The 288,358-nt window shown below is 36.7% G+C and overlaps 26 protein-coding genes and 2 long non-coding RNA genes across 54 annotated transcripts in view; 19 read left to right on the forward strand and 9 right to left on the reverse strand.

Annotated features, from left to right (window-relative positions):
- Positions 1-27,308: 27,308 nt before the first annotated feature.
- Positions 27,309-28,781, forward strand: LOC118439334. The gene is made up of 2 exons (XM_035860572.1): positions 27,309-27,743; positions 28,462-28,781. Exons 1-2 carry the CDS (start codon positions 27,416-27,418, stop codon positions 28,779-28,781), a joined length of 648 nt encoding a protein of 215 aa, XP_035716465.1. The 5' UTR covers positions 27,309-27,415.
- Positions 28,782-30,174: 1,393 nt separating this feature from the next.
- LOC110860766 lies at positions 30,175-36,072 on the reverse strand. Of its 2 annotated transcripts, none has more exons than XM_022109863.2 (8): positions 35,945-36,072; positions 35,671-35,739; positions 35,235-35,560; positions 34,419-35,159; positions 34,117-34,338; positions 33,313-33,762; positions 30,872-31,178; positions 30,175-30,503 (listed from the first exon to the last, which is right to left on the reverse strand). In XM_022109863.2, the coding sequence occupies exons 3-8, from the start codon at positions 35,509-35,511 to the stop codon at positions 30,311-30,313; spliced, it is 2,190 nt and encodes a 729-aa protein (XP_021965555.1). In that variant the 5' UTR covers positions 35,512-35,560; positions 35,671-35,739; positions 35,945-36,072; the 3' UTR covers positions 30,175-30,310. The 2 variants fall into 2 exon arrangements, with proteins under 2 accessions (XP_021965555.1, XP_021965556.1); XM_022109864.2 differs by having other exon boundaries at positions 35,805-35,945.
- On the forward strand, positions 36,029-39,022 carry LOC110860768 (gastrula zinc finger protein XlCGF26.1). Its single transcript, XM_022109866.2, has 7 exons — positions 36,029-36,164; positions 36,293-36,661; positions 36,751-36,967; positions 37,174-37,830; positions 38,116-38,421; positions 38,496-38,574; positions 38,649-39,022. The coding sequence occupies exons 1-7, from the start codon at positions 36,149-36,151 to the stop codon at positions 38,847-38,849; spliced, it is 1,845 nt and encodes a 614-aa protein (XP_021965558.1). The 5' UTR covers positions 36,029-36,148; the 3' UTR covers positions 38,850-39,022.
- A 682-nt stretch (positions 39,023-39,704) lies between these two features.
- LOC110860770 lies at positions 39,705-41,979 on the reverse strand. Its single transcript, XM_022109869.2, has 5 exons — positions 41,817-41,979; positions 41,615-41,719; positions 40,282-41,530; positions 40,040-40,169; positions 39,705-39,961 (listed from the first exon to the last, which is right to left on the reverse strand). Exons 2-4 carry the CDS (start codon positions 41,666-41,668, stop codon positions 40,120-40,122), a joined length of 1,353 nt encoding a protein of 450 aa, XP_021965561.1. The 5' UTR covers positions 41,669-41,719; positions 41,817-41,979; the 3' UTR covers positions 39,705-39,961; positions 40,040-40,119.
- A 1,114-nt stretch (positions 41,980-43,093) lies between these two features.
- Positions 43,094-47,231, forward strand: LOC110860769 (zinc finger protein 436). Its single transcript, XM_022109868.2, has 7 exons — positions 43,094-43,266; positions 43,372-43,745; positions 44,965-45,187; positions 45,274-45,930; positions 46,379-46,681; positions 46,747-46,825; positions 46,889-47,231. Exons 2-7 carry the CDS (start codon positions 43,379-43,381, stop codon positions 47,087-47,089), a joined length of 1,830 nt encoding a protein of 609 aa, XP_021965560.1. The 5' UTR covers positions 43,094-43,266; positions 43,372-43,378; the 3' UTR covers positions 47,090-47,231.
- LOC110860771 lies at positions 47,083-49,582 on the reverse strand. 2 transcript variants are annotated; one of them, XR_004837360.1, is made up of 6 exons: positions 49,451-49,582; positions 49,233-49,333; positions 47,874-49,149; positions 47,606-47,742; positions 47,340-47,511; positions 47,083-47,203 (listed from the first exon to the last, which is right to left on the reverse strand). XR_004837360.1 is itself a non-coding variant. In XM_022109870.2 (5 exons), exons 2-5 carry the CDS (start codon positions 49,284-49,286, stop codon positions 47,425-47,427), a joined length of 1,554 nt encoding a protein of 517 aa, XP_021965562.2. In that variant the 5' UTR covers positions 49,287-49,333; positions 49,451-49,582; the 3' UTR covers positions 47,331-47,424. The 2 variants fall into 2 exon arrangements, 1 of the variants encoding a protein (XP_021965562.2); XM_022109870.2 differs by lacking the exon at positions 47,083-47,203 and having other exon boundaries at positions 47,331-47,511.
- A 230-nt stretch (positions 49,583-49,812) lies between these two features.
- LOC118439342 lies at positions 49,813-54,222 on the reverse strand. Its single transcript, XM_035860583.1, has 5 exons — positions 53,923-54,222; positions 53,736-53,829; positions 52,102-53,368; positions 51,553-51,689; positions 49,813-50,086 (listed from the first exon to the last, which is right to left on the reverse strand). Exons 2-5 carry the CDS (start codon positions 53,787-53,789, stop codon positions 49,970-49,972), a joined length of 1,575 nt encoding a protein of 524 aa, XP_035716476.1. The 5' UTR covers positions 53,790-53,829; positions 53,923-54,222; the 3' UTR covers positions 49,813-49,969.
- Positions 54,223-58,023: 3,801 nt separating this feature from the next.
- Positions 58,024-61,018, forward strand: LOC118439335. Its single transcript, XM_035860573.1, has 4 exons — positions 58,024-58,315; positions 58,597-58,751; positions 60,625-60,905; positions 61,011-61,018. The coding sequence occupies exons 1-4, from the start codon at positions 58,286-58,288 to the stop codon at positions 61,016-61,018; spliced, it is 474 nt and encodes a 157-aa protein (XP_035716466.1). The 5' UTR covers positions 58,024-58,285.
- Positions 61,019-61,882: 864 nt separating this feature from the next.
- Positions 61,883-64,127, forward strand: LOC118439374 (speckle-type POZ protein B-like). Its single transcript, XM_035860625.1, has 4 exons — positions 61,883-62,024; positions 62,373-62,712; positions 63,285-63,462; positions 63,803-64,127. Exons 1-4 carry the CDS (start codon positions 61,940-61,942, stop codon positions 63,842-63,844), a joined length of 645 nt encoding a protein of 214 aa, XP_035716518.1. The 5' UTR covers positions 61,883-61,939; the 3' UTR covers positions 63,845-64,127.
- A 10,005-nt stretch (positions 64,128-74,132) lies between these two features.
- On the forward strand, positions 74,133-76,041 carry LOC110860784. The gene is made up of 4 exons (XM_022109891.2): positions 74,133-74,293; positions 74,366-74,429; positions 75,038-75,129; positions 75,203-76,041. The coding sequence occupies exons 1-4, from the start codon at positions 74,225-74,227 to the stop codon at positions 75,338-75,340; spliced, it is 363 nt and encodes a 120-aa protein (XP_021965583.1). The 5' UTR covers positions 74,133-74,224; the 3' UTR covers positions 75,341-76,041.
- Positions 76,042-78,539: 2,498 nt separating this feature from the next.
- LOC118439393 lies at positions 78,540-85,977 on the forward strand. Its single transcript, XM_035860651.1, has 6 exons — positions 78,540-79,022; positions 79,339-79,493; positions 80,707-80,987; positions 82,896-83,075; positions 83,436-83,766; positions 84,856-85,977. The coding sequence occupies exons 1-6, from the start codon at positions 78,993-78,995 to the stop codon at positions 84,944-84,946; spliced, it is 1,068 nt and encodes a 355-aa protein (XP_035716544.1). The 5' UTR covers positions 78,540-78,992; the 3' UTR covers positions 84,947-85,977.
- Positions 85,978-95,462: 9,485 nt separating this feature from the next.
- On the forward strand, positions 95,463-97,172 carry LOC110860762 (ABC transporter G family member 23). Its single transcript, XM_022109859.1, has 8 exons — positions 95,463-95,576; positions 95,644-95,789; positions 95,857-96,064; positions 96,123-96,300; positions 96,393-96,508; positions 96,571-96,638; positions 96,711-97,060; positions 97,132-97,172. The coding sequence occupies exons 1-8, from the start codon at positions 95,463-95,465 to the stop codon at positions 97,170-97,172; spliced, it is 1,221 nt and encodes a 406-aa protein (XP_021965551.1).
- Positions 97,173-107,448: 10,276 nt separating this feature from the next.
- LOC110860808 (ABC transporter G family member 23) lies at positions 107,449-167,960 on the forward strand. Of its 21 annotated transcripts, XR_004837362.1 has the most exons (23): positions 107,451-107,661; positions 107,813-107,842; positions 108,591-109,122; positions 109,221-109,375; positions 109,595-109,702; positions 109,800-109,893; positions 110,029-110,095; positions 110,171-110,477; positions 110,963-111,158; positions 111,240-111,417; positions 111,500-111,615; positions 111,679-111,746; positions 111,829-112,178; positions 112,248-112,285; positions 113,695-113,734; positions 114,093-114,177; positions 115,034-115,063; positions 115,164-115,293; positions 115,404-115,558; positions 115,658-115,760; positions 115,859-116,064; positions 116,330-116,396; positions 116,500-116,574. XR_004837362.1 is itself a non-coding variant. In XM_035860584.1 (21 exons), the coding sequence occupies exons 3-20, from the start codon at positions 109,018-109,020 to the stop codon at positions 116,358-116,360; spliced, it is 2,253 nt and encodes a 750-aa protein (XP_035716477.1). In that variant the 5' UTR covers positions 107,450-107,661; positions 107,813-107,842; positions 108,591-109,017; the 3' UTR covers positions 116,361-116,396; positions 116,500-116,608. The 21 variants fall into 21 exon arrangements, 1 of the variants encoding a protein (XP_035716477.1); XR_004837364.1 differs by lacking the exons at positions 116,330-116,396; positions 116,500-116,574 and adding an exon at positions 167,942-167,960 and having other exon boundaries at positions 115,859-115,952; XR_004837368.1 differs by lacking the exons at positions 116,330-116,396; positions 116,500-116,574 and having other exon boundaries at positions 107,450-107,661; positions 115,396-115,558; positions 115,859-116,243.
- LOC118439343 lies at positions 124,813-128,732 on the forward strand. Of its 2 annotated transcripts, none has more exons than XM_035860585.1 (2): positions 124,813-124,972; positions 125,091-128,732. In XM_035860585.1, the coding sequence occupies exon 2, from the start codon at positions 126,437-126,439 to the stop codon at positions 127,958-127,960; it is 1,524 nt and encodes a 507-aa protein (XP_035716478.1). In that variant the 5' UTR covers positions 124,813-124,972; positions 125,091-126,436; the 3' UTR covers positions 127,961-128,732. Both variants share the same exon structure in this region, with proteins under 2 accessions (XP_035716478.1, XP_035716479.1).
- Positions 128,870-129,138, reverse strand: LOC118439345. Its single transcript, XR_004837382.1, has 2 exons — positions 129,049-129,138; positions 128,870-128,924 (listed from the first exon to the last, which is right to left on the reverse strand). It is a non-coding gene; the product is annotated as an uncharacterized LOC118439345 (long non-coding RNA).
- On the forward strand, positions 147,411-150,879 carry LOC118439344 (ABC transporter G family member 23-like). The gene is made up of 9 exons (XM_035860587.1): positions 147,411-147,477; positions 148,670-148,742; positions 148,999-149,028; positions 149,107-149,236; positions 149,488-149,642; positions 149,711-149,818; positions 149,902-149,995; positions 150,126-150,192; positions 150,292-150,879. Exons 4-9 carry the CDS (start codon positions 149,228-149,230, stop codon positions 150,567-150,569), a joined length of 711 nt encoding a protein of 236 aa, XP_035716480.1. The 5' UTR covers positions 147,411-147,477; positions 148,670-148,742; positions 148,999-149,028; positions 149,107-149,227; the 3' UTR covers positions 150,570-150,879.
- Positions 167,961-169,812: 1,852 nt separating the features above from the next.
- Positions 169,813-172,185, forward strand: LOC118439355. Its single transcript, XM_035860608.1, has 6 exons — positions 169,813-170,037; positions 170,128-170,305; positions 170,377-170,492; positions 170,548-170,615; positions 170,699-171,048; positions 171,280-172,185. Exons 1-6 carry the CDS (start codon positions 169,960-169,962, stop codon positions 171,498-171,500), a joined length of 1,011 nt encoding a protein of 336 aa, XP_035716501.1. The 5' UTR covers positions 169,813-169,959; the 3' UTR covers positions 171,501-172,185.
- A 1,122-nt stretch (positions 172,186-173,307) lies between these two features.
- LOC118439350 lies at positions 173,308-175,002 on the forward strand. Its single transcript, XM_035860599.1, has 3 exons — positions 173,308-174,177; positions 174,516-174,674; positions 174,752-175,002. The coding sequence occupies exons 1-3, from the start codon at positions 174,163-174,165 to the stop codon at positions 174,884-174,886; spliced, it is 309 nt and encodes a 102-aa protein (XP_035716492.1). The 5' UTR covers positions 173,308-174,162; the 3' UTR covers positions 174,887-175,002.
- A 28,134-nt stretch (positions 175,003-203,136) lies between these two features.
- Positions 203,137-205,187, forward strand: LOC118439352. Its single transcript, XM_035860603.1, has 3 exons — positions 203,137-203,495; positions 204,068-204,198; positions 204,296-205,187. The coding sequence occupies exons 1-3, from the start codon at positions 203,416-203,418 to the stop codon at positions 204,838-204,840; spliced, it is 756 nt and encodes a 251-aa protein (XP_035716496.1). The 5' UTR covers positions 203,137-203,415; the 3' UTR covers positions 204,841-205,187.
- Positions 205,188-225,336: 20,149 nt separating this feature from the next.
- On the reverse strand, positions 225,337-235,627 carry LOC110860850 (extensin). 3 transcript variants are annotated; one of them, XM_035860550.1, is made up of 5 exons: positions 235,502-235,627; positions 235,353-235,420; positions 226,146-226,224; positions 225,924-226,067; positions 225,337-225,528 (listed from the first exon to the last, which is right to left on the reverse strand). In XM_035860550.1, the coding sequence occupies exons 2-5, from the start codon at positions 235,409-235,411 to the stop codon at positions 225,424-225,426; spliced, it is 387 nt and encodes a 128-aa protein (XP_035716443.1). In that variant the 5' UTR covers positions 235,412-235,420; positions 235,502-235,627; the 3' UTR covers positions 225,337-225,423. The 3 variants fall into 3 exon arrangements, with proteins under 3 accessions (XP_035716443.1, XP_021965658.2, XP_035716444.1); XM_022109966.2 differs by lacking the exons at positions 235,353-235,420; positions 235,502-235,627 and adding an exon at positions 226,668-227,471; XM_035860551.1 differs by lacking the exons at positions 225,337-225,528; positions 225,924-226,067; positions 226,146-226,224 and adding an exon at positions 234,662-235,066.
- Positions 235,628-238,479: 2,852 nt separating this feature from the next.
- Positions 238,480-239,479, reverse strand: LOC110860824 (desert hedgehog protein B). Its single transcript, XM_022109938.2, has 2 exons — positions 239,022-239,479; positions 238,480-238,921 (listed from the first exon to the last, which is right to left on the reverse strand). Exons 1-2 carry the CDS (start codon positions 239,302-239,304, stop codon positions 238,593-238,595), a joined length of 612 nt encoding a protein of 203 aa, XP_021965630.1. The 5' UTR covers positions 239,305-239,479; the 3' UTR covers positions 238,480-238,592.
- Positions 239,480-263,300: 23,821 nt separating this feature from the next.
- On the reverse strand, positions 263,301-266,321 carry LOC118439320. Of its 2 annotated transcripts, XR_004837350.1 has the most exons (6): positions 266,197-266,321; positions 265,983-266,090; positions 264,650-265,899; positions 264,102-264,238; positions 263,793-264,002; positions 263,454-263,537 (listed from the first exon to the last, which is right to left on the reverse strand). XR_004837350.1 is itself a non-coding variant. In XM_035860556.1 (5 exons), the coding sequence occupies exons 3-5, from the start codon at positions 264,846-264,848 to the stop codon at positions 263,895-263,897; spliced, it is 444 nt and encodes a 147-aa protein (XP_035716449.1). In that variant the 5' UTR covers positions 264,849-265,899; positions 265,983-266,090; positions 266,197-266,321; the 3' UTR covers positions 263,301-263,894. The 2 variants fall into 2 exon arrangements, 1 of the variants encoding a protein (XP_035716449.1); XM_035860556.1 differs by having other exon boundaries at positions 263,301-264,002.
- A 1,728-nt stretch (positions 266,322-268,049) lies between these two features.
- On the reverse strand, positions 268,050-269,121 carry LOC110860834. Its single transcript, XR_002548991.2, has 3 exons — positions 269,015-269,121; positions 268,847-268,942; positions 268,050-268,383 (listed from the first exon to the last, which is right to left on the reverse strand). It is a non-coding gene; the product is annotated as an uncharacterized LOC110860834 (long non-coding RNA).
- Positions 269,122-276,628: 7,507 nt separating this feature from the next.
- Positions 276,629-281,279, forward strand: LOC110860763. Its single transcript, XM_022109860.2, has 5 exons — positions 276,629-276,800; positions 277,111-277,936; positions 278,368-279,224; positions 279,500-279,698; positions 280,854-281,279. Exons 1-5 carry the CDS (start codon positions 276,652-276,654, stop codon positions 281,130-281,132), a joined length of 2,310 nt encoding a protein of 769 aa, XP_021965552.1. The 5' UTR covers positions 276,629-276,651; the 3' UTR covers positions 281,133-281,279.
- A 541-nt stretch (positions 281,280-281,820) lies between these two features.
- LOC110860841 (desert hedgehog protein B) lies at positions 281,821-282,836 on the forward strand. Its single transcript, XM_022109956.2, has 2 exons — positions 281,821-282,250; positions 282,388-282,836. The coding sequence occupies exons 1-2, from the start codon at positions 281,965-281,967 to the stop codon at positions 282,717-282,719; spliced, it is 618 nt and encodes a 205-aa protein (XP_021965648.1). The 5' UTR covers positions 281,821-281,964; the 3' UTR covers positions 282,720-282,836.
- A 1,388-nt stretch (positions 282,837-284,224) lies between these two features.
- On the forward strand, positions 284,225-285,129 carry LOC110860842 (desert hedgehog protein B). The gene is made up of 2 exons (XM_022109957.2): positions 284,225-284,575; positions 284,693-285,129. The coding sequence occupies exons 1-2, from the start codon at positions 284,290-284,292 to the stop codon at positions 285,019-285,021; spliced, it is 615 nt and encodes a 204-aa protein (XP_021965649.1). The 5' UTR covers positions 284,225-284,289; the 3' UTR covers positions 285,022-285,129.
- A 1,316-nt stretch (positions 285,130-286,445) lies between these two features.
- On the forward strand, positions 286,446-287,785 carry LOC110860843 (desert hedgehog protein). The gene is made up of 3 exons (XM_022109958.2): positions 286,446-286,464; positions 286,535-286,822; positions 286,957-287,785. The coding sequence occupies exons 2-3, from the start codon at positions 286,537-286,539 to the stop codon at positions 287,283-287,285; spliced, it is 615 nt and encodes a 204-aa protein (XP_021965650.1). The 5' UTR covers positions 286,446-286,464; positions 286,535-286,536; the 3' UTR covers positions 287,286-287,785.
- A 481-nt stretch (positions 287,786-288,266) lies between these two features.
- The window catches only part of LOC110860844 (desert hedgehog protein B), a 1,002-nt gene continuing 910 nt past the window's right edge, over positions 288,267-288,358 (forward strand). Inside the window, exon 1 of the mRNA XM_022109960.2 lies at positions 288,267-288,358. This exon is cut by the window's right edge and continues 368 nt beyond it. The gene's annotated coding sequence lies outside the window, so the exon portion shown is untranslated.

The following is a 288,358-nucleotide window of genomic DNA, read 5'->3' on the forward strand; positions in this document are numbered from 1 at the left end:
TGAGGTTTTACCGGTCATTCATATCCGACGTCTGGAAATAACCAGCCGGCATAGCTACTATTAGACAACCACTCCTAGATAAGCACCATCAGACAACCACTCCCAGATAAGCACCATCAGACAACCACTCCCAGATAAGCACCATCAGGCAACCACTCCTAGATAAGCACCATCAGACAACCACTCCCAGATAAGCACGATCAAACATCTACTCCCAGATAAGCATCATCAGATAACCACTCCCAGGTAAGCACCTTCAGACAACCACTCCCAGATAAGCACCATCAGACAACCACTCCCAGATAAGTACCATCAGGCCACCACTCCTAGATAAGCACCATCAGACAACCACTCCCAGATAAGCACGATCAAACATCTACTCCCAGATAAGCACCATCAGACAACCACTCCCAGATAAGCACCATCAGGAAACCACTCCTAGATAAGCACCATGAGACAACCACTCCCAGATAAGCACCATCAGACAACCACTCCCAGATAAGCACCATCAGGCAACCACTCCTAGATATGCACCATCAGACAACCACTCCCAGATAAGCACTATCAGATAACCACTCCCAGATAAGCACCATCAGACAACCACTCCCAGATAAGTACCATCAGACAACCACTCCCAGATTAGCACCATCAGACAACCACTCCCAGATAAGCACCATCAGACAACCACTCCCAGATAAGCACCATCAGACAACCACTCCCAGATAAGCACCATCAGGCAACCACTCCCAGATAAGCACCATCAGACAACCACTCCCAGATAAGTACCATCAGACAACCACTCCCAGATAAGCACCATCAGGCAACCACTCCCAGATTAGCACCATCAGACAACCACTCCCAGATAAGCACCATCAGACAACCACTCCCAGATAAGCACCATCAGACAACCACTCCCAGATAAGCACCATCAGGCAACCACTCCTAGATAAGCACTATCAGATAACCACTCCCAGATAAGCACCATCAGACAACCACTCCCAGATAAGCACCATCACACAACCACTCCCAGATTAGCACCATCAGACAACCACTCCCAGATAAGCACCATCAGGCAACCACTCCCAGATAAGCACCATCAGACAACCACTCCTACATAAGCACCATCAGACAACCACTTCTAGACAACCACCACAATTTTGAATTTAATTTTATTTATTTTGAATTTTTGCGCCATTCGAAACTTCAGTTTCTCTGCTTTCACTTCCGTTGCGGAACATTTACTTTCACTTCCGTTGCCAACAGACATTTCCAGCTTATAATGTAGATCGTTAATGCAGTGGGGAACATCCATAAACTACGTCATTAAAAAGTTAGAAAGGTCGTGTTGGTTTGCCTGTTTTTATTTTTGTTAAGCTTAGGATTAGCATGATTAGAGGGGGCAGGGGTGGCGGGGTGTTCTAAAAATCGACGTTTTTTTAACGAAATATATGATAACGTGTACATAATGCTAAATATTTCCGATTTACAAATATATATTTTTCCTCTCTCTCTACGCGTGATACCTCATATAATACTTTTCCTCTTCAGAAAAGTAAAGGCCTGATCTATCCTCGATTAATTTAATGAGACTTTTATCAACAGAAATGTAGTACTCACTCGTAGTCATGAAAGTATTAACTTTATCTGAATATGGAAGTGCCATGAGTTCTGGCGAAAATGACTTTCCAGGGACATAATTCTCCATAAAATTAAAAAATTTCTCTCTATTTTCATCCGTAAAAAATATGTATGCAATTGGATCCAACATAATGCACTTTTTCAAATTGAATTCAGTACTTGCATGTTTGTCAAATATTTTTATCATGTCATTAATCGAGACTAATCTTTTTTTACTGGGATTAGAATCTAGGGCAAGATCAATCCTGGTGATATCCTGGCTGGTAATATTTTTACCGGTAGCATCATATAAAAAGATCCACTCAATCTCTCTAAATTTCAAGGTATCATGTGACATTTTACGAAGCAATGAAAACAGCCACGCGAATCGTTCCAATCCATGCGCATAAATTCGCGATAAACGAAACTCAAGACATTTTACTATTTCCATGAAATCCAGATCACAACTGTTCACCGTGTTTACTAAAAAATCTTCCAAATACGAGCAGGTTCTGTTATCACGTTTCTTCCACTCAGATGAACTGTGGAATTTCAGATAATCTTCTAATCTCCCCTCGTCATCGTTAAACTCTGGAAAATTAGTGTAACTTAAACCCTGGGCTAGTTTCGCTTTTAGCATATCGTCTAAAAATATGAACTGTAAATGTTCATGATATGGACCTGGATGTTCTAAAAGTATGTCTGTAAGCAGTTTGGCGTCCTCTTCAGAAGAAGGATTATTTGCTTGACAGGAAAGACGGTTGATTTCATTTGCGAGGAATTTGGCCACGTAAAACTCGGCAAGTGTGGAATGAACGAATTGAAGATTTTTTGTGTCGTTATCTTCGTAAACGATTCCTACTCGTGCGATATCTTTTATATCAGGATTACGCAATATTTTCCCGGCAATATTATTTTTAATACGACACAGTGGGCATGAAATCGGTGCTCTTTGACACGCTCTAATTTTGTACCGCTAAGCTTTAAGTATTTTACGGCAAATGTTGCAATCTGTGCGAAATAACCCCCGATCGAGTATCCAGTTATGATGAGATGGAGTGGATCCGATGTGGCGTGTTGCAATTTTTCTACAAGTTCTATGACTTTTAGAGCGAACGTGCAAGCAGAGTTTTGTTGCGTTGTCTGGTTACTGGCGATCCCCTGTAGGTCGGCTTCAACGTCTCCGTTTTCAAATCCCGTTCCTGTGTTTAAGTGACAATTTTGAGTTAAATATTCATTGGTTTTGATTTATGTTCTAATTTTTAAGACATATGTAAGTATGTAGTGTTAATAAATATTGCATATGTACAGCTATAAAGTTCGCATAAATACATTCATCAAGCATTATCTACTGTACATATGCATCAAGCTTTATATTCTACGTAAACAAAATCGTATGATAAATTCTGCATGTAACTACATACGTCCATACATAATTATTCAAAATATTTGTAAGGATGTCACTAATATATGTATTTACCTCGAAATACAATAACAAGCTGTCGATGTCTCAAGTCGGGAAGACTCCCCTCACGAAAGAAGACGGATGCGTGGAAAGACTCATTTTCTGCATGGCAGATAATCTCATAGTCGGGTAGATTTACTGAGGGTGAGAAAAAAGCAAACTATTAGGAAAGGAATAGGAAAGTAATATGTATGTAATTTGTTAGAAACATCATACATGCTTACATATATAAATAATGTCGACGACGATGTATAAATTAGTCTGAAAAACTTTGTCTTGTAATAATTAATAGACAAAATTGTTGACAAGAAACGTCTCTTAAATGAATAACATCACACACAATGGAAGTTTTCCAACGTATGCTCACTGGTTTTGACCAAACTAGCGTAAATCGATCATAAATTTAATCCATACGATGTTTGCAAAAGTTATACCGTAAAAGTTATCCGAAGATAGATGTCATTCTTGGTGTAAGCTCCCCTACCGTAATTTCCTCCTCGTATGAAACTAACATTGTTAAATTTAATTTCACCATGTATGCACAACTAACGAATGAGAAATCTTACATTTCAACTCCTCCTTGGTGTGACCTTTACGCCCCATGTTATAATTAACATAGTAATGATATGATGCCTTGACCCCTACCCCACGCAAATCGCATGCTTTCTGCACAGTCCTTAACGGGAGAAAGGATTTAGATAATCGAAATTGGTTGTGGTATAGTACATATGAGTCATATGATATGACCCACGGAGAGGATCAACTTTTGGGGTCAATCGGACCACCCCCTTCGGCGCCAGGGAGTGTGGTCAGGTCAAAATGACGTTTTTACTAAAATTGAATACACAGATGAAATATAGTGAACTGCTTTAGGTGAAGTTCGACTGAAGCTACATCTTTATGTGTGTTTATGACAGTTTATTGATTTTATTCATCCTAAGTTGTACTTTTATTCAGTATTTTATTAATATTTGGCATCAAATTGTGAGGAAATGTATATAATATATATGTATACGACATTTGGCTATTGATTTGAAAGTATGGATTTTATCTATTCATTAACCTCAGTATTATTCAGCTCTTCATATTGAAGTAAATAATTAATAAATAATTAGCAGAATATTTTTTCTTTATATTTTGCTCAATGAAGCAATTTTCTCATTAAGAACAAGATTCATATCACTTTCGGTACCTATGTACCTGGCTAGATACCAAATCATAGAGTTCGAGATTTAGATAGAGAACGTTACTCTGAGAGACATAGCAGATTTACAAAGGTGCAAAAATCTGATACATAACAATGGATACCTCCCTAGGCATGCTATCTTGGCCGAGTTAAACTCCGCTTCACCTTACATGGTATTACCGCCACAGGCAAGGAACATGAGAATCCCATGTTATTTTCGTGTGGCGGTAATACCATGTAAGGTGAAACCGAGTTTAGTTGCAATCGGTCCCCAATAATCACAAAATGAAAAAAAGAAAATACTCAGCCGAGTTCTAGTAGTGAAAATTTACGTAGATTCGGCCGAGTACTCGGTGTGTGCCTACACGTAACTAATTAAGTTTCTCAATTTAGCTCTTAATTAATAAGTAATTAAATTCTTGCGACTCTTAAATATTAAGTTTCCTTTCTAGAAAACATACCTTGTTCTTGTCGTGGGATTACATATTTGTATGAGGTTTAGCTCCAACCTTCATTTCATACATGCATACATAAATTATAGGCACGTGGACGTGTACATACATACATCAACTAATTGATTTCTTGAGAATAGTCCCAAAAATCAAATGATGAGCAACCTGTCGGCCATTTAAGGATATTCTAGACTTTCTTACTGGCAATTTTACTTCATATATACCTTGCACAATTCCTCTACAGATACCACCCTCGCCCCCTAAACCTCACCCACGGTCATGTATTCAACCCACTTTCTTCCCATGTTAATTCGACATTTCAAACTCACCAGGCTAATTGGTAGCCAACCGTTCGAATTTGACTCCAAATCTCAGAAGCTAATCATCATGAAATCCCGTAGACGAATACGCGTCTCTCAGATGCAGTCCATCCTCACACTGATCTACTTCCTCGTTAGATATAAATACGTGGGTATTTACAACCAGCTTAACACCATAGCATGGGGAACAATAGGTAATTGCTAAATTTAAATGAAAGTAAATATGACGTGAGCTTATTACTGTTGGTTTCAAGCTAATGCATGTTATATTCGATTTGCAAACTCTGTAGTATTCCATTCTTAATACTTATACACTCTGCATAATTCGATTGTAGCCCAGACTTTCCTCAATCAAGAAATTTTGTCATTATGCACAAGATCCGTATCACTTTCAGCGCAATGATAGGGATATAAGGTGTAATACATACATACATATAATGCCGTGACTGTGAAGATAGCTAAATACGCCAAATTCAGCACTTATCCTATATGTATACATAAATACGTACAAATATATATATACCGTAAAAACTCAAATAGTAGTCGGGGGCTACTATTTACAAAATCGGTGTCTGGGAACCGGTTGGGCAGGGTCAATACAGTGTATCAAACAATTGAGTACACGGTACATCGCCTCTTCATTCAGCATTGAATAAATTATTTGCTTTTGAAAGTTTGACAATGAAATATGCATATGTAACCCAAACTTTAATGCGGAATCTAAATTTCGTCCCAAATTTCATGCGAACCAATTATTTCAGCGAGAATTATAAGATTTGTACCGAAAAACAAAACCCTGCATCAAAAAATTGAGTGTACGGTGCAACTTTAGTTTAAATATTTTCATTTTCTTGACCTCCAGTCTTGAGTAAGTTAAAATTGCAATTAATTACAGTTTATTGTTGCTAATAAAAGCACGTTCAGTAAGTATTTCAAGAGTGTGAATGACAGGTCTTAACGAAAATTAACTTTGTTTCGAGAAAGGAAAAAAAAATATTTCCCTTCATCAGGAAAGACCTTGCTATGATAAGATTAGCGAAAAACCAAAGAATAATAAGTCGTCCAATACCATAATTATCAGTAAATCGACAGCCACTCGGTAGGTGGTAAATTGTACAGGAAAATGTCAAAAAAGTAAAATCGTCGCTCGTGTGGACCGAAGAATCGTCAAAAAGATGATGCCAAGCAGAGGGATATCTGCGCCAAAAACTGCTGCAGAAGTTAACCAAGAGTCAGGCCTTTCCATTAATCCACAAATCGTGAGGAACAGACTGCAAGCAAACATTTTAAATACCCTAGTGAATAGGAAGAAACCATTCATTTCAAAGCATAATCAACGCCGATGCCTAAAATGGGCTAGAAACCACAGCGCCTGGAAAATTAACGATTGAAAACTTGTCCTGTGGACCGAGGAAAGCCAGTGCAAGATGTTCGGAGCAGATTGAATTGTTCATGTGTACAGAAAGATGAATGAAGCGCTAAATCCGGAATGCATCCATAAGACAGCAAAACATGGAGGTGGTTCCGTAATGGCTTAGGGTCCTTGGCGTGGAACATTGTTGGCAAATTGCACTTTATCGACGGAATTATGATTCAGGAGGTCATTATGGACATTTTGAAAAAAAATTTGATCTCATCCCTTCGAAACCAGAGAATTGTAGGCGATTACTATTCTCAACAAAACTCGGACCCCAAACATATGCGAAGATGGGGACCAACTGGTTTTGAGACAAGAAGATTAAAATGCTTCCCTGGGCAGCCCAATCACCGGACTTAATTCCCAAGTACCTATAACATTTGTGGTCAGAACTCGAACAAAAAGATTACCAACAGGACTCCCTACCAAGCATAACTTGAAGACAATTATACCAGGAGAATGGGAGGAACCTAAACCCAGATTTTACAAAAAAAGTTGTCGGAATCCATACCAAAATGAATTTAAGCTGGTATTGAAGCTAAATGTGGCTAAACACCCTATTAGGTTAAAGTTGTTAATTAATAAAATGCATAAATACCATACCGTGCACTCAATTTTTTGACTTCATATTTACAGATTTTTGGGTTGTCAATTTATTTCTGGACAAACGGACTGATATATCGAAAAATGCTTTTCAGAATTGGATGCAGCATTAAATTTACCATTAACTAGTAAACTTTCTGAATATTATTAATTGCTCTGGAATAAATTGTTAACATGTGAATGAAGAGCCGTTGTACCGTGTACTCAATTGTTTGATACACTGTATGTATAAAATGACGGAAAGATGCACGGCCACTTTTTGCACACATCTATTGAATTTTGTTTCCAGAATCAAGCTCAAATTAAATGTTAATAAAAGCCCCAATTTTTCCCTACAATCGCATTCTATGACAATTCTATTGTTTAAATCTGCTCTTAATCAATTTCTTCGATGAGCCGAATTTCGTGTTCACTTTGACTTTTTGTATTTAATTGCAATTAAATTGAATTATAATTGAATTACTTAAATGACACAGCTAGGAGATGTGTGGTTAAGTTGATGCACGGCTATAATTCGAATAAGGCTACTATTTGAGCAGGGCCACTATTTCTAAACATTATTAAAAAACGCAGGGCTACTATTTGAGCGCGGCTACTATTTGAGTTTTTACGGTATATATAATAGGAAAAGAAAGTAATAATGTGGTTGAACTGGCATTCAAAAGTTTCTTGTTTCCTCAAAACACATTATGTATTTACCAAATAAAATCTTGGTTTTGACAATTTTGAACAGTTCAGAAAATAATTATCAATTTAATAAAATAACATTATATCGAATTTTGATCACACCCCGTGGGCCTGGTAAATTCTTAGCATTACTACTTATGCACGCGACAAGCACGCACGCAACTAGAAGACGCAACCTGTTATTGTCAAATTTCTTAAAGAAGAGACTATTTGGGTAACTTAAATGTAGCTCTAACCTTCATGAATAAATTATAAGCTCGTGGACGTCCACATCGACCCATGGATTTCTTGAGAATTAACCCACGAATCAAATGATATGGAATCTTACTACTGATTAAAGAATGTTAATTAGAAATTTCGTCCAGGCTACGTGAGCTCATTTACTTCTGAAAAGCTTCCCGATGCCTGCTTTACCTAATTCTCTCCAGCATTTTTGGATCCTCTAACATTATAAAATTTAATATTCCCTCGTTCTAAAAACTTCACCATGTTTTCCACCCAGTTCCTCCCCCAGTTAATTCGACACTTCAAATTAACCCGATTCATTGGAAGCGAACCGTTCGAATTTGACTCCAAATCTCGGAAGCTAATCCTCATGAAATCCCGCAGACGAATCCGCGTCTCCCACATACAGTCCATCCTCACACTGATGTACTTTCTTGTCTTGCTGTACAACTTCTTCTTCGGCCAATTATCAGTGCTGAAAAGGTTACAGGGTGTTCCATTCCTGGTTTGTTACACGGTGGTGGCCTCCTGTGGGTGGAATGTGGGTCTGGACGTTGCCCCAATACAAGTGATCAACTCGATCCTCAACTTTGAAAAAGCTGTTGTCCAAGGTATGTATATATATAAAGGCTGTCTATTTAATTCATGCCGATGATGGGTTTTTGGGCTCAAAAAATATTTGAGCATAACTTTTAACAAATCAATACTTTTTTTAAAATTTTATCATGCATATAATGACGCTAAGTCCTAATTATTTCCTACACTGCATAATTGAAACCGCGCATAATCCTCAAACCTGAAAACCGCAAGCTTATTTATGAATATGTATGTGGCTCATAACCAGGCAAATGTTAAAACAATTCCACTCGCAGAAGCAAAATTTCATTCGAATTAAGATGGAACCATATTTGGCAAATAAATACATTCTTGATTCCTTCTAATACCCCAAATTATTTTACAGCATCCTCACGTTAACTTCACTAAAATATTTATAATTTTGCACTCTTTCCAGAAGGTGAAAGTATCGTGGAGTCCTTTGAAGGAAAGGTGATGTCACTCTTTGTCTACGTGGCAGAATTCACTATAATTTTTGTGCCTCTTGCGATCATCTTCCTACTTCTCGTGGATCCTTGCACCCCTCCCTTTATCCTCTCGATGTCTCCTAATTGCAATGAGATCTCATGGATGTCCCCTGGACCAGAAATATTCGTCGTCTTGTTCGAATCATGGATGGGTCTGCAATTGTTCAGTGGAACAGCGTGGGTCTTCTACATCTTATTCGCCGGAATTGTAGAAGTTCTCGACTACTTTCAACTACTGGAAAAGTTTGAAGCCTTAAATTTTTGACCAGAAGTGTAAATTCTTAGGTTTAAATGCCACCTTGATACTTTTAGACGGATTGGAAATTCAGAATCAATTGCGGAAAATCGAGCATGCCTCAAACTCTACCGGAGCATTCAAATCCTGGAAAAATACTTGAATGGCTTTCTCATGGTTCGGGTCGTTCCGACGTTGGTATTCTGCATTCCGATGCTTCAAATCGTCGGTCAATATGTCTGTGTCCAGCTGCATGACCAGATAAAGATGCCAGGATTTCTCGTATTCCCCCTATTCCTGCTCGATGCCCTGGTGACGAACGTGTTCGTTTATACGCTGGCCTCATGGGTTTACAGTACGTCGATCGGGGTGCTACAAATGCATACCAGGCATACGGTTCAGTTTGGCGGGAAAAAGTCCATGCTGACTCGAGAGATAAAAGCTTGTGGTATACTGAAAATCAAATTTGGCTCGAACTTTATCGACAATGGAACCCCGCTGGTGATTCAAAACTTTTGTCTGAACCAAACCGCCAATCTGCTACTCATCGCGGCGGGAAGAAAGGGAGGTCCACGGGGAAGTATCTGAATTACCACCCTAGGTTATTATTATAAAATATATGTACTGATTAATAATGAGTAACCAAATCAGTAATATAATAATATAATCAGTGATTATATTGTAGCGGCAATGCACGGGTAGCTAAGTATAACTTGCATGGCATACACTCCGACCAGTAAAACAAGGCCACCTAGCATTTTGTCCAATTTCTCAAAGGCCGTTCAAAATATTTAGCTCTTTCTTTCACCAATAAGTACTGCGGTACCTAGTAGTCTTGTCGCAAAGTTTCTTTAAAATTGGTGCAGGGGCGGAGAAACTATCTAACAATATGTCAAAAGCATGTGACCAGCAAAACAAGGACACCCCACAATAAATTATTTGTTTTTGACGAACTTAATTAGAATTTGATTCAGCTTATTAAGAAATTGAATTGTCAGTATATTTGTTATATTGGTTGGTTGGGGAATCAAAAATTGGTTTGTATTTCAAAATTTAGTTGGTGTTTTGTGCATTTTTCCAACACAATTTATAATTTAAGTAAGTTATTAATTAAAATTTGTCAATTGGTTAAATATTGGATTATATAATATGTATCTAAATTTTGCAAACATTACTAGTCTTGGTATGCAACCAACTTAGTCGCGCCCATAGGTAGCGAGTTAGTTTTGTTTTGTTCATCTAGTTAAATTTGTAATTTGACGTCGTTGACGGTAGTAGTAATGGCTTAGATAGGATGTAAGCTCACGAAAATTGGCTAGTGTGCTATGCTAATCATTTTGTGCATTCCCTAGTACTAGTAAATGAGGATAATAAAGGCTATTATTATTATTATTATTATTAAACAAATTAGTGTAACATTGTAATTTTTAACAGTTCACCCCAAACATTGAGTAAAACCCACTAAAACCCCGGGGTAGTTGTTTTCAAGGTAAAACCCCTGGTTTTTCCGAACCCTGGTAAAATACTATTTTGATACGTACATAATACATAAAATGCATAAAAACAAATAAAAATGCCCGGTATAAATATGAAATACTTTTTTCATGTACTTTAATGAACGGAATCAGTAAGTGAATATTTTCTTAAATTCTTGAGCAATTATATATTTATTCATTTCATATTCACAAAGAATTAGGAAATAATTGTAGTCATACTTCATTCTCATTCTATGCATAATAGCTTGGGGTATGTACATGGGGTATAGTGAGAACTTCATCTAATAATTTAGCTAAATTGAATAAACCAAGGGTAATCAATATGTAGTTTACTTATCTTAAAATTTTAAATATGCATATTTAAATAATTAATAGATTTTTTCATTATTTTTAGATCAAATGAAGGACGAAATATTTTTTGAGCAGCTATGACCTCCACATCCACGTCGTATCAAACTCTCCCAATGGTCAGCACAGCTCGGAATGTGCCTTTGATTATTGCCTTCATAAATTTGAGCACGGTCAATATTGTAATAATGAACAAGCCCTCCTTCCCAATCTTCAGGGGTCGGCAACTTCTCCGGAATCTGTTCATGTACAATTTCTGCTCTTTCGTCCGAAATTTCATGTTCTTCCACGACTTCAAGGTTTTCTTTGCTTGTTCATGAAATCTACCGCATATTTCCAGCCCAAAGATCCAAATTGTTTGTCCCACTGCCGACCAAAGCAGCAATAAGATCTAAAACCATATAAAAAAACATGGTTTGATTTCTTCCACCTTTTTGATTCTTCTTGCAAGGGAATTTAAAAAACTTAGAAAAACTACGAGAAATTCGACAATCCTCTTAAAACTCCAGTATTTAATTAAGTATCTAATACCAAGCGGTATTCAAATGTATTCAAATGAGATGCATTCAAAAATTTCGTGAAAATTTCTATGTACCAACCTTGACCCGCATCCCCATCCCGCCTTTGTCCAATATTACGGTAGCATTTGCGAACAAGATGAACTCACTGACAACCACGTGTCCCGCCATAATTACGTATCCCGCAATCAGTACGAGTTTTCTATGCATGAGTTCCACACATCTGTATTCGATGGGAAGATTCCACGCTGAGCGGAGTGATTCCTTCGTTTTTTGATGATTCGCCCCCACACAGAATTCAAAGAATAGCAAAGGTATGCTTGAAACTGGGTAGAAACGTATAAATATTAATATTGTGACTAATTAATTTCTACTCTCATAACAATAAAGTTACCCTTTTAAAAAGCAAAACCCCTCTGACTAAATTCAGTAAAGCCTAGTACCCTTAACCGATTTTTCACGCAAAACGGCAGGCTTTGTATTAAGTTACTCCCTCACTTGAATTACTTGAATTCAACTACAAAGTTAACTAAATGGAAGTATTTCTCCAAATCAATTTCGAACTGTTAGCTAAGTTTTCCCCCATTCTTGCGCAAATTTTTCGCATGAAATCCCGTCCTTAGTATTACATAGTGGGGTCATAAGTTCTCGTGAATGCATTTCCGGTAATAAATCCCAAAGTATTAGAGCTATCTGTTCGAAATTTTTATGGATTAACAAGGTATTAATATTGTTTAGAAATCATAACTTCTTTGTCAAGATTTCGTCCACGGGCAATTAGACAAGACATAACTCGTGACGGCCACAGGTTGATCGTGGTACGCGCCAATTTTCGTGCAAAAAGTATTTCAGACTTTTCACCGTTGGCAAAAAATTTAATAGAAAAAAAGGCCAGATATTTGTTGTACAGAAGTCTGACATCCGTTTAAGTATGCGGAAGTCAATACGAAGTCATCACCGTGGTGTGCATGGGAGCAAGTTGGCTGGAGAAATGAAATCTCTGTTTTTTACCGCAAAGGGTACAAGTTGAAGCCAAGAATTATTTTCAGAGTGTCCTAAAGCCAAACGTTAATAACCTGAACCCTGGACCCTCCGAAAATCGACATTGAACCTTTCAACAAGACCCTGTTCCTGCGCAAGGTGCAAAATTGTCCAAAACTGGCTTCAGACGAATTTTCATGACTTTTTTCATCCGTAGAACGGTGCTCAGTATCTGCAGACCTTAATCCCCTAAATTATGACTGGTGGTGAAAATTATAGGTACAAGTATGCTCTAAATTTCACCCAAGTGTGGAAGGGCTGAGGTCGCACTTACTGAAGATCTGGCGCTTTTCCCTGGAAATCCGTGCGTGCCGCGATCGAGCAGTTTTCGCCACGACTTATGTCTTGTGTACAAGCCCGTGGAGGAAATTGTGAAAACGAAGTTATGATTTCTAAACAAGATTAATACCTTGTTCATCCACAAAAATTTCTATCAGATAGCTCTAATACTTTGGGCTTTATCACCGGAAATGCATTCACGGGAACTTATGGTCGGACTATGTAGTCTTAAACTAGACTAAATCCAGAGTCAACTTTACTATTTAGCGTTACTCTGCTTTTAGTATGCATACATAGTTTACTTAAGAACAAATTCAGAGTTCATAGTTTTTAAAAGGGTATCATTGCTTATTTTTATAATATTTTTTTTTAAGAGTGTATACTTATTTATATTTTCCTATCTTTCACAGGCAGTTTTTCATTAATATGTAATTGGACACTCAGCCCTATATTTACTACGTTACCATGGAAAATAAAAAAAATTAGCTTTGCATTATGATAATGGGTATTTTGAACGAATTTTGAACTTACAGATATACACCAGCGCCAAGAGCGCCAAGGGCCAAATGTTTTGCCATACGGCGAATGCGTAATACGTTGGGACTAATGCATACCCCCAATAGATTCTGGGGTCATTTTGTAACCTTGGGGGGAGCAGGGTCGTCAGAAAAATTGGCGTTTTAGGGTAAATCAAGTAGTGCAACCTTGTGAACCAGGGTATCGTTGAGAAACACATGCAGTTCAAAGCAATAATGACATCAAGAATGATGCCTGGCATAGACTTGCTGGGGTCATAGTTCACCATCCACTTGCCTAAAGGAAGCATATAACGATTAAAATTTGTAACCTGCAGGAATCGGAGTCAGACTCTAACCATGGAACCTTTTTGGAGCAACATACACAACTTGAAAAAAGGTTTCAGGGGCGGGACAGGACAGGGGAATAGGAATACCGTTCAGTTCCGTCTCTTTGGATTTCTTAGCTAGTAAGGTGCAGGTCACAAAATCAAACCAAATATTAGGAATCACATGACATTGATATTTCCGTTGGATGGTCCCAGTGAAGAAAAATATAGAGGGCAAAGCGTCACGCACCCGCCTTGTTTTTCTACCCTTGGAAAATAAAGCTAGAGAAAATTGAACTTTGCCGCTAATACGTTTCTTCAAAGGGGCTATTCAGCGGAAAGATAAATGTCATATGATTCCTAGTTTTTGGCTGATGTTTTTTATATAGTTCGCTAGAAAATCCAGGTATAGTTTTAAAACAATGTTGGATTCCATTGTAAGTATTTATGTACATATATATATATGTGCTACTCACGTTCAAAATTGATGCAGTATCGCACAACTTGCGTCATCACCTGAGCAATTCGAGTTTGAAAAACAATCGTAAAAAACAGGAGACCGGAACAGGTCGTGAAAATGAACGAGAAAGCGAAGGACACGTGGAAATATTCATTTTTGCTTCCGCCCTTGTACAGAAATATTTCGAGGGTTCTTCCACAAAAAAATGTTGCAAAGAAAAGAATCGTTATTGTCGAAAGGATCACTCGAAATCGGGAAAATTTCGTGGTATAAAATATTTTTCGCCGTCGGTTAAAATATATTCCGTTCACTCCCAAAAGCAAGGAGGGGAGGAGGGCAAGCTGAATCAATGGGAGGAAATATCTCGAATACATTTCTGAAAGCTTGTGTAACTTTTTTTAGAAGTATTCAAAAATATTTATGTACACTCTTAAAACTAATGTCACCATTTTGAAAAGTAAGTGCAAGTGTAAATAAGTACGTACAGAATTTAGAGTGAATTTGCTTTTCAAAAGGGTTGCATTGTTTCTAAAAATGTGCAGAGATGTATGTATATCAAACAAAAGAGCATATGTCCGATTCTGCGACTTCTTGGTCACTAATCAAAATAATTTCCCCCTAATTTCCTGAACTTTTCCATCCTGTCTAGCAATGGAGGTCTCCCAACGTATGCTCACAGATTTGGACTAAACTACATAGTGTCATCGATCACAAATATAATTATGAAATTTTCAAATGGAACTATCTGCCAATGTGCAGGTTTGGCGGAGGTATTTCAATAAAAAGAGGAGAAAACGCACCCCCAATGCTGGCAAATTTTCATTTTCCAAATTTTCAGCGCATTTTTCCTGCTTTGGATGCAAATATCTCCGCCAAACCTGCGCATTGGCAGATAGTTCCATTTGCAAATTTCATACTAGTTATATTTGTGATCGATGACACTAGTTTAATCCAAATCTGTGAGCATACGTTGGGAGACCTCCATTGTAAGTATTAATTTCCTGGTGTATTATAAGCTGAACTTAAATAATAGGCTTAGAAGAAGATTACTGGAATTAAATACTAACAACCCTCAAAAATTCAGTTTGCTACATATTTTGATAAGACGAACCCATTCAGGTCTATTATTGTTCTGAAAGTTTTGCATGCATGCGTTTGACGTATGAATTTCAAATCCTATAATTTTTTTATCGTAAATTACAAAAGAATACAGGAGATAATTTGTTGACCAAAAACAAAATTATAAATGGTATTTGAATTATACTTGACTGTAATATACAATTTCCCAGAACTATAATTTACCTCTTAAAGATTAATCCTATGTATGTAAGTATTGGCTTGAGATCGATATATTTAGGTATATTTACAAGATTACATAAATTACTGCGCTTTTGATTAATAGTTTTTGCATGAGGCAATTCGTGTTTTACAGTTCGGGAGGTTTTCCTCCCACAAAACATTTTGCAACAAGTTGTCAATTTTTATGCAAATTGAAAAGGGGAATAATTATCAAACTATCTCCAACAGTACCAAAAGTACGGTGCGTTGACGGTCGTCATTATGTTCTTAAATACATCCCATTATAGTGCATATAAAGGTAATGTTAGGTGGCACAGGTCTACTTATTAGCAAAGCTGAAAATTATTGGACTACAAAATTTTGGCAATGAATATTGAAATAAAAAAATAAATATAAATGTATGTGTATAACGATAACTGCGTCACGTGTTTATTTCTCCTATCGTTGATAGCATTGCTTGACGTGTTCGAGTTCAGTCTACCCTTATATGTACATATTATCATTTATTCAGATAGATTGGAACATTTATAAGGATTACATATGTATGATAGATTGCATTTTTTGTGTTTTTGGAAAAGTACCGAGAAGTGGAATGTATACTGAACGAAAATTAGACCTGCGACTTCAAAAAATTTAGCACAGGAATACATTTGAAGTTCACATAGCAATGTAGTAAATAAATTGTATGGCTTTGACCGATTGTTCATTCATTCATTTTAAATAAACAATAGGTTTTTCTGCACTAGTAAGCTTGTTATGCTGAACAATTTATCAAGTGGCAAGGTTTTAAGGCAAATAAGCACACATGAGCTTTAAATTCGCAACGTCCTGGCTGCCTTTAGGAGTCTCACCACTCCATAAGATGCAAGCTAAGATAATGCGTATGGCGATTATTTTTCCGTGGAAAACAAAATATCTTGTCATGAACGGCAACTTGATGAAGTTTACCTAACAATCAGTTCGTTCATTCATGTGATATATTTTGTGTCTACAACAGGGCTTATTTACCTTTTGATATTAACGTGTTATGTGTACTCTGGTTCTTTTCACTTTCAGGTGAAAGAATCCATTAGCGGAAGCGCCATCCGGACTCTTGGGGAGCCTCTTTACAAATGCAAGTGGAGGTCGGGATCCATCTAGGAGATGCAATGAGACAGACAGCCCATGAACGACAATCATAAACTAAGCCCACCTATTTTATTATTCATAATATATTTCAACAACGAAAACAATAAATCTTTTCCACCTTTCACTATCTAACTTGACTTGTATTTATGATCTCGATGCCTTCGGGCTCGTGAAAACGTGACGTATCAAATCTCCTACTCTTCTCAGTTTTGCTAATTCCACCCTGACTGACTGGCTCGCCTCCAAGCCCCCTGAAATAAAGCTCACCTGGTGCCCTTGCACCACTCAAGAACAACTCACATTTCAAAATCTCATTTATTCCATACAAAAGCACATACACCATCATCGTGTTATGCAACTGCGTCACGAAGGGCTGGTGGTGACATTGACAAAGATTAAAAAGTAAAAATGGATGTATTTTACGTATGTGCATGTCACAAGGTCGGTTGAACTAGGAAGCAGGCAATTAGTACAGGCAATAACAACGTTAGTCCTCTTAGCCTTGTAATGTAACACACACCAAGCTATTTAAATCTTGAAAGGCATCATAATCTTGCACGGTATATTTAAATGGTATGCAATTGCCCGGATATACATATATATTTAAAGCATAATATTTCTGTCGTTTGTCATATACAACGGAATTTAAGTAGTAGGCATGACAGTTGATGCCATTGGCCAAAAGTGACAAATCTAAGAGCTTATGTAAGTGGCAAGAGTGGTTTAATAAACACAGGACCATTTACTAGCCCTTGATTAATCAATTATCGTGAAATGTTATATGCTTTTCACTTAGGAAGTAGAGAAAATGGCATGCAATATAGAGATATCGCATTCATGTCTTGACAGCTTTGCAATAATAAAGACCTCGGATGATATGCATTTGTCGATTTTTAAGTCAACATCCTAAAACATTTCATGACAGTTAAATAAACGCAGCCATTTTATTGAATTCGGTTACATTTTTAGATTCTTTTTGCAATTGTATCAAGCGTCGTGTATGCTAAAATTTAAGCCAGACTTGTCACTTAAGCTGATAACCCCGAATTAACCTCCTGGTTACCAGTTATTTGTCGGGAATATTCCGTTCCATACCAATCACACACATTTGTGTAACGATTTTTTATCACTTGAGTACCAGTCCATTTTTCGCAATATTACTTTGCCTACTAATTACACATATTTGTGTAGCACAATTATTTCCATTAGCTACATACCAATTACACGCGAGATCGTTTTCCATTGCGTACCAGTTACACAATTGTGTGTAATTATATCGGGGATTTTAAAAATTCTGGTAGTCAATGGAAAGCTATCAAGTTGTGTAATGCCGGACAACGTAAAACTTCCAAAAAATATTTCGGTAGCTAAGAAAAATAATTTTGCTACACAAATGTGTGTAATTGGTAGGCAAAGTAATATTGCGAAAAATGGACTGGTAGTCAAGTGATAAAAAATCGTTACACAAATGTGTGTAATTGGTAGCCAAGAGGTTAAGCTGTAACTCTACCCGAGTTTTGTTTATTAAATTCGGTTATTTTTTAAATTGCATCAACGGTCGTAAATAAAGTTCGGTTTTTTCTAATTTCACGATGGCAAATACGTACATAAGCTCTTAAAATGTTCAGGACAACACGACAAAATCGTAAACTACAATGACAACTTTCTCCACTTATTGTACACTATAATCAAATGAAATTAGTCTATTATTAAAAGCCAATCAAAATCTGCACTCTTAAAAATAATGCTACCCGTTTGAAAAATAAATGCACAATGACTTGTATTTTGAACAAACTACACTAAATCCAGATTAACGCTGACTTGATAAAGGGTAAAGTTTATTCTGGATTTAGCCTATGTACTTAATACTGAATTCAGAGTGCATTTAATTTTCAAAATGGTAATATGCATTTTTAAGAGTGTATTTATTACACCCCAATTGCATACAAATATTTAGTCGGAGCGACCGAAGAATAATATTTACTCAACAAATTAACTCCTCCGCGCTTACGAAACAATTCTATTTAACTGTCAATCTCCCCCTTTTCATCCGAACTTTCTCCTCCCTACTCTCACCATGTTCCTGTCCCGGTTAGTTTCTCTGATAAATGTGCAAATCAAGTTGTCCAATTTCCTCGGAATTTCTAAAATTTCCTGGAACCCGACCCTATCAAGATGGCAGCCCGTATTAACGACGCGAACTATCCGCCTACTAATCTACTCCCCACGGAAATTCTTATTCATTTTATACGGTGTTTTCCTCACCTTAAACAACTTCCGCTTGTCCAACTACCTAACGACACCTCAATTTTTACGGAGTTCTTACTGGGTCTTAACCTACATCGGGTTTTCCCCGATCTATCTTAATCCAGAAGCTTGCACGAATATGCTAAACGTACTTTTGGAGTTTGAACGCGCGAATAATTTAAAAACTTCGAAGAGCCCGCGATTATTGAAACTTTCACAGTTTTGGTTAATTCAAATGTGCTTAACGTCCGGAGGTATTCCGGTGGGTGTTTCTGTCCTAAAATTTTTAGATCCTTGTATGGCGCCGATGTTGAGGTCAATCTATTTGTCGCGGGGGGAGGGACCCTGCGAGAAACTGCCGGAAGTGGGTGTAACGTTAGGGGTGATTGATGGCTTTGAATTTTTGGTGTGGTACTGGTTCGCGTCGCATGCCGCTTTTCTAGTAGGAACGAGTTATGGGACGGTGTTGACGAGCATTTTGGCGTATATGGAAGTGCTTGAGAAAAGTGGGGATGGAATGGATGGGGGGTCAAGAAAATGGGAAAGGTTAGTTGGCACGTGTTCTTAATTACTCTAAATGCTTTTCCAAGGTCTAAATTATACAATACAACTATATTGATTGAGTCACATACTGGGGAAAAATTTTGTCATTAATTTTTCAAATTGTCACAATTTCCGTCGCACCATGCATGACACGTGTGTGTTGGATAAAATTGTAAACAACAAAATTAGTGGAAAATTAATTCTCTAGGTTTTCATTGAACTTCAAAGCTAAAATTTCCACATTTGTAGACACAATTGCTAAATAAGCAGAAAGATTAATGCCAGACAAATATTGAAAGAACCAACTGCAGGAAATTACTACGGGAAATTGTTTTCCAGTAGGCTTACTTTCTTGGAAGTACGATTCAATAAATGCTAAAGTAGAGCGGCCCAGCGGACAGTCCAAGTAATTCGGTGTAATAAATACAAAGGGTGAACTAAAGGTGGTGCTTATCTGTATTTCCTGCAGCTTTCATTTCTTGCAGTGCGGTGCAAAAAATGTAGCAAATGCGAAAGAAATTAAGCACAAATTATTGCAAACTAACCAATTTGCATTTATTTCCCATTCACTTCACTTTAATTCTTCTTACTAATGTAAAAATGAAAACAAATATTATCGCCTCTTCAGAAAATATAGTTCATTTTATCTTATTTTTCTTACAGACCAATCCGGAACGATTTGTTCAGTTCTGTAACATTCCAAGAATCTAAACCCTCTTCAAGTTTACCGCTCTACGGTCGAATTAAGGTGATCCAAGCCATCTACAACAGCCGCTTTCAATCCTTTCATCTTACCTTTTTCTACTCGGCGGGAAGTCTGGCGGTCATTTTCGGGGCATTTTTAACAATTTCTTTTTCCCATGAAATTTCCGGGCAGATCGCGCTCCTCGTTTACCCCCTCATTGCGTTGGACGCTCTCGGAATGACGCTCTTCATCTGTTACGCGTCAGGAAAAGCGAACCTCGTTTCACACAAGTTGAAGAAAAATTGGTTACGAGATTTGAATTGTAAAAGGAAACATACACTTTTGTATAAAATGATTAAGGCTGCGGCTCCCTTCAAAATTCGCTTTGGTTCAAATTTCATGGAAATTTCGACTGTTTTTATCACTCTGCATTTCTGCTTTTCATCAACCGTGAATTTACTCTTGTTATCGAACAGGAATTGAAATTGTGAGGGGAAAATAAATGTATATTTAATTGAAATATCAGAAATGATTCAATGTCAGTTTTCTAAAAACGTACACATATGTACATAACTTTGTTTGCACATGTCCTCTTAAAAATTGTCCTTTCGAAAAGTATCTAAATGTACTATTAATCTCATACTAATTGTAAGTATTGTAAACTATGCTACATAAATCCAGATTAATGGTAAGATTGACGGGACGAAGATTAACGTTTACTCTGGATTTTGTTATGTTCATATCTACATAGATTTGTAAGTCATTTACTTTTCAAAACGGGAACATTATTTATAAGAGTGTGAAACTCGTAGTTTAGCAGATCTCTTTGGCATTAGAAGTATGGAAATATACATACATACACAGCCTAGCACTAACTGTTGCATACATGTGTACATACATATGTACATATTAAATATCGGATTTCAATGCTCATGGATTAAAAAATTTTTGTTTATACAATGCATCAAAGACTTTAATTTAATTTGATTTAAAAGAAAAAAAACGCAATTTCTTATCAAACCATCTGACCAGATATGAAACTCATATCCTTTCAGTATACCTACTTAAATCATAAATCCACGATTTTTATTAAATCATACGTCTTTCAAAACGACATTAAAATTTAATTTATTCTGCTTGATGCATACATAAATTCTATAGTTGAAACAAATTATTTAAGAATGCACACTTAAAAATATTGTTACCCCATAAATACAAACAAATACACGCTAAATTTTATATGTATGACGTAAACTTTACAAAATTCTGAGCAAACTTTACTTTTTATTAAGTAAGTAGTACTCTGGTTTTAGTATAGTTAGCGTAATATTAAATAGAGAGTGCTTTTATTTTTGAAAGAAGGGAAAATTATTAAGTAGCTTCAGCTACTTTATGTGAAGATTTTGTCTGTCTGTCTGTCCGTCTATCCGTCTGTCAGCAGGATAATGGGAGAACGGATCAAGATAATCGAAATCGGTTTTCGCCATCATACATAAGACCCAGGGGGAGGATCCTATCAACTTTTGGGTGCAACCGGACCACACCCCTCGTCACCAGGGGGTGTGGTCTGGGCAAAATGAGATTTTTAGTGCAATTTAATCTATAGATGAAATAGAGTAAAACTAAGTGTTCCCGAGTAGTGCCACACCCCCACGTCACCAGGGGGTGTGGTCGGGGCAAAATGAGATTTTTGAAAAATTGAATGTATAGATGAAATACTGTAAAATCAAGTGTTCCCGCGATGTCGTGGGAGTGCTTGGAGTGAAGTAGTCTGAAGCTACTTCCGTATGGGCGTTTGCGACGGTTTATTTTTAAGAGTGTGTGGTTTAAAAAATCTAACCTGGGCCCTATTTCACCAGCTCTCCGCACTCCGTACTCCACACAAAAAATTGTGGATTTGTGGAGTGGAGCGTTTCACAAAAGTAGTATTTTGTGAAGTGCGGAGTGTAGATTGTGGAGTCAAATTTTGAGGAGTGCGGAGTGAAATTTGACCTTCCCCGTTTCACCAAATTTTACTCCGCGAAAGGTCATCGCTCGAAACTCCGCACTCTACATATTTTTTTGCAAAGTGCTCGGACACTCTGCAATTGGCTTTTTAGCCCGAGTCAGGGCTTATGTACGCGTCATGTCCGTCTGTCTGCCTTGCGATAACTGTCGTAGAATAATCCGATCGACTCGAAATTTTGCACAAATGTAGAAAAGGGGCAAATGAAGAGTCAGGTTCGTAGATGGGCGAAATCGGTCAAGTGGTTGACTGGTGGGGGTCATCTGGGTGGTGGGGTATTATGCACCAAAATTTCAAAATTATTGTAGAAAGCTGAAATTTGGCATAGAGATTGACAATGGTGTGTAATGAAAGAATATAAAGTAAAATTTTAGTCTACAGGGACCCTAGGGGGTGATTCATACCGATTTTTAAAACTCATTCAATCGAGCTGAAATTTGGTGTTTGGATTTCTACTGACAACTAATGGAAAAGTATGAATTGAAATGGGACCTATTTTCATCTGGACGGACCCTACGGGGTGACCCATACCAATTTTTCAAATTCGTCAAATCGATCTGAAATTTGGTAGAAAAGTTGGTAATGGATGCTAATGAAACAATATGAATTAAAATAGGAAAAATTCTCATCTGGAGGACTCGATTAGGTGACCCATACCGATTTTTTAAAATCGTAGTATCAGGCTGAAATTTGTCACATAGGCTGCTAATTGGTACTCATGGAAGAATATGAATTTAAATTTGAAAAATCAATTTAAATTTTTAGATTTTTTGATACACATTTCAGATAAAATTTCATGCAAAAAAGTCGGATTGAGTGATAACTCTTGGCATGACTCGGGCTATGTCAAGTCTGCACTGTTGGTTTTTTGTATTTCTCTTTATGATTTTTGATCAACCATAAGTGAAGTGAAATATATTATCTACAATCCAATATTTTTGTAATTAAATTAACTGATTATATTATCACTTGATTGGACGATCACGGGTATAGAACAATAAATTTATGAAGGTGTCAGTCGTGTGAGAAGAAGAGGATGAAACAACATTGAGAAAATTAAAAAGTTCTGAAATTTGAGTGAATGAACTCCGCATTTTCACTCCGCAAACCTTAATTTTTGTGGAGCGGAAGTTCGCGGAGTAGGTCGCCACTGTGAAACGCTCCCACTCTGCACTCTACAAATTTTGTAAAGTGCGGAGTGCGGAATCTGGAGTGCAGAGTAGGGTGTGGTGAAATGGGGCCCAGGTCTTTAAAAGGAATTCAATATAATCCACTCAAGTATTAAATACAAGATTTTTGCGGAATCCTTTTAGTTGATGTATGTATGTATGTTTGTACTCAAGGATCCAAATATCCTTCGATATTTTATAACCCCTCACAATGAATATTTCCCTGCATATGTAATAAGTCGAACTTTTAATATAATTCGAATTGTAGAAAGTCCGTATATACATATATTATGTCACCGAAAAGATACATACGTGGGTGGTTCTGGGTCGCCTATTTTATTCGTGTTAAGCTTAACACGAGTAGGATAAGGAAAGGGTGGCTGGGCGTCTTAAAAATCAGCGTGTTTTTGATGGCGGAATATATGGACGTTCCCCGAGCATGGCTTTATACATACTTATCGGTTCTGTCATAACTCGACTCCACAATGTAGAACCACTCGTACGTTGTCAAGCTCGCATAATTACCAACTATTTAGCCAAACGGGGTTATTTTAAAAATTCTGATTATTCAAACTTTCGCAAATTCGTACATAGATTTTACGAAAAAACGGAGAACCATATACATAGTTAACGTAAGATCGTTACCCAAAATGTTTCCCAAATCAATAGTTCAACGTGGGACTAAGATATTGAGCAATATTAGAAAGTATTTTAGTCCTCTCAGCTACGGAAAAATTGTAAAGTTAATGCAGTGCCCAAACTTGCCTGGCCCGGCCCTGGGGATTTTTTAGGCCCGGCCCCATTTATTATTTGGCATTTGTGCGTGAAATTTTGAGTCTAAAAAGGTATCTTTAAAACAATTCTTATCGTAAGCAAGTCAGCAAATGAATTAGCAACATGTCAATATATTGATTGTGTTGACTTCAACCACTTCTTACTTCAACGTTACAGAATTATGATTTTGCAATCTTTTTTGGAGGCGAAATTATTTATCACCACTTCGAAATCAAAGGCATTCAATCATTCTTTTGACCTCAGATAATTATTTATTATTTTCATCTGCAAAATGGCCCCTCATTTGGCGGAACAGAAATGGGCAGACTGAGAAACATCCGCAGTGCCATTTCGAAGTTTAGATACGCACACGTGAGACCATTAATATGTATATATGTAGAATTTTCAGGATATCCAAGGGTCCTAGTTTAATAAGGTCTTTTCCAACTTTGTTAAACGACGACATAGTAGTGCCCAGACTTTGAACTTCGTTTAAAAATGTAGGGCAGCAAAACCCGCATGGGTACTAAATTTGCGTTATTTTACCTTACGCGCTGTAAAGTTGAACTATTTAAGAATTTTTAAAAAATTATTTTGATTTATTCTTCGAACTATCCTTTTCACCGAAGGACCTGGTATGCACCTGCATTGTGTACAAATAGATGCAATAGCTCCAGATTTTTTAATGTCTTCGGTGATGCAAAATCTACCCGGTACGTTTCTTTATTTGGTCAGCAAAAATATCGAAATCGAAGTTGGGCTTATCATTTTGACTGCACAATTTCCTGCTTTAGTAATTTAGCAAAATCAAGCATGTCCTGTTTTCGCCCTGTGATAATGTGATATGGGGTCTTACACAAAATTTTCAGGGTAGCGACGAATGGTCGACAAACGTTTCGTCGAAACCTGATTAGTCGACAAAACAGATATGTGGTCGGCAGAAAATTGGTCGAAACAGCGTATACGTCGAACACGTCATACTGGTCTCCAATTTAAAGTGGTCGACAACATATTAGTCGACCAACCTTACAAGTTTTAAGTAATCCTTGCATGGGAAGATGTATAATTTTATTACTACTTATCCAGAAATTCTACCAAAAGATAGCATTACATCGATAAGTGAAAATTGCAGTCGCATAAATTAAAAATATTACCATATTTGATCCAAATTAACATTTTTCTATCAAGGTATGTGGACTTAGAATTGATACGCCGGGCTTGTTTCTCCCAGATTTTTGCAACATGCACAATTCCGCACATCTACCAAGTACACAAAGTTTTAGTTCAAAACTCGGGCCGATAAGAAAAACAAACCATCGTTTTTAATTTTAAAATAATTACTTAAAACAACTCCATTTCCCATAACAGAATAACGCGTTATGCAGGAAGACTGCAAATCAATTGATTTCGATGTGGATATGGAATAATTTTATTTATTTTGAAGTTAAAAAATCGATGACCGAGTTTTTTAATTGAACTAAAAGTTATTTATTTAATACATATAAATATGTGTGAAATTGTACATGTTGCAAAAAAATCTGGGAGAAACACGCCTGGCGAACCCATTGCTACCGAAATCGTGTAGACAAATATTTTGTCGACGAGCTGAGATTGGCGACTAGTTGGTTGTCGATCAATATGATGTTGACGAGACAGTTTGTCGGCCACCCACTTGTCCGGAGCCCCAGATTTTCAGCTTAAATTCTACCTTTTATTCCAAGGTAGGTACATAACCATTGTTAACTATTGTTCTTTTATGATCGACAATGTGATGCCATATGGTGCCTTTGTAGATTCGACATTGAAACCCAATGTGGCTGCTCAAAATCTTCGAAGCAATTAAGCACTTGTGATATTTAGCGAACTTGTTCGTACAATAATTTTAGTGGACACAACTACCCGATCCCTTCTGGAGATTACACCTGCCCTAGCTTTTTAGTGTTTTCGGAGAGGTAAAAAAGGTTATGATGCATTTTTTACTTGGTCAGCCCAAGTAAGAATGCATAGATTGGGCTTATAATTTTCACGCCATAATTTCTCCATTTTAATAATTTGAAAGAATCAAGGATAAATTATTTTAGGCTCACAAAAGAGTAGCAATAATGAAAACCGGAATCTCGAGGGCCACAAAAAAATTTAATTTTCTTAATATTTGCATAGTTGATAGAGGTGGGTTTTGTGAGTGCAACGATACCAATACTTTGCTTCAACTCCGCCCCTTCTCCCGGGGGGAGGGGACAAAGTCGCAAAAATTGGAAACGGGGCAGCGGATTTCAAGATGCTGGGTAAAGATATCGAGATGCTACTTGCGCCAAAAGATTCGTAATTTTTTTCTCTACAACCCGAATCAAGCATTTATGGAAAAACGAAATTTCGAAAAATAACTTAATAAAATAACGAAAAATTGTTGATGAAAATTTGAAGTCTCACAACACCCCATAAATTGGGTATCGTTGGAAAGGTCTCGGCGAGTGGATTTAGATTATATATACTTTTTGGGGTCTGGGACCACCCCCTGGAAGTTTAGAAGGCAAAGTACGAAAATCTGCGTCTGTCCAGTCCAGAATTTAACACAGCAGTGGATTGGGAGCTAACACGGAAGCACGAATGGGAGAAACTCAAAAATATTCTTCTGGCCCTATGTTCGCAGGGGGTTGTCCCAGACCCCACAAAGCATATATATTCTTAATCCACTCGCCGAGGCCTTTCCAACGCTACCTCATTTATGGGGTGTTGTGAGACTTGAAATTTTCATCAAAAATTTTTCCAAGTTATATTTCGAAATTTCGTTTTTCGAATTTCCATAAATGCTCGATTCGGGTTGTAGAGAAAAAAATTAGGAAACTTTTAGTGAAAGTATCATTTCGATATCTTTATCCATCATGGAGAAATCCGCTGCCCCGTTTCCAATTTTTGCGACTTTGGCCCCTCCCCCCGGGGGAAGGGGCGGAGTTGAAGCAAAGTATTGGTATCGTTGCACTCACAAAACCCACCTCTATCAACTGTGCAAATATTAAGAAAATTAAATTTTTTTGTGGCCCTCGAGATTCCGGTTATCATTATTGCTACTCAAAAGCGAAAAGAGTTTTTTTGTAACTATGTTTTAATTTTAGGATGATTATTGTGTGTTTCTGTTCGATATTGGCACGCTATGAAATTGCTCAAAATCTTCGAAACGTTTAAATAATTTTCCGTGAAATTTTGTAGTGGACACCAGGGCCCGGCCCCCTTCGGGGCCCGGCCCTGGGGAAAACTCCCACCTGGCAGCCCCTCGTAAGGGCCCTGAGTTAATGCTAACCAGCACGTCGGCCACGTTTTCTTTTCCCGTGACCTGTATCAACGGTAAAATAAGGCCAGCCTCCAAAAGCAAGGTGCACTTGGTTACCTTCGTAGCCAATATTCTTATTGACCTAGCTCGGATCTCGGTATATTTAGAATGGTTCGCAGTAAACGTTTGGTTTGGAAATGCGGAAATTTGGAAAACGATTATGATGCTCTACATCGTCGCAGGATTTAGTGCTGTGACGTTGTGCAAAATAATATTCGGCTGGAGACAGGAAGAAACGGGGGCATTAATTAAGACAAGTTTTGACTTGGAAGAGTTTGCAGGCAAGTTAGGTAAGGAGGTATGTATACTTATTATTAATAGGTGTAATTAGAGGGCGGATATGTATTTACGAGATATAGGTGAAATATGTATTTCATAAGTATTTACGTAAAAATAGTCAAAGTATTTATGCAAAATATGTATAAAAAAAACTATACAAGGTATAATTTTCACAAAATTTTAATTTTTGAATATGGAATAAGTATGTAGATAGTGTGATCCAATTTCTTTGAGAAAAGATTGTCTCACGTTATGGAAATATTTGCAGAATATGTGTTTTTGAAACTAAGTATTTATGTATACCTAAGATTAAGATACATGTTTGCATATCCTTCAAATAATGGCTGAAAAATTTATAAATTTTTATATGTCTGAAAACTTAGAAATACACATGTAGTATAAAAATATTTTGAAATTTTATGTGATCAACGAGACTTACGGAACACGCACACAAAACTTGACCGGGTCGATCAAGTGAAAAAGTTGCAAATAAATACATATCCAAGCTCTGACTATTTGTAATCTATAGATTTATGAAGGTGCGTACAGTGGAATTGTTTGTGCTAGTCATCTCATTTGCATATTTTGAAGTATTAGAGCGAGTTATATGTACAGAGCTTATTCGACATGTGAAGCCCGTATAACGCCGAAAATGGGCATACTGGGAGTTATGTAAAGGATGTGACACGCAGAAATAATTCCACTGTATAAGCCTATCCCTTTTGTCAGGTTATCAAGTGGCCGTGGAACGCTGGCGATCTGTGTGGTTTATTTGGGCGATATTTACCCCACCCTCTCTCGCCAGTTTGGACGCATTGGTCGCCCTTTTCAAGCCCTGTATGCCACCCGCTATGACCATGACAATGTCATCCTGCCAATCTTGGGATGATACTGATGGAGGTATCACGTTGCCTACCAGAGTGGTGTTTGCTGCTCTGGAATACTACACTTTGTCTGGCGTCACTGGAACCGTGTGTCTTTTGACTGGGGCCATTATCCTGTATCCTGTTCTTGTCATGGAGATTTGGATAAAATATGTAACAGCGTAAGTATGTAGGGACATTTTGACATATGTATCTATGCTCTCTGATTTTGACCAAATAAATATCAATCGAATCGATTGAATCGATCGACAATTAACTAATATGGCATTTTCAAAAGGCACAATCTCCAAACGCACAGGTTTGGAATGGCAGCGATATTTGTATTTCAAAGAGGAGAAAACGCGTCCTAAATTTGACTAAATTTACACTTTCTAAATTCACTACTCATTTTCACCTTGGCGGATGCAAATAAATATCTCTGCCAAGAGTGTCCATTGGAGGATCGTGTCTTTTGCAAGTTTCATACTATTAAATTTGCGATCGGTTGACACTTATTTTGTCAAAATCGGAAAGCGTAAGCTGATATACCTCGAGTTTCCACATATAGAATAATTTAATTTAAACAAATAGACTCCGTCTAATAAAAATGTTTCACATAAAGGTTAATTGAAGCCGGTCCAAGCAGCGTCGCGGTTCAATACCGCGCCGCGCAAAGCCTGTCAGAATTGCTTAATTTTGTAATTCGGAAACCATTCATAGCACTTTTTGTTGGAAGTTGCATAATGGCGGAGGTGATGTGCCTCTACGTGGTCATGTTATGGAAGGACCCTTCTCGTCATGATTATGGGAATTCTCGCGCTGGAATTTTTATTTGGATTCGCCGTCATCCTTCGTCTCTTGAGCATCCCGTACTTGGAGTCGATCAAGTTCCGAGAAATTAAGGGTACCTCAAAATTGGATAAGTGGACGCCGAGGTTTCTCAAGGCGTGCCCCCCGCTAAAGGTCACCTTGGGTTATGGCTGCTTTTGTAATAGGTTGACATCTTTTGTATTGTTGGATGTGTGCTTTAATAACTTGATTACATTGTTGTTATTGTAATACGATAGAGTAGTGCATAATAATGTTTAGAAACGTTTAGAATTATAATTTTAGACTACAATGAACGTATGTACATACTCACGTTATCCTTCATACATATGTACATGCATATATATATCTTGCAAGTTATGCTTAATTTGCGAAGTTTTGCGAGATTTCTCATAAATTTTGCTGGAAAACCATGGGATGTTTTCACAAATTTACCCACAGATTGGACATGTTCTTACTTCGCAAAATTATTTCGCAACACCATCCTCACCATCAAGAGAAATTACAGAAATCCATGGAAGCAACATCAAAATAGGTATTTTTAGTAGATTGGTGAGATTTGGGAAGTCAGCATACCTATTTTACGAATCCCCTCACGACACAAATATTTTGATCCTAGCAAGTTTGCTAAATTTATCAAACTACGTATGAGTTATTTGTAACTCATTTTAAATGAGTCATTTAAGATGAGTTGCGATACGAAATAAGACGTTGTCGAACGTAAGTACGCCATATATTCACTCCCCAATCGTAACTGCTTAATTATCACGTCATATTTTATTGTCATTAAAATAAATTAGTATTTAAAAATTGGTCATTAAATCCAACATAGTTACTTTTTCTTGCAAATAAAAATCAGGAAAAAAATATGAACAATGAAAAATTTGTTAGTCTGAGCTTAACACGACGATTTCGAACCCTCCTCTGCTCCCGACCAGGCTGACGACCTGGTCTGAAATAACCTTGATCTCCGTCCCTGTCAAAAGTTGGGCTGGAAGGCGGTGAAGGCGTAAAACTGGCGTCGTTTTCGTCAACTTTTTAGGAATCCGGACGTTTTTGAGACCCGATCCCTCCGTTTTTCTGTAAATGTAAATGGAATTAAATTAATTTTATTACATTGTTTTAAACTAAAACTAATTCTGTGAACCCCATTAAAATTAATCTATACAATGTATGTAACATTTAGTGAACGTGGGAAAAATTATTACAGTAAATTTTGTAAACTTTATAAAATTCGTGCTTCAATGCGTCAAACAATACACGCAGTTTTGTAAATTACGTTTTTTTATAAACTCAATAAACTTGTGGAAATGTTTGTTCTGTTTTTCAGACAGAAAAACTAAAAAAACACTGAGGCAAAAATGTAGTCATCACAAAGTTCCCATACATATTGTATAAAATTGCATATTATTGTATAAAATTGCATATTATTATATAAAATTGCATACTTTTCCCTCTTCTTGTACTTTTTTCTGACTGTCTTCTTAACATATCGAGGTTTCCATACCACCGTCTCACCATGGTCCTTGACCAGATGCTTTTTGAGCCATTTTTCTCTATTAAACTTGAAGGGGCAGTGGGGGCAGAGAAAAGTGTACTCCTCCACCGGCCCGTGACGCTTCGTGTGCTCTTTCAGCCTGAAAAACTTTACATTGCAAAGCGGACACGGGGTCTTTTTCAGGTTGTTGCCATGACTCGTGTCCAAATGATATTTTAGTCCTCTGCGAGTCATAAATTTCCCCGTGCAACCGGCCACTAAAAAAATAAAATATTCGTTATGTAAACTTTTCAAAGGAATTAATGTAGGAATTTTATCAACATGGTTCTTTCAGCCTCTTAAACTGTGCAGTAATTTTGCAAAGTAAACATTGAGACAATTGAGGCAGTCATTGGTAACTTATAAATTTGTGCAATTTTTGTAAAATAATTTTACAAACTTTCATAAAAGAAAGAGACGCCATTGATCTGAGTAACTTACAATCATTTGGGAGCTAATTTTCCTTAGAAATATTTGTAAAAGTTTGCAGTTCTACAGATTTTACAATGTTAGCGTGAATTGCCTCAATTATTCATGTATTTATCAGGGTTGGGCAAAATACATGGGTTTTAAAATACAAAATACAAAATGAAAATACATTGTCGTGAACCTTCAAAATACAATTACAAAATACAAAATACTCGAATCTCGTCAAAATACAAAATACAAAATACTTTTTCCCAAAATCGCAGAAATCTAAAAACAAAATACAAAATACGTATTTAAAATACATTTCAAAATACTACTGCCAGATTTGACCCTGCAAATGCAAGTCAAGCTCAAATTTCAAAAGTTTTGCAAACTCATTTTATTTCACAGCATTATTTGGAAGCTAGTAATTAGTTTTCTGAGTATGTATGAGGTCATTTGTTATCTGAAAAATGATACGAAGATTATAAGCCCTACATAATTTCAATCTAACAATGCGATGACGCCAGCGGTCTCGCTCCGATTTTGACGAAACGACGATAATTATGTAGCCTTGGATAAATAATTAAACACGTGTTTCAGGATTTTTCATAATACTCACCTTAAACGAAATTATGACGAAATCCGTGAGCGAGAATTTCCATTTTCACCGTGACATTTTTCTCGCAAGGGAGAAAAATACAGATTCTCGCTTACGAATTCCATCCTAAATTCATTTAAGCTTAAAAGGCGTGGGCATGAAGTGTTTTTTATTTGAAATTGCTTATATAAATTTACAAATTTTGAAAAATTTTGAAAGTTTTGAAAAATTAAAAGTTTCTGAAAAATATGTTTCTAAAATTACGCAATGTAGTTATGTGGAAAAATGGACTTTCATTTTTGAAATCGGGTAAAGATTGAAAAATTAACAGCATTTTTAAAAATCCTGATTTTGGCTGAAATTTTATTTGAAAATTCTGCCAGAACCGAAAATGCACGCATTCAGAAAAATGCATAAATTCGATTCCACTTATTTCCTTGTATGAACAATACAAAATTGGTCCGGTCAAAATCGGAGAAAAATACTTCATACTTCATGCCCAAGCATTTTAAGTTTAAACGAAATTATGATGGAATCCGTCAGCGAGAATCTGCATTTTTCTCGCGAGGGAGAAAAATGTCACGGTGAAAATGGGAATTTTTGCTCACAGATTTCGTCATAATTTCGTTTAAGGTGAGTATTATGAAAAATCCTGAAACACGTGTTTAATTATTTATCTAAGGCTATATAATTATCGTCGTTTCGTCAAAATCGGAGCGAGACCGCTGGCGTCATCGCATTGTAAGTAATTTTAATCTTTCTCGCACTACAAAAAGACATTCTCGTACGACAAAGTGTCGAAAAGGAAGTAAAAATAAGTTTTAATAACCATTATAACACTTGAGAGAAAATAAAAAATAAAAAATTAATCATCTGCATAAATATCACATATTTTATGTAGTTTTCTGACACAGCCATGAGTCCAGAAACTGAAAATAATAGATGAGATCTGAGATCCTATTTAGCTGAAACCGTAAGTATTGGTTTGCAATAGATATCTCATGGACCAACTCTTGTTCTTCTCATGCGCTCGTGTCATATTTGCCAAATGTATTTTGTAAAGTATTTTTGTATTTAAAATACAATGACTGACCGAAAAATTAGAAAATACAAAATACAAAATACCCGGCAAGCTTCAAAATACAAAATACTTTCATCTGAACCATGGCCCTCAAAATACAAAATACAAAATAGTATTTTGTATTTTGTAATTTGTATTTCAAATAGTATTTTGGCCAACCCAGGTATTTATATACATTTTACATAGGTTTTTTTACGCAAAAAATCTACATAAAACTTCACATAAAACTTTCTCCTCACTTTTACCCTTCAAAATATCTCACCCGTGCAAAACTGCCAAGTTCGTTTGTGCTTTTCATGCACCCCTCTGACATGCATGGCCAACATGGCTTTCCTCTTGGCCACGTAGGTGCATCCATCCTGCACGCAGGGAAAGGAGGGGCGGTCTTGGGGCGCTTTGTGGATCTCCACGTGGTCAGAGAGGTAATCTTTCCACACGAATTTTGAGCAGATTGGACACTGCAGTTTGGGCAGGGGGAGGGTCGGCTTGGGCGGGAGTTTCGGTGCGAGGCCGAATTTGAGCGCGGTTTCTTTTTCCGATTCGCTCTTGTGCGACCAGATGTGAGCAGCCATGTAGAGGGGAGAGGTGGGGCGGCCGCAAATGGCGCATGGCGTCTTAGGGCGCGGGTGCCGAATGAGGAGGCGTCGAGCCAATTTAAGTCCGGTATTTGGATCTATTTCTTCTTGTCCGGTTGGTTCCTGGTTGTTGGCACCTGCGAAAGAATCATTAATTTAGTTTGTAAATTTGCAACTGGTTGGGGACATGTAAATCAGAAATTTTCATGGTAAATACAATAGTGATAGTCACACATTTCTATGCATGTTATCGCATTTTCAAGTCACAACTTTGATTCTTGTGTTCCAATTAGTTAAATACAGGTATAAACATTCCCAATACTCGATAAACAATTTGTCTACCATTTGACTTACTAAAATTATGAAAATCAAAGTTTTAAGAAAATGTTATTAATTGTAAGAAATTTTAAAACATACGAAGATTGTAAAGTTCGTTATCTGCCCCAGAGTTAATTTTTCAAAGCAGTGGCCAGTGTTTTATTCGACCTCACCTTTACGCCCTTTCTTCCGGGGTCTCGCCGCCAGCTCGGCGTCCTGCTCCGCCGGAGTCTTGTGCGAAAAGAGGTGCGAATCTAACTTAAACTTGGGGACCGTCATGGCGCAAATGGGGCACGTAGTGGGATTATTCTCAGCATGGAATTTCGTCGGCAAATGTTTTTCTAAAGCTCTGGCACAAGAGAAATTTTTGTCACACTTGTCGCAACGGTAAGAGCCTGAATCAAATCCAGAAATAAGTGATAAGATAAGGTGTCATGTTATCAATTAAATTCATGACAATAAGTTATCGACCTACGTGAATGTACCCCTCGCACGTGGAGCTTAATCGCCTTGGCCTTCTTCCAACCAGGACAATTCTCCATGTCAACGATCGCCATGTTATCGGCACTCCAATCGCAGGCCGAGCAGGAATATGAGTCTCCTACCTTAATAATTTCGACCCCTTCGAAGTACAATCGTCCCTTCGGAGTGGTCTCGAAGGGACCGAACACCTCCACTTGAGCAGCCCTCCTCTTCGCCAAGATGATCGCTTTCTGTTCCAACGTCCAACGAGCAGGACATTTTCGTATCTTTCGACTCTTTTCGTTTGCGTTTCGTCTTGGAGGAGCAGTGCAAGTTGGGGTCACGGGTGGTGGAGGCGCTGTTGGCGTGGAGACTGCTTGACGAGTGGGGACTTCGTCTTTGTCACTATCGCTACTTTCGTTGTCGTCATTTGGAGGAAAATATTCCGCATCGTCGCCACCCATGTCGTCATCTTGGTGACCAGTTTGGACATCTGGTGGCTGGTAGCTATTATTTTGTTGGGTTGGTTCTTGGTAATTGTGGTTTTGATATGGCGTCGTCGTCGTCGTCGTCGTCGTGGGAGTGAAGGGGACCGAGCCCAAATAATAATCCCCCGTGGACAGAGTGAGAACTGGTTGTGACGACGCCACGACCGTTTGAGGAGGATTTTCTACGACGAACTCTGCAATAACTTGACTTTGTTCTGTCGGCATGGCGACGTTGTCCTCTACTGTCAAAAGCGGTCCGACCAATTCTAAAATTCAGCACAGTAATTAAAATTAGCAAGGTAAATAACTAGACAAAATAATAAATAATTAGGATGACCCACCCCCCGCAACTTTTTTCTTATCCCTTATACCCTCCACGTTACGACGTAAAGCCCTCTGCAGTTTGTCCACTTGTCGGAGAATGTCAATGACGGAGATGACGTCGCCATGACAACCGTCGCAGAGTGGGAGGACCACATCGAAACCGACCAGGGCGACGAGCTGGCGGAGAAAGGTGGGCAGCAAGTAGGCCTGTTCCACCCGGGTGGTGGGGAGTAGACAAAAACAGAGAGAACATCGCCTTCCTCCTCCCCCGAATGGCGACGTCGTCGTCGCCATGGGGGGCGATGAATTCAGAATTGAAATTTAGTCTTAGTTTGTGGTCAAGCTGCTCATAAAATGCGAAAAAAATCAATTAAGCCTTGCGATTCAAGAATAACTGAATCTAAAAATTTTAAAAATCAATATGTATGTACTTTGCAAAACTTTTAACCACACCTTAATTAATCCTGAATTTACTATCACTTAGATAGGCAAGGTATAGTCTACGTCTATGCTTAGATCCAACTGCAAATTTAAAAAAAACACAAAATTTACCATACAAATAATAAAGAATATTCGCAAAAGTCTACCTCAGAGAATACTTGATGTCAAAGCAACCTTTGAAATCAAGCACGTTTTATTTATTTTACGTAATACTTGTCATTTATTTCAATTCGTCAAAATTCAAAATCACGGTTTAATTTTTAAAAATATTTACTTGCTTACTTACTTTGTACTTATACTTACTCGCCTGCTGATGTAATTCGCGGATGTGCACACTCCGAGTGAAAGTGAGATTTGTTTTGATGTCGAGACGAGTTTTTTCAGTCGGTTCACCTCATCAGCTGCTGCTCGAGATTTTGTTGTTTGTATTTTTATATTATTTTTAATATTTTCTCCTAATGGAAAATTTGTACTAAACAGTTTCCGAACAATGTTGGAGAACGCAGGTAGTTTATGTAATTAATATTCTAGCTGATATTCGTTTTTACGTTGGAGATTGATTTTTTTTCATGAATGCAAAATTTGCATTTAAAATACAAAATACAATTAATCAAACTATTTGTCACTTTTCCAGGCTTAATAAACATGTCGAAAGCATACTGCATTCTGTGTCTGGACTTGACCCCTCCGACGAGTTCAAAATTCGAAACGACGACAGAAGTAGAAATTTCGACCTTGTCCCATCTTCTCGTCCCCAGCTTGGACATCAAACACTTGAACGAAACCTGCCTATTGTGCGAAAAATGTTCCATTCATTTTCACCAAACGGTGGAAATTCGACAAGAAATTTCAAAATTGGAAGACCAGATCGCCAAAAAGGTTGATGTAATGAGGACAACAATTTTGAATTCTGAGCAAAAGAAACAAATTTGTTGGAATAATGAGGACAAAGAATTCGGGAGTATTTTAAGAATGCGGCAATATTTCTTCCCCTTCACGACAGGTTTGCCGTGTATTAACTGTTTAAACAATTCATAATTGTTCAAATGATTTAAATTAAATGAACTTTTAATTGATTATTATTCTATTCAGATGAAAATGACGACGAGCTGGAAATTAAAACAGAACCAGAAAATTGTCCAGATTTTCAGGACACCGAAGCTGTTCGAAATTGGCACGTAATTGATGGCATAACAACGACGGCGACGAATAATAGCGACTTAAAATTTGATCCGCCAAGTTCCGACGAGGAGGATGCATCGTCCTCCTTCTCTGGTTTACCTGATCCTCTGCTAGTCCCGTCTACCAGGTAATATTCATTGGGGGTATTCATTACGCAACATAATTTTGCAAACAGAAATTGCAAAATAAGTACTGGTGTTTTTCGCAAGAAAATATTTCAATCAATTTTTTCCGAACTTAGTTTCTTTGCCAAGTTAGGGCCATGAATAGAACTCGTAATGAAATTCATAGGCTTTCATAATTTCTAATTAAATTTTATCATGAAAATTCCAGAAAGAGGACAATTCCTTCCAGCACTGTTCAAAAATCTGCAAAAAGCAGTAGAATGCCAAACACTTTTTCTCATCAGAACGACGATGATAGTTCTTCAGAACATGAACAATCTGAAAACAACGACTGCACCGATAGAGACGAAGACTGGACAGAGGAACTCGAAGAAGGAAACGAGCCTGCTTCCCATCAATGTACAAAATGTGGCAAAATTGTCTCCAAAAAAGGCTACTTGACCACGCATTCCCGTCGACCCCACCCGTACCCATGTTCGCAATGTTCCTTCACCTTCGTCACCATCCGAGAGAGGATCACCCATCAAGAAAGAGAACATGAAACCCCCACGGCACCCCCGCAATGTGTCATCTGCGCCAAAAAATTTCGTCGCGTCATTGACCTCGAGAAACACATGGTCATCAAGCACGAAACTGACGAGAAGAATTTCACTTGCACCAAATGTGGGAAAGGTTTCAGTTTGGAGGCGAATTTTCAGCGACATTCGCTGCTCCATGAATTTGAGGCGGAGAGACCGCTCGTTTGCACCGTGTGCGACACCAGATTCGCCAAGCAGGACCTATTGGACAAACATAAGCGGTCACATGACAAACTACCGTGTGAACTTTGTGACGCTACTTTCGCCAGCAGGCCGCTATTAGAGAGGTAACTTGCATAAATTGTCTACTACATAATTTTCTACAATTTGTTTGTACATATTTGGGCGTATAAAAATTTTTGAAATCATTTTTGCAAGTCATTTCCAAACACAAATTTAACAAAATATTGCAAAATAATTTGCCAAATTTGCGATGCTCAAGAGGACATTAAAAAATGTATTGTAATTAGCAATTTATAAACATCTAAGGAATTATGATCATAAAATTTGCAAAAAAAAACACGTCCATGAAATATATTCTGTTCTGAATAGTTCTGATTATTTTTTTGCAGACACATCCGCCTCCACAAGGGCGAAAAGCCGTTCAAATGTGACCACTGTGAAGAAGCCTTTATCGACACGGCTGCAAAACAGTCGCACACCGTTCGAGTCCATCTAGTCCATCATCGCCAGAAATGTGACCTGTGTGAGAAGACCTTTATCAGCCATTGGGCACTTCTCAGTCACGTGAACAATGTGCACAAACGGATCAGGAAAACAAAATGTGTCACCTGCGGAGATACCTTCATCGATGCTGCGGCCCTACAATCTCACAGGATACAAGAACACGGCGACGATCCCTTGACCTGTGAGGAATGGTGAGTGAAATTTTAGCTTCCTAAAATTTCTAATGTTTTCTTTCATCAAGAAAAGTTTTTATTTTTATTTACAGTGGAGCAAAATATATTTCAATAGGAGGACTTAAAAGGCATAAACTGAAACATTCTGGAGTTAAGAGTGAAACGTGTCATGTAAGGTTTTGAATTTGATTTTTTTTGTTTAAAAAATTAATTAATATTAATCACATCTTTTTAATTGCTTTTAGCTCTGCGACGCTCGATTCTTGACGAAACAGGAGTTACAAAAACACGAATTTTCCCATTCGGACGTGAGAAATTTTGTGTGCAACCATTGCGGCAGAGCGTTTAAGCAAAGCGGACAGTTTCGTCGTCATTTAAACCGTGTTCACAAGGAGAAACTTCCTTCAAGTAGTAAACCCCGAGGAAAACTTAGGTTTACTGCTTAATTAAATCTACTGAATTTTAAGAGAAAATAAATCTTAAAAGTAATTCTAATTTACTTATTTCTTAAGTAGATGAACAGATGCGTGAATGTATGTATTTTTTATATTTACATAAAAGTTGTCAAACTGCATACCTATAGAAATAAAACCTACAGTGCAGACTTGATATAGCCCGAGTCAGGCAAAATTGTGGTTATCACTTAATCCGACTTTTTTGCATGAAATTTTATTGCAAATTGATTTCAAAAAATATAAAAATTTAAATTAATTTTTCAAATTTAAATTCACATGCTTCGATTAATAACAATTGGCAGCCTATTTAACAAATTTCAGCTTGATACGAGGTTTTCAAAAACTCGGTATGGGTCACCCAACAGGGTCCTCCAGATGAAATTTTGTCATATTTAAATTCATATTCTTTCATTAGTAGCCATTAACAACCTCTGTACCAAATTTCAGCTTCCTACTATAATTTTGAAAATTTGGCGCATAATACCCCACCCACCTTTATGACCCCCACCGGTCAATCACTTGACCGATTTCGCCCATCTTCGAACTTAACTCCTCATTTGACCCATACTACATTTGTGCAAAATCTCAAGTCGATCGGATTAGTTTTACGGCAGTTATCGCAAGACAGACAGACAGACGGACGTGACGGGTACATAAGCCCTGACTCGGGCTAAAAAGTAAAATGAAACCGCTTTCGTTTTCTTGTGTAGAACATGCATTTTCACTTTTTTCAGATTTTGCCTGACCACAAAAACCATTTAAGTACACCTTTGTAAGTAGTTATGAAAGTACATACAGATATAGTTGATAGTTAAAATATATTAAAATATGTGGCGTTCAATTTTCATGTAATATTTCAACGTGAAACATTTATTTATCAACTTTCAAGAAATACATTAATTAATTCTTAATTTACGATTAACATTTTTTAGACATATAAACTTGTACTTAAATCCGGTGTTAAACGAATTATGGAAGTCTTATCAAATCACACGGAATCGCTGATTATCCGTTCATCACTCGTGAACCATTTTAAATTTCGACACGGGCATACCGTTTGACGACAGAACATCCAATATATTTTCTCGAGATTTATCACCAAACTGAGAAAGAAATCAAAACAGAAATATATGAATACTATTCCATCCTATTACTGAAGTTATGTTATGTAATTAACTTACATGAAGACCATGAATGACGACCTTCTCCATTCCTTTCATCGCAACAAGCACATCCTTAAAAACATACATCTCAGCCTCTGTCAAATCGTACCACATAAAATCCCCACCTTGATTTCCAAACTTTTCAGCTCTGATTGCACGTGGGAATAAAATAAATTAGCATGTTAGTTAAAACAAATACATTTCCAAATGTCAAGTACATGGGAAGTTCCATTGGGAACTTTATTATTTTCGACACTCACCTTTGTACAATTCCATGCTATCTAACAGAGGTTTAATGATATCCCACGTTTTCTTGGCATAAGTCGGAAGCCGAATATGCAAATGATTCAGCCCGCTCCAACCCATACATGCCTTGAGAACAACGCCCAACTTCATCCCGGCCTCCTTGTTGTCTACCCACAACGTCTTCAAGTTCGGAAACGCCGTCTTGAATCCCTCCAGAAGCCCAGGGTCGTGCAACTCGTGAATCCTCAAATCCGTAACGCTTGTCGAAATCCTTTCCGTTTCAGGCCGATTTTTCAAAATTGTATCCACACTTTTTGATCTTTTAGATATCTTTCCAAGCTTGAGCATTTCCATAGCCGGCATTCCTTTAACATCTTCCCAGAGATCAGCATGATGAACAATGTCGACCATGTCGTTTTTGAAGGTTCGCAGTTTCGACATCTTTTCTGGCAAATGAAATCCAGATTGGGTCGAATTATTGAGATCACGATCATTGCTCGCGCCGTATCTTCCATCTGCGTAGAAATAACAAAAAGCCAGGTGGACGAGTTGGCCACCAACTTGACCCACCATGCGGGTGAGGTCGGACGGTTTAAAGTCGGTCAGAGCGACGTCCAGTTGCCGAAAGCTGTCCACTTCGAGGGTCAAAGAATCTATAAATTTTAAGGTTTCTAAATCTGGATAGAAACCCAATGGAAGGGTGACCTTTCTCAAGTTTGGCGAGGCGTTGACGACCAGCTGGGTAAAAGTGGTCAGAGTAGGCGATGGCGTCCCCGTTGTGGAACGGAGCTCGAACACGGTCAAATTTGGTTTCTGGGGAAGCGGCACTTCTCCGTCGGGAATAACTCCATGCTTGTCTACCCGATATCCACACCTGATTCGTAATTGTTTCAAATTCGGGCAGGAATTTTTCAAAACTTGGAAAATGGGTTTTAAACCGTGTTCGAAATAGATGCGCATGTCCAATATTTGGATCCGATCGCTAAATCGGAGACCCAAATGCATCAGCTTGGCGGAGAAGGCGTACGTGACGTCCCTGGAAATTGGATCTGTGTGTGCGCTAATCCGTTTCGCGAGTCGGTCATCTAGGGTGTAACAGAGTTCAAAAAATGGAAAGGGGTCCTTTTCATACTCGTCCTTGCTATTAAGGTTTAGCACGAGTCTCGTGTTCGGAAGGGAGAGAACGACTTTATTCCAAAAGTGGGAAACAAGTCGACAATTTTTCAGCGGGGCGGAACTCTGTTTTAGTATTTCTGATAAAATCTGCAAAATGAAAAAATTCATTTTCAATATTTGACCTTAATTTATATTTTTAAGCTTCGCCGGTTTTAAGATAATTGTTCTTACGATCGGATTATTTAGAGCGATCTGTTGAGCATTGATTTTCCCTTGAGATTCCATACTTGACGCGAGGAAAATCGTTGTCAACTTGTGACTTGGAACCAAGGTTTTCTGTTTTGAAATTTCAAAGTATTTAAAATTAGAACTTCATGCTTCTCAAATCATTAGAAATTTTGTATTGGAATTGGATTAACTAATATTGTCTTACAAATGTTTGAAGTCGATTAATACTGAGGTTTCAGGAATGAATTGGCCTTATTTTCAATTAGGTACAAAAATGTAAATTAATTTCTTGGACAGAAAGAAACGTGGGAAATGTTTGCAGTCTTTTTTGATTAACACATGTTGAATGTTGATGGAATCTAACCGGTTGCCGCGAGCACGCACTGTGTGCCAAGCACCTTGAAAAAACGCACAAATTATTTTGACTTTAAAAAAATCTCAAATTTCCCCCACAACCACGCCCATGTCAAACTTTACTGCTCGTTGAAATTGAAATGAGTCCGTACTCTCTTTCCAATTTTAAAAAAAATAATATAAAGGTGTTTTTATCGGAATTTTTGAAAATCGTTAAAGTTTGAAGGGCTCGCTTATCCCCAGTTGCCACGGAAGCAGTGTGGAGACTATAGTATATGACATGGGCTTCACCCGCCCTCAGAATGTGCACGTTTTTGCATTTTGAAGAACCTGAGGGGAGGGGGTGTTTTTTAACAAATGAGGTCAAAGTGGACAAAAAAAAGCATCGACGCGATAATGTCGTGATTTTTTTAAAATTTTTTGTGGATTTGCGCGAATCTTGAGTCAAGATTCTTGACCTCAACGTCATCAAAAGCATGTTTCTCACTTTACCCCAAAAATCTCATTATCCTCTGAAACATGTTTTTCGGCAGCCAGAGGGCATAACTCGTGTAAATTTTAGGATTCCGCAAAATTCCGCAATAAATCTTCCTTAAAAAAATCTTTTAAAATTCGATAAAAACTTATCTCCTGACCACACCCCCTGTTCAAAACCAAAATAGGCCAGATCTGTATGCTTTCCTACTCGGATAGGTCGATTAAACCCACAGAGTTGTATATAACAATAGAGGCAAGGAGAGAAATCTCAAAATGTACACGGTAGGGTGCTGCCATGACGGTGAAAGGTTTGATGGTTATGCAGTGTTCAAGTGTGTGAGCTTTCTCCATATATACACTGCATGACCATCATCATGCAGTTAAATGAATTTTTATGAATTTTAATTTTCAAAATAAAATCCTATTTGACATTATGAACATGTATGCAGGCATATCCAATTGTCAAAAATATTTTAAACGTTTTCGAAGAGCATGAAAACATTTATTTGGTGCGTAGAACTGGAGGGTTATGATGGTGTAGTGTAACAATGGCAGCCACCATCCGTGTACATTTGGCATAATACTATGGCTGTATACGCTGTAGGCATTGATTAAACCCTAAAACAATTTATTCGTTTTGTCAAGGTTCCTGCCACACTGTGCACTCCGAGCAAATGTTGAGACGGGGTTTTAGTTTTTTTTACAACCCGTTTTTGTCATCAGCTGCTGAAGTTTTGTTAAGTATTTTTGTTTACTTTTTTAAATATGTTCTCCTCATGGAAAATGAGTATTAAATAGTTTCTGAACAATATTAGCGACGGCAGGTATTTTCTATTAGTATTATTTCATATTTAATTTGCCTTGCACTTTGAGTTAAATTTTTTTCAAATAAACAAAATTAATTAATTTGTACATTGTCACTTTTCCAGGTTCAATATGTCAAAAAAATACTGCATCCTGTGTCTGGACTTGACCCCTCCGACGAGTTCAAAGTTCAAGACGACGACAAAAGTAGAAATTTCGACCTTGTCCCGACTTCTCGTCCCCTGCCCGGAAATCAAACATGAAAACGAAACTTGCACATTGTGCGATGAATGTGCCCTTAATTATCATCAGATTGTGGATATTCGACAAGAAATTTCAAAACTGGAAGACCAAATCGCCCAAAACGTGGATGTAATGAGGACAGCCCTTGTGAATTCTGAACCAAAGAAAGAAATTTGTGGGAATAATGAGGACGAGGAATTTGGGAATGTTTTAAAAATGCGAGAACAATTCTTCCCCTTCGCGACAGGTTTACCATGTATGTAATTAAACAATTTGGGAGGGTATTCCTTATTCCTTCGTATGTTAAAATAAGGTTAGGAGATCTGGTCATTACAATTTTTATGGAGCTGGACACTCTTAGAAAATGCAATATCTTTTCATGAAGTAAAATGGAACGTTATGCGCTTTAAAGTAAACCTCGCTTGATTCGAAGTAAAATGGTCAACTTCATTCAAAGTAATCACAAAAGTCACCAAATGTGGAGTAAAACCACTATTTTCTAATCCACAAAGTAAGCTATTATACCATTTAGAGTAAGCAAACCCCATTTAGAATATTCTTGGTCAAACCAGACGCTGACTTTTCCCTCGCTCTCATTACAACTCGCAGCTCAGCCAGTCAGTGCTGATAGTTAAGTTGATAATTAATTAATTAGTTAGTTAACTCATAAGCAAATAATGGAGGAAACGAGGGGGTTATTGCAACAATTTGGACGGGGACGCTGAAGGGTAAGAAATTCACATAATTTACATAATTTATACATAAATTTAATTTACATTGCGTTTAATTTTTATTTTAATTGTATTTAAACAGATGACGATATTACGGACGAGACTCTGTTAATAATTTCAGGAGAAAATTGTCAGGTTTTCTAGGTCATTTTAGGTCGCCTTTGGAATGCATTGTACAATTTGTGAGAACTTAGCTGGTATATCTTTGTTTTAAGTGCAAAACTAATATTAAAACTTTAGTATAACATTAAAAAAATTATCTTAAGTTAACAGGGTCCAGCGTTTACAAACATCCTCACTAGTGGTTCATAATAAGGGTAATTTGTAATGCAATGTTGAATGTGAAATAAAATATATTATTAAAGTACTAAATACTGCGACTACGCTTAAGTAACTTTTCCTGGGGTCATCAAAGCAAGAAAGTAAAGTCATAATCAACGCGATTTAGGGTTACGGTCGTTACCCTATTGGGCGCTCAGTTACCCTGTGAATATTGTTACAGGGTAAAATGGCTTACTTTGTGGCCGAGAGAGAGCGATTCGCTATAAGTGGGGTAGTGGCACTTTGGAAGTTATATCGAGTTATATTTTACGTCATATAAAGTATGGATTTCTAAGAGTGGACCCCTTCATTTTCCAGTTTTCTTCATAAAGTATTTTTCGATGCGAAGGAATAATGATGAATATCTGTACCCTCAATAATTACTTCAAGTCCTAACTTTTAATTGCTTATTATTTTAATCAGACGGAAATGATAACGAGCTGGAGATCAAAACAGAACAAGACGAGAATTGTGCAGATTTCCAAGATACAGAAGCTGAAGCTACTCAAAATTGGCAGGTAATTGATGGCATAACAACGACGACTAATGACGATTCAAATTTTGATCCACCAAGTTCTGACGACGGGGACGAGTCGTCGTCATCCTTCTGTATTTTACCTGATCCACTACTACTCCGGTCTACTAGGTAAATAGTCGTTAAATTTAATTAATCAATAGACATCCTCGCAACGTTAAACTTTCTATTTAAATATTATCCTCTAAATTTTCCAGAAAGAGGAAAATTCCACCTCAAACTGTTCAAAAACCTGTAAAACGCGGACGACGACCAACCACTCGTTCTCGACCGAAAGACGACGACGACAGTTCTTCTGAAGAAGAAGAAGAATCTGAAAACGACTACGACAACGATGACAAAGACGAAGACTGGACAGAGGAACTCGAAGAAGGAAACGAACCTGTTTCCAACCAATGTACAAAATGCGGCACTGAAGTAAAGCATTTGAGACCTCACTTTCGTCGACCCCATCCATACCCCTGTTCCCAATGTTCCTTCACCTTTATCAACCTCCGAGAGAGGAACGCCCACCAAGAGAAAGAACATGAAACTCTAATTCCACCGTGGCAATGTGTCATCTGCAAGAAAAAATTGCGCCGAGTCGCTGAACTCGAAAGGCACATGGTTGTCAAGCATGAAACTGACGAGAAGAATTTCACTTGCGCCAAATGTGGGAAGGGTTTCAGTTTGGAGGCGAATTTTCAGAGACATTTGCTCCTCCATGAATTCGAGATGGAGAGACCGCTCGTTTGCACCGTGTGCGACACCAGATTCGCCAAGCAGGACCTGTTGGACAAACACAGCCGGTCACATGCTAAAACACCGTGTGAACTTTGCGACATGGTTTTCGTCCAACGCCATGCATTAGTGAGGTATGTGTAACTACACTCTAAATAAAAATGTGCACACTTCTTGCTTAAAAAAATGATGACACAACAAATAGGTAAAGTTTATTTAAAAATTGGACACATTTTGTAGAATTGTTGTACCATGCTTTTTATAAATCAGCCATGAGCTAATTTTACACATTTTTATTTAGAGTGTCATTAATTGTCCAATTACATATTTTTCTACAATTTACATACATATTTAGAAGCATAGTTTTGCGAAATCATATTCTGCAAGTCCTCTCACGACATGAATTTTCCGAACTTTGGAAATTTGAAATTTCCAAAGTTTTCAACAAGATACGCATACGCTGTGGTGATGAGTAGGCCGGATGGAAAATAGAAACTGGCATAATAAAATTTTCAAAAATAACAACTCGATGAACTTCCTCGGATAAAGCACTCATTAAATATTCTTGCTCTTTTTTTGCAGACACATGCGCTTCCACAAGGGTGAAAAGCCATACAAATGTGACCACTGCGAAGAAGCATTTATCGACAATGCTGCAAGACAGTGTCACATTGTTCGAGCCCACTCGACTCATCGCCTTAAATGTGACCTGTGTGAGAAGACGTTTCTCAGCCGGCACAATCTTACCAATCACGTGGACACGGTGCACAAGCGAATCAAAAAAGTAAAATGTACCACCTGCGGAGAAACCTTCATCGACGCAGCGGCCCTAAAATCTCACAGAATAGCGGAACATGGCGATGATCCCTTGATTTGTGACCAGTGGTGAGTTTTTCTTTCCTAAAATTTCGGATGTTTTTCTAAAGACAGGGTTTTATTTTTATTTCCAGTGGGGCAAAATATATTTCAGTAGCAGGACTTAGAAAACACAAATTACAACATTCTGGAGTCAAGAGTGTAGCGTGTGATGTACGGTTTTGTTCAAAGACAATTGAATTGAATATTAATAATATTTCTTTGCATGGCTTTTAGCTTTGTGACGCCCGTTTCTGGACGAAAGAGGATTTGCAACAACACAAATTGTCCCATTCGGACGTGAGAAATTTTGTGTGTAACCATTGCGGCAGAGGGTTCAAAGTACGGTCAAATTTTGCTCGCCATTTGGACACTGTTCACAAAGAGAAACTTCCTGCGCGTGGTAGACCCAAAGCAAAATTTAAATCTACTGCTTAATTAAATTTATAACGTTGTAGATACATTGAAATTGTAAAAGTTCGTCGTATTTACTGATATTAAGCAGGTGCTTAATAACTTCTTTGCGTAATTTGTACATAAAAGTTGTCAGGTCTGAAAATAAAATGTAAAATGAAATTGACTTTAAAATTTGACTTGGATTAAAATATTTATGTGGGTCATTATTTATTAATTTTCTAGAAATACATACAACTAATTTCTAATTACATGCAATTAATTCTGAACTTACTATTAGCAATATTTTTAGACATGAACTTTTACAAATCTGGCGTAAAAAGTTACTACACGGAAGTCGTTTTTACGTCGAGGCTTCACTACTCTTGCACCACTTTAAATTTCCACATGGGCATTTCGTTTGACGCCATAACATCCAATATATTTCTCCGGGATTCATCACCAAACTGAAAACGAAATCAACACAGAGATAATAAATACTATTCCTTCCTTTTAATCAAGAAATTAATTAAATCATGCAACTAATTATTTATGACTTACATAAAGATCACGAATGACGACCCGATCCATCCCTTTCATCGAATACAGCGCCTCCTTAAAAACATGCAGCTCAGTCTCGGTTAAATCATGCCACGTCAAATCCCAACTGTGCGTCTCGATTTCTAAACTTTTCAGGTCTGAAGTTGTGTGTGGGAATAAAATAAATTCACTTATTAGTTAAAATACTTCCAAACGTCAATTAAGAAGGTAAAATTTTAAAAATTAAACAAGCTTTAAAAATTTGTTAGTTAAAACAATTGACCGTCACCTTTGTACAATTCAGCGCAGTCTAACAAAGCCTTAACGATATCCCACATTTTCTTGGCATAAGTCGGCAGCCCAATATGCAAATGATTCAGCCCGCCCCAACCCACACACGCCTTGAGCACCACGCCCAACTCCATCCCGGCCTCCTTGTTGTCCAACCACAACTTCTGCAAGTTAGGAAACGCCGTCTTCAATCCGTCCAAAAGTCTGGGATCGTGCAGCTCGTGAATCCTCAAATCCGCCACGTTTGTGAAAATGTGTTGTTTTTCAAAGAGATTTTTCAAACTTGTATCCACACTAGTTGAGTCTTTCCAAATTTTTCCAATTCTGAGCGATTTGAGAGCGGGCATTCGTCCGATATCTTGCCAGAGATCGGAATGCTGAATAATGTCGATCATTTCGTTATCGAACTTTCGCAGTTTCGGCATCTTTCTCAGCAAACGGAATCCGGGTGGGGTCGAGTTATCGACGACATGGTAGTCCTCCGTCATACTCTTTCCGTAGTGGAAGGTGGAATAGGAAAAGGACAGGTGCAGGAGTTGACCGCCGACTTGATCCAGCATACGTGTCAGTTCGGACGGATTAAGCTGTTTCAAAGCGACGTCAAGTCCTCGAGCGTCGTCCAGTTCGAGGGTTAAGGTGTCCAGAAATTTCGACCTTTCCAAATCCGGATAGAATCCCCAGGGAAGGGTGGCCTCTCTCAAATTAGGCGACGCGTTGACGACCAGCTGAGCAAAACTGGTCAAAATCGGCGACGCCGCCACCACTTCTGACTTGAGGTTGAACACTGTCAAATTTGGCTTTTCTGGAAGTGGCGTCACAAAAATTTCTCGCTTGGGAACATAATCATATTCTTCGTTGTCGTCAAAGAAGGCGAACCTGATCCGTAATTGTTTCAAATTCGGGAGAGAATTTCTAAAAACTAAGGAAATGGATTTTAAACAATCTTCGTAATTGATACGCATGTCCAAAATTTCGACCCGATCACTAAAGCTGATACAGAGATGACTTAGCTTCCCGGCTAAGGGGTAGGTTTCCTCGGTGCAATTCGACGTCTTGCCAGTGACGCGTTTCGCAAGTCGGGCGTCGAATTTGGAGCAGAGGTCGAAAAAGGCCAAGAATGGAAGGGGGTAGGTTTCAACCTCTTCATCCTTTGTGTTCAGGTTTAAGGCGAGTCTCGTGTTCCGAAGGGAGAGGACCATTTCGTTCCAAAAGTGGGAAACTAGTCGACAACTTTTCAACGGGGCGGAGCTCTGTTTCAGAATTTCTGTCAAAATCTGGAAGATTGAAAAAATTGATTTTTGACCTGTATATTTTGAACGGTTTTATTTACTTAGGATTATTATTTGGTTTGGCTTACAATCGGATTGTTTAGTGCGACCTCTTGCACACTTCTTTCTCGTTGAGGTTCCATAATTCTATTCAACTCGAGAAATATCGTTGTTGGCTTGATAAGTTTGCCTGTTTTGAAATGCCGATTTAAATTAAATGAAAGTTAAAAAATGTTTATTTTGCACATGCTACTCATTAGAATATTTGTGTATTTGTGTTTAATAACCAATGTTTCTGACCACTTACGAATGCTTGAAGGTGATGGATGAAGGATGAATATTACGGTTTGAGGAATGAATTGACTTTAATTTAAGTTGATTAAATTAATTTGCTGGACAGAAATGTGAGGAATGTCTGGAGTTTTTAACACACGTTGATGGAATCTTAATTTAACCGCTTAGTTAAGGCAGAATCTCGGGGCACGGTGAATATTTGATGTTCACACTTTCAAGAAAATATGAACACAATATGCAAAAATTAATGACCAGATTATACAACAAAAATCACTATTAATTTAAAATTTCGTCTGGTTTTGCCTTGGGCCAGGGACAAAGTTAGACAATAAAAAATAATACCATAAAAAATAGAATATTTAGTTACAGGTAAAATATTTATTTATGTAACATCAACTTTTGAAGAAATGCATACAGATAGTGTGCAATTAAATAGTAATTCATAAGCTTTTAATAATTAGCAATTTTTTTACATATAAAAACTTTAAAAATCCGGTATAACTCAGCTAATCGTCACTACGTCAGGTCTCATCTACTCGAAATCGTTCACATTATCCGTCCTTCCGCCTTGTAACACCTTAAATTTCGACAAGGAAATTCCGTTTGACGCCATAAAGTCCAATATATTTTTAAGAGATTCGCCACCAAACTGAAAATGAAATCAACAAAAATACTTAGAAAACACTTTCCCACCTTATTAATCAACAGACCTGGCCAAATTAGTAATTGACAATTACAATTACAATTACAAATTACAAATTAGTAATTGTAATTTGTAATTTCAATTACTTCATTCGAGAAATGTAATTGTAATTGTAATTTGTAATTGAACTAAATGTAATTTGTAATTTGTAATTTGTAATTGCACATTTCAACATGGTGTAATTGTAATTCAATTACTTCTTCAATTACAATTACTAAATCACCATCTATCGTGATTAAAACCAACCAAAAATCCCTGTTTTTGTTCAATTGACTGTATTTCACATGCGAAAATTTCACTGCCTTTCATTTTCTGAATTAAAATAAACATTATTTCGCAGTCGTGAATTTTTTTATTACATCAGAATTAATTACTAGGGTGTATAACACATTGAGCCTTATGCATGAAAATAAGTAAATACTACAAATTGAAATTATGCAATTGTAGTTTAAGACAAATTACTAATTATAATTGAGATTTTTAAATCTATGTAATATTCAAATAATATCAACTTGTTCACTTTGAACAATATACATACTGATAAATGCTTTTACTTGCAAAATTTGCGTCGTAAATTATTTTTTCTATGTGGAAACTTTGATGCAAAGGCATTTACATTGTTAAAAGTGAATAAGTATTGAAATTATTTCAGTATTAAATGATGAATTTTCATTTAAAAATCTCAAATGTAATTGTAATTTGGAATGTAATTCAATTACGTAATTTGTAATTTGTAATTGTAATTGAAGCAATGTTATGATTGTAATTGTAATTTGTAATTTGTAATTTGACATTTGAAATTTTTGACCAGCTCTGTTAATCAAGTTACACAATTAATTAAATCATATGTAATTAACATACGTCGGATATGAATGAAAAACGACTTTTTCCATTTATTGACTTACAGTCGCTAAACTTTCTACGAATGTTTACGGTCATGAGTAGGTCACGTAGGTCAAAGCATATTTTCTCATCTTTGTCATTTTCGGGTTTTGGGACATATTCATATTCCCGATCATATTTCGGGCTTTTTTCGTTCATTTTATCATTTTTGGCCAAATTCTAAGATTTGGCAACCCTATCGACAGAAAATGACAAAAAACTCAGTTTTCTCACAAGTATTCATTGTGAGAAACTTTCAGAAATTTACGTTCACTTTCGCCTCAGGTGATTTAATTCATTGGGAATGAAGTAAATCACCCCAGAACTTGTTTTATTGATAAAAATTGAGTATCACAAGAAAATATATCAAAAAATTAAGCCAAAAATTGAAAAAATAAAGTCGTTTTTATGGTCATCTTTTGGAGATTTTTACGATCATTTTTCATTCATATTTTGAGGTTTTATCGGCCATTCATATCCGACGTCTGATCATATGTAATTACATAAATAGTTAAGTATTTATAACTTACATAAAGATCACGAATGTTGACGTGATCAATTTCCTTCATCACAACGAGCAGCCCCTTAAATAGATACATCTCCGCGTCCGTCAAATCGCGCCTCGTAAAATACCCACCGTGCGCCTTGATTTGTAAACTTTTCAGCCCTGAAGTTAAGCCGCAAAAGAAATTAACGTATTAGTTAAAATACATAATATTTAATATGCAGATGGATACATTTAAAAAAAACTGTGAACTAGGCGCTGCTGTTCATAAATTGTGCAAAACGAGAGGGGGCCTGTGTTAAACATGTTACAGGGGGGTGGGGGGTCAATAAAATCGCGATTTTTCCGTTACATAATTTATGAGCGGCCCTTGACATGCAGACATTATGAATTTTGGAGAGATACCTCTTTAACTTACGCATCCTAAAAGTAGCCCTTTTATTTGTATGCATATCTTATACAGAAAAGGGTCCAATTTACTCAATACAAATGTTTAAGAGATACATATCTCCCCGAAATTTGCACATTTTCGACACGTTTAAAAATTAGTTACTTTTAAAAAGTTAACCCTCACCTTTGTACAATTCACTCCCATCTAACAAGGCCTTAATGAAATCCCACATTCGTTCAGGATAAGTCGGCAGCCGGACACGCAAATGTTTCAACCCGCCCCAACCCACACACGCCTTGAGAACCACACCCAACTCCATGCCACCCTCCTCCATTTCGTACAACGAGTCCAACCCCAACGTCTTCAAGTTCGGAAACGCCGTCTTCAATCGGGCAAGAAGCGTGGGATCGTACAATTCTTGAATCCTCAAATCCGTCACTTTTCTAAAAACCCGTTCCTTTTCAGACAGATTTTTCAAAAAGGCATCCACACTTGTCGCCGTTCTAGATATCTTTCCAATCCAGAGCGTTTCTAGTCCAGGCATTCCTTCGATATCTCTCCAGAGATCGGCATGCTGAATAATGTCGAGCATGTCGTTTTTGAACGTGCGTAATTTCAACATCCTTCCCGGCAAACGGATTCTTGATCGGGTCGAGTTATCCACGAGGTCGTAGTCCTCGTGCTTGCTGTATTTATTATATGAGCCGTAGCACGAAAAAGCAAGGTGGACCACGTGGTCACCGACTTGACCCAGCATACGTGCCAGTTCGGACGGTTTATAGTCTCTCAGAACGACCTCTAGCGACCGAGCGAGGTCCAACTTTAGGGTTAAGGAGTCCAGGAATTTTGAATTTTCCAAATCTGGATATACCCCCCAGGGAAGGACGAGCTTTTTTAAATTTGGCGCGGCCGCGACGACCAGCTGGGTAAAAGTGGTCAGAGCAGGGGACACCGCCAGCTCGGCGGAATGTAGCCGGAACACGGTCAAGTTTGGTTTTCGCGGAAACGGCGCTGCCAAAATTTCTGGACTGGGAACATAATTTTCTCCGTCGAACATGCACCTGATCCGTAATTGTTTCAAATTCGGGCAGGAATTTGAAAAAATTTGGGAAATGTGTGGTAAGCAGTCTTCAAAATGGAGCAAAATTCCCAAACTTTCTACCCGCTGGCTAAACTTTCCACAGAGATAGATCATCTTGGCAGCGAAGGAGTAGGACGCCTCGGCGAAAAATGGGGTCCTGGCGCTAATCCGTTTAGCAAGTCGGTCGTCTAGGGTGTTACAGAGTTCGAAAAATGGGGCCGGGTCGGTTCCAAAATTTTGGTGCCTAGGTTTCAGATTTAGGGCGAGTTTCGTATTGGGGAGGGTGAGAACCATTTTATTCCAAAAGTGGGAAACGAGTCGACAAGTTTTTAACGGGATGGAGGACTGCTTTAATATTTCCGTCAGAATCTGGAGGAAAAGAAACATTTTTACTGTTTATACTTAGGGCGATCCAGAAATAACGTGACACAAGAATCACGATTATCTAGACCTCGTCCAGCCATTTAGGGACCGTTCATAAATTATTTTACGCGAGAGGGCGGAGGGGTGGTCGAAGGCGCCAATGATATAGTGACACATACTAAAGGGGGTCCAGGAATCCGAGATTTTTGCGCGACATAATTTATGGATATCCCTTTAGCATGTGTAACATAGGCACGATATCTCTGGAGCCCCTCTATCGATACGTAATTTATGGACGGTCCCTTAATCGTAATTTGTAATTGGTTTATGCAGCTTGATAATTTCAACAGTTTCTTTATATTACTTATCTTACAATTGGGTTACTTAATGCCTCCTGTTGCGCACTTGGTCCCCGATGAAATTCCATACTTTTATTCCATGCGAGAAAAATTGTTGTAGACTTTGTCCTATTTGAAATGTCAATTTAAACATTTAAAAAATATTTTTATTTTTTATTTTTGTAAATCACCAGAAAGTTTGCATAATTGGGATAGACTTACCGATATTTTAAGTTTTGAATACTACGGTTTGAGGAATGAATTGAATTGAATTATCTACTTATAATAATTTCTTGGACAGAAATGTGGAAAATGTTTATTCACTTTTTTATATTAATATTTCAGAATACTAACGGAATCACAATTCAACATGTCACATTTGCTGCTGTGGCTGGAGTTTGTATCTAAGTACTCTGGAGGAATTTGGGTACTGATTCGGAAGATTATAGGGCAAGGGTTGATTCCAATTTTACCATGCGATACGCACATGTAACTATTGTAAATTTGTATGAGATTACGTGAGTGAACGTATGTAGAAATTTGAAGCCTAAAAAGGGTAAAATTTTTCTTGGCTGGGCCTTCCCTCCCAAAGGCCCAATTCTCGTGCATATTTATTTATAGATCTGTATCTGTGTTGCATTCCTAGTAATGTTTCTGGACTTATTTTTATCAGCCGTCTTCGTAACATTTATGAAAATGCATTATTTGTATGAAATATTTTCATTATGAGGCATGGTTATACTTATGCAAGCGTTGTTCATAAATTATGTCACCGGCGGCGAGTTGGGTCTAAAGCTCCAATGATATCGTGCCCATGTATGTAAAACATGCTAAAGGGGGGAGGGGGTCTAGAAAATCGCGATTTTTGGGTTACATAATTTAAGAACGGCCTCTTATATGCATTGCAATTAGTGTTGCCACAAGACCTGCGTGAGTTAGCTCATTGTGTATATAGCATTATTCATATTGAGGGTATTCAATATTCTTTTGTATCTTTAGTATCGTAAAAGACTTTGCCAAGAAAAAACAAGGGGTCAAGCTTCGTAACCTTAGTAACCGGATTTCTGATGACCAAATCTTACGATGCTTAAAGAATTTCTTAACCATCGGAATTTATTTTACGATTCGAAGAATACTATTCTTAATACCCCCGTTATCCTGGAGATTAGGGGATATCCATAAATTATGTCATACAAAAATCGCGAATTGCTGTCCCCGCATTAAATAACCAGTCACATATGCACGATTTTCTTGGAGCTTTGGACCCCCCCCCTTCCCCCTCTCACGTGACATAATTTATAGACAGTCCCTTACACTTTTCTAACGCCATGTTAGCTACAATTTGCTAGCTTTAAATTTATATTTACAATTCACATTATTTATTTCGCGTCCATATTAAGCAGTATTAACGATATGGTTTGATCAATGCAAAAATCTTGTAACACGAGCGGGGTCCCTTTCTCGACAAAGTTCGAACCAAACTTGATCTTGAGGACGTTACAAGCTCGTAGCTGCCTTCTTATCAGCTTCGACCTCTTTGACAGAATCGCCTTTTCCAAACAGGCCAGCACGTGTCCCGACGAACTGTGGAACTTTGAAGCGAGGGCGACAATAAGAACGTTATTGATTCCGGTAATAATCGTCATCAGTGGGAACACGAGGAAGCCCGGCATTGGGATATCTTTCGACAAACTGATGCACACAAAGAGACCGAATATTTCAATGACCGGGTTGCAAAACATTATAGCTGGAAGGATCCTCTCCGACAAGTAGGCGTTTAGTGACTTCTCCAAGATGTGAACGACCCGGTAGAGATGGATGCAGTCGGAGTAGTGATCGTCCAATTGGGAGGTGATATGGCTGTGAAAAAATTGTGTTATATCATAATGATAATTATGATATAATATAGTGAGCGTACCCACGACAACATCTTAATTCGCAACTCAACTCATTTACCAAACTTACAAAGATCGCAAAATTTGAGTCCTCAAGGGATTCTACAAATATGATTTCACAAATCTCGCCAATCGGGAAAATCTACATACTAGAAACCCCTTTTTGACACTGTTTCCATGGATTTCTGTAATCTCTCTAGCTGGTGACTTTGGAGAAATATGTAAGAACATACCCAATTTCTGGGTAAATTTGCTAAAAAATCCCACCGTTTTCCTGTAATTTTTTCATGCAATCTCACGAATTTCATAAACCTTCACAAATTATGTTGCTAATCTCAAGTTTCGAGATGCGAAAGTTTCCATGAGTACGCTGAGTGTAGAAAATATCAATCTCATTTTAACAGCAAACCTTTCCAACACCCGGAGAAAGTTGAGGATGAAAATGATTCCCACGAAGAAAACGTAGCACGCCACAATTCCGGCGGAGTACATGATGTGTACCGACATCCAGGCCTCAAATACATTCACCCCGAGACGACCGAGATAGTTTGCAATGGTACTTTCCACATCCTGACACCCTGGAAACATTGAAGCTATGAAGGGCGGTGTGCATGGAACAACCCGTAGCAAAATGAAGACGAGAACTGGGAAGGCGGGAATGCAAACGTCGCATAATTTGATGTACAGCTGGACCGCTTTTGTCTCCAGGGAAGCCGGCAGATGGGGAAGATTGGTCATGAGTGTGGCCTCGACGTCCAGAAAAGCGTGGATAATTTGGCTCGGGCCATTGTCCAGGCTGTAATTCCACCGAATCGTGGACGTCACCAGGTACGCCATGAAGAAGCAGAAACCTAGAAATTTTTCGAATTCGGTTAACGGCCCGAAACAGATGTTGAGACCGATCGCCGTGTAAAAACCGACGGAGAGGAGGCATTGCATTTTAAACGTGGCGACCAGACGAGGTGGGCACTTGATTAATCGACCCAAGATATGGTCCCATTCGAACGGGTAGCACGACAAGATTTTGCAAATTTTTAGCAAAAATATTAATCGGGGAAGAAACTCGGTTCGATACATTGTTCAAGGATTTAACATTGCAAATAAATGTTCCACCTTAAATTGAGCGTTTACTTTTTGGTGGTGGTCAAACAATTATGACAATTTTACTCTCTAACTTCTTCATAACTTAATGTCGGAAAATGTCGATTTCGACTAATTAAAGAGTGTGGGGACATTCATAAATTATGCAATGCGAGTGGCCAAAGAGGTCTAAGGCTAAATGAGAGCGTCCCTTTGCGACATGTGTTAAAGAGGGGAGAGGGGGGTCTAAAAAATCGCGATTTTTTCATTACATAATTTATGGACAGCCTCTATGCTGTGCGTATTTATTTAATTAATCGCTTGATAAAGCGCGTGTATCAAAGATAAATAAGAAGGCGTCCCCTTTCTGTTTTTGCAAATAATAAATACTTTATGTGAGGTAGGGAACTAAAAATATGTACATATGTATTTATGCATTTACTATATATTGTGTGCGTAGGGGATAATTTTACAATTTCCGAGAAGCCTTCATCGATTAAAGACTAAATTTACTTTTCCCTGTAATAAAACGAGGATAAAATCACAATAGAAATATTTACATGGGAATCAAGTAATTTGACCTTATCTAATTAAGGATTACGACGCACACTGTAAAATATTATTTACTGTTTTATTGTATTTTTAAGTTGATGACGTTAACTTGGATCTAACTTGAGCTTAATAACTTATAAATATTTCTGGTATATCTATATATAAATACCTACTTATGTACATAACATATGTAAATACTCTAAAATAATTATTTCTGAATTTTACGCGTGTAAATTTACATATTAACAACATAATAAAGAAATTTTTCGTAAATTTCATTTAGTTATAAACTCGATTTTAGAAATATTAGGGAAATATGTACATTCATCAAACTATAGGATCCGTCAGGCAGATATGATTTTTTCCAAATTATTAGGGTTTTTGTAAACTTGACTATGGAGTAATATTTTTAGCATGAAAATATCCTTCCTGTCTATATATAAAAATTTTTTTCCTAGAATTTTGACTTCCAGCCAGCGCACAAGCATAGTACATATTTATGTACATACCATATTTTTTTATTACATACATACATTCGACAATTATATCCAGACATATGAACTGACCCGACAGACATGGATTCTTAATAAAATGCCCCATACTGTGCTTCACATGTGGAAGGAACCCTTTTCTCAAGTCCGTCACCTCTTACTGCATGGTGCCATTGCAATGGCACCATGCAGACAATGCATTGTCCAGAAAAATACTCTCCAGAATACCGATATTTTTCCCAATCCATCGAATCGCTGCGAAAAATAGACCCTAAAAATATTAACAAATTCACGTGCTGATATATGTTTAAAAATATCTACATCAAAGGGTTAAAATGAATACACTGTCATAATATGAAATAAAATTAGGTGAAAAAAGTTGAAGGGTGTAAATTTCAAGACAAAATTGTGACATCTCTCAGTCCTCGTTGACCCACGGTGATATCGACAACATTTGCATCTGATTGCTCAGCAATTACACAGAATTTTAAAATTCTTTACACTCTAAATTTCAAAAATTTGAAGAAAGATTATTACACATTATTTTGTGCAATACATACATAGATCATGGATAAAATCGAAATCTCTGAACTGCAGGTTGGGACAAATCTTTATTTATTTATTTAATTAATTACAAAGGCAAGCGTACATATTCATGATTTTTTCGTATCGTAAAATAAGTTACATACGAAGGTTACGAAATTTGGAAACGCATGCAATTTTTTCATAAAAAATCGTGTCACAATTTTTACCAACCTTGTTTTGTCTTCGTAAACTATTTTATGTACGCTGCACAATTTAATTTACACAACATGAATTTATCCGACAATTTTGAATCCCCTAATTTTAACGAGTAACTTTATTAATTATTTTTCTAGATCAAGGACGAGCTATGTGAAGAATTCAATTGGAATTTTAAAATCCCGAAGCGCTCCAGGATTCAGGAAAACATAAATAGAGTTACCAGATCGGGATTTATCTTTTCCAATTTAAAATACAGCTGGGGATTCCTCTCCGATATGGATCATACATTGTAAGTTCTTTCAGTAAATAATAAGAATATTCACACTTCATTCGGATCCTTCGCATTTTTCGCATCGTAAAATAAGTTTAAGATTTTGTAAGACGGTGTAAGTATAAATACGTATTTAGACAATTGTGAATACCCCCATTAAAAACGCTTCTCGAGATTTCACGTCACAATTGTAGCTACATACGTAAGGTTAGTAAGTTTACGCACTTAACGTGAGCTGGTAACCATTTAAGTAAACACTTTTTGTCAAAAATTTATCGTAGCGTATGATTTGAACTGAAAATTGAATCATCAAATACTCAAATTATTTAAGAAATTTTTCATTACAAACAAGAAACATGCATTTGTAGAGAATGTAAGTTTCGTAAAATTTCTTAAACAAAATTTCCTTAGAAATGTTCCTAGAATTTCGTAGGGCTAACACTTTACCCCGTTGCAAAGGTCACTAACCTTAAAGTCAGTTCTCTGTTTGATTTGCATACAAATACATATGTATTTCATGGTTTGGATTTTCCGCCATACATAATTTTGTAATATAGCTACATATACGCTTCACTTTTCAAATAATTAGCATACTGAGGCATTCCACTGGATGTGTACAACTTTCCCTGATTCCATTTTTCAGAGAGAGACAGAGATTCAGGCTGATTCTCGCAGGTGTCACTACCCGCTCGCAGAAGGGGCGTATGAAACTCACCAGTCTTTGTCTCTCTCTGACAAACATTTTATGGTGAACATTTTCTTACCAACGAGCATCTCATTTAATGTAATATGTAATGCATTCATGTGCTTAATGTGCTTAATGTGCTTATCTGAAAAATTGATAAGTACACTGATAAGCACTGTAGCGTTAATTTTCGAGCGCATAGTATCATTATAAATTCCGAAACGCGTAAGTTTTAAATTTGGGGCGGTTTGGACAGACTAAATTTGCTTATCTTAAAAATTGATAAGTACACTGATAAGCACTGTAGCGTTAATTTTCGAGCGCATAGTATCATTATAAATTCCGAAACGCGTAAGTTTTAAATTTGGGGCGGTTTGGACAGACTAAATTTGCTTATCTTAAAAATTGATAAGTACACTGATAAGCACTGTAGCGTTAATTCTCGAGTGCATAGTATCATTATAAATTCAGAAACGCTTAAGTTTTAAATTTGGGGCGGTTTGGACAGACTAAATTTGCTTATCTTAGAAATTGATAAGTGCACTGATAAGCACTGTAGCGTAAAAATTTGAGTGCACATTATCATTATATATTCAGAAAAGCTTAAGTTTTAAATTTTTTGGCTATTTATTATATACATGTCATTATTGCATAAGCTGCCTTGCTACGGCTCTTGCCTTATGAAGCGCCTCCCCCAGAAACTTTGACCCCAAAAAACTCATGGTAGCGGCCATTTTTAGTCGGACAACCAAGGCTGAAAATGTAGCTCTTCTCATGAAGAAAAATCTGGCATCAGGTTGTCAGACTAAAAATGGCCGCTACCATGATTTTTTTAACGATTTATGTGTATGTGAAAAAACCGCCAATTTTCGAATTTTGAAACTCTTGATGCATCAAAATGTTCGTATTCAAGGGGGAAGTCAAATGTCAAATGCAACTTGGGGTCTAAATCTTTTTGTACCGAGTGTACATTTATTTTCTCACTTTTCCCAATTTTCTTCCGCAATTTTTGAAGGGGGTGTGGTTGCATATAAATTAATAATAGCTACGTTATATTGATCCTTTCACCAAAATATAAGGTTCCAATTTTTTATGCGAAATTCGGTGACATCGAGGCGAAAAGGGGTTGTACAGTACACTCGGCCTTCCTCTACTCATTTACATATGTATAAAAGTAAAATTTGCATACTTATCTCCAAATTCCAGGAGCTTCGCGATTTATCCAGATCAAATGAGCGCGATTTTATACCTTCCCATCGAACCGAACAAGAAGCTCGAGTTACGTAGCAGCATTTTGGAGCTGTTCTCGTCGACATCGCCCACCCCACTTCGTCCCGTATTCAGCACCAGCTTGAATTTTACCATCGACCCTGTGCCCATCGGGGACAAATTGTTCCACCGCTACGCCGCCGTTTGGAATGCGGAGGCTCCTTGGGACGATGCAGTGGACTCGGTCAGGCTGAAAAATGGGGTCGTGTACTACGAACGTGAGACTAATTATTGTTTACTTACGCAATTAAGTATTACAGCATTAAAAAACTCTTAAAAGTCTAGTATTAAAATAATACCAAACGATAAATATTTGGGTCTAGGAAAATAGTACATATTAGTAGTGGTGTCCCAGGTGAAAATCGTATGTCGAATTTGACATATTTAATTCGACACAACTGCCCAGACCAATGGTTTGTGCAGAAAAAGTATGAATGATTCTGCATAAAATTTCTGACAGGTATATTCTGCAGAATGGTTTTACACAATTCTGCATAATTATGCACATTTTTGCACAAATTGTTTCGTTGTAAATTTTTCTGCATAAAATCCAGCCAATTCTATGTATAAAACCTAGCCAAATGTATGCATAAAATCCCTTAAATTTTTCACCTGGGGTTGTACCTTAAAATTTGTCTAATTGGATGACAAATGGTCACTCACGGTGGTCACCAAAGAAATCAAAAACTCATACACGGAACACACGTGACATCGCTTTTTTTAATAAAATTCAACATTTACATGCATGAATCTGAAAACCAGATTCTTTTGACATCAAAGTACTGATTTTTTAAATTACAACGTCACGCCTGTTTGGATGGTCATTTTGGGAGATTTTGGGTAATTTTCTGCTGGTGATTAAATGTCTACTTAATCATTTAAAAAATAATACAATTTGACACCACCACGGGTTATGGTTTTTCTTGAAGTTATTTAGAGTGTATAGCATTAAAGTTTTGTGGTATCGGTAAATTTTTGCTGGCCGGTATAATTTCAATAAGTATTAAAATTATACCGGCCAACAAAAATTAGTACTAAGCGGTAGCTCGTTTAATAATTAGATATAAATACCTACCTGCCTGATTGTGCCAGGTTTCTAACAGTGTATGCATTTACATAAATATTTTGTACTGATTGAATATTTTCAAAATCATCAGGTGGAGAAGTTACTCTCTATGCGAACGCAGACCTCGCAAGGAAACTGCTGCTTCGCGTGGGCGACGACCATCTAAATTTTGGGGGAAATGATAAGATGTTCTTATCACGAGCGGCGTCGGATGTCACGTTCGTTTGCGATGGAGATGTCGAACTTCCGGCGCATCGCTTCCTTCTCTGCAGTAAGTTACTTAATTGCATAAGAAATAAAATAGTACGATACGAATATTATACGATGAGTCCTGCTCGTTAGCAAAATAATCGAAGATTGCAAAAATGTGCATAAAATTCATCTGCGAATTTCTTGAAGGTCGGAATTTATACAGTTTGTAATTTTATTCGCATCGCAAGAAATAAATTGGTAAGTAAAACTAACCTTCGAGATGCGCAAATTCGCAACTGATTTTTCACCCCAATTTTTTTGCGAACTTGCCAACTTTTTACAAACTTTGCTAACGATAATGAATACCCCGATTTCCGAACAGGCACATATTTTGCCAAATTACTCATTCATATTATTCACTTTTCAGGTAAAAGCCTCATGTTTAACAGAATGTTTAAACATGACATGAAGGAGGCACAAGAAGGGAAAATAATCGTCGAAGACATTTCCGCCCCAATTTTGACGGAATTTTTGCGTTTTTTGTACTGCCGGAGAGTTGACTCGTTGGAAGGTGGTCAGCCAGATCAGCTCTTGATTGAGGAACTGTTCAAGGTGGCGGAAAAATATGATGTTCCGACGCTCAAAGACCTTTGCGAGAGGCGTCTCGTCCAAGATGTGGGTGTCGAAAACGCTGCGGAAATGTACTGTCTGGGCGACATGTACAACGGAGACGTCTTGAAGGAGCAAGCACTCAGGATTATGATCAGGTGAGTTATGAAATACAGATTTGAATGCATATGAGCATAGCCAGTTCACGTTGATGTGTGAAATTTTGCAAACTTTACAAATTATTTGGCGACAAATTCTCCGTAACGTTGTCTTTATTATGGAAGATTTAGTATAACGAGCAGGTAATTCACACAGGCATTGTTAACATTGCCAAATCCATAAATTCTGAGACTTACAAACTTTTAGAAAATTTTTCAAATATTTCCTAGGGAAATTTATTTACACATTTTTGTAAACTTATTCAGACTTTAATACCCAGAAATCAAGACCTGCCTGACTATATTTACGAGATTGATAAAAGTTTCTATGAGGATATTCATTATTTCTTCGTATCCTTAGTATTCTTCGTATCGTAAAATAACTTACGACGCTTACGAGATTTTGTAAGCGTCGTAAGATTCTGTCATCGAAAAACGCGTTACTACGCTTACGATTTTTACGAAACCTGACCCCTTGTTTTATCTTCGTAAACTATTTTATGATACTAAGGATACGAAGAAATAATGAATACCCTCTATGTACATTCATATATTTTCATAATTTTAATCAGGTGGAGAAGTTACTCCCTATGCGAATGCAGACCTCGCCATGAAACTGCTGCTTCGCGTTGGCGACGACGATGCAAATTTTGGCGGGTATTCATTTGTTCTTATCACGAGACGTGTCCGACGTTACTTTCATTTGCAATGGTAATGTCGAACTTCCCGCGCATCGCTTCCTCCTCTGTAGTAAGTAACTTTATTTCATAAAAATTATTTGATATGCATATTATACGACGAGTCCGAAAGCATATATCTAAAATCTTACAAGTTTGTGAAAAATTTGGCATGAAAATTCATTTGCGAATTCAATCGAGACCGATATTTAAATTGCAATTAATTTTCCTATATTCGAAACCAAATAAAAAAATTGTGCACTAAAAAACTTCCCATCGAGATGTGAAAATTTGCAAATTATTTTTTACGCCTATTTTGTTGCGAACTTGGTGTTTTGCTAGGGTCAATGAATGAATACCCCCATTGACGGACAGACATGTACAATTATAATTACCGATTATTAATTTTGGAGGTAAAAGCCCCGTCTTCGAGAGGATGTTTAGACACGACATGAAGGAGGCGAAAGAAAGAAAAATAATTGTGGACGACATTTCTGCCCCAGTTTTGAAGGAATATTTACTTTTTCTGTACTGCCAGAAGGTTGAGAAAGCCGAGGATGGTCACACACTGATAGAGGAACTATTCAAGGTCCCGGAAAAGTATGATGTTCCTTCGCTCAAAAATACATGCGAACAAAACCTCGTGGAAAATGTGGGTATGAAAAACGCTGCGAAACTGCACTGCCTTGCCGACATGTATAACGGAGACGTCTTAAAGGAGCAGGCACTCAGGGTTATGATCAAGTGAGTTAGTTAATAAATATTTAAATAAATGTTTACTCAATTAACTCGGATGTGTGAAAATTGCAAAGTTTCCAAATTCTCGAGCGATAAGTTCATAATAACGTTGTTCCGTGTGTCCTTATTCTGTAAATTTGGAATACTGATTCAATTCACGAAAGTTCATGGTAACATTGTTAAGTCTGTAAATTCTGTAAACTTACTAACTTAAAAAAATATAAAGCAAAGCAAGATTAGCATAGAATCTTTCATAAACTTTGTCAGAATAAGGGCATTTTTTTATTTTGTAAACGTTTGTAAAATTAATTTTCAAAACGTACGGATTTTAGGATATACCAATAGCGCGTCATAACTTTTTGAATCTGTGCATTGAGGTAAGCTAATAATAATTGTGTGGTTATTCTTTTTGCAGAAATAAGAATAAAATATTTGCGGATGCAGCCACATGTAACGAATTTTCGGACCGATATCCTGAAATAGTTTTTAAATTGTTAAAAAATTAGATAGATATAATTTTTATAGAATTAATTCATATGGTTACAAAAAGTACTACATTTGAATGTAAACACTGAATCAAAAGCGGAAAATATTTTGTAGAGCTATTTCGAAATGCAACTTCATGAATCAAAAGCTATAGTTAAAGTTAAAAGTTAAAAGCTGATGCTTTATCGTCTTGCCTGTTCACGTTGTAAATGCATGCTTTTCCACAGGTGACGGCGCCTAGCCTCTATACAACCTTTTTCTTGAGGTTCAGCTCATCATATAGGGAAAGGGAGCTCTATATGGATCTCCCAACACTCGTTGAGCAGTGCCCAAGGATATATGCTTACACATAAGCCAGGTAGTGCGCAGTTAGAGTGGAAATGCTCACGACATAGTATTCCCATACACCTGCCGTGGGAGATACCTACCCCGTACTAACACCGAGCCTAGTAGGATTAGCAATAGCTTCCCAGCAGGTGGACTGAACGTGTGACTGCGTGGTGACAGTTCCACCCCTTGCCAAAGGGCCTTGCCTTAACTTATTACGTATGACATCCGTAATTTCATGTGGCATCTAAACCACGTTTATTTTGCTTGCTTGTTTTTTATTACGAAAAATTTATACAAAACTGTACATGACACGTACATCATATTTATTAATCCGAGATATTTATGATCATACTTATAAATGTAACCAATAAATTAGAAAAATTATAAATCATCAGTTCAATAATTTAATTTATAAAATAATTTAACTAATTAATCGGCTCTTTATAATTTGATTCAAATCGAAGAAAAATATTGAACAAATCTTTCCCAATATAATTTAACTTATGCAGTAAATATTAAATACACAAATTCTTAAAACGTTAACTTCTCTGCAATTTGTATTCTAGTCATCAAGCAAAGAACAAAATTTCCTAGTTGATCAAGCTGGATGATATGCAGATTAATTGGCATTATGAAAATACAATTGCCTACACGTATTAAATGAACAGGTTGTAGGAAAAATGTGAGATATGTAATTAAGTTAAACTAATTAATTGTACCTCATTTGCATCGTGCGAAAAAATTTATCCTGGTTGATGTATGTATAGCAATAAAACGATGGAATATGAAAAGTTGGGATTTATTTATGCATATATTTGCATTCCTTAGCTATCGTAAAATGCTAGATATCGTCGTTGAAGGTACACTATGTGATGCACAACTTTTTGACCGTTTCATCCAGTACTGGGTACAATAAATTTAGGAAATAGAGATGTAAGCGCATAATTGTACCTTTAACGACAATATTGTAAATACGGTACTCTCCTCAATCTTTCTTCACTTCTGAAATCCCAGAAACAATCGTTCATTAATTAAGCCAAATACGTTTTAGCTATACTATGGAAATTTCCTTGTTAAGGATGCGAAAGAAAAATTTGCTTGGGAAACCTTACACATTCGTGTTGAATTCTTAATTAAGTTAGTGAACTGATTTACATATGTACTTAACAGACATATATATGATCGTAGCATTTACTTGAGGGGCATTTTAGACAGAAGCTATATACTACAATTAATAATGGATTTCTCACTTTTTGAATTTACTTTAATATCGATCATGAATATTGGACAGAACTATTATTTTACAAGAAGGTATTCCATATTTATCTACATAATTGCGAATTGTATTTTATTGTGTGTAACTTTTACTTATGTCTGGAGTTACATTTTGATTTTATTTAACCTGCTATCAGTGTGGTATAATCATATTTTTTATTTCTTAACTAGTGGTCATAACGCAACTGACGACATCATGACAGAGATCAAACCCGCCGATTGTACGCCACCGCGTTGCCAGACGCTGGTAGGATTTGACGCACCGCCGATAAATATGATTACCTATCCCCATAATACCGAACTGCCGCGCCGCCAGCCAATCGCCAACTTCGCCGAAAAATCATGCAAAATTTGCGCCGCCGCAATATTTATCGGCCTTGAACACTGCATCATGAACCTCAAACGATCCGAGGATAGAGGAATCATTAAAAATCGTATTAACGAAGTAAAAATAAATTACCTAATCAGGAGAAATGACCATTCGTCAAACAATTGCACGTCTAGTAGTACGCAAATAAAAATACTTGCTTTAAAAATAGCAATTCTTATAAGTAAAATACGCAAATGTATTGTCTTGGCTTTCTATACAATTTCTACAAATTTCTATACAATTTCTATAAATTTATATAAACTATTGTCTAATTATTGTCTATTACACGATTACAGGAAAAACGGCCCTTCCTGCATCTTCTCATGCTCCCAGAGCTAATACTGTAACTCATACTTCGACACAAACTTCCAGGAAATGCCTCTCGCACCAACGGGACTGTTCATTCTACTCGCGTTGTCTTGAGAAGTCTATTCCATGCGGGGAAAATGGTTACGCGACCGGATGGGGGGATAAATATTGCACCAAATTTGTTAGAAATGTGTCAAAATTTTCCCCAATGGGACAAACATGGATGTGGAGCGCAATGTCATGCCTACAAAGGGCCCTTGAACCAATCGCTAATGGAGAAGTTTCCATGAATTGCAGTCAAATTACGGAATTTGCGTACACATCGCATCCAGACTGTTATATCGTTTCAACCCCAGGCGGGGTATGTCTACTTCCCTTCACAGATTGGGTTGAACTCGTCGGAAGTATTGAGATTAATGTTTTAGTGGTAAAACAGATGGTTATTACGGCTATATTTTGTGGAAAAGTGTATTATGGGAAGATCATGGCTACTATGAAAACTGTTTATGCGTCATTGAACAGTAAATTGATTTGATTACTTAATTGATTGCTTAATATGTGTGTAAATATGTATGTGCGAACTTCTGTAGATGTAGCACGTAATAAATAAGTTCATATAAGTATATAACTTACTTATAATATATATAATTTACTGATAAATCGATAAATAAAATCAATATTCTTAAATCTGCTCACGCTCTTAGAAAATTGGTAATAAATCATTACTGACTCGATGAAAAATGTGTGAAACGGTTATGTTGTAGCAACGAAGAATATACCACTCAGAAACAAACTAATACAAATCTGGTAGAAAGTTATTACCAGAACAATGCCATGTAGGAGGATGTGACTATGAATCTGTGTACCAGAATTTTTAACACTGCGTAATTTCACTTTTCTTACTTAAACTCACCCCTAGTTTGTTAGGTAATTTTTACATTTACTTTTACTGGCGTACCTAATAGATATACATAAATGTGTCCAATGTGGTACCAAACGGACAAACAAGCTATACCTAAATATTTCAACCTGCCAAAGGTGTTTAATACCGTTTCAAAGTCACTGGGTACTTATCCGTAGCTCGGTAATTCTACTTTTTATACAGTCGTTTTATACTAATTTATACAGTTTTGAAAAATCGATTTAACTCGAACGGCATGTATTGTTCCTATATCACGAAGATTCTTGACACCATGAAACAAAATTCTTAACCACCCTAAAATAATCTTCCTCCGACCCAAGACAGCTTCACCCAGAAATATCATAACACAAAGACATGCAGCAATACTCAATATGAAGAATACCGTTAGAATGTTAGAATTCAGTTGCTGCTGGGAAAATGTTTCCTCCCCCCTTCTCCAAATTCCCCCAGTCGTTTGAACCTGAATTAGAAAATCTTCCCAAAACCGGTAAAACCCGCCTTCAACGAGTCTAACAATCTTGTACTTAAATGCTTCACTTATAGCGCTCCACTTTTGAATCCTTATGTAAACCCTTCTAGAAAAAGCAGTGTCAATACTTTTTATGTACGGTTCCCTGTTTAAGTGTGAACTTGTTCCACCCAAAATCTTGAGCATATAACTCTTTTGTCTTATGTAAAGAGATGGTGCGACTAACGCGGTTTTTTCACATTTTCCCACAATTTCAGAAATCAGAGAGGCATTCAAGACGTCCCGCCATCCTCCCAAGTTCAGTATTCTTAAATTCCTGCTCAGCTTGAGTGAGCAGGTTGTGATTAGCTTTATAGAATGACGTCCAATTGAGACCATTACACGACGATGACGGAATATCCTTCATTTTAACCACACTTTTCCGAGCGGCGCACAAGCGATGCTTTCTAAGAATTTCTACCACACCACGAAGATCTGGCGGCAGTGAACGAACCCAAAGCATATACAGCCTTGAAATATTTATATCAAACTCACTTATTCCCCATCGAAACTTCATTAGTGCTTGTGGAATAATAAATTTGTATCTGTCTTCGCTAATGGGACTGCTGTACAGTCGAAATCCCCTTTCACGTTACGTTATCAAACATCCTTGGCGGGTCTGACACAAGTGGCGCGGTTGTATCTTCGGTCACTATACTTGTGTAAATATTTACCACCACGAAGGTCATCAATGCCCATAGAATGATAAGTTTCTCAGACGCGGGGCTTTGAAACATTATCTGCAACGTGGAACTAGACCTCCCAGTGGTGAGAAATCCAATATCAAGCAGAGCGTTGCAGATGGTGTAAGCTATTTTGGGCCAAATTAAGGCCAAAAATTTATTGTAATTCTGCCCAATAAGGAGGATAGTTATCATAAGACAGCAACACGTTAAACTGTACCAAACTGAGACATCTAATGGTCTCACATAACCCGAATAGTCTACCCGACCATGACTTAAGGATGAACACGTGACGAATGAGAATGACCAATTCCCTACTAAAATGAAGGAAATACTTGCCATATCCGAATCTGTGACAAGGCTGAACGGCATCGTCATGTCGACATTGTGACTTATTTTAATTTGATGTGAACCGTCAGATGCGTTTGTTTCCTGAGTTAGCATATGAGTCAATACACCGTTCATCGAGTCTTGCATTGAGTAGGTTTTCATCCCAGTGAAGGATTTAAAGAAATCTTGACGTTTCCAATTAAACCCGACCCGCAATTTGTCCGGTCGTACTAACTTCTTGCACTCTCCAATAATACGATACAAATCTATGTTCTCGGCTAATTTGACATCTTGGCAGAGCAGCGTGACATTTGGTTCAATAAAATAACTATTATATTTGCTCTTTGCGCACGAAATTTGAAAGAACAAAATGATTGGTTGCCTAAAAACCGCCTGGGTCAAAGCTCTTTTGATAGTTCCGATTGCACTAGTGTTGCCAAAAATTGCAATCATTCCAGCATAAAAGTAGGAAAAGTATCTATTTCGACCCTTTTTGTTCCAGTGGGTGTGAAGTGTTGGTGACCTTGAATGCTTCGAACTATACCAGACGACAGTGTCGTACTCGTCAGATAACTCGGGCTTCACGATGATGACGTAGATAAGACAAGTGGGTCCTGCATGAAGTGAGCTAAATATGGGATCAATGGGTTGACTCAGTATGTTTTCTTTGATCGGGTTGGAGCTGAAATTTGAAATTTCATTGAGCAATAAATATTCATAAATCGCAAAATAAACATGTATGTAGCGGGGATAGGAAAGATCCGGTCGACGTTTACCTTGAAAACCATTACCCCGGAGTTTTGCTGGGTTTCAATTTGTTTTATTTCGTGTTTTGTATTTTATGTATTTTTCATGAAACCTAACTATAAAAATGCGAAGAATACCCTATTTACATCGCATTAGTATAATTAAACTGCTGGCTAAGCTGCTAATTCTGATCTATCAGTCATAAAGGAAATTCTGAAAAATCTTATAGAAATTAAAGAATCAAAGGACATAAATCGAGTAATATTCATAGGTACCTACAAATTGATTCGATGAATTTATCTGATTTAATTTTAAATAACACCCAGTAAAGCCCGAAACCCTTCCCCCAGTAAAACCCGGGGTAGGAATACCCTGGTACATATGCAGCGGTATATGTACATAAGTTCTCACTTTTTATCAGAGCGCTTCACAGGAATATACTGGCTTAGCTGGTACAGCCTCAGTATGTTCGATGGAACGTGAAAATTTTTAAAAAAAGAAATGCTCAAGTAGCACGAAGAGGAAAACGAGTTTATCTTATCCTCAAAATTTGCTATTTCGTAAAGATGTTGAGACAAACATATTCTGATAATGCAAAAGTGCATCATCACGATTTTATGTAAAATGGCTGCCATGCTAAGAAATAGAAACTAGGAAACGAGTTAAGTTTTCCAGATATGTACATATGTGAGTACATAACTTACAGAATATATGTACATTTTAAAGACTTCTTTGGTGGGCCATGGTAGACGATACATTACCGTGGTAAGTATTGTCTTAATCAGGTAAAGTTAAAAATATTTAAGACTTTAATCCGACGAAATACTCGTACCACTTTTTCGCAGTTAAACACGAAACCGTATTTTAATTATCACGAAAGTTTTTGATGCCTGCGTGCCATTTGATGCATACATGCATATGTATGTATGTACACTCAAAATAAAACGGTGTCAATCCAGCGCGGTGTTGTCACATATAGACACCGCGCGGTGTTAATACGGGCCATTAACACCGCGCGGTGTCTATATGTGACTTCACCGCGCTGGATTGACACCATTTTATTTTGAGTGTACATACATATCGTCGGACTAATTCCGAAAGGGCCAATGTGCAGTCGATACTAAATTCCGAAAGGACATATGTATATGTAAATATGCAAATGCATGTAATGCAATCCTTATTACTTTATAGTCCATGACAATTTTGAAACTTTTAAAGGTTACAAGCAGTTTTGTGTACTTAAAGTTAAATTATTACAAAATAAAATAATTTAACGACGCGTGATAAAGCATGTAAGCCTTTCTACATATGTGTGCAATAGCGAAATTATTTTTCAGTTATCGATCTACGACTTTGACAAGGCCAGCTGATAAGCGACTGAACGGTTATCATTCTACCATAATCCGGTAGCTGTGATCATCAGGATGGTAGTGGTAGGTACTTTTTATCACCGCTAGCACCATTGCCGTAAAGTTACATATACATAGTTACCTCTCGGTGATAAAATGGTTATACCATTTTAACCGTATTGATAAGTATGTAATATCCTATAGTGATAAGTAGCTCGGTATTAAAGTTTTACCATGTATGTAGCGAATTTTGATTCGGTCAACATGAATTAAATGTAATAAAAGTATCACCTGTTCATATTAATCGGGTAAATTTTAGTCTATAAATTTTAATACTCTTACAATGCGATGGTGTGAAGTGTAACCCTCCGATTTGGTTGAAATTTTGAAATTACGTGGTCCATGTCAATACAACCAACGTTTCTTCACGCAGTTTGTGCGATGGTCAGAATTTGGAAAAATATTTGAGGTCAAAGTTGAAAAACGGGCGATTTTTACCAGGCGGGGGAAGCAAACTCAACTTCAATTCTATTTCCGTGCTAAAAATTGCACATTTTTCAACTTTGACCTCAAATATTTTTCCAAATCCTAACCATCGCACAAACTGCCTGAAGAAACGTTGGTTGTATTGACATGGTCCACGTAATTTCGAAATTTCAACCAAATCGGAGGGTTACACTTCACACCATCGCATTGTTAGACTGGATTATGTACATAACATTCGTGAATTTTGTTTATATTTTTCCTGTACACACACGCTATCTTTGCAGGAAAACTGTTGCCATGCATGCATATTTATTATGTATCTTGTGTGTTTGTCGTGTTGCTCTTGTGCATCAATAATGAAAACCGGAATCTCGAGGGACACAACCAAAATTAATTTTGTTATGGTTTGCAGAGTTTATACACTCTAAGAAACCGGTAACTAAGTTATTACCAGGCGGAGTATCTGTGACTCTATCACATGGTAATTAATATATTATTGAGTTTGAGTGGTAGACATTTTATTACCAAACTGGTAATAACCGGTTTTCTACCAATCAATCATGAATAAATTACCATGCGGTAGAGTCACATCGATAGATACTCCGCCTGGTAATAATTTAGTTACGGGGTTTCTTAGAGTGTAGGGGCGATTTTTGTGAGTACAACGGTTTGGTTCAACTCTACCCGTTTCCCGAGGGGGAGGGGCCGAAAGTAGCATAAACTTCAAACTGGGCAGCAGACTTCTCACAATGCGACGGTGTTAGGTGGTTATCGCCGATATCCACCGGACTAATTTTAAATTGTTCACGTTCAAAAATAAGTGGACCCGTATTTCTTCGATTTCCTGAATGGGCATGTTTACGCCCTTGGCGGAATTTTCAAAAAAATTTCAGCCAAAATTCGGACTTTTAAAAACGCTATAACTTTTCGAATTTTAATCCGATTTCAAAAAACAAACCCAATTTGTGTGCAGAATTACATCCCTGAAAATAAAAATTCGTTTTTAAAAATTTTAAAAATTTGATTATTTCATACTATTTCTGTATTTTTATAAACCCAAAAAAAGACAATTTTTTGAAAATTAAAAGTTAAAAAAAATGAATTTGTATATTTTCAGGGATGTAATTCTGAGCACAAATTGGGTTTGTTTTTTGAAATCGGATTAAAATTCGAAAAGTGACAGTGTTTCAAAATCTGAATTTTGGCTGAAATTTTTTTTTGAAAATTCCGCCAAGGGCGTAAACATGCCCATTCAGGAAAACGAAGAAATACGGGTCCACTTATTTTTGAACGAGAACAATTTAAAATTAGTCCGGTGGATATCGGCGATAACCACCTCACACCTCCTCATTGTCAGTAATGGGTAAAGATATCGAAATGCTACTTTCACCAAAAGATTCATAATGTTTTTAACAGCAAGAGCGATTTTGGAAATTCGAAAAAAAATCGAAAATTAACAGACAACAATAAAACAATTAATAAAACAGAATCACCCATTACATTCTCCCACAAATACATAAAGCAAGGATGATTGCTTCTACCTAAATTGAGGGACAATTATGCAATCAAAATCATTATCTATATAAATGTGTGGCCCATACAAGGTGTATAAAATATTTCAAAATGTGTTAATACAGATTAAATGTTCTGCTAAAAACTTTTACATGTACCCTACGATGATCAGGGTTTGTAGAAGGGATTTGACAAATTGGTTTCGTAATTTTAATGTTTTATTCAATTAAGTATAAAATTTTATTCGCATAGAATTGAAGTGCAAATATGTGATACCTAGAATATTATTATCGTATTACAAACATAATCATAAGGATGACGACAAATGCTTATGACGCGCAATAATTCCTAAAAAGAAAAAAATATCCAGGTCAACCTTATTCAGACAGTGTAAATATTTTAATCGTGATGACGTGCATACATATGTTAATCCATACATTCGTCACCAATTAATCGGCATGGTGCTCACAACCCAACCTAGCAACAATAAGTAAGATTAATATTTGTTGCTAAAAATGCTTCTTAATACACATCATTTCAAAGGCGCATTAGTCAGTATAAATATTTTTGATAAGATATGATTTGCAAACATATCGAAATAAGGATTCGTTCGTTACAAGACTTATATTTGAATTGCGATAAGATACAAACGCATTGGCGAATTTTAAACAAACAAATGTATCACCAGGAGCAAATCATCCACAGGTGAATAAAACTCAAATCAAAAAATTTTACAGTCCTCTCTTGCCGTCTTGCCTCACAACACGCATATAAAGACGATTCTGTCAAAATGAACACCATCGAATATTGCAAAGCAGTCTGGAAATTTTTTGTGGATATTTTCTACATTATCAATTTGGTTAGTTCTTTGTTGGTTTATTTTTTCAAGGAAGACAAGCTTTTTAATAATTTTGTGTACAATTTTGTATAGATTGTACCAGCATTGTTCCTAATCGGGTACAATTTTCTGCTCGCATATTATCTCCGAGCTTGTGGTAAGACTTTCATATTCTCTTTTGGTTGGATGTAATTTATTTTACTTGCCTCAAAATGCACTATATAATTTTATTTTATTGGCGGATAAGAAATAAATTCAGGTAAAAGTATATGCACATTGTAAAAACATACAGTTGTTGGGAATACTTACATAGGTACATATATGTATGTATGTGGCAAACCATTGAAAATTACCATATTCCTAGACTAAACTGTCATGTTATTTTACGGTATTTTTTATATTATATAGTAGTTCATAAATCGTTTCAACGCATGTTACAAAGCGTAGGACATTCACCTATTGATAAATATAATCCGCGAAATGGCATAGACAACGGAAGAATCGATAATGTATTCCATATAATAAGTGATGTATAATACATTACGTGGACTATGATAAGTGTGTTAATTTTAGTTAGGTAGGATGTTGAGATTATTAATCGTTTATGTATTTAAGTCCGTTCGCTCTTATCTTGTTTGTTGTGATGACCAGTACTAACCTACATTACACCAGCATGAATTACGCATACGTAACCATGGAAACTGCATGCCTGAATTTTAGACACATGTATTTAATACATACGTACTTACGTTTTTATAATTTCAGAAAATTGGGAGGAGTGTGTGACCAAATGGGTACCCCTAATAATTCTTCTTGTCCAATTTATCAGTTCCATCATTCTGGTTTTAATCAAATGGGTATAAACTATTAATAGAGAAAATAATTCTTAAATATTTCCCGTTCTTACTCTGTAATTCGTGTATATTACAGTTTTCAAAGCAACTCGTCAACCTTTGCCGGGAGGGAACGTCGCCTAAGTCGATCCAAGAAATAGGATACCCTTGCATTATCTGCGGCCTGACTGTAATTTCCATTTCCGGCGTACCGCTAATACTTCTCCACGCGTAATCTCACTTGGATGCGTATTGGACAATTGGAATAATTATTGTTTGGCTTTTGTATCATTTTGCTGGAATATATGCTGTATTGCAGTATTACAAAGGGATTAACGAGTTGGATGGATTAAGAGATTGTAATGATGGTGTCAAAATTAAAAGCGTATCGGGTCTGGGTGGGAATGGTTCTGATTTTGGGTTACCATGACAACAAGTAAAATTGCACGCTTAATAATCTCACATCACTGAAAAGTAAATGTACTCGGATTTCTTTGTCAAATAAAAAAAATACCAGATAAATCAATATGTGGAGTAAAGTTAACCTGATAAAGGGTAAAGTTTACTCTAATAGTTTAATTAATACAGAATTGAGGGTGCATTTTCTTTTCGAAAGGGAACGATTATCTTCAGAGTGTATGATAAGCTTGTGTTGGAATGGATGTCTAGCTCATTGTAATTAGGTTTAGGAATGAGTAACGAAATAAGTTAACGTACATAGTCAGATTTGCTATTTTAAGGAACGGTTATAGTTGGATAATTGAATCAATGTATATTTATGTATATGTCATGGGCTGGTGGCGATTGTCGGGATTATTTGAATAGGCTTATAGGAATCTTTACTGTCAGTATAAATATATTTAGTAACATTGGTTGTAATGTGGGAAAGGTAATTTCTAATAATAAACTTGTACATTTCAATTTGTACCAAATTAATTCATCCTTCAATCTAAGGTAGGGAACGTTCATAAATTAGGCAGTGGAGTCATCCGGCCCTTGCAGGTTACCTTAGTTCATATGTTAAAAAGAAGAATAACCAATTATGGCAAGATCGTAAATTTTGCGCTACGCGATATTTTATGGAAGTTCCCTTATTTTCAATAAATAATGTCTATGATGGACTTATAGTGATTGATGAATTTGTTTCTATACACTCAAAATAAAATGGTGTCAATCCAGCGCGGTGAAGTCACATATAGACACCGCGCGGTGTTAATGGCCCGTATTAACACCGCGCGGTGTCTATATGTGACTTCACCGCGCTGGATTGACACCATTTTATTTTGAGTGTATGTAAATATGCATAATAACTAGGTTTGACAGAAATAAATTCATTTGGTCGGTTACATATTTATTCGTGAGCAATATTTATACAACGTCCATAAATAAATAGATCAACGTCCTGGTTTCATTTATAATCGGAATTAAACACACATTTACATACATACATGCTGGGAAATTGATATGTCATGTTTTTATGTATTGGTTTTATTTTTTGGTGTCCGAAATTAAACAGGGGTTTGATAATTCTAATCTTTACATGGAAGTTGATCTTTTTTAAGAATTTTATATATACAAAGCAAATCAGTTCACAGTAAAATTTCACTTATGTCAATGACTTGGCGGCGGATGCAGAAAACATGATCGCACAGAATTTCAGCAAACTTGTATTTTACCAGTGTATCGCATAATGCTAATGCCCCCTCCCCCCAACTTCCGCCGCGACTGGGAGGTGCAGTATGAACCCACGAATGCAAAGTTACCTTATTGTATTTTTTACAGAATATTTATGTACATGTGCAAGAAGAATTAGAACTGTAACTACGTGTTTACCTAAGTATATGTATGATATCGAAAAAACCTGTGCTCAATTAGAGTATGTAGATACATATGTATATACCTATGTACAGTAAGCAAAAATGTAAATCGTTCTTTTTGTAAAGTCATAAATCAATAGTCATCTCTGTTTTGGAAATTAATTCTCATTATGACATACATTCGTCTTATAGACAATTTAACGTAGATTCTGAAAATGATATGCATTTTAAGATTTTCCTACTGGCGTCATCGCACTGAGTAATACAGAAACAGTTTATCCGAATGGAAACGTTGAGCAGTTAAAGTGCTAAAAAATATGGGTAAGGTAATGTAATAATATGCAAAATGTATAAAATGTAGAGCATCTAAACAAGGTTATTCTCGTTTTGTAAAACTGGGTAAAAATTGGCCTTCGATTTAACCAATTTCAAGTTCTCCTTAAAAGTCAGCTATGTAGAAAATCTGTTTCACATCCTTACAAAATCGGTGTTGTATTTTGTAAAAATCGTCTTGGACTTACTAAATTTTCAAATTTCTTGTTTTTCATGAAGGAATTAATGGTCATAAATTTTTTCTAAGGAAAATTGAACCTCGATGTTTCTAACTCTTTCAGTTTTGGATTCACTAATGTAAGGTTACACCTTGTGTGGATCTGACTGAGATTGGGAATGAACAAATAAACCAGGTAAAATCCTGCATGGATTTCAGGTTGGATTGCATTCCAACATAATAAATATTTAATCGGTCATTGGACAACGTTTGTACACGAAATAAATCTCGTATAAAGTGGGTCAACTTTGTATTGGTCCATCACATCTACGTATTTGCGTGCTCAGAAAGTGCTGATGTCCCATCTGCTTTTTCCACCAATGGTTCCATTGAACAAATGACGAAATTTGGTCGCTTAGCTGAGCTTGATATTTTTTTCAAATTATACAGTGGTCAACGCAGATGATTAATTTGGCGTCGGCTGCGTGAATTTATATGTGCGTGAGTAACCATTATATGTACAATTTCTGAGCAGCTTTCACCGATTAAAAACCTAGACATTTAAAAACATGTACATATTGAAACCAAGATACAATGACGATAGAAATATACATTTATTTTAGAATAAAGCAATTTGACCTTAAATAAGTATGCAAAGATGGCGCACATTATAAAATGCTATTTACTAGATTAACCCACTTGTAACTTTATGACATGCCCTCAAATTAACTTATTTTTCTAGAATATGTAGTTATGTAACTAATCTGAAATAATTGTCTTTACTTGATTTGACAGTGTGTTTATTTATGCAATAAAGTGTGGACCAAAATAGTAAAAAAAATCTTCCCAAAACTTCATTTAACATCTATTTCAAAAATACTGTGAAAATAAATTCATTAAAGTATATTATACATAGAGGAAATTTATTTTGTAATTATTAAGTTTTTTTTTTATTTCTTTAAGAGTTGACTGAGGGCATGTATATTTTTAACACAATCTGTCCATGGAAACTTGGCTTCCAGAAAGCATGCAAGCATACAATGCACAAATATATCCAGACAAATGTACAGACATATGTATGCATATGCATTCTTATAAAATGCCCCTTACTGTGTGGTTATGAACGAAAGAACCCTTCCGTCACCTCTTACCCGCAGGATGACTTTGTCCAGGAAAAACTCTCCAATTCTAAGAACTCAACTCTATATTTTTACCCAATCGATCAGATCGCTGCGAAAAATAGACCCTCTAAATATTAATAGATTGACATACGTATACATATGTACATATACGTATGTCTAAAAGTATCTGGATCAACAAAATGGGCTAAAACGGGCTAAAATTAATACATTGTGACAATAGGAAATAGAATTAGGTTAAAAAAGTTGAAGGGTATAAGTTTAAGGACAAAATTGAAACATCTCTCAGTCCACGTTGACCTATCGTGACATCAACATTTGCATTAGCAATTACACAACAATAAAAATCTTTACAATCTATCCAAACATCAAAAAATTAAAAATTTTACGAAAGATAATATTACGAAATAATTTTTAATTTGTGCAATACATACATAAATCATGGACAAAATGGAGACCTCCGAACTTCAGGTAGGAACAAATCTTTATTTTACTGATTAAATTAATTACGATAAATAGGCATTGAGGGTATTCATGATTGTTTCGTATCGTAAATTAATTCATGAAGGTTACCAGGTTTTGTTAGCGTCGTGAAATTTTGTTATGAAAATTGCACTGCTAAGGATACGATTTTTTTTAGGTTACCAAGCTTGACTCCTTGTTTTGTCTTCGTAAAATATTTTACGCTGCACTAATATTTAATTTACACGACATGTACATATTTAGCAGAAAATTTTGAATAACCTAATTTTAACGAAGGACATTCATTAATAATTTTTTTTTCTAGATCAAGGACGAGCTATATGAAGAATTCAGTTGGAATTTTAAAATTCCGAAGCGCTCCAGAATTCAGGACAATATAAGTCGAGTTACCAATTCAGGATTTATCTTTCCTAATTTGAAATTCAGCAGGGGATTCCTCTCGACAATGGATCATACTTTGTAAGTCTTTTAATAAACATTGAGGATATTCACGTTTCGTTCGCATCCTTAGTTTTTACATTTAAGAAAATAAGTTATAAGGGTTACAAAATTTTGTAAAGCGTCGTAAGCATACCTATTTAGACAATTGTAAATACCCTTATTAGCTCACCCTGCGTAGCACGGGAGCTATTGAATTCCTCTTGTCCATCCGTCCGTCCGTCTGTATGTTAACGACCTTTTTGCATCAATTGATGCTAATTAAGCAGCCCCTTGACCATTATTGGATACGTTAGGCGCACCATTGGTATTAAACAAACCGAATCAAATTTTTTAACAAGTTAATAGCACAGTTGATATCTAACAATCGGGAACACAAAATGATGCGAAATAATTGGAGGCAGGGACGCAAAACGCACCAATAGTGCAGAATATCCGGGAGAAATGATCATACAATTTTGACATAAATTTTTCAAAATTATCATCGTTGATAGGTAATTCTGCACCTGTGTGGTACAATTTTTGGACTCTTCTCGATGCGTAATAATTATTGATCTATTTTGTTTAATTTTTCTGCACCATTGGTGCAACATTGCATAAAAATTATTGATCCACTTTGTTGGATTTTTCTGCACCATTGGTGCATAATTGCAAAAAATTATGCACCTATTTTGTTGCATTTTTCTGCACCTTTGGGGCAAGTTATAACCAAATCATTATTACAGGGTGAGCTACTTCTAACGTTACTACGGTTTATTAAAATACGCTTTGAGGGATTTTACGTTAAATTTGTAACTACGTAAGGTTTGTAAACTGGTTTGTAAACACTTTTTACTAAAAAAAAGGTATCGTAGCCGTTAACCCATTGCAACCTTGATGATTTCAACCGAAAATTCAATAATCATCGGACACGGATATTATATAAGATTTTTTTCCTTACAAACCAAAAACATGCGTTTGTATGAAATATGCAATTTTCATAAAATTTCGTAAGCAAAAATTCCTTAAAAATGTGTAAAAAAAAGTTCGTAAGGCTTACACACTTTACCAAGTCGCAACTAGCAAAAACTTTGACATGAGTTCTCTTTTTAATTCGCATGGTTATATGCATGTATTTCAGAGTATAGATTTTCCACCATTATGTATTTTGTAATTTAGCTATGCTTCATTAAAAAAATTAGCATGCTCATTTACATATGTAAAAGTAAAATTGGCATACTTACCTCAATTCCAGGAGCGTCGGGATTTATCCGGATCAAATAAACGCGTCTTTGTACCTTCCATTCCAACCAAACAAATTTCTCGAGTTACGTACCTGCCGTTTGGAGCTATTTTCGTCGACATCGCCCACCCCACTTCGTCCCGTATACAGCACCCGGCTAAGCTATACCGTTGACCCCGTGCCCATCGGGGACAAATTGTTCCACCGCTACGCCGCCGTTTGGAATTCGGAATCACCTTGGGACGATGCAGTGGACGCGTTGAGGCTGAAACATGGAATCGTGTATCACGAACGTGAGTGAAATTGATATTTACAAAAATCCATATTTATTACCTCATAAGCACACTCTTAGCAATCTAATCTTCAGGTGGTATAGTATGCGGGTTTTGAGTTTGAATTGTTACGTCTCAACTTTCCCTTCTTCCATATATTCAAATGGGGATTTTGAAACCTCATCATCTCCGTGAGTTTTTTGCAATATGCAGATTTTAATGCACCTAAAAATCGATAATTTTCAGGTTTACAAAGTTAGGCTATTGTGATTTTGATTCATTTCTTCCACGAGAAAATAAATATGAAATAGACGAAAAATAATCAGTAAAACTTAAATATTTTCTCATGGAAGAAAAAAATCAAAATCACAATAGCCTAGCTTTGTAAACCTAAAAATTATCGATTTTTAGGTGCATTAAAATCTTCATATTGCAAACAACTCACGAAGATAATGAGGTTTCAAAATCGCCATTTGAATATATGGAAGAAGGGAAAGTTGAGACGTAACAATTCAAACTCAAAATCCGCATACTATACCACCTTAAATGATACCAAGTGGTATTCATCAATATTTCACGCTAGCAATAAGTAATGCCTTGTAGTCTAACGAGGGAACCTTTTATAGTGCCCGGAGCTCCCAGCATATCCACTATGTACATTAGACGCAGTTTTTAATACTAGTCCTATGATGTGACAAAATCTCCGTGTCAAAATGACATTTGGTCAAGTGGTGACGAATTTAGTGACGCGCCGAACGGTCACTTTCTCGCATGATTTCGCGCGGAACGGTCACACGTCCCCGCTTATCTCACTGAAATCTCAATTCATTTATTCACCGATGAGACTGGCATCTAATTTAACTATGTATATTTACAATATGTATGATTATAATTTATTTACTATTTACAAGTTTTCAATATTGTTTTTTCCTTTCAAATATCTGTGTTGGAGTTTAAAAACTATGCGGAAAAATACAGCAACTTCTTATGAATTTAAACAAGTAGAGGGATTTGTTCTTCAAAAAATGCGCGTGAACATTTTGTAACTTTTAAATTCGAACAGAAAAAAATATTGATGAGTAGTAAATTGTAATTCTATTTTAAATATAGCTAAATTAAGTACCAGTGCGCTCAGTGAGTAAATGAGTTAAGAATTCAGTAGCAAAATGAGGAGCGTGTGGCAAAAAGTAGCTGCGCTATTGAAATCATGCGAGAAAGTGACCGTTCGGCGTGTCACTAAAATCGTCACCGCTTGACCAAATGTCATTTTGACACGGAGATTTTGTCACATCATAGGACTAGTATTAAAAACTGCGTCTAATGTATATGGTGGATATGCTGGGAGCTCCGGGCACTATAAGAGGTTCCCTCGTAAATACGATTTAACTCCGTGGGTGACAAAGCGTCACCCACACCCACGTACAAAAATTGTATGTATGCAGGTGCTTTAGTCAGCTATTTTTTGATAATAATTACTTAAGGTGAGGATTTGTCACCAGTGGAAAATGATTCAAACACCTATGAACCAAACACACGTGACATTGTTTTTTTTAAATTCAGCATGTTTATTATCTAAAAACCAGATTGTTTTACACGAAAATATTGAATTTTTTAATACAGGCGTCTGTTTTTGTACATAAGATTTTGACTAAGTTTCCGCTGGTGATGAAAAATCTTTACCCAAAAATTGTGCAATATGACTCCACTGTGGGTGACGATTTATCTTGAAATTATTTAATTATTCAGTATTAAAGCTTTATCGTATTGGTAGCAAATTTTTACAGACCGTGTAATTTTAATACCAAGCTTTAATACCGAGAAATCAATACCTGCCTGACTAAACCAGATTTCTAACGATGTGGGAATATATGTATTATGAATTTCGAATATATTATGTACTAACTGAATATTTTTTTTCAAAATGATCAGGCGGAGAGGTTACTCCCTATGCGAATGCAGACCTCCCCATGAAACTGCAGCTTCGTGTGGACGGCGACGATGCAAATTTTGGCGGGTTTGATAACATGTTCTTATCACGAAAAGAGTCTGATGTTATGTTCATTTGCGATGAGAATGTCGAACTTCCCGCGCATCGCTTCCTCCTCTGCAGTAAGTTGCTTACTTCATTTCCTACGAATAAGATAATTCGATACCAATATTACACTAGTGCGGATCGTTAGCAAAGAAAATCAAAGTTTGCATGCTCCCAAAAAAATTGGCACAAAAATTCATTTACATACGAACTTCTTAACAAGGCTACTATTTAGTTTGCATTTGTTCCACATGTTCGCATCGCAAAAAAATCTGAGATAAAACTAGTCTTTGAGATGCGCAAATTCGCAAATGATTTTTCAGGCTATTTTTTGCGAACTTCGTTTTTTTTTGGATGAATTTACTAACGATAATGAAGACCCCCCATTTTCATGCAAACATATGTAAATTGTGTGCAATTATTTATCAATTTTGCAGGTAAGAGCACTGTATTCAAAAGAATGTTTGCACACGACATGAAGGAGGCGAAAGGAGGAAAAATAATCGTGGACGACATTTCTGCCCCAGTTTTGAAGGAATTTTTACGCTTTTTGTACTGCCGGGAGGTTAACTCGACGGAGGATGATCACCTCCTGATGGAGGAATTGTTCAAGGTCGCGGAAAAGTATGATGTTCCGAAGCTGAAATATATTTGCGAGAAGAGTCTCGTCGAAAATGTGGGTGTGGAAAATGCTACGGAAATGTATTGTTTGGGAGACATTTACAACGGAGACGTTTTGAAGGAGCAGGCGCTCAGGGTTATGATCAGGTGAGTTATGCAATACAAATTTAAATTCATGCAAAGTTTATAAATTATTGGGCGACAAATTCATCATAACGTTGTTACATGTGAGTATTTATTCAGGATGATATAGTCCAATGAAGCAATTCACGCAGTTTTTGCTAACTTTGTAAAATCCGTTATTTCTGTAAACTTATGAACTTTAGGAAAATTTGACAAACATTTCGAAGAAAAATTAACTCCCAAATTATTGTAATGTTACTCACAAGGGACACTCACGACCTGTCGTTTGAGTCCAGGGTACCCACTATGTTTTTTAGAATCTACTAGGACCCCAGATGAAGGATTCATTCATATTTCCGTGTGAAACTCATATTTGGCCCAATGGCGTGGCGCCAAACTTAAAAATTTGCATTTTCGACCAATTTCAAACCCCCATAACTTTTGCAGTTTATGTCGGATTTTTAAAATTTTATGCTTAAAATGATCAGAAAAGTCGAAATTTTAGAGAAAAAAAATAAAAATAAAAAAATTTTAATTTTTGAGATATTTGTAGCATTTTTTCGACGAACCCGAAATTTCGAAATTTTGCGAAAAGTTAAAAGCGATAATTTTGGAAAAAATTTCATAGAATACGAAAGTTGAACTCCTTGTCATGATTGTTGCCAAAAATTTTGAAAATCCGTCCAGGATTTCTAAAGTTACGGCGGTTTTAAAATGAAAAACCATCAAATTTGGCGAATTTGGCGTCACGCCATGGCGCCAAATATGAGTTTTACACGGAAATATGAATGAAGCCTTCATCTGGGGTCCTAGTAGATTCTAAAAAACATAGTGGGTCCCCTGGACTCAAACGACAGGTCGTGAGTGTCCCTTGTCAGATCAAGGGAGTCTCTTTATTTTTTAATAGTTTCCATAATAATTTTACAAAACGTAATAATAATTTGCATAATAATTTTACAAAACGATTTTACGAGTCGCCAATGACTGCGTGTATTGTTTCAAAATGCATTTACATATGCATTTATTTATACTCGAGGGATTTGAATATTTAATGACTTTTAAAATCTGTGCTTTGCGACAAGCTAATAATTTGATGACTTGTGTTTTTTGCAGAAATAAGGACCGAATATTTCCAGATGCAGCGACAATGAAGGAATTTTTGGACCTATATCCTGGCGTTGTTTTTAAGTTGTTACAAAATTAGCGACATATGAACTTATGGATTTAACGGTTTAACGATTCAACGATTCACTAAATTTGCTTTAAACAAATTGAACTGCATGTGCATGCAAAAAAAATCAAAACCAAAAATACGCATTGACCCGAAACCGATTGACATCGACTCACAACCAGAAAATATTTTGTAAAAATATTTCGAAAGACAACTTGTAAGACGACAATAATTGAATTGCACGGAGTTTTAGTAAAAAAAAACCGAAGAAAAAGTTTGCTTTAAGTATTAATCAACATTTAGAATGCTACCTGCCATTAATCATCAAGACATGCAGGAGAAGATGTGAAATTTTTTGAATGACTAACTTCAGTGACATCATTATTTTCATACAGAATGTCAACATAGTATTTTTATTTGCTTATTTTTTATTAAGAAAAAATTATGTTGAATTTCAGAGACAAAATTTATTTAGGTCTGTAATACAAGTTTACAAATTTTTCTCATTGAAAAAATTTTCCACTTTAGCGTGACATTTGGACCACGCTGTATATGCATGATACGTATTTATTAATCTTAAGTATGCTCATATTTATGTAGGTAGCCAGTAAATTACAAAATATGGTACATAAATCATCAATGATTTTTACAGTTCTGAATTAAATTAAATTATTTACTCCTCATGATTTGATTCCAATCGAAGAAGAATATAGAACAACCCTTTCCTAACCTAACTTAAGATATGACGTACATATAAAATTTATACTACAAATGTGCAAATTCGCCTAATTACAAAAATCTGATATTCCCCCTAGTTCGTAGTTTAGATATTAAACAAAGAATAAAATTTCCTAGTTGATCAAGCCGAATAATATTCAGATCAATTGGCATTATGCAAATGAAAGTGCTTATACGTACATATTAAATGAACAGGTTGTAGGAAAAATGTGAGCTAATTAAGCTAAGCTAATTAATTTTGCCTTATTTGCATCGTGCGAAAAAATTTATCCTGGTTGATGTATGTATACATATGTAGCAATAAAACGATTGAATACGCAACGTCATTACGGGGGATTCATTTATGCATATATTTGAATTCCTTAGCTATTACAAAACACTAGAGATACTATCGTCGTTGAGGGTAAAATACGTGCTACATGATTTTTTGACCGTCTCATCCCGCACTGGGTACAATCCATTTAGGAAATAAGCGCATATTGTACATACATACCTTTAACGAGGATATTGTCAATACGGTACTCTCCTCAATCTTTTTTACACTTCTAAAAATTAGGTCAAAAACTACTGTTCATTTATTAAGCTAGTAACGTTTTAGATGCACTACATAAATTTCCTCGTTAGACATACAATAGACAAATTTACTTGGGAAAGCTTACACATTTGTTTCGAATTCTTATTAAGTTCAAGCTGCATTCAAAATTTTAAAAATTGTGTACATATTTATATATTTAACACAAACATATTTATGGTCGTAGCATTTACATGCGGGGAATTTTAGACTGAAACTATATTACATTATACAATTAATAATGGATTTCTCAATATTTGAATTGATTTTAATATCAATTATGAATATCGGACATAATTATTATTTTACAAGAAGGTATTCATATTTATCCACATATTTATGTATCACTTTTTTATGTGTAACTTGTATGTCAATAGTTACATTTTGATTTTATGTAGCCTGCTGTCAGTACGGTACAATTTTATTTTGTATTTATTAACTAGTGGTCACAACGCAACTGACGACCTCATGACAGAGGTTAAAGCCACCGATTGTACTCCGCTGCCGCCGCTGGAAAACCTGATTTCATATCCTTATAACATTGACGTGCAGCGCCGAAAAATGGAGCACGAACTTGCTCCTGTATGGAGCAAGTTTGTCAACCTTGCCCTCTGCATCATTAACCCCATACGATCCGAGGATGGAGGAATCATTCAAAATCGTATCAACCAAGTAGCAATAAATTATCTGACTAGAAAAGATGACCATTGGTCAAATTACACGTCTAATAGTACACATAAAAATACTTAATTGCTTTAAATGTAGCAATTCTTATGAAAAAAATATTGTCTAATCATGTTCTAAATATTACACGATTTCAGGAAAAACGGCATTTCATACATCTTCCCGTGCTCCCTCAGCTAATACTGTAACTCACACGACACAAACTTCCGGCAGATGCCTCTCGTACGAATGGGACTGTTCGTTCTACTCGCGTTGTCTCGAGAAATCTATTCCATGCGGGAAAGACGGCTACGCAACCGGATTTGGGGATAAATATTGTACCAAATTTGTTAAAAATTTGTCAAAATTTTCTCCAATGGGGCAAACGTGGATGTTTAGGACAATGTCATGCTTACAAAGGACCCTTGAACCAATCGCTAATGGAGAAGTTTCCATGAATTGCAGTCAAATTGCGGAATTTGCGTACACTTCGCATCCAGATTGTTATGCCGTTTCAACCCCAGGAGGGGTATGTCTACTTCCCTTCACAGATTGGGTTGAACTCGTCGGAAGTATTGAGATTAATGTTTTAGTGGTAAAACAGATGGTTATTACGACTATATTTTGTGGAAAAGTGTATTATGGGAAGATTATGGCTACTATGAAAACTGTTTATGCGTCATTGAACAGTAAATTGATTTGATTACTTAATTGATTGCTTAATATGTGTGTAAATATGTATGTGCGAACTTCTGTAGATGTAGCACGTAATAAACAAGTTCTTATAAGTATATACATACTGGGCCCACTGTAACTGTAAGTGGCTGTTTTCTTCGAAACCGACAGAGATAATGAAAATCTGATGATTGCATTGGATTCCCCGTGCGATTTTGCATAAGTACCATAAATCAGTTTTTTACTATTTGCAATGCAAATTCGCATGGAAAATGTTGAATGGAAGCGGGCGGCGAAAATTTTTCATTACAAAAATGGGGAGAGAAATGGCGAATTTTAAAAGTGTGGCAGGAATCGAACGAGCCGTATAATTTAGCCCAACAGACTATAAAGACGTTCATGGGGACGGGGTGGACTAACAACAGTCGAAGAAAAAATTTTTGAAATCCTACAAGGACCACACCCATCATGAAGGCGCTGAAGGATGGAATCCGAAGAAATTCACGAAATTCCAACGGAAACCAACCTCACAGCTGCCAGTGTAGAAGCAGATTATTCAATGAGTGCTTAAATTGAACCTTAGACTTAGGACTTTGAAATGTGGTACTTGCCACATGCCGACCATCCCCCAAAGGGAAACCACATTAAAGAAACCCAGGAGTGACTTCAAGCGGTACGCTCAGAAAAAGTGACGAGGATTCTATTTACAGATGAGGAGATTTTCACATAGGAAAAATATTTTAACAAGCGAGTTGGCCTTATCTACGCCAAATCTGTCAGAGACATCCCCCAATATAGACAGAAGGTCAGAAAGCCACATTATCCAAGCTTTGTGATGATTTTGGCAGGTGGGACCTAATTGGGGCAATTTCTCTACATTTTGTTGAAAATGGGGGGAAGGTGGGGGGATCAAATTTCTTAAAATACGTTTTCGAGTCCGCGGTACATCCCCTAAGTGAGATCCAATTCATTGAAGTCGACTGGACCTTGCAGTAGGACTAGGAATCAGCTTATAGTGCAAAAAATGACCCAAGCGTGGGTAAAAAACAAAATTCCGAACTTTTCCTCCTCTCGGAAATGGTAATTCTACTTTCTGGATTTGAATCTCCGGATTATGAAAAATGGTCAAAGTTAGGGGCAAATGTGTGTTCTAAGCCTCGTAGAAGTGTAGAGATCGGAAAAAAATTTTTGACCACGGAATGGAACACTTTGCCCAGGAATTAGTGCGTGCTTCAGCGGAGAACTGCAGGCGGTTTCCTCAGCGCTGCATTAATGGCAGGGGAGGAAATTTCGAAAACTAAAAATTGTTTTCTACTCAGAAATTAACTGGCTTTCGGTTAAAATTAACTCGAAATTCGTAACATAAAAACTGTTGAAGCCACAGGGTTTCATTTCACTTACAGTTTCAGTGGGCCACCTAGTAACTTACTTATAATTTATATAATTTACTGATAAATCGATAAATAAAATCAATATTCTTAAATCTGCTCACGCTCTTAGAAAATTGGTAGTAAATCATTACTGACTCGATTTCACCAGATATATGAAAAATGTGTGAAACGGTTATGTTGTAGCAACGAAGAATATACCACTCAGAAACAAACTAATACAAATCTGGTAGAAATTTATTACCAGAACAATGCCATGTAGAAGGATGTGACTATGAATCTATGTACCAGAATTTTTAACACTGCGTAATTTCACTTTCCTTACCTAAGCTCACCCGTAGTTTGTGGGGTAATTTTTACATTTACTTTTACTGGCGTACCTAATAGATATACATAAATGTGTCCAAGGTGGTACCGAATGGATACACAAGCTGCACCTACGTGTAAATTGTGTGTAAATGTAAACTGCCAAAGGTGTTTACAGTTTGAAAGTCACTGAATACTTATCCTTATTTCGGTAATTGTACTTTTTATAAACTAATTTATACAGTCTAGAAAAATCGATTTAATTCGAATGGCAAAGATTGCTCCAATATCACGAAGATTCTTGACGCCATGCAGCCAAATTCTTAACCACTCCAAAATAATTTCCCTCCATCCCAAAGCAACTTCAAGGAATATCACAACACAAAGACCTGCCGCAATACTCAATATGAAAAATACCGTAAGAATGTTAGAATTCAGTTGCTGCTGGGAAAATGTTTCCTCCCCCTCCTCCAAATTCCCCCAGTCGTTTGAATCTGAATTATAAAGTCTTCCCAAAACCGGTAAAACCCACCTTCAACGAGTCTAACAATCTTGTCCTTAAATGCTTCACTTATATCGCCCCACTTTTGAATCCTTATGTAAACCCTTCTAGAAAAAGCTGTATCAATACTTTTTACGTACGGTTTCCTGTTTAACTGTGAACTTGTTCCGCCCAAAATCTTAAGCATGTAGCTCTTTGAATTTAAGTAAACAGACGGTGCGACTACTGCGGTTTTATCACATTTCCCCGCAATGTCGGAAATCAGAGAGGCATTCAGGACTTCAGATATTCCCGCCATCCTGCCAAGTTCACTAGTCTCAAACTCTTGCTCTGTTTGTTTGAGCAGGTTGTAATTATCCTTATAGAACAAAGTCCAATTCAAACCCTCACAAGACAATGATCCAACATCCCAGGATTTAACCAATGTTTTCCGAGCGGCACACAAACGGTGATTTCTAAGCGTACTAAGGGCTCCACGAAGTTTTTTCGACAGGGTGCCCACCCAAATTATATACCGCATTGACATATTTATATCTAACTCACTCAATCCCCACCGAAACGTCATCAGTGTTTGGGGTATGATAAACTTGTATCTGTCTTCGCTAATGGGAATGCTGTATAGTCGAAATCCTTTTTCAACCAAGTGATCAAACATCCTTGGCGGGTCTGATACCAGTGGTGCGGTTGTGTCTTCGGTCACTATGCTTGTGTAAATATTTACCACCACGAAGGTCATCAATGCCCATAGAATGAGTAGTTTCTCAGACGCGGGACTTTGAAACATTGAGCTGCAACGTGGAACTAGACCTCCCACCGATGAGAAATCCAACATCAAGCAGAGCGGTACAGGTCGCGTAAGCCATTTTAGGCCAACTAAGGGCCAAATATTTAGTGTAATTCTGCCCAATAAGGAGGACAGTTATTGCAAGACAGCAACACGTTAAACTGTACCAAACTGAGGCATCTAATGGTCTCACATAACCCCAATAGTCAACCCGACCTTGACTTAAGGATGAACACGTGACGAATGAGAATGACCAATTGCCTATTAAAATGAAAGAAATACGCGCTATATCCGAATCTGTGGAGAGGCTAAATGCCATCGTCATGTCTACATTATGACTTATTTTAATTCTATTCGAATCCTCAGATGCGTTAGTTTCCAGAGTTAGCATGTGAGTCAATACCCCGTTAATCGAGTCTTGCATTGAGTAGCTTTTCATGCCAGTGAAGGATTTAAGGAAATCTTGACGTTTCCAATTAAACCCGACTTTCAAATTGTCTGGTCGTACTAACTTCTTGCACTCTGCAATAATACGGTACAAATCTATGTTTTCGGCTAATTTAGCATTTTTGCAAAACAGCGTGACATTTGGTTCAATAAAATAACTATTATTTTTGCTCTTCTCACACGAAATTTGAATGAACAAAATTATTGGCTGTCTAAAAATAGTCCCGATGTAAACCCTAGAACGGGTCCCGATGGCACTACTGTTGCCAAAAATTGCAATCATTCCAGCATAAAAGTAGGAATAGTATCTATTTCGACCCTTTCTGTTCCAGTGGGTGTGAAGCGTTGGTGACCTTGAATGCTTCGAACTATACCAGACGACAGTATCGTATTCGTCAGATAAATCGGACTTCACGATTATGACGTAGATGAGACAGGTGGGCCCTGCATGAAGTGAACGAAATATGGGGTCAATGGGTTGAATCAGAATATTCTCCTTGGTCGGGTTAGAACTGAAATTAGAAACTTAAATACTTGAGCAATTAATATTAAGAAATTGCAGAATAAATGTGTAAAAATTTAAGATTGCTCACTTTTTTTCAGAGCGTTTCACCGGAATGTATTTGCTTAGCTGGTACGGCCTCAGTATATTCGATGATTACCGGAAAAAATCACCTGGAAAAAATCACCTCAGAAAATATCTCCTGGAAAGAATCTCCAATGGAAAGAATCACCTATGTAAAAAATCACCCATGGAAAGAATCACCAGTGGAAAAAATCACCATTGGACAAAATCCCCAAATTAAAAAATTGGCATTTATTGTGATTAATATAAAAACAACTGACCAAAAAATATTTACAAATCTGTAGTTTTTGCAATTCCACGAAGATAAGATGGGGTATCTCGCCGTTCCGGGTAACTCTCCACCAATTTTTTAAGCTTTATGGCCAGTTGGCTCCACTTTTTCCGACCCTTATCAGTATTCTCAATATCAACCATTGTCATCTTAACATCCGTTAAACTCTGCTGCTTCAGCAACCCATCTATCAACTTGTACAATGTTGGATGATGAACGGAAAGTAAGCCAGCAAAACCTCTATGAAATCCCTCACATATATTGTTTGTCTTAGGGAGACTTTGCAATAAAGAATCATAGCAATTCCAGAGTTTGATTTCAAAGAGTGGTTTCTTCCTTTCTCCTCTGCGATTAAATGAGCCAATCCATGTCGTTGAAAAATACTCCAAATACTCATCTAGCACAGTCTCGTTGTCCTTAAAAAATCTGGATTTCTCCATTTCTTGATATGCAGATTCAACATCTTGTGGTGGCAGAAAAGCAAGAGCAATTAGCTGCCGAATGTTGAGAGAGAAGTCTGAATCCATGTTAACTTTTGCCAACAATTCCGAGTTTCTCTTAATGTGGCGAAAATTACACTGGGCGTAGTGGAAAAAGCAACCACGCAGTACTGCACCCGGGTACACGGTTGAAAATGCATTGATTGCTGCCGTAATCATACATAATTACGTAATCAGACATAACCGTTGTGGGGGCAAGCCCGGATTTTAGAGTTCCGAGAGCATTGAGGACGGATCGGTATGTTTCCGACTTCCGATTTGGAGTAAGTACATAAACAAGCGGAAGTCCAACGTAGTTGTCATTTATTTTCTTTGTACCATGTATAATATATAATTGGTCAAAAAGGGAAGGGGACGTTCTAAACGTACCGTCTGCAAACCAGTGTTCACTTTGCTGCAAAAATTCCAAATTTCTATCCGTAGTGAAAATGAGGAAACGGTCCTTCTTTTTGTATGGCGGATGTGATGCACTATCATATTTCAAAAATAGCTCCCCAGTAGATGTTTTAAAATGACTAGCCAATGTGTCTGGAATTTCTTCTCTGGAGAAAACTTTATTTGGTAAGGTAGAATCTACACGAGCGTTGCGAATAGTTCTTCGGATAGATTCCAACTTCGGAAGAGAGTCTTGGCTCGATTGTGGCATTTGTTGCATCTCTATTGCAATCAACGAGCTTGTGGTGTCACTGCTGGATTTAGCTGCAGATTTAAGTCTCCACTGATGATATTTGGCATCGACTGCCCCCTGGTCACCAGCGTGATTATGCTTGCTGAATTCGGCGATTTCCTCGTTAATTATTTTTTTATAGGACATGCTGAGATGGATCCTTCCATGACAATTGGTCTTGTATTGGCAACAGCGAAGAATTTGCTTATTGCTTCCAGTGACATGGAAATTGTATATGAATCCTTTGTAAGCTGCGACATATTTCCCTTTGTTAGATGGAAATACTTTCAGTCCTGGAGTCTGCGTCTCAATTTCTGATGGTGGTGGCTGTTCCATTTCCATATTCTATAGTTATATTTCATTTAATAAAAAATGCTTAAAATCAGATTTGAAAGTTTTTTGGTCTTACCAACAGAATGATTATAACGGAATAAAAATGCTATTATTATTACAGTTGTGTGTGCTGCGATGAGAGAGTACAGAATGGCAAAACTGGCATTGCCTAGGCCTAATAGAGTGAAAAAATGAACCTTCCAGGAATTTAACAAACTATGGTCACTCGTTTTTTATACACTTGACAGTAAATGTCAAATTGTTTAATTTGGAATTTGGGGATTCTTTCCGATGGTGATTTTTTCAATTGGTGATTTTTTCCAATGGTGATTTTTACATAGGTGATTATATCCATAGGATATTCTTTCCGGGATATATTGTCTGAGGTGATTTTTTCCGGGTGATTTTTTCCGGTTACCATATTCGATGGAACGTGAAAATTGTTGAAGAAAGAAATGCCCAAGTAGCACGAGGTGGAAAACGAGTTTATCTTGTCATCAAAATTCACTATTTCGTAAAGATTTCGAGACAAGCATATTCTGATAATGTAAAGGTGCATAATGATTTTACGTACAATGGCGGCCATGTCACCAAATTGGAGCAAGAAAACGAGTTAAGTTTTTGCAGATATGTGAGTAAATAATTTGGAGAATGTATATATTTTAAGGACGACTTGGTTGCTGGGTCACGGTTGAAAGCTTAAAAGTATTAATGTCTTTAAGCAATTCGATGAAATACTCGCAATCACTTTTTGCAATTAAACACGAGAATATATTTTAATTATTGTGAAAGTCTGTCATATCACCTTAGCACCTTCTTTCTGACGCATACTTACATATACATATTATGTATGTGTGTGTGCAAAAACATGCGTGTCATGCAATACTGATTGTCTAATGGTTAAAGACAATTTTCGAACTTACTTAAGTAGGTTATATGAAATTTCACTTGAACAATATATAACAAAGTGGTATTGATAAGTAACTCCCTGCAGGAATAGCCGGGTATTAAAGTTTTATCATATCGGTGGCAAATTTTTATTGGCCGGTACAGGTTCAATAAAAAGCGGTAGCAATTGTTATACCGAGAAGTCAATACTTGCCTGACTACGTTATTGTGCTGACAACTACAACTTTTCGGCTTGACTTTTCTGCTTGAAATCAGAAATAAGAACAAAGGATTAAGAAGTAGATGTATGTACGTATTCAAACGACATGCCCAGGGCAATATATACATAAAGATGTTTTCTAAACGTTTACATAAATGTCATTATTTCTTACAGCCTTAAAATTTGATCCTGTATTTATCATCCAACAAGCAGTCAGTAACATATTAAAATATATCAAATATAATTTACAATGTATTATATAAATAGCCATTATACATATATAAATTTATTTTGCGAAGAATACTTAGGGTTCAAAGGGATCTGAAGTTTGCATTATGTTTCTCTCGTTAAATACATATTTACATAATTCAAAGAGCAAGATATATAAATCTTACATCTAAGATTACCTTATTAAATTGTCTAATATGTAGATGGTGGAAAGCACAGAGGAGTATTAGAGAAGGGGATTTCGTAGCAGAAACTGGTTTTATTCCCGTTCTTCCCGTCCAGTTAAGCATCTTCCTGAATCGACATGTTGACGAAGGGAATTACACTAAATGTCTCCAAGATATAAAATTTTATAGCAAAATTAATTGTGAAACAACGAAGCAAATATTGTATACATCCACAGAAGGGAACTGCTGCAATTTTGATAGGGTATTTACATATGTATGTGTGTATTTTAATACATACGATAACTCCATACGATACATAACACTAACAATAAAAGGATGTGCATTGTACATAAATTATAGTTTTCCTGTTCAGGTAGCATGTGTACCGGGGAAATATACAATATTATTTGCATATGTATGTATGTATTTAGTTACTTACATATTGATGTATGTATTTATGTACGTACATACGTTCTAAATAACTGGGACGCAAATTGTCACCCGCGGAGGTATTTAGTAGAGTGCCCTAATTCTCGGTTAGAGACCATTATGTTTCTCACCAACGGGAGGTAGGCTGCCAAGTCGATAATAAACTGTTTCAAAACAAGCCTCGCAATGCCTAATTTGGACGATGTCGCAGCATTAAGGATAGTTTCTGGCAGAAAATCCTACTCTAACAAGGTGATCTTGGACGGGGTGGACATCACGGTGGAGAAAGGAACAATGTACGTAAGATTTTGCACAAAGAATTTCTAATGATTGAGCGATAATACTATTATTCCTATTATCATAATAGGGTTATTCAAGTCCGAATATACAACAGTTTGAAATAACTAAACCACCATCTAAAATTTCTAATCTTTTGGAATACTCGAAGAACTACTATTCTCAACTGAAGGCACTCACCGTTCGGAATTTGACTATCTATTTGAGATATCCTTTGTGAGTTTCGTCTAAATTATGGTATTTACACGTTCAGTAGTTCATATCGCTACTTGTCATAATTTAGGTTACCATCGAGCCAGATTATCTGCGTCTTGGTGAATATCTACTTTGCTTTGCATATGGCTGGGTATGATCCTGTTGGGCTCAGCTTGGGGACAATAACAGATCATTCTTGCGACACAAGGGCCAACCAAACTCCGACTGCTAGAATGAACGAAGATTTGTATGCCTGTAAATTTCTGAACATTTTAGAAAAGTCTCAGATTAATTTGGTGACTGAATTTGCGTGCAAAAAACGTCAATGTGCAAAACCAATCTTTTTTCATAAAGGTGCCCATGCAGACTGTACTCGACGCGGTACAAGCCGTTAAATCGGGGAGTATCTCCGGCTATTTAAAATTCCCTGTAAATTTTACGGAAATCATGTTGAAACGGTTTGTCTGGAATATTAATGCCGATGAGGAAATCATAAATGGATCATATATTTCGATCCGATTAGACAATTCAGGTTTATGTAGAAAATTGTAAATTATTTATTTTGGACTATACTTTAATCAAGAAATTAATGACGGAGGGATTTATATTAATGTATTTTTACAGAATACATGACCTCCTACTTTGTTACGAAGTCATTGTATGAATCCATGCAAAAGTTGATGACAGAAATTGTGACAGAGTATGGAATTGATGAACGCACCGTCACACTACCCTTTTCGGTATTTAATACTTAAAAAAACATTTTAATTTTTAGAATTTTAGATTAAATTTATTTTTTTAGTTTAACGCCGTTTATGGAAACATGTCCGACACGTGGAACACATTTCTTGTACCAATGTTACTACTATTGTAAATTACAATTCCAAATTATTTATTTAGAGTGCATCATTTATCACATGCTAATGTCGCAAATTATTACAGCATGTGGACCATCTTGTCAGTAACGATGGGATTCTTTCACGTTACGGACACCTGTGATGGCACATTAGCCCGAACGATGGCAACAGGAGTCGACTTTCACAAAGTTCTCCTTTCCTATTACATTGCCGACATTCCGTTAACCATAATTCAGGCGGGATTGTTCGTCTCGGCCGTCTGGTGGGATCGGGGCGACCAAATCCAAGGAAGATTGGCATTAATCGGACTCGTCTTCTATCTCGTTCGGATTGTGTATATCGCGTTTTATCTTATGCTTGCGTCCATGAAAATCTCAACGAAGGATACGATTATGGTGGCAATTGCTGCGCTGCAGATTTTCCTATATGCTACAGGTAATTTGTGGAGTATACTTAGGTACGTAATTATGAAAATTATGGTTCAAGTAATTAATTACACTGCTTAGGTGTTTACTTGTGTCTCGAAGCGAGACAGAATTTGAGCTGAGCATAAATGGAAAATCGCGTTAATAAAATGTCCGTCGATTCTTTCGACTAAAAATTTAGAAACAATTGAAACGTTTAAGATCAATATATGTATTTATTAGATACGATGTTTCAAACTTTCTTTATGGGAAATTTTGAACACCCTTTGTCAACCTAGAACTATCGGTTCGTGTCACTTATACATAGCAAGAAGTTCCTCGAAGTAGTATTTGTATGACAAAATGAACAAAATTAATTTTCGTATTATTTTCCAGATACATTTTGGCCGATCGAGTCGGTCGTTTGGTGGTACCGATACTTCTGCTTCTGCCTCCCGCTCACCTTTCCGATCCGTGTGTTACGTTGTATCATGATTAGAGGGTGGGGCATAACGCACCCGAACGTGTTTCTCAATGGGGTCTGTGTCCCGATACTTGGCATAATTGTGCTAACAATTTCAACTTTTCAGCTTGAAAAGAGAATTAAAAAGAAATGAGCAAAGTTTGATTTTCTAGAGACGAAAGTTTTTACATGCATAGCTTATCAGGAGACCAAGTTTTTGCACTTATACTTATTTGTTTGCTATCTGAATGTTTATGTATGTAGTCAGTAAATTATAAATTATAAAAATACAGTACTCACGCATGTATGTGTATAAACCAATAGCTTATTTATGAACTGCTTAGTTTAACTAATTAATTGGTTTCTTGGTCATAAATTCGTTCTAATCGGAATTGCTCAAACCCTTGTCACAGGGTTCGGAAAAACCCGGGGTTTTACTCTGAAAACAACTACCCCGGGGTTTTACTGGGTTTTACTGGGTTTCACTGGGTTTTACTGGGTTTTACTCAATGTTTGGGGTGAAGTAATAAAACTTACAATGTTACGTCAATTTGTTAAACTAGTGAATTTTATCAACATTTATCAAAAAACTTCAATTCAAAATGCCAGGAACACAAGAAAAATACGAATTCGATCAAACTCCAAGTTAAGCTGTAAATTATGATTTTTAGGTCATAAACAAAAATTCGAAATAAATATAGAAATTTACGGAATATTAATCAGAGTACTTAATTCGAGTTAGATATGCACCTACAAACTGATTCTATTGATTTATCTATTTGAATTTTAGATAAAACTTAGTAAAACCCGAGTAAAACCCAGTAAAACCCCAGCAAACCCCCTTTAACATAGTAAAACCCGCTGGGTTTTACTGATTTGCGACCCAGTAAAACCCAGTAAAACCCCAAAACCCCAAACCCAGTAAAAACCGGGGTCGGAATACCCTGCCTTGTCAACCTTGAATTATGATACACAAATGAGTAAATTCTCCTACTTGTAAAAGAATGAAATTTCCTGTAATTTTTATATACTTATGTCATTGATAAGCAAGGCATCAAATTTACTACCTGCTCAACTTGGATAATTTTCAGATCCATGCATGCAAATATGCACATGCAACAATGTATGTATGTAGTTATGTTAAACAAATGTGGAATGATTATATATATATGTATAACAAATAAATTAATACGCATTACATATTTACATTGTGAGAAAAAAGATATCGTTGACGCAATAGAACGATTAAACGGATAGGGCCAATGCTAGGGATTTGTTTTCAGCATACTGTATTTAGAATACTGGATATTCCACGCTCGTCAATCTTTTCATAATATCGTTAATTATTGAAGAAACAGTCAGTCATTAAATGACGACTATGTAGAACTACTACAAATCTAACTTTTTATGTGTGTATGTACATATGTAGATCCATTGGGCAATCGAAGAGCGTTTTAAAAGAAGTTGATTAAATTTATTTAAGTGTGCATTGTTATTTTATGACTTGGTAAGCATATGTACATATGCAAATACATACTTACGTACATTTCACACAAAAACATATCGGTACATACATCATGTACCGATACATATGGTAGAATTGCATATTTGTTATATTTATTTGCATATTTGTTGGTTATGCAATTCTCAGTTCAGGTGATGTACATACACATTCATATTTCCATATGCACAATGTTATTTAGATAATTGATCTAGATTCTCCTTTCGTCTTCAATTTATCAGTATAATTATCCAGCAAGTTCTCTTTTTGAATTATGCTCAGCTAGGAATTACCCTGCATGTTATCCGATGCAGCAATGAATACCTCATTATGATCTCAAAGAGTTGTACATACAGTTAGCATCATCTTGCACCTAATAAACTGCTCATTTCTTACTTACAATGGAGGTCTCCCAACGTATGCTCACAGATTTGGACCAAAGTAGTGTCAATCGATCACAAATCTAATTAATATGAAATTTGCAAAAGACACTATCTGCCAATGCGCAGGTTTCGCGGAGATATTTGCATCAACAGAGGACAAAACGGGCCGTAAAATCGGCGAATTTTTCACTCCCATTTTCCTCACTAGGTCAATGACTCGCTTCTCATTCTTCGCTTCTCGTTTCTCATGCCCGAAAGTTTTCCAATGCGTACATTATTTTTGAAATGATCATTTAATTTGTGCATTACTAATTAACTTATCTTAATTAATATTAAATAATTACAAAAAATGGACTCTATTCATTTTTAGCAGCAGTATTTTCATTTCATTGAAGGAATAAACATTACTTGACAATAATTTCATTGGTTTCTTAAAACAAATAATTTCTAGTTTATTATTGAAGAGGAAACAAATTTTTATTGTGCACTAATTGTAATAGGTGCACTTTTCACAGTTAATTATGTGGTATTGATGATAAAATTCATCGTAACACAAGATTTTGTGACACCAAGTGCACTCTATAAATGCATCATTATTGCAATCGACGGAGGAGCACTTGCTCGCATGGAAGGAAAAGCACATGTCTTTGACATTTCGAAAATCAGGTTTTTCCGATCCGATCCAAATTCCACTTGAAAACCAACAATACCTAACCATCTCCTTTAAGGCTAGAGCGGATAAGAGGAAATGTGCCAGTGAGTGCATTTTAATGATGCCATTTCTAGGGACTAATTCGGATGGATGCTAATATTCATTAAGGAGTTCATATGCAGAAAATTGTTTCACTAAATACTTAAGCTGGCGATGAAAATATGTATCCAAAGGCTGGCATAATGGGGTTTGCTTTCCGATACTTTTCATAATTGTGGTAACAATTACCACATTCCTGGTTGAGAAGAGAAATAATAAACAATAATTAATATACACATTCAAAACTGCATATATACCCAGCACGGTACGAGGCCGTTTGAATAAATATGTCTTCTAATTATTAAAATTATATTCGGGGTAAAATACATGTCATTAAGCCTACATAAGGTTTATAATTATAATTGAATATATGTAATTGAAAGTTTATTCATTGACAATATAAAACTCAATATAATGATTTGAATTTCTCACCAAAGTTTTTGCATATATGAATGTACATATGTATGTATGTATGTGCAGTGCATACATACATATTTACGTATTTGCACGATTTTAATGAGCATCACTGCTTCAATTCTTTAAATCAATCAAACGTGTATGTTTATAAACGGTACAATCAAAGATAACGTTCCTCCAACTGAATCATAAAATTTTTTTGTTGAAAAGAAATCGCCATAAAGAAAACAACAATCGTAAACAATGTTATGGTGCGAACATTAAAAGAAGAGTACAATTTTTGAGTATTTGTCAACCATTATCTTTCCTCGGTGACCTCGAAGGGCAATAGTTTGACATAAGTTTCGCGATTAATTGAGCTTTACCTGAAAGTGAGAAATTGATCGTAGTTTTCCGATTACTTGAACCCGAACGAGGTCACTGAGGAGGGATGAAGGTTGACAAGTACTCAAAAATTGTGCTCTTCACCAGGTTGTATCTTTTTCTATTAGCTTTATTGCTTGTGAAAGGGTTTTTATGAATATGTATGTGTTCATTGGTCAACTATACAAATCGAATTATTTCCCATTCCTCTTGAGCAATATTAGAGATATTGTTTGATTAATGCAAAAATTTTGCAAAACGAGCGGGGTCCCTTTCTCGACAAAGTTCGAGCCAAACCGGATCTTGAGCACGTTACAAGCTCGGAGCTGGCTCCTCATCAGTTTCGACGTACGTGGGTGTTTTATTATTAATTTTCAAAATGTATGTTCCACACTGTTTCTGACCAAACTTTTGATGAAATAACAAACTTCAAATACTTTTAGAATGCTGTGATTTTTTTCAGTTCTGTAGGTTAACATTAACACTAGCAATAACTCATTAAAATTTACCTCGAAAATATGCCAAAATTTACGACTTGATTTCATTATCATCCGAAAACCGTTTTCCCCTGATGTTTTTCTTTAAGTTTCGAAACGAATAATAATCACTAAGGGACAAGTCGGGACTGCACGGGGCGTGGTTTGTGCAGGTAAAGCGATTTTCGTCTGCACTAACCCTCGCAAAAAGCCAGGTATGAGGTGGCGCGTTGTCGTCTAAAAAAAGGCCAACTCTTTATTTTGACCCCACGTTTCTTTTCAACCGAAGGACGCAGCTCCTTCGGGGTTCCTGCATACACGGCCCCATTTATTGTAGTATTTACAGCAATAAATTTTATAAGGAGGGGACCTTTGGTATCCTTGAAAGTGGTCATCATCATTTTTTTGTCAGATTTTTGCACTTTTCAATTCACGGGCGGTGGCAACCCCTCGTGCTTCCATTGAGGGTATTATTATTTGGTCACCGGGTCATAATAGTAAACCCAAGTATCATATGCAACTAATAAAATATTGAGCAGGTTCAAGTCTTCATTTAATTAAAATTGGCATTGCAAAAGTCGACTCGATCCTGTTTTTGAGATGCTGAAAGCAATTTTGGTACCCAACGGGCGGAAACCATTTTCATACCTAAGTCTTCAGTTAACATGGAACAAATTGCTGGTTTTGAAACACCCATCTCATCTTCTAAATAGGACAGTTTCAATCGCGGATCTCTCATTATTTGTTCCTCTAGTTTCCGGAGCCTTTCTGTGGAAGAAACGGATTTTGAGCGTCCTGGCGACTTTTTGCCCGAGACCTCGTTTCGCCATCATTTAAAATTATTGACCCAATTGAATTTGTGTTTTGTGTTGGGCAGTCTTCATCGTAAATTTTAAGGATTCAACCATAAATCTGCGACACGTATTGCCGATCCAGCATTAAAAATTAAATCACACTACGATATTTAATTTGCAAATCTAGCATTTTTTCCGTCGAGGTAAAGTTTGCCGATTTATTGCTAGTGTTTATGTTAACCCACAGAGCTGAAAAAAATCACAGCCTCCTAAATGTATTTGAAGTTTGTTATTTCATCAAAATTTTGGTCAGAAACAGTGCGGAACATACCTTTTGAAAATTAATAATAAAGCACCTACGTATTTGACAGCGTCACTTTTTCCAAGCATGCCAGCACGTGTCTCGACGAACTGTGAAACTTTGAGGCGAGGGTGACCATAAGAACATTGTTAATTCCGGTGACCGTGGCCATCAAGGGAAACACGAGAAAACCAGGCATCGGAATTTCTTTCGATAAACTGATGCATACAAAAAGACCGAATATTTCGATGACCGGGTGGCAAAACATTATCGCCGGAAGGATAACCTTCGAGAAGTAGGCGTTTAATGACTTTTCTAAAATTTGAACGACCCGGTAGAGTTGGATACAATCGGTGTGCTTGTTCAATCGTGTAGAAGTGATGTGGCTGTGGAAAAATTGTGATAGATGTTTACCACCCGATTGGTAATGGATAGATACATATCGTCACATTAATTCTAAACAGGCCTAGGTGCAGTAATGTCTTAATTTTAAAAAATGTAAATAATTAACTCCTGTAATTTTGGAATTGCGGTTAGGTCCTTGTCTAAAAATTAGGAGTTAAATAACTGCACTTAGGCATTTGTAAAATTAGGCATTTACTGTACTTAGGACTTTTTAGAATTAGTACGACGATAAGTAGGTACACTCCTAAAAATTGTGTTACCCTTTTTAAAAATAAATGCATTCTAAATTAATGAATCTATACCAAAAGTAAACTTGAGACATTTACTCTTCATCAAGTCAACGTTATTCTGGATTTAGGTTGGTTTGACAAATATAGAATTCAGAATGCATTTACTCTTCAAAGCAGTAACTTTAAGAGTGTAGGTTTAAAAAATTTCCATCTTATATTAACCAAACCTTTACAACACATGGAGGAAGTTGACTATGAAAATGATTCACACGAAAAAGATGTAGCAAATCACAATACCATTGGAGTACACTATGTGTGCAGACATCCAGCCTTCAAAGATATGCACGCCCAGGCTCCCGAGGTAGCTTCCCATGCATGTTCCCGCATCTTAACATCCCGGCACCATGGAAAGAATGAAGGGCGGCGTGCATGGGTCGACTCGCAGCAAAACAAAGACCAGCACCGGAAAAGCAGGAATGCAAACGTCGCATAATTTGAGAAACAGCTGGACCGCCTTTGTCGCCAGGGAAATCGGCAGATGGGGAAGTTTGGACAAAATAGAGGCCTCCACGTCCAGGAAAGCGTGGATAACTTGGCTCGGGCCATTATCTAGGGTGTAATTCCACCGAGTTATGGTCGTAACAAGGTACCCCATGAAGAAACAGAAGCCTTGAAGTTTTTCAATTTTGTTTAACCTTCCAAAACAGATGTTGAGACCCAGCCCCGTGCAGTAACCGAGGGAGAGGAGGCATTGCAGTTTAAACATGGCGACTCGACGAGGTCGGCACTTGATTAATCGACCCGATTTAAGGTCCCATTCGAACGGGTAGCAGGACAGGATTTTGCAAATTTTTAAATTAAACTTCAATCCGGGAAGAAATTCGGTTCGATACATGGTTGAAGTTAACGATGTCTAGACTTGGGATGTCCTCAAGCGGATACTTCTCTTTTTATGTAGCAATGGACTTAGGTACAAGATTTGAAATATTGAGAAAGTTTACTATTCGACCATGTCAAACCCAAAGCTCAATGTCAATGTGATTCATTTATGAGTAAATAGGCTGAGTATTTATGTATTTAATTGATCAATAACTGATTAATAATTTATCAAGGTATAGCATTTACATATATACCAATCGGAATAAGTGTCTATTAGATAAATGAATGCTCTACGAGAAGTTTATGATTATGTTATTGCAAGCACCATGAAGTTAAGTCTGAACAGTTAAAAAACTCGCGAGCTCCGTGCATTCATAGGGAATAACTTACTCCCGGACTGGTAATATTAAGTATAAATTCTCGCTACCACAACGCTATATGTGCTTCATTACTTAATAAGAGGTAAATATATTGCTGGTACGTAATGGTTATTACCGTGCCGGTTAAATTATTTATATCACTCCGGTCGGTGATGATTCAATACCACTTTGCTAAGAGAACATGTACGGTACATGATGTACCGTACTTACATACATATTTCTTGAGTTTGCCTATCAGGTTACTATAGGGGTTTAAGCGACCTCTGTGAATTTGGGATGGAAAATTACCCTTCTTAACAAAGGAATATGATAAGGGATCTTATCATTAATAACCTATAATATACATGTACAGCGTAAATTTGAGGACGGCCCATTTTCTGTTTTTCCACTCCAAATAAGGTATTATGCAAGTCAGAGAACTATAAATACAGAGTTATGTACATATATTATTTACGTATGTATGTAATTTTAGATAAGTAGTGCGCGTGTGGGTTGAATATATAATTTTATTTGGAGAAGTGTATTTATTTATAAAATATGTAGGTAGGTAGACATACTTATTTAGACAGGTGTCAAAACGAAGATAAAAGCATGCATTACATAACAGAAATCATCGGTGTTTATAATTTGACATTACTTATCCCAGATATAACCCACCCTATAAAATGGTTTTTTCCGTTTTATCTGTAAAACGTTTTTAACTTTATTATGCGCACTCAAATTGATTTCTAAATATTTCCGGAATATCTACCAACTCTGAAATTATGTTTTACGGTTGATGCATTTATGTATTTATGGTTTAAAATATGACAATAAAGAAACCTTGCTTAACTTTCATTAAAATCGATTTTGGAAACATGACGAAAATAAAGTCATCAAACTACATTTATACCTACATAAGTACAGTATCCGTTAAACAAATCGGCTTTTCTACACAGAATTGTAAGATTTAAATTGGAAGCTGTAGTCCAAGACGCATGTGCATATATGTATAGTTAGCCAGATAGTTGCAAATTAAAAAAATACATGTACTAACTGACTGATTTATAATCCAATAATTAATTAATTTAATTGTAATTTCATTCCAATCTGAGAAAAATATTGAACAAAGCCTTCCCAACCTGAAATTACGATATGAATGCGTAAAAACACCTAATTATAAAAGTATCAAGTTTCCAGTAGTTTTGTCCTATGAATAAAATTTCCTACCTAGTGATGGGTGATGTCTAGGCAAGTACATACATATACATAAGTAAATACATACATGTGTACTTATGTACATATGTTAAATATACGAGAAATGAGATAATTAAATCAAACAAATACATTGTACATAGTATGCAGAATGTGTGTATATCGTGAGAAAAAAAATTATCGCCGTAGCAATAAAGCGATTCAACACAAAAGGTCAATGCCATATTGCCATAGATTTATTTTCGTGAGGAAATTACATAACTATTGTAAATACTGTATTGAGTATGTACTCTTCAATCTTTTCGCAACACTGCAGATTGACCTAGAAGCAATGATTCGTTAAATACTCAGTAACTTTGAAGATAGACTAACAAAATAAGTCTCGCTGGTCGAATGCGGTGGATACGTATGTACATGTTTTTACCTGGGGAAACTTTAGGATTTACATATTTACCCTTTTTAGTTTAGAATTTAAACATATCTAAACTTTAGATGTATATAAATGTGTAGTTCACATTCTATTTAAAATCACAAAAATTGTTGACCTATTAACACATTTGCAGTAACGTGGCTACTATGAGCGAAGGATTCTGAGACTACTCAGGTACATACTTACCCAACCTGATACACATTTTCAATCATGAATCCAAACAAGATAGTTATTAAACAAGGTATTTATCTCGTTAACATCAATCTTCAAGCTGGGAAACCAACGAGCATTGTAAAATTAATTAAATAAATTGATGTATGCATGTGTGCATTTTTGTTATTGTATACATGTACGTATTTATATGTATATGCAAATTGGTTATGTATTTATCAGTTAAGATATGTACACATAAAGTAGCGTATAAACATACATACATGCATACATTATTAAGTAGCTTCAGCTACTTTATGTGAAGACTTTGTCTGTCTGTCTGTCTGTCTGTCTGTCCGTCTGTCTGTCAGCAGGATATCAGGAGAACGGATCGAGATAATCGAAATCGGTTTTCGCCATCATACATAGGACCCCAGGGGGAGGATCCTATCAACTTTTGGGGGCAACCGGACCACACCCCCTTTGGCGACAGGGGGTGTGGTCGGGGCAAAATGAGATTTTTAGTGCAATTTAATCTATAGGTGAAATAGAGTAAAATTTTGTGTTCCGGAGTTGTGCCACACCCCCTCGGCGCCAGGGGGTGTGGTTGGGGCAAAATGAGATTTTTAGTGTAATTTAATCTATGGGTAAAATTAGGTGAAATTGAGTGAAATTAAATGAAATTAAGTGAAATTAAATGAAATTGAGTGTTTCCCCGATTTTGCCGCACCCCTTCGGCGCCAGCGGGTGTGGTTGGGGCAAAATGAGATTTTTAGTGCAATTTAATCTATAGGTGAAATAGAGTAAAATTATGTGTTCCGGAGTTGTGCCACACCCCCTAGGCGCCAGGGGTGTGGTTGGGGCAAAATGAGATTTTTATAAAAATTAATCTATAGATGAAATAGAGTGAAATTAAGTGTTCCCGAGTTGTTCCACACCCCCTCGTCGCCAGGGGGTGTGGTCGGGGCAAAATGAGATTTTTACAAAAAATTAATCTATAGGTGAAATAGAGTGAAATTAAGTGTTCCCGAGTTGTGGTGGGACCGTTTGGGGTGAAGTACGTCTGAAGCTACTTCCGTATGCGCGTTTGCGACGGTTTATTGTATGTATGTATGTATGTATGCATTTCCACGTGCAACATTTTATTTGATGCTACCTAGATTTTCACTTCTCCTCCAGTATATAATTAATTAGTAAATCCTCCTTTTGGATTGAGGTCAGGCAGAAATCACCTTGCACGTTATCAGATGCAATAATTCATTATGATTTAACTGCTACATTGCATATTTCACATCATCTTACAATTTATAAATCTCTCATTTCTTGTTTAGCCGTTCATAAAAATAGTTAAATTTTCAGGTTTATTCTTACAATAACATATTTGTATTTGAAAACAAGCCTCAAAATGTATAACTTGACCGATTGTTCAGCATTAAGGATCGTTTCTGGCAGTAAATCCTACTCGAACAAGGTGATCCTAGACGGAGTGGACATCACGGTGGAAAAAGGAATAATGTAAGATTTCCGTTGTTTTAAATTTTTAAGGAGTGACAACGGGTTTGGAATGGGTTTAAATGAGAGCCGATTTATTGTGTGCTACATTTACAGACATGTATAAAATATTTTTATGAAAAAATTAACAATCATGTACATATGTATTTTACAGCTACGCACTTCTTGGACCGAGTGGATGTGGGTAATTACAAATTTTGTCATTCTGCATTATGAGCTTACATACTAGATAATTCCTGATCGATTATTATGACCATAAAACTAACAAGGGAACATACCGAGGTGTCCAACGAGTTAAGGGTCGACACATATACCAAAATGACCACAATACATGACTTATTAAACAAACTGAAGGAATTTCCGTGTAAAATTCACTTTTCGTCAAGTTGTGACGATATTTGTGAAGAGCGCATGACCGTCGGGTTGCCAGCGGGAGAGGTCGGCCGCTGAACGATCCGGTCGAACACAGAGAAGCGTCGTCGTCTTCACGTCGTCTTCAGAGATTTCAAATTCTTTCAAATTTTGAAAACATCTTGAAAGTTTTAGAAAATTTCAAAAATTACTTCAAAATTTCAAAATTTTCTCAAAATTTCAAAATTTCCTAAAAATTTCAAAATTATCTTACAATTTTCTAAACATTTCAAGATGTTTTCAAAATTTGAAAGAATCCGAAATCTCTGAAGACGACGACACTTCTCTGTGTTTCGACCTGATCGTTGAGCGGCCGACCTCTCCCTCTGGCAACCCGATGGTCATGCGCTCGTCACAAATATCGTCACAGCGTGACGAAAAGTGAATTTTACACGGAAATTCCTTCAGTTTGTTTCACAAGTCATGTATTGTGGTCATTTTGGTATAGGTGTCGACCCTTAACTCGTTGGACACCTCCGTATGTTCCCTTGTAAGATAAAATTTGAATTTCAACAAATCAGAAAGACTCTACCATCAGACAAATCAGAAAGAACCACTCTACTTTCATGCCATAGATCGGAGTACTCCGGCCTCCGGAGGCCGGAGTACGCAGCTTTTTCTGGAGGCCGGAGTACGCGGAGGCCGGAGTACACGTGGCCAGCCGGAGGCCGGAGTACACATGGCCGGCCGGAGGCCGGAGTACGGAGGCCGGAGTACGCAAAATTTCCGATCGCATAGATAGGAGAATTCCGGTCTTGGAGTACGTACTCCGGCCTCCGGAGGCCGGAGTACGCGACTTTTTCTGGAGGCCGGAGTACGCGGAGGCCGGAGTACGCGTGGCCAGCCGGAGGCCGGAGTACGCGGAGGCCGGAGTACGCATTGCCGGCCGGAGGCCGGAGTACGCGGAGGCCGGAGTACGCAAAATATCCGATCTATGTTTCATGCATCATGGGAATTCAGCAGTTGAATGGAGGAAAAATTGAATTATTTGGAAAGGATTTGTCCACCTTTCGAAATGGGATGCCTGGCCGTCTAATCGGTTATATGCCACAGGTAGGTAAATATCTTAGTTAGGGATACACCTAATGGCATACATGCATGGTTAATACAGAAGAACAACTTTCATCTAAAATCACGTTAATTAGTAACAGGAAACTTGTCTGTATGAGTCTTTTACAATTTTGGAGACCTTCATCTACTACGGAAGACTTTATTGTATGCCGTCAGATAAGATTGTATGCAACCTGGCAACTTTAAAAACTGTCATGAATCTACCAAGTTTGAACAGCAACGTGAATAATATCAGGTATGCATAAACTATTAAACAGTTCTGTATAGTAGAGGTTAGTCGGATTAAAATTTTGGAAACCCGACCCGCCCAAACCGATACATTTTTGGGTCCGACCCGTCCGAAGCCGATCTGGCGGGCGGGCGGAAAGGTTTTAACCCGGTTGACCCGGAACCCTGCTCACTTCTGTACAGATCGGTGCCCGCTTTAATTCATGTTTGTTATTTACGAATTAAGCGGTGGGGAGAGGCGTCGTGTCTCCCTCGGCGTGGCCTTACTACATGACCCCCAAATTCTTATCTTAGACGAACCCTGCGTTGGAATTGATCGAGTTTTACGTCAAGGGTTTGTTAAACATATGTATTAATGCAATGTTGGCACGCTTTGCCAAGAATAATTGATATTGTACCTTTACTATTCTTACATATGTACATGATTACAGAATCTGGGATTACTTGGAACGTCTTGTTAAATCTAAAGGAACAACGGTTTTCCTCACGACGCACTATGTACAAGAAACAAGACAATGTGCAAAGGTATGCAATTAAAGCACTTGAATGTAGATACATAAATGCAAAAACAAATTGCCCGGAATATAACAAAACATTCGAAACAATTTCAAATTTTGTGTTAGAAAATTAAGCTTATACTTAACTCCATAAAAATATCAGATTGGATACCTTCGAGATGGCCGAATGCTGGTGCAAGAATCTCCGAATGCATTGCTAGAAAAATATGGTATGGAATTTTATACACTAAATTCTGACTTTTTTTGCATACTCGTTGTGGAAAAAGTGCAAATTGATATTCCAGGTCCTAACTCCGAGTTGAACGCCAACGCACTCGACGACATAATGCTACACTTTTGCAAAACGCAAGTTTCTCCAACACGCAACATTATAACACATTGTCGTCCTAAACTTTCAAAAATGGAGAATGCATTGAACCAAAAGGTGCAATTACTAAAAGTTGGAGTTGTCGAAGCCCTCTCGAATGTAGAACCATTTGAAGAAACTCTGCAGTCTAAAGTTTCAAATCTTTGTGAACACTCGAAGAACTACTATTCTCAACTGAAGGCACTCACAATCTGGAATTTGATTGTGTACATAAGATACCCATTGTGAGTTTAATGCGAATGAACATGGCTATATGTTTTGATGTATATTTAAATATGCACCTACATCTATTTATTATTGCAATATCGTAATATCTTTAAAATCAAAAACACATACCTACTCTCAGGTGTTGTACCCATGCACTTACAAAAATCCCCAATATTGTTTAAATTCTTGAACAATCCCAGAAGTGTATAAACGTATATAGACCCTACAAAATAGTTGCCCTCTTAGTTCTACATTAAGTAAACTATGCAAAATCCAGGGTAATGTTTAATTGATAAACCCTAAAATTTGCTATGGATTTAGTATAGTTTATGTCTTATGAATTCACAGTGCATTATTGTTTTCGAACGGTTTGCATTATTTTCAAGGATTAATGTTATAAAATGAAAAATATCGAAATAACGCGATCTGCCAGATTGTATTAAATTGAGATTATTTCTTAAAACAATTTATTATAACTTAATATTTGATAATTACACAACAGACTGCCTCTGAGCCAACTAGTGTGCTTCCTCGTGAACATTTACCTGATCTTATATACGGTTGGAAATGATCCAATTGGCCTTAACTTGGGGACAATAACTGACCGACCTTGTGACAAGATGAGTGACCAGTCACTAGCCACGAAAGATTATGCCTGTCAATATTTAAACATCCTGGAAAAATCACAGATTAATGTGGTATTTTTTAAAATTTTACTACGATGAAGGAAATTATTTCCACATACATATTTCAAGTGCACAAAATATATTTTTTACAAGGTACCCATGGACTCTGAATTCGATGCATTACAAGCCATTAAAATGGGGAGTATCAAGGGGTATTTAAAATTCCCTGAAAATTTTACACAAAACGTACTAAAACGGTTAGTCTGGAATGTTCATGCCGATGAAGAAATTGTAAATGGATCAGCTATTTTGATTCAATTGGATAATTCAGGTTTACAAAATTCAAAATTATTTATTTTGGAAGACACGCTAACCAAGAAATTAATGACGAAGAGAGTTATATTTATGTACAGAATACATGAACTCCTACTTTGTTACGAAGTCATTGTATGAATCCATGCAAAAGTTAATGAAAGAAATTGCAACGGAGTATGGGATTGACGAACGAAAGGTCACAATACCATTGTCGGTATTTGGTAATTTTTTAAAATCATTATATTGGGACGGGTACTAATTAACTTTACTTTTGTAGTTTCACACCGTCTATGGCAATCTGTCCGACACTTGGAACACATTTTTCGTACCAATGTTACTACTCATGTATGTAAATAAGTGTTTACAAGCACATTATTTGCGGCATAGTGAAATGAACTTGCACATACATATTCTTACAAAATCACAGAATGTGGATGCTCCTGTCAGCAACGATGGGATTTCTGCACGTGACAGACACATATGATGGGACGCTAACCCGCACGATGGCGACGGGAGTCGATTTTCACAAAGTTTTACTTTCCTATTACATTGCAGACATTCCGCTAACCATAATTCAGGCGGGATTGTTCATCTTGTGCGTCTGGTGGGATCGGGGTGACAAAATTAAAGGAAGCTGGGCGTTAATCGGTCTCGTCTTATATCTCGTTCGGATTCCAACTATCGGGTTTTATCTTACCCTTGCGGCACTAAAAATCTCCGTGAAGGATACAATTATGGCGGGGATTTCTATATTGCAGATTTACCTATATGCATCAGGTGAGACACTAAAACTAAAGCATATATTGTCCCGCAAGGATAAACAAACAAACATGACATGATTCCCAGTGAGCGAGGGTGGTAGCGCAAGAGCGATCAGGAACTGGGTAGGTGCCGGGAATTACCATATATCGTCGTAGTAATTCAGAAAAGATCTAAGTGAAGTCGACACTTAATACAGAAAAGACCTAAGTGCACAAAAAAACACCAGAAAATCCCTATGTGCAAGTATGTATTTGCTTATGGCTAAATCGAGCGATATATGAAGGGCAAGATATAGCCATAAGTAAATACATACTTGCACATAGGTCTTTTCTGGTGCTTTTTCGTGCACTTAGGTCTTTTCTGTATTAAGCGTCGACTGCAGTTAGGTCTTTTCTTTATTAAGCGTCGACTGCACTTAGGTCTTTTCTGAATTATGAAGGGTTTGTTGTTAAGGGTCGTGGTCCTCGGGGGGATTATGCCTCTGGGGGACGGGGGGAAGACACCTCGTACAGGAACCTCCGGGGATCCCACGATTCCCTTAATCAAGTCCTTCTTAATATTTATGGATGAGGGGATGAATTGATGATGATGCTGCTGAGAGAGGGCCGGATGATGATGATGAGGAAGAGGGCGGAATCGTCCACTTTTGGGGTGTGGTGGGGGTCGTTCCCGAAGTCCCACGGTGAGAACACCCTTACAGTCGGATAGGGGACCTCTTCAGCTCTGCTGGGGCCCGTGGTGGGATCACCACCACAAGAAGGGGGGATGGGGGAGTGGTTCTCCTGCGACACGTTGGTAGAACACTCCGTGATGCACAATATGGGGCGAGTGCGTATTAACTGTCCAAGTTTTTGCGTACGTGCACAATATGGAGGAATACAACTTGTGAAGATTCCATGACACCCAATAATGTTCCTGTTGTGCACAATTTATAGTTTCTTTACTAACAACACTAATTTATTAAACAGGTAAGTTTTTATAACACTACTAATTGATAACTAAATTTATATATTACGTGTGTGTGTGTACTTTATGTGTGTGAATTTACAGAGAGAGAGAGAGAGATTGACAAGAATTATCTTCCCAGAAACTTTGGGGAAGTTTTGAAGTGAGTCGCAAGTGTGATGCGTAGTCGAGTCGAGGTGGTGCGGGAGAAGACGGCGTGGAAGCCAGGATGAGAGCAATGGCGACGGAGACGCTTGGTTCTCCGGAGTAGTGGTCTGGCCATGCTCCCGAGACCAAGTAGGGGGAGAGGGAGGGGATTGATGAGGATGGGGTCGCCCATAGACTCCGTCCTCACAATTAGTACGACGATATGTACTTATCTAGTAATGGTAATGAAGTCTTACCACTCGGAAACAAACTATTACCAATCCGGGTAGAAGTTAATGTCAAATAAATACCAGTACATAGTATACATATATTTTTATACCATATGTGACTTTACCGCATTTTTAACAGTATAGTATTATTATGACCAAGTCAGAATGCACTAAATAAATTTAAATCTGATTTAAATATTTTTTTCCAGATACATTTTGGCCCATCGAGACTGTCGTGTGGTGGTACCGGTACTTCCGCTTCTGCTTCTGTCTTAACGATATGCATGTAGTATATAAATACTCATTTATGTATTCACAATTATGTTATATTAAGCTAATTTCTTACTTGGCCTCAACTTTTTAACAAATTAGTAACTACTCTTTCCTGATTCGATAAATCATTTTGCACCTTATCAGATGAAATAGTTCTTTATGGATTCCTTGCAAATTTTTCGTCATCTTTCAACTACATAAGCAATAAAGCTCTCAGTTCTTCTCTAGCTAATCACTGGCAAAGTCATGTAGATTTATATTGTCAGACCTATTCTGATAGCAGATATATATTTCAAAATAAGCTTCAAAATGTCTAATTTGACCGATTGCGCAGCAATAAACTTGGTTTCTGGCAGCAAATCTTATTCCGACAAGGTGATCTTGGACAGAGTGGATATCACGGTGGAAAAAGGGACAATGTAAGATCTCCGTTGTCTCTATCCTGAACAATTTTTAATTTCGTGAGGTATTGATCTCAATAAGCTTATTCAAGCACATTAAATACCACATTCTTCCTTCGCATCCTTTAGTATTATTAGCATCATAAAATAGATTGGCACTGTTTCGAGATTTTGGAGGGGTCGTAAGATGTCATTTAAAATCTCGTTACTAATTGTAAGATTACGATTTTTACGAAACAGAACTCCTTGTTTCTTCTTCCTAAACTATTTTACGATACTAAGGATAGGAAGCTTGAGTAGAGTACGCTTACATATGCATCTACGTACAAAGATATATGTACATATTACATATATGCATGTGACATTTTTTGATCCAATATCACTTGTTTTGGTAATTGTTTAACGTTTCTTAACGTTGACATAGGTGACTCATCGCCTGTGACGTCACAGATGTAAAAATCTGCACATTTTTACTAATTTCTCGGCTATGGGAATGTATTTTTAAATTCCATCGGGTCATTTTGTAGAGCAGGTCAGTACCAATTGATTAAATATATGCACTCTAGATTTTGACAAGTTTAGAAGGAGGAGAACCAAAAAGAATGAAGACCTTCAGAAAAATTGGTTCTCCTCCTTCAAAACTTTTCAAAATCTATAGTGCATATTTTTAATAACTTGGTACTGACCTGCTCTACAAAATGACCCGATGGAATTTAAAAATACATTCCCATAGCCGAGAAATTAGTAAAAATGTGCAGATTTTTACATCTGTGGCGTCACAGGCGATGAGTCACCTATGTCAACGTTAAACTTTTGTTATGCATGCATACTGGTAGAACGGAATTAAAGCAACTAACATTCATGTGTTTCACAGCTACGCACTGCTTGGACCGAGTGGATGTGGGTAATTACAAATTTTTTCATTCTTCATTATTTTAGTCTACTACAGAATTCCCGATCAATTATTAGCAGCTCCAAATTAAAATTGAATTTTAACTAATTAGAAAAACCACACTGCTTTCCTGCATCGTCGGAGTTCAGCAGTTAAATGAAGGCAAAATTGAGTTATTTGGAAGAAATGTGTCCACATTCAAAAATGGCATGCCCGGCGGTCTAGTTGGCTGTATGCCACAGGTGAGCGCATAAATTACGGACATGCTCTCGTGTGCTTAATCAAATAAATTTCCATATTACAAATTTTATAACTTCCCCTGAAACCGTATTTACATACTTAAGTATTTCAGGAAACATGCCTCTACGAATCCTTCACAATTTTGGAAACCTTCATCTACTACGGAAGACTTTATTGTATGCCGTTAGATAAAATTATCTGCAACCTGGCAAATTTAAAAACTATCATGGATCTACCCAGTTTGAAAAGTTATGTCAATAATATCAGGTACGCATACGTAATTTGAAATTATACATATATATTATGCACTTCTTTTGAGAATGATCCAGTCTTACTGCTTATTTATTTATTACCTCTTAAATTGAGTGGTGGGGAGTCGTGTATCACTAAGCGTGGCGTTGCTGCATGACCCTCAAATTCTTATATTGGACGAGCCCTGTGTTGGAATTGATCCAGTTTTACGACAGAAGTTTGTTACCACTTTGTTATCAGTTATCATTTATCTAATGTTGTTAGGAACAATTGTTAAGTGAAACCGTTACTATTGTAACATGGAAATATTTGCAGAATCTGGGATTATTTGGGACGTCTTGTTAAATCCAAAGGGACAACGGTGTTTCTCACGACGCACTACGTCCAAGAAACAAGACAATGTGCAAAGGTGTGCCATTAAGTTGATGGACTGAGTTATGTACACTCTCAGAGAGGTATCACTAGAGGTTGAGGTGATCCTGGTTTTAGCCATGTGGGTCGTCGTGATTGACACCGAGTTAGTAGGTTATTTTCATTAATCTTTGAACGTATGACCGAGGGGTTATGTATGAGAACCATCGGGTGTATATATCCATGGGTTTTTGCTAATCCTATTATTAAATTTTACGAAGTGTACATATGTAAAATTAGGAAATTTAACAAGGAATATGACAATATTAAATAAATATCAAAATTTGTATTTGCTTTTTATTTTCACTATTTCTACTGTGCTATTAGACATTTTTATTTCAAGGCAGAAATTTATGAACAATGTAAAAATTTCAGATTGGATACCTACGAGATGGCCACATGTTAGTACAAGATTCGCCGAATGCGTTACTAGAAAAATATGGTATGTAATCATCGATACTACTGTCTGACATGTTTTGCATAGTCGATACATGAATACTTTTAATATACACATAAATTGAATTTTATGTCTTAAACCATTCCAGGCCCAAACTGTGAACTGAATGCTACCACACTCGACGACGTAATCCTTCACTTTTGCAAAACTTACAAACATAAAATTACAACACGTCTCATTCTTAAATCGGCAAAAATGGAGAACGAATTGGACAGAAAGGTGCAATTACTAAACGTAGAAGTGTTGGAAGCCAAGATTTCGAATACAAATCCAAGCCAACCAATTTCACAATCTAAAATGCCAAGTCATTGTGAACACTGGAAGAATAACTATTCTCAACTTAAAGCACTCACAATCCGGAATTTGATTGTGTATAAAAGACACCCAATGTAAGTTTTGTTAAACTAGTCATGAACAGGTCACATGGCGTTGAAGCTTTTGACGTATTTGTATTTTTCTCCTTTCCCTTGATGGGATACCCAAAAAATTTAAAAATATGTATCAAAGTATGTATCTGCATACTCTCTACTGTTACACATACACCGGAAAACTTCCGGGGATAGAAGTGGCTATACCGGGTTTGATGATAGTGCTATTTCCCGTGTGGCTTCTGCATATCTGTAATAATCGAGTAGCACAAAGCTACTGGTGGATTATTTTCATGCGGTCTGACCGAGCCGTGGCGTAGAATCACTATCTGGTAGTGCCACATGGGTATAGTAACTAGAAATTCATAATCCGGTGATCAAATTTCTTAGGCTGCACTTCCAAACCTCGTAATTTGAAGAATAAGAACATTCAAAATTCTGTCCAACTTTTGTGAAATGTTTACTTATGTATATGTATATAAGCAAATACATAATATGTATTTGCTTATATACACATATTATGTGTATGCAAATATTTGCAAGATATGCAAATGAGTCTAGGAGGAGGTTTGTGAATGTGTACAAGTGTATGTTTGAAGGGAATGTTATTTATATTGCATTTTGTTTGAACTTAACCCTGGACAAATACATAGATTGCCTCTTATCTCACTAATTTCCTTGCTGGTGAACACATACCTCATCTTGTATACGGTTGGAAATGATCCAGTCGGCCTCAAGTTGGGGACAATAACTGAACGAACTTATGACAACATGGCCAACGAAGCTCTTGTAACAAAAGATTATACCTATCGATTTTTGAACATTTTGGAAAAATCACACATTAACTTGGTAATTTTGCACGATTTGGATAAATGTTGACACAACTCTATGTTATGAATGCACATAAATAACAATACTTTTCGCAAGGTGCCCATGGAGACAGAAGTAGCGGGGCTGCAAGCCATTCAATTGGGTCAGATCACGGGGTACGTAAAATTCCCAGAAAATTTTACTGAAAACATGCTAAAACGACTTGTCTGGAATATTCATGCGGATGAGGAAATCATGAATGGATCGGATGTTTTGATTCGATTGGATAATTCAGGTTAATTTTTTAAATTCAAAATTATGGCCGCACTTTATGTATCTAGGAAAACACGCTAATCATGAATAGTGACGACGGGGTTTACAAACATGTATTTTTACAGAATACTTGAACTCCTACTTTGTTACAAAATCATTGTATGAGTCCATCCAAAAGTTTTTACAAGAAATTGCTTCGGAATATGGGATTGACGAACGAAAGGTCACACTACCATTGTCGGTATTTGGAAATTTTTTTGAATCATTCTATTAGGACAGGTACTAGTTAACTTTATTTTTGTAGTTTAACACCGTCTACGGTAATCTGTCCGACACGTGGAACACGTTTTTCGTACCAATGATGCTACTCATGTATGTCGGTTAATATTTGAATGCACATTATTTCTCGCGTGGTGAAATGAACTTGTCCTACAAACTATCACAGGATGTGGATGTTCCTGTCGACGACGATGGGATTTCTGCACGTTTTCGACACCAATGATGGCACACTGACCCGCACGATGGCGACGGGGGTCGATTTTCACAAAGTTTTACTTTCCTATTACTTTGCCGACATTCCGTTAACCATAATTCAGGCGGGATTGTTCATTTCGTTTGTCTGGTGGGATCGGGGCGATGAAATACAAGGAAGCTGGGCGTTAATCGGTCTCCTCTTATGCCTCATCAGGATGTCAACTACCGCATTTTATCATATGCTTGCGTCACTCAAAATCTCTGTGAAAGATACGATTATGGTGTCCATTACTGCGCTGCAGATTTACCTGTATGCTTCAGGTAATAATTAAATTCTCACTGTACACATATGAGTGGATTGTCGTTGGGTTTATGTAGATGTGGTAGCGCGGGACGGATCTGGCTAGTGCAACCCCCTTCGTTGCGTCGTTTTTCGTGGCGAATTCATAATTTATCTGCAGACATTTAGGCTATTAGTGTATGAAACATAGTATTTTTACTATTTTTCATACCTGCTTACCTTTTCCATGCCCCTGTACCCGATTGAACGGCGTATAAAGATTTTATTTCGCTAGCAATCTTGACTAAATTTATTAATGCATTCAAATTTAGCAGGTCCAAACCGTTGTGGCTTTCATCGTTTTATAAATAGTTATTTGAAGTAATATATTTTTAGCTCAGTATATTTTCACTATTGTGTTTGCGTGGTAGCTTAATTTATAAATTTTTATGGCTAAGGGTCACATTTCAAATGAATCCATAGCAAGTCATAAATGACTTTCATTTGAATTTTGTCTTATCTCGTCCCAATTAATAAAAAGACACATTTTTGCTGCGAGAAAAGGCGAAAAAGGCACTCCCTGCCTTTTTGCACTGGGCACACTATGTAGTTTATAACAGTGATTTCAAAAATGATTTTAGGAACTTCTGAACTGACTGTTGCTACCTATTTTTTAATATAATAACAACGCTGAACGTTAAGGAAATTGCAAGAAATTTTGAAACTTTGAAATTTTGATCATGGTACTTATCCCAGTATGTCTCTATGATGTGCACTCCTAGCAAACGTGACTTTACTGGCATGGTATTAGCGGGCATTACCATATAGTAGTGTACTAATGAAAACTTGCTACACGCAAACTATTACTAACCCGGGTTACTAACCCGGTCAATACCAGCACAGAGTGTACATATGTATGTATGTAGGTGCCCCTTATCACATTTTTAACGGTGTAGTGTATTATTATTCCCACATCAAAATGCATTAAACAAATTAGAGATTTAATTAATTTGTGTATAATTTTTCAGATACATTCTGGCCCATCGAGACTGTTGTTTGGTGGTACCGGTACTTCTGCTTCTGCCTCCCGCTCACCTTCCCGATCCGCGTGTTGCGCTGTATCATGATCAGAGGGTGGGGCATAACACACCTGACCGTGTTTCTGAGTGGAGTCTGTGCCCCGATACTTGGCATAATTGTCTTAACAATTTCAACTTTTCAGCTTGAAAGGAGAAATAAAAAGAAATGATTAATATGTTTGTATATGCTTAAGATAGATTTGTACATGCACTTACAAACCTAGGAAAAGGGTGTTTGAATATATTTCTCAGTGCTGGTGATGATTTGTCTCCAAGTTATTTAGTACGTATGAAAAATGCATGTTTTACATGATATTGATTAATTTTGTTACTCATAAATGCATACTTATGTACGTGGCCAGCAGATTATAAATTATAAAAATACACAGAAGTACTTACGTATTTATGTATGTGTGTACGTACAAACGTACATATACTTAATCCAACAAGTCATGAAATGTCTAGTTTAAATACTTTTTTGCTGTTTTATAATTTCATTTCGATAGGATATTTAACACGCCTCCCCAACCAACCTTAAGCTAAATATGATGCACAAACGAGTAAATTAACCTAATTATTGAAGTATGAGGTTTCCTGCATTTTTTCTAGGTCATCAAAGCATTCAAAATTCCTACCTGCTCAAGTTGGATAAATTATAGATCCTTGCTGCTGCACATGCAAGATTATGCGTACTTCTGATAAATAAAGTAGAAATGTGAGATGATTAAATAAAATAAATTAATTACTTATGCATTATTTGAATTATGTGAAAAGATTATCATTGAGGCAATGCAAACGATTGATCGTAGACGGCCAATGCCAGAGATTTATTTCCATGGTCTGAGTAATTAGGTATTGTAAAATACATGATATTCCACTCTTCTCAATTTTTCGCAATACTAAAATACTATTCTTTAAATTTACCACGAGGCAATCATTCATTAAATAACCCGTAACTTTTAAGATGGACTAAACACACTTCTTGGGTCGGATGCGAAAAACATCTATACATACGTACACGTACGTTTATGGAGAAACTTTAGGATTTATTTTAGCTTTTAAGTCAAGCTCGCGTTTAAATCGAAAATTTAAAAATTGTGGACATCGTATGTATTAACATATTTATGTACCGTAGTATGATTAAAAAGTAACTAAGTAAAGTGTGTGTATTTAGATAACTGGATGAATTATGGGATAGGATAAATGAGTACCTATTTATGTATGTATTTTTTTTGAATATTTCATACAAAAGTACATTAGTTACTTTATGTATGTATATGTATGTACACATGAACATAAATAGATATGTACATGACTTAACCAGTTTGATACACATATTTCCCATGGGAAATATGTGTATTAAACTGGTTACCAAACTTTACATCGATGCTCACGTCTTAAACAAAGTATTTACCTAGGTATCTTCGCTAAAAACAATTTTCAACCTGGGAAACCAACAAGCAATTTACAATTAAATAATTAAATTTATGCATTTGTGCATTGTTAGCTCGTCCTGCGTTGCATTAGAGCTATTGAATTCCTCCTGTCCGTCTGTCTGTCTGTCTGTCTGTCTGTCTGTCTGTCTGTCCGTCTGTCTGTTAATGAGTTTTTTGCATCAATTGATGCTAATTAAATAGGACCATGTCCATTTTTTTAGGATATTAATGGCTCCATTCGTACCGAACAAGCGATGGTACAAAATGGTGCCAAGCAATTGGGGGAATTGATGCAATACGCACCAAAAGTGCAGAATAACCGGTAGTAATACGTTCCCACCGCAGAGGTAGAAACAGTCGAAATTATGTCAAATTTATTTGTCTCTTTTGTCCGCTTATTTTGCACCATTGGTGCCAAATTATATAAATACGTAAATACGATACATAAATGTATTTGCGGAGATGGTTGTGCACCATTGGTGCAAAATTGTGTCAATATTTTGTATCTAATTTGTCCGATTATTTTGCACCTTCTGTGCGAAGTTATGCTCAAATTATGTTTCAGGGCGAGCTATTTCTAACGTTACAACGGTTTATTATTCCATGACTTCTGCATATGTGCATACATAATTCCTCATATTTCCATATATATGTATGTATGTATGTATACGTAAATTGGTTATGCATTTATCAATTAAGGCACCACTATAAACTTACATACATTGTTGTACATATTTCCAGATGCACAATTTTATTTACATAATTAAGCTAGATTCTCTATTAGCCTCTAATTTTCGAGCATAATTAATTGGTAAATCCTCCTTCCAGAATTTGCTCAGCCAGGAATCACCTTGTTATCTGATGTTATCAGATGTAATAATTCATATTGGTTTCAATGCTACATACATTGTGCATTTCGCATCATCTTGAAACTAATAAACTGATCATTTATTGTTTAGCTAGTCTCAAAGATAGTTGAATTGCGAAGACTCTTCTTCTATGGAATAACATATTTCAAGACAAATCTCAAAATGTCTAATTGGGCCAATGTTCCGGCATTAAAGTTGGTTTCTGAAAGAAATCCTACTCGGATACGGTGATTTTGGACGGAGTGGACATCACGGTGGAAAAAGGGACGATGTAAGATTTTCATAGTTTTTCCAGTTTTTAATTAGTGAGTGCTAATGGGGTTATTTATGTCCAGGTGATATTTGACGGAGTTTAAATAAGCTTATATATGTCGATCTAATATTTGCTACATTTACATATATATGAAAATAAGTCACGCTCTACATTATTATTTGATTCTGAAATTTTTTCTTCGAATGGAGTAAATATGTACATATGTACGTGGGTGTTTTATTATTGATTTTCAAAAGGTATGTTCCGCACTGTTTCTGACCAAAATTTTGATGAAATAACAAACTTCAAAAACATTTTGGAAGTCGTGATTTTTTTCAGCTCAATCGGTTAAAAGAAACACCCGCAACAAATCATCCAAATTTGCCTCGAAAATATGCAAAAATTTACGACTTGATTCCATTATCATCCTAAAATCGTTTCCCCCTGATGTTTTTCTTCAACGTTTGAAACGGATAATAATCACTAAGGGTCCTGTCTGGACTGCACGGGGGGTGGTCTGTGCAGGTAAAGCGATTTTCGTCTGCATCAGCTCTCTAAAACAGTGAGGTATTTGGTGGCGCGTTGTCGTCTAAAAAAAGGCCAACTCTTTATTTTGACCCCGCGTTTCTTTTCAACCGCAGAACGCAGCTCCTTTTGGGTTCCTGGAAACGCGACCCCATTTATCGTAGTATTTCTAGCAATAAATTTTATAAGGAGGAGACCTTTGGTATCCTTCAAACTGATGATCATCAATTTTTTGGCAGATTTTTGCACTTTTCCTTTTATGTGTGATGGAAATCCCCCGTGCTTCCAATGCATGAATTATTGTGTGGTCGTCGGGTCATAATAGTAAACCCAAGTATCATATTCAACTACTAAAATATGATACAGGTTCCAGTTTTCATTTAAAAGCTCAAAATTTGCATTGCAAAAGCAACTCGATCTTGTTTTTGAGATGCCAAAAGCAATTTTGATACCCAACAGAAGGAATCCATTTTCATACCTAAGTCTTCAGTTAACATGGAACAAATTATTGGTTTTGGAACACCCATCTCATCTGCTAAATAATACAGTTTCAATCGTGGATCTCTAATAATTGGGTCTTTAAGTTTCTGGAGGTTTTCTGCGGTGGAAACCGATTTTGGGTATCCTGGCGACTTTTTTGTTTGGGACATCTTCTCGCCTTTATTTGAACTTATCGACCCAATTGTATTTGTGCTTTGTGTTGAGCAGTTTCCATCGTAAACTTTAAGCATTCGATCATAAATCTGCGACACATATTGCCCCTCCAGCAATAAAATTTAAATCACACTACGATGTTTAATTTGCAAATGTGACATTTTTTCCGTCGAGGTAAAGTTTGCTGATTTATTGCTAGTGTTAATGTTAACCTAAAGGGCTGAAAAAAATCACAGCATCCTAGATGTATCTAAAGTTTGTTATTTCATCAAAATTTTGGTCAGAAACAGTGCGGAACATACCTTTTGAAAATCAATAATAAAACACCTACGTATGTAGACAGACTTCTGAAAATCATTGTATCTCTACACATAATGCTATTTAGGTATCATTTCTTAATTGGAGGTAATTTATCTTGATTACATGTACCTTATCGTTTTACAAACACACACCAGACATTTATCACAAATTTTTATTTAAAAAATCAACAATCATGCGTCTATTCGTTTCACAGCTACGCACTTCTTGGACCGAGTGGATGTGGGTAACGAAAAAATTTTGTTTAGATTTTAAATGATTCCCTATCAATTATTAAGTAGCTTCAGCTACTTTATGTGAAGACTTTGTCTGTCTGTCTGTCTGTCTGTCTGTCTGTCTGTCTGTCAGCAGGATATCAGGAGAACGGATCGAGATAATCGAAATCGGTTTTCGCCATCATACATAGGACCCCAGGGGGAGGATCCTATCAACTTTTGGGGGCAACCGGACCACACCCCCTTTGGCGACAGGGGGTGTGGTCGGGGCAAAATGAGATTTTTAGTGCAATTTAATCTATAGGTGAAATAGAGTAAAATTTTGTGTTCCGGAGTTGTGCCACACCCCCTCGGCGCCAGGGGGTGTGGTTGGGGCAAAATGAGATTTTTAGTGTAATTTAATCTATGGGTAAAATTAGGTGAAATTGAGTGAAATTAAGTGTTTCCCCGATTTTGCCGCACCCCTTCGGCGCCAGCGGGTGTGGTTGGGGCAAAATGAGATTTTTAGTGCAATTTAATCTATAGGTGAAATAGAGTAAAATTATGTGTTCCGGAGTTGTGCCACACCCCCTAGGCGCCAGGGGTGTGGTTGGGGCAAAATGAGATTTTTATAAAAAATTAATCTATAGATGAAATAGAGTGAAATTAAGTGTTCCCGAGTTGTTCCACACCCCCTCGTCGCCAGGGGGTATGGTCGGGGCAAAATGAGATTTTTACAAAAAATTAATCTATAGGTGAAATAGAGTGAAATTAAGTGTTCCCGAGTTGTGGTGGGACCGTTTGGGGTGAAGTACGTCTGAAGCTACTTCCGTATGCGCGTTTGCGACGGTTTATTACGAACTTGACACAAAAATAATATTCAAATTCACCTAATTAGGAAAACCACCCTACTTTCCTGTATCGTGGGGATTCAGCAGTTAAATGAAGGGCAAATTGAGCTGTTCGGAAAAAATGTGTCAACATTTCGAAATGGGATGCCTGGAGGTCTAATCGGCTATATGCCGCAGGTACGTGCATAAGTTACTTTAGGGAACAACTGACATCACGCGTATTTAATAACGGACATATATTTTCATAACAAGTTTTGCAATGTAATGTGAAACCCAGTACCTTTATTTATAACAGGAAACATCTCTCTACGAAACCTTTACAATTTTGGAAACCTTCATCTACTACGGAAGACTTTATTGTATACCGTTAGATAAAATTTTTAATAGAAGCTGAGTGTAAGAAGCACGTATACACATTATTTTAGCTCTTGTTTAAAATATAATTTCTATTGTTGAAACATTGAGTAGGAAGCAGTGAAATATATCAAACTGTGCACGAAGTCATTTTCAGTCTATTAGTGAGTAAGAAATCTTTGGTGGAATCGGGACGGGGGTGCAAATTCGTGTCAAAACTTTTCGGAAATTCTGGAAGGGAAGGCGGAGGAATACCTTTGTTCTCTTTCCAGTTGGGACCATACCTCGCTATGTTATAAACATACAGATAAGTTCAATTCATTGAGTATATGTCCTGCCGAAGTTGACAAACCACTGTATCCTGTCATACTCCAAAGATACTGTCACCACACTTTACTTTGATTCAGGATGCCTACTCAGCACAGCCCAAGGAAAGACGAATCACATGACACCTCCGCAATGACAAATAGTTCGGCGGAATTGGCGACGAATTTCACCAACCTAAGCAACATCATATCAAATAAATTTGAAGACCTCTCGAAAGAACTGTTAAACAAAGTGGGCTCTATAGTGGATAGGGTAACAATTTTGGAGAAACGGCAGGACAGGATTGAAAAGAAAATCGATGAAATAGCGGCAGATGTGCACTCTGAAATAGCTCAAGTTCGGGAAGAAATGCAAGAACAGACCCGCCGACTACATAAAGTTCTCAACATCGTCATGATGGGTGTACAGGAAACAAAGGAGGGCATCGCCGCAGCGACAAAGGTGATGGGAATCATTCTGCCCGCGTGGACGGAAGCGTTACCAAATATCCGAATCGGGGATCCAAATCGGAAAAGCCCACACCCGCGTCCACTACGGGTCACCCTACGCAACGCTCAGGAGAAGTCGGAGGCGCTGCGTAATTGCTGGAAGTTAAAGGACCACCAAGATCTAAAAACAATTGCCGTGCGTCGTGATCTCACGCGAAAACAACAGGAGGAGTGGAAGGACAACTACTCAAGAGAGAGGACGTCAAAAATGACAACCAGACAGGATTCAAAGAGGAAGAGGAACGATAATGCGACGTCTTCTGAATCACAGACACGAGCGGCGAAACAGCATAAAGCTGGCGATAACTCGATTATGGATGAGGATTGACTACAGGGCACTACTCAACCTACAATACCTAAGGATAAGACGACAGGACCATGACGGATTGGACATTTAAACGTTAACTCATTAAGATATAAAATTTTTAATTTATCGGATTATTTGCATGCTAATAACATTGATATATTCTGCATGACTGAAACGAAACTTGATCAGAATGTACAAATTATCTCTATTCCAGGTTATGCAATTATAAGATTGGACAGAACAGGAGGGGGAGGTGGATTGGCCGTGCTATATAGGAATCATCATAAATGCAAGATAATGCAATTAGCGGAGATGGACATCGACAATTCAAAAATAGAAATATTGACTCAGAAATTTCAAAGTGGTAATGAAAAATCTTTTATGGTTTCATGTCTTTATCGCCCCAAGTTTATATTGACAAATACTGACATAGACAAATTTGAAAGTATTTTTCATGCACACCTTAAGACAGGTTTATATTTTTACATATGTGGTGACTATAATATACATCTTGAGGACACACACAAATCTCACATCAAAAAATTTAATAATGTACTGAACAGACTGGGACTGCTGGAACTGATACAAAACCCCACGAGAGGAAAGGCGAGACTCGACCTTATCATATCGAATGACGATATGAATATTAATGGCGCCTGTGTGAATCAACCATTTATATCTGATCACGAATCCACAATAATAGACAGGCTAGTAACTCGGGTACCAAAGAAAAAAAGAGTTATTCAGTTTAGGTCGTATCGTAAAATGGATACTAGGAGGCTGGCGGAGAGAGTAGTCGAAATGGACTTGGAGGGGTTACACTTATTAACAATTGATGATGCTTGTAAGACTTTTATACACAAACACATACAGCTTTTTGACGAATACGCACCTATTTTGACCAAATCTATTAGGGAATCGTCGACACCTCGACACATGTCGGATGATACCAAATTACTTACTATAAACAGAAATAAGTTGTACGAACAACATAAAAAGTTTCCCACACATGTGACCAAGACTCGACTAAAGATATTGAATGCACATATAAATAAAATGTTTAAGCTTGACTGTAGGCGTAAAATTGATGCGGACATTAGCAAGAATGGGGTATGGAAAACCAAAAAACAACTATTCATGAGGAATCAAACTAATAATCAGCTGGATATTGATATACTCAATGACTTTTATGCAGGTGTACCGAATGAGCATTTTGATTGTGTGCACCCCACTAAACCATCTGGACTTGATTATGACGCACAATTTAAATTTACAAAAATAACCACTTATGACTTAATACGTGTATACAACAAACTGAGAACCAGAACTAGGACGGCTTATGACAGCACAGGTCTTGCACCAATTATGCTTAATTATACGATCAGGTGTCCAAACATAAGCAATGCTCTTACCAAACTTGTGAATGGGTCATTAATGCAAGAGGAATTTAAGAATTGTGTGAAAACTGGGTCTATTACACCATTGCCAAAAATTGATTCACCAACTGAACCAGCGCATTATCGTCCTGTAGCTGTGCAACCCTTCTTGTCTCTAGTTATTGAAAAAGTGGCCCATTCACAGATTGTTAAGCACTTCGATGACAACAATATGTTATATAGAGGGCAGTTTGGCTTCAGGAACAGGCACTCATGCGAAACAGCAATGGTGGCTGTTACTGAATCCATATAGGAACAGCTAAACAAAGGTAATATTTGTATATTAGCAGCATTAGACCTGTCGCGTGCATTTGACGTCATTGTGAGCGAAATACTTTTTGAAAAGCTCAGTTGGTATGGTGTGAATCCTAAATGGTTTAGATCTTATCTTAGTTATAGGGCGCAAGTTGTCAAAGGTCCAGACGGGAAAATCTCCGGAGTGCGTTACACGGTGCGTGGATGCCCCCAGGGTAGTGTTTTAGGCAGTTTTGTATTTTGTGTCTACATTAACGATCTTCCATTAGTGGTGCAACACTGTCTCATGGTGTTATTTGCGGATGACAGTCAGCTTTGCATTAGTGGTCACCCTAGTAAGATAAATGAGATTATTGACAAATTGACGACTGATTTGACTGCTGTGGTTGACTAGATGGAACGTAACGGCATGAAACTAAATTTGGGAAAGAGTCAATTAATTGCATTTGGTAGTGCCTCAAATCTGAGTAAAGTAGGTCAGATTAGCATTGACATTGGTGGGGTCAAAATAGTAAGCAAAGACCAGATAAAAAGTCTTGGGCTCATTTTGGACTCAAAGATGTCTTGGTATAACCACATAAATTCTTTATCCCGAAAATTCCATTATGTAGCACGGTCAATATATCCTCTGAAACCTCTAATGACGCAGAGGAACATCATATTGGTTTTTAATGCATGCTTAATTTCACTTTTAAACTACATGATTGAAATATGGGGGTCCTCTTGTGCAAAAAATTTGAAAATAATTGAAAAAGGTGTGCGACATGTCGCAAGATTCATTTTAGGTCGCAAAAGCTATGAACCAATTTGTGTCATAATGCAGAACGAACTGAAATGGATGTTACCTAAACAAAACTATTATTATGAATCTTTTTATGAAAAGAAAACACTTTCAACCGATGTTGGATGTTTTTAATCACCAGTTGTGACCGGTTTCGCAATTTTTTAATGCTTCATCAGACCTTTTACAATCAAAAAATATTACAAAATTGTTAAAATTAAAATTAAAATTAGAATAAAATTAGAATAAAATTAGATGCTGCCATCAAGAATAGAAATAAATCATAATATATAAATTTATATTACCTTTGGTGAGACTGAGTCTTTCATTTGTGTGTGCAATTGAATAAATGTAATGTATTTCTTTCGTGGTTTGTACAAGACTGAGATAATAAGTTACCTTTTCATACAATACTGTGCTAAGGAATTTATTTGCTTAAAAGAGATTACAAAGTTTAGGCTATCAATAATATCACGATACTGTTTATTTGTGCTCATATCTTTCTCTGTCTCAATATACCTTATGAGAGTATGTTTAAACTGATACATATTATTGTAAAATGGCATAGCTATAAATGTTTTCTGTGTATCTCTGTTTTCTTTGATTTTACAGTTTTGGTATTTACATATTATTTCTGGGTAGTAATTCTGAAGAGAATGTAACACAAGTTTGGCTTTTGGTTGTAAAACTTCATGCCTGTTTTTTATTCTGACCTTTTCTATACATTCGTTTATCACTGTAATGGGATATCCTCTGCTTAAAAACTTTTTACATAATACCGTAAATTCTTTTTCACAGTCCTCTTTTCTAGAACATTTTCTTAATGCGTAAAGCTTGACTGAATGGAATAGATTCCTTTAATGATTTTGGATGATTAGACTCGTAATTTAAAAAAATGTTTTTTATATTCACTACAGAATAACGAAATTCCATTTTTTGAAGGTTTTATTAAAAAATGCATGACTTTTTATAGATATCCAACCAGATCCGCTCTTAATTTGAGAGGTAACTTCTGTCCAAAAAACAAAATTAGCGAGAGAAGTATACATTTTCACCCTGTTAGTGCATGGAATAATCTTCCGGTAGACATAAGAAACTGCAAGGATAAGAAGACTTTCAGAGCTAAATTAAAGAATCACATTTTAAAGGCATGAATACATTCCAATTATACTCATTGTACACAATAACGAAATCTTTATATGACACTTAATTGTAATAGGTATAATCATATTCTTCAATTTATTATATTTTATGACCTGTTTTTTAACAAATGTATGTACTGTAAACTACGAATATGTCAGGCATAACGAGCTTTGTAAAGAAGCGAGCTTGATTAATAAATAATAATAATAATAAAATATTATGCAACGTTGCAAATTTAAAAATTGTCATGAATTTACCAAATTTGAACAGCAATGTGAATAACATCAGGTATGCATAAACAATTAAATAGTCCCCTACAGAGTGCTAGCTATAATACAGATTTCTTGCTTATAAATCTGTATTAAAGCTAGAATCAATGCAATAAAGCTATTAAAGCTAGCATTAACTAAATTTAATAATTAAGTGGTGGGGAGAGGCGTCGTGTCTCCCTCGGCGTAGCTTTGCTGCATGACCCTCAAATTCTTATATTGGACGAGCCCACGGTCGCGATTGACCCAGTTTTAAGACAACGGTAAAGTTGACAACTGTTGCACTTTAATATTTACAAGTTATGTATGTACATATTTTTGAATATAATTGCAGAATCTGGGATTACTTGGAAGATCTTGTTAAATCAAGAGGGACAACGGTTTTTCTCACGACGCACTATGTCCAAGAAACAAGGCATTGTGCAAAAGTACGTACTTAAGTTGCGCGACAGATTAATGTACACTCGATGTAAAACTTCCGGTATCAGAGGTGACCCTACCGGTCTGATAAATGAGCATTACTGACGGAGTGGTGGGGGATTTCCCTGGTACGACCGACCGGTTACGCACATATGATTTCGATTCGGTATTGTCACTTTTAGCCATAAGTTGAAAATCCGGTGATATGTTTCCTAGAATTGAAAAAACAGGAAATTCAACATAATATCACAATACATATTATAAAAAAACGTACATTCTCGTACACAAATTTTCATTTAAAGGCATACATTTTAAGTAATAGCATACTTCAAATGCAAGTTTTGATATTTATGATATTAATGTCAAACTTTCAGATTGGATACTTACGCGATGGCCACATGTTAGTGCAAGATTCTCCGAAAGCGTTACTAGAAAAATATGGTATAGAATTTTCTACATCAATTTTGGACGTGTTTTGCATCGTTGATAAAAATCCACCTTTGCGTACAAATTTGACACTTATGTATTTAACCATTCCAGGACCAAATTCTAAATTGAATGCTACCACCCTCGACGATGTAATGTTTTACTTTTGTAAAACCCATAAGCAGATAATTACACAGCATTGCATTCCTAAAATGTGCAAAATGAAGAACGACTTGGACAGAAAGGTGCAATTGCTAAAAGTTGGAGTTGTGGAAGCCGACATCTCAAATACAAAACCAATCCAGCCAATTTCACCATCTAAAATTTCCAATCTTAGTGAACACTCGAAGAACTACTATTCTCAAGTAAAGGCACTTACAGTCCGGAATTGGATTGTGTTTACAAGATACCCATTGTAAGTACATAGTTGGTCATCCAAAGAGTACATATTCAATGAATAATTTTTAATGATAATTTATTCAATGAATAATTCTTTCAAGGCTCATGGCCCATAGGGTTAGAAGTTAACTCTCACCATGATTTAACAATATAACAGGTTACATTGTATCAACTACAAATTTCAAACGAACAATTTACGACATAACAGCAATATAACGAGGTGCATTTTATCAATTGCAAATTTCCAACTACTCATGTAAAGGTCGAAGCATTATAACAGAAAATTGATTCATCATGTATGTAAGTTCAAACTTAGTACTAGTCAAAGGCTCTACTTTTGCAGCATAATAATCCAAACATCTTCATAGCAAATAACCTTTTCGAGCCGCCGTACCTGTCGTAAGCTAAAATTCTAAACAATACAACAAAATTCTGTGTGGCACGGTGTTCCAATCTGCTTCAAATCTGATCAGAGTTCTATCTAACGATGTGGCAAAAAACATCATACCAATACAATAGCAGCATCCAAAGGTTAAATTGCTTTCGGTATATTTGTGTCTTCCAATTTTTATCCGATACTACAAAATCGAGAAGGGGTGGATTTATTTAGGTGGGGATGTTTCGTTTCTTGCGGGTTTTTCTCATTTTTTGCACTGCAAAGCAAGAAATGCAAGAAATGCATGGTGCAAGAAATGCAAGAAGTGCAAGAAACACAACGCCATCTAGCGACGCGCCTTCAGACCTATGGAAGTAGTTTTTTGCACTTTGCATTTCTTGCGGGTAAAACTAGCTGCAAGAAAGCAATTTCTTGCGGTTATTTCTTGCAGGTGGTTACTTGCACCCGAAACACTGGGAATTAGAAATGCTGGTGAATTAGAAATGTCCGTCTGGTGGGAACGGGGTGACGAAATAAGAGGAAGTTGGGCATTAATCGGTCTCATCTTATATCTGACTAGGATTGTAACGATTGGATTTTATCATATGTTTGCGTCACTGAAAATATCACTGAAGGATACGGCTATGGTGGGAATTTCTCTGTTGTTGCTTTACCTATATGCAGAGGTGGGCAATATACATGAATATGTATATTGAATATACTTGAGAAATATACTCAAATATTCTTTAAAATATACTATACAATATACAATATACAGCAAAACTCAAATATACAATATACAAATATACGTATATAATATACTGAATTTTATTGGCAGATAATATACATGTATATTCAATATACAAATTTCAATATACTTCGTGGAAACAGAAAAACAAAACAATTATTTTGGTTAATCCATACACAAATTGTTAACTTTCAACAGAACCATCTTTTCAAATAAGGAATCGCTCAAAATACGACGCTTTGGAGATAATATCATTCCAGCGTAGTTAAACATGCGTTCAACTGGAGCAGACGACGGAAGCGTTGTATTATGTTTGACAAATACATTCATCACCGACGGGAATTTGACCAGCATTGAGAGTTCCTCGTTTTCGTCATCTAAATATTGACAGCTTTCGATTCTTATCTTATTCTCGCTAGCCTGTTGCTCTTGAACCATTTTGGGAGAAGTGGGGAAAGAAAAAAACTAGTCATTTTTCCTGTTTTGATTTTGATTCTCCGATTTTATGATGCTACTTGAACTGCTACCGGGTTGGGCTAGTGAGTTGATTTCACCGGCCAGTTCTAGATTTGCCTTAACAAATAGGTCACGGACTTCTGCAGATTTCGCAATTGGAACCCATCGGAGTTTGAAATATGGGTGGCTTACAGCAGCTATAATTGCATGTTTAACATCGTCGTCAGAAATATCCAATTCCAAAAAACCCTTAAAACGAGTCCGGAGTCCCCTCAACAGTCCGTTTACAACAGCTTTGCAATAAAGTAAATCCAACGTTCCTAAGTTGACCAGGTTTGTTTCGACAGTTAGTAGAGTAGGAATTAGCCCGAGCTGCACCCTCAGCGTTTACCAAGTACCGAAATAAAGATACTTCAGTAGTGAAGAAATGCAACGCAGAATGTTGCTGATTCAATGATGATCAAAGGTGCTCATTTGGTAACGAAATTTAGCGTTTTTTCGTTGGCGTTGATTAGCCACCGAAAAATAAGTACCAGACTAGTGCGCGTTAGAAATCAACGGGTTGGTACTTACCAGCAATTATATTTAGGCATTGCAAAAAAAAGTTTACGACAATCATTTTTCGTTGCATATATTTCTATATTTATTTAATTGATTTCAAAATTAATTCAAACATTAGTACAATAATAAGCACCTTATTATAGTAATTACAAACTATTAATGTCTCGAACGATGTGATTCATATGAATTGCATAAAGGTATACACAAAAACTTCTTTCGTGAGGGCAGAAGAATACATTTCTTAGCTATTACTAAAGGATTGAGTTTTTGTAACACACCTAATTTACTGACATATTTAATGCCAATTTGCTCGGACTCAAAAGGATACGATTTAGGTTGTAAATTGTTCTCGAAATATCTACACATCAACTCACTATTATACTTTTCAATTATGCATACTCTACCTTGAACGGTGGAGTAGCAATTATCTCCCAATTTCGGAGAAAGATTAAGGGGACAATTTACAAAACTACTAGGGGAAGGAATTTCCAAATCATTCATTTCAGAAAGACGGTGTACAACTTGGCTTAGAGCGTCATTTTTTGATCTTAACATTTTTTTAATGGTTTGCATAAAATTTTCGAATGGAAAAGCGCTAAAACCATCTAATGGGCCATGAATTGTCACCTCATCGGCCAAATGTGTTAGTAAATGTACGTTAAAAACTAGCATTTCTTTGTAATATAAACTGGTCAATTTCATAACAAATTCATTTAGCAAATCTCTGGCAAAATTTATCCAATCCACCTGATTTGCTAAAGGAGAAGTTAAAATATAAATCGCCGAATGCAACAATAAAAAATGATGATACTTTTCGGTTGCCAAACTTCCCTTCAAACAAACGGGGCCGAAATAAAGCAAAAAATTACGAAATTCTGTTGCCTTCCAATGCTTTATTTCCGACAAGCTCCTTGGTTTGCGAGAAAAATGTTTGGGTGTTCGATTGCGAAACTGTAAAAGCTTCTTAGAAATTATGCTTAAATGCTTCTGCGATAATTTATGGGGTATTGGACCACTGGTCCAAACAAGAATTAGTTTTTTTGTTACACCTAGACAGCACAAATGCATGTAGTCAATAGGAATTTGGCTTATCATGCCTATATTTGCTCTTTCTAATGGAGATATTAAATTTGCATCATGGTGCATGTAATAATCTCTCTTTGCAAAACTTAAATCTGTAAAAAGTGGATGAGATTGTCCAAAGGGATAGATAACTCTACCGGAAAATTCACCTTTGCAATAACACCTCTCACAACCATAATATGCATTATGGGCTTTTACCCTTTTTAAAAAACTTCTTGCGGGAGCATCAGCGATTATATATTTTAAAACAAATCGGATTGTTGTATTATTTATGACAATTCCTTTGGTGGAGAGATGCAATAATTCTTCCACCAAAGGGTTCAAAAAACTCTCAAGCGATTGTGGCTTTTGATATCCACAGAATATGCTCACAATAAAAATTTTTTTGTCAAAAATATCTTCTTCTACTTTGCAAATGATTGGCCAAAACTGCAAATTTGAACTTCTGCTTATTGGCAACCCATCTATGCCCAAACTTACGGAAATAATACTAATGGCGGAAATATCTCTAGTTTTTAAAATTCTAATCAGACCATCTTGTAACCCAAAATGATAAAGCGTACCACCTTCAACATTTTCGATAGTAATATTTCGCTGAGTATTCATTAAGGTTCGTGGGTCTATTGGAAAATGAGTAAATGGAAACCACTCGCGACAAACTTGAAGTAAATCTCTGAGAGCACTATGTGTAATATTGTGGGTAACTGCCCAATTTCGAAGCGTTGCTAATTTATCAAGTGGAGTTATTTGCGTATTTACCGTACCGTTTTGCAATTCATATTCCTCACAATCACTGTTGCTGCTGCTACTACTACAATTAGGACTATCTGTACTTAAACAGCGTTCGTCGACTATATTATTAATTAAATTACCACCTGTTCCATTGCTGTAAGTCTCGTCGGTGAGAAGAATTGATTCTGAATTTGTTGGCGCATCCCTAATTCGGGCTAACACTTCGATTAATTTCCTCTTCACTCGTCGCGACTTCGTTGATCTTTGGGTTTCCATGTTTTGCGCGATTTACTTTGCCTTCTTCACCTCGATTGATCGAGTCCCGCAACCACTTGGCAATTTGCGAATTGAGCTTCTTATCTGCTAGTTGAGATTTTAAATTAGAAGTGGGTGGAGCATCTTCAAAGTATTTCTGCACAGACTCTAAATAATTGTTTAAATAATCAAATTTGATTCATAATATCTAAAATATACAAATTCACTGTATAGTATATATATTTACCTCGCACAAGTCGACAACAAAAAGTTTCTTTAAAAGGAATTTTTCCGGAATCGGCTGTGAAGCGAACTTGCAAAGCAAGTTCGTGATGAACCATAAATGATAATTTACTATTCAGGGTCTTGATAACATCGTCATCTCCAGACCGTGACAAAAATCTTATCTATAAATATCAAGAATTTTTTTGAACGATATTGTAATAAATAAATTAATATTGGTTCGATATACCTGTTGCCTAAATATATCAGGATTTCTTAATTGTTCTTCAGCTTGCTTTAATGCCTCCGGATTAAGTAAGGGCCACAACGCCCAGATTTCTGCGTCATTATTTGATCCAGTCGCTGTAGAATTAATGTTTCTTAAAACCAGGCTTTTTAATTCTCTGATTTCCTCCTGTAAAATATGTTGGCCATGAAGTGAAGCAGCTTGAAATGCTGTAATGACAAAAACAACAAGTTTGCTACTAATTCGCATAATTATTCTGATGAAATTAATTACTTCATTCACCTCTAAATTCGTTGATGAGAGTTGAGATACGTTGGTCTTCAAATGCCATGGTAGGCGAGATTAAGTTAGAAATGTCAACCACATGATTGCCTTGTTCTAGATATAATCAATAATTCAAATAATAGATTTTTATGACAAGTTATATTTAAAACATTTTAGCTGCATTACCTTCCTCCAGTGAAGTTGGGCTTATGCCACGTTCTTCTTCGTTTGGACTGCTATCCACGTATGATGCCTTCAAAAGTTTCTTTGCCTTGTCATTTGCCTTGGTGAAATCATCTAAAAAGTTTTCAACATATATTTAAAAGGTATATATTAATATTTTTGATTATTTGCATGTTACCGTAAAATTTTTTGACCTCGACACTCCAAACTGGCCACTTTGGGTCCGGCGTTGACGTTGGATCCTTTTGGATTTTTTTAAATCCTGAAGGTGGATTTACAGGAAATGGGCAAGTTAAATGATCTTCAGAAAGCCATTTGCTTGGGGCTACGTCGACCGTATGGTCACTCGGAAATTCTACCACTGCAAACTGTTTGGGTGGCTGCGACATTACAATTTTAATAATTATTTTTAATAAGAAGATTACTGGCCATGCAAGAAATGATAAATCAAGAAATATATTTTGCTTTTGGCGGTTTGCCGAGCTTACAGAAATATCATTGACTACTCAGCACCATACTAGTGGAGCAGATCAATGCCTGCATAGAGTTATTTTTTAGCTGATGAGCAGGTACCTCATTCGTAACGAGAGAACGGTACCATTTAATTGGTTACAAAGTGGTACCCAGGAGGTGGGTTGAAATCTAGAAAAAAGATATTACCATTATAATGGTATTGTATCTTTATTGAATTTGAGTAGTTATTCGTCGCATTCAAAAAATTGTACCATGCAAGCGTTGAGACAGTGGGCTAATTTGAGTTACCCAGAAATCTGTGTTTGACCAATGCTCACTTAATATCTATAAAGAGTCAACTTTTAATAATTGCCAAATCAACGGCTTTCGTCGTCGATTTCGTTGGCAAATCAACGCCTTTGTCAGCTCGGGAGTTCTCCCAGGAAGCAGTTTTTGTCGCCCTGTAATCTGTCTAGAGCAGTGGCTATTGGCTTCAAACATTTCTGGAACTCGATCATGTATTCAAGCTCTTGGCTTGATAATTTGGGGAGGGCTAGAGCTTCACAGAGCTCGGATAATTTCTCGCTTAGTTCCAATAGGCAAGTAACGCTATCAAAAAGCGAGTTCCACCGTGTCGCTCAGGGCTTAATGAGTTGGCGTCCACATAATTGCTTCACGATTTCGGCAGCCTTAACGGAGCGGGATGATTTGTTCCAAATCCCATAACATTTAGAAAATGATGAGATGTGAGTTCTTGAATTGACTTTGTTGAGGTCAGTAGTACAGACAAGACTCAGCGTGTGACTTGCACATCTCACATGTCTTGGAGGTCTAACTGCTGAAAGTTCTTCGTTATTGTCCATTATTTCGCCAACATCCACGAATTCAAGGGCTTCATAAATTTCCTCTTCGCATGAACTGTTTAACTCTTCTTGATCATTTTCAGAATTTGCAAGTTCAATTTGTGAATATTCTGCAAATGCTTTCACGAAGTTGGACCCATTGTCAGTAACGGCCCGAGTGATTTGCTTCAACTGAATCGAATGAGAATTTAATATTTCAGAGAGAAGTTCGCCAATCTTGTCGTATGAGTGAGTTCCCTCGAACCTGCGACATGCCAGAGCCGCCGAGTAACGTTTCAGGTCATTTTCAATCTAAGACAATCAAAGAATACGGTAAATATCCATAAATTTTAATACGTGTTTCGATTCTATTTATAAAATGTGACCAATATTATTTGCATGCATTTACCCAGTGAACTGTTACCCCTAGAAAACCACGACTCATTCACTCTAAGAAACCTGGTGATAACTATCACCGCGCGGTGGTCATATGTGACTCTACCGGAATGGTGACAGCTGCAACCACCGAACGGTGACAACTGCACCACCGCACGGTGATTGATCATCACTAAGCTGGTGATGGGCATCCACCCTCCGGTGGTCTTCTGCCACCTGCCGGTAGAGTCACGTATGACCACCGCGCTGGTGATAAAATTTCTTAGAGTGTTCCCTTACAACTCCAAGCATCAGTTGTGATGCAGCAGTATTTGACTTGCTTAAGTTTCGCTATGAGATTCAGTCTAGCAATGTCAAATGGACCGTCGATTTGTCTCCCTAACGTGCGTCTCGACACAAGGTTGACAGCCGGATTCAATCCTGCAAACGCAAAACATATCATTATTCATTGGGCAAGGATAAATATTAATCCATGGCGGATTTACAAAACATTGAACAATCCACACTTCGATTAGAAAAAATAAGGTTGTTATTCGGAAATCACCTTTTATTAATTGCTGAAATTCAGGTTGCTCAATTGTTGATAAAGGATGCATGCCTTTTACGATGAAGTTTAGCACGAGCTGGTCCGACTTACTTATCTTGCTTTGTTTTTTCACGACTTCTTTTGTAAAACCAGCTCTTGTTAAAGTGGACTGACTTGCAGCCGTGTTTGCTATTTGCTCCTTTAACTCCTGCTTCTTTTTCTTAATTAAACGTTGCTCGGTCCTTTTACGATTTTCATAATCTGCAATTGAATCCTGATGTTTTCTCTAAAATTATTGAAATATTGATGTAATAATCGAACAGTTGGTATTTAAAAATTTTTGTTAGTACGAAAATTGACGACCGAATTTTTAAGCACATATACATACATACTTCATAATAATTATGAGATTATTTTACCTTCAAGTGAAGTAAAAAATTTTCAGTAGCAGCCAACGATCCACTAATAAGTGTTTCAGCTTTGCACAAATTGCATTTTGCTGAGACATTTTTTCCATCGTTGTCAACAGATTTAACTTTAAAAAATGTCCCATCTAAAATGACTGCATAAATTCTGTGATCGTCAGGGTCCTCACAATTTGACATTTTTGGAAAAAAAATCTGTTTCAATATTTTACCAATAACAAAGCACGACTTAAAAACGGGAAACCAAATAATCCGCTCTTTAGTCGGGCATAAGAAGAAATTGTATATTTGGAGAGCAGATTTTTGTCGAAGATATAATATACAATATACATATAATTTACGTTTTTAATATACAATATACAATATACAAAAAGTATATTATATACAGTATATAATATACTTGTATATCCAATATACATGTATATTGCCCACCTCTGCCTATATGCCTCAGGTACATAATTATTTGTCTCCAAACGTTAGACAAACATGGCAAGATTCCAAATTTTGACAAAGCGAACCTTGTTGCGACGTATGGATTTGGTAGGACTGCATAAATGTCCCTTGAGCATGTAGTCGCGATCCCAGTTCGTGGTTGGCGGAAATACAGAGATTTCGGATTCAAATTATTTTCAGAAGTTCTGAACTAAAAAAAGCCGTAATCTAATTTCGTACTAGGTTGAGCGTTTTTAAGTTCGAATGCAAGAAAAACAAAAACTTTGCAATCAGTTTTGAAATTTTTAAGATGGATAAAGATTCTACATTAAAAAACCAAATTTTGATAACCTAAATTCGTGTCACTTATGTATCGCATTACACTATCGCTAACATGTCAAAATGCACTAAATAAATTTGAGATTTAATTTTCCAGATACATTTTGGCCCATAGAGTCTGTCGTTTGGTGGTACCGGTACTTCTGCTTCTGCCTCCCGCTAACCTTCCCGATCCGCGTGTTGCGCTCTATCATGATAAGAGGATGGGGTGTAACGCACCCCGCTGTGTTTCTTAATGGAATCTGTTACGGGGTACTATGCATGACTGTGTTAACAATTACTACTTTTCTGCTTGAGAGGAGAAATAGGAATAAATGATTACTATATGTATGTACGTGTATGCTTAAGGTGTTTGTTCATACCGGATAAGGGTGTTTGAATAAATTTGTTTTCCAAAATACTATATCTTATACCAAAAAACTCCTTAAAATTTGGGTTTCTAAATGCTCCTATTTATAAACCAATACACGATCAGTGGAATCTGTACGAGTAAGTATGAATTATTTTGACATCTTTCTATTTCATCAGGTTTCATCTTTTCTATAAATATTGCTGCTATTGCAAAAGACAGTGATCGAATTTCATGAGCAACTTTACAGCCAAAATAAATGATATCTGCAAAATGTCCCATTTCTGCAATGTGTTTTAAAATTTTCTGCACATTCTGAAGATTGAATTTAACTTTAAACAAAAAATGGGACATTTTGCAGTCATCACTTATTTTAGGGTAAACCACCACCACTTTTTCCACACTTTTCCTATGCATTTTAATTTATTGCACTGTGTACCGTTGTTAGAGGTAACTAAATGGATTCATATTGCTGCATTATTATTTGAAAATACAAAAAAGTAACCCGATCGAGATACATAAATCCTTGATACATAAATCCAGCTGCTTTTATCAATCATGCCACACATTACTTGTTTTTTGGAGGACTGTCAAAGACGGATTAAGTCAAACCAGAAACGCCATCGACTTGGAGCGTCTGCACACTGACGTTTGTATTGTCGACTTTTTAATGATGCAGTGGAAACACAAAACTGAGGTCGTTTGCGAAGCATGCCACGTCAAGGTACGAAAAATATTTAATTTACTCTAGTACTATTTACATTTAATTGCTTGTTATGCAGATTCGCTCTCAACTGAAAGACGAAGTGACGAAGCAATTCCGACGTTCAAAACCTCAAGTAAGGGACGAGGGGGTCATTCTACGTGGCCGAACCAGGTTAAATCTGAGACGAGAAGATGATGCTCATGGCGTTGTGGAGGAAGATCGTCGTGGCGGTGATGGAGTCAATGCTCGTGACGCTGAAGAACATGATCATCGTGGCTGTGAAAAGGAAGATCATCGTGGCGGTGGGGAGGAAGATCATCGTGATGGTGACAAGGAAGATCATCGTGATGGTGACAAGGAAGATCATCGTGATGGTGAGGAGAAAGATCGTCGTGGCGGTGACGAAGATAGTGATCGTGGCGGTGATGAAGGTAGTTTTCATGCACCTGAGGAAAATGATTGTCTTGGTTGTGAAAATGATGCTCGTGGAGGTGACGACGACTATTTTTTTCTGGGGCTGACGACGACTATGCTCATGGGGGTGAAGATGACGATGCTCAACAAGAGATTGATCGTTTCGAGTATGGACACTTGGACATGGAGCTAGACGACTTTCGTTTAATTGTTGCAGTAATATCATAATAACCTTCGCATCTACCAGGTGTACAAGATATTACATTTGACCGTGACTTGTCAATGGCCATTTCAATCAGTGGCAGAAGCCAAATTGAGTCAGAATGGAGTACGCAGGGAACAACAATCACAAAGACCACTACTGGAAATCACTCTTCTTCTCATGCCCTCGACTTATTCAGCTCTCAAGTATCGATGTCCAGCTCTACGTCAAGCAAATACCGGCGACTACCAACGATTGACTGTTGGATCCACGCAGAAACGATGCTTCATTTGTAATAACCCTTCAGGAAGAAAACGAATTCCGAAATCTGCCATCATTCAAGTTTGGACCGAGAAGGAAATATTCATACCAATCGCATGACAATCGCTGCTGCGCTATGCACCTTGAGACACAACTTTTCACAGATGAAGCGATCGAGCTGATTAACTAAACATGGTGTCTTGATGTCGGATGAAGAGCTAGCAGGGTGGATTCTGGATCTCAGCAACAACAAAAACAAGTTAAATGGTAGAAGACGTCACTACAACTTTGACGATCAAACTGATGTGCCGAAAGACGACTATCCAAACCTTGTCGGATTCTCAAAAATCCAATCCAACGCGCTTATCAATTGTTTCTGCCCTCCTCTGTCCACCCACTCGCCAAGACACGATAAAATAGCCGAAAGAGCACTGGAACTAGTCGATCAAAATGCACTACAAAAGCGAGTGGAGGACGAGAAATTGGATTGTCGCAGAAGTCATGGAAGGCGGCCTCTTTAAAAGAATTTCCAAAATTCCCCAAGCTTTCTATTGACGACCTGCAAGATATTATTCTTGGAGTGTATCAAATCGGATTAGCCAAGAGATATGCTGATTTACACATGTCAAATTCTGCAAGTTTTGAAATTAAATTGAATTCGGAATTCCCTAACATCGTGCGAGCCAAGATCGAATCAAGATTTACAACCAATAAAGCCCACGATCTATGGATCGAATATTCTTCCAACCCAGAAATTCAAGGTGCTGACGCGATAAAAGGTTTCTATTGCAGGTGTGAGCAAGGCGCTCGAACATTAGGTTGCTGTGCACATATTTGCACGGGAAGTTAAAATTATTTAATACAAAAAATCACAACCGGTAAATAGATGACTATTTTTATTATATTGTTAAAAGGTGCTTTGGTGCTTGGGTTATCAGAGGTATCAAAATCATGTGACAATTAACGTTCGGAAACGAAAACTGGAAATTCTTGACGCTGGCCCTTCCAAGAAAGTGGTGGCATGAACTGAGACGTAGCACGTTTCGATTAAACAATTTTTTGTTCAGGTTATGCATGTACATTTATTTCTTCAAATCTGGTAATGAGTCACAATTTAAGATCATTTATAAGTACGGAATAATTTGGGAAGGCACATGAGTACTATGATTGATTTCGTAGTTTGCAATCCCGTACTTTTAAATGCATGTTAGGCGAGTTAAATTAATATAAATATTGCCTATTATTTTTTTCAGGTTTCAAGATTCAGCAGTTACAAGTTACAATATTCCTGTGGTTTGTGCATTTTCGTGAATATATGCATACCTATGTCTTTGTTATATGTACAAATTATATTGTGTAAAATTATAAATATGGTGTTCAAAACTCCAAGCTAAATGAAAAAGTGGTTAAAAATTAAATTGACATCGACTTTTTACAGTACCTGACTTCCCATAGCTGCAAATATGTGCTTATTACTCTCTCACTTAATTTTCCCGACTTGCATATTTTGTTACCACACAACCAAAAATAATAATTAATCTCCTGTCGAATACGGGGCCCAGAATTTTGCATTATAATCAATGAAAAATAATGCAAAGGGGCCCACGGTTACCATCAAATTCGATCACTGTCTTTACGCGAAACCATTTAAATCAAGTACCCTTATGATTTACTGATACTTACTATATATGTACTTTGAAACGTTTAAAATTCAAATCCACGTTGAATCACCGTTTTTTGTAAAAAAAATCATGTCTTTTTGCCTGATATTCTGCGCTTTTGATGTCTTTTTGCCTATTTCTTTATGTTCCTACATATACATACGGACATTGCCTTGATGAATTTTACTATGTACAAGAAACACTTTTGTCAATGTAATTGGCTTCGCATTTCGGTTTTTCTAAAACCTTGCCGACCTTTCGTTTCTCGAGTGATTAGGGTGACCATATTTGTCCTGACTAAAACCGGGACATTTTTTGGCCAAAAAATTTTTCCATAATATCTAGTGCTTGGCGAAAAAATTTGCCATAATATCTTGTGCTTGGCAATTCAAATATCACTGAATTTTGAGAATGAGCCAGGAAAGGAAATTAAGTAAATATTACATGCATGTTACTAGTATTTATGTACAAAACTATACTTTTTCATCAATATTTTGGCGAAAAAGTGAAATAATTTAATTTTTCCCGACGATTTAAAAAACCGGGACACTTTATCAAAACCGGGACATTTTCGGGACGCCGGGACAGGGTTTGAAAAGCGGGACATGTCCCGGCTAAACCGGGACGGATGGTCACCCTACGAGTGATTATATAATGCTTATTATAATTTTATTCTAATCAGAGAAAAATTTTAAACAAATCCTTCCCAACCTTATCTAGCTTATGATATGTAAGTACATAAGTATGTAAGTACATAAGTATGTAAGTACATAAATCCTCCTCCCTATCCAAGTAACTATGAAGTTTCCTGTATTCTTCATGTCAGCCATCAACCAATGCATAAAATTTCCTACATGCTCTATTGGGATAATTTTCGGATCCGTGCAGCTACTTATATATGCATTTACTCTTGCAGGCATCACTTCCATTAAATAATGCAGAAATGCAAACTGTGTAAATAGTTAAGACAAATACATTTTTGCACATTATTTGCATTGTGAGAACAAAAGTATTTATCGTTGAGGCAATAAAACGATCTAACACACACATGGCCAAGACCAGAGATTTTTTTTATGGCTAAACTGATTATTGTAAAATATTTGATATTCCGGTCTCCTCAATCTTTTCATAATACTGCAAAATTAACCAAGACTGTCGTTCATTAAATTAACTAACAGTAACATTTTAGATAATCTACACCATATTTACATATATGTATTTAAGTATTTGTATGGTATCAACCTTCCCTCTAAACAATGTGAAAGATTTAATTTCCCCGGGACTAGAGATGTGCATAGGGTAGGGTATACCTTAAAAAAACCCTACCCTATAGGGCTTTGGGCGGGCGGGCTTTTATTACCCTGAATTTTTAAGGGCAGGGTAGGGTAGGGCTTTTTTAAGTAGGGTATAGGGCCGGGCGAGCTTTTTTGTATGTACACCAATATGATGTAGGGCAGGGTAGGGCTTTTCCGTTTTACTATAACGCAGTCAACCATCGAGCAGGCGATTAGAATGAGACGCGGGACAATCTTGTCATCTTTCTGCTGTACTAATTCACTTGTGTTACAAGTACTTAAAATTGATTATACTATGGAGATTGAATACTCCATGTTGACATTTGTTACTGGTGTGGCGACACAAAATTTGGAAAGTTGCAAAAAGACTTAAATTTCTTGCGTCACATTCCATAGATATAAGAATTGTTCAACCACACGAGTGCGAGAGCCAAGAACTTCATTTTTGTCCGGTGGAAACGTTAACGAAATTAACTTTGATTTACAAAATTACTAGACCATTTTTGAAGTTTTAATGTCATTATAATTTTTTTAATCATCATAATTGCGAACTAATAATATATTAATATTATTAGTTGCTTTAAACGATTTACATAAACAATTGTGAATAGGGCCTGGGCCCAAAGCCCTATAGGGTAGGGTAGGGTTTTTATTGATAAAGAAAATCTAGGGTAGGGCTAGGGCGGGCTTTATTTTTCTAGGGTAGGGCAGGCCCGGGTTTCAATTTTACCCTACCCTATAGGGTAGGGTAGGGCAGGGCAGGGCCAAGTAGGGTATAGGGTAGGGCGGGCAATGAAAAATGCCGGCCCTGCACATCTCTACCCGGGACACACTGGTATTTTTTTTATTTTTAGCAAAGTTCACGTTACACTTAAAATTTAAAAACTTGTGGACTTTATATATAACATGTCCAGAAATAAACGGTTCTGCGTAATGTAAAAGTGTACTGCGCACTTTGTGCAGATTGTTATTTTTCATTTTCATTTTTTGAACCGTAATTGAATGGGTCTTCAGGGGATATAAAGCATTTTTTGATAAAATGGCGAAATTTAGTAGCAATCACCCTGAAAGTGTAAACCTCGCAAATCGAGTTTTTCACAACCACAAAACTGCTGTTTGAAGTGACTCGAACCAGACGTGGCAGTACTTCAAAACGGAAACATGTCACAATAAACGATGATGTATCGTTATATTTCGAAGTATAAGGATGACAAAGAGTGTAATTCAAAAAGTATTTAAGGCCACCACTCGTCACGGTCACCCACGAAAAAAGGAAAGCCATCAAATAACTTTTCACCACCAGTCCGTCCCGGTGAAGTCCTGCGGATGCTCGGAAACCGAAAATTTCAAAAAATCGGTTGTGCAGCATTTAAGTACATAAACTAAGGAATGCAAAAAAAAATCAGAAAAAGTTTTGCAAAAAACGTTGAGGACCAAAAAATCAGGGTGAAAAAAACGAGTCGACAAATGTCATGAAAAAATATCATTATTTGTGACGAGACCTACGTTGACCCTGACCCTTTAAAGACTTCGAAAAGCACATTTTTTCACTCAGGCAACCCAGTGGATATAGATTATCAACAGAAGTTGGACATGATACTTAAATTCCCTGTAAAATTCCAAGCGAGGCTTACATTGAGACAAATGGCCTTAAAACAGAAAGCCCTCCAAATGCCCCTATTTGCGAGAAATGAAAAAGATTTGGGCCTTGTGCAATAGAACATACTCTAGCCTTCGCTCCAAGGCGAAAAAGCTGGAAAAATTCGAACGTTAACGGCGAAAAATCAGCAAAAACATTTGGAAAGCGAGTGAAAATCGCAAATCGTTGTTGCAAGTCGCAAATCCTTGTTGCGGAAATTCTGATTGGTGGCCAAGAATAGAGTAGGAAAATTCATTCGAAACCAAAACTAACCCCTATGGTTTTCACCTACACTTTGCCCAAGATTTTATAAAATTCTTCTCACTAGGTCGTAATACACAGCTCATTATGTGCGGTACCATTTAATCCTGGACACACCTTATCTAACATATTTTTATATTTTTTGGCTCTAAACAAATTCATACAACTTGATGGAGTATGGTGCTTGATCTTACACTTTCATATTTCCCATGAACCCAGATGTTCACTAAACAAAGTATTTATCTCGTTAACATCAATTTCCAGCTTGGGAATCAACGAGAATTGTAAACCCAAGTAATTCAATTTAGTTATGTACACATTATTATTTTACGACGTATGTATGCACACGGAAATGTATGTACATATGTACGTGCAAACTAATGTATGCACATGCATATATACATTGTATACATGTACATACATACATATATCTATGCACTTCTACATACAAGTATTGCGCCTACAATAAAGTTACTTTCTGCATATGCATAATTTTATCTAACTAAATAAGTTATTTTATCACTTTGCCTCCAAGTTATAATTAATTAGGAAATAAATCCTCTTTCTGGATTGTGCCTAGCTGGAAATCACGATGAATGTTATCAGATGCAATGAATCATCAATGCTTCGTTAGATACCTGGCATCTGTTTGCAAATAATAAAACACTCATTTCCCCACTAGCTACTCACCAGTAAAGTTACATAAATTGTTAGTTTTACATTTCATTTTCCCTACAAGCCTCAAAAATGTCTAACCTGGCTGATAGCATGGCATTAACCCTTAGCCATGGGAGACCGTTTTAAAACGTTTTAGAGTTTTTGCTTTAATTCGGGAGACCGTGAAAAGCCGTTCACAAAAAAAGTCTCTGCCTTCGGGGTCAACGGCTTTTCACGTTTTCACGTTTCCATGTCAGGTGCGGGACAACGGATATTTCCGTGGTAAAAATTATTTAGCTGATTCGGGAAACGGCAAAACACGTTGACACTAACAACTAAAATTATTAGGGCCTTGGTTCAGAATCGTCCGTGGTAACACTAGGTCACTTCGCCACTGCTTTGCATAGGATGGGTTACATGTAAAATTTTTGACTCTGGTTTACTAACTGCTAAAACTATTCAAGAAATTTATAACGGAAAGTTATTGAGGCCAAACCACACCCGTCTCGTGTAATCTTGGTTTTGCCAGGACGGGTTAATTTTTGCTAAATTTCAACGTTAATGAAAAACTAGTGGGAGAAATTAGTTTCGGGTTTTCCCAAAAGCTCGACATATATTTTGGTTAGTACACCAACTATCTCAGATAATTTATAAAGGTACAGGGGATTATTTAAGATACAAAATATGAGGTAAAACCAGTGTCGCCAATAAATAAAGGGTTATATACACCTTCTATCAAACTCATAAATTATCAAATTGATCTCCTCGTCTAGATTGAGGTCTTGGCTGCATTTAAAAATTAAAATATATCAAATGAATGCATACAGTTAGTCAGAACTCTTGATCCAAGTTAAGAAAAACCCTTATGCAGATCCACAAACATGTGTGGTATGGGACCAATTGCTCTATTTTACAAATGTCTTGAGTAGTTTTGCATAGTCATAATTTTGCACCTTAGTCATATTTCATAACTCTAATTATCATGCAACTTTGCTTTACAATGTTACACTTAAATTTTAATACTCATCATTTTAAATATCATATTTATTGACGTTGTCCCGCAGTTAATTTTCTCCTAACGTGTTTTGCCGTTCTCCCGAATTGAGCATTTATAAAATCGTCCCGAATCTAAGCAACTCATGTAATAAAAGTTTCCAGATTTAGAACTTGTCAGATTTTAATTATTTTTTGGCTTCCCGAATGATCACAATTGTGGTCATCGAAACGCCCCGCAGCAACGCCAAACATAGTTACCGTTTCTCCTCGGCTAAGGGTTAAGGATAGTTTCTGCAGTGAAATCCTACTCTAACAAGGTGATCCTGGACGGAGTTGATATCACGGTGGAAAAAGGAACAATGTAAGATTTCAGTTTTATTCCCCCTCGAAAAATTTTAATGATTGAGGGCTGATGGGGTTTAAGTAAATATATAGGCTTATCTAAGTCGATTAACATAGTAGTTGAATTACATATTTAGTAGTACGTATGTAATTCAAAACTGATTTTTCAAAAGTGACATTATATTTTTGTCATTTTACGCGATGTTGAAGTTAAGACCCACTTTCAGTTATCTTGCGAAAAAATTTTAACAATAATGTACATATTTATTTCACAGCTATTCACTCCTTGGACCGAGTGGATGCGGGTAATTGCAAATTTGTTCATTCCGACTAGATACAATTATCACTAACTCAACGTCAAAATTACATTTTGAACGAATCAGGAAAACCACGCTGCTTTCCTGCATCGTGGGAATTCAACAGTTAAACGAAGGAAAAATTGAGTTATTTGGACGGAATGTGTCCACATTTCGAAATGCGATACCTGGAGGATTAATCGGCTATATGCCACAGGTTGGGAAATAAATAATTGAAAGTGTGCATCCTTATTTAATAAAGTGAATTTCCGAAAGAGACAGTCCGTAAATTACGTAACGCGTGACCAAGGGATGGGGAGATCTACATAATTCTCTAATGATATCGTGCCTGTGTTACACATGTCAAATGACGGAGAGTGGTCTCAAAAGTCGCGATTTTTGCGTTTCGTAATTTATGGATGCCTCCACATACATTTTATTGACTCATCTGAAATTTTGTTCCATCAGGAGACTTGCCTCTACGAATCCTTCACAATTCTGGAAACATTCATCTACTACGGAAGACTGCATTGTATGCCGTTGGATAGGATTATATGCAACCTGGCAAATTTAAAAATTGTCATGAATCTACCCAGTTTGAACAGTTATGTCAATAATATCAGGTATGCACAAATGTGTAACCCGTTCGTTATTAGTTGATGCCCTTTTAATCCATATTTTGTTAATGAAGTGGTGGGGAGAGGCGCCGTGTCTCCCTCGGCGTGGCGTTGCTGCATGACCCTAAAATTCTTGTCTTGGACGAGGCTACGGTCGGAATTGATCCGGTTTTACGACAGAAGTTTGTTAAATATACATTTGTGATATGTACAATTGTTATAAAGTACGCAATTATGTACTTGCGCAATATGTGCTTAATTTCAGAATTTGGGATTATTTGGAAAGTCTTGTTCAATCCAGTGAAACAACGGTATTTCTCACGACGCACTACGTCCAAGAAACCAGGCACTGTGCAAAGGTATGCAGATAAAATTAGGGAATTTTACCTTAAACATGACCAGATTTTAAAAATTCCAGTTGTGTGTACAAAATGTGAAAATTTTTATTCAATGGAATAAATTTTTTAAAGAGTACTGTAAATTTTTCAGATCGGATATCTACGAGATGGCCACATGTTAGTACAAGATTCGCCGAAAGCGTTGCTAGAAAAATATGGTGTGAAATTTTCTACACTAATTTATGTCTTTTCTGTTTTTATGTCAATTTCAAAATCCCAAAGTACAAATTTGAAATTTACGTATTTTATCATTCCAGGTCCAAATTCTGAATTGAATGCTACCACACTCGACGACATAATGCTACATTTATGCAAATCCCATATTTCGCGAACACACCAAATCACAACATGTTGTACCCCCAAATTTTCAAAACTGGAGACTGAATCTGATCACGAAGTGCAATTACTACAGGTTGGAGTTCTCAAAGCCCACATCGGAAACGAACAGGCAATCCCACAGACTAACGTTCAAAATCATTATGGACGCTCGAATGTCCACTATTCTCAACTGAAGGCACTCACAATCAGGAATTGAATTGTGTACATGAGATTCCCAGCAGACTTCATGATTTGGTCGGAGATTTCCTACCTCGCTTATCGAGGTTGCCAGCTAACTTCGAAGATTAACAAATGAATGGGAGGGGATACACACATACAATATAAGTAGAGGACTACCTCGTTTGCACATATTGACGCATTAATGACAGACATAGAGTATATTCAGTGTAAAAAGCCGTCGAAAAGGGGCATAGCGAAATTTATGAGGCGACAGCAAAATATACAAATTTTGATTAAAAACTATACAAATTTAGTTTTTGTAAAATAAATAATTTTTTAGTAAAAATTTAAAACATATTTAGTACACACATTATGAAAACAACGTTTTTTGAAAAAGCAACGTGATCTGTAATCACCCCCTTAGACTCAGAGTATGCAGTTTTACATACTGAAAAGTCTTATGGCATCTTGGTCGGAGACGAGGGTAGGATTCTCCGGGCAAGCCAAAAAGTCTGATTCCCAGTGTAAGTTTATAATGCGGATAAGGGGACATCCATAACTTAAAAATGCAAAAATACAAAAATCTCAAATTTCTAGACCCCGTCTTTAACATTTGTGGGTACGATATCATTAAAGCCTTTGCCACCCCCTACTCCTTTCTCGCGTTACGCAATTTATGAAAGGCCCCTTACATGTCCTTAAGTCAGTCATGATTTAATACCAGTTTTATAAGAGTGTATTGCAATTTTCTGGAACTTTACATTTGACGCGTACCTAAACAGACTGCCTCTGAGCCAACTAGTACATACTCGGACCATAAGTGTCCGTACATGCATTTCTGGTGATAAATCAAAAAGTATTAGAGCTATCTGTTAGAAATTTTTGTGGATGAACAAGGCACTAATATTGTTTAGAAATCATAACTTAGTTTTCAAGATTTCGTCCAGGGGCTTTTACGCAAGACGTAACTCGTGACAGAAACCGCTCGCTCGCGGCACGCGCCGTTTTCATGAGATAAGTGCTCCACACTTTCGTTAGGATGACTTCAGGCCATCCACGCTTATGTGAGATTTAGAACATACTTGTATCTATAATTTTGACCACCGGTCATAATTTAGAGGACTAAGGTCTGCAGATGCTGAGGACCGTTCTTGGGATGAAAAAAGTCAGCAAAATTCGTTCGAAGCCATTTTTGGACAACTTTTGCAGAATGGTCGCCAACCAGAGCATCTTGAAAGTCCAATGTTGTGTGGGCGTTGGTCTTCCGGTGGGCGCTTGGTAGGTCAGAGGTGAGTGCAGTCGGGACGGACTGGGATGAATGTTCCGGAAGGACACCACACAGTTTGGGAGCGTAAGGCCGTATGTACGATCGGCAGCCCCGCTTATGATGCGAGATACACGAAAGTTAATGTTTTATCGGAATTAGCACTCGAAATCAGTCACCGAAATGTAATACGCGTCACCCCGAGAGTTATTGTTTTTACATAGCAACTAGTTATCAATTTATTTTACGTAGCCGTAGGATTTTTACATTTATGTATTAGAAACCAAAATATATTTAGAGGTTGTGGAAACTGTAGAATTATGGGGGACTTTAGGATGGCAGTGGTGGAGAGAGGAGATACGTCTTGGTAGACGCCGGAACTCCGTCTGCCAGGATTCTTGGACAGAAGACAGTATATGTCCTTGTTGAAGGAGACGATGTCCTTCAGTCGATGTATGGATAATTTGGAGTGACTGGCCGGTCGAGATATCAATGTATGAATATGGAGACGAGGAAGAGATAGGAGGGGAGGATGCATATGATATGCATAGTTCCCTCAGTTGGTTACTGAAGAGTTTATGGTCCAGGGGATTAACTATTAGCTTTTGGAAACTCTGAAAATAAGTTTTGGGTTGAACATGTACCCTTTGCGGCAAAAAACAGAGATTTGCTTTTTCCAGGCAACTGGCTCCTGTCAGATCTAGGGCGATAATTTCTGATTGACCTCTGCATACTAAATATAATGTCAGGGTCCCGTAGAGCAAATATCTGGCAATTTTTTTCTACTAACTTTGTCTCTACAGGCGAAAAGTCTGAAAAGCTTTTCTCCTGAAAACGGCGCGTACCGTGAGCGAGCAGTTTCCGTCGCGAGTTATGTCTTGTGTAAAAGCCCCTGGATGAAATCTTGAAAACTAAGTTATGATTTCTAAACAATTTTAGTGTGTTGTTCCTCCACAAAAATTTCTAACAGATAGCTCTAATACTTTTTGATTTATCACCAGAAATGCATGTACGGGCACTTATGGTCCGAGTATGTGCCTCTTCGTGAACATGTACCTCATGTTGTTTACGATTGGACATGATCCAGTCGGCCTCAACTTGGGGACAGTAACTGGCCACTCTTGTGATAAAATGGTTGACCAATCTCCACTCACGAAAGATTTTGCGTGTAAATTTTTAAGCATCTTGGAAAAATCGGAGATTAATTTGGTATGTAGCTACACGCGAAATTTTCATTTGTGTGCGATATTTGCACAAATTGTAAGCTAGATATTTACATATATACTGATGTTGAGCAGGATTCTAGTCCGGGCAAAAAGTCCTGTTTTGATGAGAATCGAGCGTGCACGCCCTCGTCCCTACTTCTGCATGGATTCATATGAAATTTTCAACTTTGTCTTAGAGATGCGAAATTGGCATGCACATGCACCAACATATGCTGTATCATAATACAACATCAATTCCCGTTCCTTTCGCTATAAATTTTTCAGGAAAAATCAAAGACCAAATGTCATCCCTATCAGTTCAGGAGGCTCACAGGGTTAGAGTAAACTATCGTTCATCCAGAATGTATTGAGCAAGGGAATTCTCGGGAGGTGAAATGGCCGACCTCTCCATAAGCTATAACACGTAAAGTTTCTAAATTAATTGCACGGTCATTTCGTGATGGATTTTCAAAATGGAGCCCGTTTTGGAAACCTTGGACCATGGGGAGAAATATATATTTTCAGATTTTTCAAATTCGGCCCCACCCCCTCGAAATCCAGGTCACAAGGTCAAAAAACAAGTAACACTTCTTTATCGGATTTTAAAATTTTACGACTGGATTCGACGCACCTGGGGGTAAATTCGTAACGGCAATGGTCAGGTCATCATATTCAGCGACTAGTTGGCCGCACCCCCTGCTTTGGAATCATTGTGGGGGTGGTCAAATGTCAAATCAACACATTTAATGTAGTAAAAAATTTCCCCCCCCCCCACCGTAGTTTCCAAAGTTCAACGTCGACAGCACACGTGATCTTGCCAAGGCCCCTATGTGAAAGACATTCCATTGCCGTAGACCCCATGGCGACAGGGGGCGTGGTTATCGGCGCTTCTGCCAATACCTTACCAATGCACGCCATGCGACATATCATTTTTCTCAGGCCGGTAAGGAGATTTCAGTGGCATATTTCAAATTTTAATATGCCACACCCCCTGTGGGTGTGGCTATAGGTATCCAATGGATAAATTTAAACCTGGTCATGTGACATATCAATTTTCTCAGCTCACCAAGGGGATTTCAATGACGTAGTTAAAATTTAGTAAACCACGCCCCCTGTGGGTGTGGCCGTCGCTATCCAGTGAATCAACTTAAACCTGGTCATGCGACATATCAATCTTCTTAGGACGCTAAGCGGATTTCATTAACGTAGTTAAAATTTAAAAAGCCACACCCCCTGTGGGTGTGGCTATAGGTATCCAACGGATAAATCTAAACCTGGTCATGTGACATATCAATCTTCTTAGGACGTTAGCTAGATTTCAGTGGTATACATAAAATTTAAAAAGCCACACCCTCTGTGGGTGTGGCTATCATTATCCAGGGAATCTACTTCAAGTGGGTCATGCGACATATCAGTTTTGTCAGCACGCCAAGGTTACCACGACGAAATAATTAAAACATGTGAAACCACTCCCCCTGTAGGGGTGTGGTTTTCTGTTCCCCGTAAATTTGGCGAAACAAGTACTCGCCCGGCGTGTAAATTTTCAAAGCTCGTTACGCGATCAAAGTTATGTAATTCATAGTCACACGTCCAATTGGGCTGGATTGCTCGAGTTTTACAAAACCAAGCGATGTGAAAAAACCATTTTTTAAATATTTAATGCAGCATCTCCATGATTTTGCAGAATAATTAAAATACGGGAACTGTGTCCTTGTTTGTTGACAGCAACGACTTTTCGAGATTGACGAAACCATTTCGGATGACTCATAATAAAGCGTCATTTTTATACCTCCATGGTCATCGCTTCCAAGCAAATTTAAAATGGAAACCACACCACCAGGGCTTGTGGTCATCGTATTTGCACTTGGCTGGTTACCTTGGGGATGAATTCGATGCTACTGATTATTTTGCAATTCGCATTACCTGGTTTCCAAGATTTGCACATGTGTTCAAACCACACCCATTGTGGGCGTGGTTTTTTAACTTTGAATTACGTAACTTTGATCGACCTGAGGAGGTGAGAATATTTGCAGATCACATGACAGTTTCGCAAAATCCGCTGGAAGCAAACAACCACACCTACAGGGGGCTTAATTTATCATATATTAAGCCTTCCATCGTGGTCGCCTTCGCGAGCAAAGGCAACAACCATGGGATGACCCATGACCCGGTTTAAGTAGATTCACAGGATACGTATAACCACACCAGGCCCCGAAATTGGGGAGGGCAACCGGGGCAATTGCCCAGGGCACCAAATTCTGGGGGCGCCGGCAGGGACCCACAGGTTTATTGTTATTCACTAACATATCAAAAAATTAAAGACGCAATTTACGGACAGTGCAGTCGTTACACAACATTGAACAAACTATATATTTACATAGATGCTCAAATATGTCAAATACCTAATTGCGCTAGTAACTAAACCTCAGGAACCAATATCGCGAGCAACCTATTTACTTTGTCTAGCTGATTACATTTCTTCGGCCTATTTATGCTAATTTTATAAGAAAGGCAGGAAATACTTAAGCTGAATGGAAGGACAGTGTGAAGGAATGACGATCTGGGGCAAGACTTTTTTTTGAAGATTTTGATGCCATCTGAATAGTTAAGTACATATGCAAGCCTTAAAAAATACCTCAAACAACTTTTGTAGCACAAAAACTGAACAATTCGTCACGTCAACCTTGGACACCTTAAGGGGGCATTATCTCCACAGGTGATTACTTGGTAACATGTTTTTAGGTGTTACTAATCCTCATAAATTTCATATTTAAATAGTATCCGAAATTAGCTTGATGATGCTAAACTATTAGAACGTTTGCGAGGAATAAAAAATCGAAGACATAAAAATATTAGTCTTTTATCAGTGATTTCACTGTGAAAACTTAGTTTAGAGAGTTCAGTTGACTTACTTAGAAAAGTTTTAAATCATTGATGTTAATTAAATTTCCCCAAATTTAGAAATTTGGAAATTATGAAAACAATGTATTAAGCTCTACATAAAAAATGCATTTTTTAACTCAAAAGCAATTCTGAACACACACCAATACAAGAATATTTGTATAAATTCGAAAAGTGATACTAGTCAATACACAATGTGTATTACACATATTTACATTTATTTTTGCCCATAATTTAATTTTTAGATTTACCTGAGCACTTAATCTTCTGTGTAACCAGAAGTTTCACTGAAATTTATCTAGTTAAGTCCTCATAGTTTGATGTCCGAATGAAGCAATTGCTCCTAGGTCTCCAAAAGGGCACCCTCGTTTTAAAATTATAGCAATATACAAATCGTTATGAAAAATTAACTCTGTATTAACGTAGAAAACTTATATCGCTTTTACAAAGTGTTGGTGAAAAAGGCACTAAAAGTAGATACTAGATATATATTTACCACTCAAAAAATTCCACTACAGGGGCGCCGTCGCGATCTTGCCCCGGGAGCAAATTTTCAAAATCGGGCGCTGAACCACACCCATAGAGGGCGTGGTTTTTTTAATTTTAACTACGTCAATGAAATCCACTTAACGTCGTAAGAAGATTGACATGTCGCATGACTAGGTTTAAGTTGATTCACTGCATACCAACGGCCACACCCACAGGGGGTGTGGTTTACTAAATTTTAAATATGTCAGTGAAATCCCCCCGGCGAGCTGAGAAAATTGATATGTTACATGACCAGGTTTAGATTTATCCATTGGATACCTATAGCCACACCCACAGGGGGTGTGGCTTTTTAAATTTTAACTACGTTAATGAAATCCGCTTAGCGTCCTAAGAAGATTGATATGTCGCATGACCAGGTTTAAGTTGATTCACTGGATAGCGACGGCCACACCCACAGGGGGCGTGGTTTACTAAATTTTAACTACGTCATTGAAACCCTCTTGGTGAGCTGAGAAAATTGATATGTCACATGACCAGGTTTAAATTTATCCATTGGATACCTATAGCCACACCCACAGGGGGTGTGGCATATTAAAATTTGAAATATGCCACTGAAATCTCCTTACCGGCCTGAGAAAAATGATATGTCGCATGGCGTGCATTGGTAAGGTATTGGCAAAAGCGCCGATAACCACGGCCCCTGTCGCCATGGGGTCTACGGCAATGGAATGTCTTTCACATAGGGGCCTTGGCAAGATCACGTGTGCTGTCGACGTTGAACTTCGGAAACTACGGTGGGGGGGGGGAAATTTTTTACTACATTAAGTGTGTTGATTTGACATTTGACCACCCCCACAATGACTCCAAAGCAGGGGGTGCGGCCAACTAGTCGCTGAATATGATGACCTGACCATTGCCGTTACGAATTTACCCCCAGGTGCGTCGAATCCAGTCGTAAAATTTTAAAATCCGATAAAGAAGTGTTACTTGTTTTTTGACCTTGTGACCTGGATTTCGAGGGGGTGGGGCCGAATTTGAAAAATCTGAAAATATATATTTCTCCCCATGGTCCAAGGTTTCCAAAACGGGCTCCATTTTGAAAATCCATCACGAAATGACCGTGCAATTAATTTAGAAACTTTACATGTTATAGCTTATGGAATGGTCGGCCATTTAGCCTTTTGGATTTATTAACATTGGCCGATGCTCAATACTTTTAAGATGCACCATAGTGTCAATGATTCATAAGTTGAGTTAGTATGAAATTTTCAAAGCGCACTATCTGCCAATGCTAAAGTTTGGTGTAGATATTAGCATAAAAACAGGATAAAAGTTGACAAAGTTTAAGTTTCCAAATTTACTGCGGGTTTTCTTCTCCTCATATGCAAATATATCTGCCAAACGTCCGAATTAGCAGATAGTGCCGTTTGCAAATTGCATACTAATTAAATTTATGATCGATTCACACTTGTTAAGTCTAAACCTGTGAGCATGGGTTTATGTATGAGAGCTCCATTGAAAGTTGAAGTTATCTCCTGGTTGAAGTTTGACCTGTTTGACATTTTTCGAAAACATTAACCGCATCCAGCCACAATTGGGCTTCATTTGCGCAAGTATTTAGAATTGTGCACCTTCGAGATAAGCCAGGCCAAAACCTGGTCGGATAATTATGACACTAATTGTGTTCAGTATAATGATTCGGCGAATATTAAGGCTAAGTAAATTCATAGTATTTATGTAATATGCACTATGTATTAAACTCCGTTTCACGCTTAGGAACATGGGATTCCCATTTTATTCTTGTGTGGCGATAAGATCCGACAGCTTGAAAAGGAGCTTATCTGAAAGTCAAAATCTACTAAATAAATTTGAGATTTAATTTTCCAGATACATTTTGGCCCATCGAGTCAGTCGTGTGGTGGTACCGGTACTTCTGCTTCTGCCTTCCAAACACCCTACGGATGCGTGTGTTGCGCTGTATCATGATAAGAGGGTGGGGAATAACGCACCCGACCGTGTTTCTCAATGGAGTCTGTTTCGGGATACTTTTCATAATTGCTAACACAATTACAACTTTTCTGCTTGAGAGGAGAAATAAAAAGAAATGATTTACATATGCATGTGAATGCTCAAAGTTTGCAGATAAGTACCTATGTACATATTCAGGATAAGAAAGTTTGAACAAATTTGATTTTTAAATATTTAAACGCATACATATGCCAAAAACTTCTTAAAATTTGGGTCGCCATTCATACATATGTAGGTATACAAATTAAAAATTAGTGGAATATTTAATAATGAAACTTCCAACGGGTCTGTTGTAATTTTTGTATCCATCTGAACAGCTTAACCAAATTAGGGTAATGCGCTTTCCTCACCAAATCCATCATTTTGTTTAGTAATAAGAAAGTTACTAGACACATATATAATGCATAACTTTTACATTAACTAAATTTATGACTGATACATAGACACTACATGCATAAATTTATTAAACTACACTATTGGTTACTGGCAGGCTTGACAAAAATAACAAAAAAAGATTAGGTGAAGCTTGCTGAAAAAGAGAAAACGAGCTCTTATCATCATATACTAAAATACATACTATGCTACATCAGTATTCGTCTAACGATTTATAATTTGACGTAACTAGTTCAGCAACTTCCATGCGTTTCGGCGCATGTGTAGTTTCATCAAAACCGGAGAGCATACGGGAGACCTCTACATATTTTAAGGAGGACAGCAATCGCACAGATTTTACTTTACATTAGATTTGTTGTACACAATGCACCATGTTCCCCTGGATTTGCCAACCAAATAATAAAATGGAATTATTTCCCGTCTCTCTTGAGCAATATTAGAGATATGGTTTGATTAATGCAAAAATCCTGCAACACGAACGGGGTCCCTCTCTCGACAAAGTTCGAAACAAACCGGATCTTGAGGACGCTACAAGCTCGGAGCTGCCTCCTCATCAGCTTCGCCCTTTTTGACCGGGTCACCTCTTCCTAGCAGGCCAGCACGTGTCCCGACGAACTGTGAAACTTTGATGCAAGGGCGACTATAAGAATGTTATTAATCCCGGTAATAGTCGTCATCAAGGGGAACACGAGAAAGCCCGGCATTGGGATATCTTTCGACAAACTGATGCACACAAAAAGCCCGAATATTTCAACTACCGGGTTGCAAAACATTATCGCTGGGAGGATCCTCTCAGAAAAGTGGGCGTTCAATGATTTCTCCAGGATTTGAACGACCCGATAGAGTCTGATGTAGTCGGAGTGATCGCCCAACTGGTTTGTGATATGGCTGTGGAAAATTGGGTTTGTTATCAGTTTAGACACTTATTATGAGGGGACGATGGGTATCGGATTTAAAATGTAAGAAACATAGGTAACCTATGCAAATATCAATTTTTCATAAGTCCAAAAGTTTTTGAGTTTTTCAGTATTATGGAAAAGGTTAGCAAAGTGGCGAATTTTGTTATTGAACCTTAACATTGAAAATTTGTGTTCAATCTTTATGAATGTAGTTACAACTGGTCTCATAATACTTCAATCTCAAATTGGGGAAAGATTCGATTCGAGACGAAGGAAAAATTACTTTTCTACTGCCTTGCAGATGTAAGAATTATAATTAATAGCGGAAATTCTAAGGGAAAGTATGCCAATTGTGGTATAATTAGCCACCTATAATTGTAAACATCATCTTTTTGCGATACTTCGTGTTTCGGCACTAGTTAACATATGTACATACAGAAAAAATCTTCGTCGTCGGTTTCGATCATTACCATTTCGGTAATTGAATGATTTTCGACCACTACCGAAATTGTAATGATCACTTGCACTCTAAAAGATACCCTTTTGAAAATCATTTAAATCCATGATACTAAATCCGGAGTAAACTTTACTCCTATCAAGTCATTAATAACCTTTCCTAATTGATTTCGTATCGTTTACTTACTTGGTATAGAATTGATAGTGCATTTACTTTTGAAAACCTTAACCTATTAGGATTTTAGGGAAAATATCCGTTTTTTATCTACGAACCTTTCCAACACTCGGAGAAAGTTGAGGATGAAAACGATTCCTACAAAGAAGACGTAGCACGCCACAATTCCGGCAGAGTACACAATGTGTGCAGACATCCAGGCCTCAAAGATATGCACCCCCAAGTAGCTTCCAATACAAGTATCCGCATCTTGACAACCGAGCAGCATGGACAGTATGAATGGCGGCGTGCATGGGGCGACCCGCAATAAAATGAAGAGCAGAACCGGGAACGCGGGAATGCAAACGTCGCATAATTGGATGTACAGCTTGACAGCCTTTGTCTCCAGGGAAGCCGGGAGATGGGGAAGATTGAACATAAGTGTGGCCTCCACATCCAGGAAAGCGTGGATGACTTGGCTCGGGCCATTGTCTAGGTTGTAGTTCCAGCGAATCGTGGATGCCAGCAGGTACGTCATGAAGATACCGAAACCTTGAAATTTCTCAATTGTTGTTAACGGTCCGAAGAAAATGTTTAGACCTTGAGTCGTGCAGTAACCGACGGAGAGGAGGCACTGCAGTTTGAACATTCCGATCCGAATGGGTGACCGGCACTGGATTAATCGATCCGATTTAGCGTCCCACTCGAACGGGTGGCAGGATAGGAGTTTGCATATTTTTAGCAAAAATATCAATCGAGGAAGATATTCAGTTTGATACATTGTTAAAGTAATTTTGTGATAATTGATGAGCAGAGTTGGGATGAACTTGCGGTTAGCCTTGCCTACTTATTAGTTGACCTTACTTGAGCATTTTTGAGAAATTTTATTCACTGACTTTGTCAAATCCGATAGCTATAATAAAATGTCGGAGAACGTCGATTTCAATTCATAGATAAATATATATGTATAGTGTGCACATATTTATTTAATTGATCGCTTGGTAATTGACCAAGGAAGCGCGTGTGTCAAATGTAAATAAATTTTTGGGGCGTCCCATTTTCTGTTTTCCACGGCAAATAAGGCACTCTGCGGGTATTTGTACTACGCAATAAACAAAGTTGTGTAAAATTTAGTCAATATTGGATAAAATAGAGGGTAGCCCGTAAATAGATTAAATTCCAAAAATGGTTTAATTCGGGAGGAAGACAAAAGCCGTCCTGAAAAATCGTGGTCATGGCGCGGAAGGAAGACAATTGTCGTTTCTAGGAGGTCATCGATTTTCACCATTTTCTCTCCGCGACCTAAAATTTGTTGCAATTTTGAGGGATTTCTCCTATGCCAACACAATGCTAAATTTGAAGATTTTCTTCCCGAAAATGTGGATATTTCCCTATACAACTCAATGTTAAAGTTTTGATTTTTCAGTTTTTCGAGTTTTATTAAAAACACCTGAATTTCTCCTCCCGCGCCATGACCACAACATACTTATAGTGTCCCTGATTTAATGCATTTTCTTGTCGTTAAACATACACGTTAAAGGGTTAAGTATTCCCTAAAATTCCTAGCTAAACTGCTCAATCGAAGCGAGGATTTATTCTTCGGACAATGTACAAGATATTAACTTCGTTGGGGAAGTAGATCGATCACAAAACATAACTGGGCCCAAACACTCAGTGAATTATTAAAGAAACACAACACGTAGATTAATATCTTCATATCAGACATCAAACTCATTCATTCATTAAAAATCCAAGATGTCGGTAAAGGTGGACACCATGTACACACATATGTTAAATATATAGGAGAAATGTAAAATACTTAACTAAAACAAGTAAATACATTGTATGCACACTGCACGTATATGCAGAATACGAGGGGACCACAGAAAGTATCCGTTCTGACCTTGAAGGAGGCTCATTTTCCCCCAGGTTTTTTGTTGGTGTGCGAGATAAACTTATATGTGTCTCAGATCTCATAGCTTAAAAATTCACGATCACGGCCGAGTCGAGGAGATCGTCTGATGTGATCAAAAACCGCGAAACAGGCAAAACAGATAAAATTTAGCCAAGGTTTGTTACGTAGATTTTGACCTTCAAAACCGAAACGTGTACTTCTTTTTGCATTTAGTCACTGGGGAATGAACCTTAGTTCATTTTTATGGCACTGATAGTGAGCCAAGAAGCAAGCAGTGGAAGCATCCACTCACAAAGGAGTAATAGTGATGCTGAAATTGCTATTTTGGTACATAATCACTACGGTTTAGGGATTGCAATCCCGGACGATTTTTTAAATCCCAGGAATCGGGATTCCCGGTTTTAACCGTACAAAATCCCGGGATTTTTTCCCGAAATTCAAAAATTTCGTCACAGCTTGAAATTAGTTAAATTTGGGTATGCAAAAAGGTAAATAACTTTAAAAAGTACCGAATACAAGCATATTTATACTACTTATGCACGTGCATACTTATATTTTTCGAGACCTGTGCATCCATAAGAATGTATTATTATAACATATGGAATTTTCTGGCCTTCTCAAAATAAATACAAATTAGCGATAATATAGTGGCGTGTCTGCTTGCAAATATAAACTTTCGGTGCAATGTGATAGTCTATTTTTCCGCCCTTTGTCTTGGAGAGGTGATAAGAAATATTTTAAAAATTTCATTACAGATACTTTCAAACCAGAAATAATTAATCAACGATTTGCTAGCATTTTAACCTGACCTGAAAGGAATAAATTTACGTTTATTATTTGGGTACTATTATAAAAAAACTACAATTAGACAATTCAAAAATTTCAAGTTCAAATATATGAACTACCTCGTTTATTCAGCCTTAAATTGATCGACTAAAATTCGAAATTATATATTTCTAACATGTTAGCTTTTTTGAGCATAACTGATTTCAGATTATATACTTATACCGAGGGTAAGTTTTATTTCTTCCTTCAAATTTAAATCTGACATCGAAATTAGAAAATTTTAAGTTTATATTGCAAATTTTACTTATGAACTATAAGATTTAGATATATGTACGCCATGTAAAGAACATCATCTTTGAACATCATAGGAAGTTCCCATGATGTTTAAAGCTTTAATCTTGGAGTTGAGAATGAATTTTGACAGGTTATGCTCTGAGCATAATGCTCATCGAAACTTTTTCTTACTAATACTATAACCGAAAATAATGTAAACCCGCTACTAAAAGCCAAATATAAGGAATTTTTAGTCCAGAATGACAAATTGAAAAATCCCGAAATCCCGGGATTTCAATTATTAAAATCCCGGGATTTCGGGATCCCGTTTCCCGGGAATTCCCGAGAATAGAATCCCCAAAAATCCCGGGACTGGAACCCCTACTACGGTTTTTGAGACTCAGAAGGACTTCTGGTACTGGACGTTGCGGCTCCGAAAACCACCAACCATGGTGCGTATTCTACCACAATTTTGAAATTTTAACCCAAGCCATTGTTGAGAAAATACGAGAACAAAAATCGCGTTGCTCACGAAAAAACTCTGACGACGAATTTTCAATAAAAAATCCAAACTTTCGAAAGGTGCCATTTTAAGCCAAAAAATGTCAAAATTATTTCATCCCGCTTACAGTCCACACCTGGCCTCTGGTAACTCCTGTGTATTTCGACATTTAAAAAAAACCTCAGGGGGAGGAGATTTCGACGATACATGGGGTGAAATCAGCGGTTTTGACTTTTTTCGAAAATTAGTCATAAAACCGGGATGGAGTATTTTAAATTTAACGGACCAAGAGGGTTGACCTCGCAGGGGACCACTCTCAAAAATTATAGAGCAGCAGAGACTGGTCAATCCCGGATTAAGGATTGGGGATTGGGATTGGGGATTAATTAATCCTTAATCTCAATCCTTAATCCCGAGTTTTTGAATTTTAATCCTTAATCCCTAATCCCCAATCCAACTCAGTCAACTTTAATCCAAAAGTGGGATTAAAATTGGATTAAAATGGGATTAAATTTGTATTGACTAAAAACTTGAAAAGCAAACTTCTCTTTAGATCGCTCCCCTTTCGAAAATTGATTGCATTGCGTCCATTTTTATCAAACATTTAAAAATACTTCACAATATTTTGCAAAACTACTCGTATCGCGGTACCCTCAATCCATAATGTTCAAATTTTGTGTGAGCTTATAAAGAAATGTGAGTACTTTGACCAAACTATGATCGAAGCTGTTCGTTAAAATAGCACCAAGAATAAAATTATAATTCTTCCTCTGTGTAATTTTTAGCACAAAAAATATTTAATTGCGACTTAGAAATTGTATTCACAAGCAATCTAATTTTGCATGCAAAATGTCCAAAAGATTTCATTTTCAGAAGTTCAGAGATTTGTTTAATTAATTTAAAAGTCTGGCATAATAATGCACTTTAATGCAAACAATTAATCCACGACTATGTAAATTAATTTCCATACCAGGTAAACCCTAAATTTAATCCCGTGTTAATCCCAATCCCAGATTAAATTTAATCCCGCATCAATCCTAATCCCAGATTAAATTCAATCCCTAATCCAAATCCTTAATCCCAAAATTTGAAAAATTAATCTATAATGCCCAATCTCAATCCCAAGATTTTAAATTGAATCCTCAATCTCAATCCTTAATCCCAATATCTTTAATCCGCCAGTCTCTGTAGAGCAGGTACCCCAAATTTATTGCAGGAACATGGTCAGAACGGATACTTTCTGTTGTCCCCTCGTATGTGCATATTGTGAGAAAAAAATTATCGCTGTGCTAATAAAACGATTTAACTGAGAAGGTCAATGTCATGGATTTATTTTCATAACCAAATTATTGGACGATCCACGTATGTGAGTTTACCTTGGGAAACTTTAGGATTTACATATGCAAATATTTAGACTTGTTAGTTTATGTAAATAGTTCACGTTGCAATTAAAATCACAAAATTGTTGACCTAGGTAACACATTTGCAGTAGCGTGACTACCATAAGTGAATTAAGGATTCTGCGAGTACAGATACTTGGGTACATACATATGTACTTAACCAATCCGATACACATCTTCTCATGAAACCCACCAAGATGTTTACTAAACAAGGTATTTATCTCGTTAACATCAATCTTCAAGCTGGGAAACCAACGAGCATTGTAAAATTAATTAATTAAATTTATGTACATGTATGTGTGCATTTTTATTTCCTGACTTATGATTAGTATGCAAATTGTACACATGTGATGTACGTATATGTGTATGCAAATTGGTTATGTATTTATCTGTTTAGATAATAAACCAGTGTGTATACATTGTTGAATGTGTATAAATAAATATGTATGTATTTCCATATTCAAAACTTCATTCAATGCTAGATTCTCTCTTCACCTCCAATGTCTAATTTATTGGTGAATCCTCTTTCCGGATTGACGTCAGGCAGGAATCACCTTGCATGTTATCAGATGCAATAATTCATTATGGTTTAAATGCTACATTGCACATTTCGCATCATCTTGGAACTAATATATCCCTCATTTATTGTTTAGCTTATCATCAAGAAAGTTAAATTTCCAGGTCAATTATTACAATAAAATATTTAAAAACAAGCCTAAAAATGCTCAGCGTGGCCGATTGTGCAGCATTAAAGATCATTTCTGGCAGGAAATCCTACTCGAACAAGGTGATTTTGGATGGAGTGGACATCACGGTGGAGAAAGGAACAATGTAAGATCTCCGTTGGCCTTAAGTTTTTACTGATGATGGGATAAAATTCACTGCATCTAACGGCCTCGTTGTTATTGATGCAACATTTCTAACCCGCTTGGATAATTATCTACATCCGGAATTCCGGTGGACATTGCCGGTTCGGCTGATCGTGGTTCCTGCCGTGTTGGTAGCGGTTGTGACCAATGTCGCCTCTCACAGCCCCTGCCGATAAATCTGATTTCTTGTACCTTTAATTTTCGAGATTCGCTGTAGGGCATCCAAAACCGGTTTTTCCGATTTTGTAAAACCGGTTAAAAACCGGTTTTCGATTTACTCGAAAACCGGTTTTATAATTTTCTGAAAAAACGATTTTGTAAAAAACCGGTTTTATCACACTCGAAAACCGGTTTTAGATTTTTGATAAAAATTGTTTTAGAACTACAAAATATTAGTGATTTCTCGTGTTTCATGCAAAAATCAATTGTTCTGAAATATTTGTCCCGAAATTAATGCAAAAAGTTTGTCCAACTTTAAATTTTACCACATTATATTTAACACCTTTTTAAAATTTTGTAGAAAACCGGTTTGAAAACCGGTTTAAAACCGGTTTTGGAGAAAATCGAAAACCGGTTCTACAAAAATTTAAAAAACCGGAAAAATCGAAAACCGGTTTTACCAAAGTTTTCCAAAATCGGAAAAATCGAAAACCGGTTTTTGAAAATTTTCCGATTCTGGATGCCCTAATTCGCTGCCGAAAAATCACTATATTGTCATAACCTGTATACATCACAGATTGAAAAGAAACTAACAATCATGTATTTCATAGCTATTCATATCATAGCTATTCATAGCACTTCTTGGACCGAGTGGATGTGGGTAATTGTAAATTTGTCAATTAATCATTATATAAGTTTTGACAATAGATGTAAACATTAATGAACAATTATCCATAACTCAATAAGCATTTTGACTAATTAGGAAAACAACGCTGCTTTCTTGCATCGTGGGAATCCAGGAGTTAGACGAAGGAAAAATTGAGTTATTCAGAAGAAATATGTCGACATTTCGAAACGGGAAGCCTGGGGGTTTACTAGTATATATGCCACAGGTACATGTTACGGACGCAATTGATGTCATGCATGCATATATATTTAATAACATATTTTTCCAAGTTTTCTAAGTTTTACAATGTCATCTGAGACCAAGTGCGTACATTTATAACAGGAAACATGTCTCTACGAAACCTTTACAATTTTGGAAACCTTCATTTACTACGGAAGACTTTATTGTATGCCGTTAGATAAGATTTTATGCAACCTGGCAAACCTAAAAATAGTCTTGAATCTACCATGTTTGAACAACAGTGTGAATAACATCAGGTACAAATGCAGAACTAGTTAAATAGTCCTCTACAGATTGATGCCGCTTGAACACAAATTTGTTACTTATTTACCAATTAAGCGGTGGGGAGAGGCTCCGCGTCTCTCTCGGCGTGGCTTTGCTGCATGAGCCTCAAATTCTTGTATTGGATGAGGCCACGGTCGGGATTGATCCGGTTTTACGACAACGGTATGTGAAGTTAACAATGTACAAATGTATACTAATATTTGCCAGGTATGTACATATGTATTTATGTACATATAGATGAACATAATTTCAGAATCTGGGATTATTTGGAAGGTCTTGTTAAATCCATAGGAACAACGATTTTCCTTACAACTCACTACGTTCAAGAAACAAGACACTGCGCAAAGGTATGCAATTAACTGATTTGCAAATGTTTGTGTATAGATAAAGGAAAAAAATTTCACCAAACATAACAAAACATTCAAGACAATTGCAAACTGTGTAATATACAGTGTGTACGTAAAATGAAAATTTTTAGGCAACTGTTTATGATTAACGTTAAAATTAAAAGACTAAAATTTCAGATTGGATACCTACGAGATGGCCGAATGTTGGTGCAAGATTCGCCGAATGCGTTACTAGAAAAATATGGTCCTGAATTTTTCATACAATTAATTTTTGACATTTTTTGCACAGTCTTTGTGTATTTAGAAAGTGAAGTAAACATTTATTTGATTTGCCATTCCAGGTACAAATTCTAAACTGAACGCAACCACACTCGACGACATAATGTTACACTTTTGCAAAACGAATATTTCTCAAACACATAACATTACAACCCAACGCATTTCTAAATTCTCAAGAATGGAGAATGAAATTTTCCAGGAGGTCCAATTACTAAAAGTTGGAGTTGTAAATGGCAATATCTTGAACGCAGAACCAATTCGGGCAATTCCACAGTCGAAAATTTCAGATCTTTACGAACACTCGAAGAACTACTATTCTCAACTGAAGGCACTCACAATCCGGAATTTGATTGTATTTACAAGATACCCATTGTAAGTTTGTAATGAACTTGTCCATAAAGCTGTAGGTTTTGACGCATTTGTCTTTGCCAGACCTCTATCCAAACACAAACTCTCCATTCTTGAACCCAGTTACAAAAATATCAAATTTTAATTGTTGAGCAATGCAAACATTAAATATTAAACCAATCCCTGAAATGTGAGTGGGTACACCCCTAAAAATAATGTTACCCTTTTGAAAAATAAATAGTCTCAATTCCCTATTAACCAAATTATGCAATATCCAGAATGAACGTTTACTTGACAAAGAATAAAGTTTACTCTGGATTTATAGTCGAGGAATTAAAAGTAGAATGCATTACTTAGGAAAAATTTATTTAATTGAATTGATTACTTAATTTAGAATTGAACGCGAAAATATTTTTGAAAGGGGTTACATTATTTTCAAGTGTGCGTGTTATTAAATGACAATCAAAATATTTAGAAATCAAATACGTAAATCCCGAATAATGCCAAAAATTGTTACCCAGCCGGGAATCGAACCACGGCTCCCTTGAATTCATGTCAAGTGCTCTGACCTCTGAGCTACTAGGGCAATTAGTAACATTATAGGGACTTTTACTGATATTTGTGTGGCCTTTTTCTGTGAATTTCTACTTTCTTTTACGGTGGTAACGAACTGTTGCCTACCAAAGAAAGTTCACTTTTGGCCTACGATGGAAAGTTCTTTTTTATTCAGAACTAGGAATTTGTTTTGATTTTAACACTAATCAAAATATATGTACGAATTTTGCGAGGTTGTTTTAGATGTAATTCTTATAGCAATTTGTTGAAACCTGACATTTGACAAACAGAGTGCCTCTGAGGAGGAATACGTACGACCTTTTCAATGCCAGATCTTGATGCCCTTTGGATATGATGTAGGTCTATACGAGTGTAGAAAAAGTGAAGGAGGGTTAAGGTCCATGGGCCCTAGTTCGCCAGCCACACCCCTTTGAAGGGGCGCCCAATGCCAAACTAGCCGCACTAAAAAATTCGCTAAAAATCCAATTTTGCTCGGATTTCCATAATATTTACATATTCTTGATCCTATATAGTTGCTTTATCATATCCAACATCAAATTCGACCCTTTTCAAATTTTTGAAATTTTTGAAAATCTTCTGATTAGGGGTATGTATCGAAAAAGTGTGAAATTTCAAAAAAGTTGGGTTTGATGTTGGATATGATAAAGCAACTATCTGGGATCAAGAATATGTAAATATTTTGAAAATCCGAGCAAAATTGAATTTTTGGCGAATTTTTTAGTGCGGCTAGTTTGGCATTGGGCGCTCCTTCAAAGGGGTGTGGCTGGCGAAGTAGGGCCCATGGACCTTAACCCTCCTTCACTTTTTCTACACTCGTATAGACCTACAACATATCCAAAGGGCATCAAGATCTGTCATTGAAAAGGTCGTACGTACTCCTCCTGAGCCAGCTAGTGTGCTTCTTGGTGAACATATACCTCATTTTGTATACGGTTGGAAATGACTCACTCGGTCTCAACTTGGGGACAATATCTGGCCACGCTTGTGATAAAATGGTTGACCAATCTTTAATCGCGAAAGATTATGCGTGTCGATTTTTAAACATCCTGGAAAAATCTAATATTAACCTGGTAATTTTTTTATTTTTCTACGACGAAGGAAATTATTTCCTCATATGTATCGAGTACTCGGTCCCGAGTATAAAATATATTTTTCGCAAGGTGCCCATGGAGACTGAATTCGACGCACTACAAGCCATTCAAGTAGGAAGTATAACAGGTTACTTAAAGTTCCCAGGAAATTTTACTGAAAACATGCTGAAACGGCTTGTCTGGAATGTTCATGCCAATGAAGAAATCTTAAATGGATCAGATATTTCGATTCGATTAGATAATTCAGGTTGCTTAAATTAAAAAATTAATCACAGTGTATAATTAATAACAATGAATTTAAACACGTGCATTTTTCAGAATATATGAACTCCTACTTTGTTACGAAGACATTGTATGAATCCATGCAAAAGTTGATTCAACAAATTGCGACAGAGTATGGAATTGATGAAAGGGCAGTTAAACTACCATTTTCGGTATTTCACAATAATAAAGAATCGAATAGAATCAGTGCTAAATTTATTTGTATAGTTTAACGCCGTCTACGGAAATATGTCCGACACCTGGAACACGTTCTTCGTACCGATGTTCCTTTTTATGTATCTAATTATTCGTAAACATATTATTTTCCACATACATTACGTAAGTTTTACATACGTAAGTTTTACATAAACTATTGCAGAATGTGGGCCCTCTTATCGACAACAATGGGATTTCTGCACGTTTTTGACACCAATGATGGCACATTAACCCGCACGATGGCGACGGGTGTCGACTTTCACCAAGTGATTCTTTCCTATTACATCGCCGACATTCCGATAGCCATAATTCATGCCGGATTGATCATTTCGTCCGTCTGGTGGGATCGGGGTGATGAAATAAGAGGAAGTTGGGCATTAATCGGTCTCATCTTTTATCTGACCAGGATTGTAATTATAGCACTTTATCATATGCTTGCGTCACTGAAAATCTCCGTGAAGGATACACTTCTGGCAGGAATTTCTCTAATGCAGATTTACATATATGCCTCAGGTAACTAGACATTATGATTTTTAAATCTATCTCAAAAGTGTAAAAAGGGCACGATGCCAAACACGTCGGTAGCGAAACTCGCTGCTATACAATTGACTAAATTCCTGAGAATCCGTAGTCGGCGGACGTTTTGGCACTTGCTTTCGAAAAGGGTTTTCTTATATTTCTACACATGCATTATTTAGTTTGCATGTCAAAACGCACTAAATAAATTTGAGATATAATTTTCAGACACAGTTTGGCCCATCGAGTCTGTCGTGTGGTGGTACCGGTACTTCTGCTTCTGCCTTCCTCTCACCTTCCCGATCCGCGTGTTACGCTGTATCATGATCAGAGGGTGGGGCATAACGCATCCCGCTGTGTTTTTTAATGGAATCTGTTACGGGATAGTTTGCATGATTGTGTTAATAGGTACAACTTTTCTGCTTGAGAGGAGAAATAAGAAGAAATGATTAAAATATGGGAGTGTATGCTTAAGGTAGATTTGTACATACCCAGGAAAAGGATGTTTGAATAAATTTGTTAAACTGTTGAACTTCAAATCAAATCAAATCTTAGATATACCAAAAACTCCTTAAAATTGAAGTCTCTAAATACCCCTATTTATAAACCAATAAACGATCAGTGCAATTTGTACGAGTAAGTATAAATTATTTTGTCACTAGTGTAGAAGCCCGTCAATCGACGTGCAAAATAGGCCCGTGGATAAGCCCGTTACCCCAACATTAGTGAAATTAGCCTCTCCTGTTCTCTCTGCAGGATGGAGAGAGAAAAGGAGAGGCTAACTTCTCAAAAAAGCCACCGACCCAGCAGCGATACACTCGCCTGCTTTATATAGTTTAGATCTTTATATTTCATCAGGTTTCATCTTTTCTATTAATATGTGTGGTTGCTATAGCAAAATTTTCAGGAAACCATTTATCTAAATCAAGTTCCTTTATGCTATCCTTACATATGTATGTACTTTGAAACGTTTAAAATTCAAATCCACCTTGAATTTCCGCTTTTTTGGGAATCATGCCTGTTTGCCTGATATTTTGCGCTTTTGATGTCTTTTTGCCGCTTTCTTTATGTTCCTACATATACGGGCATTGCCTGGGCCATTGATGAATTTTAATAATTACAAGAAACACTTGTGTCAATGTTACTGGCTTTTCATTTCGGTTTTCTAAAACCTAATCAACCTTTCGTTGCTAGGATGATCAGTATATATAATTATTAATACTTATTATAATTTTATTCTAATCGAGAAAAATTTTGAACAAACTCTTCCCAACCTTATGAAGCTTATGATATGTAAGTAAGTACATATATTTTATCGTAGGGCTTATGCATTTCAAGGCGTAGGTATGATAAGCAAGTTATGATATACACTTTTTAGTTAATATCACGTTTTTGCACAAATAAATAATTAACACATGATAATATTACTATTGAGGTTTACGTCTTTTTTCATTATTTATTTAGCACCTAAATACGATATTCAAAAATTATGTTAAGACTGCACTTACGGTATGGTAAACTACAGAGTACGACGATAAACTAATTAACCATTCGTTTAATCATATGTCTACCTACGCATCGCTATAATTACATAATACGGTAATATTTACATATGCATGTATGTAGTATGTATTTTACTTGAGCTTAAACTGCTAGTTTCGTTTGACTAACTACGCTTTTCAATCTAGCCGTCAAATTAATTTATGCAACCGACCAGGTTTGATTTATACTTTCAATTCATAATTCACCTTTTTTTAAATCGTATGAAAAAACATTCATTTGACGTGTGGGCTTATAAAAAATTACGAGCTTGACGAAACGTAAGTAAATATGACTTTGCATAAATTGAAGGAGCATGATTTCGTTTACATGAAAAAATGCAGTAATACACACAGCCATTTTTTTAGGTACGATCCATAATATGTATGTATCATATTTACATAAGTGTTCATTTTTACCTGGATTAAAAGCATTCGGTGTGACATTACACGTACATAGTAATATTTATAGCATGCAAAACTGCAATAAAAAGGTCTGATGACAATTCAATTCCATCACTAAAATAACACCAATGGGTTCAATATAGATATTGACGTCAAATATATTGACGTAATTTACTCCCAAGCTAAATATGTATGCATACGTCCCTTGAAACAGATAAATCGTGAAATCTAAGCAATGACGGTTAAGACAATCTGAATATAAAAGAAAGAATCTTTTGCAATTCAATTAGTCATTCTTAAATATTCAGTTTGCCAGGCAGATTTAAATCGCTCCAGGATGAAATCCTACATCACAACTGTCTTACTTGGTTTCCTCGTAGTGGCAACATTCTCGGAAGAACGCCATCAATCCCCTTCTGTCGAATTTCTTAGTGATAATTCCCCTATGGATGAAATTAATTCATCCCTGGGCGACTCAGATGGTGCTCATACCTGTGCAAGCGAATTTCCCTTCACTCAACTTCACTCATTTTCACCTCGACACAAATTCCCTTCACTCCCCTCACTCACGTGAAGGAAGGCTGAGTGAGGCTTCACTCGCTTATAAATATAATGCTCACTCCTTCATTCCCTTCACTCCCTCATTCTTCACACGTCACTCACTCCCCTCAATCATCTATTTCCTTCACTCTTTCTTTCACTTAATTCAGTCTCTCGCGTCATCATAATGTAAATAATTTGGCGCCATCTAGTGGGGAAACGTGAGACTGGCCTGGGGCAATGTGAGATTCGACTGGGGTAACGTGAGACTGGGCTGGGGCAACGTGAGACTGGGTTGGGGCAACGTGACATTGGACTGGGGCACGGTGAAAATTGCATGGGGTAATACGAGACGGTACTATGTTGATATTGCAACGCTTATTTGAGTATGTAAACTAATTATCTCCCCTAAATTCCTTCACCCTTCTTCCCCGGAGGAGAAGGAGTGAAGAGATGAAGCCTTCGTCTCCTTCGCCCTTCACCCCACTCATTTCTCATTTGGGCCTCCCTCACTCACCTTCACTCACTCGATCCAAGTTTTCAACTCCCTCACTCAGCTTCACTCTCCTTCACTCCCTCATCGTGAATGAAGCTTCAATTTGGGTAAATTGAGTGAAGCTGCACAGGTATGATGGTGCTTCAGGTATTTAATTGATGCACATAAATATTACATTATTATGTAATATTACATTCTACAATGAGGGTATTCAGTATTTCTTCGTATCCATGGTATCATAAAATAGTTCACGAGTATATTTAAAACAAGGGGTCAAGCTTAGTAAATATTATAAGCGTGGTAACGCGATTTTCGACGGGAAAATCTAACGACGCTTACAAATTTATTTTACGGTACGAAGAATACTACCGTTACATAGAAATTATGAATACCCTCAATATATTTGCTCCTAGCATTAGCATTTAACAATTTCCATCATCTGAGCCTATACATAGATCTTTTTAATTCTAATTCCATAATTTCAGTTCGCAACAAGCGGCAATATGGGTATGGAAGGGGAGGAAATTGGACACCTCGATGCTGTAATTATGGATATAATTTCTCCCCAGGCTGCCAATACAACGGTTTCTGGAATGCAAATAATAATCCTTACTGTCGTGGTTATGGTGGTGGTTATGGTAGAGGTGAGAGATTTATCAGCTGAATTATAAATAATTTAGAAAATATATAGGTCACAGTTTTTCATCATTTCCTGGTGCAGGTCGAGGCGGATACGTTGGATATAACCGAGGTTACAACCGTGGTTACAACCGTGGTTACAACGGTGGTTACAACAGTGGAGATGATTCCGTACACTGTACCTATGATGGTCAAGCCAAGTGTTATGGAAATCTAATCTGAGGTGTGAGTGTTACCGAGGCCAGGAATGTCTCAATATCATAATAAAGTGAATACCACTAGCGTAATTTGTGTATTACTTTGAAACCAATAAAAATACAATAAATGAAAGCTATAGAAACAGTTGAGGTATATTTATCCTCGCACCAAAATGTGCTTCTTATCTTTTGTTAAATTTCATATTTTTCCAGTCCAGTACCCCTGAACCTTCACCATTGAAGAATTTTTTCTTCATAGTGAATATCAGTCTGCATCGTTAGCAGGTTACATATTAACAAAGTAAAGTTTGTAACTCTCTCAAATTTTTTTCTTGCAAAATTATCTGACGGTGTTCATTCCAAATAGTTAAGCTTCGGCAGCTAGATTTTTTGTTTTGTCCGTCTAGCTCTCATGCTACGCAGGGTGAGCTAATAATGAAAAGTTCACGTGGTTTATTTTAATTTTTGAATCGATCTGAACAGTTTAACCAAATTAGGTAAAGCAGTTTCCTCAGAAAATCCTTGACTTTGTTTATGAATTAGAAAGTTACTAATACATAAATTTCACACTAATTAAATTGAAGACCGATAGGCGCTACATATTTTGAGTAAACTACACTACTGGTTACTGGCAGGCTTGAAAACCAAAAAATGAATATAAAAATTCTGGTGAGGCTTCTTAAAAGGAGAAAACAAGCTGCTGTCATCATATACATAAAATATTATGCTGCATCATAGTTCGTCTCACTATTTATACTTTTCCGTAAATAGCTCAGCATATTTCTACATACGTTTGGGAGCATACGTAGTAAGATCAAAACCAAAGAGCATTCGGTGCGAGACCTCCATCGTAAGGACAACAATCACACAGACTTTACTTTCCATTTGTTTTGTTGTGCATAATGCACCAAGATTTGCCACCCAAATTAGGTAGGTTGCGAGTTAGCGGGAGTTCACGTAAACGCTAACGTAAACGTAAAATTTGGCGTTAACGTTTACGTTTACGGGGTGTACGAATTTTGCGTGTGCGAATTAACGTGAACGTAAACGTGTGCGCTGAATTTGAATTTCATTTCAATGGTTTGTTTATATTCTTCATGCAATATTTTGCTTATTGTAATTATTTAATCTAATCACTTGGTAATAATCACTTGCACTCTTAAAAATGGTACTAACCTTGAAAAATCGTTTTAATTCATGAAAATAAATCGGATTTATTTTCACGAGGATTTATTAAATCCTCGTAAACTTTGCTCTTATCAAGTTACCCTTTGCTAAGAGATTTTGTATAGTTTAATAGATATAGAATTCCTAGCCCATTTACTTTTTAAAACCGAAATTCTATTCTTAATATTTTATGGAAAACATGAACGTCTTGTTTATTTGCAAACCTTTCCAACACCCGGAGGAAGTCGAGGATGAAAACGATTCCCACAAAGAAAACGTAGCTAAACGTAACTATGTGTGTGGACATCCAGGCCTCAAAGATATGCACGCCTAGACGAGAGAAGTGGCTTCCCGTGCAAGTTTCCGCATCCTGACACCCTGGCAGCATGCAAAACATGAAGGGAGGTGTGCATGGCGCGACCCGTAATAAAATGAAGAGCAGCACCGGGAAGGCGGGAATGCAAACGTCGCATCATTGGATATACAACTTGACCGCCTTTGCCTCCAGGGAAACCGGCAGATGGGGTAGATTGGTCATGAGTGTGGCCTCCAAGTCCAGAAAGGAGTGGATGATCTGGCTCGGGCCGTTGTCGAGGTTGTAGTTCCATCGAAGCGTGCATGTTAGCAGGTACGTCATGAAGATCCCGAAACCTTGAAATTTCTGGATTGCCATTAACGGTCCGAAGCAAATGTTGAGACCTTGAGCCGTGCAGTAACCGACGGAGAGGAGGCATTGCAGTTTGAACATGCCGATCCGAATGGGTGACCCGCACTGGACATATCGACCCCATGTAGAGTCCCACTCGAATGGGTGGCAGGACAGGATTTTGCATATTTTTAGCAAAAATATCAATCGAGGAAGATATTCAGTTTGATACATTGTTAAAGTAATTTTGTTATAATTTATGTGCAGAGTTGGGATAAACTTAAGAGGAGCCTTGCCGATGTACGTATTTATATTTAAACCTTGGTCGAGCATTAGTGAGAAATTTATTTCACTGACTTTGTTAAGTCTGAGATATCAACATATAACAAAATGTTGGATAATTTAGATTCACTGATAAATATAGTGTGCACATATTTATTTAATTGATCGCTTGGTAATTGATCAAGGAAGCGCGTGTGTCAAAAATAAATAAGTTTGGGGGACGTCCCATTTTCTGTTTTTTCATGGCAAATAAGGCATTCTTAGAGTATTTGAACTACAGTCTAAACAAAGTTGTGTAAAATTTACTCAACATTGGACAACATAGAGGGTTACATAGAAATTGGGCAAAATTATCCAACGTGGTGCAAAATTTGTTCAAAATTTTGTAATTTGTGCACAGTGTGGGATAAATTTTACCAACTTCTTGTGTCACAGACTGACGACCAAAGTCTTCGCATAATTATTAAGTAGCTGAAGCTACTTAATAATCTAGAACCATCTACATACATACCTGAAAATTTAATTTGAGTGAAACAGGGAATCACAGCTAAAAAGACTTTTGAACAACTGTTTGGAACTGTACCCTATCTCGCACTCATTAAATGAATCGGTCTTCAGTATCATGACGTAGATAAGACAGCATGCTCCATCATGGAGGAAACAAAATATTAAATATTGAATCAATGGGTTAAAGCAGCATATTTTGCTTGGTCGGGTTAGAACTAAAATTATAAATTTACGTATATGTATATCATTAATAAATGTTTGTGCTCGGCAGAATACATACATATAGACATAAGGGAGGACTACTCACTTATTCATAGACCGCTTCACGAATTGTAAGTAATTGATTCCTCTGCCACAATTTTGTAGAGATTACATACATAGATAAGTAAATAAATACATAGTCTAACCATAAAAAGTGATAGTAGAGCGTAGTTTTTGAACGGGTCAACATAAACTTAAAACGTCAGTTGCGGTTTGTGCATACATTCAGTGCCAATCGTTGGTGTTGACCGTTTTTACTTTACGTCACTAGGTCAAAAGTAGGAGAAGCTTAGCTACACGCGCGCGGCAATAATTTTTCACTTTTTGCACAAGAAAAAAATGCACAATGTTTGATGTAGTGTAGCAGTCCAAGTACAACTATGATCTGGTTGCCAAAACTATTAAAGTAATCCTAGAGACAGTGTCTATCTTAGGTATAAAAGTTTCGGTGGTCCAAGGTCAAGAAAGGCTACAGTGATGTCCGATGCTTTAAATACCAGAATAGCACAAAATCTCTGGCTGATGCCGGAGACTTTGGCTACATAAATGACCTTTCAACTTTATAGACCAGATTAACACTGAAAAGTGACTCTAAGATGAAGGTCTTTTCGATTAGAAAGCGTCACATGCTACAGATATCCCAAGCCTAAGCAATGGTAAAAAATCGACCTCTCTCCCCAAACGGTACGGTGAAAAACCCAAAAAAAGTAACCCGTTTACCGATGATAATTTCTCTACCACAGGAACATATTTCAACAAAAAAACTAACAAGGGAAGGTCCCCGACTGCTTATCGAGTTAAGGGTTCTCACTATATACAATTAATGCACTATCTAATACTAGTGACCCAATCTACTAAAATTTTCGTGTAAAAATCACTTTTGGTCATGATATGATGATTTTTGTGACGCATGCAATCACACTTCACCCATGCAACTCGTCACCATCACTCAGCCGGCTGAGAGCGGTTTCCAGCTGACTCGTGCTCGCTTGTCATTAATATGAATTGCAATATTTAATTTGCTTTTAGAAATAATGTTGTTTAATAAATAGGGGATTTATTGTTAATAATTTTGGCAATTGAACAATAATGGCAAAAATAATTAGCATTTGTGAGACAGTGCTTCGGTTAGCAAAAGACAGGTATAGGGAATGTGGTGACGCGGTGGACTTCCCAAATAAAATGGAGATTGCTAAAAAGGTTATCCATATAATTGACGATATGGTCAGTGACAAATTAGTGGATTTGGAAACTACCACATGCCTAGAGTACGATTTTGAAGGTGAAGAAATCAACATTTACAGACGTATCCAACAATATTAGTGAAACTTTAAGTGTTGATGAAAATAGTGACAACGAGATTAGTGAGGATGAAGAAAATTCAGAAGAACTTTCCCAGTAAGTTTCACAAGAGTGGCAGGAATGCGTCATTGACAACGTTAAGTTCACTTATCAGGAAATGGTGAACATTTTATCATTTTAATGGGTGGCCCAAATGTATCTCCCGGTCATTTTTTTGCACGAGTTCAAGAGAAAAATCGGCTGTCATTTCTGAACCAGTGAATATTTTAATTTTAAAATTTTACCATGAGAGGTCCAATACCAAGGGTTAATTATGAACGTGATAAAGTTCAGACACAAACGTTACTTCAGCACCAATTAAAAGGGCAAGAAAATTCAGAGAATTTTAGATGGGGTAGGAAAACAGTAAGGCTATGGAGTAATAAACATTTCTGCATATACGATAAATGGTCAGGGCGAAGCAGGGAGATGTCGCCTACTGCGGACAGAATGATTAACCCCAGGATTCATCAAAACCTGGAAGTTTTGCACTTAATTGTACAAAAGAGCAAAATTACTCAAAACACCTCAAAGAATAGAACATGAAAATTGTTCGTTGCTCATGGCAGAAACTTGTGAAATCAATGAACTAGGATCACACCGGCTATAAACTAACCACTGAACGTCTAATGACACAAAGGAACATTGAAAGTCGTCCAGAATACGACGAAACAGTCAAAAAAACCCGCAAATTACACGAAAAAAACAAGGTAAAGAATGTTGCCCGCATATTCTCTGAACCAATGAATCGCAGATCGAGTTATATCCCATGATGAACACATCAAATGTACTACACAAAACAGCAAATAGATCGGATGTACCATCTATGGGTGTGCAAAAATTCTGCTTGAAAGTTACGGTTCCCAATGGTTTTCATGCGCGTGGCCTTGACATTATTCCAAAATGACAATACCACATGAAGAATGGCATAGAAAAAATGAGACCTGTACACTTTGATAACATGAGTAATGGTGAATTGTTTGCAATTGCAACAAAATTTGTTTTGCAGGACTGTCCTCCAGCCTAAAAAATAAAATCAACAATTAAGCTAGTTAGAGGGCAAGTTTGAACAGTCTGGATGAAGGGGATGTGGTCCGTTAAAATTCCGGCTGTGGGTGTTTTCATAAACCAACGACCCATGCTAACGGAGGATGTGCACAAAGATCTAAAACCACGAACAACAATGGAGTTAATAGTGAAAGTACCAGAAAAATACAATTCCACACCAAAAACCAGTTAGGAGAAATTATCACAGAATCCCAAGAAAAGAATTGAGGACATTGTTAAGGTGAATTGTTGAAAGACCAAACACTCAGGTATATGCGAGAAAAAATTTGAATTTGTTGCGTCACATGGTTTTAACAAATAGGCTCATGTTCTTTTGAAAGAAAATGTCGGGAGATACATTTGGGCCACCGTTTATGACAAGGCAAAGAAACGTAAGCTAGACCAGACGAAACGGCGTTATACAAAAGTTTTATATCACTCTACAATTTTAAGAATGCGTGAATATGTAAATAAAAAGAACACTGTTGCAAATAAATTTAAGGAGATTGAAGATTTTGTTATTCATAGATTTAATAGTGCCCGACTTTCCATGTTTCATGTCAGTGAGCTGGATTTAATACGCTTCATTGAAAATCATAATCACATTAATCGTCAAAATTAATATTGCCAAAAAAAATTTTGAAGGTAAGTAGCAATTATGCAATTTAAAATATAAATAATCTAGTTGTGAGATGGAGAGAAATGGTGTAAAGCGTTAAGAAGGCGAGCGGTCGGTAGCGTAGTGGCGGAGACGAGTTGCATGGAAAAGTGTGATTTCATGCGTTGCAAAAATCGTCATATCATGACCAAAAGTGATTTTTACACGAAAATTTTATTAGATTGGGTCACTAGTATTAGATAGGGCATTAAATGTATATAATGAGAATGCTTAACTCGATAAGCAGTCGGGGACCTTCCCTTGTAAGACGTTTTATGTCAAATATTCTAAGGGTTAGCTGATTACAAAATAAAGGTCAAAATGTTATCTTATCAGGCTCCATTCATGGTTTTGACTGGAATCGGCAGAATTGAGCAAAAACAGCTCAGTTTCCTTGATTAAGGAGAGAAGATAGTTTCAAAAAATATTTGATAAACGTCCTGATGAAACTGGAGCACCCCCTCAACTATTCCATATCGGGTGAAAAGCCACCGACCTTTGTGAAGGCGTCCACAGTAGCATTTACAGCGAAATTCGTGAAAAACTGGATTAAAATCCACATTTCTGATTTCATTTGCACTTTAGGTTTAACGTTGGAATTTTCGAACCGCAGACAACTTCACCACCAAATACTGATTACAATTGAGGAAAAGTTCTGTTCTGAACCCCATTTATGGGGTCACAAAAAAATTTCTGATCCGGGAATGACACAGTTTGTCAATTAATTTCGTGTGTATTTTTGATGGAGCTTTCTCTTTCGTGACCAATTTTTCATGGGCACAGGTGTAATGTATTTTCAAGTTTGATACATGTTTTCTACTTGAAATTTAACTGGCTTTTCAATGGAATAAGAATAAATTTTAAATTCCTTAAAACTAACCTAATATAGTCGTCTACTCTACTATCACTTTTTAAGTTGAGACTATGTAGATATATACACATCCACATAAATATGTGCCATTGCCTTTAATGTGGACAGTCTTATAATTTCTTAAAATTCAGATAGGTACACTTGCATATATGCAAGTCAATCCTTCGGAGATCTCGCAACAAGTTTGTGCTAGCAACATAAATGACGATATTTACCAATGTGACGTGACACTAACAGGGTTTTGACTTGGGAATTAAGTTGCAAGTATTTTTGTGGTTCAGATATTACCGTATCAATGCAAACTCAACCTTGAAAAAGGTTAAAATTGACTTTGAGTTCAGAATTTAGAACGCTGCAACATTGATTTTCGAACGTGTTAAAAAAACTTCAAAACTATGTAAAGGCTTAGACAAATATTGAATTTAAATATTACGATTTTGCAAAACTGATTTAAGGCAAACGAATTGTAAAGTTTGAAAACCTTCAGCCATCGGTTCGTGTCACTTATCGCAATTTATTGTTATTTAGTAGTACTCCTTGTTTTGTTACTCTGAATATGCGCTAATACATTTAGGATTTAATTTTTCAGATACGTTTTGGCCCATCGAGTCGGTCGTGTGGTGGTACCGGTACTTCTGTTACTGCCTCCCGCTAACCTCACCGATCCGTGTGTTGCGCTGTATCATGATAAGAGGATGGGGAATAACGCACCGACCGTGTTTCTCAATGGAGTATGCGTCCCAATGCTTTACATAATTGTGTTAACATTGATAACTCTCCTGCTTGAGAGGAGAAATAAGAGGAAATGATATTTATATGTACATATGTACCCATGCACATACTCAGAAAAAGAACGTTTTGAATAAATTTATTTTATAAATATTTGATCGTACATCAAAAACTTATTAAAATTTGAGGCTGTTTGATAATATTAAAGGACAATTTATTTTGGCATTTTACTTTTCAAAGTTGCACCTTCATCCATTAACCTTGTTGCAATTGTAAATTTAAACCAATCCACCAAAGTGATTCACATAAATTGGAACGTATATATATGGATGTATGTATGTCCCTATTTGTTAAGATGCTTGCTTAAACTTAGACAAGGAAACAAAATTTTACGAATATCCCTTCCAAGTAAATATGTATACATAATTGATACCCATTGAACAACTGATGGGTATAATTTGGCAAATTGGCAAATTTTTTGCACAAAAAAATCGACACATTACATTGCATAATGCTTATCGCCTTCCTAGAAATGCCAGGAACATGTCCACAATTAATCAACATGTCATATGCAATTTAGAAAATTTGCTAATATTGGAAAAACCTTCACTTGACTTTCTTGCTATCATTTATACATCAAAATGTATAATAATTGCTGGAACAACGTGCAATTGGCAATGCCGGATACGAGTTTTTATTACCTGTCTTTTTATTAGATTGACCTGCAAAGCAAGTACGCTTACATTTTTACTCTATCTATACACACAGAACATTAGATTTTATTGTTCTTTAAAAGACATGAAATAGATACATATGTTGTTTTTCACCGAAATTTCCAAAATGAAAATCTTAATCCCAAATTTTAAGCGGTATTTTAATCTAGTATTTTTTTCATTGAGTTATGCCCAAGGTTTCAAATTCTTCTTGACAGATTGTCCCCTCCTTATGAAAGTTTTGCCATTTAATTTTGATCGGAATGAGGGCAGACTTACTCCTTTCAGAGGGGGGAAGTTGGACAAAGTCGTGTTCTTGGCGTCATACGCGGTAATTATCGTTTACACGGGATTTTTTCTTTGGAAAGCCTTAGGGTATGATTTACACCTTTATACAAGACAAGACATGAATCAGCCTTGTGTTTTTTAGCAAATATTTAAAACGCATATTTGTTTTAGAAGCCCAGGATATGAAAATAACGATGTGAATTCAGGGGACGAGGGAGAACATCAAACGATCATGTTCTTGGCCACGTTAACCTTTTGTTTTTTCCTGTATGACACGACGCTTTTGTTGCCTGGAGAGACTGCTGCGGTGTCGGCTATGATCACGGAGACGTTTGAAATAGAAGCTGATTTGATTAGAAGAATAGGTGAGCATTTAGATGCATATGTCTTATAATAAATATGTACCTATTTACATGTATGCGCAAAATGTGGTTATATTGAGGTCTTACAAACGTAACATAGTTTGCGTATGCTTAGAACTCTTTATATTAGTATGTGCATATGTACGTACAGTCAATCCAAGAAGTATTGGCAACCCCCACGGAAGCTAAATAAAATTGACTATAACTTTTTTATGCATTATCAAATTAGCATGTAACTTTGCCCGTATTTGGCAAATCTAATATAGTGTTCGATTATAATGGTGCTTCCGATTAAAATTAAGTAACCAGCACGTTATCCTGATTTTTATACGAACGAGTTAGGTACGAACCTCCAAAAAGTATTGGCAACCTGTGTCATAATTATTTGCGCGAAATTTTTATCACGACAAACCTCTGGGTCTTGTCAAGGTAAGTTAATCAAATCAAAGAATTTTACTTTATCTGCTTCGTAAGTCCAGATTGGTATTGTCTAGAGCCAAAATGTCGACACCAAACGGGCTATTTTGGGCGGAGCGAGAAATAATCTTGCCTCCTTCACAATCAAGCTTGGATATCGATAACTCAGACCGAAAACATGACCCGTGATATTTACTATTCGAAACGTAGCCAAAGAACATGAAGCAATAATTTTAGTTCCTGGTTTCCTATGATACGGCTAAAAATGCCTCCTAATCCTAAAATCAACGGATTAATCAAGCAAATTATCACTCGAGATCGGAAGATTTCAGCTCCCAAAACCATGTTGAATTTGAGTACGAAATGTAGGGTCAACATTGCATGCAATATGGTGGTCAATAAAAAATCATGCCATGGGGTTTCAGGGTCCAGTATCCCGACAGGCGCGAAGGTTCCCAAAACGAATTAAGTCAATAAATTGGAACGGGTTAAATACCATCTTTAATGGACTTCCAATGAGTGAAAAAGGGTTTGGTGGTCCCACATAGGCAAATTTTACTTATTCGGAACAAATTAAATGGTTCAAGTCTGGCGAATGCAATAAAAGCTTCAGAAAATCGAATATGTGGATATGGCAGTTAAACACATAGGAAGATCTATTATGGTTTGGGGTTAAATGACCAATTCGCGGCGTACTTACCTGGTCATTATCGATGAAATCATGACCAGGGAGGTCTAATTAATCATTTTAAACGATAATTTGAAAACATTTGAAAAAACCTGCCCTATGCTGGAATTTCAAATTCCAAAAGTGCAGTGGCCCTCAACATGCATTCAACTTAACGATGCACATTTTTGGAGACCGAAAAGGTTAAGCTTCTTTCGTTGGCTGCACAGTCTCCCGAGGTAATTCTGATTGTCCGGGATGAGAAAAGAGGGACTGATGGGAAATCACTCGTCGAAAAACGAGCTTGTCAAAAGTTCGAAAGAAGATTGGGAAGCCATATCAAAAAGCGTTAGGAAGAAACTGGTCGAGTCAATTCCCAGGCGAATTTCTGCTCTCATTGAGTCGAGGGGAGGTGCTACGCGGTACTAGAAACAGTTTATCGAAATAAACTTTCAGTATCTTTGATTATGATTTTTTACATTAAGGGTTGCCAATACTTTTTGTGGGTTAATTTCGCAAATTTTCCAACAAATTATATAAAAATCGTGCCCATCTATTTTTAATCAACAAAGGATTATTATCATCCAGTACCACATTAGATTTGTCAAATGTATGCAAAATTTCAAGCTAATTGGATAGTGCACTCAAAAGTTATAGCCAATTATATTTAGATTCCGTTGGGGTTGCCAATACTTATTGGATTGACTGTACATCTGCGTGTATATATGTACATACAACAGCCTAACATTTACGCATATGTGTTTAGGTATGTATTAATTTAGTATTAGTCTATGTTTATATTTATCCAAGGAGGAATAACGAGTGCAATTCAAAGTAAATACCTAAATTATTTATCTATGTATATATGTATCTGCCTTTAAGTTAGTACCTTAGCATTCGGTTAAATTTAAATTTCATCACTACGGTTATCGTAGTACGATAAGATTTCTTTACAGGTATTTGCATACATATGTATGTATGTACATATTACATATCTAGGTATCTGTATACGTACATATGTACGTGTTACGCATGCACTGAAGAACTATGTATGTACATACGTCCTACTAATTATTATTCAGCAAGCCATTAATAATTGTACATATGTACATATTCATATGAAATGACATTGTCGTAAGTGAACACAAAACGTTGCCTACTGTCTTAATTTTGTTTGCAATTCTTGGATTCCAAATTGAATTATTATGCAACAATAGCTTAGTTTTGCAATTTCACTTTCTCAATTTTAGGCAGGTTGAGAATTGCGATGCAGGAATACCGTAATCTTTAATTGAAATCTCGCTAAAAACCAATTTCCAGGTGGGTCGCCTTCTCACGTGGAAACCATCATGAGGATCATTCTTGCCGTTGTATTGGTCACAAAAATGAATATACCCCTAATAATGGCCATCTTGAGCATCGTCATGCCGCAGTTCGGTTTATCATCTCTCCTTGCCGCCGTTCATTTTGAAACCTACTTGTCAACTATAGTAAAAATCATGCTCGTCATTGTGGAGTTCTGGTTTTGGTGGAGTGGCTGCTGTTCCGTCATCATAGCAAATATAATCGGCTACATGGTTCCAATTATGGTAATTAAGGCCGTACTGGGACGAGAAATGATTGAAAGCATTTCAAATTTTCGCGCTCTAAAAGTCAAATATCAGAGATACCGCGGACTTCAAATTTTATTCAACGTTTTCAACTCCTGCTGGGAATCGCCTTTCATCCTGTTTTTCCTCCTGGGCTGGACCATCGTCATTATTCACAGCTTATTCGTGCTGATTCACTACCACGAGATAATTGGGATTTTGACCTTAATGGTTTTCGCCAGTTTGGCCATCGATGGGATAATTGTGATTGGAATGTTGCACATTTTTGCCGCACCGTATAAAATGTCGCACGAGGTGGTGCGTGAATGGGGGCGGGTGGGGGTGGGAAATAGGAAAGTTTGGCGGTCTTGTGCCCCACTCAAGGTTAAAATTGGAAGTGTAAATTTCTTTGATAAATTTACTTCACTTTTTGTCTTGGAGTTTTGTGTGATGGGTGTGGTGAATTTACTGGTCGGGTTTAAATAAAGGGTTGTGAGAAGGGGAAACTTGTTTGTCTGTACATTAATACATATTCATTTATATGCAAAGAGTAATGATTTGTCGTTCCTACATAGATACACATGCATTAGTATCTCCATACAAAAATACTTAACAGGGGTGTTTAAAAAATTAAATTTCCTCTTTCCAGAATTGTACCTGTACATGTAATAAATTCTCCTGAAGAATAGGGGCAATTCATTAATTACGTAAAGCGAGAGGAAGTGGGGTCTACAGCTCGAATAACCTCGTGCTCATTGGATAATTTTCAAATTCGTGCAAATACACGTGTATGTATGTACTTTGTAGGTTAATTGTAGGTTAAACAAATAAACATTGTAGGTTAAAGGAAGTAGAAATATGACATGATTATTTAAATATATGTAACAAATTAATTAATATGCATAATTTGCATTATGAGAAAAAAATTATCGTTATCTGATATTTAGTTAGATACATCGGCGTGGAGCTCTGAACTAGAATGCGTACATTGTGGTGTGCACATTTCCATATATGGAAGCGAATTTACAGATATGGAAATTCATACATTTGGCATAATGCAAAATTCTACTTGATGCTAGATTTTCACTTCGCCTCCAATGTATAATTAGATAATTGGTAAATACTCTTTCCGGATTGTGCTCAACCAGCAATCACCTTGTGTGTTATCAGAGGTAATAATTAATTATGATTTAACTACTATGCTGTGCACATTTCGCATCATTTTGCAATTTATAAATCACTCATTTATTGTTTAGCTGTTCACAAAACTAGTTAAATTACTTAACAGGTTTATTCCTCCATACAATAACATTTTAAAATAAGACCTACAATGTTTAACTTTTCCGAAGCCACGGCAATAAAGTTGGTTTCTGGCAGGAAATCTTACTCAAACAAGGTGATCTTGGACGGAGTGGACATCTCGGTGGAAAAAGGGACGATGTAAGAATTCCGTCGTTTTACTTGTTTTTATTTAATGACGTGTGACGGGTTTTGAATAAGCTTATCGAATTCGATTTATGTACTCGAACAGTTACGCACTTCTTGGACCAAGTGGATGTGGGTAACTGAAAAATTTATCGACCACATAATTTCTTATTAATCTGTAGGAAAGGAACTAAAATAACTAAAATAACATTTAAATTCTAACTGATCAGGAAAACCACCCTGCTTTCCTGCATCGTAGGAACTCAACAGTTAAACCAAGGAAGAATTGAGTTATTTGGGAGAAATGTGTCGACATTTCGAAATGGGATGCCTGGGAGTCTAATCGGCTACATGCCACAGGTTCGGACATGTATATAACTAAAGGCAAAGGCATGTCTATTTAATAAAGTGTATTTAAAAAACGTGTTAAATTGTCATTGAAATCATGTTAGGACACATGCCTATACGAAACCTTCACAATTTTGGAAACCTTCATCTACTACGGAAGACTTCATTGTATTCCGTTAGATCAGATTTTATCCAACCTGTCCACTTTAAATATTGTCATGAATCTACCCAGTTTGAATAGTAAGGTGAATAATATCAGGTATGCATTAATAATTCAATAGTTCTTTACAGATTTGTGCCTCTTTAGTACATGAGTATTTTTTACTAACTTCATTAGTGGTGGGGAGAGGCGTCGTGTCTCCCTCGGCGTGGCGTTGCTGCATGACCCCCAAATTCTTATATTGGACGAGCCCTGCGTTGGAATTGATCCAGTTTTACGAGAAGGGTGTGTGACATATAAATAGTTTATATTTAATTCTTGTTTTTGTTGGTTACGTGCGTAATACCGATTACGTGGTTATTTAAACAATTTCAGAATCTGGAATTATTTGGAAAGTCTTGTTAAATCGAGAGGAACCACGGTTTTCGTTACGACGCACTACGTCCAAGAAACAAGGAACTGTGCAAAGGTATGCAATTAAGTTGATTATTGATTTATGTATGTGCACTCTAAGAATTCTGGTGACACAACTGATTTATTAATATTTAATTATTATTCATTATTATTAATGATTAATGAAAATGAGCAAATTTGCAGTCAAAGGCTACATTTTGTATTAGTAATGATGTACAAATTTTAGATTGGATATTTAAAAGATGGCCACATGCTAGTACAAGATTCGCCGATAGCGTTACTAGAAAAATATGGTATTGAATTTTCTAAATAAACCAATTTTTCGGCTTTTCTTGCATAGGAAATAGATTTTTATTTACAACTTAGGAATTTTTGTACATACTTACAGGTCCGAATTCAAAATTCAACAACACTACACTCGACGATGTAATGCTCCACTTTTGCAAAACCCATAGAAATAAAATTAGATCGCGTTGCATTCCTAAATTGTCAAAAATGGAGAATGGATTGGAAGAAAAGTTGCAACTAATAAAACCTGGAGTGATGGAAGTAAACATCTTCAGTACAAACCTATTAAAAGGAATTTCACAATGTACAACTTCAAATGCTTTGGAACACTCGAAGAATTACTATTCTGAACTGAAGGCGCTCACAATCCGGAATTTGATTGTGTTTACAAGATTCCCACTGTAAGTCTAAATTTGTTATGAGTTACAAGTCGGTTAAGCTTTTGTTGTTTACTTATTTATGCCTGCCAATTTTGATCGGATATCCCAAAAATTTAAATTAAGACATATGTACCAGCATGTATACTATCCAATTTTATACTCATTTTTAACTGTACGCTATAAGAATTTCAGTTATAAACTTGGCTATAAGTATACATATGTATGTATGTATCTGGTAGAGCCAAGTCGCTGGTCGTGGATAAAGTATCCCCCACAAATTTTATTACAGGAGAATCCGGGATACTTCGGTAATAAAATTTGTTAGCCTGCATTTTCAAAACAGCATAACTTAATTCTTCACCAGCCTGAAGATTTATTGTTGAAACAATCCAAAGTATTGCCAAATGTACACTTCAAAATTTGCAAATTTTTTTACACAAAATATGCAAACGCAAACGTGTCGATATGTTTTGAGGCAAAGAACCTCTTATTACAATTTGCTTGAACCTAACGTTTGACAAACACACAGGTTGCCTCTGACCCTACTAATTTCCTTCTTGGTGAACATATACCTCATCTTGTATATGATTGGAAATGATCCAGTCGGCCTCAGCCTGGGAACAATAACTGATCGCAATTGCGACAACATGGCTAACCAATCTGTAATCCTAAGGGATTACACCTGTCTATTTTTAAACATCTTGGAAAAATCGCACATTAACCTGGTAAAATCTGTTGAACATAGTTTGCATCCCAATTGTAATCATGTCCATAAATAACAAATATTTTCACAAGGTACCCATGCAGACAGAAACGGAGGGGCTAGAAGCAATTCAATCGGGTCGAATCACGGGTTACTTAAAATTCCCAGAAAATTTTACGGAAAACGTGATGAAGCGCCTTGTCTGGAATATTCATGCCGATGAGGAAATCATAAATGGATCGCAAGTTTCGATCCGATTAGATAACTCAGGTTTAAAATTATTGTCATGTTCTATTCGAACAACCCATTAATCAAGAATGCCAATTGGATTTATTAACATGAATTTTAACAGAATACATCAACTCCTACTTTATTACAAAGTCATTGTATGAATCCATACAAAAGTTTATGGTACAAATTGTAGCGGAGTATGGACTCGATGCACGCAGGGTCACACTACCATTATCGGTATTTGACAATTTGAAAGATCTATTTGCCAAGAAATTTGTGCTGAATTCACTTTTATGTTTAGTTTAACCCCGTTTATGGAAATATGACCGACACGTGGAACACATTTTTCGTACCAATGTTACTACTCGTGTAATTATTGTACATTATTTGTAACACGGTGGAAAAAAACTTGTTCATCATCTTGAAAACTGTTTCAGATTGTGGACCATCTTTTCAGCACCGATGGGATTTCTGCACGTTTTCGACACCTATGATGGCACATTGACCCGCACGATGGCGACGGGTGTTGACTTCCATCATAAAGTTCTACTTTCCTATTACATTGCAGACATCCCGCTAACAGTTATTCAAGCGGGATTGATCATCTTTTGCGTCTGGTGGGATCGGGGTGACCAAATAAAAGGAGATTGGGCATTAATAGGTCTCATCTTATATCTCCCTAGGATTGTAACAATCGGACTTCATCATATGTTTGCGTCGCTGAAAATCTCCGTGAAGGATACCATTCTGGTATCAATTACTCTAGTGCAGATTTCCTTGTATGCTTCAGGTAATTACAGCACATGCTTGTCTTGGAACTTGCAAAATAGAAGAGATATCCAAGGGGCACAAAGCGAAGCGGGCTACGTACATAATAGCTGAACATCGGAAAAAGCTAAAATTTCTGACAAAGTCGAAATAGCTTGAACTAGCTCTCACGCTAATTACCCAAATCCTATTTGCGTCTCCTATATATGTAGTTCCTGGTGAATCTTGAACGAATCGGTGGACGTTTAGCCAATTGATAATACATAGATACTTCTAAAATGATTTGCAGAAGGTGTTAACTAAACTCCGTTTCACGACGGGTGATTTTCCCACCACATGAAAGGAACATAGTATTTGCGTGCACCATGCTTTTACAAAGAAATCATCCATTGTGAAACGGAGTATAAAAATGCTGCCACCTAATATTTATATTTGAATGTGCAGTAAAATAGTTTTACAAAATTGAAAAAAAGTTCCTATAAATTTTAATACTTTTAAGATGGTTCAAAATTTTTCGTTTTGAAGTACGCAAAGTTTGAAATTTGGAAACCCCATTGACAAGCTCTGTTCGCGTCGCTTATCGGAATAAATTTCTGTAGATGCAGTGATACATTTGCATTATTATTAGCATGTCAAGGTATTCTACGTAAATAAATTTGCGATTTAATTTTCCAGATACATTTTGGCCCATTGAATCGGTCGTGTGGTGGTACCGGTACTTCTGCTTCTGCCTTCCTCTCACCTTCCCGATCCGCGTGTTACGCTGTGTCATGATCAGAGGGTGGGGCATAATGCACCCGACCGTGTTTCTTAATGGGATCTGTTACGGGATAGTTTGCATGATTGTGTTATCAATTACGACTACTCTGCTTGAGAGGAAAAATAAGAAGAAATAATTAACAAATGTACCTATGCTATTGGAAACACTTTTACGAAACCATCCCAATTTCGTGCAAAATGATCACGTGATTTTACCGCCAATAAGAATTACTTAACTTGTGCCGTTGAAAATTTAAGATCGTGTTGGGAGCCGCATGCTTGTTGACATCATTTCATAAATGTCATTTCGAGAATCATTGTTTCGCCATTGGTATTAAGAATAATTGTTAGAAACCATTTTATTAAATCCTTACATATGTTGACAACAATTATAATGTAATACCTAAATATAAATTTATGGTTAATTATTTAAGTAATTTCAATTATACCTGTAATTTGCTGGTTACAAGTTGACTTCAGTCCGAAGAAATACGTAATTGACCCTGCCCATTTGTAAGTTCCGATATTCAATGCATAAATTGTCCTCATTTGAAAAGTATGATTTTCTGTTATTTTTTTGTATTTATGTACATGGGTAGCACATTAAGCAACGAACAAAATTTCTGAGTCATTCACGTTGGATAATATCCAGATCCATTGGTGTCATGCAAATAAATACATATGTATGTACATTCGCGCATGTGCAAGTACTTACTTATATATGTACGTTACATATATCTATGTAAACAGGTCGAATCAAAAATGTGAGTTAATTAAATAAAGCAAATTAATTATCATTATTTGCATTGTGAGAAAAAGATTATCAATCTAGCAACAAAGTAATTGCATACGTACGTACAAACGCAAGTACAATATCAGGGATATATTTTCATGCCGGAGCTATCGTAAAATCTAGATACACATTTTATTCTGCTTAATCTTTGCACAGTACTGGAAATAAATTAGCTAAGAAACCACCCTTCATTAACTACTAAACCTACCTAACCCTGTGATGTATAAATGTATCAGTTCAAGTACGTTTAAACAAACTAATGTACACACATAAATCGACAAATATACATATACATACATTGTATATACATAAATACTTCCGTATGCACAATTTTATCGAATTAAACAAGATTGTCACTTTGCCTCCAACGTATAATTAATTAGCAAGATGCACATACATACATAGTCCTTCCGGATTTCTACCAGAAATCACCTTGTACATATCTTATCAGATGCGATAAATATAATTCTTTATGATTTCAAATGCTATATTGTACGGTTCGCATCATCTCTTACAACTTTCAGTAATACATCGCTCGTTGGTCACTAGCGAAGTTAGATTGTTAGGTTTACTCGAACATACAATAACATATTTCAAAATAAGCCTCAAAATGTCTAACTTGGCCGATGTTCCGGCATTAAAGTTGGTTTCTGGGAGGAAATCCTACTCTAATAAGGTGATCTTGGACGGGGTGGACATTACAGTGGAAAAAGGGACGATGTAAGATTTTCGTAATGTTTCCTATTTTTTATCTGAAATATTATGTAAGCTTATCGAGTCGATTTAATATTTGGGTATGCTGACTTCTCAAATTCTATGTATTACAGACGTTTTGGGCAAAATATTTTGACCCGATGTCACTTATCTTGATAATAACCTATCGTTTTTCAAATATCCATTATTTATGCACATACATACATATGCACCTATATGCCAGAACGGAATTGAAGAAACTAACAAACATGTAAATATATATTTCACAGTTACGCTCTTCTTGGACCGAGTGGATGTGGGTAATTGAAAATTAGTGAATGTTGACTATGTACATAATACCTGATCCAGTAGTACCAAGTACAAGCTAAAATAATATTTGAATTTCAACTAATCAGTAAAACTACCCTGGTTTCTTGCATCGTGGGTATCCAGCAGTTAAGTGAAGGGAAAATTGAATTGTTCGGAAGAAATGTGTCCACATTTCGAAATGGTATGCCAGGAAGTCTAATCGGCTACATGCCACAGGTACATAAGTAAATCTGAAACAAAACATGCCTATTTAATATAGCAAATTTGCATAACAAATTGTACAATATCACGTGTAACCATGTTCCATCAGGAAACTTGTCTCTATGAATCCTTCACAATCTTGGAAACCTTCATCTACTACGGAAGACTTTATTGTATGCCGTTAGATAAGATTGTATCTAATCTGGCAACTCTAAAAGCTGTCATGAATCTACCAAGTTTGAACAGCAATGTCAATAACATCAGGTACATTTACAGAACTAATTAAATATTTATTTATTTAGCGGTGGGGAGAGGCGTCGTGTGTCCCTCGGCTTGGCGTTGCTGCATGACCTTCAAATTCTTATTTTGGACGAAAGCCACGGTCGGAATTGATCCAGTTTTACGAAAAAGGTGTGCAACACATCTTATGAACAACATATTTATATGCAGTTAACAAGTGTTTCTAACTGATATATATACATATGCAGAATCTGGGAATATTTGGAACAGTTAGTTAAATCCAGAGGAACAACAGTTTTCCTGACGACGCACTACGTCCAAGAAACAAGGCATTGTGCAAAAGTATTTATGAAATTAATTAATCAGAGGCAAATTTATGTATTTACATATGTCAAAATAGAACATTGAGTACTTACCATGCGAAAATATTTCAGATTGGCTACCTCCGAGAGGGCCGAATGTTAGTGCAGGATTCGCCGAAGGCGTTACTAGAAAAATAAAAATGTTAAAAATGTTAAGAGTTGACAATATTTTATGTTAAACCAATCCTCATAAATCACATAGTGGCGAAACTGATGAACTCGGTGGGGTAAAAAGTTCACAAGTTTCAGTGGGAATTTTGAATTTTTTGCAAAAAACTTCAAAAATCATCTGGCTTTGTTTATGTTTTTAGTGGTTTCCAATGGGAAGAGTATGTGTGGTGGTGGCTTCCCACCACACATACTCTATGACGAGTTGAGACGAATCAGGAAAAATTGCAAAATGTTTATCTTGTAATTCGAAAACCGAGATTAAATGTGCACTCAAAAATGTGAGACTTGATGTATTACAACTATTGATAGTTGCGCAACAAGGGAGCATGCCCTTTAAGGAATTGATATGCTACTTTTATTTATATTAAATGACCAATATCAATTTCCATCAAAATTTTGTTTTCCTCGAGATTAATTGATTAATATAAATAAAAGTAGCATATCAATTCCTTAAAGGGCATGCTCCCTTGTTGCGCAACTATCAATAGTTGTAATACATCAAGTCTCACATTTTTGAGTGCACATTTAATCTCGGTTTTCGAATTACAAGATCAAAAAACCTGTGCAAAAAATAATGCATGGGGTAACATACGGGAGAAATATTGAGCGAGAGACTGTATTGGCTGATAGAGCGGCCAGAGCAAACTATAATGCCCCGTTAAAATGTGACAGTTTTACATCGCCAGGACTCAGATTTCTCTGCTTTTCAGCCTCAGATGGCGACTTCTTGCCATAATTTCGTAGCAAGTTGTCTCATCCCCACAGAGAACGGACTCTGCGAGGGGCTGTACACAGTGACATTGCCATTCCGTATGGCTGGGCTCACCCTGTCACGAGACAGCACCTACCCCGTACTAACACCGAGCCGAGTAGGATTAGCAATAGCTTCCCGGCCAGAGGAATCGAACGTGTGACTGCGTGGTGACAATCCTACCCTCGTACCTCTGAGCCATAGGGCCTTGCTTATATGGTATGTAATTTGTGACAGTTTTTAATATTGATGCAACCCCGACAAATTAAGCTAACCCTTTTCAGGTCCAAATTCAAAATTTAATGCCACAACGCTGGATGATATAATGCTCTACTTTTGCAAAATGCGCGTTTCTCATTTTCCTAATATTGAAACACATGACATTTCTAAAATTTCGAAGATTAAAGTAGAAATCGAATCGGACCAGTTACTAACAGTCGGAGTCTTAAGATTCAAACACCCGAATATAAAAGAATTGCAATCAACTCCACAATCTAGAATTTCTAATCTTTTGGAATACTGGAAGAACTACTATTCTCAACTGAAGGCTCTCACGATTCGGAACTTGATTATCTATTTGAGATATCCTTTGTGAGTTTCGATCAAATTATACTAATTCATAATTTAATGGTACGATTCGTTAATTTATAACGGAGGGGTAACCCCATATAGTACCTCCGTCGGTAACTGTCGTATCACAAAATTATGAGCCAGAGTGTAAGTATGTTCCAAAATGCTCGCTATTTTTGTTGCCAGCGCACTCGTTTAGATAAAGCTACCCGTGTATTTTACAGGTGTAGTTAAATGCGAAAACGTGTGGAAATATGCAAATTGTGTATTTGACTGCAGTCATACAATTTGCAAATAAATACATATGTTGGCATGGTTATTTTAGCTATGTAGTAGTTCATGTATATGGTACTACACAATAATATAGGTTACCACTGGGTCAACTTATATGCCTCTTGGTCACCATATACCTTGCCTTGTATGTTGCTGGGTACGATCCTGTCGGCCTTAGCGTGGGGACCATTACTGACTACTCTTGCGACCCGGAGGCCGCAAAACTTCTGACTTCTATGCCAAGTGGAGATTTTTACACCTGTAAATTTTTGAATATCTTGGAAAAATCAAAAATTAAGTTGGTGAGTGAACCGTGATTAGATCCGTTTTCGACGTCAAATTGAAACATATTTTTCAAGAAGGTTCCCATGCAGACAGAATTCGACGCTCTACAAGCACTTCAAATGGGGAGTATCACCGGGTACTTAAAGTTCCCTGGAAATTTTACTGAAAACATGCTGAAACGGCTCGTCTGGAATATTCATGCCGATGAGGAAATCATAAATGGATCAACTATTTCGATTCTATTAGATAATTCAGGTTTCACAAATTCAAATTTTTTTAGTTTAGAGTACACTTTAGTCAAAAACTTAATAACGAAAAGATTTACATGAATTTTTACGGAATATATGAACTCCTACTTTGTTACGAAGTCATTGTATGAATCCATGCAAAAGTTCATGCAACAAAGTGTGGCTGAGTTTGGAATTGATAAACGAACAGCCACACTGCCATTTTCGGTATTTAGTAATTTTTATTGTAAAATATCATTGTGCATAATAGAAGTTTTATCATTTTTTTGTAGTTTAACACTGTTCATGGAAATTTATCCGATACATGGAACACGTTTTTCGTACCGATGTTACTACTCATGTAATTCTTTACATACACATTACATTGTGGAGATACATAAGTCGTAATCTTGAAAAATATTATAGGACGTGGGGCATATCATCATCAACGATGGGTTTCCTACACGTTACGGACAGTGAGAACACCTTGACCCGCACGATGGCGACGGGTGTGGACTTTCACAAAGTTGTACTTTCCTATTATATTGCTGACATTCCACTAGCCATAATTCAAGCGGTATTGATGATTTCGTTCGTCTGGTGGGATCGGGGTGACCAAATAAAGGGAAATTTGGCACTAATCGGGGTTATCCTTACGGTCGTATTCTGAATACAAAATTTCCAACCTGAGTGTGAGTGGCCACTCCCACTCACCATGTTAAAGAATACAAAATGTGAGTGGCCACTCCCACTCACTGTCAAAATTTTGCATTAAGAATACGACCGTTAGTCTCGTTCGGATTACTAATATCTCACTTTATTTTCTACTTGCATCACTAAGAATCTCCGCAAAGGATACGATTATGGTGGGAATCTCTATGATACAGATTTTCCTCTATGTGTCAGGTACTTAAATATTATTACATATACATACAGGGTGGTTTAAATGTCAGGTTACAATGGACAATTTTGCAATGGGAAAAATTTGCAAATCTCCATTAGTTACGGATTTGGGATTGAGATTCTTATTAATTTTTATCAAAACATATGGAACACTGATGACAAAATTTTTAAAATATTGAATTTCAGAGGCAAAATTTCGGTAACTAATGGAGACTTAAGAATTTTTCCCATTGACAAATTTTCCATTTTAACCTTACATTTAAACCACCCTTTAAATATATGCTTACCCTGCACCATCGTATTTTGATAATGTAAATCAAAGACTGCCCGATACAGGCGTTGCATGTGAAAGAGCCGCTTCTGTATTTAAAAAGTTAAACCATAGCAATCTGTAGGGCGAAATTCGTGGGGAGCAGGTGCAAGGAATAGGCAAAATACGTTATGGGGAATAAAAGAACTGATATAGTCCTGATTACTTGAGCCAAGATTTCTAACAATGAGAGTATCAAATTGGAAGTTAATTATTTCATGTATGTACATATCGTACATACTTCAAAGCTAATCAGTAGAAACTCAAATTTGCAAAAGACCAAAAATAATTTCAGAAATTCGGAATTTGTTTACTATTCTGCAACATTTATTTTTAAATGTAGTTCCAAAACTTTGAAACAATTGAAAACGTTTAAGGTAAATTTTGAAATTATTGCGATGCTAAGCAATTTTTTTGAAGGAAATATATAAAATTTTAACTTGTGAGCACTCCTGTGGACAAATACATAGAAATATATTTCTGTAATAAATAGTATTATTTATTAAATATATTCATACTATTGCGATGGGAAAATGCATTAATGCATTTAGGATTTATTTTGGATATTTTTTCAGACACATTCTGGCCAATCGAGTCTGTCGTGTGGTGGTACCGGTACGTCTGTTTCTGTTTTCCTTACACATTTCCGATCCGCGTGTTCCGCTGTATCATGATCAGAGGGTGGGGCATAACGGATCCGACGGTGTTTCGAAATGGCGTCTGTGCCGATACTTTGCATCATAGTGTTAACAACGACAACTTTTCTGGTTGAGAGGAGAAATAAGATTAAATGATTAAGATATGTATATATACAAATAAAATTTTATATGTACCAGATACGTCTTGGTATGCCTAATAATAAATAATGGACAAATAAATATTCCTTATTATTTCCTTATATTTCCATATATTTTATTTCCTTGTGAATGGATAACTATACATGTTTACATATGTGCCTACATTATTGCGCCATTTTTTACCAATATGTACTTTTATTTTATGTACAAATTGGCATTGTATTGATTTGTGTATTTAGTACGGTATCTCTACATATTGTTAATGGGCGAAATAATTATCTACCACCAGATTTTGAAATTGTGGCACGCTGGGTAATAGATACATACATATGTACCTATTTGCCTAATTAAATCATAGTTACACATTTCTGGTAAGGAAATTAGTGAACGAAGTGGCTAAAACCTTGATGCATATATTTCCCATGAAACGAGATATGCATTTATTTAACAAAGTATTCATCTCGGTAATATCAACTTCCCACCAGCGAAACTAACTTCAATTGCAAAATTAATTAATGTCCCTTAGGATATTTCACTTACCCCTTAAGTATATTTATATTGCTATTTCACGACTTATGTATATATGCAAATGTCGTATGTTAACCTAACCTACATACTTACCTGTGCCTATAAATACGTATAATGTAATTTGTGTGTATGTACATGCCGGTAAACTTGCTAGTTTAAATTTTTAACAACATAACTTGAATGGTCGCTCTTCCTACCTTTTCTCGAAAATTCCTAACTCGTACACAACAGCTATACAGACAAACCCGTAATAGTTTATAAATACTCTTTCTCCACCCTAGCCCAACCTCACCTAGAAATATTATAACACAAAGACCACTGGCGATGCCCAATATGAAAAACATCGTAAGAATGTTAGAATTCAATTGCTGTGGGGAAAACGTATTCTCCCGTTTTCTCCCGACTCCCCCAAGCGTTTGAAGATGAACAAAAAACCCTTCCCAGAACTTGTAAAACCCGCCTTCAATGATGTTAGTCATTTTGTCCTTCATAGATTCGCTTACCGCTCCCCATTTTGCAATTTTTATATACACCCTTTTAGAAAATGCAGTATCAATACTTTTCACGTACGGTTTCCTACTTAAATGTGAACTTGTTCCGCCCAAAATTTTGAGCAAATAGCTCTTCGACATTACGAATACGGACGGTGCGACAAAAGCAGTTTTGTCACATTTCCCAAGAATCTCAGAAATCAGAGTGGTATTCAAAACATTCGATATACCGGCTATCCTGCCAAGTTCAATATTCTTAAATTTCTCCTCAGCTTGGGTGACCAAATTGTGATTAGCCTCGTAAAACGACGTCAAATTTAAACCTTTACAGAATATTGATTCGTTTTCCCTAATCTCAACCATTTTTACTGGACTGGCGCAAAGTTGTCGTAGAGTAACAACCGTATTACGAAGTTCTTTCAACAGGGTGCGCCTCCAAATCAAACACCGCGAAGCAATGTTTGCATCAAATTCGCTCATTCCCCACCGATACTTCGTTAAAGTTTGTGGCATTATAAATTTATACCTATCTGAAATTGGACTACTGTACAGCTTAAAGCCCCCGTCAACCAAGTCGTTAAACACCCTGGGTGGGTTTGATGTCAGTGGCGCGGTCGTCTCTTCGGTCACGATGCTCTTATAAATATTTACCACTACGAAGGCAACCAATGTCCACAGAATGACCAGCTTCTCAGAATTTTGAAATATTACGTGCAACGTGGAGCTAGATCTCTCAACTAGGATAAAGCCAACATCAAGCAGACCGTTAAAGAACGCGTAGCCTAATTCGTGCCAATTTAGGGCCATAAATTTCGTGTAATTCTGCCCAATCAGAAGAATCGTTACTAAAAGGCTTAAACATATTAAACTGTACCAAACTGAAGAATCTAATGGTTTTAGATAACCCCAATAGTCCACCGCACTTTGGCTAAGGGATGAACACGTGACAAACGAGAAGGACCAATTCCCCACGAGAATAAAGGACACCGTCATTATATCAGTATCTGTGAAGTTCAAACTAAAAGGCGTCGTACTCTCAATGCTAGTACTTATTAAGATCCGATTTACACCAACAGACGAATTTGTTGCTAGACTAAGCATGTAGGTCAACACACCATTTAACGAGTCTTGCATTGAATAGGGTTTCATGCCAGTGAAGGATTTAAAGAGATTTTGACGTTTCCAATTAAACCCGTCCCGTAAATTGTTAGATCGAATTAACTTCTTGCATTCTACAATAATACGAAACAAATCCATGTTTTCAGATAATTTGACGTTTTGGCAGAACAGAGTAAAATTTCGTTCCACAAAATAACTGTCCTTAATTCGTGTCAAACAGGAAATTTGAAAGAACAAAATGATAGGTTGCCTAAATATAAACGCGGTCAGAGCCCTATGTAATACAATTTCACTAGTATTGCCAAAAATTGCAATCATGCTAGAATAAAGGTAGGAATAGTATCTATGTCGATGCTTAATATTCCAGTGAGCGTGTAGTGTTGCTGAAGTCGAATGTTTAGAAGTGTACCCGACGACAGTACCGTATTCATGCGATGCGTCGGGTTTTACTATTATGACATAGATAACACAACTTGGTCCACCATGGAAGGCACGAAATATAGGATCAATGGGCTGCAGCAATATATTTTCCTTTGTCGGGTTGGAGCTGAAATTATACATAAATTTAGTTATCTCATTACTTAAGATTTTTCAATACACAAAAGTGACGAGTGCTCACTTATTCGCAGATCGCTTCACTGGAATGTATTTGCTTAGCTGGTACGGCCTCAGTATATTCGATGGGACTTGAAAATTTTTGAAGAAAGAAATGCTCAAATAGCACGAAGGGGAAAATGAGTTTATTTTCTCCCCAACATTTATTATTTCATAAGGATTTTGGGTCAAGGATATTCTGATGATACAAATGTATATTAAAATATTGCGCAGTATTACTGCCATGTCAACAACTAGTCGGATGAAAGTTTTACGCTTTGAAGGTGTATACATACATACATAAATAATCTGGAAAATAAATCTCCTTAAAGGACCGCTTGTTTTGTCAGCGATGGTTGACAGTGTATTTTTAAATTGGAAAATATGACGAAAATGATTATCATAAAGTAATAACATTTAATCAAGATAAATACCCGCACCGACTCTTAGCAAATAAACGCACAACAATATTAATTATTTTGAAAGCTAACTCCATAAAGAAAACCTTTTCATGGCTAGATGTATGTACGTGACATTTTATGTGATTGGTTACGAGCATATGTGTCACGCAATATTTGATGTGATTAAAAGACGATATTTGAGAATTATTCTGATTAGGGATACTTTTGGGTTGTCGAACGAAATCACATATGTCAATCACAATATGGATGAAGCTTTGTTGAAACATAAAACTATTTCTCAAGTTTGTAACTTAAGCTAAGTCAATATATTTATTAATAAACTGTATGCGTAAACATTTGTAAAAACACGTGGTGTATAAAAAAATCAATGAACGTACATTACAATATGCAATACATATTCATGGCAAATCGCTGACATAGAATTATAGTATTTAATGTTATAGTTTTGCAAGAATAAAAACTTCGATCCAAAAAAGCAGACCGCATGTATACATACTTATATTTGTATGTGTATGACACTAACCCATCCTTACACATTGACATCAAGTTGTATAAGTAATTGTGTGAAGATGAACGACACCAAAATTATTGAGCCAATATTAAACTTAACTTTTGAAAATACCAAAGATTTTCGCAAGTTTCAAGTTTAAAGTGTTGCAACCTATTTATATATATATATATGTATATGTTAAAACGTATGTAGTATAACCAAATAAAGCTATAAACGTAACAAAGCTTGACAATTTTAGCGATGTTTGCTTTACGTAATTTATGGATGGATCCACACCTACCTAAGTACATACCCTTCGTACATATTTTCCAGCAATTCCAGTACGTATGTAAATTTGTATAATTATTGTACAATATGCCGTCCTTATCAATGCTGGACAATCTTAAATCTACTGGATAAAGTTTAGATCCATTGTGCATCATGCGAATACATACAACATGTCCAAGTATTCATGCTTAATAAACAGGTAGAAGGAAAAACACGAAGAATTAAATAAAAAAGTTTATTTGCTTTATTTGCATGGTGAGAAAAAATTTATCCTGGTAGCAATAAAACGATTTCACACGCAAGGCCAATTCCGGGGATTTGCAATTATTTTCATGACCTATCTTTGCATATGTGCCACATCTTCTCACAGGACTGGAAATTACCCAGCAAGCAATCGTTTAGTTAAATAGCCTGTAACTTTTCAGATAAATACATACACTAAAGACGTTTTTTGAACCGAATGGGAAGTCCAAATAAATAGATAAGTATTTACTTGGAAAACCTGCGTATTTACTTTTGTGTTGTTCTTACATAGTTAAGTTTACGTTTTAATTTATCTACCTTTGAAATAAAAAATTGTGAATCTATTTGTTTAACATATTTGCAAGTTTATGCTTAAGACATTTAAATTAAAAACACTTCAGTGTGAGGCCGCACAAATTGTAGAGTTACGTATGTAGGTACGTAATAATGGATTTCTCAAGATTTGAATTGATTTTGATATCCATCATTAGCACAAATATTGGAGGTGATCAGTATTCTACTAGAAGGTATGTATTAACTATGTACATATTTACATATATGTATGTAGGTATTTATATGTAAATATAATTGTGAATTGCATTTTTGTGTGTATGTATATAACTTTTGTCTCAATTTAAGTCTAGGCTGCTAGCAATGGGGACTCAAACGATGTTCAGCCCAGATTATTCTTCAAAAAGTTCAATTTGAATGACAAATTCTTTAGAAACGACATTTGTTTAGTGATGAATTTGCGCAGATGCACAAAATTCAGATCGCTATTGGCGTAACGAGGTTACGAGAACGCTCGGTTTTCGAGCAGAATCTGTCTCGCAGAAGAAGCTCAAACTTTTTTAGCATTGTTTTTTTTGTGAAGACCGAGCGTTTCGGCGAAATTGCGGCGTCGTGGATTCTCTGAATTTTGGGCATCTGCGCTAGTTCCGCACTAAATGAATGTTGTTTCTAAAGAGTTTGTCCTTCAAATTGAGATGCTAAAAAAATCTGGGTTGAGCATGGTTTGCGTCCCCATTGTAAGGATGTAATGTTCAGTTGGTAGCATCTACCTACCTGACCTTATTGTATTTTTTTTAAATTTAACTAGTGGTCATACCGCAATTGTGGATTTCATACGATCTGCGGTTGGAGGAGTCCATACAAGTCATATCAATGAATCAATTACGGATTATCTGTGCAGCACTGATAACTATTCGTCAAACAATACCAAAAATTATAGTAATTTACAGAACTTATGGATTTTACAATGTTTCCCAGGGCTTTGCGAATTCCCTAAGTAACAAACCATTTACAAAATATTGTTCAATAATTTCAGGACAAACTGCATTTGATATAACTTCCCTTGATCTCGAATCAGCGAATACGACTAAAATTTCAGCACAAACTTTGTCCCGATGCGTATCGTACGAACGGGACTGTTCTTTCTACTCGCGTTGTCTTGAGAAGGCCATTCCGTGCGGAGCACAGGGTTACGCGACCGGCTATGGGGAAAAATATTGCATTATATTTACTAAAAATGTGTCAAAATTTACCCGAAAAGGACAAATTTGGATTTGGAGCACAATGTCCTGCTTGCAAAGGGCCCTTGAACCAATCGCCAATCGTGACGTTTCCATGAATTGCAGTAAAATTGCGGAAGTTGCGCACAGGTCGCATCCAATTTGTTATGTCGTGTCAACCCCAGGCGGGGTATGTCTACTTCCCTTCGCAGATTGGGCTGAACTCTTCAGAATTGTGAAGATTGACACTTTTGCGTTAAAACAGTTAGCCATTATTACTAAATTTTGTGGAAATGTGTATTATGGGCAGATTCTGGCTGCTATGAAAACTTTGTATGGCCAATTGGGTTTCATTGTTTAACTTGACTTTAGTAAGACGTACATACATTGTTCGGTAGCATTATAAGTAAATGACACTAAAAATCAATAAATTGGGAAATGTATATTTTTAAATTTCCCTATAATGTTGGAAAATTGTTATTCAATTATTATTTAAGTATTAACCTAATCAATCAAACAATCAATCAATTAATGGAGCTGGGATGTGCAGACAAATTGTATCTTACATCTAATACCAGCACTTCCTGTACATTAGATACATACTAAAAATCATTTTAGCGATAGAACCGCCTTTTAGCTTCACCAGAATTTATCCACAAAATCTTAGATCGAAAATTAAATTAAAGAGATCTTAGATTTGTGCTACGACTTATTTTACGTGCGTCGATTTTTTTCAAAGTTGTACAAAAAATGTCCCGGAACGCGACCTCTTGCCATTGCAAACTATCATAAGGGTTAAAATAAAATTTTTAAGTCACTGGTTACACATAACTCGGATTGCTACGATTCTTGTACCCTTTCTACGATACTTCTTAACAAGTGCAAGATAGCGATCGAAAGCAACTCTCATGACTTTTAAAATACTCATTCTCCACCATGGCATAACCTCGACAAGAAAAATCACAACACAGAGGCTTACAGCGATACTTAATATGAAAAACACCGTAAGAATGTTAGAATTCAGTTGCTGTTGAGAAAATGATTCCTCCCCCTTTCTCCCGATTCCACCAACGGTTTGAACATGTATTAGAAAAGCTTCCCAAAACCGGTACAACCCGCTTTCAACGATTTTATCAATCTTCTCCTTTAACGCTTCACTTACGGCCCCCCATTTTACAATCCTTATGTAAATACTTCTAGAAAAAGCAGTCCCAATACTTTTCACGTACGGTTTCCTATTCAAGTGCGAACTTGTTCCGCCCAGAATCTTGAGAACATAGCTCTTTGACATTACGTAAACGGTCGGTGCGACCAACGCGGTTTTATCACATTTCCCCACAATCTCAGAAATTAGAGAGGAACGCCGTACATCCGATATTTCTGCTATCCTGCCAAGCTCAGTATTGCTAAACTCTAGTTCAGCCTGGGTGAGCAGGTTGTGATTATCCTTGTACACTCTCAATAATTTTTTGATGATATTGTTACCGGCGGAGGTAGTATGCAACTCTACTGCTCTGGTAATAATTTATCACCGAAGGGTAACATATATACAGAGGCTAAATCCTGCTCCGCCTCCAATGTCAACGCACAGGTAATAAAAATATTACCGATACCAAAGGCAATTTCTTACCCACAGAAGACAATTTGTTACTATAGTGTTACCACCCGGTAGAATTGCATAGTATCTCCGCCGGTAACAATATTGTCCAAAAATTATTGAGAGTGTAGAACGACGTCCAATTCAAACCTTCGCAGAACACTGACGGAATATCCTTCAGCTTAATCATAGTTTTCCGAGCGGCACACCAACGATGACTTCTGACGGCAATAACCGCGGTACGAACTTCATGTGACAGTGCGTCCGTCCAAATATTATGCCGCATTGTAATTTGTGCGTCAAACTCACTCATTCCCCAGCGATATTTCAATAAGGTTTGTGGCATGAAAAATCGGTACCTATCCTCGCTAATTGAACTGCTGTATATTCGAAACCCCTTTTCAATCAAGTCATCGAACATCCTTGGTGGGTTTGACACTAGTGGTGCGGTCGTGTCTTCTGTAACGATACTCATGTAAATATTTACCACAACGAAGGTAACCAATGTCCAGAGAATGAGTAGTTTCTCAGACGCCGGATTAGGAAACATTATCTGAAAGGTGGAACTAGACCTCTGAACGATGACAAAGCCGATATCAAGCAGTGCGTTAATGGCTGCGTACGCCAATTCGTGCCAACTTAAGGACAAATACTTCGAGTAATTCTGTAAAATCTGGAAGATCGTTACCAAAAGTGTGCAAAGCAATAAACCGTACCAGACTGAAGCACTGAATGGTTTCACATAACCCCAATAGTCGACTCGACTTTGGGTTAAGGATGAACACGTGACGAATGAGAACGACCAGTTCCCTACTAGAATAAAGGACATACCCGTCATATCGGAACGAGTGAAAGACAGCCTTCTAGGGCTTGTCATATCTAGACTAGCCTCTACTACTACCGGGTTTAAGCCATCGGTCGTATTTGTTTCCATATTAAGCATGTGATTCAACACTCCGTTTAGCGAGTCTTGCATGGAATAAAATTTCATGCCACTGATAGAGTTAAGGAAATCTTGAGGTTTCCAGTCAAACCCTTTGCGCAAATGCTCCGGTCGGACTAACTTCTTGCAGTCAGCAAGTAGACGGTGCAACTTTATGTTTTCAGCTAATTTAATATTTTGGCAGAATACATCGAAATTTGGTTCAATCAAATAACTACTATCAATGCTTTTAACAAACAAAATTTGAAAGAACAGTATGATTGGTTGCCCAAGGAGAGACCGAGTTAGAATCCTAGTACGGGAGTTGATTTCACTAATGTTACCAAAAAATGCAATCATACCAGAATTAAAGTAGGAAAAATATCTGCTTCGACGCTTTATATTCCAGAGTGTATTAGGTTTTAAAGGCGAATTCTTCAAACTGAACCAGGCGAATGTGTCGTACTCTTGAGATAACTCGGGCTTCACAATTATGACAAAGATAACGCAACTTGGTCCAGCATGGAGGGAGCGAAATATAGGATCAATGGGCTGAAGCAATATATTTTCCTTGGTCAGGATGGAACTGAAATTATGAATTTACTTATTTCATTAGTAAACATTTATAAATAGCAGCATAAATATATAAATAGGTAAGTAAAGAAAAGACTGCTCACTTCTTCGTAGATCCTTCAACAGGAACATATTTGGTTAATTGGTATGGTCTTCGTATATTCGATGGAATGTGAAAATTTTTAAAGTAAGAAATACTTAAGTAGCAAGAGGAGGAAAATGAGTTGATTTTCTTATCAAAATTTATTATTTCATAAGGATTTTGAGCGAAGGATATTCTAATGATGCAGTGGTGTATTAAAATATTGCGTAGTATAGCTGCCATGTCGACAACGATATGTTGTACGATGAAACGTTTAACTTTTGAAGGTATATAAATAACTTGGAAAATAAGTTGTTTAAGGGACTAGTTGTTTTGTCTGCGATGGTTGACAATGTATTAGCAAATTTGTAAATATGACAAAAACATTATACTAAAAAACACGCAACAATATTTTAATTATTGTGAAAGCAAGGAACATGAAGGCAAACCTTTTCATGCTAGCGTGACATTTTATGTGATTACTTACGAACATGTCATGCTAAATTTGATTAATAGGAGTTATTTCAAAGTGCCACCGACGAAGCCGAATCTTGTCAAGAAATCAAACGATGTAAGAGATATCGCCCACAATATGAAAGATGCTTTAGTGAAGCGTCAAATTATTTTGTGAAGCTTAAACAAACTTTTTGCAAGCTACACCGGGATTGTCTAGCGAGTTATATTTAAAAACCAAGCTGAACATCAGGAATCATATGCCACTAATTTTTCCATTGAAAGACCTCGGAAGAAAAAATATTGACGGCAAAGTTCAATTTTTGCGTGAATCTTCTTTCGCTTTTACTCCACGGGCGAAAACTACATAAAACGGATGTGTAAATTTTGATCCGCCATAATTTTCCTTCGTCACAGCATATGCATTATGGAACTGTGCATGTAAAAGGAACTGATTTTCTCACGAGGCTGTAAAAATTTGAATTTAAAAATCTGTATTTAGATATGGAACTGGCAACTGGCTATGGCAACTGGCTATATCTAATCCAGATTATTTACTCACTGTTCCTTCGCTAGCTGGCGATAAACAATATAACCACTCTCCAATAGTTTATAATGTTATATCATAAAGCTCCAATACATAAAGCGTACTAGTTAAGTCGGTATGTAATGCAAACTTGTCATTTTTGTTTTGAAGCTCCAGGATTCCTGGACCAGGAACGTGTTCTATTCTTAGTGTAAAATTTTAGATCAAGGTTAATTAGATATTTACCTAAATCGTAAATATGTATGTATATATTCAAATGATCAAAAATTGACAGTAAATTTCAACATATTTAGATTCTTCGGTTGTTACTCTACACATTCATACATACATATGTACATGTGTCTACCTAATGCCTCTGGAATTAGTAGAGTTACAGTCTTAATACATTAAAGATTTATGCAACTATTACTTTCATGCAAAATCTTTGCTTATTAAATCCCCATTTGCAGGACTTGCCTACTGCAAGGCCTATGTACAAAGGGCAATACAAGCATGCTGCAATGGTTTAAAAATATTTAGATAGATATCATGTATGTATATATATTTGGGATTATGCAACATGCAATTAAGGACAGAATTAGACGGCACAATGAGAAAAAGAATCAATGGTCAGGTTTTGTGGGCTGAGCTACTTATTTCCATGGAAAGGTAATAATCATGGTTTTGATACTATTGTGTCATCCTGTTAGGTCATTTCTAGGTATTCCGTTCTTGCTAACTAAATATGCATATCGGTGATCATTGAAGTAAATGCAATTATCGAGGAAAGATTTGTCCACGTACAATTTGTTATATTACGTAGTGTTGGACTAATTTCACGCGTTATCCTTCGTTTTTCCAGCTATAAGCAACCAACAATTTGTACTCTTGTGTATTGCATCAACTATGGGAAAAATATTTTAGAAATGATCTATGTAGATCTATTTACAAACGTGAGTACATATTTATGTAGGTCTTGGGCAGATGAAAATGGATGAGATTTGACAAAAAAACCTGCTGATTACAATTTGTGTAAAGTGAAATTATGTCTATTTCAGAAACTAGATAACTATGCCTACGTACATAAATGTATATATACATACATATGTCCCTATTTATAAATACTGTTAAATTTAGATAAGTCAAACTTTTCAAATTACATTCCAAGCATGTAATTTATACCCCTTCAAAAAATTAATGTGTATAATTTGCCCAACTGGAAAATTTTGCCCATCAAGAAATTTATAAATACATACATAACATTCATAATGCTTATCGCCTTCCAGGAGTTATCAGGATACAAGTCAACAATTAGTAAACCTTTCCCATGCAATTTCGAAAATTGGCCAATGTTGCAAAAATCTTTGTCTTGAATTAACTGAACCTCTCTTGTAAAGAATATTTATACCCCAAATGCATATGTAATAACTGACCAAGGAACGGCTTTTTTGCCATGCCAGATTTACAGACTTCTGCAATTTTTCATTATTTGTCACTTGATTGAGCTGAGGTGCAAATGTACACTTTTAATCCACCTTAACAAAAATTTGCACAGCACCTTCGATCTGATTCTTCCTAAAACAGATATGAAAAATGGCGTTTTTCATCCGGAGCTTTTCCCAAATGAAAATCATAATTCCAAATTTTAAACAATATTTTAATCTTTTTTCGACAAGTTATGCCCAAGGTTTCAAATTCTTCTTGGCCGAGTGTCCCCTCTTTATGAATGTCTTGCCTTTTAATTTTGACCGGAAGGAGGACAGGCTTACTCCCCTGAGAAAGGGAAAATCGGACAAAGTTGTGTTCTGGACGTCATACGCGATAATTGTCGTTTACGCGTTGTGTTTCGTTTGGAAAATCTGGGGGTATAGATAATTTTCACCTAAATATAAATTAACTTGGTTTTCTTATGCATTAAAAAAACACTTTTTGTAAATATGTAGCAGTCCTGGATATGGAAAGAATGAAGCGAATTCAGGTGGAGATGATGAGGGGGAACATCAAGCGATCATTTTTTTGGGGACGCTAAGCCTTTATTTTTTTCTGTATGACACGACACTTTTGTTGGATGGTGAAACGCAAGCAGTATCGGCTATGATCACGGAGACGTTTGATATAGAGGCAAATTTCATGATAAGAACAGGTAAATAACTCGTTCTTATTCGTTTCTTTATAGGTTTTTGGATGCATTCATGCACATAAACCCTCACTTTCTCGATTTTAGTCATGTTGATAATCGCGAATGATCATAGACTCATTAAGAAATAATTTACAGGTGGGTCGCCTCCCCACGTGGAAACCATCATTCTCGCTGTGGTATTGATCACAAAACCCAATCTGCCCCCTGTTATGGCACTCTGAAGTATCGTAATGCCCCAATTCGGTTTATCATCTATCCTTCCCGCCGTCCATTTAGAAACCTACCTTGCAACCCTTGTAAAAATGATGCTCGTCCTTGTGGAGTTCTGGTTCTGGTGGAGTGGCTGCTGTGCCGTCATCCTAACAAATATAATCGGCTACGTGGTCCCAATTATGGTAATTAAGGCGGTATTGGGGCGGGAAATGGTCGAACACGGTTCGAACTTTCGCTGTCTAAAAGTAAAATACCAGAGATACCGAGAACTTCAAATTTTCTTCAATGTTTTCAACCCCTGCTGGGAATCACGATTTGTCCTATTTTTCCTCCTGGGCTGGACCGTCGTCATTACTCACAGCTTATTCGTGCTGATTCACTACCATGAAAAAATTGGGATTTTGACCCTACTGGTTTTCGCCAGTTTGGCCATCGACGGAATAATTGTGATTGGAATGCTCCACATTTTTGCAGCACCGTACAAAATGTCGCGAGAGGTTGTGCGTAAGTGGGGACGAGTGGGGGGCAATAAGAAAATTTGGCGGTCTTGTGCCCCACTCAAAGTTAAAATCGGAACTGTGAATTTCTTTGATAAGTTTACGTCACTTTTTGTCCTAGAGTTTTGTGTGACGGGGGTAGTCAATTTACTTCTTGGGTTTCAATAATGGGTTGAGAAAATTGATAAATTGTGCGGATTTTTTCAGGTAGAAATAACAATGTTTATTTATTGATTTAATGAATTGTGTACATAGACGACCCCAAGTCGGACAACAGTAACAGTACCCATGCTAAAATTAGAAATTGACGATCTTGAGCAGCAGAGGTAAAATGACCGATATGTTCCATACCCTTTTGCGTCGATTTCATCGAATTAAATACAAAACATTGCAAGTGATATTGTGGATACAAGGATAAATTTAACATAACATTTCTTTAATTATGTCCAACCACACCCCCTATAAAAATATAGGAAGAAAATTGGAAAAAATGAGAAAGCCAATGTACATCCTGTAGGACAAGAGTTAGACCTATACTTGCATTTGCAATTTGACTTCCCCCTTGAATACGAACATTTTGATTCATCAAGAGTTTCAAAATTCGAAAATTGGCGGTTTTTTGACCTACACATAAATCTTTAAAAATCTCATGGTCCCAGGGTTTCCCTTCGGGCAAGCAAAGGCCAGATTTTTCTACTTGGGAAGTGCTGCATTTTCAGCTTTTGTTGCCCGAAGGGAAACGCTGGGACCATGAGATTTTTGGGGTCAAAGTTTCTGAGGGAGGGTCTTATACGGCAAGTGCCGTAACAAACGAGGGCTAATGATATACCAACATTTAAGTTTTTTGTATTTTGATGAGCCAACATTTAAGTAACCCAGTATAGTTAATTAAATGAAGCGCATGATTGAGTGAGCGCGACAAGGTGCGAAGGATACGCCACTGACGCGCGATGGTGCTGGATACCCACCAGAACCCGAGTTTAACACTTTATCTCGCGAAATATGGAAAATGCTTTTATGGAACGCTTGGTCTGGTTTTCCTCAGCATCTACCTCAAACCATCTGGATCACAGAGAATTTATGTATGCACGATCTACTCAAAATTAATGGTTGTATTAAAATTAATTTGTTCAGTAGTGCAAAAAACTTGGAATGCATGACAAGAGAAGACAAGTGTAAACTAAATACATTTGTTGATAGTATTCTGTCAATTACAAAAATTTTCTAACCTAAACAAGGTGGGGTTTTATCACTCCCACTACATGCGTATCTGTACTTAAGTATCCATACGATTGCTCGAGAAACGATGTTACACATTCTATGAGCTTGTTGAGGAGCCCATGACTTTCGGAATTTTGTACGCAAGTGCCGTACCAATTTTTGTTTCTAAAGATATGGCCCCTTAAGCGATGTATGCCAGAAAACTATTTTTGTTTATCTAATAAGGTTTACATTGAATCCCTATGACAAGTTTTTCCACGTTTAGCAACTGGCAAGTTTAGATATTGAGTCACCAGATTTATGCAAGTTAAAATTTTGGAAGTCACTGAATATTTATGTAACTTAAACTTAAATAAGTTATTTGTAAACTTACCTTTGACGCATTAAAAAGGCCGACATAACTTGCATGACAATGATTCTACTGTTTTCACGAAAATTATTGACTAGAGATGATAAGGAAACCTTTAACCCTTCTATAATGCGTTTCCTCTTCCTCAACGCAAGCTCACAAAGAAATATCACGACACAAGGACCTACGGCGATACTCAATATAAAAAATATGGTAAGAATGTTAGAGTTCAGTTGTTGTTGAGAAAATGCTTGCTCCCCTTTTCGACTGATTCCTCCGGTCGTTTGAACGTGAATTATTAGGTCTTCCCAAAACCGGTAAAACCCACTTTCAACGAGTTTAACAATCCTATCCTTAAATGCTTCACTTATAGCGCCCCATTTTTGAATCATTATATAAACCCTTCTGGAAAAAGCTGTGTCAATACTTTTCACGTATGGTTTCCTGTTTAAGTGCGAACTTGTTCCACCCAGAATCTTTAGCACATAGCTCTTTGACTTTACGTAAACAGATGGTGCGACCAACGCGGTTCTCTCACATTTCCCCACAATCTCGGAAATCAGAGGCATTCAGAACCTCCGATATTCCTGATATCCTACCAAGTTCAGTACTCTTAAACTCCAGTTCAGCTTGGGTGAGCAGGTTGTGATTATCCTTATAGAATGCCGTCGAATTTAAACTATCACAAAACGAAGATTTACGATCCCTGAGCTCAACTATAGTTTTAAGGGCTGCGCACCAATGATAATCTCCTAGTCTGACTAACACGCCATGAAATTCTTGCGACACTGTACGCTTCCAAAGGATATACCGAGCAGCAATGTGTGCATCAAGCTCGCTCATGCCCCAACAATACGTCAACAGAGATTGTGGCATAAGAAATCCGTACCTGTTTACGCTTATCGGACTGCTGTATAGTCGATACCCGCCATCAACTAATTGATTAAACATGCTTGGCGGGTTTGACACTAGTGGTGCGGTCGTGTCTTCGGTTACGATACTCATGTAAATATTTACCACCACGAAGGTAACCAATGTCCAGGGAATGAGTAGTTTCTCAGACGCGGGATTTTGAAACATTAGCTGCAAGGTGGAACTAGATCTCTGAACAATGATAAAGGTAACGTCCAACAGAGTGCTAAACATCGCGTACGGTATTTGGTACCAACTTAGGGTAAAATATTTAGTGTAATTCTGCCCGATCAAGAGGATCGTTACCATGAGACTGCACAACATTAAGCCGTAATAAACTGAAGCTTTGAAAGGTTTCACATAACCCCAATAATCCACCCGACCTTGGGTTAAGGATGAGCACGTGACGAATGAGAATGACCAGTTCCCTGCGAGAAGGAAAGATGCATGCATCATATCCGAATCCGTGTAGGATATTTCTAAAGGGACTGTCATATCCAGCCCAGCACTTATCGAAATCCGATTTAAATCATCAGACGTATTTGTTTCCAGATTAAGCATGTGCGTCAACACAGAGTTTAATGACTCTTCCATTGAATAAGTTTTCAAGCCACTGATGGACTTATGGAATTCTTGAGGTTTCCAACTGAGCCTAACGAACGAAGGCTCAGGTCGGACGAACTTCTTGCACTCCGCAATAATGCGGTCCAGCTTTATATTTTCAGATAACTTGACATTTTTGCAGAACGTACTGAAATGTGTTTCTACCAGATACATATTATCCATGTTTTTCACACATGAAATTTGAAAGAACAAGATGATTGGTTGCCTAAAAATAGCCAAAGTAATTCTCCTAGCAACAGTTCCGATTGCACTGCTGTTACCAAAAATTGTAATCATGCCAGAATAAAAGTAAGAACAGTATCTGATTCGACGCCTTCTGTTCCAGTTATTCTGTATTGTTGGTTTCATTACATGCTTGATGCTATACCAGACGACAGTATCGTACTGGTAGGACGACTCGGGCTTCACGATTATGACATAGATGACGCAACTTGGTCGCCCCTGGAGGGAACGAAATATGGGATCAATGGGCTGAAGTAGTATGTTTTCCTTGGTCGGGGTGGAGCTGAAATTATAAATTATATTACTTCATGAATCAATATTCATAAATAGCTAAAGAAATATAAATATATGAGCGAAGACTGCTCACTTATTCGCAGAAACCTTCGTTGGAATATACTTGCTTAGTTGGTACGGCCTCAGTATGTTCGATGGAATGTGAAAATTTTGAAAGAAAGAAATGCTTAAATAGCACGAGGGCGAAAATGAGTTGATCTTGTCCCCAAAATTTACTATTTCATAAAGATGTTGAGCTGATAATATTCTGATGATATAAAAATGTAGTATGATTCGACGTAGAATAGCTGCCATGTTAGCAAATAAGTTGGTAGGTTGAAACGTTTTACAATTTGGAGATACGTAAATAACTTGGTGGAAATATATATGTATGTATTTTAGAGACGAGTTTTTGGGAGATTGTTGACGACGCATTAGCGAAATTGTTATTTGAAAAAAGTAACAATCATCAAATATTTAAAGATTTAATTCGAGTAAATATCCACACCTACTTTCGCAAGTGATCACGCGACAATATTGTAAAGTTGTTGTGAAAGTTAGGTCCCTGAAGGTAAGGTTTTCATGCCTACGTACGTATGTATGTACATACATCCAAGCGATACTACGCAAAAATATGTTGCTTGGGGGTGATATTTAGTAGGGATGCTACTCTGGGGTCAGGCAAGTTAAAGGATGATACATACTCATGACTTGAGTACAGCTTGCATATTTTCGTTAATATTCAACTCATCCTCACCCTATGCCATAATACCTGTTGACTTTCATTGAAATAAGCTATTAAGTGTGTAGTGAATGATAGCTAAGAATTATGCATTTATTATCATTTCAACGAAAACAAGTGAAATATTCCTTCATGCGAGATGAATGAGCACGAATGATAGGATTTTTCAGTCGTGTCATTTTCTACCTGATGCTGAAGGCACACATGATGAAAATCAAGTGAAATAAATTATAAAAAGAATGTTAAATATCTGTATTAATGAAACCTTTCGTTCAAGATAATGAGTTTTCAAATGAATTTTTAAAATAGTAGGCACGTATCTAAAGGCATGTAGTAAAACAATTGAGAAATGTGTTGCTCCCCTTCCAAACACGATTTGCGAAACTTAGACATGTACCATGAAGAGCTCCTACGAGTAAAATCATGACAAAGATTATTTTAGAAGAAATTAAAATTAAATACATACATATGTACAAAGACATATGTATGTACAGCCAAAGACACGTGCTTTACTGACAAAGTAATAAATATAAAAGTAAATATAAAGGAATTCCAGACATTTGTGTAATTTTCAAAAATTCCTCACAAGCGATTTTCTGGAAACTTGATACGAGTAATTAGCAAGTATTCCTATTGACACATACAGAACACAATTCAGTAACTGAAACATTGCCGCATCAAGGTTTTTGTGCTTTTGGAATTGTAAAAATTCACTAAGATGAAGAACACTGAGGACGAGAATAGATAGAAACCATAAAGCGGTAATACAAGCCGTCACAATAGAAAATGTGAGAAAAAGGAGATTGATATGAATGTTAAACATCCAGTTTAAATTGTACGCTTTTTCAATACGGTTAATTTAAAGAATTACATAACGTCGGAGAAAGCATCCATTAAGATTCCATCATTTTCACCTTCCCATCTAACCATTCCCATTGTTAATACACTCCTGACTGTTCCCGTCATAATTGCCCGAAGAAATTTGATGGAGGTAAGTTTCTTGAAAATCATGACACCCTCAACCCCAATTCCGATGGGCTTGATTGATAGGATAAATTTCTTAAAGTATTTCCTCTTCACGGTGTTGCCCGGCACGACTTCCCAAGACTTTAAGATTTTAGTCGAATACGAATGAAACGATCCGCTAACTTCAAGCGTGAAGGCCCAAAGGAATTGAAAAACTCGGTGTACTATTTGCCGTATTCCAATTTGCCAGAACTGTATAATTGCAGAAAAGGATCATGTGACCGGCGGCCAAGTGTAAAACGAGAAAAATATATCCTGAACTTAGCATTAACAATTTGTGAACTAGTTGCAAATTAATATATTCCTTTAACAGATTCGATGAATTCCGCAAGCTTGAAAATGCATAGTGCCGGGTTGCATTAATTTTTAGTTCTCGCAAAACCAAGGCGAGTGAGACTGCAAATAAATATATAAAAAAAATCAGAAAACCAAGATTTATATGACGAACTGTTTGAATTCTGATATCGCCAGGCACGTTTAGATTTCTCTGAATCAAAGTTGCAACCGCTTGGCAATAAAATTATACCACTTCGTAAAAAAAATTGTGACTGATATGGTAACACTTTAATACCAAGCTATTACTATATGATGCTACTTATCATCAATACCACCTTTCTACATACATGCATATGAATATCGTTGGATTGTTTTTTAAACACTGAATTGTTAACAGTGTGTTATTGCTTAAATTTGTTACAAACTCATATAAATTGTTCCCATAACGACAATCCACATCAGCCAGTACCACGACATGCTTGATCCCCAAGTAATTGTTGCCAGGAAAATTAGCGTGCAAATTATATTCTCATTAATTCCGTACGCTGTTGGTAGCACTTGTCTCGCATGGGAAGTTTACAAAATTAACTAATTTTACATTTTGGCATTTCACGACAGTCTGTAACCACGTAAGTTTGAATATGATGATCAGCTTACGAACCACAAACATACCTTTCACATCTGAATCTTCGTACGCTTTCAGTTCGTAAGCAAATTGGTTTACGATGAGTGACGTGAAATGCGTTAATAGCTCAATATTACCAGGCACTGCTTGAATTGCCTCATTACACGTAATACGTTCAAGGTTTATAAAATTCGCAATAATTTACCCATGAATTTCGGAAAGTAATCGAGTAACTGATTTACCCCGAGATAGAAATCATCATGGTGTACTTGATAATTTACGAGGATCCCAAATACCAGGCTTGAAACGGAAGAAAGTTTATACGCCGTGTAAAATTCAGGATCCGTCGTTTCTTGAGAGACGTTCCAAAGTTTGAAGGTCGGCATGAATATGAAGAACGAGCAGAAATTTATATAAAATATTGACGCGAGCAAAAACTTCCTTCGTGATTCTTCCGTGGAGTAAAATCTTTTGGTTTTTGTGTCCATGATTGCACTAAATGCGCCAATTTTGGAGGAGGATTTTGCAATAATGGATAATAATTTGAAAGTGTAGTTGGAGTACATGTTGGCCTACTTAAATTTGCCCGGAAATGAGTATTAAGTTCATAGAGCCCGAAACGGTTAAAGCTTTGTGACCTTCCCCAAATCTTCAAGTATTCAGAAGAAGTATACAAAATAACAAATTTAATCTGTATAATTATTTAGTTACCAGAGCAAAAATTGGTAACACAGATCAGAATGATCTAAAATTGGACATATGTATTTACTCGGTTTACATTGTCTTCACCGTCCTGAGAAGGACGCACAGAGAGGCAGTTTTGATGAATATTTTATTGACAAATTTATATAAATATTTAGGATGTCCAGCGGATGTTATGTTGTTTGTGCTTATATAAGTTGATTATACAGGGTTTAGTTACACACGTTATTGTTTGTTTTAATGCGAAATGTTCTTAACATGCCAATTTCTATAATTGACGGGTTTGATTAATGGTACGTACACTTTCCAAGGTTTAATTTAAATTATTATTTTTTCATCATAGTACATATTTATGTGTACATGGTACATGGACAGTTTGATAGATTATAGATAAATACTTGGAAGATTACAATGTGGCTGTCTACATAAATGCTTTGAAATGCTTAGTGCAAAAAAACATTTAAGTCAATTGGAAATTAGTGGTTAGTTTGTTGTTGTCGAAAGTTTACCTATAATTTATTTGTATTTACAAATCCACGAACTCTGCATGATGTATTTATGTCTGTAGCTGCGAGTTTGATAATTGATTAAATTGGCGTTGTGAGTGGAGAATACTTATCCTTATGTACATATGTATATGTATTGACACATACATACGTACATACATACGTACATATATATACGTACATATGTATGTACGTAACTTAAATCAAACAGTTTGCTTAAATGTTTAATTTAGTAGATTTGACGGAAGCACATTTGTTGCACTTTACGTGCAAAAGTTTGACCTTTAACTTATTTCTAAAGCTCAATGACCTTGAACGTATGTACTCAGAATGATAAAAATACAAAGGTGCTTAACGAAGAATATATATGATAGTTTGCAGAGATAATACTATGATGCATTTTGAGGGTATTCATTACTCCTCCGTATGTTTCCTTAGTATTCTTCGTATCGTACATAAAATGACTTGAGAGATGAGGTGCGAGATTTTGAAGGCGTCGTAAGACTTTGTCAGCCAAAATCGCGTTACTAAGGTTACGATTTTTACGAAGGTTGATCCCTTATTTTTTCTTCGCAAACAATTCAAATGGATACATACATAGAAAGACACATATATTAATTTGTTGTCATTACCCTTTCGGGCTTTCAAATCCATAGAGTTACAAGGTAATCAAAAATAATTATGAATTCTAACCAAGAAATATGTAATTGTTATTCCACGTGATTTACTGCTGTTCCTCTTCATTTAATTATCATGTATGTAGTTCATCTATACTGATTGTTAAGAATTTCAAACAATTACGGAAGGTTTAACATAGTTAATTAAGGAAGAATTAATGAAGTTCACGACACCCAGGATCTCAGCAAAACACAGTCGTTTTTCCGGCCTGATTTACTCTCTTTGGCTTTAAATTCGTGCATAATCTGGCCCAGTCCATACATACTCTTGAGTGCGTATACATTTTTTTTACAATAACAGCCGATTACAAAACATCGGAGAAAGCATTCATTACGATTCCTTCATCTTCGGCTTCCGATTTAACCATTCCCATCGTTAACACACTCCTGAATGTTCCCGTAATAATTGACCGAAGGAACTTGATGGACGTCAGCTTCTTGAAAATTAATACACCTTCCACCTCGATCCCGATGGGTCTAAGGGACAGCATAAATTTCTTGACGTACTTCCTCTTTACGGTATTGCCACCAGAATTGGCCACGTTCTCCCAGGACTTTAAAATTTTTCCAGAATAATCATGAAACGATCCGCTGGCTTCAAGCGTTAAGGCCCAAAAGACTTGAAAAATGATGGACCACAAGGCCAGAATTGTCTAATATGGGAAGAGTTGATTCATGTTTTCACCATTAAAAATGACCACACCCTTAAAGATAATGTTATACTTTTGAGAAGTAAATGCAATCTGAGTTCTATAAGTAAACTACAGTAAACCTATAGAAAACTTTACTCTTTATCAAGTTAATGTTGCTCTAGAGTTAACAGGGTATTATACCCCGGGTTTTTGGGGTATTGGGGTTTAGTAGGTTGAGGTGGGTTTAGGGGTAGCAAATATGAATGAGCAATACCCAAACTCTTAGGAAGTTGGTATTGAATCATTACCAGTCATAACCGGACGAAGTACACATATGACCCTACCGGCATCGGTAATATCGATGGTTACGGCGTAGTAATTTGGTGGTAATGAAATCGTTACCACTCAGAATCAGACTATAACCAATCCGGTAGGGAATTATTACCAAATCAATACCAGTAAGGAGTACATAGGTGACTCTACCGGATGCTTTACATTGCACGGGTAGTCGGGGTAGTTGGGTTTTTCAAATTTACATGTAGAATTCAGATTGAATGTACTCTTGAAAAGTGTAACCTTTAATAGTTAAGACTGCCCATGCAAATAAAAATCACATACCAGTGTAGCTGTATTGTTTGTCGTGTTCCAATTCGCGAGTACTGTGTAATTGCAGATGAGGATAATATGGGACGAGAACAACTGCAACGCGACAAATGTATATCCCGAAGTTAGCATTAATAATTTGTGAACCAGTTGCACATTAATATATTCCTTTAGCAGATTAGATGGATTCCGCAAGCTTGAAAATGCATAATGTTGAGCTGCATTGAGTTTTAATTCTTGCAAGACCACGACGAGTGAAACTGTAAATTGGAAATAAGAAAGTATAAAATCTTATTAATTGAGGACTCGATGACTCAAAATCAGCACATTTTTAGTCACTTATTGCAACTGATATAGTGGTGGTTTAATACCGAGCTAGATATTAAACACTACACGGTATTAATTACTTTACAGCTTTGGATCATACATTTGAACACCGCTTGATATTATTTTAATACCAGATTTCTAAGGGTGTAATGTTATTTAAATTTGTTGCGCACTCATATAAATGGTCCCCATAACGATAATCCACATCAGCACGTACCACGATATGCTTGATACCCATGTTATTGTTACCAGGAAAATTATACTGCAAATTATATTCTCATTAAATCCGCACGTTGTTGGGAGCACTTGTCTCACGTGGAGGGGATGGTCTGACGAGAATATGAAGAAAATTGTCGTTGAAATTGGGAGAAACAAAAGCACGACGATTTCAATTAGTAATGCGAAATTTATGAGCAGCGTGTACTTCCGTAATTCCTTTTTGGCCATGGGTTTCATCCATTTTGCTATAAGAATATTACAAAAACAACATTTAGATAATTCACGCAGTCTTTGGGTATCGACTTGTAAAATCTATGGGTTTTGTAAAATCATTTTACAAACTTTACAATTTGCAGTGAAAAATCCGTTCTGAGTACTAAGCTTAAGCAAAAATTACGTCGTCATCGGTTCTTAAGTGTGTGCCAAACTTTCGTAAGTTTACGTGGTCGCGGTCTACTTACGAAGACTGACGTAAAATGCGACAACGTTACCAAGCATAGCGTGAATTGTCTCGTTAAATTTAACGTATCTTAACAACAAAATTTAAAAAAATACCTATGAATTTCGGAAAGTAATCGAGCAAGCGGTTCACCCCGAGATAAAAATCTGCATAATGTACTTGGTAATTGAGTAGCATGCCGGATACCAAGCTTGCAGCGCAGCAAAGCCCGTACGCAGTGCAAAATTGAGGGTCCGTCGTATCGTTAACAACATACCAAAATTTGATGGTCGGGATGATTATGAAGAATGAGCAGAAGTTAAAATAAATAATTGATACCATTAAAAACTTTCTCCGTGAACTTTCCGTGGAGTAAAATTTTTTAGTTTTTGTGTCCATGATTGCACTAAATGCGCCGATTTTGGCGGAGGATTTTGCAACGATGGATAACAATTTGAAAGTACAGGTTGAATACATGTTGGCCTTAATTATTTTGTCGTTATAAGTATTTAGTATTAAGTAGAATAGGAGTTTGCCCGTATTGAATACGTATTTAGCTCAGAGAATCGTAAACAGTTGACCTTTTCCTGACCAAAAATGTCTTTTAACGTATTTACATATAAAAAACGTGTCCATAAGGGACCAGACACATTGCATCATGTATCAACAAAATAAAGCTGGTAGGGGAGATCGAGTGGATTACATAATGCACAAAATGAGACGTGTAATGCTTCTTTATTTGTCTCCTACATAATCAAAACCAGCCTGGATATATGCACGTTTCGAATTGATTTTAATATTTTATTCGCAAATTTGTTTGATTGGGATATCCACCGGATGTTTCGTTTGTGATGTTATTTTCATTAAATTTCCCACCACGGAAAAGTTTTAACGCCTTACTGATTATCCATATTTATTCCTTCAAATTCGACAATGTTTTTCCAAAATCTAAATATCCAACTCTGTGTTTTATACAATTTGTTGATCGTTGAGTTCTTCTTTGTTGTATGAAGTACTACTTAAATGTCCGAATATGCCATTTTACATAAATAATTTCCTAAGTTTTAATTTGTTGGTCACTGCCTGAATTCGGATTTTGATCATCATTTTGCCATCATATTAAATTAATTTGGACAATTTAAAAGATAATGGACACATAAATAGAAAATCGTTGGTAGATAAATATGTATGTACGTGGGTGTTTTATTATTAATTTTCAAAATGTATGTTCCACACTGTTTCTGACCAAACTTTTGATGAAATAACAAACTTCAAATACTTTTAGAATGCTGTGATTTTTTTCAGTTCTGTAGGTTAACATTAACACTAGCAATAACTCATTAAAATTTACCTCGAAAATATGCCAAAATTTACGACTTGATTTCATTATCATCCGAAAACCGTTTTCCCCTGATGTTTTTCTTTAAGTTTCGAAACGAATAATAATCACTAAGGGTCAAGTCCGGACTGCACGGGGTGTGGTTTGTGCAGGTAAAGCGATTTTCGTCTGCACTAACCCTCGCAAAAAGCCAGGTATGAGGTGGCGCGTTGTCGTCTAAAAAAAGGCCAACTCTTTATTTTGACCCCACGTTTCTTTTCAACCGGAGGACGCAGCTCCTTCGGGGTTCCTGCATACACGGCCCCATTTATTGTAGTATTTACAGCAATAAATTTTATAAGGAGGTGACCTTTGGTATCCTTGAAAGCGGTCATCATCATCTTTTTGTCAGATTTTTGCACTTTTCAATTCACGGGCGGTGGCAACCCCTCGTGCTTCCATTGAGGGAATTATTATTTGGTCACCGGGTCATAATAGTAAACCCAAGTACCATATGCAACTAATAAAATATTGAGCAGGTTCAAGTCTTCATTTAATTAAAATTGGCATTGCAAAAGTCGACTCGATCCTGTTTTTGAGATGCTGAAAGCAATTTTGGTACCCAACGAGCGGAAACCATTTTCATACCTAAGTCTTCAGTTAACATGGAACAAATTGCTGGTTTTGAAACACCCATCTCATCTTCTAAATAGGACAGTTTCAATCGCGGATCTCTCATTATTTGTTCCTCTAGTTTCCGGAGCCTTTCTGTGGAAGAAACGGATTTTGAGCGTCCTGGCGACTTTTTGCCCGAGACCTCGTTTCGCCATCGTTTAAAATTATTGACCCAATTGAATTTGTGTTTTGTGTTGGGCAGTCTTCATCGTAAATTTTAAGGATTCAACCATAAATCTGCGACACTTATTACCCATCCAGCATTAAAAATTAAATCACACTACGATATTTAATTTGCAAATCTAGCATTTTTTCCGTCGAGGTAAAGTTTGCCGATTTATTGCTAGTGTTTATGTTAACCCACAGAGCTGAAAAAAATCACAGCCTCCTAAATGTATTTGAAGTTTGTTATTTCATCAAAATTTTGGTCAGAAACAGTGCGGAACATACCTTTTGAAAATTAATAATAAAACACCTACGTACTTACAAAATATTTATCTAGAGAAAATAACCCCGGGAAAAATTAGTATGATTAGCTGCCTTAATCAATATTTCTCTTGTCGAAACTTTCATAGACTGTACTAGTCGGTGTGGCCACGAGTTTTATGTATAATTGATTAAATTAGCCTTGTGAATGAAGTATGTATACATATGTATGCATATTTATTTATTTACGCACATGTACATATGCACGTACTTAAGTCTCCAGCTTAAAAAAATGTTAAATATAATAATGCATGCATATACTCTGGGAGTAGAATTTATACGCACATGAAAAATAATACATTCTGCACGTATGCATGTATTTGTGGTAGTATACAATTCTGCATAATTCTGCATAATTCTGCATAGTTTGCTTTTGATGGATGGATATTTAGTGCAATTGCGCGAAAAAAGTCTAACCATAAACTTATTTAGAAAGCACAATGAACTTGAAAATATGTACATATGTACTCGAGCTAATGTTGAATGTACTTAAGAATGCATTATGTACATAAATAGCACCATCAAACACTTTTAGGTATTCATGATACATACGTCAAGTAATTTTTGAGACATTACATACATTTGGAAATTTCGCACCATAACTGTATATACCACTTTTACCCCTCTAACTTCAATCGGTAAGGTCCAAATTACTTGGAAAACTATGGTCGACAAGGCAAGAATGGTTTACAAAAATGTCATATGTTCTGTAATGTCAACAACTTGGGTGTTTATTAGTAATTCGCATACTAATAAACACCCAACACGGTTATACAAAAACCGGTATCCGACTCGACTCAATTCTAACTCCATAACCTCACCGTCTTTCGTTTAGGGACATTTTCTGTTTTTCATAGATTTGTTTGCCACCATACCTTTAATTGGGCAACGTTTGTATTCCGATTCTGGTTTGCTCACGAGGGGCCTGATTTCTCCCTCATGTTTCCAAAAACTATATATATAAAAACTAACATATTTTAACTTCGAATTTGGACATCTTTTATTTAAACTTTAATTAAGTGGATAAACAAATTGGGTCAAGAACAACATCAATCATATCTGGCCGGCGCTTGTTGTATCATTGCATTTATAATATCTTTATGGGTGGTTTAGGACTAGGTGTCCCATGGGGAGGGGTACCCCCAGAGCATTGCGGAACTTGAAATGGTAATCGACAGATGTATGTATCCCACTGGAATAAATAATTTGTAATTTCCATATGCACTTTAACCAGGCACTTGTCTAACAATGGAACCTTTTTGCAAGATTGTCCAACGAGTTACATAAAAAAGATCAAACCAAAAATGAGGAATCACATGGCACTCATATAAGAAAAACATGTATTGGCGACAAAGTTAAATTTTTGCGTAAATTTTCTCTCATTTTCCCTCCACGGGGAAAAAACCAAGGCACTCGTGAAGACTTTGCCCCCCCCCCCATATATTGTTTTTCAAAGGGGCTATTCAGCGGAATGATGAGGTTCCTAGTTTTTGGCTTGATGTTTTGATATAACTCGGTACACAATCCCGCCATAGTTTGGAAAGAGGTTCCATTGTGAGTATTTTTTACATATTTCGTCCAACTTACTGATTCAAAGTAGTAGCCCGAAGGACAGGCTTTCGGGATTGGTGGCAGAGGTGATTCTCGACAAGTGTAATACAGACTACAGTTGTGCGGGTGGCCAATATCTCCGATATAACCGGGTGGACAGATCCATTCAGAAATTGGGTCCTACATACATATTTTGATATACATTAAAATAATAAAACATGTTCCATGAGCTTGACTATTTAAAAACATTGGGCACACCGTTGTTGTTGTGATCTCGGGTTGAGTTGGTGTCGTTGTGGAGGGTTCCGTAATTACTGTCGTGGTGGAGGGTTCCATTCTACATAAAATTGGAAATAATAATTTTATTCAGGACATAATAATTTCATAATGCATTCTTACAATGCACATGTCAGACATGTTTATCACCGATTTTCTTAATACCAGCACTTAAAGATTAAGTAATTTAACACAAACAACTAGTTGATTGTGGCACTCGAGCACTTATGTACCTAAAACTCGCGGAGTTAAGAAGGTTTTAAGTTATGAAAAACGCACATTTTCACCATCGAATAACGGAGAGAAAGTGAACGCCGTATAAATATTTTCGCATCTTGCAAATGCGCGTTTTTGCTAGCTTAAAACCTATATAATTCCGCGAATTCTATAGAATTGGTCACGTCTCACAGTAAATTTTGGCTGTGTTTAGCTACTCTATTTTTTAACGCTTGTTTTAGGAAAATCCTTGACAAACATATCTGACATGCGTATTGTTAGTCTCACTCCGTTATTTCACAAATGTAGTGCAATTCCGTATTTATAGCATTTGACACCCATTGCGTCCCTCCGAAAAGGCTATTTTTAATCGAGATGGCATAACCCTGCATCTGAATTGGTTCGGATGAGCTTTCCCAATTAATCCAAGGCGCCGATGTGTCAACAGTTTCGCCAGTACCTATCCAATGATACGCCAGTGTTTCAGGGTCATCATTGAATATGCCGCCGGTCCATATTTGGTCTAAAATTATTGTTTACTAGCGTATAAGCCCGTCTCCCGCCGGGCGAGAGCTTATTTGATTTTCATGAAAATTGAGTGGAATTTTGCAAAACACTAACCAATTATGGTGCAGGCATTTTAATTAAAGCCAATTTAGATTGTATCTTGCTGACAGGCTTATTGGCCGACCTCGTAATCCTTAATAACATTGGAGACTAAAATTGGCATTACTTTACCAATTGTTGACCGATTTTCAAAATTGCGACTGTTTTGGAAAGCTCAGATCAATTGGCGAAATATATATTTCCAGATTTTTCAAATTCGACCACACCCCCTCGAAATTAAGGTCACAATTTCAAAAAATACATAAAATACAATTGATGCATACCCCGGAATTTGAAAGAACAAAAATCGAGTAGTATGTCGAAAAAATACCTCGACCCCCTGGGCACCCTGAACAATGTTCAAGGGGTCACATACCCCACTGGGGGGTGTGACCATAGGCGCCTTTTCGATTTCAATGAAACCATGTCATGTGATATATCATTTTTCTCAGCACGATGAGTACATTACGACTGAATACTTAAAATTTACGAACCACACCCCCAGTGGGTGCGGTTCTCAGAAACTTTTAGATTTCAATGAAACCATGTCATGTGATATATCATTTTTCTCAGAACGATGAGTACATTACGACTGAATACTTAAAATTTACGAACCACACCCCCAGGGGGTGTGGTCCTCAGCGACTTTTCGATTTTAACGAAACTGCGTCATGTGACACATAATTTTTCTCAGCTGCACGAGGGGACCCCGACAGAGTAATTGGAATTTTAAAACCACACCCCCCCGTGGGTTTGGTTCTCAGAAACATTTAGATTTCAATGAAACCATGTCATGTGATACATCATTTTTCGCAAGACGATGAGGACATTAGGAATCAATACTTCGAATTTTAAAACCACACCCCCAGTGGGCGTGGTCCTCGACGACCTTTGGATTTAAAGCAAACCATGTCATGTGATATATCATTCTTCTCAGCCCGATGAGGAGATTTCGAATGACGAACTAAAATTTTAATACCACACCCTTAGTGGGTGTTGTCCTCGGCGACTTTTCGCTTTTAACGAAACTATGTCATGTGATATGTCATTCTGCTCAACTTGAGGAGATTTGTATTGAACATATTAAATTTAATAACCACGCCCCTAGTGAGAGGGGTCGTCGGCGACTTTTAGATTTTAACGAAACCATATGATATATCATTTTTGTCAGCTAGATGAGGAGATTTCGATTTAATATTTAAAACTTACGAACCACACCCCCTATGTTTGTGGTCCGCGGGGAGCACACCCCACTGTGTTATGGTTGTCTACATGATTCTTAATTTTGCGGAAGTCATGGATTTGAGGGTAACTTTTTTCTTCACCCAGTGGTTTCTAAATTTAATGATACGCCCGAAAATTTTGTATGCGCCGGAGTAAAATTAGACTTAATTTTTCTTTGACATCGTAGATACACTGACCATTCGATGACGCCAGTGGTCTCTCTCCGATTTGGACGAAACCTCGATAATTATATAGCATTAGATTAATAATTATACCCCGTGTTTTCATAATGCTCAGTTGAGACGAAATTATGACGGAATCTATGAGCGGGAATTTACATTTTTACCGTGGCATTTTCCTCGCGAGGGGGAAAAGTACAGATTCTCGCTTAAGCTTTCCGTCATAATTTAGATTAAAATGCATGAGCATGGCTTTCTTCAACTCCGAATTGCCAGATCAAATTTTGAAATTTTTGAATTTTAAAAATTTCTGCCAGAATTTTATGATGCGTCTCTATTTTAGGTGTTTAAACTTTGGTACAAATTTTGTGCCCCAAATTTCTGGCTTCGAATGTGAAGTCATGGACTCAACCATCGTAGTAATCTCCTCATCGGGCTGACAAGGGACACTCATGACCTGTCGTTTGAGTCCAGAGTACCCACTATGTTTTTTAGAATCTACTAGGACCCCAGATGGAGGATTCATTCATATTTCCGTGTAAAACTCATATTTGGCGCCATGGCGTGGCGCCAACTTCGCCAAATTTGCATGTTTTTATTTTTGAAACCGCCATAACTTTTGAAAACCTGGACGGATTTTCAAAATTTTTGGCAAAAATCATGACAAGGAGTTCAACTTTCGTATCCAATGAAATTTTTTCCAAAATTATCACTTTCAACTTTTCGCAAAATTTCGTAGTTTTCTTATAAACGGGGGTTCGTCGAAAAAATGCTGAAAATATTTCAAAAATTATAAATTTTTTATTTTTATTTTTTTCTAAAAAATTTCGACTTTTGTGATCATTTTAAGCATAACATTTTGAAAATCCGACATAAACTGCAAAAGTTATGGGGGTTTGAAACTGGTCGAAAATTCAAATTTTGAAGTTAGGCGAATGAATCCTTCATCTGGGGTCCTAGTAGATTCTAAAAAACATAATGGGTACCCTGGACTCAAACGACAGGTCATGAGTGTCCCTTGTGAGAAGAATGATATATCACATGACATGGTTTGCTTTAAATCCAAAGGTCGTCGAGGACCACGCCCACTGGGGGTGTGGTTTTAAAATTCGAAGTATTGATTCCTAATGTCCTCATCGTCTTGCGAAAAATGATGTATCACATGACATGGTTTCATTGAAATCTAAATGTTTCTGAGAACCACACCCACGGGGGGGGGTGTGGTTTTAAAATTCTAATTACTCTGTCGGGGTCCCCTCGTGGAGCTGAGAAAAATTATGTGTCACATGACGCAGTTTCGTTAAAATCGAAAAGTCGCTGAGGACCACACCCCCTGGGGGTGTGGTTCGTAAATTTTAAGTATTCAGTTGTAATGTACTCATCATCCTGAGAAAAATGATATATCACATGACATGGTTTCATTCAGATCTAAAAATTTCTGAGAACCACACCCACCGGGGGTGTGGTTCGTAAATTTTAAGTATTCAGTCGTAATGTACTCATCGTTCTGAGAAAAATGATATATCACACTAGCCTATAAGCCCGTCTTAAACACGGGCAGCATTTCAAATTTTATACGAACATGTCAAAAGTACTTACTGAAGCAGGCTAATTACGTGGGTGCTTTATTATTGATTTTCAAAATGTATGTTCCGCATTGTTTCTGTCCAAAGTTTTGATGAAATAACAAACTTTAGATACATTTAGGAAGGTATGATTTTTTTCAGCTCTATCGGTTAAAGGTAACACCCGCAATGAATGATCAAAATTTACCTCGAAAATATGCAAAAATTTACGACTTGATTCTATTTTCATCCGAATATCGTTTCCTCTTCATGTTTTTCTTCAACTTTCGAAACGAATAATAATCACTAAGGGTCAAGTCTGGACTGTACGGGGGGTGGTTTATGACGGTGAAGCGATTTTCGTTTACACCAGCCCTCGCAAAAAGCCAGGTATGAGGTGGCGCTTTAGCGTGCAAAAAATGCGCCAACTCTATTCTTTCACCCTACGTTTTTCTTCAACCGCAGCACGCAGCTCCTTCTGGGTTCCTGAATATGCGGGCTCATTTATCGTAGTATTTTTAGCAATATCTTTGATAAGCAGGGGACGTATGGTGTCCTTGAAAATGGTAATCATCAATTTTTTGGCAGAATTTTACGCTTTTGCAAACTTGGGCGGTGGCGACCCCCCGTGCTTCCATTGTATAAATTATTATTTGGTCACCGGGTCATAATAGCAAACCTAACTAGCGTAGCTAGCTAGCAAGGTATGAAGTAGGTTCCAGTTTTTATTTAAGAGCTCAAAATTTGCATTGCAAAAGTCGACTCGATCCTATTTTTGAGATGCCTAAGGCCATTTTGGTACCCAACGGGCGGAAACCATTTTCATACCTAAGTCTTTAGTTAACATGGAACATATTGTTGGGTTTCGAACACCCATCTCATCTACTAAATAGGACTGTTTCAATCGTGTTTTCGAAGCCTTTCTGTGGAAGAACCGGATTTTGAACGTCCTGACAACTTTTTGTCCGAGACCTCTTTTCGCCATCATTTCAAAATATTGACCCAATTTACATTGTGCTTTGTGTTGAGCAGTTTTCATCGTAAACTTTAAGCATACAATCATAAATCTGCGACACAGATTGCCCCTGCAGCATTAAAAATTAAATCACACTACTATATTTAATTTGCAGATCTGACATTTTTTCCGTCGAGGTAAAGTTTGCTGATTTATTGCTAGTGTTTATGTTAACCCACAGAGCTGAAAAAAATCACAGCTTCCTAAATGTATCTGAGGTTTGTTATTTCATCAAAAGTTTGGTCAGAAACAGTGCGGAACATACCTTTTGAAAATAAATAATAAAACACCTACGTATAGTAGTAAATACATACATACCTATGTAACTACTGCGATTTACTAATCTCCATGGAAATTTTAATTATAGATTTGAAAACATAATTCAGATTTTAAGTCCCTATAATCTTAGGCTTGTTTTGAGAATTAATTTAGGAATTTTAATTACGTTGCTAAGAACTTGTGAATACAGCTAACGGACATCGTGATCGTTCTCACCCAGTTTCTAAGGTTGTTAACGAATTTTTATGATTGCTAAGGAATTTTTTTATGTTAAGAAATTTTTTTTACGTTGCTAGGGATTTTTTTTACGTTGCTAGGGATTTTTTTTACGTTGCTAGAGAAACTTTTTTATGTTGCTAAGGAAATTTTTTAACGTTGATTATGTTTGGTGAGGAATTTTTTGACGTTGCTAAAGAAACTTTTTTATATTCCTAAATAATTTTTTTACGTTGCCAACGAAATTTTTTCATGTTGCTAAGGAATTTTTTTACGTTGTTAATTAGTGGCCAGAGTTTGCCACGGCTCTTGCAAAATAAGCTCCTCCCTCAGAAATTTTGACCCCAGAAAACTCATGGTTGCAGTCATTTTCACTCGGGCAACAAAAGCTTAAAATGTAGCTCGTCTAATAGAGAAAATACTGGCATCAGGTTGTCACACTCAAAATGACCGCAACCACAAGTTTTTTAACGATTTATGTGTATGTCAAAAAAACCGCCAATTTTCGAATTTTGAAACTTTTGATGCATCAGAATGTCCGTACTCACAGGACAAGTCAAATGTCAAATACAAGGTATGGTCTAATTCTGATGTTACCGAGTGTACATTAGCTTTCTCATTTTTTCCAGTTTCCTTCCTCAATTTTTAAAAGGGGGGTGGTTGAACATAATTCCAAAATAGCTATGCTACATTGACGGTTGGACCCGAAATTTTGTTTGCAAATTTTTATATTTAATTAGAAGAAATCGATGCAACGTAGAATGGAACATATCCCAAAATATGCCTCCGCATTTGAAACATCACGTACAACAGATCTTTGAAACAGTTTACTCCAACGTAAACTTTATTTTATTTGCCGTAATCTACTTGATAAAATTTTCAAAAGTTGAAAATTATAAAATTTCAAAATTTTAAATGACAATTTTGAAGCGCTATAACTTCTTGCCCCCATTCATGTTTTTCTCAATTTTTTGAAATTATGATCTAATATCGAAATAGTTAACAACAAAAAAATTTACGCGAAACATGACTGGGGGCAAGAACTTATTGTGATTTTACTGACATATTAGCCAATGGGTGGGAATATTCCCAAAATTATCAAAAAGCAAGACTTTTAGTGACGAAATTCAAGTGTCACATGAACCTAGACGTATTTGCAACACTGATAAAAAAGCTTGTTTTTATGTTCTTCAACTGTCAACAAAAATCCAATTTTGCTCGAATTTTGATAAAATTTACATTTTTGTGATCCTAGATACTTGTATAATCGTATCTATTTAGTAAATGTCTCAACCTTTTTAAATTTAGAACGTTTTTGAATAATTCGTGAGAAGTGGAATGTCGTAAATTTAGCAAGATCTGATCAAGATGGAGAATGACATGTAGAGAGTCTCTCCTCCTCAGACAGACGCCGTGGATTAACGCCAGCAAGTCTCAATGAAACTTCTTTCTCACGTTGAACTTTTGAATGATGATTTTGATAATTAAAATCTAATTATCTCTGCCTAATTTATGTATAGGGTGATGAATTATAGTTGAAACTCGAATTTACGAGTCTTTAGATGTTGAAGTAAAAATATTTTTTTTATAAATATTTTGGCGCTTTTTTGAAAAATATAAAATAAATATTTCGGGCTTTATAAAAAAATATTTATCCGGGGTATGGTTATTAAGCATTACGAGGTCGGCCAATAAGCCTCTCAGCAAAAATTGGCTTTAATTTTAATGCCAGCACCATAAATATTTTAATCTATACTATAAGCTGAAATTCTCTGTCGCCGACGTGAGTCAAAGGAATTTGTGATGAACGTGAAAGTGATGATATTAGTTGATAGAGGTTAATGTTACAGTGCATCGAAGTCAACCGCACAGAATTTCTACGCGACAAAATCACGTGCCCACCTTATTAACATTATAGGCGGGCTGAAATTCAAATCAAATCCATTCGGTTGACCTCGCTGAATCTCAATAGTAGGAAAACTAAAATATTTAAGAAATCTAAACAATTCTCACGCCATACTATGTGGTCGTAAATATACGGTCACAACGAATGGATCCTATGAATTAAGTCAAAATGAGTATCATATTGTTATACCCGGTTCAAAATCTGACATATATGTATATGTTTGACGTGTGTTCATATGTGACCTTTGACTTGGTCCAAACCGCCACTGGTGTGTGGCATGTGAAAGTGCATATGATATCATACATATTCAAGCTCAGCGTTCAAAATCTGTTCCAGTAGAAGATTTGAGAAATTCATCGGAGGTCTGCATGAAGGGAATCGATTCCATTTCTTTAATTTACGTTGTCTGCACATGAAGGGAATGGAATGTGTATAACATGGGCAGCCGATAGGAACATCGAATAACCATGAGGACATTGTCCCTCCGTCCCCACCCACTATTCCGCGGCTACTGTATATTTTTTCTGGTGTTGGGAGCGGACATGCTCTTTATGTGAAACTGCAGTGAGACCTGCAAAGGAGTCTTGAAAAAATATTATATTGCTGAGGTAATTTATTGGTGAGTGACCCCACCAGCAGATAACGCAACACTGGGGGTGTAACATCCTTCGATAGACAAACCCCAGCTAATGTCGGGCACCCCTCTATTACTTCCAGCATAGCGCATAGTGGTAACTTTATTCGACACATGAAGGGAACGGAATTCATTCCCCTTCCCTTGATGTGAAGGTTTCACTACTTCATCTGAAGTATATCCAAAGGGACGGGAAATCCATTCCCTTTCCCTTCCCTTGATGCGAAGATTTCACTACTTCGCCTGAAGTATGTCCATAGGGAATGAAGAGGAAGGGAATCCCATTTCCTTATGTGTAAGCTAAGTAACTCTATCTTGTAATTTAAACAATCTAATGTAAATATGGGGTACCCATGAAGGGAACGGAATCCGTTCTCCCTCCCAACATTCAGGCATATCACTGGTTTGGAAACGGGCCTGAATGAATGGACCTAAACGGAACGTCGGTAACCATATATAGGGGGGAACACCCTCCCACTCCCCCCAGCAGAGCGGTAACCCCGTCCCAGGGGGGCCACCCTCCCACTCCCCCCAGCAGAGCGGTAACCCTATCCCAGGGGGGCACACCCTCCCACTCCCCCCAGCAGAGCGGTAACCCCATCCCAGGGGGGCCACCCTCCCACTCCCCCCAGCAGAGCGATAACCATATCCCAGGGGGCACACCCATCCTCTCCCCCCAGCAGAGCGATAACCATAGCCAAAATGGATACAACCAATTATTCCCCCAGCAGAGGGACAACCGCACTTAATTATTTCCGTTAACTTCCCTTCCTGATAAGCTAACCAGCAAATCCTGGATAACTGACTTATCAACTTTCCAAGACAGTTGATATGCAAATCACTTTCTTCACTTTCACTTCCGTTTCGGAAAATTACTTTCACTTCCGTTGCAGAAAGACATTTCCAGCTTATAATATAGATTATTGTCTGCAAATTTTAATATCATTTTCAGAATTTCAAACCGATAGCATTGTTTAACATGATCTTCCTCGGAAGTCTCAACCGAAACCAAGTCACCATGAAAGGTTCGGTTGCATTCAGTCATTGCAGGAAGCCAAGCGCTCTGGATTTTAGAACAAGGAAAGTTAAACAGGTTCTAATTGTGGAAATATTTCTGGAAATATTACACTGTTAGAAATCGGGTATATTTACATAGATATGTAGTCACGGTGCCAAAGTTTGGAATACAAATTTGCAACTGATATAGTAAAGTTTTAATACCAAGCTACATATTACTACACGGTATTACTTGCCAATACCACTTTGGTAGACTCATGTACATTTGTATGAATACCGCTTGGTATTATTTTAATACTGGATTTCTAATAGTGTAGATACGGAATTGTTACCGGTGCAGTGCTAATATGGTAGGAATATCTTTGTCCAGATCGCTGGAAAGTGCCGCCATATTTGAATCCTGTTGTAAGAAAATTTAAATTTCGGTACATATGTACTTACATTTCAATCAGGATAAATAATTTTGAAGAAATTCAAATACCTGTGTATTCTTTGTTAATCTGGGTTCCAGAGATAAACTTGGAAACGCATAGGATTAAAACAATACAAGATTTTATATTGGAAACGAGAGCCATCCTGAAATTTGAGGGTTACTGCTACGGTGGCGACATAAATGAGTATGATGAACAAGTTGGATTCTATTTATATGTATTTAGATATGTACTTACTAGCGTATCAGCCCGTCTCCCCCCGGGCGAGACTTTATTTGATTTTCGCGAAAATTAAGTCGGATTGTTCATAATTCCACCGAATTGTTTCTTTATTGCCTCTATATAATTCGCTGGAATTGCCTGTTGTGAGGGAAGTGAAACTTTCGGCACTTTTACTTCCGTCACGGAAAATTACTTTAACTTCCGTTGCAGACAAACATTTCCAGCTTATAATATAGATAACATAATCACGGTGTCAGTCACAAGGATATTGAGATTGCTATCTTTTAATCGATTAATTGGGTTATGCATAAGCGAATTACTATGCATGCAAATATGTACATACATACATACATATGTAAATGAGATATGTAAATATATATATATGGAATTATGTAGCATGATGGAATCAATGAGGATTTCATTCTAACTTTGATGTACTTTCTTTTGAAATCCATATACATATATATGTACCTATTTACATAATATGTAAATTTTGTATTAGTGCATATATACATTTACTTCCAGGTTTGCATACATACATACCTATATGAAATCAAAAAAATAGTCGGTTTTCTGACTTGTTATTTTTTACATCCAGAATTCCAACAAACGCTTTTCAGGTTTGCGAGTTTATATGTAAAATACTGTTTTTTAAGGTATGTATGTACCTCGACAATGATTATTGATTGAGATCAAGGACAATATGCATAATCACCTCAATTAAAACACGGAAAGTTTCATGTATTTGATAAGGACCGCAGGCCATATATCAATAAATTCTTATGTACTACTACTAATTAAAACACAGAATTGTGACAGTATTATCGGGGTGCAAATAATTTTTTACAAGTTATTGATTGCCTCATGTCGATTGATTTCCAGTTAAGTTTATAAAATTCCATGGTTACCTGTATCTGCATTCACAATACGCAAGCTAATGTCAGAAAAATGAACGAACTTATCTCAGAGCAGGAGTTTGACATGTCCAATAAAAAAGTGATAAGCAAATTACTTCAACTACCATCAGACGGAACCACGTTACTCATGTCAAACGATTCCAGCCTATCTTTCCACACAACAGCAAAATACAAATTGTTAGCGTAGTCATAGTTTCGTTAATTTTTCTATGCTCGTGCTCCAACGATATGCACAATTATTAATTGTAATATATTAATATACTAATTATTACATTATTTACATAATTTAACAAATGCAACTCTATGGGCTTGCCAAGAAGAGTTAAATAAACTTTCACTCATTCATGAACCTTTTTTATCGGACAGACAAACCTTCACACGATGCACGTGCATTTGAAGTAGAAACATGGTTAAAGAGTTGGTCTATTACAAATATATACACTCTAAATAAAATCATTACCAAATCATTACCAAAATGCACACGTATATGACTCTGCAGAAACGGTAATAATAACCACCAGCTGGTAAAGAAATTGATTGAACCCGAAGTGGTAATAAAGAACACCTTTTGGGATAAAATTAATACCATGATGTAGGACAGATGTACTACATATGTAGTAAAATGTCTCCCGCCTGGTAATAAACCATACCACTTTGTGCACGGCGTGCTATTCATACCGGTATTAATGCTTTGTATTACGTATACCCCATCATTACCAAATGTTGTGCAGATTTCCACCGAAAAGAATAGATTTTTTGTTTTTCTTTACAATAATCTTTGAATCAATTATATTTATTATAAAACAATGAGACATACTTACATAATTATAAAATTTAAGTGTAATGCAAACTATTCAGTACATACACTTCAGTATACATATTAACATGAAATTTAAATCGAACTAAATATTTAATAATTTTTGCCGTACACTTACCTTTAATTTTTGTTTCACTGAAAAACTAAACACAACAGATTATTATTTTTATTATTTACTTGTTCCTATTAAGATACGACCATCATGTTGATACGGCACCTACATATGGTAATTTGATACTTACCTGTTTCCAAAAATTGTATATAATTTCCAGAAGTTTTTATCAGTTTTTATCCCACGGGCAGAATTGGATTAATTTCGCCGTGTTGACTTGAGTTGAGCTGAGCGGAAACTAAAACTGACAAATGCGCACTGTTTAGCGTCTCACATTTCACACCAAATGTATTAAAATTCTTACCCCCATGGTAATAAACTACACCAAAATGTAGATCTCATTAGCACCACAACGGAAACAATTTGTATAGCACTCTATTAAAATTATGGTAAAGAGTGTTACCTAAATTTGTAGGATATAATTACCGGCTCGTAGGAATTTATTACCAAAATCACACAGATAACTTAAAACATTGCGGTGGAAGGCTAGTTACTGGTTTGGTATTGATACGGTAATAACCCCGTATACTTTTTGTAGAACGCGTAATTACCAAGAGCTCGGTAAAGACGTTTATTAGGGATTCTTTACCAAGTTGCTAAGAGTATACAAATAAATGCACTCTAAATTCTAAATTGAGTAAACTACTATGTATGTATGCATACTAATCCTAAGTAAATCCAGCGCAGCGTTAACTTGATAAGGAGTAATGTTTACTCTGGATTTAGAACAGTTTACTTAATATTCAATTCAAAGTGCGTTAGGGCAACATTATTTTTAAGAGTGTGCACTGAAGGAAAAATGTATGAACATATCTGCACAGGGACGCCGTAGTATAGGGTGTCGCTAAAAGCGGTCATGTCAAATTGTTACACATTTAATACTAGGGTGACGCACATCAATTTGTTTTGAGATATTTTTACTCCTAATTTACATATGTACAATTAAGTAAGCTACTTTCGTTTCAAATTGAACATTTTATTTGATTACAATAAAAAACAATTATACTAAATAGTATTTTAAGTTGTATTTGTACACATTTGTTTAATTTTTTTGTGATTTAAATTTTCAATTTTCAATTTTGAATCGCTGTTTGAACTCGGAGTGGCAAATGGTCCCAAACTTTGATCAAATTTCTGGCGTAGATGTGAAGCCCTTCTTGCTTTTTGTTCTCCTTCTTCCAGGATTTGTCCAGTTTGTGGAACATCCTTAAGGGGAGCATGGATGCATGAGCCACGTCGAAGTTGTCAATGTCGGAATAGCACGCGACCAAGAATCCGTTCGCGATGAAATCCCCGCTCATCGTGAATGGGGCGTAGACGCCGGTCAGCGTTTCGGTCGACACGTCAACCACGTCCTCCTCAATTAACGTAGCGTCAGGTGAAATGGTGCAAATCTTGTCGCCTGTCGCAAAAATAGATATTATGGAGGCAAGTAGATAAGTTATGCAATATTATTTCAAAAATTTGCAAATCAAAAATCCCGCCGATGAATTGAAAATTACCGGTCTTAACCATTCCCGCCCTTTTGGCGACCCGTCCCTCTCCAAAGAGCAAATGATCCCCCGTAATTTTCAGAATTTTTCCCGCTTCCGTCTTAATCATGATGAATTCCGTGGTTCTATCCACTTCTCGATGGATCCACGTGTAAAACTTGGTGTACTGCGGGACCCCACCCGCTTTCGAAAGGGTCAAAATCTCTTCACCCCGAATCAACTTGTCCATCCGCTTAACTCCCCCAGATTTCGTGGTGACGAGGACATCTCCAGAAAAACAACAGCACGCCATAACGAACGTTTATGCAAATATGCGAGAAGATGGTGACAATTCCTGAGCAGAAATAGTTATGAGGCTGTAAACTAGCGAAGCAAATCAATTTATGGACCGGAATTTGCGCCTGTAGAGTAGTGTCACATGTGGGACTATATACCACAGACAGATTAATAGTGTTCATTAATTGTTGTGTGGGAATTTTGTCGAGTAATAATGTACATATGGAAAAATCTCAATGGATGTGTCGGATAGCCATGGACACAAAGCTAAGAACTTGAAATTATGACGTAGGTATGTATGTATAACGGACTTATATGTAACTATAAGTGTACATACACCGACATATGATGGCGATTTTATGACTTATGTATGTATCTGTAACATAAGTCATACGTCATAATTTGAAGTTACATACATCAGTTACATATCTATGTATGTGGTAATAAACTACACCAAAATGTAGATCTCATCAGCACCACAACAGAAACAATTTGTACTGCCCTTTATTCAAATTATGGTAAAGAGTGCTACCTAAATTTGTAGGATATAATTACCGGCTCGTAGGAATTTATTACCAAAATTATAAAGATAACTTTAAACATTGCGGTGGAAGGCTAGTTACCCGTTTGGTATTGATACGGTAATAACCCCGTATAATTTTTGTAGGACGCGTAATTACCAAGAGCTCGGTAAAGACGTTTATTAGGAATTCTTTACCAAGTTGCTAAGAGTGTAGGTGGTCAGAAAATAATCTGGTTGAATATAGTTTGCGTCTCCGTTGTTAGTATTGTATGATGCCTTTGGAGAATCATTGTCGAAATTGTATGTGTAATTTATTTACAAATCTACGAACCATGTATTTACCTATATATGAATTTGATGAACGGTTAAGTTAACAAAGTGAATGGAGACCACTATTTACATACCTGCATAAATATTTAGGTACATGTGCATTTGTATACAAGGTAATTCTAGCTTGCCTATATGATTGAACAAATTCAATGGAACAAATTGGGTATGAATTTTAAAAGGCAAAAGTTTTATCTTTTCTTAGGTATCTGCTAAGTTCAATGCACCTCCACAGGCGAACATTAGTTCAGGTGCATTATGGTACATATTGCGGTGCATCGAAGTAAACGACAGAATTTCTACGCGCCAAAATCACGTGCCCACTTGATTAACATTGGAGGCGGGCTGAAATTCAAATCAAATCTGTCCCGTTTACTTCGAGAATTCACAATACTTCTACTTACTCTATTAATGTAAGAATAGTTACATAGACAATGTTCTGCTGCTGGCTGATTTAAATTGGTTCAAATTTTGATGAACATAAGCCAACCCATGCGAAAGTTATAGCTTCCGTCCTGAACCCTATGCTGGGGTTACGAATACAGTGTCGGACAGATGTCTACGTCCACATAGTCGCGTCAATTTCATTTTCAAATTGTCACTGAACTACTGAACCAATTTTCATCATTGATATATCAAATTCTCACAAATTTAACGTAATTTCATAGCACATTATTAGTTTTCCGCTAAAAAATTTATTTTAGGCCAGAGATGTATTTTAATTCAAAATGAAAACAATTGGATGGACAAAAGTCAACGTCCAGTCAGAGAAAACATACAAAAAAAACTGTAATTTATAAGGAATGTTATAACAATTAATTTTTAATATTTGGTTGGGCCTCCGTTCGCTTTAAGGACGGCTTCAAGGCGTCGAGTCATTGAGTTTACCAAATTCTTGGTCACATCTTCAGAAATGGTTTCCCAAACTTCACGAATTCTGGATTTAAGGCCCGGAATTCCTGAAAAAGATTGTTTTCTTATTTCTCTTTCAATGTGGTCCCACAGATGCTCAATGGGATTCAAGTCTGGAGATTGGGGAGGCCATTCTAGCTTCGAATTTTTTTTTCTTGAAGTATTCCATGGTGGACTTGGCAGAGTGTTTCGGATCGTTGTCTTGTTGGAAGGCAAATCGTCGTCCAAGTCCAAGTTTTCGAACAGATTCCTGGATATTACGGTCAAGTATTCCCTGGTACTTGTATTGGTCCATAATTCCGTCAATAAATTCCATTTTTCCTGCCCCACTTGAAGCCATGCATCCCCACACCATTACCGACCCGCCGCCGTGCTTAACTGTGGGGTTGAGATTTTTTGGATTCAAAGCTTCTTTTGGATATCTCCACACTCTACGACGCCCATCTGACCCAAAGACATTGAACTTTGACTCGTCAGTCCATAAAATATGTCCCAGAATGTTTGTGGCTTGGAAATGTGGTCTCTGGCAAACTTCACTCGTTTGGTTGCATTCCTCGGTACAATAAGAGGCTTCCGGACTGCTCTGTGGGATTTCAAATTTCCCTTATTCAGTGTTCTTTGGATGGTCATAGGACTAACCTGTTTGCCGAACATCTCCTTGATCTCGGTAGATAGCTTTGGAGCACTAAGTGAGGTTGTAACGTTGACTTTGTTGAGCACGTGGCGTACTTCTCGGCGAGCCAAAATGGGTTTTCGACCACTTCTGACCTTGTTTTGGACTGAACCATTAGCTTTAAAGTTCTTAATGATTGTCTGGATGGTTGTCCTTGCTAATTTATACTTGGTCCATATTTGTCTCTGCGACAGCCCCCTTTTTGTCCACCCTTCCAGTCCTGAATGACAAGATCTCGAATAGCGATAGGAATTTCCTTGCGTGTCGACGCCATCATATTTTTCTGGAAGAAAATTATTTAAAAATTAATGCGGCATATGTTATTGATAGATTTATTAAGTTACCTGATTTTATAAATTGGAGAGATTTTTGTTGTTGACAATTAAAGTGAAGTGGACGTAGACTTTTGTCCGCTCAAATTTCATCCTCTCTCGCTCTGCACTATGATTCTCAGTTTTCCCAGAATTTTCAGAAATAACTCATATGTTTTATGAAATTCCGTTAAATTTGTGAGAATTTGATATATCAATGATGAAAATTGGTTCAGTAGTTCAGTGACAATTTGAAAATGAAATTGACGCGACTATGTGGACGTAGACATCTGTCCGACACTGTACTTGTTTTATTGACTGTACACTAAGGATGCCAAAACAATTCGTAGCGAAATTGGTGGTGACAAATTCTTCTGGTGATGGATTTCTCTATCCACGAGTTCAAAATGATGTTCGGCCCGGTTCTTATTCTTCGAGAAGCATGCAATTTTTGTCACAATAGCATCCCGTTACAAGACGTCAGAAAAAGCATTCATTACGATTCCTTCATCCTCACTATCCTATTTAACCATTCCCATTGTCAATACACTTCTGAATGTTCCCGTTATAATTGCCCGAAGGAAATTGATGGAGGTAATCTTCTTGAAAATGAAAACACCTTCTACTCCAATTCCGATGGGTTTAACGGACAGCATGAATTTCTTGAAGTATTTCCTCTTTACGGAATTATTCCCACTAGAACTGGCCAGGGTTTCCCAGGACTTTAAAACTTTCCCCGAGTACGAATGAAAGGATCCGCTTACTTCAACCGTGAAGGCCCAAATTACTTGAAAAACGATGGACCAGATGGTAAGAATTATCTACAAAAAGTGTCATTTTCATTTAAACAGGGCATGTTTTCAGTATTTATGTTTCTGTAAATATTTGGGGTATTCATGATGAGTTCGCATGTCAGCAGGGCAACAGCTTTTAAAGTTTGGCGAACTATGTTACTGATTCGCACGAATTCGACTCCGACCCGAATCCCTATTTTTGCAGATTCGCCAATGTCGAATCCGAGTCCGAATAAATTCGCACTCGCACGGGACACTACTAAATCTACATGTTTGACAATGATTTAATTTTTGGCAAAGTTGCGAATTTGGTTTGCTAACTCAAAATAAATACCCAACCCCATATTTTGGAACAGTTAGTTCGTACCAGTGTTGGTGTGCTTTTTGATGTATTCCAATTCGCGAGTACTGTATAATTGCAGAAAAGGATCATGTGGGAATTGAAGAGGTGCAAGACAACAAAGGTATATCCAGAAGTTAGCATTAATACTTTGTGGACAAGTTGTACATTAATGTATTCCTTCAACAAGTTGACTGGTGTCCGCAAGCTGGAAAATGCATAGTGTCGAGTTGCATTTAGTTTTAGTTCTCGCATGACAAAAGAGAGTGGAGCTGTATGCAAATATCACAAAACGGTCAGAAAACTGTCCGTAATTAATAATTAAGTAATTCAAGCATATGAATTACTTAATACACTGTTAGAAATCTTGTATAGTCAGGCAGGCATTAATTTCTCGGTATTATAAAGTTACTACATCCTTAGAAATGGGGTTACGATTCTAACCAAAGTGTAAACGTATGTATATGACTCTACCGCAGCGGTTATGAATTTGTCATCAACTGGTTATAAATTTATTAGCTCTCTGGTGACAATTTAATACCAAGTCTGTGAAACTTGATAATTAGCGGTGACAATTGTAACCAGTCGATGACCAATTTATAAAGTTACATAGGTACATATGTTTACTTTTTGGTTATGATAGTAAGCCCATTTAAATATAAGACTGTCCTGATTCCTATGAAATTACATACGTACCTACACCCATCGATAAGAATATGATTCCAACATGGTAAAACTTTAATACCGAGCTATTACTTGCATACACAGTATTACCGCTTGGTATTACTTTAATACTGGATTTCTAAATGTGCAGTTTAAAATTGTAGACGAACTTATGTAAAGCGTTCCCATGACGACGATCCACATCACGGTGAACCACGACACGGTTGACATCCAGGTTGTAAGGGTTAGGAAGATGATTGTTGTAATTATGTGCTCATTAAGTCCATAAAATTTTGGGAGGAGTTGCCTCGAGTGCATGGGATGGTCGGGTGAGACGATGTAGAAAACCAGGGTGGGAAGTGCGAGCAATAAGTGTACGATTATTGCGAGGAAAACGACCACGTTCATGATTGAGGTGATTTTTTGCAACTTCTTTTGTGCGATGGGTTTCATCCATTTTGCTTTAGGTTGTAGAAAAAATATTAAAATAGCATAGGTTATATTATGAAATCTACCTTAGGAACCGTCCATAAATTATGTCACCGATTTTCAGAAACATTATCCATTTTTTGACATTTTAAGAATGTCCAACCCTATCCGCTTTTTGGACTTTCAGAAATATCAGATCCAACCCGGTTGTTTATTAAGGGGTGAAACCCCTTTATAAGATTGATATGTCCGTCCGTCCGTCCGTCTGTCTGTCCGTCCGTCTGTCTGTCCGTCCGTCTGTCCGTCTGTCTGCGCGATAACTCAAGAACGGTTTAACGTATTGACTTGAAGTTTTGAACATAAATACTTAATATAAAAACAAAGGTCAAGTTCGGAGATGGGCACTGTAGGTCACACCCTTCAAGGTCAAAAGGTCACCAAAAGGTCACGTAGGGGTCAAATTGCACATACATGTATGTCAATTTTAACTGATATTTAACCCCGAATTCAATAGTGACCTCCGTTTTGACCTCAAAGAACAGTTAAACGACTGTTAAATGACTGTTTGTTCACTGTTAACTGACACCAAATGTTAAATTTGATACATGTGTCACCTAAAAAATATAATAAAGTTCTCGGTTTCACCCCTTCGTTACATGCGTTTAACGGTTTATTTTATTGTCAATTCAATTGACAATTGTCATTAAAAAATACCCGATCCAACCAGGTCGGATCACGCAACAAGATATTGGGATCCGACTCAACTCTGATTCGAATGGATATGTGCGGATTACTATTCGTAATGAATACCCTCAGTAAAAAAATTGTTATTGAAGATGTTACTATTGTACACACAAACTTCATTAACAAGCCTCAACTTACCCATGAATCTCGGAAAGTAGTAGAGTAGCCGATTTAGCCCGATGTAGAAATCTTCATGTTGCACATGGTAATTGACAAACATGCCAAATATCAGGATTGTCACGCAACTAGAGCTATACGCCGTGTAGAAGTGAGGATCTTCATTTTCTGCCAGCCAGAGCCGTAAGGTCGGAATCCAGACGCAGATTAATGCGAAATGGAAATAAAATACGGATGCTCGGAAAAACTTTTTCCGCGACTTTTCTGTCGAATAGAATCCTCGCGGTCCCATGTATACACTCATGGCCATAGGGCGGATATGTATGTACTTAAATTCCTCAAAATATGTATGTAATATGTGCTTAAAAAACACGAAAATATGCACATAAAAAATATTTTTCAATTGCAATTTTCTACTGTATTTATATTTAATTGTCCAGACCTTTTAAATTGTTAGCACCCTTATCAACGAAGTATTAAATATTTCATTTTAATCTTCAGCTAATGACCCATAAAGCGACATTAGTTATATTTAGAGGTTTTCAGGGGTAATTTTTTGACTTGAAAAATGGGGCAAACTGGATTTGCTAATCGTTCACATGAATTGAACACCACTATCATTACTTTAACTACTCAATAAAGAGAAATATTTTCACATAAAAAACCTTGAAATGTATTAAAATATGTATTTTTGGAAAAAGGCTCGATTATGTAGAAAAATATGTGCATGTACGAAAAAAAACCTCAAAATATGTATGAAAATATGTATATGTACGAAAACCCTAAAATATGGAAAATATGGAAAACCATGTTTGAATTTTTGAGATCACGCTTCGATGGGATGTCAGTATACAAAGTTTTAGTACGATCTGATTTGATATGAAAAAGTTAGAAATACATACATATCCGCCCTCTGATTATTATATAAAAAGTGTGAACAAATTTTACTAATGAAACAATTTAATTTCTTGTCCTCAAGATAACAATAGCTAATCGGCACCAGATTTTGAAACGCTACCACCTCCATCCTCGTCGACATCAACTTATCGGCCACTGGAGCCAAAAGTTGCCGGCAGTTTGTCTGCACTTGCGTTTAATTTAAATGTGAAATGTCACACGTTCTAAGACCAGAGCGATTGTTGTCTATGACGGCATCACTTTCACATCGAGTTGTATATGCACCGCAATCGACCCCTTATTCAATTACCTATTAAATATTTTTTTAATTGATTAAATTTACCCTAAATTTTTTGTTGTTTATATCTTCCTCGATAATGTTAACAGCGCTCTAAAAGTTCCCGTAACAATTGCTCGCAGGAACTTGAGAGCCGTCAGCTCTCTAAAGGTCATCGTTCCCTTGAGCCCGATCGCCAATGGTTTCAGCGACTTTCGAAATTTGTTGAACACCTTCTTCCCCAGCGTGTCTCGTACTTTCACTGCCTCCCAAGATTTCAACGTTTTGATCGAGTAAGAGTGAAACATTCCGCTAACTTGAAGCGTTGTTGCCCATGTTATTTGCACAAAGATTGACCACACGGCCAAGTAAATCTAAGTTGTGTAAAATTATGTAAAACTAAATGAATAATATACATAAATACGTATAAATACAATTAAGCAATTAACGCAGACACTGGTAACTCGAAAAATCCGTCCGTTTTACAAAATAAACCCACCAACGTTACCAAAATAATGAGACAGATGTCCTTCCTTTAAATAAGTTTACAAAAGTTTGTAAGATATTTCCATTAGAAATATTAGTAGTCAAGGTTTTGTATGATTACAGAATTTACGGATTTTACAATCTTACCAAGCCCTGCGTGACTTGACTCAATACACAAGCTACATACATACCTTTGTTGGCCCATCCAGCGAAACCCAGTTGGCGATGATGGCATAATTGCAGAACAGAATGATGTGAGAGCCAATTGTGTGTATAATCACAAGAGCCAGCCCGGACACCTCCATGAGAAGGTTGTGCAAAAGTTGGAATGTAACATACTCCCGAAGTAAATTACGGTGACTTCTTAAAGCCCGATAACTCAGGTGCGTAGCCGCGTTAATTTTCAATTCGCGCATTCCCAAAGCTATTGGAACTATGTAAGTATATACAAGTAAAATGTTTGTGAGATTTTGCTTCAAATTAAAAGTCTAAGCATCAGTCTGGCTTGGATTCATCCGACTTCATGCAGTTTGAAGGAAAATACACACTTACAATGCGATGGTGTGAAGTGTAACTCTCCGATCTGGTTGAAATTTTGAAATTATGTGGTTCATTTCAATACAAGCAACGTTTCTTGAGGCAGTTTGTGCGATGGTCAGAATTTGGGAGAATATTTGGGGTTAACGTTGAAAAATGTGCCATTTTTAGCACGGGAAGGGAATGGAAGTTGAGTTTGCTTCATCCCCCTGGTAAAAATCGCCCGTTTTTCAACTTTTCCCTCAAATATTTTGAGAAAATCTTACCATCGCACAAACTACCTGAAGAAACGTTGGTTGTATTGACATGGACCGCATAATTACGAAATTTCACTTCAATCGGAGGGTTACACATTACACCATCGCATAGTTAGAAATCCAGGATTAAAATCATACCAAGAGGTATTCACATATGTATGACTCTACGAAAATGATATTGATAAGTTATACGGTGTAATAATGGCTCGGTCTTCAAGTTTCGCAATATCAGTAGAAATTGTTTACTGAACGATATAATTTTAGTACCAGGAAGTCAGGTTAAAGAAAGCTTCTGTGTCTTGCTATTGAAAACCCATGCCATTGAAAACCCCGGGGGTTTCACCTGGGTTTTTGGGGTTGTCGCGCGTTTGGGGGCAACTGAGTCACAACCTCGTGTATTAGGTTCTGAATTCAATTGTTCTTTTAACAAGTCGACGCAACATGAACAACATTCCGAGTGGTTAACAAAACTTTGCATTAGTTTCAAAATTTCGAATTGGCAACAGGACGTATCAGGAATCCGTTGTAATGATAAACAGAAACTCATTATTCATATTATAATTTAGGTTTCGTTCAAATTTTTATGTCAAATGTGTTCTAACTTCGGTCTCCAAATTTAAGGCCACAATTACAAACGTCGAAGAGTTCAGTGGCGTACCAACGATGGTACACGGTGGTACCAAATACCAGGCCCGGGGCCCGCAGGGGCCCGGGCCAGGTCGCTCGCTTTACACTAGATATTATGGCCTTCTTGACAATTGACGATTTTACAAAAATATATATTTCTAGGGCTTAGAATGTAGGCTAATTATATTCATCAAAACCGTAATATTGAGTTTACAGATTTTGTATTGAGCGATTCTTTTAATTTTTGAGTACTTTTCCATGGGCCTGATACATTCTACGAGATAGATTCAATGATCAATACGTCGAGAATGTCCTTCTATTTTATTATAATTATTTAGCGTTGATTTAAATTAAATCCGAAACAAAATTCCACCTTCCTGACTGGTCGATCTTTGGAATTTGAAGTTGATCTCACTAGTCATTTGCGCAATATTACTGAAACGACGTGTTAATTAAACAATGGCAATATCACATTTTTTTAAATTGTAAGTTAATGTTTTTTCGAAACATTTGTATTTTTCCATAAATTTGTTCAAGAAAGTGAGACTTGCTAATAATTTAAATTTCAATGTAAACGCTGTTTGATAAGATTCATTGCAAACAAGAAGCAAGCGACTTCTTGAAAGAAAAGAAATAAAAATGTCTTCTTGTCTCACTTGCCAAAACTATAACTGTTGGACAATTAAACCTGGAAATGGATCGACAAGAACTCCACCCGAAATTTAACTGCTATTTGTGGTTTCTCTAACAAAGAAAAACTAAATCTGGTAAAATATGTTTTTATTTAAAATAATTTTGTATAATTGCCACGTTTCCATCCCAGATGAAAACATTAGAAATTATCAAATACTGGATTTTAATGGATTAGATGATGAATGAGATAAGTTTGAATTATATTTAAAAGTGTCGTTAAACCCATGAGAAACCAAGTCTATGAAAGCATATTTTTTTGAATTTTCGAAACTATTAAAGATTTAAAAGTTTTTACATATTTCACATTCAAAAGGTTCGGAAATATTGATTGAACAAATTCTGGGCATTTAATTTGAGGGAATTTCAAGATTATTCTAGAATAAATAACTCGGCGACAAAAATTTTGGGTCACAGCGAAATCAACAAATTTAGAGTGCCTGTTCCAATTTTAAGCTTTGTGCGATACTACTGTTCACGAGCTGTAATCGAACCGTTCGGCTAACCTACAGTGTGGACTCAATAAAATTGTAGTCGAGTTGAGTTAATTTTTCTAGTTCAGGAACCTTTCAAGCTAGTATTTGCAAGAATTTGAAATTATTGCAAATAGTAGCTAGTAAGGTTCCCTGAAGCCTGTATGAACATCAGAAATTCTGAATTTCAGATGTTCATAACTTGGCGTTTTCCTGGGCATATAATTAAACAGTGAAAAATTGTCGTAGAAATTCTGGTCGACCAGGACACCGAAAAAAATTGACATTTCTCCATGAAGTACATAGCTTGAAAAGCTCCCTCTGCTGGAAAAATTAAGTTAACTCGACTAAAATTTTATTGAGTCCACACTGGTTGCCCGAAAGGCTCGATTACAGCTCGTGAACAGTGCTATTGTGCGACTTTCAATTTGGCACATAAAGTTTACAGTTCTCGTAAAAAATACGTTTACGTGATTAGTCACAATTTTTGCAGAAATAATCCCCCTTTCGCAAATAATAAAAACTGTGACCTATGAAAATTTAGCATTTAATTTAAGAAAATCATTAAATTATTATTGACTAGTTAGCAAAAAAGGCAAAAATTGCTAATGATCGTTGCAAAGAGTAACGAAAATAACAAATTTTTATTCAAAATATTAAAATAATTCTTATCTTGGGACGAGAACGTTACAATTATTTCAAAACTAAGAATTCAAATAGGTAAAAGTTGGTTAAAAAATAATCGCATTTTTATGGCATCAAAAACTAAAAGGATGACGTTTTGCTCTCAAAAGCATTTTTAAAGACGTAACATTTAGTAAGGTTAAAACCTTAAAAATTTTACAAATTTTTAAATTTAAATATTCCAGATAAAAACTTTAAAATCAGCTTAAAGTACTATTTACAAGGTTATTTAGAGATTCTTTAGATGTCTGATTATTACGAGGCTTTAATTAATGCATGACTTTAACCTTACTCAATCAAATTTAAACAAAAAAGTTAGCAAATTTCCTGAAATCGTGTTTTTTATATCAAAATCAAATCAGCACGCGACAGAAGTGCATATATTTAAAGTGTTTAAATATGCAAAATTCATTCCAAAATTTACGAGAACCACGTTAAAGTTTATGTTTATGTATTTCTTGTTTCGATTGTTATTCCTAAATTTATAAGTTTTTAACTTCCCCATTAAAAAAAATTATGCAATTTATAATTATGTTAAGCTTTTATTCCAGAAAATAGACCTTAAAATGCTGAGCATATGACATAATTGATTTCCAGATTGATAGTAACCGGTTTAATGGGATATCCGATTGCTAAGCCGACATATGCGGTGTGGGGTTCAACAAAAATCTGATCGTTAAAAATGCAATCAGTTTTTTACTATTAACTTCTATAATAATAACAAATATATTGAACTTATGAAAAGGCCCGGTTCACAAGGCGTACCAGGCCCGACATTTTTGCGGTACGGCTCTGGAAGAGTTACATACATATTTACATAATTTCGAATTAGTAACAACATTACTAGTTCGTTTAAAAAATTCGAAATAAATAACGAATTCTATCTAAAGCTTTAGCTCTATGATTAGGGATACCTTAACATTCAAACCAAAATTCAATAATCGTGGAATACTAATACGGAAAATGCAATTAATTTGCAAAATTCAACGTATAGGAAAATTGGGGTCCAAAATCGAGGCAGCGGCCAAATTCTAGTCCAAAATAATTTTTTAACATTATTACGAGCCATATTAAAGCAAAGGTTTGGTCAAAACTTGAATTTCACAAAATTTGCAAAAAAATTCGCACATTTTGGCTTGTATCGCGAAAACTGCTGGTGGACCCCCCCTTTTTTATTGCAAATTCTTTATCTACACAAAATTACGCAAATTTTAAGCTATCAAACTCGAAAATCGTGGGAAGATGAAAAAAACACTATTTCATTGTATATATCTATCTTAATAATACGGAAAATGCAATTAATTTGCAAAATTCAACGTATAGGAAAATTGGGGTCCAAAATCGAGGCAGCGGCCAAATTCTAGTCCAAAATAATTTTTTAAAATTATTTCGAGCCATATTAAAGCAAAGGTTTGGTCAAAACTTGAATTTCTCAAAATTTGCAAAAAAATTCGCACATTTTGGCTTGTAACGCGAAAACTGCTGGTGGACCCCCCCCCTTTTTTATTGCGAATTCTTTGTCTACACAAAATTACGCAAATTTTAAGCTAACAAACTCGAAAATCGTTGGAAGATGAAAAAAAACACTATTTCATTGTATATATCTATCTTAAAAATGCAGCTTGTTAATTCATTTGTTAACTAATTAACTAATTAACTAACTAAATAATTAACTAATTAATTTGTAGAGTTGTTAGTCCTATTATTATATATTGTTGAATTTGGAAAACCCGACTCCCCATTGGTATTACTACCAAAACCCCAAGACCAATCAAAACCCCTAAAACCCGGATTCACATACTCGGCAAGCAGTAGCAACTTTGATACAGAGAAATAAATGCTTCCGTGACTATACCAGATTTCTAATCGTGTACAGCACTACATTCAGAAAAGCAAATATCTATTATTGCGTCACTCACATATATAAATTGTTCCGGACGCAACGAACCACAATATCGTATACCACGAGATGCAAGACACCCACGTCGTGATAGCTATGAAGGCCATAGTGCAGGTTGTGTTCTCATTAAGACCATATTTGTCTGGTAGTTGTTGCCTAGAATGGAGGGGATGATCGGGAGAAAATATGAACAACAGTGTCGTCGAAACTGGTAGCGTTAGGAGAATGCAAAATTGAAGAAGAAGAAACATATCCTGGATTGAGGTGTACATACCCAGCTGCTTTTTTCCACGACGTGTCATCCACATATCTGTGCACGCATACATTAATAGTATGAACATAATTTAGACACAAATTAGAATGCGAACTGAAATTAGTATGAAATTTGATTACACATATTCCTGAACTACATAAGTATGTTTAGTTCAGAAATAAAGAAATAAATACAGTTCAGGGATAAATATATACATAAATAAGCAGCATATCAATGTTTGTACCCATTTGGGTCCCGTACAATTAGGGTATTCACAACCGTTTTCGTATCGTACGTAAGATACATAGTTAATGAGAAAAATGGAGGAGTCAAGCTTGAAAAAATCGAAATCCGTTACCATTAGTAGCGCAATTTTCAACAACAAAATTTTACCATTGTTACCAAATGTACTTAGGAAGAGGCGTAACTTTTTTACAAGAAAAATACTACGGATACGAAGGAATCATGAATACCCTAAATACCGACATAATTTTAAACATACATAATCGGTTTAACCAACTTGTTAAAAATCTTACTCGTGAACCTCGGAATGTAGTATAAAATACGATTTATCACAACAAAAAAGTCATCCTGATGCGGGTATAAATTAATAAGAAGCAAGGAAATTAGCACAGTCGCACATAAAATTCCATAAGCCGAATAAAATTGATTGTTCGCCATTCCTCCTGCGTGTCTCCAAAAGTTTAAGGTCGGAATCCAGACGCATAATATGGAGAAAATTACGTACACAACGCAACAAAAAGCGTATTTTCTTCTCGATTTTTCCGTACAATAGAAATTATTTTTGGTTTCGTTAAAATATGCCCTGTGTGCGCCAACTTTTCTCGTCCAATTGGCCAGAATGGAGAGAAGTGTGTACGTTAAAGTGGAATATATTTTAAACACTGGGAAATGTTTCTAGAGTATTTCTGGTCACGAACTGATGGAAGACATTGAAATTTAGGCTGCTTAAACAACCTTTGTAACCTGGTTTTCCTCATTTTTTTTAACCTACACAAATGGGTATATAATTGCCACGTGGGGTGGGTAATCAGGTTAATAACGCGCTTAACAGACCGTAAATCTCATTTGAATATCTGCGGTAGATCTAATCTGTAGAAAATTAGTTGTAAATAATTCGATTAGGCCAAGGTGATAGTCTTTTTGTGCGCCAACGTAGTTATTAAAATTATGTATCGGAATTTGTAATTTAACTCATTTGACTCTGGCATTAATTTATAATGTCGAATATCAAGCGTCTTCATTAAGCTTACCTGACGGACGCATAGCAGGTATGTATAATACTTAATACACCGCAGGCAGATAATACTTTCTTGGTATTAAGGTTGCTACCGCTGGGTATTAAAATTGTACCTACCCGTAAAAATTTGGTACCTAAATGGTATACCTTTAATATCCAGCTATTACTTACTACAAGGGATTACTAGTCAATACCACTTTAGTAGAGTAATATACATCTGTATGGGAACCGCTTAGTGTTATTATTCTAATACTGGATTTCTAAGAGTGTACATTATTTAAGATATTATTCGGTTACTCACATATATAAATTGTCCCGGCCACAACGAACCACAAAATTGTGTACCACGAGATGCAAGATACCCACGTCGTCGTCGCTATGAAAACGATGGTGCAGATAATGTTCTCGTTAAGACCGTATTCTTCTGGGAGTAGTTGTCTGGAATGGAGGGGATGATCCGGGGAGAATATAAAGAACAGAGTTGTAGAAATTGGAAGGGTCAGCAGAACGCAAAATTGAAGAAGAAGCAGGATATCCTGGATTGAGGTGAACACTGCTAGCTGCTGTTTTCCACGACGTGTCATCCACGTGTCTGTCGGGAATTTTGACATGAGTTATAAATTATAATGCTACATAAGTGAAATTAAAAAATGTTTGGTTCATATTTCTGAGCTTTCTATGTATGTACGTATCTTTCAGAAATGTATGTACATACATATCTAAAATTAACTTATTTCACGGTACCCATAGAATCACGAATATGTAAAACTTAGTTGCATTTTCGTAAGGTTAAAATATGGTAATCGGTCAGATAACCTCTGATCTAAGAATTCCTTGTCCCTACTTTTTTTTAAAGAACGTTAAAATTTATGTGAAAAAATCTTACCCATGAACCTCGGAAAGTAGCATAAAATCCAATTTATCACAACGTAGAAGTCATCCTGAAGGGGGTAGAAGTTAAAAAGCAACCAGATAATTAGTACGGTCGCGCATAAAATTCCATACGCAGAATAAAATTGATTGTTCCCCATTCCTCCGCAGTATCGCCAGAGCTTTAGGGTGGGTATCCAAATGCAGAACCTGAAAATTACGTACAGAATGTTACAAGTAACAAACTTTCTTCTAGATTTTTGAGTACAGTAGAAATTAACTCCCTTCTCATTAAAGTATGCGCTATGTGCGCCTACTTTTCTTGTCCATTTTGCCAAAATGGAAAAAAGTTGGTGAGTAAAGGTGGAATACATTTTAAACAGGAACCAATTTTTGTAGGGTATGACCAGCCACGAACTGACCGAAATCATTGGAATTTTGGGGCTTTAAACGGATTTTGTAATCTGGTTTTTCGAAATTTTCTAAACCTAAATACATAATTGGCACGTGAGATTGGCAATTGGGTTATTGACCTAGCCGATTGTAAAGCTAATTTGAGTATCACGAGGATAATTTGCATATCTACTGTAGGTCTACTAATCTAATCCTAAGTTAGAGGGTGTTCCGGAAGTAATGCAACTTTGGTCAAATGCACATATAAACTGAACGAATGAATTTTTTAAAGCGAAGTTTTGGTCAGAAAGGGACCAAGGTTAAAGCTAATTAAGTTTTGCTTCCAATGGTCCGTACACCCCTTCCGTCAAATTTGGAGAAACTTTGGTTGGGCGCTTGCAATTAGTGCTTCGCCACTGTTTTTGTTTACCTTTTTTGAGATTTTTGACCACATGTGTTGAAATAAGTTCAACTTTTTGACAGGTTTTTCGTTTACAATATTTTTTCCTGGATAAAAACTAGAGTTGTTCAATAGGTCTTGTATTTGGCAAATTTAGGAACCTCACCCATGTTAATTGCATTTGATCCTTTTTAAGGAGGAACGGGATACTTTGGCTTAAATTTATTTTCCAGTTTTGCATAAATGGTTTTCTTGAAGGTGGGAGAGTTGTACTATGTGCAAATAAAAGCATTTTGATAATCTGAGCAGTAAATCGTCTTGTACAGGACGATCAATTTTGATTAATTTTGATTACTTCAGGTGAAGGATTTTTTCTGCCCTCCTGCTTGCTGCTTTTATTTTACTCTTTACTATATTTATAAGCTTATAGAACCTTCTAGGAATTGATGTCCAACTTCTAAGCTTTTAAATAATGTATGGTGTTCGGTGACAAGTTCAAGTACATCAGCGAATTTCGCTCCGACATTGCAAATTTCTGTTTGCACGAGGTTTATTACTTTCGGGGCTGTTACACGAATGGGCCGACCAGATATTTTTTGGCGATTATTATTTTTTTTGCAGCTCATACCTTAGTAGAACACAACAAATTGTCACTTTTGGAATTTGTTCTTTTTTAAAGTGAACACAGCTCAATTTCTTGGAGAGCGGAACCACTTTTTCGAGGTAGTGGCAGACGATGGTTGTGAGTTGCTTGGTGGCATTTGACATCATTTTGGAAAAGATAGAGGTATCGACTTCTGGTTTTCGGATTTTACTAGATAAATGTGTGGACTACAATATTTACCCAATTTCGAATTTGGGGCAAATTGATACCTTTGGATATATGCATTTTACCAAAGTTGCATTACTTCCGTAACACCCTCTGAATGGGATATAATTCGTTTCGATAAGCATTTTTAAATATTAAATATTTACATACTTGGATAGTAAAATTATGTGGCAAGACCTCTAGGAATATGAAATCTAACTTAAATGAGATATATGTAAAGCATGTCTTAGTTTTAGTAGTTCTGAAGTAATTTCCGAAATGAAAACGAAAATAGTGAATAGTTAATAATATAGTGGACTATTTATCTGAACTCATTAGATAATTATAATAAATGTGAAATACAAATTATTCTCTTTCAAATTTCCGACATGATTAGTAGGTTATGAACTATGTATATAAATGCATATTAATTATTTTAGTATTTTATAGGGAACATTGGTGTATATGTAAATGTTAACTATATTTGTGTCCATTGTTATAATTATTGAACATTTTCGGGGAGTTGCCCGAGATTAGTTTTACATGGCCTAAATTTAATGCACCACTTAATTAGCTGAAAGCTCCCACTTTTTTTGGGGGTACCTCCCACTAGCTGAAATCTTCACTATGTCGTTTTTTTTAGCCACCCAATTAGCTAGTGGTAGCCACTCATTTATCTGATTTCTCACTTAAAGTTATAAAGCCCAAAAACTACTGCCTAAAGCTAATTTTATCACCTTTATCACCAAAAGGTTACTCATCTTCATTAACATAGACAACTCTCCATTCACCATTCCTCTTCTTCACCTTCACCATATTTATGTCTCTCCAATTCGTTTTCAAAATTTATGTTTACTGGCTCACGTTCCAATGATAGCTTCGGATGCATCAGCTATCCGTAGAGTTGGATTAAATACTCCTTGGGTTCCGTGACGTAGCCCATGAAATAAAAATTCAAAATCTTTTTGAAGCATGCACTCAACTTGACTTTTTTGCTCAATGTGATCTTTCATGTTCCCCTGAAGTTCTACCATGAGGGATTTGGCCAGCAGAATAATTCTATGTTTTGCAATGGCGGCAGAGGTATCTAAGAATCAATCCTTCTTCAGTAGTATTTTTTCCTTGGTACACCCATTCTTTACTTTGTTTAAGAAATATCTCAGCTTCAGCCCTACTTTCAAAACTCTGTATTTTGGACCAATCACTAACCTTACGAATTTTTTTGCGGGAGGTATTTTCTCATCTTCAGATATGCTATCAAGACTGGCACTCCCTTTATCCCAAAGTACAACTTCAGAACAATCCATTTTAATTCGAATAGCGAAGTTAGTTTTGGGAGCGAATTGGAGAGACATAAATATGGTGAAGGTGAAGAAGAGGAATGGTGAATGGAGAGTTGTCTATGTTAATGAAGATGAGTAACCTTTTGGTGATAAAGGTGATAAAATTAGCTTTAGGCAGTAGTTTTTGGGCTTTATAACTTTAAGTGAGAAATCAGATAAATGAGTGGCTACCACTAGCTAATTGGGTGGCTAAAAAAACCGACATAGTGAAGATTTCAGCTAGTGGGAGGTACCCCTAAAAAAAGTGGGAGCTTTCAGCTGATTAAGTGGGGGCCTAAATCTAAGCCGTTTTACATTTAGTTTTACACATTGCATTAAATGACACGGATTACGGTTACCTGGAAAGTAGATTAACCTTAAGCAACCGTTATGACCCGAATCCACATTTGACCCAACTCTAATGGCAGAATTTTGCCCATGTGCTCATATTAGTTCTCGACAAGAAGGCTGGTCTTATTTTATCGTAACGCTAATATAATGTACAATCTTATTTTACTGATATCCGGATAGGTGCCAATATATATAATACATAGATGTCATTATCTCAAGTTAATAAGTATAATTTCACATACCTACATATCATTTATTACTGTTAAGCACACATGTCATACAATGACTTCTTTCCCTAAGAAAAATGTCTTCAAATGATTTAAATATTTTACTCCTATTACTTTTTCTTAAGCGCCAACAACGCTCTAAATAAGCCCCGCACAACCCCCTGCATAAATTTCAACACAGTTTTCTGCGTCACAACGATAAATCCCTCAAATCCGAAATATATTGGTTTACAACTCTTCCTAAACTTCGCCATGTATTTCTTTTCCTCCTTCGCCTCCCATCTGGCCGCCCCCACCTTCCACGAGGTTAAACACTCTTTCGAGCTGGCTTGAATTTTACCCACGCAAACCAAAAATCCCGCCCAAACCAGCACAGTGAAAGGGACACACACCAGCAGCACCATTTTCATGGAGTCATCAGTCTTCCTGCCTTCCACGATTAGCACATACCCCGAAGAAATGGAGAGTTGGGCGAACAGCGTGTTCAAAATGGGGAGGTAACGACCACACAGAATTGACAAATCTTTCATGAGAAGTTGCAATGATCGGTAGACCAAGACGAGATTTTCTGGGGATGCCCCAAGTGCCGGGGAACATTTGAATTTCCCGGTATAGCGCGGGCCCCTAGTTAGCGCTAACTCCTCCCGTAAGACGGGGAGGATGAATAGGATAAAGGCGGTAAAAGTTTGAACCATTAATTTAATGAAGAATGTCACAAAGAAGAATTCGTACAGGATGGCCGGTGTATAAATTAAGTGGGCAATATAAAACAGTATCCGGTAATTGGAAAACAAATTGGGCAAATGAATAGGGTGATGGGGAACAAGGAAAATTTGACTCCACATCGCGATCGGGAGAAAAGTTAGCATGAAGTTTGTGGGACGAATTATTTTAAACAGGTTGCGATTCAGAGCGGATATCGCAGTGGATACGGGATAATTCCAGAATTGTTCTGAAAAACAAATTTGTAAAGTCTGTAAATATATTTACGCAGTCAAGTCATTGGTAACGCGTAAAATCCGTAAATTGTGTAAAGTATTTTTACAAAATAAGTAAAAAGGCGCTCACGATCTGAGTAAGACGAGCGCATTTTTCTAAAAGTTTAAGTGAAAGTGACATAATTTTTGAGTTTTACAAAGTTACAAAGACATTCACGAATTTCCTAATTGTGAAATTTGAATTTAGTAATATTCATAAGTTGAGTTCAAATTTGAAAACACATTTTGTAATTGCTGCATATGTACATATGTCGGAAATGAAGGGCAAAAAAATTTCCACTTTACAAAATTTATGCGTAACAAAGCGATTTATGCAATGTATGTATTTACCATTAAACTTCGTGACGTATAAAAACATTGAATTCCAATTTCGACCAATTCCTTCCGCCTGTGTCGAAAATACGTACGTCCCCACCGACATTCCCACCAAGGCGTAAGAATCTACCAACAATAAATTGAAGTATGGAGAATTTGGTGTAAATTTATACCGTGTGGTTTCCACGATTAAAGCAAAAGTGTGAAAGTAAATTAGTTTCTGGACAAGTTTCGTTCTTGAATAGTATTTCCTGGAGAATTGTAACTTTTTCAATTTCTTATTCCAAATTAACGGGAAACCAAATATGTTTGCGGTATTGATCGTTTTTGAAAATTCCTGGGAAAATAGATCGCTAAACATTTTAACTAAATGTGTATTTGCAGTAAAGTGGACCTTCCTCAAACAAGAAGTAGAAATATCTAGATTTTTATGTAGCATGTTTGTAAAGGAATCAAGTATTCATGAAATATCGACATTCAGCCGATATATTGCCAAGATACATATTTAATAATTTCTTATTAACTTCGCAGTCAAATACATAAAGCCCTTTTTAATATTAAACCTGAATATTTCATTTCGACGGGCTTGCACAAAAATTGATAAAGCATACATACATATATACATATGCACGCACGCCTAGCGCTACGTATTTGCACATATGTGGATAGCATACAGTAAGCAAAAATTTAAATCGTACCCTTTTCTGCAACGTCATAAATCCATGGTTTTCTACTTGATGGAAATCAATTGTTATTATGTAATACATCAGTCTTATAGCAAATTTAACGTAGATTCCGAAAATGACACGCGTTTTTAGTTTTTCCTTACCGATTATGATCCACTAATTAGAAAGTTGGGGAAGATTTAAAATCCATGCAAAAAATTAAATCGTACCCTTGCGGGTTTTTAATCAAAATTATGTCTAATAACTAGTTAACACTTTGAAGCGCCTCGGTTTACTTGAATTACAGCTTTGATATGCCGCGGGATGAATTCTACTAATTTTCTGTCACCTCCGGTCAGTCGTTTACCCACACTTCGCTTAAAATAACATTCAGGTCATGATTGGACTTCGGTTTTCGGTTCGAAATCCTCCTCGCCTTTTTTTTTTTTTGTTAAAAAAATCCAAAAATTATTGCGAATACTTTATTCAATCTTTTTTTTTTTAACATAACGCACGAATTTAATTCCAATTAATTAAGTTAAGTCATCAATTACATATCATTTATTATAAAAATATTGAGGCGACGTCTTCTCGACAAGGCTTTGCAAATTTGGCCGTCATGGGTAGGAACTAAGCCAGTGCTTGTCTCCCGTATCTTCTTGCCTCTTAAAATGTTACAATTTTGGTAATTTTGGACAATTTCATAATTCATAAAATAGTAGCATTAATCAATATAATTATAAAGTTTTCTTATCATAGGAAGACTAATTTACGACTAGATTTCAGTTAGTCATGCAGAAAAGGAAAATTAATTGCATCAAAAACCTAAACTAATGTTTATTTTATTTCTAGAAATTTTATAAATATCAAATTTGTCCCAGTTCTTGTGAAATTTCGGAAAGAGGCTCGAATTTATATGGCATGCATAAAAATCGGTCAAAATCCGACCATAAAGAAGTTGACGGAACGAGGAAATGAGATCAAATTTACCTGAGTAATTATTTAAATTGTGGACAAACGCTTTATAAATAATATTATAAGCGTAAAAGATTATAATATTGCCCCCCGCATGCGAAACCCCATGAAGGAAGGCGTCGTCGAAGGCTCGCGTGTCAATGTTTACTTTTGTAAGGAATTTGGCTACTATTTTTCGCAAATCTAACGTATATGGACTTTTAAGTAATGTTCCACTTTTGGGTATCCACCTCCTCCTCGCCGATTATGCCCATAAATTTTCGCTTGGGTTGATGCCAGTAGATCAGGCAACCCACGAAAGAGCATTAAGTTCCTTTCACACGAGGTACCGATCAATAAACTTCGCATATTTTTGGGCTCCGCCTTGAAGTGCAAAATTATTTTCGTCATGAGTCTCAATTGCCACGCTCAGCAGACTTAGTTTCCCTCCAGAATTGTCTGCTGGACTTCCTTGTTGATGATTGACTCAGTGAAGGTAAAGTTCCAACACAATTCCAAAATTTTAGGGCCCAAACCATCACAATTCCTTCACTATGTTACACGGTATTTTTCATGCATTTGGGTTTAAAGGCTTCTCCAGGTTTTCTCAACATCTTCACGACTGCATTTGACCTAAATATGCTGAATATGATTGTGTCATCCTGATTGACACGTTTTCAGTCATTCAGAATACTAACGCTGAGGTGCAGGGTGCATGTAGGACGCTGCGCCATATTTAACTCATAAATGAATGGCTTCTTGCTCCTACTTCAACCCTTAAAGCCCCTTTCTCGGATCCGGCTTCTGATTTTTTTAGTGGAAACGGTTCTTTTGAATTGTTCTTGAGCTTCAGATGCAATTTTCGGGGCCAAAAGTCCTGAGTTCGTCAAAATCTTGCGGATTATATTTAGATGGTCGCCCTTGTTTATTACCGTTTTGTGTACGCGTCAATGAAAATTGCTCAAGAATCGTGTTTTCTTCCATGCCAAGGCAATAAATTGGATAGTAGGCTCCTAAAACTTCGTTCCCAATGAAATTTTGTAGTAGCATATTTTTTTCCTATGAAGAAAAATAACAATCTTCCTTCCCATAGCATACGGCTATTTTCTGCTCATTTTGCGGGATGTCTAGCAGCATCAAAATTAAAAAATGTGAAACCTTTTACATAAAAATATTAAAAACTGTATATCGATCGAATTTCAGTTAACAATTATTGTTTTTGAGTGTGTGGAAGAAGGAGATGATCAAAAAACCGAAAGGGTACGATTTATTTTTTTCCATGAATTTTCAATTCCCCTCTACTTTTTCATTAATCGTTCATTATCGGTAAGGAAAACCAAAAAATGCATATGATATTCGGAATCTACATTAAATTTCATACCATATGGATGTATTGCATAGTAAGAATTGATTTCCATCAAGCAGAGAACCATTAATTTATGATATCCCAGAAAAGGGTACGATTTAAATTTTTAGCCCGAACCAGGGCTTATGTAATTGTCATGTCCGTCTGTCTGTCTGTCTGTCTGTCTGTCCGTCTGTCTTTCGATAACTCTCGAACGAGTTGACCGATTGACTTGAAATTTTTACCATATGCATATTGGACAAAGTTAGGAAACGAGTTTGAAGATGGGCGACATCGGTCCAGTGGTTGACCGGTGGGGGTCTTCGGAGTGGGTGGGGTATTATACACCAAAATTTCAAAATCGTCATAGAAAGCTCAAATTTGGTACAGAGGTTGCTAATGGCTCCTAATGAAAGAATATGAAGTGAAATAGGAAAATTTGTCCACCCGAGGTACCCGAGGGGTGACCCATACCGATTTTTCAAAATCATCCAATCGAGCTGAAATTTGGTATAAAGGCTGCTAATGGCCCCTAATGGAAGAATATGAAGTGAAATTGGTAAAATTTTCATCTAGAGGGACCCTATGGGGTGACCCCCACCGATTTTCAGAAATTAACATAGAAAGCTGAAATTTGGACCAGAGTTCCATACTGCTTTTTCACGAAATAACATGAAGTTAAATATGAACAAAAATTAACCAGGGGGGCTATAGAGACGACCTCCACTAGGAAGTAGTCAAGGGAAGGGATAGTAAATATTTTTAGAATTTGGAGCCTAGTAATACGAAGGATTGATGAAAGAATTAGTGCAAAATAGTAGCACATAATTTCATAGAAAACTACTGACAAACATGGGTTTACTAATCATTCCTGGTTCGGGCTAAGCAAAGCTGAACTGATAGGTTTTTCTTACTGTACATACATACATACATGTACATATAATTGCATACATACATACGTAAGGAATGTAATTTAGCAAAATTCGAAAATAACTCTGCTCGCCTATTTAAATAAAATGCCCAATTGTTCAGACAAATATTTTTTGACAATTTCTTACGAATAATTCGGCAACAATGGTCATATATATATTTAGTGTCGAAATATATACGGTTTATTTATGTACGTATCATAATAAATATATATGTACATACATATATATTTTCGTTACTTAAAACAAAAACGGAATAAAGTATACATTTAAATATGTAGATATGTATATATTGATAGATATATATATGTATAGTAAGGTAACTTATGACAAAAATGTGTAGTTTATATGAATAAATTTTCTATGGAACGTGAAACGAAACATGTACAACGGTCTATACACAAATGCATACATATATTACATAATTGTATCCGTAATATTTATTAACTCACAACGGAGGTCTCCAAACGTATGTATGCTCGCAGATTTTGACCAAACTGGTGTCCATCGATCATAAATTGAATTATAAAATTTGCAAGTGGCATTATCTCCCAATGCGCAAGTTTAGCAGAGATATTTGCATCCGAAGAGGATAAAAGGTACATTGGAAAGTTGGAAAGTGTCAAATCTGTCTACCTTGGGGCATGTTTTACCATATTTTTATGCAAATTTCTCCTCCAAACCTGAGCACTGTGAGATAGTTCCATTTGAAAATTGTATACTAATTGAATTTGTGATCGATTCATAATTACCAGGTTGGCCTAAATCTGTGAGTAACCAGGATTGCCAATAACTCCACAAAACTCGGCTACATCTAATTATTGAAATCGCAGACATAAACATATCCCTCCATCTTAAATCCCACCATCATACGGTACGGTTCGTACCACTCTAAATCTCGACACGGGCATTTCGTTTGACGCCATGAAATCCAATATATTTCTCTGAGATTCATCGCCAAACTGAAAATTAAATCAGCAAATAAAAATAAATATGAATCCTTATTAGAAATCAAGTTATGTATGTAAGTCTAGGCAATTATATAACTATTTACAACTTACTTTAAGATCATGAATAATGACCGAATCCATTCTTTTCATCGCGACGAGCAGCCCCTTAAATAGATCCATCTCACCGTCTGTCAAATCGTGTCTGGTACGATTCCTTCTGTGCGTCCTGATTTTTAAAATATTCAGCTCTGCATGAAGTTTAAGTGCATGTAGGAATAAAAGAAATTAGCATTTTAGTTAAAATACGTATGCAAATTTAGCAAACATTCTGCAAACTTCAATTAAGCTTTGTTTCACAATGTATGGATGAGAGTGCAATTTCAGGCGCCAAAGAAACCGCCCCCTTTCGTCTTAACGGTCCCATGTGAAATTGCACACAACAGTTATGTAAACATGTTGTTTACATAATTGGGAATTATTCAAAATTACATTATGCAATAAGGGTATTATGCAAAAAAAATGCAATTTCACCGCAGACGGTCTTAACAATGGGAAATTCAGTTTGAACACGCGATCACCCACTGAGAAAGAACGCTTAACCAGGAAAATGTACACTTTTCGACACTTCCAACCCGTTAATTTGAAAAGCTAGCCCTCACCTTTGTACAATTCAGCGCCATCCAACAGAGCCTTAATGGCATCCCAGGTTCGTTCTGGATACGTCGGGACCCAAAGATACAAACGGTCCAGCCTGCCCAAACCTGCACACGCCTTGAGAGCCACGCCCAACTCCAGCCCACCCTCCTTCTTCTTATGCATGCTGTGCACCATCAAGATCTTCAAGTTAGGAAACGCCATCTTCAATCCACCCAGAAGTCTGGGATCGTACAACTCTTTAATCCACAAATTCGTAACTTTTGCGAAAATCCGTTTCAGGCAGATTTTTCAAAATTGTATCCACGCTTGTCTTCGTTTTAGACACCTTTCCAATCGTAAGCGATTCTAGGACGGGCATTCTTTCGATATCTTCCCAGAAATCGGCATGCTGAATAAAGTCGATAATGACGTTCTGGAAGGTTCGCAGTTTCGACATCTTTCCCGGCAAACGGATTCCGCGTTGGGTCGAGTTATCGAGATTGTACTTCTCTTTCATGCTGTCCATTTGATGGAAGCGGCAATAGGCAAAAGCCAAGTGGACGAGTTGGTCACCGACTTGACCCAGCATGCGTGTAACTTCGGACGGTTTAAGGTCTCTCAGAGCGACGTCTAGTGGCCGAACGTCGTCCAGATGGAGGGTTAAGGAGTCCAAGGATTTTGAAGTTTCCAAATCTGGATAGACTCCCCATGAAATCTCGAGCTTTCTCAAGTTTGGTGAGGCGTTGACGACCAGCTGAGCAAACCTGGTCAGAGTAGGCGACGCCGCCACGACTTCAGAATTGAGCTCGAACACGGTCAAATTTGGCTTTTGTGGGAGCTCCTGAATTTCTTCACTGGGAACATATTCTTCTTCGTTGAACACACAGGTGATCAGTAATTGTTTCAAATTGGGACAGGAATTTTTTAAAACTTGGAAAATGGATGGTAGACAGTCTTCATCATGAATACCCAAATCCAAAAGCTGGACTCGATCGCTAAATTTGTCACATACGTGCATCAACTTGGCGGCGAAGGAATACGTGCCCTCGGTGCGATGTAAGGTGTTGGCACTGATCCGTTTCGCAAGTCGGTCGTCCAACTTGTAACAGAGTTCGAAAAATAGAAAGGGGTCGTTTTCATGATCCTTATTGCTGTCCAGGTTTAACTCGAGTCTCGTGTTTGGAAGGGAGAGGACCATTTCATTTCAGAAGTGGGAAACTAGTCGACAATTTTTCAACGGTGAGGAACTTTGTTTTAATATTTCTGTGAGAATCTGGAAGTGGGAAAAGGTAATTTTTGAACGTGATATTTTCAAGTTGAAAATTTCAACGATTTTAAGATTTTTCTTTAGCTTACGATCGGATTATTTAGTGCGACTGCTTCCACACTTCTTTCTCCTGGAGATTCCATAATTCTATTATACACGAGAAGAAAAATCGTTGTCGAATTTGGGGGTTTTCCTGTCTTAAATAAAATATCAATTGAAATAAATATTTTTTTTAATTGCATTATTTTCAAATCATGAGAAATTTGGGATAATTTGAATAACAAATTTTTTCAAATGACTTACAAGTTGATGAAGGTGAGGAGTAGTGCGGTTTGAGGAATGAATTGACCTTAATTTAAGTTAATTAAATTAATTTATTGGAGAGGAATGCTGAATGTAGGAAATGCTTTCACGTTTTTGTTTATAAACATAAATAACACATGACGGATTCACAATTCAACCGGTTAGTGAATCTCGGGGCAATGTGGATATGTACATATGTATGACATAATATGGAAATTTTCCATGTTCCAACATTATTAAATATTATGGTCAGCATGCAAATTAGAAAATTCAAACGATCATTAGCTAACTCGAACAATCTGTTGGTTGTGTACATAAAATAATTTTACAAACCTTTGTAAAATAAGAATGTATGGTTATTTTGCTCTGAGTAAGTTTACAAAAATTATGAAGCTAATGTTTTTAGGAAATATTAGTAAAATTTTGTAAAAGCTTGTAAGTTTGTAGAATCTGAGAAACACCCAGTCTCAAATGCTCAGCACAAGCAAAGTTCTTGTGAGACTGACAGTAGCGTAGCAGAGGTCGACGCCGACAAATTTTCGGCGGCGGCGGCGCCAGTTTTTGGTGATTTTTCGGCGGCGTCGGCGGCGCGGCGCGGCGTCGCAATGTTAAAGGAATAGGAAATCAAATTTTTCGGCGGCGGCGGCGCGTAAAATGCATCGGCGTATGGCGGCGCGGCGGCGTGAGGTCGGCGGCGTCGACCTCTGTAGCGTAGCTTCTCAATTTCTGTAAAAGTTCAGTCTTGCGTGGATGGAGAGTACATGCAGAAACTTTACTTTAAAAGATGAGATTACAAATAAAATTTTATTTAGCAGTGAAGTCTTTCTACTTATTCCTTTGGGATAGTGACGAAGACAAAAATAAAAGTAATAATGCCATCAGAAATAAAATATTTACTATAAATGGTCTCTCCAGATAAAAATTTTATCAATTCCAGGTCATATCCTTCCATTAGGAGCCACTAACAATCTGTATACCAAATTTCAGCTTTCTAAGACAATTATGAAATTAGGTGCATAGCACCCCACCCACTTATCCTTAGATGACCTCAACGGGTCAACGATTTCACCGATTTCGCCCACCATCGAACTTATTTCCTAACTTTGTCCAATATGCATCTGGTATAAAATGGCAAGTCAAAGGTGTTCACGGACGGACATGACGATTCCATAAGCCCTGACTCGGGCTAAGACCATAAATACTCCATAGCGCGGGTGTAATTATATAGTTACTATATAGCAAGCACTCTGAAATTTTCGTTATAAGGAAAAGTCGCTGGTGTCTCAAAGACCTAATTCTATCGACCCAATTCTTGTTTCCCCTTATAGTACAGTGGGGGCGATCTGTAAATACCAAGGTAGTCTCCTTCATACTTAAACTGGGAAACGCAAACATTCACCACCATCAAAACTTTTTTCTGGGAGGTCATATCGAAAAATCCCTAAAGATAGCACTAGATTAGGTCCGTAATTGATTTTTCGGTCTCTTCATTTTTTCTCTAAAACGCACCCCCTTGGCTGTAGGGCCCGGTCAAAAGTTTTCGAAGGGGGGGGGGGCGGGGGGTGAATGCATACTAAGGTGTAACTGTAACCATAGTTTTTTTTACCTCACCTTAGAACAAATATGTTAGAAAATTCAAGTTTAAAAACATTTTTATGTGCATATTTTCAGGGTTTTGGAGCACATATTTTGCGGAATTTACGTGCATACATATCCGCCCTATGATAATTATACAGAAAATGCATTATGGAATGAGATTATAAAAATCGCTACAAATTTAAAATTTCGTCCGATTTTGCTTTGGACCAGCGATAAGGATAAAAAAATCAAAATAATACCATCAGAACTTCTACTTTTATATGTGCGTACGTAATTCTTAACAAACATGTAAATCATTTATTGTCCAATTATACATACAGTTCGCTATAAATTGTTATCATCAATTCAAAGTATCAGAATTTTACATATTTATTAAGATATGTAAATAAATTTTGAAGATTATAAATTTATGAGTAATTTTTTTCTTACGGGATTTTAATTTCTGCAAGAATTGAGCTAAAATTCTCAAAATTGCTACTGTTTTACGGCTTCACCCACAAGAAAAACATTTAAATGGTGATCGCTTCTCCATTACACGCATCTCCCCAGCTTCAATTGCATCTTGACCCTCAGCCGCCTCCGGGTCAGCTATAAACAATGCAATTTTTAGCTAAAACGTCATTAAATCATTAACAGAGGAGATCTCCCAGGAGTTGCTGTCAGATTTTTAGGGTCAATCAATCCCTAATTTATTTAATGTAAAATTGGTAAAGGACAAGATCTCTCAATTGTCACGTTTGGCGGAGATAATTGCATCCGAAGAGGAGAAAAAGTGCCTTAAATTTGACAAATTTTACACTTTCCAATTGGAAAGTTCGTGTCAAAAATTGTGTCAAAAATGTCATAAAATTTGTAAAATTTGTCGTAAATTTAAATTTACGGAGCGTTTCTCCTCTTTGGATACAAATATCTCTGCCAAACGTGACCATTAGGAGATCGTGTCTTTTACAAAATTCATATTAATTAAATTTGCGATCAACTACCACTAATTTGGTCAAAATTAGAGAGCCACCGCTGGGATACCTCCGTTATAATAAGGGTTCCAACCTACCTAGATCCATTATCGCGAGGGGATGAGCACTTGTCTCAGTCACCGCACCCAACACGACCAGTACGGCCAACACGATTAAAATTTTTCCGGTCATATCTACCCAAAAAAATAACAATTTAATATTACGCACAGGTTCACAAATATTTAAATTTATAAATGAAAACGTACTTTTTTTCTTAAAAATTGACGTAATAATCTTAGATATGAGGAGGCTTCTTTAGTTTCTTGAGTGAATTTTATCAATACTTTCTCAACCGTATTTATACCTGTCTCCGAGGACAAATTAATTAATCTATGTAATAACTGATTGCGTCAAACCTACATATTTGCACGTAATATGGAAATTTTCCATGATGCACCATAGCTCATAAAATCTAATAAAGTACGAAAATTGTTAGATAAATTAGTAGTATATTTTCTATTTCTTACAATGGTACAAGCTATTAATACATACATACGTGTGCATATTGTATATACGGGAGTATGATGCAAGAGTATATGTATGTATATTAAACAGTGAGACCATTATATTCCGGATATAATAGAATATGTACCTCCTCATGAACTTGGAATTGTTGTGGAACACAATGCATTTCGAAAATTATGGAACATCCGGCAACGTGAAAATTTATTACGTAACTTACAACTGACGTCATTGGGTGCAAGTTATGTTCTTTTACAGAAAACACTTAAAAATGAGGTTACTATTTTCAAAAGTGAATAAATACCCTCTGAATTCTGTAAAGTATGCTAAATCCAGAGTAAATTTTACTATTTACTCATCAAGTTCCTCTTACTCTGGGGTAAGAATAGTTTACTTAAAGAATTTAGAAATCAGCGTGCATTTGCTTTTCAGAAGGGTTACATTATTTTTAAAAGTGCAGGTTGCATAATTTGTTATGTATTTATTTAAATGAGACAGCATAAAGAGACTTAATTTGGGAGGAATTGTTTCTGATAATTCTTGCTAAATATTTTTAAATTGGCCTTTTAGGAAAAAATAGCTGTATCACGCATAATTCTTTAATAGAAAATGATTCTGCTGAGTTTTCGTGTGGTAAAACTCTTCGGACAGATTTTTTTGCTCTGCTGACCATAATGGGCTTATTTATTTAAGCATGTATGTTTATCAGGCTGAAACTAAATATGCACACAAATTGATAGGTTATTCAATTTGTTCAACTAATTGGTTGTGCTTACATAATTACTATGTAGTCGGCTGTTAGGGGCTGTGTATAAATTACGTAATGCAAAAATCGCGATTTTCTTGACCCCCTCCCTTCCCCCTTTAACATTTGCAACATAGGCACGATATAATTGGAACCTGGGACCCCCCCCTCTCCCGTTACGTAACTTGTGTACGGCCCCTTAACTCAAATACTATTACCCCTAGGATATATGTATGTACCATTTAGGATTAGTTAAATATATTTTACGTAATTTTATTTCCAGATCAACTAAATTCAATATCTGTTCAGTATATTTCTAGAAGCCTTAATTTTTTTTGAAAATAAAACGTTTGTCTCGGGCACTTCTGATAGTGAAGGCTGCTACAAAATGTAAATTTCGTCAAGATTGCATTTCGCTTTCACGTTTTGTACCTTTGTCGAAACTGTTCCCCTCCACAAGTCGTCAGCTTCGCTTACCGAACCAAATTTTAGGATCAGGTAAGATCAAAGTTATCCAATTTCACTTCATCTACTAGATCAAATTTTAGGTATGCCTTCTAAAACTTTCTTAAAATATATACATATCAAACTTTCAATCCTTCTATAATCTATTAATTATAAATATGCAAATAAGTAATCATATTAATTTTTAATTTAATGATTTGACATACATATATGTATGTAAATATACCTGTGTCCATACGTATGTCGAAACGAATGTGGATACATACATATAAAATTACGATATGATACGTGGTTATTGCAACCAAAAATCGCGTAACTTTCCAAACTAATGCATACATACATTAATCCCTGGATCATCATATACATAAATCTGGGACAGAATCTCTTTGTTAAAGTGGGATACACGTGTATGTAGTTGTTCTTATCACTGTGCGTACATACACACGGATAATAATTTTAGCGTAATATTACCCATAATTATTCACCAATATTACATACATATTCCAAATATTTCCCACTTTGTGCTTCAGTTCGAAAAGACAATCCGGAATTTGCAGGATGTCCTCTAAACAGAAATTTATCCTAATTTCGATTTCCGTCATGGCTGCGTTTTCCTTACTCGGCACCTTCAGGAGGAATGACGAGGCTCAAATCCGAACAGGAAGTTGGCACAATTTACCAGCTTGGATGATGAGACTTGGAAGGTAAGCAATTTATTACAGCTTGGGACATGTATGTGTATATATAGTTGATTTTAATTCAGTGCATACTTTTTATCACAAAATTTAATAACGAAAAAAGGAATAAGGAATAGGAAATATATTTCCTTTGAAAACTTATGAAATTTTGGGGATCCATATATACATACATGTAAACTTTTGAAATTAAGACATTTTGGAGAAATTCATAGCAAAAATTCGATCGAGGGAAAATGGGCAATCAATTATTTCGCATTACAACTCATTTAGGAAATTTGCGAAACTCAAAAAATTTATTTCGTATTTCGCAAAATATCTATAAGCATATATATGACTTGAAAGTACCTTAAATTAAAAATGGATTGTATTCGAATTAAAGCCCGCATATTTTGTTTAGTATGTAAAAATCATGTTAAAATTAATACCCAATTTCATTCATGGATGATGTTTATTTAGCAAAATACAGGTAATTTACGAAATTTGGACAAAAAGCATGCACTTCTAAAGTATTTACGTAAGTTGTCAACTGAACAAGTTTTGAGTCATGCTGTAGAAAAACTGTAAGTATTACGTGAGTTCTTACCAAATTAAAATTCCACAGTATTTATATTTTGTTTACCAGGAATTATCGGTAACTGCATATGTTTGTACACTCTTAAAAATCCAGTGTTAATTGTCACCAAATTATTACCAAATGGTGATAATGTTTTCCTAACGTATATTGATAAATCTTACTCGCTAGGTGACAAATTGTTTCTGGCTGGTATTAATTATATCACAATTAGGTGATAAATATTCTTACTTCACAGTGAAGGCACATATGCTCACTGTTCTGTGCCGATTAACTGGATTTTTAAGAGTGTACATACATATGTAAATATGTAAATACATACATACATACCTAAATTTATAACGCAGTTGTTCAACTGATTGATTGTACTTATTACGTAGTTGACAATTAACACAGGTACAAAACTATTTTTAAGAGTCTATATTTCTATTAAAATTCGTCTAAATTGGTCAATGTACATATACCAAAGTTGTCGTAAATAAATACACTCGAACAGAAAATTAGGCCTACATTATGTATTTAGCTCGGCCTAAAATGGTAAGATTACAAGATTACATGATACCATTTTCTAACAAGACTTAACCAATTTCTTACACAATATGTTCTCTTTGTCCGTTTCCTTACTGACACCAAATCCTAGTAAATTTGTTTTATAAGAACTAAGAAATGACTAATAGGACAAGGTGAAGCTTAGATAATAATTTATATAATAGCTGCAACACAATGACAGCATTGTGTTTTTCACGATTCGGGTACAAATATACATATGTAGGTATTTATTTTATATTGCGGCAAAATTTACCCTTCTCTTAGACTGCGTCATCTTTTCGTTCGAACTATTAGCTTTTTTTATTCATTTCTGATCTAACATAACGCATCAATCACGCGTGATTGATGCGTTACGTGATCCCAATGAACCCGTGTAAAAATATGTATGTATGCAAATAGAACACGATGTTTTTTAGATCCTGCTGCCGAATTAATTAGGCACTAATAACTCCAGAATGTTTCTATTAGAAATAAATCCCACACTGTAATTTTGCGACCCGATAACATACAACTATCCGCCAGAAAATTCGAAATATACTAAATATGTATTTGACCATTTTAGCCAATTTTTGACGATTTTGTACAATTTTGTCACTATATTTTTCCTGGCTTAAATTTTATACCAAGCTTTGCGGAAGTGAGTTAATCCGGGAACAAATTATTTTAATAAAGTTTACTTTAATAAATAATAAAAATATCTAGAAAGACGTAAAACTTACACGCTTTAAATAACTTGGAGGTAAATCATCACCCAAGGTGATTGCAGGCAATAGTGCTCTACATATTTTTTGTACTGATTAAGGAGACGTTCTGTCACATGACATAAGTAATAAAAGAAACTCGAGTACCAATCGGGCATGTTGTTATTTAAAAAAAATTTAAACTTTTACGCAAAACAATCACATAAGAATATTCAATTTGTTTTAAATAACGATGTCATGTTAGTTTCTTACACGAATTTCGGACTTAATTCCAGTCAATTATAAGTCTCCTTAATCATTACCCGAAAATAGAACAGTTTAGTACTTCCGTAGCTTATGATTTGTCTCCGAATTATTTAGAGTGCGTATGCATAATGTATGTATACTATACATACATACATCTGTACACATTTTACAAGTAAATACTTATACGTCTTATGTACATATTAGTCTATATTTTGCACCGTTATAAATCTGGTATAAAAAGTCATGCACTTTTTGATTTGTCGGTATTACACTCTTAGAAAGCGGATAATAAATCATTGCTGACCAAATTGTTATGCTTGGGATCTAAATACGAGCTCCTCATAACAGATCGTAATATTTTAGTAATGAAAAATCTACCACTCAGAAACAGACTACTACCCATCCAGTTGGGAGTTGTTAAAAAATTAATACCACTACGGAGTATACATATGTATAAATGTGTATGTGAGTCTACCCGATTTTTTATAGTTCAATTTAGCTACTGTGTCGTATTAAAATTTTTCTGGTCCGTAAAAATCTTGCTACCGATATGGTGAAACTTAATACAGAGCTAATACTACACGGATTTACTGATCAGTATCACATTGGCAGAGTAATACATGAATACCGCTGGGTATTATTTTTAAGAGTGCTACGAGTTATACAAATATTTCTGTGGACATTGATCCAGTTTATGCGCAGAATCATACTTATTTTTTAATTTTTCGAAAACCACGCTAGATTATCTGGAGTGTAATTCAAATCTTGAAGTACATTTTTAAATACATAAATGTTTATATGTATACATACAAATATTTATGAGATCTGGAAATCTAAACCACGTTTAATACTAATAATTTGAAGTGCTCCAGAAATGCTAATTCAATGCACGATGGAAACAATTTTAATCTTTTATGGTTACTATTTACATATTTGTTAGCATTTTTTACACTTTTGGATATCGAATGAATACCTTGCACACTGATTTTAGTGGCACACCAGCCATCGGCCGTAATTTAATCTCTTATTATGACAAGTATGTACATTAAAAAGGGATAAAATTATTCATAAAAGATTTAGTTTGTACAACAGACTTTTGGCGTTAAAAAAAGATGTTTTTACTAAATACATATTTGAGTCTGAGGGTGTAAAATTTGTACTCATTCTCGCACGAAACGATAATCAAGACGATTTTTGTTTGTTTTTTCAGTCTGTTTTTTTTGTTTCTTTTCTCTCGTTAAAAATCCGTTGACACAGTGTTACCAAGAGGAAGTGACTATTGTGACTCAACCTACACGGTAACAAAATTTGTTACCGACTGTTAGCAAATTTATTGCCAGGCTGGTAATATTTATTACTCCTCTATTGCCGTTACTATTTAGTAGAATGGTAACATATTTGTTATGCCTAGATATGTATGTAAAACGTTTATTACCATGAATTCGACTATGTAGTCCCCGAATGGTAATAAATAAGTTGCTATCGAATTATTTAAAAGGTTCAAGTCTTACACAGCGTTACAGTGTCGGACAGATGTCTACGTCCACATAGTCGCGTCAATTTCATTTTCAAATTGTCACTGAACTACTGAACCAATTTTCATCATTGATATATCAAATTCTCACAAATTTAACGTAATTTCATAAAACATATGAGTTATTTCTGAAAATTCTGGGAAAACTGAGAATCATAGTGCAGAGCGAGAGAGGATGAAATTTGAGCGGACAAAAGTCTACGTCCACTTCACTTTAATTGTCAACAACAAAAATCTCTCCAATTTATAAAATCAGGTAACTTAATAAATCTATCAATAACATATGCCGCATTAATTTTTAAATAATTTTCTTCCAGAAAAATATGATGGCGTCGACACGCAAGGAAATTCCTATCGCTATTCGAGATCTTGTCATTCAGGACTGGAAGGGTGGACAAAAAGGGGGCTGTCGCAGAGACAAATATGGACCAAGTATAAATTAGCAAGGACAACCATCCAGACAATCATTAAGAACTTCAAAGCTAATGGTTCAGTCCAAAACAAGGTCAGAAGTGGTCGAAAACCCATTTTGGCTCACCGAGAAGTACGCCACGTGCTCAACAAAGTCAACGTTACACCCTCACTTAGTGCTCCAAAGCTATCTACCGAGATCAAGGAGATGTTCGGCAAACAGGTTAGTCCTATGACCATCCAAAGAATACTGAATAAGGGAAATTTGAAATCCCACAGAGCAGTCCGGAAGCCTCTTATTGTACCGAGGAATGCAACCAAACGAGTGAAGTTTGCCAGAGACCACATTTCCAAGCCACAAACATTCTGGGACATATTTTATGGACTGACGAGTCAAAGTTCAATGTCTTTGGGTCAGATGGGCGTCGTAGAGTGTGGAGATATCCAAAAGAAGCTTTGAATCCAAAAAATCTCAACCCCACAGTTAAGCACGGCGGCGGGTCGGTAATGGTGTGGGGATGCATGGCTTCAAGTGGGGCAGGAAAAATGGAATTTATTGACGGAATTATGGACCAATACAAGTACCAGGGAATACTTGACCGTAATATCCAGGAATCTGTTCGAAAACTTGGACTTGGATGACGATTTGCCTTCCAACAAGACAACGATCCGAAACACTCTGCCAAGTCCACCATGGAATACTTCAAGAAAAAAAAATTCGAAGCTAGAATGGCCTCCCCAATCTCCAGACTTGAATCCCATTGAGCATCTGTGGGACCACATTGAAAGAGAAATAAGAAAACAATCTTTTTCAGGAATTCCGGGCCTTAAATCCAGAATTCGTGAAGTTTGGGAAACCATTTCTGAAGATGTGACCAAGAATTTGGTAAACTCAATGACTCGACGCCTTGAAGCCGTCCTTAAAGCGAACGGAGGCCCAACCAAATATTAAAAATTAATTGTTATAACATTCCTTATAAATTACAGTTTTTTTTGTATGTTTTCTCTGACTGGACGTTGACTTTTGTCCATCCAATTGTTTTCATTTTGAATTAAAATACATCTCTGGCCTAAAATAAATTTTTTAGCGGAAAACTAATAATGTGCTATGAAATTACGTTAAATTTGTGAGAATTTGATATATCAATGATGAAAATTGGTTCAGTAGTTCAGTGACAATTTGAAAATGAAATTGACGCGACTATGTGGACGTAGACATCTGTCCGACACTGTACATAAACCCTGGACAGACACAAGTATCAGTTCCCTCTTAAAAATAATGTAACCCTTTGAAAAGTATACACAGAAATACACTCTGAATTCAATATTAAGCAAAACGAACTAAATTCAGAGTACTCAACGTTAACTTGATAAAGAATAAAGAGTACATTACTTTTCAAAAAGATAACATTGTTTTTAAGAGTGTAGAATTTCTCAGACTTTGTGAGTCCCCCGAGAACAATGGGATTTTCCAAACCGAGATTGATCCTTTTACCAATTTATGGTTTGGGTGCGTTCCTCATCGTGACTATCTTTTATGGGAAAGACGATCCTAGAATCTGGACGAATACGTGGTATAACGTTTCAAATCCAATACTCAAGAGAGAAAGGTATTTAATTGTTTGAAGCTTTGACACTAAATAACATGCATTTGCATAAATAAATTTAATAAGTAAACCAAAACCAACGTTGTGCATAACAAATCGTTAACTTATAGAGTTACTTTTGTATGATTATGAAATTTTTTTAAATCCGAAAATCCAAAAACGGATCGGATCAGATTTATGGAAACACTGATCCGACTCAACTCTGCTTCATACATACATATTTATCTGGGACAAAGAACTTCACTTATTTTAAATTCTAATATTTCCGTACCTTGTAAAATAACTTTATTGACCTGTTTTTCCATATTTACAGCCAGAATCGCGCATCGCCCATAATTTCGACCAAATGGATAGTCGTAACTTCCATATCACCTCCGACCCAGCAGATCGCCACGTTATCAAAGATCCACGGGTGGCAGCTTCTAGTCGTAGCCGATCAAAAAACCCCGCTCGATTGGAACGCTCCTGGCGCCATCTTGCTCTCTGTCGAAGCCCAGCACAGTCTCGGCTACGGGATAGTCTCACTTCTCCCCTGGAACTCCTACACACGGAAAATGATCGGGTATCTCTACGCCATTCAGCACGGGGCACAATACATTTACGACACCGATGACGACAACGCGCCAAATGAAGGGGTCGAATTCGAAAAGGGATTCGTCTTAACCGACACAATGAAAGGTTTAACACTCATTCCGCCCCAAGACCGGGGTAACTTGATCAATCCGTATGTCCATTTTGGCCAAAAATCCATCTGGCCACGTGGTTTTCCCCTGGACCAAGTTGGGGTCGGATACAATAACACGTACAAATTGTGCGTCGTTCACACCCCGCTTATTCAGCAAGGTCTCGTTAATGGGGATCCGGACGTCGACGCGGTTTACCGCCTTACCCAGAAAAGTGTCTATTCACCCCTAAATGTCAAGTTTGACGGGTTTGCGCCCCCACTAATTTATCCGGAAGGTCTCCTGGCCCCGTTCAACTCGCAGAATACGTTATTCCATTACGCCGCATTCTGGGGGATGCTTCTCCCAACGACGGTAACGTTTCGGGTGACAGATATCTGGAGAGGGTACTGGGCTCAGAGATTGTTGTGGGAGATAGGTGGGACTTTGGCCTTTTTACCGCCCAGGACGACACAGGTAATTAACCTACATATGTACATAAGACTCGGTGATTTATCGTCAAAAGCAGCACATTTCTACTCATTTCTCCGCTCTGGGAATTTATTTAATAATTGTGGACGACAAATTTACAGAGCAAGTTGTTGTCGATGAAGAAAAGTATACGCTCCAGATTTTTACAAGTTTTAAAGCATGAGTTTAAGGAGCGTTCAGAAAAACTGGAACTCATCGAAACCTACCTTAATTTCTGAAAAAAATTCACCACGATTTTATAAGTCAAATTACCCAGTACAAATTTGTTCGTCCAGAATTTTAACACAAATTCCCACAGCGGGAAAATGATTTAAAAGGTGTTGATTATGACGATTTTGCTGATGAATCGTGGAGTCTTATGTTACGATTTTTGCTGTCATATCTTGCTTAACATTTGACCGTTGTCTTCTTATCAGATTCGGAACAACCATACCTATCTAAAAGATTTCGTCGAGGAGGACCAGATGTATAAAGAATCCTCCAACTTCGCCAAACTTCTGACCGAATGGAAATGTCACGAAGATTCCCTCTACTCTTGCATCCTCTCCGTCACGAAGGTCATGGTTGATGCAGGTCTCATATCGGACGCTGACCTGACTTTGACCCACGCCTGGCTCGATGACCTCATTTCTATCGGCTACGACCTTCCCGACCTTGTCCATCGTCCGTCTCCTTGTATCGACCGCTGGACCACGACCCATGCCATCTTCACCGGCCAGACGGAAGACGTTAAACCGGAAATTGACACCATTAAGGAGTCCACGTTAAGAAAATTGTGTAATCTATCAGCTGTTTCTACAGAAAATAGGACAGCTTCCGCCTTTCCGACGACTCTTCTCGTCGTCACGTATAATCATCCCCACTACGACCATATGTGGATCCTGGACGCCATCTATAGGCCGCATTTCGCCAATATTTTGTACTGTGGCGCCCAACCAAATTCGACCAACGCGTCAATTGATAGTATCCTCGCCAGGGAGGAATTCGTACGGTCTGGCGCCACCGGGATTTCCTTTGTTTACGCGAATGTCAACGCGGATCCGGGATCCTACCCGCCGGAACATTCCCCCAACGGGGCGGGAGTTACGAATGGTTTCTTCGTGTATGAATGTGCCATTCGCGCAGTGGAAATGGGGTATCGTGACCTAACGGGGTACATGGTTATTGGGGACGATGTCTTGTTTAACTTTTGGAATAATGGGAAATATGATGCGAATGAGGCGTGGCTGTATCATAAGTATGCAGGATTGCTGGATACGGTTACTCCGGTTGGGTGAGTTATAATTTTTTAGTAGAGTTGGATCGTGTAAAGTTTCCAGAAACTTCATCCGAATCGGATAATCCGATCTGTTTTTTGAATTTTCCAAAATATCTGACCCTATCGGATTTTTATGTTCAAAAATATTTAATCCGATCCGTTTTCCGGATTTTCAAAAACATCTAATCTTATCAGTAAAAAAACTACAGATGCATATGTATCAAAATAAATTTGATATTTTTGTTACTTTTTACACTAAAAATGTCCTCTTTTTCTATCTTTTTTACTAGCTGGTGGTGGTGGCCGTACTCAATTTTCGGGGTGAATGCAACCATCGCAGCGTTCAACGAAATTTATGAGGATCACAATCCCTACGTTGTGGCGTTTAGGGAACAACGAGAATCCTTTGGATACAATAGGACAACAGCGATGTACGGATGGACTGATGCGTACTATTTTCCTGCAGCGAAGAGTGAAATGCTCTACGAGGTGAGTACCCCTTAATAAGTAATCAAGACTTGATTTATTGCCAAAAATCTTATCATCAAAATCAAAACAACTAACAACTTCTCGGCCCTGAAAATCTATTAAAAACTTCTCGATGACAACCTCTATAACATTGAAAATATGTACATATGCGAATGTTTTATCAGATGGACTCACCTGACTTACGAAAAATAAATAAATCAAGTAGGTCATTGTGAAGAAACATGGATTCGATTTCAAACTAAAATTTAAAAAAAATTTGGATTTCGAAATATTAGTTTTGATTGACCGGAAAAGAGTTTAAAATTGGTGTCTTACGCTGAAATTAGCGAATTATGAGAAAAATAGAGGTGATAGAGATAAAATTGGTTCCACATAAATCTGAGTTTGAAATGTGAAAGATCTCCATTGTTAGTAGTCAATTTACTAATTTCTGCCTTTATTAAGGGGTGAAAGCCCTTTATGAGATCGTTATGTCCGTCTGTCCGTCCGTCCGTCCGTCCGTAGCTCCGATACCTTTTGAACGAAAAGACATAGACACTTGAAATTTTGAACGTAAACTCCTAGCGTCAATGGACAGGACGAGTTCGAAGATGGACACTGTGACATCGTCACCTGTGACGATGACGTCGTCACGGTGACGAAAAGTGACGAAAAAGTGTCACGTGTCAGTTTTGGCATGTGACACATCATTTTTAACTAATTTTCAATGAGGAATTCGAAAATTCATGTCATTTTGCGATTGGACGTCACCTGTGACGATGACATCGTCACGGTGACGAAAAGTGACGAAAAAGTGTCACTTGTCAGTTTTGACATGTGACACGTCATTTTTAACTATTTTTCAATGTCAAATTCAATGGTGACCTCCATTTTGACCTCAGAGGTCATGTAAAGGTTATAGGACATATCTATTTCAATTTCAACTGAAATTTAACCCCGAATTCAATGGTGACCTCCATTTTGACCTCAGAGGTCATATAAAGGTCACATAAGGGTTATCAACTGTTAAATTTGACAGAAATAAGACACAAAAGTCGAAAACACGTCAGAAGTGTCAATCTTAACAAATTTTCGAACAATTTGATATTCACATTGACGTATGACACTCCTTTCACCCCTTGGTTACATGCGTTGTAACGGTTTATTTTGTCCCAGGTTGGTGTTATCTTACGCGAAAACATCGTCTTCTTGGAAATCGTGGTCCCTTTCTGGTTGAACGGGTTATCGTCGCCTGAGAAATTTGTCATTCTTCCAGGAGCATATAATGGAGGATACGGTTCCGCCGCGAGGGACCATCCCTTCGATTATTACAAGGTCGAGGAATCATTCATGCATTCCGTCAAACTGAGCGGAGTTATAACTAATGCGACACTAAGGGGATTATATTGCCACAACTTTATTGAGGAGGTTCTCAAGTATTCACCGGTTTATTGACGTCAATTCCGCAACATTCTTACATGAATGTGTATAATTTTATGATGATATATTTAGTTTACTTAATTTTATGTCCGATACAAATGAGGGAATTGATAAGGAATTAAAAATATGTATCTTAACAAGTCAACTAACGGCATATACATATATATATCTTGTTATACAACTTATTGAACTTGACATTCATTTATAAAGAGTTGGGCAGATACATACATACAGATGTACATATAACTGGTATGCGTTGTTATATAAATTGACAAAATTTCCGTGTTAAAATCACAATTAGGGAAGTTACAAATGTCTTCCAAATAATAATGTCTCAACCATAACCGGCAAATCTCGTCAAACAAACAAATAAATAGGATGTGATAAAATGTAAAATATCATGTCTAACAAATGACGTAAACCGGTATTGTTTTAGTTTCTGGTTTCTATTATGCATATCAACAGTATGTATAATTGGTAAACTAATATATTTACCTATCATCATGCAGGCAGATGCATACATATGTATATGGAACAGATTTACATACATGGATAACCTGTCCACGCCTCTCCTTTTGTTCGCCTTTGTCTTCAAGCTCTATGAGACTATGTACTTCATAAATTTGCATGGATACGTCTTTATGTCGACTAAATAAGTAAAGCGACTCATGGACCTTCCAATAAATAAATAGAATCGTCACTTAATTAAGTTTATGCAGAATCAAGTCTTCAACGGACTCTTTAACATACTTTATCGACAAGTTTCGCTGCATAAACTGGTTCTTTTTCTCATTCATCTACTCGTACTGCAAGAATCTCACACATATTTCTTTCATCATAGTTGAAAATGGGTTGCATTTGCTGCTTTTCTGGAGATGTCCTCGTCACCACGAGATTTGGTGGGGTTAAAAGGTTAGACAAATTGAAACGGGGGGAGGAAATTTTAACGATTTCGAAAAAGGGTGGGGTTTCAAAATACACGAAATTTTACGCATGGGGCCATCGCGAAGTGGAAAGAACGACCGAATTCGTCGTGATTAAGACGAACACGGGAAAAATGCTGAAAATTACGGAAGATCATTTACTCTTTGGGGAGGGACGCGTCTCAAAAAGGGCGGGAATGATTAAAGAAGGTAATTTTCCAAATATACAAAAATTCCATTTAAATTTCGAATTCACAGAAAAAGAGTCTAATTTCAAAATTCGTCAGTGAATATTACATGCATACATTTTATTTTTCGCTAAAATTTTCTTATTATTTTTCCCACAGGCGACAAAATTTGCACCATTTCTCCAGACTCAACTTTGGTAGAAGAAATCGTCGTTAAAATTTCCCTGGAAATGCTGACCGGCGTCTACGCTCCATTCACGATGAGCGGCGATTTCATCGCGAACGGAATCTTGGTCAGTTGTTATGCAAACATTGACAAGCACCACGTCGCCCATGCAGTCATGCTGCCGTTGAGGATGTTCCACAAACTGGATAAATCCTGGAAGAAAGAGAAGACTCAAAATCAGGAAGGGATTCACATCTACGCCAGAAATTTGGCCAAAATTAGGGAAGCTTTGCCACTCTGGGTTCAAACAACGATTCAGAAGTGAAATAAAAATTACAAATAAAAATCACAATCAAATACAATCAAAATATGTACAAATTAAAATAATATTTAGTAAAATTATTGTTAATAAATCTAATCAAGTATACATTTATACGTACAAGTTTTCTATAAAACGTGTTGATTTTTATTTACATATTTGACTTACTTAATATCCATATATGTATGCACATTTAAAGTAATAAATGGAACAAATGTCTTACAAGAAGTCACCCTGTTAAAGGTCTTAATACATTTTGAGCATTTTATGTGCGACTTGAATTTTCACGTATCATTACATGTGTATTCCTGGTTTCTTATTTTGTTTACATGTTAATAACCATTAGGTTTTGGCTAAAAAATCAAAGACAATGAAAATACTTTCATTGTCTTGGAAAAATTTCATTTTTAGTTCGAATGTTGAATTAGCTTTACTTTAATATGTAGTTTTACAAGTTTGGTTTCAACCCTCTCCATAATCTAGAAAACCCCACAAAAACTTTGGAAAAGCCCCGGGGTTGGTTTTCGGAAAAAACCCAGGGGTTTTCCCAACACCCTAAATACATATGCATTTACATATTTTTCAAAAGGATATTCTCATTTTTACTAGTGTCTGCATGCACGTATAATTGACTTATGTTTCCATGGTTTTGAAATTCTACATTTTAACAAACTTGTCATGAAAAAAAAGTTTCTCAGAATGCAAAAATCTGTAAAGCAGTACACAAAATCTGAGTTTAAAAATGAACCTTCACACAAGGGTAAATAAATACGCAGTAATTTGACAAGCTTCTCATTACTTATTACCAGTTATTCGAAACGTTCCCTCAAAGGCAAAACTGGTCCAATAAAATTCAACTATTTAGGTATGTAGAGGGATGTATGTATATACATACATATATATAAACTCGCAGTTGCTTAGAATAAGTACACAACTTCTTAATTGCAGTGTAACGTTGGGTAAATACTAAAGCATGACAATTCTACTGGATTGGTACAATCGAGAAGAATAAAGGCAGATGTATACATAGCTTATCGCAAATATTTAGCCCAACTATATATTTACTAATACGCAGATACACATGCATATGCAAATCTAATCCAGAAAATCTGATCAGTCCAGCATATTGAAAAATAGCGTAGCTTGAAATAAATATCATGTCAAAAATCCGGTCTTGTTTAATTGTTTTTGGTATTTTTATGAGTCTTTGTCTTCAACGAAACCGCCCTTTAAATGTATTTATGTACATAATCCAGGTTTGTATTGTATTTGTGTTCCCCTTTGTTAAAAAATTCTAGAAAAAATCATGCCATAAATTTACATATTGAGAATTTTACACGGCACAATTCATAAACTGCGTTATAGGAATCCAATTAAATTATACGTACTTAAATGATCATTATTTACATATGTACATACTTACCTTCTGTCTAAATTATATATGTATACGAACCCCAATTAAATGAACTGTTCTAGACGCGTGCATAAATTGGTTCGTTTCACTAATTTACAACCTCACAGCTATTTCTGCTCGGGAATTGCGACCATCTTCTCGCATAACCCATAAACTTTCGCAATGGCTGGTTGTTGCTGCTTTTCTGGAGATGTCCTTGTGACCACGAAATCCTGCGGGGTTAAGCGGATGGACCAGTTGATTCGAGGTGAAGAAATTTTAACCCTTTCGAAATCGGGTGGGGTTCCGAAGTACACCCAGTTTTACACGTGGATCCATCGAGAAGTGGACAGAGAGACGGAATTCGTCGTGATTAAGACGAGCCCTGGAAAAATTTTGAAAATTACGGGGGATCATTTGCTCTTTGGCGAGGAAAGGGCTGCAAAAAGGGCGGGAATGGTGAAGATAGGTAATTTTCAACTCATTGGCAGGATTTTTGATTTGCAAATTTTTGAACCAATATTGCATAACTTATGTAGATGCCTCTTATTTGACACCATGTATAATTTCTAACTTTTTCTCACAGGCGACAAGATTTGCACTATTTCTTCTGACACCACATTGGCAGAGGAAGTCGTCGTTGACGTGTCGACGGAAATGCTGACCGGGGTCTACGCCCCATTTACGATGAGCGGGGATTTTATCGCGAACGGATTCTTGGTCGCGTGCTATTCGGACATTGACAGTTTCGACGTCGCTCATGCATCCATGCTGCCCTTGAGGATGTTCCACAAACTGGATAAATCCTGGAAGAAGGGGAATAAAAATCAAGAAGGACTTCACATCTACGCCAGAAATTTATGCAAAATTTGGGACCATTTGCCAACCCAAGTTCAAACCGCGATTCAGAAATGAGATAATAATTATAAATTGAAATTACAAACAACTTAAATAAATATATACAAATACAAATTAAAATAATAGTTTGTAGAATTGTTTTTAATAAATGTAATTAAATGAAAATCTACTTTATGACAAAGGTAATCTGTTTAATTATGCATAACTTATGAGTGTGTATAAGCATCTCAAAACAAATAGTGCGCGTCACCCTGGTATTACGTAAATATGTATTACACAGTATTTTACCTCACCGCATTTAGCGACACATTCAAATGCGGCGACATTTTCCTTCAGTGCACACCCTTAAAGTAGGGTAGCCCTTTAGAAAACTAACTGCACTTTGAATTCAAAATTAAGTAATAGTCTTTAGTATAGTAAACTATACTAAATCCAGAGTAAATAAATAATCTTTATAAAGTAAACGTTACGCTAGGTTTCATAGTTTCCTTAATTCAGATCCAGATCCACTTACTACATATATTTAAAAGGATAACAATTCTTTTATGAGTGTGTTCATACGCATAATCTACATACGAATGTTTCTATGTAGGGTTTAGAAATCCCACATTTTCTCAGATCATTAAGTTTTGCCATGATACAGTTTGCTAAGTAGATAGTTTCAGCGGCTCGTCCACCCGGTGGAGGTGGTGCTGCACGTCTAAATGACTTATTCCGTTGGATACCCGTTTTAAAATACTACGAGTTGAGTCCTGAAACGATGCTTTATTTTTTTAATCATCACCTGTGATGTGATCTGGTGCCCTTGTGACTTTTTGACCAACATCGTCTTTTTTTCTTATCAGGTCAAACCCTTGACGTGAAGAACTCACGATTAAAGTTTCAACTCTCTGCATATCTCGTTGCGTTCAAGAGTTATCCGAACAACAGAAAGATAGAAGGACGGACGGACAGAACGATCTTACTTATAAAGAGCTTACACCCTTGTTAATAATCACTCCATAAAAGCGTGTATGTAAATATGTGCCTAACTTGTCTCATATATGTAACTCACTCAACTAGTTCATTGGTCATTTGCAAGTTTTACATATCTATGAAATCTATCTGATCAGCTAAAAATGTTAGAAATTACGACGATTAAAAAAATGTGAAACAGCTCTTCAAATCAATAGGTATGTACCATGCCAAAAATCCAGTCTTGTTTAATTGTATTTGGCATTTTTATGAGCCTTTGTCCTCTCTTTCTATTCCAGGTTTCTTCTCCGCATTAATGAAAAGCCACAGAAAAATCATCCAAAAATTTACATACTGAGATCTTTGCAACGCTCAATTGATAAAGTGGGTATATACCCTATATGTGCATACATATCTACGAATCTCCACAATTAATTAAGTCACTATTTTTCTTGTGTGAATTATATATCCGTAATCAGGCAAAATGTGCAGCATTCTTTTCCGCGTGCAAGCCTTATTTGTCCATAAATTGATTCGTTTTGCTAGGTTAGGACCTCAAAGCTATTTCTGTACTCGAATTTTGAGCAGTTCTAAATCGTATGCCAATATTTATTAGAAATGGCTGCGTGCTGTTGTTTTCCTGGAGATGTTATCGTGACCACGACATCCGCGGGAGTTAAGCGCATGGACAAATTGATTCGAGGTGACGAGATTCTGACCCTTTCGAAAGCGGGTGGGGTTCCGAAGTACACCAAGTTTTGCACGTGGATCCATCGAGAAGTGGACAGAGAGACGGAATTCGTCGTGATTAAGACAAACACGGGAAAAATGCTGAAAATTACGGGGGATCATTTGCTCTTTTGCGGAGGACGGGTAGCAAAGAGGGCGGGAATGGTTAGGGAAGGTAATTTTCAAAATATTCTGATACGATTCGTATATGAAAAATGGTGGGCTATTTAATTTGCGAACTAATAAAATTAACCAGTACTACATGCATCTTATTTGACACCATGTATAATTTCTAACTTTTTCTCACAGGCGACAAAATTTGCACAATTTCTCCTGACGCCACCTTGGTTGAGGAAGTCGTCGTGGACGTGTCGACGGAAACGTTGACCGGTGTCTACGCCCCATTTACGATGAGCGGCGATTTCATCGCGAACGGATTCTTGGTCGCGTGCTACTCCGACATTGACAATTTCGACGTTGCGCATGCATCCATGCTGCCCTTAAGGATCTTCCACAAACTGGACAAATCCTGGAGGAAGGAGAACAAAAATCAAGAGGGGCTTCATATTTACGCCAAAAATTTGTGCAAAATTTGGGATAGTTTGCCACTTCGAGTTAAAACAGCGATTCAAATGTGAAGGAAATAATTATGTACATTTTGAAGTCATAATCAAATTAAGTATATATATGTACAAACATATAAATACAAATGAATATTATACTTTATTTTATATTATTTAAGTTTTTACAACGAATGTAATAAAATATTTACAAACTTTTAAGTTAATTACTTAACTACATATGCCTAAATTACTAGAATATGTCCCTCTGTAAGGTAAAACCGGTCCACTAAGATTCAATTATTCGCACGTGTTCTTAGAATAAGTACCTTTCGTCTTAATTGCAGTTGGTTAAATATTTATTTAGACATGACAATTCTTCTGGATTTATCCAACCGCGTAATACATAGATAAATAACCACTCTATAAAAGCAGGCGCATGTAAATACTTGACTTCTCGAATATATATTTACATACATCAACGAAATAGTTCGTCACATGACGAACTATATATGTACATATGTCTGCAAGTCTTACATATATACCCAGAAAATCTAATCAGACAAGAATGTCAGAAATACCGCAAATAAAAAAAAATTTTACAAAACATCTCTTGGAATGAATAACATGCATATCAAAAATCTGGTCTTATTTATTTAAATGTTTTTGGCATTTTTATGAGCCCTTGTCCTCTCTGACACCGCCCTTTCTACTCCGCATTGAGGAAAAATTCTAGAAAAATCACATGTGTGCATGTACTATAAACTTATATGTATACATATTTATTAGACTCATGGGGCGACAATGACATATACATACATAGATATGTAACTGATGTATGTAACTTCAAATTATGACGTATGACTTATGTTACAGATACATACATAAGTCATAAAATCGCCATCATATGTCGGTGTATGTACACTTATAGTTACATATAAGTCCGTTATACATACATACCTACGTCATAATTTCAAGTTCTTAGCTTTGTGTCCATGGCTATCCGACACATCCATTGAGATTTTTCCATATGTACATTATTACTCGACAAAATTCCCACACAACAATTAATGAACACTATTAATCTGTCTGTGGTATATAGTCCCACATGTGACACTACTCTACAGGCGCAAATTCCGGTCCATAAATTG

The sequence above is a fragment of the Folsomia candida genome, unplaced genomic scaffold, assembly GCF_002217175.1.
Source record: "Folsomia candida strain VU population unplaced genomic scaffold, ASM221717v1 Fcan01_Sc034, whole genome shotgun sequence".
Lineage (NCBI taxonomy): Eukaryota > Metazoa > Arthropoda > Collembola > Entomobryomorpha > Isotomidae > Folsomia > Folsomia candida.

Coding starts and splice junctions, on each gene's coding strand:
- LOC118439374 (XM_035860625.1), top strand. CDS start 61,940: ATGTTCTTATCACGAGCGGCGTCGGATGTCACGTTCGTTTGCGATGGA. Junction 62,713..63,284: donor GCACTCAGGATTATGATCAG/GTGAGTTATGAA, acceptor AATTTTAATCAG/GTGGAGAAGTTACTCCCTAT. Junction 63,463..63,802: donor GCATCGCTTCCTCCTCTGTA/GTAAGTAACTTT, acceptor TTAATTTTGGAG/GTAAAAGCCCCGTCTTCGAG.
- LOC118439343 (XM_035860585.1), top strand. CDS start 126,437: ATGACTGAAACGAAACTTGATCAGAATGTACAAATTATCTCTATTCCA.
- LOC118439350 (XM_035860599.1), top strand. Junction 174,675..174,751: donor TGGTGGTGGTTATGGTAGAG/GTGAGAGATTTA, acceptor TTCCTGGTGCAG/GTCGAGGCGGATACGTTGGA.
- LOC118439355 (XM_035860608.1), top strand. CDS start 169,960: ATGGTTGACCAATCTTTAATCGCGAAAGATTATGCGTGTCGATTTTTA. Junction 170,493..170,547: donor CAGTTAAACTACCATTTTCG/GTATTTCACAAT, acceptor TTATTTGTATAG/TTTAACGCCGTCTACGGAAA. Junction 170,616..170,698: donor GTACCGATGTTCCTTTTTAT/GTATCTAATTAT, acceptor AAACTATTGCAG/AATGTGGGCCCTCTTATCGA.
- LOC118439352 (XM_035860603.1), top strand. CDS start 203,416: ATGGATTTCTCAAGATTTGAATTGATTTTGATATCCATCATTAGCACA. Junction 203,496..204,067: donor GATCAGTATTCTACTAGAAG/GTATGTATTAAC, acceptor AAATTTAACTAG/TGGTCATACCGCAATTGTGG. Junction 204,199..204,295: donor AAACAATACCAAAAATTATA/GTAATTTACAGA, acceptor CAATAATTTCAG/GACAAACTGCATTTGATATA.
- LOC118439393 (XM_035860651.1), top strand. CDS start 78,993: ATGGACAAAATGGAGACCTCCGAACTTCAG. Junction 79,023..79,338: donor TGGAGACCTCCGAACTTCAG/GTAGGAACAAAT, acceptor TTTTTTTTCTAG/ATCAAGGACGAGCTATATGA. Junction 80,988..82,895: donor TGGAATCGTGTATCACGAAC/GTGAGTGAAATT, acceptor CAAAATGATCAG/GCGGAGAGGTTACTCCCTAT.
- LOC110860842 (XM_022109957.2), top strand. CDS start 284,290: ATGGCTGGTTGTTGCTGCTTTTCTGGAGATGTCCTTGTGACCACGAAA. Junction 284,576..284,692: donor GGCGGGAATGGTGAAGATAG/GTAATTTTCAAC, acceptor TTTTTCTCACAG/GCGACAAGATTTGCACTATT.
- LOC110860763 (XM_022109860.2), top strand. CDS start 276,652: ATGGGATTTTCCAAACCGAGATTGATCCTTTTACCAATTTATGGTTTG. Junction 277,937..278,367: donor TACCGCCCAGGACGACACAG/GTAATTAACCTA, acceptor TCTTCTTATCAG/ATTCGGAACAACCATACCTA. Junction 279,699..280,853: donor AGAGTGAAATGCTCTACGAG/GTGAGTACCCCT, acceptor ATTTTGTCCCAG/GTTGGTGTTATCTTACGCGA.
- LOC110860771 (XM_022109870.2), bottom strand. CDS start 49,286: ATGGAACCTCAACGAGAAAGAAGTGTGCAAGAGGTCGCACTAAACAAT. Junction 49,150..49,232: donor TCGCACTAAACAATCCGATT/GTAAGCCAAACC, acceptor TCAATCTTCCAG/ATTTTGACAGAAATTCTGAA. Junction 47,743..47,873: donor CTGCGCTGAATTGTACAAAG/GTGACGGTCAAT, acceptor ACACAACTTCAG/ACCTGAAAAGTTTAGAAATC.
- LOC110860769 (XM_022109868.2), top strand. CDS start 43,379: ATGTCAAAAAAATACTGCATCCTGTGTCTGGACTTGACCCCTCCGACG. Junction 45,188..45,273: donor CTACTACTCCGGTCTACTAG/GTAAATAGTCGT, acceptor TAAATTTTCCAG/AAAGAGGAAAATTCCACCTC. Junction 46,682..46,746: donor CCCTTGATTTGTGACCAGTG/GTGAGTTTTTCT, acceptor TTTTATTTCCAG/TGGGGCAAAATATATTTCAG.
- LOC118439344 (XM_035860587.1), top strand. Junction 149,996..150,125: donor AAACCAGGCACTGTGCAAAG/GTATGCAGATAA, acceptor TAAATTTTTCAG/ATCGGATATCTACGAGATGG. Junction 150,193..150,291: donor AGCGTTGCTAGAAAAATATG/GTGTGAAATTTT, acceptor TTATCATTCCAG/GTCCAAATTCTGAATTGAAT.
- LOC110860766 (XM_022109863.2), bottom strand. CDS start 35,511: ATGGCGACGACGACGTCGCCATTCGGGGGAGGAGGAAGGCGATGTTCT. Junction 35,160..35,234: donor TAAGAAAAAAGTTGCGGGGG/GTGGGTCATCCT, acceptor GCTGAATTTTAG/AATTGGTCGGACCGCTTTTG. Junction 33,763..34,116: donor CCGGAAGAAAGGGCGTAAAG/GTGAGGTCGAAT, acceptor ATTCTTTCGCAG/GTGCCAACAACCAGGAACCA.
- LOC110860850 (XM_022109966.2), bottom strand. CDS start 226,771: ATGCAGGGTTATGCCATCTCGATTAAAAATAGCCTTTTCGGAGGGACG. Junction 226,225..226,667: donor TACATTTGTGAAATAACGGA/GTGAGACTAACA, acceptor AATTTTATGTAG/AATGGAACCCTCCACCACGA. Junction 225,529..225,923: donor CGGGCTACTACTTTGAATCA/GTAAGTTGGACG, acceptor TATTTATTCCAG/TGGGATACATACATCTGTCG.
- LOC110860784 (XM_022109891.2), top strand. CDS start 74,225: ATGAACACCATCGAATATTGCAAAGCAGTCTGGAAATTTTTTGTGGAT. Junction 74,294..74,365: donor TTTTCTACATTATCAATTTG/GTTAGTTCTTTG, acceptor AATTTTGTATAG/ATTGTACCAGCATTGTTCCT. Junction 75,130..75,202: donor TTCTGGTTTTAATCAAATGG/GTATAAACTATT, acceptor TGTATATTACAG/TTTTCAAAGCAACTCGTCAA.
- LOC118439334 (XM_035860572.1), top strand. CDS start 27,416: ATGCTAACCAGCACGTCGGCCACGTTTTCTTTTCCCGTGACCTGTATC. Junction 27,744..28,461: donor AGAGTTTGCAGGCAAGTTAG/GTAAGGAGGTAT, acceptor CCCTTTTGTCAG/GTTATCAAGTGGCCGTGGAA.
- LOC110860770 (XM_022109869.2), bottom strand. CDS start 41,668: ATGGAATCTCAAGGGAAAATCAATGCTCAACAGATCGCTCTAAATAAT. Junction 41,531..41,614: donor TCGCTCTAAATAATCCGATC/GTAAGAACAATT, acceptor TTCATTTTGCAG/ATTTTATCAGAAATACTAAA. Junction 40,170..40,281: donor TAGCATGGAATTGTACAAAG/GTGAGTGTCGAA, acceptor ACGTGCAATCAG/AGCTGAAAAGTTTGGAAATC.
- LOC118439320 (XM_035860556.1), bottom strand. CDS start 264,848: ATGGCGTTTCCTAACTTGAAGATCTTGATGGTGCACAGCATGCATAAG. Junction 264,239..264,649: donor TGGCGCTGAATTGTACAAAG/GTGAGGGCTAGC, acceptor AACTTCATGCAG/AGCTGAATATTTTAAAAATC. Junction 264,003..264,101: donor TCATTATTCATGATCTTAAA/GTAAGTTGTAAA, acceptor TTTAATTTTCAG/TTTGGCGATGAATCTCAGAG.
- LOC110860808 (XM_035860584.1), top strand. CDS start 109,018: ATGGGAATTCAGCAGTTGAATGGAGGAAAAATTGAATTATTTGGAAAG. Junction 109,123..109,220: donor TAATCGGTTATATGCCACAG/GTAGGTAAATAT, acceptor AATTAGTAACAG/GAAACTTGTCTGTATGAGTC. Junction 111,159..111,239: donor AAAAATCACAGATTAATGTG/GTATTTTTTAAA, acceptor ATTTTTTACAAG/GTACCCATGGACTCTGAATT.
- LOC118439335 (XM_035860573.1), top strand. CDS start 58,286: ATGGATAAAATCGAAATCTCTGAACTGCAG. Junction 58,316..58,596: donor TCGAAATCTCTGAACTGCAG/GTTGGGACAAAT, acceptor TTATTTTTCTAG/ATCAAGGACGAGCTATGTGA. Junction 58,752..60,624: donor TCCGATATGGATCATACATT/GTAAGTTCTTTC, acceptor TCCAAATTCCAG/GAGCTTCGCGATTTATCCAG.
- LOC118439342 (XM_035860583.1), bottom strand. CDS start 53,789: ATGGAATTTCATCGGGGACCAAGTGCGCAACAGGAGGCATTAAGTAAC. Junction 53,369..53,735: donor AGGCATTAAGTAACCCAATT/GTAAGATAAGTA, acceptor CTTTTCCTCCAG/ATTCTGACGGAAATATTAAA. Junction 51,690..52,101: donor TGGGAGTGAATTGTACAAAG/GTGAGGGTTAAC, acceptor GCTTAACTTCAG/GGCTGAAAAGTTTACAAATC.
- LOC110860762 (XM_022109859.1), top strand. CDS start 95,463: ATGCCTAATTTGGACGATGTCGCAGCATTAAGGATAGTTTCTGGCAGA. Junction 95,790..95,856: donor ATCTATTTGAGATATCCTTT/GTGAGTTTCGTC, acceptor GTCATAATTTAG/GTTACCATCGAGCCAGATTA. Junction 96,509..96,570: donor CCGTCACACTACCCTTTTCG/GTATTTAATACT, acceptor TTATTTTTTTAG/TTTAACGCCGTTTATGGAAA.
- LOC110860824 (XM_022109938.2), bottom strand. CDS start 239,304: ATGGCGTGCTGTTGTTTTTCTGGAGATGTCCTCGTCACCACGAAATCT. Junction 238,922..239,021: donor GGCGGGAATGGTTAAGACCG/GTAATTTTCAAT, acceptor TTTTTGCGACAG/GCGACAAGATTTGCACCATT.
- LOC110860841 (XM_022109956.2), top strand. CDS start 281,965: ATGGGTTGCATTTGCTGCTTTTCTGGAGATGTCCTCGTCACCACGAGA. Junction 282,251..282,387: donor GGCGGGAATGATTAAAGAAG/GTAATTTTCCAA, acceptor TTTTTCCCACAG/GCGACAAAATTTGCACCATT.
- LOC110860768 (XM_022109866.2), top strand. Junction 36,662..36,750: donor TTTCTTCCCCTTCACGACAG/GTTTGCCGTGTA, acceptor TATTCTATTCAG/ATGAAAATGACGACGAGCTG. Junction 37,831..38,115: donor AGCAGGCCGCTATTAGAGAG/GTAACTTGCATA, acceptor ATTTTTTTGCAG/ACACATCCGCCTCCACAAGG.
- LOC110860843 (XM_022109958.2), top strand. CDS start 286,537: ATGGCTGCGTGCTGTTGTTTTCCTGGAGATGTTATCGTGACCACGACA. Junction 286,823..286,956: donor GGCGGGAATGGTTAGGGAAG/GTAATTTTCAAA, acceptor TTTTTCTCACAG/GCGACAAAATTTGCACAATT.